The 288,358-nt window shown below is 43.6% G+C and overlaps 1 protein-coding gene across 1 annotated transcript; it reads right to left on the reverse strand.

The window, feature by feature from the left end:
• Positions 1-48,274: 48,274 nt before the first annotated feature.
• On the reverse strand, positions 48,275-213,275 carry LOC137362129 (soluble scavenger receptor cysteine-rich domain-containing protein SSC5D-like). The gene is made up of 5 exons (XM_068026635.1): positions 213,180-213,275; positions 212,920-213,033; positions 212,074-212,346; positions 48,690-48,993; positions 48,275-48,513 (listed from the first exon to the last, which is right to left on the reverse strand). The coding sequence occupies exons 1-5, from the start codon at positions 213,273-213,275 to the stop codon at positions 48,275-48,277; spliced, it is 1,026 nt and encodes a 341-aa protein (XP_067882736.1).
• Between the last annotated feature and the right edge of the window lie 75,083 nt (positions 213,276-288,358).

The raw sequence follows: 288,358 nt of genomic DNA on the forward strand, positions 1-288,358 counted from the left end.
TAAGAGTCAACCACATTGCGCTTGGTCTGGAGTCATGTGTATCCAGATTTACTTCCCTAAAGGACATTAGTGAAGCAAATATTTTTTGGACAATAACAAATGCGAGTATCACCATTAACTTCCAATTCCTGCTTTTTGTTGATTAGCCGAATGTATTAATTAAATTGAATTTAAATTCCACCAACTGCCATGGTGGGATTTGAATCCGTGTCCCCGGGGCATTAGCCTGCTCCTCTTGATTACTTGCTTAGTGACACTAAGATATTTTCCTCTTCAACATTGTCCTATTTTCAATCAGATTTACAGCAGTGTCAATATTTTGTTTTTACTTTGGCATGGATATTAACCGTTGAGTGATATAGGTGGGGATAGGTGTTCCAGAGTTTTAACTGCATACATTAACTTTTTAAATCCGTGACGGGTACCCCGCCTGATGTCACATTAAAAGGCTTTGCTTCCAATTGGGCAGGAAGGAGTATCGACCAGATCTTAGACCAGTGCTGTCCAAATACTGACCCCGGGGTATCGGAGGAACTGCCTGACATTGGGGTCTAAAAGGCTAACTCCAGAGCGGAAGAGAGTCTTGAAATGTCCGATCACTGGCTTGCCAATCCAGAAAGCAGGGGAGGGGACTCCTATCCTGAAGTGTGATCTCAGGCCATGGAAGGATGTGTCGTGGAGAGTATATTATCCAAGAGACGACATATGGTCTGATCAAGGGAGAGGGGTCCAATCCTGGAGGGAATTCTGATACCGAAGGGCGGGTCTAATTCCGGGATTGGGGTCTATTCTCGCCGTTCGGGGTCCAGTTCTGGTGGGGGATTGTGAGAATGGCCAAACCCAGCTTTCTTTGCACATGGCGTTCCACATGCAAATGTTCGCTATGATGACAGGGAAAGCGGGCCGGCCAGAGTTAAACCTGTTAAACACATAAAATCAGAAATTTTCAGCATCATTAAAATATTCAAATTACCAACCTGCCTCCGTGGAACGTGGGTCTGCCCGTCCCCTGTCACAGCTTCATTAAAACCAGAAATGGACGGGTCAGAGGTGGCTTGTGTTTGGAGTTGAGATTTTTTAAATTTTAACCTATGACGCATCAGCAACCCACCTATTTAAGTTGATAAGATCCTGCCCTTATTGTCTGAAAAATGTTGATCATTAATTTCCAGTCTTTATTCCCTTGTCTCTCTTACAGTTAATTTAGTGGCGAATGTGATCCTGGTTCGGGGAAAATGCGGCCTCTCCAGCTGCACAACTCGTTACCTGGTGGCCATGGCAATGGCAGATCTACTGGTCATTATCACTGATGTCATACTGTTGTGGATCAGTACTTATTATTTCCCAAGTTCTTTCCTGAATATCACCCCTGTGTGCAGTGTTAACATTGTCTTGGTCTGTACAGCCACAGACTGTTCTGTCTGGTTCACCGTCACTTTCACCTTTGATCGATTTGTGGCCATTTGTTGCCAGAAGCTGAAAACTAACTATTGCAACGAGAAAACTGCGGCTGTGGTTCGAGCAACTCCCTGCATTCTGCTGTGTTCACAAAACATCCCCTACTACTTTATCCTTGAACCTATATGGATTATGGACAACGTACCGTGGTTTTGTGTTATAAAAGCAAGCTATTATACTGAGCCCGGATGGGTGGGATTTGACTGGTTTAATACGCTTTTAACCGCATTGCTCCCATTCGCTTTAATTCTGTTGCAGAACGCTCTGACAGTCAGAGACATTTTAGTGGCCAGTCGAGTCCGTAAGGGACTGAGGCGTCAGAGCAAGGGGCAGAATCGCAGTGACTCAGAGATGGAAAGCAGAAGGAAGTTTGTGATTTGACTCTTCACCATATCAGGCAGCTTCATACTTCTATGGTTGGTGCATGTTATACATTTCTTAATTATAACATCACAGTATCTGATCCCAGGGATTGCAACAGTTCTGAATCTATATTTCAGCAGGTCGGATGGATGTTGCGGATTTTAAGTTGCTGCACAAACGCATTTATTTATGGGGTGACTCAGCGCGGTGAAATATCCAGTTACATCAATTATTCAACTAATGAATAAAAATACAACTGAGAGCAGACCAGAGGCGGGTCCCAGTATTTCCAGTACTTGACTGTAATATTTATCCACAATGGGAAAGAGGTAACTGACAGCGGGTTGACCCACAGAACATTGGTGGCGTGGGGTGATCAAGAGACACACGCCAAAGAGCAGTGCAGCAGCAGAGAAGAGATGACAGACAGCTCGATGACTGAAAAACCACTGGTGTTGGGGTTGTTACACGCAGCAAAGGGGAACTGGGCAGCTTGCCAGAAGTGAACAGTTGGATACTGGAAATACACTGACCGGGTCTGGCAAGGTAGATGGTTGCACATGACAGATAACAGTGAGATGGTGGGAAAGAATTGACCTTTGGAGGACCAGACAGTAAAGGGGGAAGATACAGAGTCAGAGTTTCCTCTGGAGAATATGAAGGGAAATAGCAATCACAGTCTCCCCTGAATCACCACTGGTTCCATTCACAGTTCATAAGTGCAACTGAGAAAACAAAACTTGGTCGGAGAACAGCAAAATGCTGCAGATAGTGGAAAGCTTTTTGTGTCAGTCATTATTATTAATATTACTTGTTCATATTTTGTAGACGCTTTATTGATTCCATCTCCCTTACGTTCCCCCCAACCTGGTCTCTTCCCTCTATCTCTCCCCCAGCCCCCGCCCCACCCCCGCTCTCTCTCTCTCTCTATCTCTCTCTCCCTATCTCTGAGTCAGACTGTGATGTTGTTGGGAGCGTTATTGGGAAATACTGAAGCTGCCATAATTAGAGGAGTGCAGAATCTCGGAGAGTGTAGTGTCTGGAGGAGTTTTCATAGATAGGCGGGGTGCAGGGCTCGAGTAGAAAGCAGAGATAGGGATGGTTGTCGGGTTTGTAAATATTAAAGGGTTCGGGAGGGTTGCAGTGGCTTGAGGAAGATTGGGCGGGTTGGAGGTTTAGAGGATTTGACCGAGGTAAGGAGGGTTGTACTGGCCTGAGGTGGTTGCGGAGATAGGGTGAGTTGCAGGGTTCAGGAGGATACAGGGATAGGGCGGGTTTTAGGGCTGGAGGAGTTTTCAGCAATAGCGACTGCTATTAGGGGTTGCAGGAGGTGATACAGGTGGGTAGGATTGCTGGGGCTTGTGTAGGATACAGACAGAGGGAGGGGTGTGGAGCCTGAGGAGGTTACAGAGATGGGGATGAGGTCAGGGAAGGATTTGAAGACAGGGATAAGTATCTATTTTTTAAAAAATCATGTTGTTGGACCAGGGTCGAATGTCGGTCAGCCAACACGAGAGAGATGGGTGAACGGGACCTAATCCGAGTTCGGAGATGAGACAGCAGGGAATTGGATGAACTAACCTTTATGGAGAGAGGAAATAGGGAGGCCAGTAAGGAAAGTATTTGATTTATCAAGCTTTAGATAACAAAGGCATGGCTAAGGTTTCCACCGCAGATGAGCTGAGGCAAGGGAGAATATGGACATTATTCACCCTCCCGCTCACATTCAGTGGCACTGTTAGATTGAGATCGCACATTAACCCATTCATAAACCACACTTACTTACTCACAGATCATAAGTACATACTGCAGTGTCATTCGCCACTCTATGAAAGAATAAAGCTGTTTCGAAAATATTTTCTGTGTAGATTGATTCACAGCATGTGCTTCCCATTAGCAACACCAGCATTATTTGCCGTTCCTTAATTGCCCCTTGAGAAGATGATTCCCAGCCTTCTGTCTCGAACTCGCTACTCTTCCCCCGGCAATGGAGCTCCCACAGTTGCTACTATTGAGTCAGTTCCAGGATCTGGCTCAGTTGTACAGCCTTCCATGGCAGAAAAGCCTGCCAACAAACTCTGTCTTTTTTTTCTCAGGTGAAGACTGGGCCACTTGGATGAGGGAATCTGAGGAATTGCCAGAAAGAATCGTGACATATTTTCTTTCATAACTATTTTAAACAAATAAAACAATCTGCTTGCTGCAGCTAGAAAGCCACAAATTCCTCTTGATGTTGTTGGAGAAGACGGATAATTTTGGCTCATTTCTGTCTCTTCCCGGATTCTCTTTGCCAGCAAGAACGGCCGTGGCCTGTCTTGTTGTCCGTCAGCGGCCGCCATCTTTGTGAGGGGCAAAGACAAAAAAAACAACAAATGAACTTCAAATGGCCCAGATTAAAATACTAACCATTCCCAATGAATGAAAGAAAACTGAAAGTTTTTAAACTAATAATATTTTAAGGAGCCACATGGGTTAACACATTTATCCCACAACTCACTCAATGTGACATACGCACAAGTACAAACGCGCAGTCACATTCATAAACACCATCTCAAACACACACACACACATTCTAATTAAAACTCACCATGTCATTCTCACGAGCAATTAGCCACGCCCACAGCCCATTAAAGAATAAAATCAAAGCATAATCACATCCACACACACAAACACACACGCACACACACACAATCCAGTATGAGTCTTGTGGCAGTAGGAAACGACTTCTCGTGGAAAAAAATGTTACTGAGAAGAGAATGAGGGGAAATGAGGAGGAGAGGATGTTGGCGTTAATGTGATAATCGTAGGTAGCAGAAAAATCTACTGTGAGGCTGCAAGTACATCCAAAAATAAATGATTGTCCATCATTCCTTGCACATAATAACGGGATCTAATCTGCTCAGTTTAGTGTTCTTATTAATGGTATACATATAATTAGCTGGAGGTTATTCAGCCCTCAAGCTTGAACTGCCATTCAGTGACATCATAGCAAACGGAATCTGAACTCCATAATCCACCTCAGAATTCATATTCCTCAATCCACATGGCGAGAAAAAAAATTGATCCACCGCAATTTAAAAATTATTCATTAAGCTCCAGCATTTCCTGTTTTTTTTTCATGGGAGAGAGTTCCACACAAGCAATATTCCCAATGTGATGCACTGTTTCCTATCTTCCATCATCAATGGCCTGCCTTCGACTGTAAAGGTCTGCCCTTGAATCTAACACCAGCAGGAAAAGGCTAATGTCCACACAATTCTGATCAATTCCTTTCATATCTGAAAATCTTTAATCAAAACCTACGCTACTGCCCTTCCTATCTCTGTAAACTCTTTCACTCCTATAACCCTCCCTATGTCTGTAATCTCTTCCACTTCCACAGCGCTCCCCGTGTCTGTAATCTCCTCCAACCCTGAAACGCTCCCTATCTCTGTATGTTGCTGAGGCCCTGAGCTCTGGAATTCCCTCCAGATCCTACAACTCTCCATATCTCTGAAAACTCCTCCAACCCCTACACTCTCCGTATCTCCGCAACTTCCTGAAGCCCCTACAATCCCATCAATTTCTGTAAGATCCTCCAGTCCCCTAAAGCCCTCCCTATCTCTGTAACCTCCTCCAGACACTACATCCATCTCGATTTATGTAATCTCATCAGCCTTGAAAAAATAATCCTACCTCTGTCATCTGTGCCAGACTCTACAAACCTCCCTATCGCTTCAGTAACGTCTGAAATCGCTAGCCCTGCCTCTGTCTCTGACCTCCTCCAGTCCCTACAGCGGATCCCTATCTTGGTAACAGCCTCCCTGTTGCTGGAACATCCTCTAATCCCTACAAGGCCTCTCCGTCTCTGTAACCTCCTCAATTTTCCACAAACCTTACTATCCCTGTTATCTCCAGTAGCCCTGACAATCCTCACTACTTCTGAAAACTCCTCCAGCCCCTACAAACCTCCCTATCTCTGTAGGCTCCACCAGCCCTTAAACCCTCATAAATCTCTACCTACTCCAAGCCCCATAACCATCATAACTATGTCACCTCCACCAGACCCTGCAGCCCTCTGAATTTCTGTAACCTCTTCCAACGCCTCCCAAGCTCTGCAAAATCCTCCAGCTCCATAAGACCTCCCTATCTCTGTAACCTCCTGCAGCCACTCAACCCTCCCTGTCTCTGTAACCTCTCCAGCCACTAAAATGTTCCCTATCCCTGTAGCATCCTCCCGCCTTCAAAAAGAGTCAACCGTTTTAATGGCCGCATCAAGGCAAAACCAGAGAGGTAAGCAATAATAACTGTCTATGTGTCATTGTCAAATTCATTTCTAGATCCAGAAAAGAAGACTGTGTGTTTGCGGGCCTGATAGAAAAAAAAAAAAGAAGTGCTGGAAATGCTCAGTATTTCCAGCACGGTTTTTATTTCAGAATTGCAGCATCCGCAGTATTTTGGTTTTGTGCTTTCGGGGGTCTGTGGATTTTTTACCACAAGGGAGGGGGATGGAGGGGCGTCCGAAGCAAATAGTTTGGGAAGTGCTGCTCCAGAACAGTCAATGTAATCCCATGGATTTCTCTCTCTCTATCTCTTGCTGCAACCTGTTCCCTGCACCTTCCTTCTTGTTCCTAGCTCTGTTTCTTCACATCTTTAAATCCTTATCTCTGTATCTCTCCACGCCCTTTCTATCTCTGCCCCTCTCTAGAGTCTCACAAGTTTTCATTTTCATTCTCTTTCTGCGACTCTCTACATCTTTATCTTTCTCTCTCTCCCAGTCCATTTCTTCACGCACTCACTTCCAAATACCTGAATCTTTCCATCTCTGCTCCTCCTTTCCTGCAAGATTATCTCTGCATTTCCCCCCCGCCGCCCTGCGACACCCCTCGCTATTCTGGAAACACATCTTAATTTGTATCTCTGCCCTTCCACCTCTTTACGTCTCTGCGTCTCTCAATATCTATTTCGCTGCTGTGTTCGCTCTCTAGACCTCCAGCTCTCTCTCTGTCTCTCTGTCTCTCTCTCTCTCTCTGTATGTCTCCATTCCTCTCTCTCTCTGTGTCCTTCTCGGTATTACTGACCCTCTGTTCTCAGTTTCTCTCTCACCGGTTTGTCACTCCCTACATGGCATTCTTAATCTCCCTTTCCATTTATTTCTCTCTCTCACTGTTCTGTCCTAATTCCGGATTCTGTTTTCTATGTCTCTATCTCTCTGTCTGGGGGTGGATTTGAATTTTCTGCCTTGGTGTTGTACAGGGTGTTTGTGAACTGCGATCTTGCTTTTCATCTCTCCCCAGTTTTGCTCCCATTGATGTAAAAAAGGGGAAAAATGCTGAACGGGCAGACGATTCACAACCACGCTCCTCCCCTCCACACTGGTTTGCAACATTTGCAACAAGTCCGAGTCCAGCCCAGAGTTTCTTTGTCTCTCTGTGCACCTGCTCCCCGACAGTCTCTGCCTGTCTTCTTGTGGCTCAATGAGGGAAGGGAGAGATCCGCCATGATCTAACATGGGTGGGACAGGCTCAGAGGGCTGAATGGCCTCCTCCTGTCCTTGTGTCAGTCAGTGTGTGTGCCTCTGTGTGTCTTCCTCTGTTTCATTCCCTGAAGCTGACGGGTAGAACAGGTGAAGCGCCTTTCTGCTGAGAGGGATGTGTCTGGGCTGGGATCTTCCTGTGCGTTAAAGGCTCAGAATGCCGTTAGCCTCTCGGGTGTTGGTCATTGCTCTATGCCCGGCCCTGCCGTTGGCAGTACATGAGTTAAAGATGCCGGGGTTCTGGGAGCCAGTTGATGGAATTCCAGTGGCTTACACAGACCTGGAATTAAAGTGAATAAAAGATTGTCGGGAGACGGAGACACACCCAGGAAAGTGATGGAGGTTAGAAATACACGGGGCAGGGGGGCCGCTGTTGACTGGGATGGAAGTTACATGGTGGTCGGGGGGTGGGGATGCTCACGGGGGAGATAGTACAGTTTAGGAATTAGTAGAGTGAGGCTTTTACAGGACAGGGAGGGTATTTAGAAGGGGGGGGGTGTTTACAGTGGGAGCAGAGGGGAGAAATAAAAGGCAATATTCACACAGACAATTGGTTATGCTAAGAATGGGAGGGGGGATTCTCCAGGCTTAAAATGGGAGGGTGAGTGCAGATTCTCAAGTCTTTTCATGGGGTGTTTAGATGTGGAACATTTGACGGGGAGGGTAGGGATTAATTACGTGGGGGGCCTGTTCACAGGAGGGGCATTAGATAGGGGTCTGTTCACAGTGGGTTTTAGATAGGAGTTTGTTCCTGGGGGTATTTAGATGGGAGTCTGTTCCTGGGAGTGTTTAGATGGGCGTCTGTTCACATGAGCGGTATTTAGATGGGAGACTGTTCACAGGAAGGTGATTTAGATGGGAGTCGGTTCCAGGGGGTATTTAGGTTGGAGTCTGTTCTGGGGTTATTTAGATGGGGGGATCTGTTCACAAGAGGGGTATTCAGATGTGAGTCTGTTCCTGGGGGTATTCAGATAGAAGTCTGTTCCTGAAGGTATTTAGATGGAGGATCTGTTCACAGGATGGGTATTTAGATGTGAGTCTATTCCTGGGGGAATTTAGATGGGAGTCTGTTCACAGGAGGGATATCAGATAGGGGTCGGTATACGAGGGGTAATTAGATGGGGGTGTCTATTTACGGGGTGGGGGTGGATTTGCAGTGCGGGAATTTTCCAGGGGGGAAATGTTGCCGTGGTTAAACTTTGAGTAGGGAAAGGAGGAAATTTGCGGAGGGGAGAAATAATTTGCGTCGGTGGGGCGGGGGGTGGATACATTTGCGGGGGCGGGGGGTATAAATTTGCAGGGAAAATTGTGACGGGGGAATAATTTGCTGGGCGCAATTTTCAGCATTCTGAATGCACATTTTGACTCACTCTTCCATCAGCAAAAAAACCCACTCCCCTTCTAATGGCACCTTCCCCTGCAAATACTGGAGATGCATCACCTGCCCTTTCACATCCTCTCTTTCAACCGTCAGGGCTGCAAGCAATCCTTCCAGGTGAATCAGTGGTTTACCTGCACTTGCGCAGTGATGCAGTGGTTAGCACCGCAGCATCACAACTTCAGTGACCGCGGTTCAGTTCTGGGTACTGTCTGTCTGGAGTTTGCATGTTATCCCTGTGACCGTGTGGGTTTCTGCTGTGTGCACTGGTTTCCTCGCACAGCCAAAGACTTGCATGTTGACAGGTAAATTGGCCATTGTAAATTGCTCTAGTGCAGGTAGGTGGTAGGGGAATGGTAGGGAATATAGATTTAATATAGGATTAGTATAAATGGGTGGTTGTTGGTCGGCACAAAATCGGTGAGTCGAAGTGCTTCTTTCAGTGTTGTATCTCTAAACAAATGAATATCGTATGAACAATAACTGTCCTTTACACTGAGGAAACCAAACACATGTTCTGCTACTGTTTTATTGAGCACTTCCAATAAGTCTGCAAACGTGATGCTTTGCTTCCGGTCACTTGCCATTATAATTCCCTGCCCCATTCCCATGCTGACCTCTCTGTCCACGGCCTGCTATACTGTTTCAAACTTCCGGAATCAGCGTCAACTTCAAAAACGCATGTGATAACTACTCCTCCATTTGTTTCTGACAGCGAGCGTTGGAAATGATTCCGCTCTCCATTTAATCATTACTGCCTTCCACCCTATCACAGTTATTCCCTTTAGTTCTTTCATTCCATTCCTCTGTTCCCCCTTTCCCAGCCTCTGTTCTTACTTAAATACTGCTGCAACAGAACACTTTGTAGTTCTGAAGAAAATTCTCCAGCCGGGAATTATAACTCTGTTCCTCTTCCTAAAAATGCTACCTTGCCTACAAGGTAGTTCCAGAACTCGCTGTTAATTTCTCAGCTTCCCAGCCTCCGCAGGATTTTGCCTTTTTACAGAAGGAAATGTCATGGATAAATAAAGAAGTGAGGCTGCAATCGAATGTAAAGAGAAAGAAATGCATGCAATTGAAACATGACTTTGGAGATGCTGGCAAAAAGTGGCAAGAGGGGATGAGGAAAGTGATCCTATTAGAAATACATTTTGTTACTTGCTGCCTTGATGTCGAGGGCAGCCACCTCGATTACCATTACCACCATTACCAGCAATAGAGCCATCACTGTTTTTCTTGCCCACCTTTTCTGTATAAGCCCATGTAGAGCGGCAATGTGTTTCTGAATCGTTCCTCTCAGAAATGCCGCACAATTATACTCCATATAAGGACTGTGTAGCTTTCGAGGGTAACTTGCCAAATCATTGAGGAAACGTGATCACTCAGTGAGACTGTCTCGAGAATCAGATCACAAAGACACACTGACTGGTAGTCAGAAGTTCCAAACATTCACCATCGTTAAACTGTGCACGGAGGGATGTGATGTGTTCCTTGTAAGCATTACGGAATGTGTTTGAGAAAAGGTGATCACTTGGAATCAACAAAGATTTTCCATTACCGAAACATATGAAAAGCAGCTCACAGTCAGCAGGACCTCAGAACAGTCACGGTGTGTTTTGCTGTTCTGTTGAACTGAGAGGAAGCGCCTGACAGTGTGATGATTTCTGTGATATCAACAGACTGCTGCAGGACATTTCACCTCGGACTTTGAACTTAGCTACATAAAATCCAGAAGGACAAAGTATCGGGGGAGGAATGTTTGTGCAAAATCATTGATCATTGGAAAAATGTGACAGCTACGTGACTGCAAATAAACAGATCTCTTATTACAAAGACTAACTCACAGCACAAAGATACGGTAATCGGTGAACACTTTCCAAAATGTAAAACCCAAAACATCAACAGGTCACGACAAATGACTGCGGTGAAATCAATCAGCAAAGTTAGGTGCAGCAGGAGCATCAATTCTCCCTGTGGTTTGAAAGTAAAATAGATGAACCCGTGAAATGTTCAGGCTGTTTTCTCTACATTCATATGTAGGTTAATGAAACAGTAATACTGTTAATAATCTAGTCAGGCGAGTGAGGCTGTGTTACTGTAAACGGTTAAGTCTTTGTGATCCAATCACTAGGAATGTAGCCTCTATCAATGTCACTTGTTAACTGACTATGATTCAATGCAAAGATGGGACCTGAAGGTTGTTTCAATTAACTGTCCACTGTAACTCAATAAATAATAATTAATTTCAGTCTGATGTATCCGGGAGTAAAAGTAGAACTGGAGAATGAAAAGAGCCTGAAAATCGAATGCTGATCAATAAATTAGCACAGTTGAGGTGTCACTATAAAGTTACCACAAATAGAAAACCTTGAAATGAATTCATTCCCCGGCTATAAAACAACAAATCTCCTGAAATGGACATTTAACCAAAGAATTCACAAACTGTGTTGGAAACAGGCTCCAGACCCTAATAACTTTGCCATCCACTCACTGGTTTCTGCAGGGGTATCGGGTCCTGTCACAATCTGATAGGTTTGTCCCCCAGAGTTATGTTTTGCAGGTATCAAACGGACTTACAATATAGTAAGTATGAGATATGGGTGTTGACAGCAACTGGTTGCCACAGCAACTTGAATTACCCGTACATAACGATGGAGGTTTTGGATGTTTGGGGTGGGTCTCTGGTATATGTGAGAAGCCGGTCAATCCTGTAAATCATAAATGCTGGCACTTTATTCATTTAGAAATACAGCACTGAAACAGGCCCTTCGGCCCACCCAGTCTGTGCCGATCAACAACCACCCATTTAGACTAATCCTAAATTAATCCCATATTCCCTACCTAAACTAGGGGCAATTTATAATGGTCAATGTACCTATCAACCTGTAAGTTCTTCGCTGTGGGAGGAAACCGGAGTATCCGACAGAAGCCTATATGGTCACAGGGAGAACTTACAAACTCCGCAACCCGGAGTACGGGTCACTGGAGCTGTGCGGCTGCATTGTTAAGCACTGCACCACTGTGCCGCCCTGCTTAGTCAGGAGCATACTGAAAATGGTGCAAGTAACGAAGGAACATCCAGTAAACACTGATATTCGGATGTAACTAATGCCACACAGGCAGGATCCTATATAAACGTTGAAATTCGAGGATCTCCTTGTCAACACAGTAATTTCCGAGTATCTCTGCTCAATAGATAACATTAACGGGACGCAACAAATACTGACAGATGCAAGGTCTCCTGTTACGAAAATCTTATGGAACCAGAAGATATTACCAGACTCGCAGAGATTCTTTTCAAATGCTGCCACTTCAATGGACAAATTGTATTCATTGATAAGCAACCCCAGAACCGTCTGTGTATAACATAAATCCAGAGGTCTATTTGTAAATGCTGAGAATGCCCTACGATTCTGGCAAAACTGGAACATAGTCTCACTCCCAGTATCCCCTTGCAAATAAAGTCTGGCACCCAAGGGATCCCCTGCACACAGCAGATCCCAATCCAGGGGTGTCATGTAATTGTTCAAATGGCGAGATGCACTTACCAAGAACACAAGAGCCGCGAAGATACGTTGTTAAATGTTTAAAAAAAAATTCAGTGAAGCATGCTTCATGCAGTTAATAACTGAATATTCTAGTGTTTTGGCAATTGTATTGCACGCATTGTTCATTTGAGGCTACCATGCGCAGACGAGCCAGCAGACGAGCCGAAAGAGAAAGTGAAAGAAAACAGAGTAAAGAAAACTCCATTATGTTCAAGAGTTTGCTGATTCGGTCCTCAGTCTTTTCTTCATATGTCTTACTAAACTCTGCTAAACCACAGGCCAGTCCAGAGACCATCAGAGTTATTGATCCTTACGAGGAACAGACAGCAGTAATGAGGTGGTTAATGAAAGGAAAAGGCAGTTAAATGTAGTTTACTGAATTAATAGTTGGAGATGGAGACTCACCAGGAACTAGCGAGCAGAGGTAGCCTAACGTGTGGACACTCTGAACTGCCATATGTATAATAATTTCTAAATATACTATATGGCAATTTGAATAAACATATTGAAACTCGCAGATCATACTTTGCCAGGCTATTGTTCTCAGGTGTTGATCCATTCTCTCCCTCTTTGTAAAGCTGCAGGTACCTGTCAGTCACTGACGCAATAGTAGAGTAACATTGCAACGAGAACCTTATTTACATCAAAGAGAAACCTCGCAGTGACAAAATTAGGTCCCTTGGAAAGTGCCATGAATTACAGTCACTAAACAAACAAGGTCAGTGACATGCTTTCTTCTGAACACGTTATATGTCAAACAGTGTATTTGCCCAGATATTGCGCAGACAGAAATTGAAACTTCCCAAAGCCCAGAATATAATTTGATTGACTGTTCCACTGGTGAAAACTGCACAGCGCTATAGTTACATTGGTATAATACTGTCCATATCTGCCTGTGGATTCTGAACAGTGCCATGCTTGCATTTAAACAGTACTGCCTCCCTCTGCTGGTGAATACTGCACGGTACAATTGTTGCATTTCTACAGTAATACCTCCATTCTTTTGTAGGTATGACAGTTCAGTATTATATTAATATAGCAATGATGAGTGCAAAGACTACATTGAAATAGTAATGTCTTCCTCATTTGGTGAATACCAGCTTATACGTTTGGGGGGAAAACCAAACAGTGCACTGGCTACATTTGCACAGTGATATCCTTGTCTCTTTGGAATGCAGAATAGTACATTGGTTATTGTTGCAATACGGTGATGAGGGTCACACTACTCCCCACTTGTCCTTCCTCTCATTTGACCGCAGCAGTGTTTATTCCTAATTAAACACTGGATGTACTTAACACTCCAGTGAGTGTTTTACCTTTTTCCTTTGTTGTGATCGTAAAAGAAACAATTGGACAGGTCTTCTTGAGTTAAAACAGGGAAGAGGTGAGTTTATTATACTTAATAATCGGATCTAAAAGAAACCTTACACCACACATTCACACACGCACACAGACACACAAACACATACAGAGACACGAAAACACACACCTGTATTACAGCGTAATAATAAGTTGATTGGTATTTGGATTAGAGTCCAGAATACAGTCTGTCTTCTATCCAGCAAACAGCAGCAGGCTTTGTTTGCCCCACACGAGGTCTTCTGGAGAGAGAGAGACACCGCTCATGGCTTCTGCACGGAATGAGTCACTGGCTTGTGTGCTTTGTCCAAGGGGTAACTCCCAGCTTTCACAGAGATGGACTGACCGTCACATGACTGCCTCAGTGTATTGCCTGGAACCTTCTAATGGGATTCAGGTTAAGTAATTTCAGTCCCTCAGGCCTCAGGATGTTAAAGTTTACACCTGGAGGATTGGTTCTTTCAAGGCTAATGTTCTAGGCTGGCTCTGTACGGCCTTCCAATGAAAGGAATATCCTGTGATTAACTCAACAGAACAAGTCATTATTTTGTGTGCAGGCCGATCAGGCATGTGTCTCCTCTTTGAGGCCTTGGAATGTGCAAGGTGTTCAAATTCAAATTGTGGTGGCCATCTTGTCTGCCAGCATTTTAAAAAAAGTTATCTGCAGAATTCCAGCTTATTCTGTTTCATGAAACGTTTAAAGTAGGTTTCCAATCCATGCATTTTTTAAAAAAAGCTTTTGATAGCAGCTTTTCTTGACATTATGTTTAATATCATAATGGTTACCGCCACTGGTAGATCCACTTCCATAAACTGTACCAATGGCTCCAACTGATGCAATATTTGTTTTCACACGAGACACCGTAAATTCATCCAGTTTTTCTAAACTGTTTCAAGGTCAAGAGAATAGATGTACACAGCATCTATAGAGTGACACATAAAACATCCACTGGCCACTAACCATAAACGGACAGTATTTTCATAAACTGACCTCCTACGGACATACTGAACAAGTTCATATAAACTGACCCAGCCATACATCTAAACTATGCATGAAATGTTGCGCGACTCATTAACCGAAAAGGTCTCTAAAGCTGACACATCGCAACAAAATACATAATCATCGACATCGATTTGTTTTGTAAAGGGTTCTCTTCTTTTCTTCTTGTCCTAGATGTGCATCTCTTTAAGGGAGCTGCGGAAAATTGTAGGTGCCTCTCCACTCTCATAGCTAAGAGGTTGCTTAGCCTGCCCAGTACTCATACTTCGCTATTACTGTCTTGGCTGACAGAATCCTCTGCACGGCTCGGCCCTTCAGAAGCAGGAGAACCAAGCCAGCAATACCAATCTGAACAGTCAACCCTCATACTTCAACATGCACCAGTTCAGCATTTCGCACAATGCTTGGTAATGATGGTGAGATAGCACAGTCTGGACAGGGTGAAGTTCTCATCGCAAGTGTGTTACACTGGCAGTGGAGAAAGGTACAGCAGAGGATAGAGGAGGCAGGAGAGTGAGCCCTGGCCCAAACATTGCTGAAGAGTGTGGAGATTACCAATTCAATGCCTGAGTCTTCACGCAAAGGAAATTGGAATAGCACCAGCAGATAACGGTTGTATGGGTAACCTGTCAAAGACTTTCCAGACATGGATGAGACCATGAAGGAGCCAACAATCTATGACTGTCACCGGGACGTTGCTGTTCATGGGACGAATTGCCTGTGTTCTGTTATGGAGAATGTACTGTCCTGTATGGAAGCCGCAGTGAGGCTTACAATGCAAGAGCCCTGGTAATCACCAAGGCCAGCTTTGATTGAAGCCCAACCTGCTGCTATTGGGGTTTTGGTTTCTACAGTCCCTTCCAGCCTCGAAAATTAGAGAAGCAGTGTTGACAGATTTAGTGGTTTGAATGGAGAGGAGCTTTGGTCGGATCACTGATGTGCTTTCGTTTTCTCTCATGTAGATCAGTGAGAGATAATGTACAGCCCCATGGGATCTGACTGGCGCTACGGCAGCTGCAGATAGCGTCCTCTTTCAAGAGGAAAGTACACCTGTGCCCTTGACAGAGCCTCGTCCCATGCCCATGCAGGCACCAGCAAGTTAGTCCAGATGCACCAACCGGAAGCCAGTCACATTCTCTGCCGCACCGCCGTAAATGCCGGTCGTAAATATCTGCAGTGCCATTTTTACGACAGCAGCAAGCGTCCACCACGCTGAACTAAAAGGGACAGCTCTATAATTAGAAAATACCAGCCTTCAAGAGAACACTATTAGGTGGCACATGAATGAATGTTAATTTGAGTGCAATTTATTAACGTAGCATTAGTCAAACGTTTGTCCATGCCAATTTGTGCAAAATGTGTTGTTAATAATTTAGGGCCTTCACAGTGTGTGGGCATGTGAATGCCTCATGCATGGATTTTCGCTATCCTGGTGCAGTGGAGATTTGAGCAAAATGTAGGGGAAGAATCAACTTCGTGGGTCACTTGGTACAGGGGTGGGAGGAAGGGGTTTGAGTAGCATTTCAATACAACCGATATTTAGTCACTTGTTCTCAGACTTCACATGTCACTCGCTGCTTCACCGTGCAATGCCAGGCACCACAGGGTCAGCTTTCGGTGTGGTCTCCAATTCTGCTGCACAATGACAGTGCAGTGACTGGCACAACAGAGCCATCTCTCAGTGTGGGCTCCAGGTCTGGCTGCTGACACAGGGCAGTGGGAGGGAAATATGAAATATCAGTCAAAGAGGACCACATATCTGCCAGTGTGATAGGAAAGAGGAAGGTTGATCCCAGGGTAACTGCTACTGTCGTGAGTCAATAGGGGATCCCCACACCGAGAACGAACCCACACTTCCTCCAATTCAACTTGTTCGTTCATTACCAATACCCGCTATTCAAAAATACAGGAGCGCTTTTAAGGCTGAAAAGTGCCAATAGAAACTTGACGTGTTCATTGAAGCCTCTTCCAATCGCGGTTGGGTCTCTGCGGAATACACTCCATTGGGAGTAATGAATACCATGAACTCAGTTGGAAAAAGTACAATTAGATGCTTGTTTCATCCAGAAAGAATGTTTGGGACACTCTCTGTGAAAAGCGAGGAGGGGAAAGAACAGGTGTCGCATCATCCGACACTTGCATGAGATGTTATTGTGGAAAGAGGATTGATTCTGGGATTGATAGAGGACTAAACTAGGGCTTCACAGGGGGAATAGAACCTTTGGATTGTTGAAAGGAGAGGGGGGAATGATGCCTTTTGTGGTCACATGGCACTGGAAGTCGCAGAAATTGCAGAAAACTGTCGAATATGTAAGTGTTGCTGTGGAATGTGAGGACAAGGTGAACTGGATCATGGCTCTGGTGCCGACGAGAAGGGATGAGGGGTGAATTGCAGGTTATGTGCCTGAAGAAGGGAACTCTTCAGCCGAGCAAAGACAGAAGCCAATTCGGAAATGATGTTGTGGAAGGTGGCATCGTTGGAACTGCTGTAACAGAGACGTAGATACCTGGAAAAGGCAATAGAGACCTGACACGAAGAAGGATGGAGGAAGTAGTGGTGCATAATCAGGTAGGTCTCTGAGTTGGTGGCTACAGATAGACATTGTGAGCTACCTGCCTATCCTCAGTTATGAAGATACCAATTCGAGGAACCGAATTGGAGATGGGTCGTATCAAGGTAAGGTAGGCATGGCAGTTAGAAGCAAAGTCCCTTCCTTTCATTTGAGAACCAGGTCAGGAAACTAAACTGAAATAATCATCAATGTACCCAAAGAAGAAGCCGTGTGCTGGTGGGAGTTAAAGGTGTCAAAGGACTGGATGGCGAGGCAAGTGATAACGATGCAGAGAGGCTGCACGTCGTAGTCAGAGATACTGGTGTATGTGGAAGATACATCCTGGTAAAAGATGGACTGTAAAGCGACTGGACATGCCGGTTTGGGGTGGTAAAGTAGAGAACTGAATATTTTGAATGGGCTAAGTTGTAGATGGCTTGAACATCCTGGTAAGTGATGGAAGTGTTGAGGGTATGGCCGTCCTGATGAGGGATGGAGTAGTAGGAATCCGAATTTCTTGAATGGATTGAGTTTTAAAGGGATTGATCATCCTGGTGAGTGATAGAGTTTTAGCAGAATTACATGCTCTGGAGAGAGAAAGAGAAGTTTAAAGGGAATGAACATCTTGGTGGGAGATGTAAATGTAGAGTGGTTGGACGGCCTGGGGAGGGATGGAGTTGAGGGAGTCTACACGTCCTGTTTACAGTGTTGGACTGGATGTCCTTGGCGAAAAGGAAACATTGCTGGCCAGGAAACTAGAGTAGTTAAAATCGTCGTTGGCGACAGCAGAAGACAAGGGGAGAAAGTACAATGGAAAGAGTTAAGATCCATCGGAAAGGAACAGATTGAAATGTTGACTCTTTCGAGGTAACCTTGTTTGTGGATGTTTGGAGGATTTAGAAGGGGCTGTGCGCAGTTACAGGCACGGGGTGAAGAACTCAAGAGGAAATGAGTTCAATGATACTTTGGGAAAGGATGACATGATGTTCGGTGGTGTGGTCATGGTCTGGGGGAGGTGGAACGATATGTCAGAGAGTTCGTGTTTAGACTCCCCAAGGTAGAGGTCTTTTCAGAAAACAACAACAGCCATTCCATTGTCAGCAGGTTTAATGACAACGTCACGGTTGAGAGAATAAAGTGCTGCAGATCACAGGGACATTGATAAGAGAGAGTAAAGTGGGGTGGGATTCATTTAATCACACTTGCCTCCATCGTAACACAAACCTTCACTATTTTACTCTCTGCAGTCCCCCATTTTCCCTGGTTCTGTATTTGCTAAAAGTAATAAATTTTGACTAATATATATTTCTGAAGAAATCACATTAACGTTCAAAGCTTGTTCTGTGTCTCTCGCCACAGATGATATCTTAGCTGTTAAGTATTTCCAGCATGATTCGTTTTCAATTCAAATGATGGTCGTTGTCTGCTGATGGATACGGGTATTTCAGTAAGCCAACGAGTCAGAAAAATCACAATTTTCTGGAGAGTAATGCATGGTGTAGCTGCTCTCCCGACAGAGTAACAATTGCGCTCTGCTGATGACTCACTGAAATGTTTAAAATTGACGGCAAAAACACATGGATTTCTGACCAGATTCTCCTGCTCTGCCGCCATACTCTGGGATAGTGTAGCACAGTAAAACAACATTGTATTGTATCTAGGAAATGGTGTATATTTAGCACTTGAAACATCAAAGAGTTATTAATATTGACAAAGGCACAAATTCCAACTGAAACATTGAATAAATGCTTTTTAAAATTATTTTTAAGGTTATTCCTATTGTACAACAGCACTTAAATTATAAACTGCAGTAATTTGTCCACATCGAGTATATGGCGATGGAGGAAGCAGTTACAATAAATGCAGATTAAAGAGACAGACCATTTATTTGTCACCTGATGTGTTCTAAACCTTTTTTTAACAGGATATGGAAAATTGAATCGGTTACAAAACGAACATTACATAAACTCTTTATTAATAAGCAATGGTTTTAATCTCTGTGACAGTGTTGGTAATTACATGCGGAGTAATATATCTCACTATTTGTATAAACAGAGAAATGATCCAAAATGAATTCTGTTTGGTATTTTAATTAAACAGAAAACACACACCTTCAAACAAAATATGGAGAAATGCCAAATCCAGTTATTTCAACACAAAGTAAAATAATGGTTAATTAAAATAAAGTGATGTTTATATAGTAAAGCAAAGCACATTCATCATGTTCACACTGTTGGGAAAGTTCATGCCATTCCCTCAGATTTAACACAGATCCGCCTCCAGACATCATTCACAGGATTTGAGGCTGACTTTTACCTGAAAGGACAACAAAAACGACTTGAGAGGTTTACAGCAATGTTACCCATCAAACAAATACGTCAAATACCGTATATGATCTCCTCAGAATATTTCGGCTTCAATAAGCCTCCTATATCTTTAGTAAGTACAGAAAATGTTCTCTTCTGATACTTTGGAATCACTGACCGTTGAAAACACCATTAATTATCATATTAATATCGGAAACAGCCGGGACTCCACAGTGTCAGCACAAATGTATGGAACAAATAATAAAGCATTCGTCTTACCGGTGTGATGGAGATGTAAGATGTTGAACCACACAGTCACTGCCCATTGTTAGTGGAATGTCTGCTATTGTGAACGTATCACAGTGAACATCCTCATTGTTTTCAGGACTGGAGGGAACCAGCAAAGCGGTATCAGTGCGGGTCTGAGAGCTGTATACTGTGGAGGGAAAAATTATGGATTAATGATTGGACTGAATGCGGGTTCAGTGTGGGTCTGAGAGGTGTATACTGTGGAGAGAAAGATTATGGATTAATGATTGGACTGGAAGCGGGTTCAGTGCGAGTCTGAGAGCTGTATATTGTGGAGAGAAAGATTATGGATTAATGATTGGACTGATAGGTGGAACATAGCTGATATAAGAGCTGCATACTGTGGAGAGAAAGATTATGGATTAATGATTGGACTGGTAGCGGGTTCAGTGCGAGTCTGAGAGCTGTATACTGTGGAGAGAAAGATTATGGATTAATGACTGGACTGAAAGCGGGTTCAGTGCAGGTTATCTATATATGTGTCAATAACGTAGAGGGGACTGGAATTTGCTGGCCTCTGAATGTTTTCCAGCTCCATTCACCGCGTTGTTTTCTTTTACCGCTGGGTGATAGCAGATGAAATGGATCAGCTGGTGACTGTGGGAGTTTAACTCACCGAGAGTGCAGAGATCACCGCCGGCACTTGTCAGTGTGAAGAGATCATCAGGACCACTGTCCAGCAACAAGTGACCATCCTGAGTGTCGATGGCTCCAATATCAACGTCATCATAATCACCGGAAACCAGACCTGAGAGGAAATAATGATTTTCACAGAAATTAAATGGCAACACTGAATACTTAGAATTATATTATGAGACGTCAATCTACACGGTCCGGCCAGGGTAGACTGTGATCTTCAACCATAGTGAGATTAGAGGCTGGCGAATGGTGAGAACTTGTCGTGTCACGACAGGTAAGACATAGCTCATGCTATGTTTAAAATGCAGCCTGCAATCTAATGAAAGGAAGGGCAGAGTAGGACATTGGTTGGGAGACTGACAACCTGCATGTTTGGCAGATGGCAGCAGCCAGAGCAAGGGTGGCGCCCAGATTTTCGCATGCCTCCATGGAAGTGCACCTTCAGACAGAAAGGGCAAGGAGGGAAGCGATTTTTAATCGGGACGGGAGGAGGAGGCCAACTAGGCAGGTGGGGAGGGGGGCGGCATGGCAGGAGATTGAGCAGGAGGTGACCAGCCGTGATGTGGTCCCATGTAAGAGGTTTCAGTACAGAAACAGGATCAATGCCCTGATGTAGTATGGCAAGGTGAGTGCAGTGCCTAACATTAAGCTGACGGCCTCAAATGTCAGAAAAGATGAAAATATATTTGGGGAAGGGGTGCCCCCACTCATTGGTTCAGATCCTCCTCCATCATAGTGCACAGCTCAGTGACCGCCTCCCTGGAGAGGCACAATCTTCAGTGAGACTGCTGCTCTGACATTTGCAGGAAGCAGAGCCTCTGATGGTAAACCCTCTCTGGTGGGTCGCATCTTCTGCACTCAAGAAGCTGCTTGCGTGCTACTGTGTGCCCTGCTCGCCCACCCTCTCTTCGAGCGTCATGATCCTTGACCCTCTTTGGGTGCTGCAGCCCAAATCCCGGGGACTACAGTTCTCTCCATCTCTGATGCTCCTCCACAATGGGAGACCTCAAAACCTGAGTGGATGACATCTATTGTAAATTACTGCACTCATTTCTCAATGCCTCCATTCTTTTCACTTTGCATACATATGTTGCAAGTCGGAGAGGATGCTCATCCAGAATACCTCTGTTGTGATCGTCAAGATCGGTCAGCCTCCAGATTGCCAATACCGTGATTCAGTATCTCTCGCCCTCCCTCCAGTGCCACAATGCTTTTCACAGCCAAAACTGACCTTCCTCTGAGCTTCCGCCTCTGTGTAAATGGCGAGTCTCTGAAAGCTGTTGTTCTCGCCCGCCTTTCACTAATTTGTGAGTAGGTCGGAAAATTGCCATGAATTTCCTGTTTTATAGGCTCAGTTATCTGCCCAGAGCCTCAAAGTGCAGCCTTCACACACCAGCTCTGCCGACTGTGGGAATATCACCTAACAGTGTAAAGATGTCGAGCTTCCTTTGCACCGCTATCCAGCGGCATTTTCCCTCCCAGTCTGTGGCCACTGTGTAACAAAATTCTGCCCTCCGTATTAAAGTCACATGTATCCCGTTGAATCACCTATCCAACATGCACACAAATTTCACATTTCACTGCCAGACAACAGTGCCAGAAAACATCATGAACTGAAAGGGGCGGCACAGTGGCACAGTGGTTAGCACTGCAGCCTCACAGCTCTAGGGACCCGGGTTCGATTCTGGGTACTGCCCGTGTGGAGTTCGCAAGTTCTCCCTATGTCTGCGTGGGTTTAATCCGGGTGCTCCGGTTTCCTCCCACAAACCAAAAGACTTGCAGGTTGGTAGGTAAATTGGCCAATATAAATTGTCACTTGTATATACATATGTAGGTGGTAGGGAAATATAGGGACAGATGGGGATGTTATTGGAATATGGGATCAGTGTCGGATCAGTACAAATGGGTGGTTGATGGTTGGCACTGACTCGGTGGGCCGAAGGGCCTGTTTCAGTGCTGTATCTCTAATCTAATCTAATTATACTACTGGGTGCAATCGGGATGATTTTGTAGATGGATTACAAAACGAGATGCTAACAAATAAAATGTACCCACCGTGGATACTGGATTTTGTAGATGGATTACAAAACGAGATGCTAACAAATAAAATGTACCCACCGTGGATACTGGAGGAGTTCCCTTCAGGATTTTCTGATCCAGGATCCGTGTCACCCAAACTGTGACTGGTGTAATATTCAATCTGACTGAGAGACTCAATGGAATCAGTAACTGTTAAAGACAAACATGGATGGTTATTGGAGAGATTGATTGGGACGTTCTAGAAAATAACAATGAACTGTCATCGTGTGATGACAATGTCCTGGAGCTTTGTATCTGACACGGTTGTGAAACATTCATCACAGGGACTGCAGTGGTTCAAGAGCAGCTAGGGATGGACCATAAATGTTGGCTCATACAGTGAGCAGTTAAAACAATACACAGTACAGCTGGTCGTTCAGATTTCAGACATCAGAGCAGAAACAACAGTGAAAAAATAGTCAGTTAGCACAGTTTCTTAATCCAGAATCCGTCCACCCTGTCCACGTCTCTTTCCATTTTAGAGTCTCAAACGGCCGATGGTGGCACCAAAACCAAACCCCACCCCAGATAATGGGGCAGAAAAGAGTGCAAGGAGGCTCATAACGGATTTGTTCTTAGAGTCATAGAGTCGTATAGCGGAGAAACAGGCCCTTCGGCCCATCGCGCCATGCCGACCATAACGAATATCTATACTAATCCCACCTGCCTGCATTAATTCCATATCCCTCTATGCCTTGCTCATTCAAGTACCTGTCCAGCTGCCTCTTAAATGTTGCTACTGTTCCTGTCTCCACCACCTCCTCAGGCAGCTTATTCCAGATACCCACTATTCTTTGTGTGAAACATTTACCCCTTTGATCCCCTTTAAACCTCCTCCCTCTCACCTTAAATCTATGCCGCCTAGTTTTAGTCACCCTTAACATGGGAAACAGTCTCTGGCTAACTATCCTATCTATACGTCTCATAATTTAACATACCTCTATCATGTCCCTTCTCAGCCTCCTTCGTCCAGGGAAAACAGACCCAGCCTATCCAATCTCTCTTTCTAACTCAAGTCCTCCAAACCAGCTAACATCCTTGTGAATCTTTTCTGCACCCTCTCCAGCTTACTCACATCTTTCCTGTAGCCTGGAGACCAGAATTGCACACAGTACACCTAGTGCGGCCGAACCAACAATATGTACCACTGAAACATGACGTCCCAACTCTTGTACTCAATGACTCGGCCAATGAAGACAAGCATGCCATACGCCTTCTTCAACACCCTGTCTACCTGTGTTTCCACTTTCAGGGAACTATGTACTTGCACCCCAAGGTCTTTCTGCTCAGCAACCCTCCCAGGGCCCTGCTATTCACTGTATATGTCCTGCCCTTGTTTAACTTCCCAAAATGCATCACTTCGCACTTGTCTGCGTTAAATTCAATTTGCCAATCCCTTGCCCACTTTTCCAGTTGATCTCTATCCTGTTGTAACCTTAGACAACCTTTTTCACTGTCCACTATACAACCAATTTTGGTGTCATCTGCAAACTTACTAATCACGCCCACTACATTCTCATCCAAGTCATTAATATGTATGACAAACAACAGAGGGCCCAGCACCGATCCCTGCGGCATACTACTTGTGACCGGCCTCTGATCTGAAAAACAACCCTCCACCACTACCCTCTGCCGCCTATCACCAAGCCAATATTGTATCCAATTGGCTACCTCACCCTGAATCCCATGTGTTTGAACATTTAGGAGCAACCTACCATGCATGACCTTGTCAAAGGCCTTGCCAAAGTCCATGTAGATATCGTCCACCACCCTGCCCTCGTCAATCCTCTTGGTCACCTCCTGAAAAACCTCAATCAAATTCATGAGACATGATTTCCCACGCACAAAGCCATGCTGACTATCCCTAATCAAACCTTGCCTTTCCAAATGCTTGTAAATCCTGTCTCTCAGAATCCCACCAATGATGTAAGGCTCACCAGCTTGTAGTTCACTGTCTTATCCCTGCTTCCCTTCTTAAATAAAGGCACAACGTTAGCTATCCTCCAGTCTTCTGGTACCTCACCTGTGGCTAACAATGACATAAAAATTTCGGCCAGGGCCCCAGCAATCTCCTCCCTTGATTCCCATAGCATCCTAGGATACACCTGGTCAGGCCCTGGAGATTTATCCACCTTAATGCACTTCAAAACCTCCAACACCTCCTCCTTTGTAATGTTGATATGCTCCAGGATATCTGTTCTCTCCCTTGAACTCTCTAGCTTCCATAACCTTCTGCACGGTAAATACAGACGAAAAGTATTCATTTAAGACCTCTCACATTTCCCATGTCTCCACACATCGATTACCACACTGATCCTTAAGGGGACCGACTCTCTCCCTAGTTACGCTTTTACTCTTAATATACTTATAGAATCTTTTATGATTCTCCTTTATCTTAGCTTCCAGGGAAATCGTCTTTGTGTGTTTTGTTGTAAACTGAGTAATTTATCTCAATGGTTAAATCGCCCTGCAAATATAGTTCAGGACATAACTTATATCGGTTTGGTAGTGTTGCTGCCCCAGTATCATGAGCAGAATTTGTAGATTTCATGTTAAACTTCAGAATGCAAAGTGTTAGAATAAGTTTCTTGGTGGAAACCACCGATTTCAGGGAAGGAATTCCTGATGGGAAAGTGTTTCTGATCCAGAAATCCAGTCACCTAGAAAAATAAAATCTGAGTCAATGTGACTGTCTCCTTCTGAGAGTAGTGATTATTTATGGTCTCGTTTAAATGGAATAAAATGACATGATAGTTATAAACAAACAGAAATCACGTTCTTTCAGCATTAGCGGCGGGTGGGAATCTTCCCACACAGATATAGACACACTCGCACTGTGATAGGGCTCCTTCACATGGTGATAGTGAGCGGATTTCTGACAGTGTTCAGTCAGTAACCTGACTATTAAAATGGGGTATTTAAGCGGAAGTGACATTTGTCTAGAGAAAATTCGGTATGAAATATAAAATACAGACCTGAACGCCGGACCTGATAGGAATCCTTGCCAGGTGGAACATTCCCAATCTCTTCATAAATTGCTTGGTACAAACCAGCCAGTGAACCCTTGCCGCTAGTGACAGAACCTGTCGGGTGGATGGTGGGGAGATGAAAGTTTAGTTGATACCCACGGGCGTTTAACAGTAAATGATCTGTGAACACATCCAATCGATGAGATTGTGATAGTAAAGAGACAAAACCAGTTATTGTAAATGCGGAGTAGTTTTGTTGTGCATATTTTTGCACATGTCTCTGTGTCTATTTTTCTACATACTCATATGTTCATCTGCAGCAGACTGGGGACAAATGTGTTCACTGAGGAAAAGTTCAATCAAGTTTGTCAGAAACGATCTCCCCTGACAAAGCCATGCTGACTATCGCCGATTAATGCCTGCCTCTTCACGTGGAGATTAATCCTGTTCTTCTGAATTTTTCCCAATAGTTTCCCTACCACTGATGTTAGATTCACCTGCATGTAATTACCTGGTTTATCCCTGCTACCCTTCTTGAATAATGGTAGCACATTCACTGTCCTTCAGTCCTCTGATACAACTCCTGTACCAGAGAGGATTTGAAAATGTGTGGCAAAGCCCCTGCTATCTCCTCCCTTATCTCACATAGCTGCCTGGGTCACATGTCATCTTGGTCTGGGGACTTGTCCATTTCAAGCCCAATAAAACAGCTAATACTTCCTACCTTTCAATGATAATTTGTTCAAGTATATCACAATCCCTCTCCCTGATCACTACACCGACATGGTCCATCTCCATTTTGAACACAGATAAAAAGTAATCATTTAAAGCCTAATCTACGTCCTCCGGCTCCACAGATGGCCACTGATCGGCGGTACTCTTATCCTCTTACCCTTAATATACTTAAAAGAAACTTGGGATCGTCCTTCATCTTGCCCCCCAGTGTTTTTGCATGTCCCCTCTTCGCTCTCCGAATGACTTTTTTAAATGCCGCCTACACTTCCTATGCTCCTCTAGGGCCTCCACAGTTTTCAGCGCTCTGAATCTGCCATAAACCTCCTTTTTGTTCCTTATCCAATCCTCTACATCTCTTGACATCCACTGTTCCCTGGACTTGTTGGTCCTACCCTTCAACTTTAGGGAAACCTGCTGGCCCTGAGCTCTCACTGTTTCCTTTTGAAGATAAGAGACCATGGGATCCAGAGCAATTTGGCAAAGTGGATCCAAAATTGGCCTAGTGGCAGGAGGCAGAGCGTGATGGTCAAATGTTGTTTTTGCGAGTGGAAGCCAGTGACCAGTGGTGTACAAAGGAATCGATGCTGGGACCCTTGCTGTTTGCACAGTAACTTTAGATGTCAATATAGGAGGTATGATCAGTAAGTTTGCAGCTAACACGAAAATTGCTGATGTCGTAGACAGTGAGGAGGAAGGCCTTGTATTACAGGACGAAATAGATGGGCTGGTAAGATGGGTGGGGTCCAAGCAAATGTCATTTAATCTTGAGAAGTGTGAGGTGATGCATTTTGGGAGGACGTACAAGGCAAGGGAATATACAATGGATGGTAGGACCCTAGGGAGTTCAGAAGGTCAGAGGGAACTTGGTGGACATGTTCATAGATCACTGAAGGCAGAAGCACAGGGAGATAAGGTGGTTAGGAAGGACATATGGGATACTTGCCTTTATTAGCCGAGGCATAGCATATAAGAGCAGGACGATTATGACAGAGCTGTATAAAATGCTAGTTAGGCCACAGCTGGAGTACTGTGTACAGTTCTGGGCACCACACGACAGGATTGATGTGATTGCACGGGAGAGGGTGCTGATGAGATTCACCAGGATGTTGCCTGGGCTGGAGCATTTCAGCTCTGTAGAGAGACTGGATAGACTAGGGTTGTATTCTTTAGCGCAGAAAAGGCTGAGGGGGGACCTGATTGAACTATACTAAATTAGGAAGGGCATTGATAGGATAGATAGGAAGAAACGTTTTCCTTTAGCAGAGGGGGCAGTTACTGGGGGACATGGATTTAACAGAAGGGGCAGGACGTTCAGTGGGGATTTGAGGAAAAAAATATTCACCCAGAGGATGGTTGGAGTTTGCAACACACTGCCTGAGGAGATGTTAGAGGCAGGAAGCCTCACAAAATTTAAGGTATTTAGATGAGCACGTAAAACACCATAGCATACATGGCAAAGGGCCGAGTGCTGGAAAATGGGATTAGAATAGACAGGTGCTTGATGGCCGGCACAGACACAATGGGCTGAAGGGCTAGTTTCTGTTCTGTATAACTCTATTACTGTATGACTCTATGACCTGATCTGCTGCTTGCGATCGTTTGTAAACTACTGCCATTCTAGTGAGGTTAGAAAGCTTGATCTTATCAGCTTTTGGACTGTCTTGTTTCAGAGTCAGTTCTAGTCGGGTCCTTGGCAGAGATAACAGGCCGATGCTGTCCGAGCTATAAAACCTTTCTGAATAAGAGAGAGAGAGATCTATTTCTATAAGAATTCTATGTTATTATGGAAAGTGATTTTTATTATGAGGCCCATTTCTTATAATAAATCAGGAGTGAGTTAGATGGGTGAAATATGACTGGAAGCGTTGCTTTGGAATGTAGAATCACTGCTGGTGAATGCAGAAGGTGCTATACAAGTAACACTTGTCAAAATAACAGACAGACCCAGTTAGACAGCTCGAGATTGGATGCCCAGAGCCAGAATCTGAAGGGCTGGCATTGATACCCAATGGATGAAAGAAGATTAACAGTCAGATAGATAGCTGAATGCACAGCCCAACATTTTCAATTAAACTTTCAGATCCATTGTTACAATAAGCAAATTCTTCCAGAGTTTCATGTATTATGTGATGAACTCTCACAGTGAATGTGGACACTGCAAATCACTCTCCATTTTAAATGTCACCTTTCACTAATTGCGAACACGTTGCATTGAGAAAATCAGCAAAAAAAGTTACAATGTGTTTCTAACAAGGCCACTTGATGGTCCATAGAAAGCTGTAGTGAACGAGAGTTTTGGCAGTATATGACACAATATCTGGGATTTTGTGTTGGATCCGCAGTAAGATATGAGCCTCTCCTCTTCTGATTGACTTTTTCTGGATAACCACCATCAGTGATATCAACACACAGAATAGCAGGACTCCGAAGCAGACCGCAACTAGGATGGAAGTTGTTTTATATCCCTGTGATTGATGACAACAAAACAGAAAGGTTTAGCACAGACACAGTCCATCTTGCATGATAAAATATTTACAATAGGTATTTAATAATTATATCCACAGCTTCTGGGCAATGAGTCGGGCTGAACATTTCCCAGTATGTGTGGTGCACATTGAACCACAGGAAAGTGTGAGCCAGTCTAAATTACAGAGACAGTGCCCCCATGTTTCTGATGAGTGCAGGACAGTTCAGGTACAGTCAGAAATTGGGGAAAGCGGAATTTCATCCGGACCATTTGAAATATGCGGCGAGGAAACAAATGTTCCATTCAGTGAGAACATGCTCATACTATCTTCGGAAACAGGCAACAATACCAATTCAACTAATACAAACCCGAACGCTAGCTGGAATACTAATAATGGTAAGTACCTGCAGATGAGGACGGGTAAACAATCGGAGGCACATCGAGTCCTGTGGAATATATTGTACAAAACGTTCAGGAAGATTTCAGCGCTTTCCATTTAAACGATAAATATTGTTCTTAATTTCCTGAACTAATGAGCCAATTTAACAAAACAATGAACGCTAACGCCACTCTCCAAACCCTGCCACCCTCACCGGAACAAATCACACTTGCATCTTCCTTGTGATCACAGTCAGATTGAGCCGGCGATGAGGAAGGACAGTCGGCCAGAGAAGATTCGCTTCCAGTGCATTTCACCTCATCAAGCCAGATAACACCGTCACCCTGGGGAAAAATAGCTCTTCCTGGGGCCAATAGAGCTTGACCACAATCCAGCTGTCTGCAGACTACATTGGCATCGGCCATATTCCAGGAGTCATCGCACACCGTGCCCCAGCTGTTATTGCACAATATCTCAACTCTCCCGGAGCTGTTGGTGTTACCACCAAACAGGCGCAACCATTGTCCTGAATCTGTCAAAGAGAATCAATTATTATTATTGATGTAGTATAAGACAGGAGTACAAGTTAGGTAGTTGGCATAATAACGAGGAAGTATCACCTGGTGAAAGCACACGTGCACAACCATATTCCCGAATGCAGTTTTTTGATCTGTGGAGCTGCTCCTTAGTTACTTTTGCTTCTGTTGAGAAGAGAAACATGCTGACTGTATCAGACACCAATATTTCAAATCACTCTCGCACATTGAGAGGTTTGTTGTGTTACCTGAACAAACAACACCAGCATCCTCCCTGTGTTCACAGTTGTGTTTACCCCACGGTTTTGTTTGACAGTGCCAAAGGAACGATTCGTGTGAAATACATCCCATCTCATCGAGCCAAATGGGTCCGGATCCTTCTCAAAATGACTGAGCATAATAATCGATATAACTGTTGGGACCACACTGTAATTGTGTCCAGATCACTTCTGCATCAGCTCTATCAAGTGTATCTGAGCACACTGTTCCCCAGGTGCCATTGTAGAACACTTCCACTCTCCCCTCACAGCGATGCTGCCCATTTACCAGTCGCAGGTCTTTGTGCTCTGTCAATTACACAAGACATATCCTGATAGTTAGATTGATAACTCGTTGTATGTTCATATTGCACATTTCAACACATGCTGCACCGGTTGTGTTTACTGATTTCCGGTAATTATTTCAGAAAATCGACAGAAAATCTCCGACAGCCCACAATTTAATCAAGAATAATCAACACAGATTTCACAACAGAAAGACAAACAACGTTATTGAATTCTTTGATTGTTACAGAAAGATAGCAGGGATAATGCAGTCGATGCAATATGCATGTTTTTTTTTAAGATGGCCTCTGACAAGGATCCTAACTGGGATCAGAGCATGTGAAGTCAAGAGATCAGTGGAGGAATGGGAGAAAACTAGCCACAAAGCACTCCGTCAGGGTAAAATGTGGTAACGCAGAATGGTGGAAGGGGGAAAGTGGTGTTCCACAGGACTGAGGTCACTGCTGCTCAACATTTACATAAACGATTTGGATTTAGACAAGGGAGACATAATTTCAAAATTTCAGATGACAGCAATTTGGGGATATAGTTAACACTAAGAAAGACAGAGACAAAATACGGGAAGACGTTAATAAATGGGCCGAATGGGCATAGAATTGCCAAATGAGTTGAATACAGATAAGTCAAAGGTGGTCAGTGTTGATAGGAAGAATAAAGAGGCCACGTACTTCTTGTGAAATAAGATTGAAAATGATGTAGATCAGCAAAGAGATCTCGGCATACAGAATCACTTCGAAAGTGACAGAGACCGAAGCTGGTGATCATAAATAAAGGGTAATCATGAATAAATCTAATAAGAAATTCAGGAAAAATTCTTTTTTATTACCGAGGGAATGGTTTGAATTTGGAATTCTGAACACATGCAATTGTTGAGATGATTAGCACTGATGCCTTTCAGGTAAAGCTATATAGGTACATGAGGGAGAAAGAAGTAGGAGGATATGCAGACGGTTAGATGTAGTAATGTGGGGCGATACTCTTGGGCAACATCAACACTACATTGACCAGTTCGGCCGAATGGCCAGATTCTGCGTTGTCCATTGTATGTAATTCGAAGTAATCTTCCCTGTGAAGCCACGTATACAACACTATGGAAAATGGGCTCATGGAAGCACCCTTACCTGAACACATGATCCTCACATCTTCTTTCTGAGAACAGTCGTGGTTAGCCCACGATGCTGAGGGACATTCCCAGAGAAAGGATTCGTTACTGGAACACTTCAGTTCATCCAACCAAACTGGCCCTGAGCCTGGTCCACAAGATGCAGGAAGTGCCAGGTCCAATGCCTTTCCACAACCCAGCTGTTTACAAACCACGTCAGCGTCCGCCAGATCCCAGGAATCATCACAAACTGAGCCCCATGTCCCATTGTAAAAAATCTCCACTCGGCCAGTACATGGGCTTCCACCGTCGGACAGCCTTAACTGCACGTGGTCTGTTGGACAACAGTACATGAGGATTATACTTTCAATACACATTCACCTCATCACTCAATACAACTCATTGTACCATCACCAGCTAAAAAGAAAACGTTAAATGCGCCTGTGACAGGTAAATAAAACTATAGAACAGAACATCTGTTTACACTTACTTCTTACATGGAGAGTAAAGAACAGAAATGGTTGAGATATCCTATTACATCTGGCTTTGACAAGTTCTGGTCTCTAGTTCCCCTTTTATGTTTTGAACCGCTGTGTACGTTGCTGTACAGGCAATCACTCATACGATTAACAGTTAATTTATACTCATGTTATATAACTGTATCTGTTCCTTGTCCATGTATGTTACCCTTATTCGTTATCTTGGTCAGACATTTGCTGCCATCTTCTATTTCCTTTATCTTGAATTACAAGTGACTTGCATTTATCTAACGCCATTAACGCAATGAAACATCCCAAGGCACGATACAGGAGTTATATCAAAGAAATTTTAATACAGAACACTTAAGAATATATTAGGTCACATGACCAAAAGCTAAGTCAAAATGTTCGTTTTTATGGAGCGTCTTAAAGCAGGAAAGAGAGGGTGACAGGCAGAGAGATTTAAGGAAGTAATTCTAGAGCGTGTGACCTTCGCAGCTAAAGGCACGGCCGCCAATAATGCGCAATTAAAATCAGGAATGCTCAAGAAGCTAGAACTGGGAGCTGTCAGTCTGGAGCCGATTGCAAAGACAGGAGCTGTGAGGCCAGGAAGCGATTTGTAAACAAGGATGATAATTTTAAAACCGCGCATTGCTGGGCAAAGTAGGTCAGTGAGCAGAAGGCAGATGCCTGAGTGGCAATTGGTCGAGACAGCAGAGTTTGCAGAGGTTGTAACTAGTGAAGCCAGCCAGGAGTGCATTAGAATCATCGAGTCTGGAGGGAACAAAGCAATCGACAAGACAAGATAAGGGCAAATTCGGATGATGTCATGGAGGTGAAAATAGACAGTGTTTATGATGATATGGAAATTTGATAGGAGGCTGACCCCGGGGTCAAATATAACACCAAGAGTACAGGCAGTCTGGCTGAGTCACAGACAGTTAGCATGGCGCGAAATGGAGTTGGCGGCAAGGAAACCTGCGATGGGGACTGATGGTTTCTATCTTTTCAATACTGAGTTGGAGGAATTTTCTGCTGATGCAGTACTGAATGTCAGACTGGAATTCTGACAGTGTACAGGCTGTGGGGGGCTCAAGTGTGTTGAATGTGAGGGAGAGTTGGAAACTGTGAGATACATGTGGAAACTTAGGCTGTGTTTGCGGATGTCACTGAAAGGCAGCATGTAAATGAGAAATGAGGTGTCGAATGATAGATCCTTTGGTGACACTATCGGTGAATTTGCAGGAGCGGCAAGAGGAGCCATTGCAGGTAACTTTCTGACTATGACTGTGTAGATAAGACGAGAACCAGCTGAGTGCAGTCGTACCCAGCCAGGGGATAATGTAAAGGGGTTGGAGAAGAATTTTTTGATGAATCATATCAAAATGTGCAGACAAGTCAAGAAAGAGGAGGAGGAATCGTTTTGATTTGTTACAATCACTTAGGATGTCATTTGTGACTTTGATAAGAGTTGTTCTGGTCCTGTGGTGTGGATGGAAATCTGATTTGAGGAATTGGAACAAGCAGGTCTATAAAACATGAGCATGGATTAGGGAGGTGACAACACATTCAAGGACTTTGGAGAGGTATAAACAGTTGGAGCCGGCGCAGTAATTTGCATGGACAGGTGGTCAATGGTTCCTTTCTGAGAGGAGGTGTGATGATGGCTGATTTGAAGGAGAGGGGGCTGAACATGAAGAGAGAGAGAGAGAGAATCGTTAATATTGTCAACTCACATGGGACCCAGGAAGGGAATGTCTCTGTTCAGTATCTTAGTAGAAATAAGGTGCAGACAGCAAGACGTGGATTTCATCAACAGCACAGGTTCAGACAGAGCGTTAACGACTCTCGGAGAGAAACAAGAAATACGAATTCAGGGTGATGGTATGGGATAGGGGTGGGGAACTGATTGGAGGTTATGCCTGGTGTGTTGGGGAAGAAAGGGAAGTAGTGGAGGCGAATTAACAGATATTTTTGAACTTTGCAACAAAAAGTCCACGAGCTTCTCTCACTTATTTTTGGAGTTCAGGGTGGACGAGGGAGAGGAGTGATTCAGGAGGAAGATTTGTGATGGAGAAGATATGCTCTGCGTTTTATTTGCCTTCCTGGATGATCTTTGTCTAAATCGTGGTTTTAGTGAAGAACAGTAGGACCCGATGATGCTTTATGCGATTGGTCCATTCAGGATTATATTACCAGATAGTTCACCAGATGTCACCGTACCTTTCTGTTTAATTCTTTCAGGGGGTGTGGGTGTTAATGGCAAGGCCAGTATTTGTTCAATCCACCCTATTTATTACTTCTGCTTCATACTGGAGAATGTAACGTCCACAAGTACTACCCTTGAACATCAGCCTTACAATATGCAGCATCTTCGTGTAGAACTGTGTTCTCGGGTTGTGTTGATTATAACATTATCATAAATCAATGTATAATTAATTACATAACAGAATCACTTACTTCTGCAAGTATGGGAATCTGTCTTGGACAATGAAGATATTTGAGTAATTTTAGAAACGTAAACCGCATGTCTGAACAGAAAATATGCAGACGTCTGTCGAGACAGGCTGCTGCTATTATGTTCAATGAGCAAACGATACTTGTGAGGCACATTAGCAATTGCTATTGGCTGTAAAAGATCAATGGACTAAACTACTAATTATATCAATATATGACTGCTGGACCGGACCAAAGAGGGCAGAAAACAGGATCTCTCTGCAAAATGTTCGACTGGATCAGGAAGCGCCTATGGACAATTGAACTCCAGATGTGTAGACTTCCTGGCTGAGCAGGAAACCAGTATTTAAACTGGAGTGGACAAAAATGATTGGACTAATAGCGTCAGGCACTTTGGAGAATAAACATCAGCGATGTGACCAATCAGATAAAGAAGTAGAAGACAAGGAGAAGACACATGGCTTCTGTCGGCAGACATAAATGTTGGGTGGAGCTGGACATCTACCTAACTGAAGAACAAGATGACATACTCTACTCCGTCTAGTGACTGAATATGCAATAACCATGCGGCACTATAAATTTCTAACGTGAAACGCTGGAATGTATTGATTTCGGCTGTGTCCGAAGAAAATAATTACTGTAACCAATCGGTATCAAATCTGAATCATTCACTATCTCATATGTTGTAAGTTCCACTCTGTCATATGTAAATAAATGTTCGTTGGAACAACCCCAAAACATCTGTCCGCACTTACGTTCTGCATAATGCAACACCTCCAGAAAATATGCCCGCATTTACATGCTGCACAATGGAACTTTCAAGCCTATAGTCCAAAACATCTGTATACTTTTATACACAGCCTAATGAAACTTACACCAGAACAACTCCCACACAGTTATCTCCACTTATATACTGTACAATGGAACTGATTGCAAGCTCGGCGCCGGATTTGATACCAGAGCTGAGATTCCAATTCCATATTCTCTTCATCACAAGACCGTTATCTTTCACCTCGATCATCATTCACCTCCCTTCCTGCTTCAGCCCATCTGCTGCTGAAATGCTCACCCATGCTTTGTTGCCTGCAGAACCGAGTATTTCAATGTTCTCCTGGGTGATCACCCATCCTGCATCCTCCAGAAACATCAGCTCATCCAAAGATTTGTTGCCTGTCCTACATGAAGCCTCTCTCAGGAGCGCCACCGCACTCACTGATTTCCCTGACGCCAATGCCTCGAGTTTTCAATTATGATATGAAGGTTCAGACACCTTCATGCTCTCCCCCTTCCATCAGTATAACCTCCTCAAGCCTCAATCCTTTCAAGAGCTCTGCTTTTCTCTGAATCTAGATTCTTGTCCATCACCCACTTCCATCCCCCACATCTTTCAATCTACCCTTTAACCATCTAACCACCCAGATGAGAATTTCCACCCCAAACATATCTGTGTCTCCTGCTCTTCAAATCCAACCTTCTGACTAAGAATTTTTCACCCACTCCAACATCTCTTTGTCTGGCTCTGTGTCAGTTTTCTGTCCGATTACATTCCTGATAAACTCTTTGTGATGTCGGTGTTTACTGAAATATCTGTCATAAAAATTTATTGTTGCTTAATTGTGTCCGTGTCCTCTCTCTCTCTGCACACCACCCCATCCAGCTACAACCGCCACCGCCCTCCATCCTCACCCCCACTACCCGCATGTAATTACTGGTTTGAGGCACCCAGGAACAAGTAACCTGTATTATCACTTTTCTCAGCAGATTAGACATTTCAGTTCTTTGTTATTGTAAAAGCAGTGAAGAAATTGTTCACCTACACACAGGACCCCTACATCCATACTGTCAGTGAGAGACCAACTCAATGTGAATAAGCTGCAGTTCTGGAGCTGCAATTCGTTTCCTTCACATTGGACATCATTCATCCAGACGGGTTCTTCACTCTTTCCGTCCTTTGAATAGTTATAAGCGGCTGTTGCTTCACCACAGCCCAGCTGTGTACAGACCACTTTGGCATCATTCAGGGTCCAGTGTCTATCCTGCAATCTCCCCCAGCTGCCATTGTGATAAATTTCCACTCGCCCATCACATCGATTTCTTCCGTTAGTCAGCCTTAGTGACCAATTTTCATCTACAATATGAAACACAATGAGAATGGTGAAATTGAAGCAAAATATCTCATAACTTACTGCCACCAGAGAAGTTATTAATTTTAATGGTTACTGTTTCTGTCATCATTGTTCGGAAGGCTTGTCAGAAGATATTCTTCACCGTTACGTTTTCTCAGTAAATACATTTTAATGACATACCGAGTATCTTCCACTGACCAAATTGAGCAAAAAAGGTAAAATGAACTGGGGTTGAGCGCGGCAAATACCGCCTATTGATAAGTGATGAGACCGAAGGGTGGAGCAGGGGCTCTAAATGGCTCCTGACAGATGACAGTTCCTTTTATTCCATATGGAGAGAAACAGACAAGTTTAAGTTGGCACAATGCTTCCGATGAAGTCTCAAATCACCTCACAGTCAATGAAACACTTTTGATTTGTAGTCACTAATGACAGGTGACTGACCCGAGGGACTGAAGGTCTCCTCCTACTGATATTTCCTGCTCTCGCCCTGGACTTGAAAATATCATCGACGATTCTTCCAATTTATCCTCCTCATTTTCACATGGTTCATCTTCAACTCTTCCGTTCCCTTCCTCAACATCTCTGTCTCTGATTCTAGGGATAGGCTATTAACCAATATAAAGAGTAAGCCCAGTGACTCTCACAGTTACCTTGTCTATGCTTCCTCACACCCCGATTCCGCTAATGAATCGACCACAACCTTCCACTTTCTCCATCTGCATTGTATCTGTCGGTGATGCAACCTTCCATACCAGTGCTTCCAGATGTGTCTTCCTTTTTCCTCAACCGAGGACTCTCTTCACCTCCTCATCCGCCCACCATGGTTGACAGGGCCCTCAAGCACGTCCATTCCATTTCCCATACTTCTACTTTCACCCTTTCCCCCCTCCCAGAACCATGAAGGATTCTGCTTCTCCTCACTTTCCACTCCACCATCTACCATATTCAGCAGATCATCTTCCACCATTTCCACCACCTTTAATGTGATGACGGCCAAGCACATCTTCCCTCCACTTTTATCATTCTGAAGGGACCATTCGCTCTGTGGTACCCTGATGCACTCTGCAATCATTCTCAACACCCCTTCCCACAGGAGCATTCCATGAAAGCGCCGGAGATGCTACCACTGCCCTGTTACCTCTACCTTTCTCACCATCCAAGCCCCCAAGCACAGCCTCCAAGTGAAACAGCGATTACTTGTACTTGTACTGCATTTACTGTATTGACTGATTATGATGCTGTCTCCTTTACATTGGGAAACCAAACACCTTTGTTAAGTCTGCAATCTTTACCTTCAGTTTCCAATTGCCTGTCATTTTCATTCTTTATTCCACTCCCACTCTGAACTCTCCCTCCGCTTTCTCCTACACAGTTCCAATGAAGGTTAACATAAGTTTGAGAAACAGCACTTCATCTTTCCACGAGCATCTTTACAGCGTTTGGATTCAACACAGAGTTCTGCAATTTCAGATCAGATTCCCTCCCCTTTTTCCTCCTTTTGGGACGGTATTTTGCCTTCCAATATAGACCTCCTCTATAAATGGGCTTTTTACTTGACCCATTCCAAAACTTTTTGCCTTGCATTGTCCCTTTTGCCATTTAATCTCTCCTGTCTTCTACCATATCACAGACGGTTCCTTTCGTTCTTTCCTTGTTTTCCCATTTCATTATAAGCTATTAAATCTCTATGTTCTGATGAAAGATCCGCAAACTGAAAGTTCGATACTGTTTCTCTCAACAAACATACTGCCAGATCTGCTGAGTATTTCCAGCACTTACTGTTTTTATTACCTATATTTTAAATTGTGAAACGTGGGAGAACTTTTGCTTTGAGAAATGTCCCACATACAGTGATCAGATAACTGAGCAGATAATCTGTTATTATGAGGGAGCTGATTGAGGGATAAATGTAATCCTGGAAACTGGGAGAATTGTAATTTACATCAAGTTTGTTAAATAATCAAAGACATAACGCATTGGTGAAATAACGAGTTACTTCACTCACTATCATTTTATTGCACTTGGTGTAATAGAAATTCAAATTTATCTCACTACGTATCTGGAAACAAATTCACACTTTTCTCTATTAAACAGCTGATCTTTGCAGAGAATTCCATGATAATTCATATTTGAACTGCCGACATTGATAACAGTTTCAATGCTCGAGCAACATTTCGATTCTATGGCAGTGGTGCTGAGAGCATCTTGCTGAATCTATAGGGCTTGAATAATGCCCTTGATTTACCCGGAAATAGATATTATATGACGAGAAGTACTAATAACTAGATATTGTATGTATTCAATGTTTACTGGAATGAAGCTCTTGGATTCATTTGTAATTTTAATTCAGAGCAATAAACCCACAAACACATCTTCTGATCTGAGTGTCAAAGGAAGCATGGGATCAGAACATCTAGAGAATCAGCGACCTGTGGAAATAGTCAATGATGCTTCACAGTAGAACAGTTGGTGTATTTCAGTTCAATTGACAGAGATGACTCACCCGTACAGATGACACTTGCATCATTTTCACGTGAGCAGCTAAACTGTTCCCAGGATGAAAGAGGACAATCCCACAATCACGTCTCATTCCCCCGACACCTGTAATTTTCCTTCCACACTGGACCGGTTCCCTTTCCAAAGTGAGCTCCTCTCGGGATTGAGTTTACTGCCCCACACTGAAGGTGCTCACAGACCACGTTGGCGTCTTCCATATCAAAGTAAAGGTCACACAGCGTCCACCACTGGTCTCCATGTAGCACCTCCACCCGGCCAGAGCATCTGTTCATCCCATCAACCAATCGAGGTCCATGTTTCCCTGTATTGGAAACAAATCCAGATCCAAGTAATTTATAAATCATTCTCCACATAGAAACAGCAAAATAGAAAATGGGTAAAAAAGTTGAATCTTATCGACCACGATCATCTATCCATACTTTGCACAAATTACCGATTCAAAACAATTCAAATTACTACAGCAACACAAAAGCAAAATACTGCAGAGGTTGGAAATCTGAAATAAAACAGAAAATGCTGGAAATACTGAGCAGGGTTAGCAGCATCTGTGGAGAGAGCAAGCGATTTATGTTTCAGGTCTGTGTCCTTTCATCACAATAATTACTACAGGGCCTCGCTAAGAAGTTGGCAGAGCACTCAAAAATTAACAGTTCTTCTTGAAAACGCTAATGGATTGCTGGTCTCTATCTGTTGGGTCTTGGAATATAAAACCCAGAATGATGTGATATTTCTGTTGTATCTGTTGTCGCTTTTGGGCACCGCACTTCACAAAACCATTGGCTTTGGAGTTGGTGCAGGACAGATTCACTAGAATGACAACAATGCTTAAAGCGTTACATTATGAAGACAAGTTGCATAAACTTTGTTTGTAGTAGATTGAGTTTAGAAGGATAAGAGCTTATCTAGTTGATGTGTTTCAAATGTTTAATGGGTTTGATAGGTGAGCTGTAGAGGACTTGGAGAACGAATATAAAACAAGGCCATTTCGGAGCTGCTTTTGTTTTTGAGGGATGTGGGCACCTCTGGCAGATGTGGCAGTTATTGCTCAACTCTATTTGCCCTTGAAACCGTTGTCAGGACCTTCATTTTGAACTGCACATGTCTGCATGGGGAATATTCTTCTGCAATGCTGTAAGGTAGTTCGAGTTAAGGCAAAGTGTGCAAACATAGACTGTATGTTTCACTGCATCTGTTATAAACAGAGTGGGAAGTTTAGAATTTGGCAATTAGTGGGTAAGACTGAAATTTAGCCTTGACATTTAGAATTTAACTTGGAATTCAAAAAACTGCAAAGCAGTTAATTGTTAGCAGTTAACAGTGCAAGTCAGGTTAGCAGTAATCAATCTGTGATTGTCCTAATGGAGATAATTACTGTGAGCTGGAAACTGTCTAAACTGTTGCAACTTGAATGTGCCTGAAAAGACCGATGATATTAAACTTCTGGTCATGCACAGAGAGTAACCACTGTTCACAATGTTGATTGAATACATTAGGAACAAAGTGGGAAGTTGGAATTTGCTAAGAGTAAGTACTAGGCGCAGAGTGGGAAATTTCTTTTAAAATTCTTTCACAGGGGAAGGGGTGTTGGGTAGGCTGGCATTTACTATCCATCCCTAATTGTCCTGGCAACGATGGTGGTAAGCCACCTTCTTCTACCTCTGCCGTCCGTGTGCTCTCGCTGCACCCACAGAGCTGTTCGGAATGGAGTTCCAAGATTTTGACCCAGGGACAGTGAAGGAATGGTGATATAATTGCAAGTCAGGATGGTGTGTACCTTGGAGGGGAACTTACAGGTGGTGGTGTTCCCATCCATCTGCTGTTCTTGTCCTACTGGATAGTAAAGGGCGTCGGTTTGGATGGAGGTGCTTTGTTTTGTCTGTTAAGCTTGAGTAAGTGAGTGGAGTCACCGATTTAAAACGCATCACAGACAGCAGCAGCAGAGCCTATTGGGAGAGGCAGAAAGGCAGACACCAGGTAAATAGAGGGAAAAACTCACTAAGTGAAGCAGTTGTTCTGTCAGAGTGTGAGAGGGCGTGGGTAAGTTGTAAATAAGTATTAACTTCATTGGTGAGTGCTGAGTATTTTTGGTGTTAGCTAACAAGTAAAGTAGCTTTCAAGCTAAAAAGCAACTGCACGTAATTTTCCCTCTAAAATGACAGACTAAGTTCTGGCAGAGCGGTTTTTTTTGGGATATAGGAATTTGTGGGTAACTGAACTGTCCCGAGGGAACATGTCCATAGTAGATGTCTCCACCTGGAAACTCTCTGGCTCAGGGTCATAGAGCTGTTGTGGGAATTGGAGAAACTCCAACGGGAGCAAGAGGAGTATTGGACAGTTTGCTGCAGATTTCAGTCACACCTTGTGGAGAGGTGCAAGATCAGAATGAGTTTGTTGCAGCTTATAGTGCACAGTAATTGAAATCCAGATGTGATGGAGAACGAGGATATGCAGAAAGTGAATCTATCCAACAGGAACAATGTACTGGCTATTTGTGAGGATAAGGATGAAGACTGTCAGAAGGACAGCCAGAATGTTGAACGTGATACCTTGGGATAGGGAGCTGTTCAAAAGGAGGAGGAGTGGAGCATAATGTGATACTTTTCAGTGATTAAATAATTAGGGCATTAAGAGTCCCATACAATATTTGCCCAACTTGTGCGACGTGAGGGATATCTCAAATCAGATTGCAAGAATACAGTGGAAATATCTAGTCGTTGTGGTCCATGTACGGACCAACATCACAGGAAACAGTAGGCAAGAGGTTCTTTTCATAGAGTACCAGGAGCTGAAATATAAAAGAAGATCTCAAGGATTATAATCTCTGGATTATTATACAAGCCACTTGCACCTTGACATAGGAAAAATAAACGATTAGGGAGATGAACACGTGGTTGAAGGTTATGATGTTGGAAAGTGATGTTACATTTCATGGGACCCTGGCACCTGTACTGGGATATTGATGAACTGCTGTGTTGGAATGCGCTTCACCTGAATCGGGTTGGGATCAGGGTCCTAGAATAAAGAATAAATAGGGTTGTTACAGGAACCTTAAACCAGTAACTGGGTGAGGGGAGGCTGGTGGGGAGCGGAGTGAGGGGGTAGAGCACAGTTGTAAATGTAGCAAATCTGGGCACTACAGGGGAAAGGAATACTAAAAGCTGCAACATTTGAGGAAGACCATTTTACGGTTTTACATCACGTGCATTTGCGCTGAAAACAGTAGTGGCTTTCTTGAAAAAGCAGTTGTTACAAATACTGTCAGACCTCGACGTTTTGGGCAGTGTACTCTGCCCGTTGTCTGGAGAAATAATTGGAACCAGTAGAAGCTGTTGGTTTATATGCAGTGCAGAACGGGAATGTGGGCAGGATCATACTACTGATAGGTTATTACATGTTCTTGTTCTGGCTGTTATTGGTCATTTAATTATATTCAATGATAAGTCAGTATACGCCATTGTTCTTGTCGCTGATTGGTCAGCTATTGTGCATCGTGGCAAATCAATCCATACTAGTGTCCTGGTCGTGGCATGTTGGCTGCACAGCAGTTGATGGTGCGTTTCTTGAGTAGAGAAAGCCAGACATTCACTGAGGAACAGGTCACTGTTAGGGATCTCCATAGCTTCCCTGACACAGTGAATGGGACAAGCTTGCCATCAAGCAAGCTCAACTCAATGACCACCGCATTGAATGGTCCAATTCCAAACTCAGCCTCATCTGTTATGGACTGGCATGCAAGACACAGTAACATCATAAGTATAAAAGAGACCAAAAACATGCAAAAATGCAAAAAATAAATGCACAGATCTTCGTGAATGGCAAAGATACAAAGAATAGCAAAGGATGACAAAACAGACCGCAAGAGCTACAAAACTTTTACAATAACTTCAGAAATATATTGTCATTAAAAGCAATGTGGTCTCATTACGATGACAGTTGTGATATTATAAATGAAAATAAGGAAATGGCAGGAATTATACATAATTACTTTGCATCAGTATTTACATGGACACAACTTTTATTAAGGTTCTTTGTTGCCGCAGTCGGCCAAATGCTTCCCTGACATTCAGGGCAGTCACTCTCAGCTGGAATACAGCTATATCATGCATGTATGTACAAAGGGTGTGATGAGGTCTGAAGCTGAGTGGTCCGAACAAATCTAAACTGAGCGTCAGTGAGTAGTTTATTGGTAAGTACTGCTTGATAGCGCTGTAAACAACACCTTCCATCACTTTGTTAATGATAGAGAGCAAACTGCTGGATCAGTAATTAGAAAATTGCAATTGTCATACTGCTATTTAAAGAAAGGTTAGCGAGTGAACCGAGGGAATTACAGATTGGTTAGCCTAACAGCAGTTGTCAGGAAATTACTAGAGTATACATTTAAAGATGGAGTGTCTGATCACCTTGAAAAGTTACAGCTAATCAGAGAGAGCCAGCGTGGATTTGTGAAAGGTAGATCATGCTTGATGAACCTGATCAAATATTTTGTGGCGGTAACTGAAGTAGAGGACAGGGGAACCTCAATGGATGTTATTCAGATGACCTTCCAGAAAGCCCTCAACAAAATCCCTCGTAACTGATTATTGGCTAAAGTTGAAGCTCATAGAATTTAGCGAAATTTATTGACCTACTTCGGACGTTAGTTTAGTGGCTGGAGATAGACAGCAGGGATAATGGGCAAATCATCTAACTGGCAGGATGTGATGGCGCCGTCCCACAGGAACCTCAACTATTCACCATATTTATTAGTGATTTAGATGACTGGATAGAAAGCCACAAATAATTGACATACTCAATATTGCCATTGAAAGAAACCATCAGCCATATTGCAATCATGTATATTTTAAGTATAACTTTACAAAAAAAAGATTCAGTGACTGTGTAAAACTATTTCAATATTGGTGAGTGTGAGGTGTCCAATTTGGACTGAAAAAGATTACAGTACTTTCTAAATGGTTAAAAGCCAGAAGCAGCACAGGGGAAAGAGACTTCAGGGTCATGGGCAAGTACAGGAACGAAAATCATAACAGCCAATGGAATGCTGGGTTTGATATCTAGAGGAATGGAATACAAGGGGCTAGAAATGATGCTACAGCTAAAAAAAACTGGTCAGGCCTCATCTGGTGTAATGTTCAGCTATGGGCAATATGCGTTGGGAAGGATATGTTGACCAGGGAGAGTGTGCAGCATAAGAGATACTAGAATGATTCCTTGGCTTCAAATGTTTCTGTTTTTTATTCATTCACAAGATGTGGGTGTCGCAGGCAAGGCCAGCATTCGTTGCTCATGCCTCGTTGCCTTTCACAACTGGTTGACTTGTTAGGCTGTGTAAGAAGACAGGTAAGAGTCAACAACATTGCTGTGAGTCTCTCGTCACATGTAGGCCACACCAGGTAACAATGGCAGATTTCATCCCCTAACGATATGACTGAACAAGATTTTTTAAAAATAACAATCGACAATGGTTTCATGGTCACCATTACTAAGACTAGTTTTCAATTCCAGATTTATTAACTGAATTTAAATTCCACTAGCTGCGATGGAGGGAATTGAACCAGCGTCCCCAGAATTAGCCTGGGACTCTGGATTGCTAGCCCAGTGACATGAGCACCACGCCACTGCCTCCCCTCATTATGAAGAAGGATTACACAAACTGTTGCTGTGTTCCCTGAAATTTGGAAGAGACGTGTCTTTTCACATTCCCAGCCTATGTCCTCCAGCTGCAGGAAAGTCTTTGGGAATTCGGCAGGTGAGCCACATGCCACAGAATACCTATCATCTGACCTGCTCCCGTCGCCACAACATTATTGTGAATGGTCTAGTTCAGTTTCTTGTCGATGACAACACCCAGTAGGATTTGATGGTGGTAGTGAATTCACTGATTATAAAAGCTTGGGGAGATGTTATTCTCTCTCTTGTTGGAAATAGTCATTACCTGACAAGGAGGTGGTGAGTGTGTTACTTTCTACCTATCAGCCCAAGTCTAAATAATGTCCTGATCTTGATGTAAATGGGCATCAACTGTTTCTTAATCCGAGGAATTGTGAATGGAACTAAAGACCATGCAATCATCAGCTAAAAGCCCAACTTCTGATATTTTGATGGTGGGAAGGTAACTGACCAAGCACCAGAAGACAGTTGGGCCTCAGAGAACAATTAGGAAACACATTTTTCTGTAAAAACGGTGGCAATCTGGAACATTCCCTTACAACTTCCAAAGTAAAGAGTTGTGGATGTTACATCTAATCTAAATTTTCAAGACGAATATTGATAGATTTTTGTTAGCTCGGTGTATCAAGGAATCCGGTTCACTGCCAGGTCTAGAGACTTGAAAAACATATCAGGTATGGTCTACCTGAATGATCGAACAGCCAAGCGAATCTGTATTGATAATGTGGATATGTGTCCGATCCTATCATATTTAGCGGGTAAAATGCACACATTCTATAAAATAACTTTGTAATCTTTCACTTATGGCCTGATTGCACTGAGCAGTGCTAGAGTACAGCCATTCTTTTATACCTTGCCGTTGAATAAGTGTTAGCGTGGGCACAGTGGAGAAGTGGTTAGCATCACAGCTCCAGTGACCTGGGTTCAGTTCTGAATGCTGTCTGTGCGGAGTTTGCACATTCTCCCTGTGACTCCGTGGGATTCTGCCACTTGCTCTGCTTTCCTCCCACAGTGAAAGACTTGCAGGTCGAAAATAAGTTGACCATTGTAAATTAACCCTACTCTGGGTAGGTGCTAGGAGAATGATAGGTAATGTAGGATTAGGATAAATGGGTGGTTGTTGGTCGGCAGAGACTCGGTGGGCCGAAGGACCTGTTTCACTGTTGTATGATAAGAATAATAACGTGGTCAGGGAGGGTCAGAAGGCTATTGTAATGTCGGATCATTCGTGGTGTTCAAATTAAAGTATCGAAATAGGCCAGTGCATATTCATTTAGTCAACTCCCAACTGTTGCAGCCAATATTCAATTCTAAATACACATTCGGTGCAGTGGTAAACACACTTGCGAAAATGATGCTCCTTGCAGAATAAATGTTAAGATTTAGAACCATCCTGTTTACCAGTAATTGTCGGTATTTTGTACCACGTTACACCAGACCTTCAGGAGTAATACAAAACTATAATGACTAGTTTCGATATGAACCTTTCAGACAGAAACATGGGAATGCCACCTTCCTCAGTTTTCCAAATATTAAGCAGGAAGTTGTCTGCTTTTCAGTAAGTCTGTACTCACCGGAACAGATCATACTGGCATCGTTCCTGTGGCTGCATGCCTGCTGAGTTCCTTGAAAAAGACGACAGTCCAATAAACTGGTCTCGTTTCCAGTGCATTCAAAGACATCAGACCGGACGAGCCCAGTTCCCTCTCCAAAATGGGCATATCTTGGCACAGACATGGCGACTCCACACTGAAGCTGACTACAGACCACATTGGCGTCTTTCAAATCCCAGTCAAGGTCACACACTGTTCCCCAGGTTTTACCGTACTGGATCTCCAGTCTGCCTGAGCATGGGGAGTCTCCGGACGTTAGTCTAGGATATCTGTGATCTGAATAAGCATATCATTTCACAATAATCACTATACTAGGTCTAGTATAGCCTACTTTCTGGCTCCACAAGATATTGTTCCCAGAAATATCCTGAAAATATTCTATGCAGTCCTCAGCTAGGCTACCTCTGATCGTCTGATTTTTCCAGTCAAAATGTAGATGAAAATATCACCCCCCCCCCCATAATTATCACTGTACCTTTCTGACAAGCTGCCATTATTTATTCTTTTATACCCCGTACCACAGTGTGGTTAACGTTAGGCGGCCTGTGCACCACTTCTAACAAGTGACTTCTTGCCTTTATGATTTTTCATCTCTCCCCGAACAGCTTCTACATCCTGGTCTCCTGAACTTCGGTCATCCCTCTCTGTTGCGCTCATACCGTCATTAATTAACAGAGCTACACCTCCACCTATTCCTGGCTCCCTGCCCTTCCTAAATGCCATGTATCCTTCAATGTTCAGGTCCCAGTCGATATATATAAATGACCCGGACCTTGGTTCACAGGCACAATTTCAAAGTTTACAGATGATACAAAACTTGGAAGCGTTGTGAGCTGTGAGGTGGATAGTGCAGATCTTCAAAAGGACATTGACAAGTTGGTGGAATGGGCAGGCAGTTGGCGGATGAGGTTCAATGCGGAGAAATGCGAAGTGATTCATTTTAGTAGGAAGAACATGGAGATAAAATATAAAATGAAGGGTTCAATTCTGAAGGGGTTGCAGGAGTTTAATAGTGCATAAGTCATTGACGGTGGCAGACTAGGTTGAGAGAGCGTTTAATAAAGCATACACTGTCCTGGGCTTTATTAATAGGTGTATAGAATACAAGAGCAAGGAATTATGTTGAACGTGTATAAGACACTGTTTCGGCATCAGCTGGAGTATTGTGTCCAGTTCTGGGCGCCGCACTGGAGGATAGATGTGAGTGCATTGGAGAGAGTACAGAGACGTTTCATGATAATGGTTCCAGGGATGAGTAATTTCAGTTATGATGATAGATTGGAGAAGTTGGGACTGTTTTCCTTGGAGAAGAGAAGACTGAGAGGTGATTTGATAGAGTTATTCAAAATAATGAGGGTCCTGGACAGAGTAGATAGAGATAAATTGTTTCCACTGGTGAAAGGACCGAGAAGGAAAGGGTACAGATTTAAGGCATTTGGTAAAAACTGCGAAAGTGACATGAGGAAAATCTTTTTTCATGCAGCGAGTGTTTAAGATCTGGAATGTTTGTCTGAGAACGTGGTGAAGGCAGGTTTAATTGAAGCATTCAAAAGGGAATTAGACAGTGAAATAAAAAGGAAGAATGTGCAGAGTTATGGAGAGAAGGCAGGGGAATGGAATGGAGTGAATTTCTCTTTCAGAGAGCCCAGACAGACATGATGGGCAAAATAGCCCCCTTCTGCACTGCAACAGTTCAGTGATTCTGTGATATTTCCGCTCCTCCTTGTTCCAACCAGAATGTATCAGTTCCCACTTCACTGCATTAAATTTCATCTGCCACCCGTCCGTCCATTTCACAAGCCTTTCTTTGTCTTCTTGAAGTCTATAAATATCCTCCTGACAGCAACTGGTCAGGATTTCAGGAAAACTCGCCACTTATGTTCTAATAGTTCAACTGTGTTCAGTTTAATCGTTGCAACTGCTTCCTGAACTATCTTAGCTCCTTTGTTTAATATTCTGTCCATTTTACTATCTCAATATTTCCCAACATTTAAAAGGCAATGCGCAGGCAGCAGTGGGATCTTCCAGAGCAGTTTCCTCTTGTGATACCCACAATAACTGCGGACCCATTACTTCGGCTCCCCGAGGCTGAGAAACCTGCCTCCCTCACTCCCCTGCTCCCCAGTGTCAGCTTCACAATCTGTGTAATATATCAGATCTGAGGCCAAGCGATCATTGCAGGTGGACAGCCGGGCTGACAGTACATGCCCGGCAGCGACTGCTGGGTTGATGAAACTAGAGTTGGATTGAGATTGCGAAATTTCCTGCGGTTCAGATCATTCACTGCGGCTTTCGGTACAATCTCAATGGAAACTGCTCTGTCTGCATTGTAAATGTACTGAGTATCAGGTATTTGCTGCTCCCGGTGGAGAATGTTTATTAAATATAGGACTAATGATATGATTTTAAACAATGATCCTAATATTAACATTAATTCTAACCCGAGATTACTGGAATTATTATCATCTGACTTTCCGGGTTTGGACTGCCACGCATTGTTTTACTTTCACTTCTTCCTAGATTCTATCAGCCACGGTGAGAGATGAGAGACTGAGAAAGATTTTTACCTGAGCAGATGACGCCGGCATCATGGGAGTGTGACCAGGAATAGTGATCCCATTGATACGATTCGCAGTCCCGCAGAGCAGCCTCGGTCCCGCTGCACTCTACATCATCCGTCACAACGGGTCCGGTCCCTTCCCCAAAGTGAGCTCCACCCGGTGCAGAGACCGCGGTCCCGCAGCCCAGCTCCCGACACACAACAGCGGCGTCCGGCAGGTCCCAGAAATTGTCAGACACAGTCCCCCACTGCCCCCTGTAGTGAATCTCCACTCTCCCAGTGCACCGACTGCCCCCATTCGCCAGTCTCAGCTTCACCGCCTCTGTAAAATATCAGAAATATCATCAAGCAGTTCTAGTGTGTTAAACCCACAGGTTCCCAGCGCACGGACCCTCCCCATTCACCAGGATGATAGGAACATCAGTCTGTACTCAGAACCATGATAAAACCCGGAGTAAATATTACACATGAAAAAAAAAGAAAGGGAAATACTAATAAACGTTGCAAAGGAGCAGGGAACCGAGAGACAGCCGGATATTCCCACCAACACAGAGCCTCCAATGGGATCCGTGTGGCGACAGGCTCAGAATATATTTAACCTGCAGAAATGGGGAGATGGGCATGGCTGTAATGAGCACATTTTTACGTGCTCAGTACTGATTGGGCGAACACAGTGAGATCCCAGAACCAGGGAAGAGCAGAGGAAATTGCCACCTCTACCACAACAGCCAATAAAGAAGGGGCTCGATGGTCATGTGATCTGGAGATCAGCGCATCTTGGTGAGGTGGACCTTTGAACTGGCAGCAGTGTGCGTGGAGCTGACCCTTCACACTCTGCTCTGCAGAGAACGTCAGTTATTGCCCCTCTGCATGAAGGCAGCAGTCATCGCTCAGTGAGGTAACAGTGTGAGTGAAGCTGATCCTTCACACTCTGCTCAACAGAGAACATCAGTTATTGTCCCTCCACATGACGGCAGCAGCCATCTCTCAGCTGGAATTAAAGATCTTTAGTAACACTATGAGGGACACACTCCCCTTCTGACTAGCAGCCGGGGAGCGGGTTAATCCCTGATCAGAAAAAGTACTGAGTGTGTCGTCCATGCTTAATATTTAATGGGATGGATTAGAGCAGAGAGATAGCAGATAGTGTGAAAATAAAGGGCGATTACCTGACGGGTCAGCCTTACTGTTACCAGGTCTGCCTGAAATGAGAAGTTAACCATGAGAGTTCACTGGGACAAGAAATGAATGAAAATGTCCGAAAGAAAAGACACAAAACCAACTAACTGCAGGGTCATTATTCCCAATGCTTTGCAAAAGAATTTATACCGGGATCTGTGATTTCATTTCTTAAAACTGAAAATACAATTTCTGCAACAAATTAATATTGGTAATGGGCCAAAATATATCCAGAATTGTTTTCACATATACACACACTGACAGCCTATGAATTACCAGTGTCAAGGTGCCTGAGAAGGCGGTGGTGATGGTCCTCTCCCTTACAGAATGTTACAATGAAACAGCACCGAGGGACGCTTTTCGGCCCATGGTACCTATGCTGTCTCTTGGTAAGAGCTGTCTAATTCGTCCCACTTCTTTTCCCCATCGCCCTGTAAATTTGTGCTGATGGTGCTCTGACCATTGCTGACCCGTGTGTAGGTGCCCTGAGAAGAGGGTGGTGATGGACTCGCTTTTAAACACGCTGGTGATGGCACTCTCAGTGAATTCAGCTTTCTGATTTAAATTTCTAGAAGGAATAGGAACATTTAAATTCAATTAAAGATTTTCCGATCCTGTGGTAGATTTCGATGCCTTTTAATTTACTGCAAAATCTTCCAACCGTAACTTTCAAAGTTTCTCTAAAGCTGTAATTGGGCCTTTCTGCTGTTCAATAAAATATATAGCTTCCTCAAACAAAACGAAACAAGATGAACGGTCTGTCAGTCTCCTAACTCCGTGATAACTGTTGCTTACTAAGTTCCTGCTGTTCTGATTCTCTTGTTACCTGCCCTCGCCGGCGTGCCCTATTCTTTTACCCGTTCGTGATGTTCGATCAATAATCCTCCCGTTTACTGGCTGAGTGTTTCTGCTTTTTAAAAATGCAGTCAGTCCGTTGACTGGAACCCAATCTACCAGATCACAATGTGTTTAATAGATCTCCAGGTGTTTTTCTATTCACAACATTATATACCACAGACGGTGTGTTGAACTGTACCCAATCCCCCTGATCACAATGTGCTCACAGATCTCCAGGTGTGTTTCCATTCTCAACATTATATACTACAGCCGGTGTGTCGTCCTGCTCCCCACCTCCCTGGTGATGAAACATCGCCCATGCATTGTTGTCTCTTTGTACACTCTGGTGATATATTTTAAACAACGGGACACCAATTCCTGTCTTCAGCTGTGCTTTGAATGCGTTGCAGTTTCCCAACTATAATCTCACTGGTCCCTTAATGCTCCGAGTTCTGTAATATAAATAGTGTGCGACGTCTTCCCAGTCCTGGAGCCTTAGCATTCCTGCCAATTTTCCCTGATAATAGTCAGTTCCTACAAATTCCCCCTTTCCAGTGACCGAGTCGGAGGGGAAATAATCTTTCAGTATTGACAGATAAACGGTTCCAATCTCAGTGTTTCTGTAGATTCTGTGAATCTTATTCAATCCCCTACTCTTCATACATTTATCATTTCAGCCTGTAACCATCCATGTTTTGCTTGATTTCTTTTCCAGATAATCCAGTGGTACAAGGTGAAAGCACAAGAACACCCTCTTAGGGAAACTAGGGATGGACAATAAATGGGTGGAGGACATCATCGCCAAAATGACGACAGTGGTTCAAGAAAACACCCCGTTATCCTGACTGGCTAAGTCGGGTTGTTCAGTAAATTCCACCTGGCCAGCGAGCTCAGAACCCGAAAAGGAATCTAAACAATCTGTAACCGAGACTCCCATTCTTTATCTCTTACCGTCTCAGATAAATGTTCAGTTGTTCCCCTTCTTCAATCATTACTATTTTCCCATTTAGCTGCACTACTCCCTATATCTGCTGATACCACCTTTTTGCTCTCATATCCTTCCTCACAATTTGTAACTGCTCTAATTGTTGTTCTTGAAAAAGTTTGAATGCATTTCTTTCTGGGCCGTTATCCAAATCACCTCTATATACATGGAATACACACACTATTCCCACACTTCTCTGGTCGACCTCCTACCTTCGGTAAACTTCAACTGATGTAAAACTCTGCTGCTGCTGTTATCCTGGCACGGGCAGTCCCGCTCACCCATTTCCCCTGCTCTCACTGACCTCTGGTAACTCCCGGATCCCAACGCCTCAAATTTCAGTGGTCGCACCGGTACCTTCCTGATGTTCAGACTAATGGGTTTGTTGCAAAGCTGTTAAGTTATTTTAACATTTTAAACTTATGTTAACTTGCTATTGTACCGTATTACTACAAACAGTAATATAGAAATATTAATTATAAATGACAATAAACTCAAAGGAGGTGCACTGAAACGGGACAAACGTGGGATATACAAAGTGGAGAATTTAAACTCTTGAATGAGTTATAAAGCCAGGGATATGGCTGGATTAGGGGATACAAAATACATTCAATACAGAGAGTTTATAAGCACATTTTTATCAGGGCAGATTTACAAGGTGGTCAAGAATCAAAATGATTATATCAAACAATTTGAGGTCCAATTTGAACTACTTCCACAATTAGATTTCAGAAGCAAATTAATTGATAGAATTACAGTTATTGCAGCTTACAACCACAAGCTAAGAACCGGACAGAAGGATCTCATATCAAACAATCCGGATTCTGTGCGTCAATGGCATTATCAGTAACTTTTAACAATCTATCTCTACAACACATAAGATGGTGCCTGAAGAAACGTTACCACGGTTAGAAATAACTGAACACGCATCTAACATTTACAGTACTGAGACAAATTGTTCTTGGCACTGTCTGTTGAATTTAAATATGGAAACGAATTCTGGATTACTTCCAGTTGGTGATCAGAGTATGGGACATGTGGAAGGACATTAAAGAATTTAATAGGAGTAGGATTAGGCCATACTGCCTACCCAGACTACTCCGCCGTTCAATAAGATTATGGCTGATCTACTGCCCCAGATCAACTTTCCACCTTTCCCCAGAGATTGGGAAACAACTCCGGATCTTTCATTAAACACTGCATCGCACCATATAAAAACGTATGGGACATGTGGAAAGAGATTCAGAAACTCGTCTGGATATTAAATACTGCATCAAATGTATGAATCATGTAGAAAGTTACAGAGAAACACTAATTATTATACAACATCGTGCACATAAATGTATGAAATAGAAAGCATGATTTAATGTAAAAAGGTAGAGTTTTGAAGATTGTTGGTGGCTAAATAAAACTTTTCATGTACCGAATCCCCTGAAATCAGTAGCATCATTTCTGGAGGGTGTAATTGATAACTCTTTAAGAATCAGTAAAAATGAAGCAATATTGATTCCACCTCCAGTTAATATATTATTAGATTAGAGATACAGCACTGAAACAGGCCCTTCGGCCCACCGAGTCTGTGCCGAACATCAACCACCCATTTATACTAATCCTACACTAATCCCATATTCCAACCAAACATCCCCACCTGTCCCTATATTTCCCTACCACCTACCTATACTAGTGACAATTTATCATGGCCAATTAACCTATCAACCTGCAAGTCTTTTGGCTTGTAGGAGGAAACCGGAGCACCCGGAGAAAACCCACGCAGACACAGGGAGAACTTGCAAACTCCACACAGGCAGTACCCGGAATCGAACCCGGGTCCCTGGAGCTGTGAGGCTGCGGTGCTAACCACTGCGCCACTGTGCCGCCCCAATATTTATTGTCCTTTCTGAACATTCCAAATGCTCTAACAACTATTCAATCTAATTCTCGATATCACACGACACTTCACTGAGAAATTCCGGGGACAGAAATCTCAATGTGGGATGAGTCAGCTAGATGCAGATCCCAGTATTCTACAGTTCTGACTGCCACACACTCGATTGTAACACAGACTGCTTTCTACTTCCAGGAGTCTCCTTTTTAAACGTCTGATCAGAATTTTTACTCCAGTCTGCTGCATCTGTACAAGAGCCAGAGGAAACAACATAAAACCAACTCTTGCCGCATTTATGTTCAATTTTGTTAATAAAATTTAATTTAACTCAAATGTCCTCTGGAAATGCAATTAAATGTTAATCAGATGACAAATATTAGATCCGTTTTTGCTGTCAGCGATAAAAATGGATAACAGTTCACTGTTTGAATTGGATGAACTTAAATCAAAGAGGACAAAATGTATTAAAAGATAAATTTATAAATTAAGGAAACTGTTTCAATATTAACTTTGTACGATATCAATAAATGACAAATTAAAATAAATATGTACATTTCCTATAAATTGATTTTGATCTGTGGCCGATTGCTAAAAAAAAAAGATTCAAGGAGTCAGCTACATTTCATACTTTCTCTCCGTTCTATGGTTTGCAGAAAATATTGTTAAATTACCTTCAAAATCAGGATTTTCGAATGCAATCCCTTTTACAAAAACAAAATAAAATTAATCATGGAAGTATGTAATAACATTTAGGGAACGTTTCCCTGTCGTGAACCAGCATTTGTGGTCGATAGACATTAACAAATGTAACCAAACCCGCACTGGAAACAGTGAGAAACTGAATCGAATCACCGACAGAAAAAACTCCACAAAAATATCGAGCAGGTGGAAGGAAACTTTTCATGATATCTCAGTAAACACTTCACGATGCTTTACATAAAAGGAGCAGGTGGAAGGAGACGATTCACGATATCTCATTAAACAATTCACGATGCTTTACATAAAAGGAGCAGGTGGAAGGAGACTATTTGTCACATTAATTATTACTTGACACTGTGCATATGAATATGTGAAATAAGTTGAGAATTTACAACACAAAGTTCGAAAGTTTCAAGGTCATCATTAAGAAAATAATAATAATGGAAAATCCTCCGTCGGTTTTGGAATATTCAGTAACATAATGTTTTGGAGAGGCACTTCACAATTACAGTAATAACTAATGCTAATTGATATAATATTGGTTCTGTCTCTCGTTAATACATTATACAATATTTATAGATCATGTACAACACTCTAACGTGGAACAAACTATTTAAATTATTTCAGTTCCACTCAGTATATCACACAGGGTCCGACAGCACTTCGACTGTGAAATACCTGAGGCAGAAATGCCCATGTGGGTTCAGTAAGCACTAGATTTAGCTTTGACTGCTGTTCTACAATCTCTGTGTTACCATTGACCCCAGACCCCAAACCCCGAGACCTTCTATTCTCACTGTGATCACGTTCTACTGCTAGATTGCTGTGTTTATATAATCTGCTTAGAGTTTCAACTCCAGTCAGTCCTATCGGTACAAGAGCCGCAGAGGACCAAATAAAACAAATTGCCGCGGTATTTGTTTTCAATTTTGGATTTAAGTCAAAGGTTCGCACATGTCCCACCTGGGAATTTAGAATACGTGTTAATCAGATGCAAGATATTATAAAAACAATGTTTTCTGATAGCGAAAGAATGGATAATTGTTCCCTATTTAATAATGATTGAATGTAAAATCAAACCAACAGCCCAAGCTCCCTATTCAATGTGAATTCTACAAATGAAATAAACTATTTCAATATTCACTTCATATGATAACAATGAATAACATTGTTTTTGTCATAAAGAGTGCACGATGTTAAGAAATTATTCTGAGCAACTAACGATTGAAGAAAAGGATACAGAGAATCATGTGCAATTCATTGCTTATCTTTTCTGTGGCTCGAATTAAGTGTTCTTTAAATAATCCACAAAACAGGATTTTACTCTCCAATTAGTTGATATTCACGGAAATATAATTCGCTAAATCCATCAAGCATCTGATAACATTGAGACTAAGTTGTCCTGTCAGTAAACCAATAAAGTTTGTAACAGACAGAGATTAATAAATGTAACCAAACACACACGGGAAATAGTGAGAAACGGAATGGAATCATCAATGGAATAAAACAACAAACATCGAGCCGTTGGAACAATGATAAAGAACAATATCACTAACTCATTACACACTACATGACACTGTGTAAAATGTGAGATTGGGGAAACTTAACTATCTTCTGCCACTGTACATATACATGCGGGAAATAGAATAATGAATTTAATATAAAAGATACTAATTTTGAAGATCATCACTATCTGGTCATTAATACAGAACAACTTCCTCAACGATTTAGGAACTTTCAGGAACATCATTTTTTTACAGAATGCACTTGATAAATACACTAATAATGAAAACGAATTGAAAAATATTGGTTCATCTCCAGTTGAGTGGTTACTATAGATTGAATATAACACTTCAACACTGACCAAATTATTTTAAATTATTAGTTTCATGATCTGTATCACTGGGAGAGCAGACAACACTTGTATTGAAAAACATCTGTGACAGAAATGTGTGTGGCGGTTCATTTCGGCAGTAGATGCAGTTTTGACTGGTATTCTACACTCAGTGAGATAACTTACACCCAGACTCTGATACACTCTATTCAAACAAAGACGGCACTCTACTTCTATCAGGCTCACGTTGAATAATCAGATTAGAATTTCACTTCCAGCTGGCTGTGTCAGTACAAGAAACGCAAGGGGAAATAAAACAAACTGCCGCGGTCTTTGTGTTCGACACAAATTCAACTGAGAATTTAAAATACTCATTAATGAGATGTAGATTATTCCAAACTCGTTTACGGTTACCAAAACAATATTACTAAAAGCAATAGCTCAATTGCTAGCACTCTCGCCTCTGAGTCAGGAGATGGTGGGTTCAAATTTAATTCTGGAGACTTGAGCACAAAATGTGGGTTGCCACTCCGGTGCAGTACTGAGGGTGGGATGCACTGTCCAAGGTGCTTTCCATCGGAGGAGAAGTTAAACGGAGGCCCCGTCGGCCCTTTCAGGTGAACTATTTGGAGGAAGGGCAGGGGAACTATCCCTAGTGCTCTGGCGAATGTTCATCCCTCAATCAACATCACACACACAATGAAGGTATTCTGGTCATTATCACATTTCTGTTTATCAGAGCTTGCTGTGTGCAAATTGGCTGCCGCGTTTCCTACATTACAGTATGGACAACACTACAAAACAGCACGTAATTGACAGTAAAGCTCTTTGGGACGTTCTGACGTCGTGAAATGCACGATATGAACACAAGACATTTTTCTACAAATGGAGGATTATTCCTATTTGCAGCTGATGAAACTTAAAATGGAAACAATCAATCCAAAATCTGCATCAAATGAAACTTCTACAAATTATATGAACCATTTCAGTATCCATTTCATATCATCCCAATGAATGACAACTGGAAATAAAATAGATCCGTTTTCTGTAAACTGATCCCAGACACTTACAGATTCTATTCTAACCACAAAGTGGCTCTTTTTCTAACAGACTCTGCTTAAATAGACCCATTAGATTTTGAACTCCAGTCTGCTCTGTCTGTACGAGCGGCAGGTAGAAGGAAATAAACAAGTTCCGATATTTCATTACACTCTACACAAGAAAATTAAAATGTATAAAGCATTATTTACTTTCCAGATCACCTGAATGTGTTCTGTAGTAAAGACGATAATTAGATTAATGATGCACATCTTGTAATAACAATCAATGTATCAGTAAATAACATAATGCATTCAATAATCTGTAACTTACAGTTCAAAAGCTGCAGTAGAGACAGGGTCAGGAAGGACCGCAGCATCGTTCTGGCGCCGGGTACAGCGATGTGAACAGAACATTAACCGAACGCTGTTTTCAGACACTGAGAGCTCCTTCCAGCAGCTTCTGAAACTCGGGCTGTTGTGGAAATTAATTATTTGACAGAAGTTTCTACAGAAACCAATGCTTCCTTCCAAATAACCAATAGATTTTGAATTGTGTGAACCGTGAATTACAGTCTGGTAAAATAAACCAATAAGAAGAAATGTGACCATTAATGGATAAAATGAAGCCAGGTTCCAACGACCAGCCTATCCTGCGAGGACAATGACACATGACAGTGTGAAAAGTAAATGAGTCACTGATCTGGCGTCCAGATCATAGAATCATAGATCTATAGGAAAGGCCATTTGGCTACTTTAGTCAGAGTCGTCCCCTTGAAAGAGCTGTCCAATATATTGGCACATATGTAGCTTTTTCTCGTAAACTTGCAAATTATTCCACTGCAAGCAATTGTTTAATTGTCTTTATAAATTCCTCTGGAATCTGATTTCATCACTCTTTCAGGTCGGGCTTTCCAGATCTTAACAAGCCTCTGTGTGAAGAAATGTCTCTTCATTGCCCCTCTAGTTATCCTGCCGGTTCTACAGAAGGTCTCATACCCAGACCCAGCGATGGAAGCCCAGAGAAGAGGTAGGTGAGGCGGGGTCACTGAAGACCCTCCGTAAGGCCCAGGTGAAAGAGTCTGGGCAGTGTTCTTGTGGTGCAGGAGGATGGAGGTCACAGGGAATGAACTGGTTCCTGGTGTGGGTGCTCTGTGTGCCACAAATTGGCCATGAATGAGGCAGCACCCCACCCCATCCAAAAGGCCACAGGGAAAGTGCTTCGTTTTACAAGGTGTCCTCTCCATGTGGTGGAGGACCTCGCTGCTGGTAAGATCACAGAGGCAGTGAAATGCTTCCATAATTGTCCTTTAATAGACCACTGAAGATCCTCAATCTGCCACTGGGTGTGAAGGCTGATGTCGGTCTATCCCACTCCGAGATCACTGGACGATGGGGAGGCGATAGGATCTCCATCCTGCCACATTCCCTGCCACCGGCGCTTATCTCCACGCCCTCTCCTCACCCCTCATGGCTTCCAATCACGCCTCTGCGGGCCAGTGAAATCCTGGCTCTGATCTCTGATGAGAGAAGAATTCATGAGAGGAAATAATTTCCGCATTCTTACTCCATCATAACCCCTGATTATTTTGAGCTCTGTTAGATCTGGGATGGCGAGACTGACGTATGAGGAGAGATTGAGTCGGTTAGGATTATATTCGCTGGAGTTCAGAAGAGTGAGGGGAGAGCTCATAGAAACCTATAAAATTCGAACATGACGTGACAGGGTCAATGCAGGAAGGATGTTCCCTATGGTGGGGGAGTCCAGAACTAGGAGTCATCATCTCAGGATACAGGGTAAACCTTTCAGGACTGAGATAAGGAGAAATGTCTTCACCCAGAGAGTGGTGAGTCTGTGAAATTCGCTGCCACAGCAAGCAGTTCAAGACAAAACATTGTATGTTTTCAAGAAGGAGTTGGATAAGCTCTTGGGTCAAAAGGTATCAAATGGTATGGGGGGAAAGCTGGAAGAGATTACTGAGTTGGATGATCAGCCATGGTCATAAGGAATGGCAGAGCAGGCTCGAAGGGCGAATGGCCTACTCCTGCTCCTAATTTCTATGTTTCTATCCCACTGAACCTTCTCTGCTCTAATGACAAAAATCCAAGCTCCTCCATTCTCTCCACGTAAATGAATTCCCTCACCCGTGGTGTCTTCTTTCGGATCCTCCTCTGTACCCTTTCCAGGGCCTTAACATTCTTCCAAGGTAGTCATGCCTGGAATTGCACACAAGACGTCAGCTGAGTCATAACAATTGATTTGTAAAGGATCAGCTTGATGTCCTTTATGTTTATATTCAATAAAACCATTTTCAAAACAAGTATCCCCTATACTTTCACAATCAGCTTCTCTACTTGCCCTGCAATCCTCAAAGATTTATTGACATGCATTCCCCGGATCCCTCTTATCTTGCATCCCCTGAAAATGGGACCATTTATATTATACTGACATGATGTTCTCCCAATTAACATCACTTCTGACTTTACCACAATAAATTGCATCTACCGTTGAACTGCCCATTTCAGCAGACTGTCTACCCTGAAGTCTGCTGTTATAATATTCACGATTTACAGCAGAGCCATATTTTTCACCATCCACAAATATCAATATTATACATTCTAAACCGAAGTGTATGTAATTTGCACGTAGAAAGAAAAACAGTAGTCTGAAAACCAATGCCCTGGCAACCTCAATCTCTCCTGTCAGAAGAACATCCATTCACAACTGCTCTCTACCTTATATCTCTTAGCCAATCGACTACTCGAGCTGACATCGTCACTTTAATGATAAGCATTCCTATTTTATGAATAAGTCTGTTATGAGGTACTTCGTCAACATTGGATGCCCACATACACAAGGCCTACTTCAGTCTCTTACTTGATTAAAGAACTCAAACAGGTTAGTTACACACGATTGGCCTTTAACAAATCCAAGATGGTTTTCTCATCTTAACCCGTGCGTCTGCAAGTTAGAGTTAATTTTGTCCTTGATGAAGGCCTCGAGCAGTTCTCTCAACTTTCACTCTTGTTAGATAGATCAGCCTGTAGTCACAAGGCTTACCCTCTCTTGTTTTGAAAAGGAGTCTAACATTTGCCCATTCCAGTGCAATATACAAGGAGGATTGAAACTTTGCGGTCAGAGCTTTTGTTATCTCCAACCTATCTTCCTTTAGCAACCTAGGATGTTTCCCATCTGGACCAGGGGAGTTGTCGACATTTAGTGATGTTAAAACGTTTAGCACCCCCGTCCCATCAATTTTATCCTATGCAAGATCTGTACTTCCCTCTCCTCGACTGCGACATTGACTTCAGCCTCTTCTTTTGTGAAGGCAGTTGCAAATTATTCATTCAGTACCTCAGTCATGCCCTCTGCCTAATTGGAATATTTACTTGTTTCTCCATAATCAGCCCCACCATTCCTTTAACTATCCCTTTTACGTTTATATGTTTTACTAGATTTGTGATCCCCCTTACTGTTAGCTGCTAATCTTTTATATTCCTCCCTGTGCACTCTGCTTTCTAGTTGGTTTTAGATTATATTCTTGAATTGGAATTTGTAATGAATCTCTTCTTTCTCTTTTCCTTTAACTGACAATTCATTTTTCATCCAGAGAGTGCAGCATGTAATTCCCCATCGTCACCTCTAGACTTGACTATTCCAATGCAGTCCTGGCCAGCCTCCCTCTTTGCATCCTCAGTTAACCTGAGGACATCCAAACCGCTGCTGCCTACAGACAACTCACACCATCCATCACCGCAGCATTCGCATTCACTTCTGGTCATGCACCTTAACAATGTTGAAATTCCCACGCTTATTTTATAATCTCCGCATGATCTCTTCCCTCCCTATCTCTGTAATCTCTTTCAGCCCTATGAGATATTTGTGTGCCTTCAGTTCCACAATCTTGAGCATTTTCAAATTTAATCGCTCCACCACTAGTTGTCTTATTTTCATCTGCCAAGATCCTAAATTCTGGAATTCCCTCCTTAAACCTCTGCCTCTCTACATCTTTTTCCTCCCTTAAGATGCTGCTTAAAACTTACCACCTTGACGATGCATTTGTTCATCTGCCATAATATCTCTTAACGCTGCTCGCTATCAAATTGTCTTTCATAATATGACTTAGATATTTTAACTATGTAAAGACTCTACATAAATAAGAAGTTGCTGTTCTCGTTTCCCACCTTCTACTTTACTGTGGTCTGTCCCAGACTGTGTGAGTGTAATTGAAGGTGAAACTATTTTTATGTTTTTCTGACCTTCTCTGACAGAATAACTCTAGTGCTCACATTTAGGGCGTGTATAATAAACACTAAACCATATAACACTTCATTTTCTGAATGGATTAGTGAATAGATTCACTCGTTGAATCCCCCAGTATATTATTCTTCTGTTGCAAACATACCCACTTCTGACCTTATGGAGGGAAGGGCATTGACGAAACTGCTGAAGATGGTTGGGCCTAATGCACTACCCTGAGGAACTCCCATACTTATGCCTTGAAACTGAGATGATTGACCTCCAACACCCACGAGCCTCATCCTTTGTGCGAGGTAGGATTTCCACCAGTGGAGAATTTCCCTTCTGATTCCCTTTGACTGCAGTTAATCGTCGTTAACGCCTTTCCCAGTAATGGTTCATCGTGGAGCGACGCTTACATTTTAAATTGACTTCTCCGAGTCAGAGAGGCGAATGTGAGATCCATAACCACTCAGGACAATCTATTCCCGACTCGAGTTCGTCACCATCCCTCTAGTGGTCTATTCCATCCGGGCTTCAGCTGGATGGACAATTACATTTGGATAGATCTGGAGTTCACACATTAGAACAGCAGTTTATTTAAAATATAAACTATCGTGGTAACTATATGTAATACATCACAATGAAATAGCCCTTTATTCCTCATAAATAATGGGATTGATATTCAATGATCAGAATTCTATCCGTTCTGGTGCGACTGAAAGGTACAGCTCCATATTAGTGAGCGGACTGAGAGCCGTGCAGTCGCCGCATGTTTTCCATGGAAACTGCAACTAATTGTTTCAAATAGTTGAAGCTGCACTCTGCAGGCAAGTGGGAAGTATTCTACCAGCTCCTGACTTGTGCTTTGTAAATGGTGAAATGTCTTTGTGGAGCCAGTAGATGAGTTGTTGTATGTAGTATACCAAGCATTAGACTTACTCCTGTAGCTACAGAATTTAAATATCTGGTCTAGTAAATTTGCTGGTCAATGGTAAACCCCAGGATTTTAATGGTGCGGTATTCGGCTGTGGTGACGTCGTTTTATTTCGAGAAGAGGTGGTTGGACTCTCTCCTGTTGGACAAGGTAATTGACCGGTATGTGTGGGGGGCGAATGTTACTGACCACTTATCAGCTCAGGTCTGTATCAGAAGGACATCTTACTTGAAATGTAACAGGCATTGTAAAGCAAATGGAATTAGTCTTCTCCAGTTAGAAGTGTGTTTTAGAATGAAGTGTATTTGGCTCTTTGCAACTGTGGCTGAAAGGGCCTTTGAACCTCTCCATTCCAGTTCCACTATCATTCCTTCCATCCTTCCTCAACCATAATGAAGTTGCCCTTACCCTCAACTTTCACTCCACCAGCCTCTATATTTAATGAGCTGTCCTCCAGCACTTCGGCCAACCTCACTGCAATGCTACCACCAGACATCCTCCTCTCCATTTTCAGTATTCTGAAGGTACAGCTTGAATCACTCTTCCATCACTCGAAACATCCACTCCGCTTCCAATGTCACCTTCCCATGTAATTGTTGGGGATGCAGTACCTGCCCTTTCACCTCCTCTCTTTCAACCGTCAGGCCCACAAACAATGATTTAATTATACTTTGTTTTTATTTAATCCATTGTAGTCATTCTTAACAATGCATTGTCCTCTGCACTGTGGAGACAAAAGAGACATACATTCTGCAATTGCTTTGCTGAGTACTTCCAGTAAGTCCCTTAGCTTCCAGTCACTTGCCATTACAATTCACTGTCCCACTCCAAGCTGACCCCTCTGTTCTCAACCTCCGACACGGTTTCAATTTTCCTGACTCAGCATCAACTTCAAAAATAAAAATATTTGGTAACTACTGTCCTCATTTGTTTTTGAAAGCAGGTTCTGGTAATGATTCTACTCTTAATTTAATCACTACTGCCTTCCACCACATCACAGTTTCTCTCTTAATTTCCTTCCTCCGTTCCCCTTTTCCCAGCATCTGTCCTTGCTGAAACATTGCTCCAGCACAACATTTTCCAGTTCTGTCGAAAATTCTCCAGCAGGGAAGGTTAAGTCTGTTTCTCTTTCTAAAAATGTTGCCCTGCCTATTAAGTAGTTCCAACATTTTCTGCTCACATTTCAGATTTCCACCATCTGCAGTATTTTGACTTTTTAAAGAAGATGATGTCATGGGGAGATGGGGTGAGGTCGCAATTGAATGTAAATACATACACACAATAGATAAATAACTTTGGAGAAGCTGGGAAAAGGGAATATGGTGGGATAAGGAAAGTAATCTCCTCAGGCACACACTTGGTCAAATATTTCCTTGATGCCGAGGGCAGTCACCTCGATTACCATTACCAGCATTACCAGCAATACAACAATCACTGCTTTTCTGATCAGTTTTGCTGTATTTGCCCACTGCAGAACAGCAGTGTTTCTGAGCCATTCCTCTCAAACCTGCTGCACTCCATAAAGGACTGTGCAGCTTTTTCTGGAAGCCAAATAGTTGAGGAAATACGATCTCTCATTGAGACTGTCGAGAGTCACAGAGCACACAGACACACTGACTGGTAATCATAAGTTGCGAATTTTCTCCATTGAACTATACAGGGAGGGATGTGATGTGTTCCACTGAAAAAAAAAGGATTCTGTTTTCTGCAAGGTAGTCACTTGATTTCAAGAACGGCTTTCCATTACCGAAATATGTGAAAAGCAGATCACAGTCTGCAGAGCCTCAGAACAGTCACTGTGTGTTTTTCTGTTGAACTGAGAGGAAGCAAATGGCGTTGTGGTGATTTCTGTGCTTCTGTTTTTCTTGGCTGCTGCTCTGTAATGTCAAGATACTGCAGCAGCATATTTCAACACGGAATTTGAACTTAAGTTACTTAAAATCCAGAAGGACAAAGTATCAGGAGAAGCATGTCTGCGCAATATCATTAATTCATTGGAAATATTTGACAGCTTAATGTCTGCAAATAAACGTATCTCTTATCACAAAGACTGAATCACAGTACAGAATTACTGTAATCTGTGTACAATTTCGAAATGTAACCTACACGATATCAACAGGTCACGATAGATCACTCTGAGTCCAAATCAATCAGCAAATTCAGATACACCAAAGCATCAATTCTCTCTGTGGTTTTAATTTAAAATAGAAGAACCCATGAGAAGTTGAGGCTGTTTCCTGTATAGGTTAATGAAGCAGGAATACTGTTGACAATCAAATACAATCAGGAGGATTGAACCTGTGTTAATGTAAAGTGTGAACTCGCTGTGCTCAAATCACCGGATATGCAGCCTGTGTCAATGTCAGTGGTTAACTTGCTGTGATTCAATTCAAAGAGGGGAACTGAAGGTAGACAGTTGTTTCAATAAACTGTCCACTGTACCCCAATAAATAAAATTTAATGTCAGCCTGATTTCTCTGGGAGTGAAAGTAGGTCTGGGTAATGAAAAGAGTCTGAAGAACTAAAACAGTGAATAAGTAAAATAAGTGAACACAACTGAGCTGCCACTATAAAGTTATCACAGGTAGAATACTTTCAAATGATTAATTTCTCCTGATCTCACATAGAATGAAACAAAACCCTCCAGAAATGTTCACTATTTACAAAAGGATGGAGAGAGAAAATGGAGAACTGCGGATCTGTTAGTCTAACATCAGTCATAGGGAAAATGCTCGAATCTATAATAAAGGATGTGATAAGCAGACACTTAGAAAATAATGGTAGGATTGATCAGAGTAAACATGGATTTATGAAAGAGAAATCATCTTCAACAAACATGTTGGAGTTTTTTTGTGTATGTAACTAGCAGAACAGATAAGGCGGAATCGGTGGATGTGGTAGATTTAGATTTTCAGAAAGCTTTTGATAAGATCCCACACAAGAGGTTAGTAAACAAAATTAGAGCACATAGGATTGGGGTGACTGGCATGGATTGAGAACTGTTTAATGGACAGGAAATAGAGGGTAGGAATAAATGGGTCATTTTCAGGTTGGCAGGGTGTGAGTAGTCGGGCACTGCAAAGAGAGGCAGAGAGAGATAAATGTATGTTAAACAGGCAGATGTCCATTCACCAAAATGAGGAAGCCGATGACAGTCTCTGATCCACAACGGTTTTATCAGTAATTCGCAGTTCCGTCCAAATACCAGTTCCCACTCTTCCCTCCTGAACTAACTCTCTGTCTGGAGGTAACTCCCCAACTGAACAAAAACCCAGCCCTTAAATGTAAAACCAGAATGAGCATCACTTGCTCCCTAATAATACTAAAATGAGTCCAGTTTCATTAAAGGGACCATCATTTTCAATATTGTATATATTGAGTGTGAAACACCAGGAGAGAGGGAAAAATATAGATGGAGAGAGGGTAACAGTGAGAAAGGGAGAGATACCATGGAGAGAGAATTCGAGAGCTACACTGACTGGTAATCTCTCTCCATCTCCGTCTTCCCCTCTCTCTTACTCAATGAATCACTATAATCAATATATAATTCACTCCTGTATGTGTAAGGCCTCTCTGTTCCTGCACCCATTTTAACATTGTACCATTTAGTTTAGATTGCCTCTCTCAGCCTTCCTTCCAAAATCCATCCCTTCACATTTCTCAGCATTGAAGTTAACCTGCCATGTGTCTGTCTGATTCACCAGACTGCCAATAGCTTCCTGAAGTCTGCTACTATTCTCTTCCCTCCTTCCTACATTTCCAAAGTTTTGTGTCCTCTGAAAAATTTGAAGTTCTGCTCTGTAAACCTAGGTCATGTCATTCAGATACATCAAAAAGAGTAGTGGTCCCAATACGAACTTCTGGGGGACACCACTCTCTACCCTCCCTCCAGTCTGAAAGAACCGTTCACCACTACTCTGTCTCTTATCCAATGAAGTAACCCAGCTGTCACTGTCCCTTTAATCACAGGAGCAACAATATTGTGAAATAGTCATAAAAGAAGGGAACGAGGCAGACATTGTGGTTCAGGAGGAGTGTGAAATATTGGATGGTATAAAGAGAGTAGAATGATACCTGGACTCCAAGGTTTAAGCTAAGAGGGAGAATCACCAACCAGAGGAAACAGTTTTTCAATGAGATCCAGGACAGTCTGCTGTGAACTCACAGAATCACAAGTGGAGAGGCCAGAGGGAGGGGTCCAGGTACAGGGAAAGAGAGAGACAGATAAAGATGCAGAGAGTCGCTGAAAGAGAGTGAAAATGGAGAATGCTGTCCCCATCAAACATTTCCAGGACAGGTACAGCACGGGGTTAGATACAGAGTAAAGCTCGTATGGGCCTAGATAGAGTGGATAGGAAGGGCCCATTTCCCTTAGCAGAGGGGTCAATAACCAGGGACATAGATTTCAAGATTTCCGCAACAATATCATGAAAGTGTGATGGCTCCCACTGTGGAATAGCTTGCGTGATGTTTACAATGGAGTGTTTTCCTTCTGGATCATTAGAATCGGTCGCTGGCGCCCCAAACTTCATCTACATTTCTCCTCTCCACCAATATTTCACTCTAATAACCTATCTTTTTCTGTTTGTGCACACAGCAATGAATAATTACATCAAATCAATATATCTTACAGTCACCTTTTCAATCCACCCCAACAAGCTCTCTCCAAACCTGTCCCTCTCTACAGCCCTCTTTCTCTGACTGCATATCTAATCCTCTCTCCCTCTGTCTCTCTCCTAGTGTCAGAGATAGCAGGAGGGAGAGACAGAGAGAGGAAGACAGAGAGAGACACGGTGAACAACCCCAGCTTCACCAATCTATCCACGTAACTCAAGTCCCTCATCCCTGGAACCTTGCCCGCGAATCTTTTGTGCACTCTCTCTAATGCCCCCACATTCTTCCTAAAGTGTGGTGTCCAGAATTGGACAATACTCCAGTTAATGTGAAACCACTGTTTGACAAAGGTCCATCATATCTTCCTTGCTTTTGCATTCTATCTCTCTATTTACAAATCCCAGGACTGACCCCTTTTGCCTTTTAACCACTTTCTCAACCTGCCCTGCCACCTTCAGTGATTGGTGCACAAATAACCCCCCCAGACCTGTCTCTTTCTGCACCCCCTGTTAGAATTGTATTCTTTAGTTTAGATTGTGTCTCCTCCTTCTTCCTGCCTGTAGAGGTGGAAGATGTGGACATGGTTCAGAATGAATACATTGCATCTGTCTTCACAAAAGAGGGGAACGACACAGACATTGTAGTCAAGGAGGAGGAGTTTGAAATATTGGATGGGATAAACTTACTGAGAGGAAAGATTAAGGGGTTTAACATCTTTGAAAATTGAAATTTCACAAGGCTGTTAAGCGGTGAAAGGGAGGAAGTAGCAGAGGCTCTGACCATCATTTTCCAATCTGCTCTGGTTACAGGCGTTGTGCCAGAGGACTGGAGGACTGCTAACGTTGTACCATTGATTAAAAACAGAGAAAGGGATAGACTGAATAATTACAGGCAACTCAGCCTAACCTCAGTGGCGGGCAAATGATTGGGAAAAATTCTGATAAACGGTAGTAATGGTCATTTCGAAAGGTGCAGATTAATCAATCGCGGTCAGCATGGATTTGTTAAGTGAAGATCGCGTCAGACTAGCTTGAGTGAATTTTTTGTGGTGGTAAATAGGAAGGTCGATAAGGGGAGCAGCTCATCACCACCTTCTCAGGGAAATTAGACAATAAATGCTGGTCTTGTCAGTGATGCCCAGATCTCGTGAATGAATTTAATACAGTGTCAGCGCCTGTGCACATACAGTACACAATGGGGACAAGGGAATGATACACTCCGGTCTAGTACTGTTTGTCTCAGTGTCTCCATGTCTGTGCCTCTGTCACGTTTAAAACACTAACAGTACATTAGTGAGAAGTCAGTCTCTGAAATAAATGTCCCAGTGCTGCGCTAACATAAAATGGCCACCGTGAAAAGACCTAAAATGGCTCACTGATGTTTGTGGATAGCCACAGATATTCGGAGAGACGAGGGAGAGACAGACAGAGCGAGACACAGAGTGAGACACAGAGCGAGACGGTGACCCAGACTCAGAGAGTGATAGCAGAAGATCGGTGTAGGACTCCCAGGGCAGGGGCAGCATGGGGTTAGATACAGAGTAAAGACAGGGCTTATTGTATTATACAAAGAGAAATGGTGTTGTGCAGTACAAACTGAGATCGGGTGAAACGCAGCATAAGCAGAGACCACTCCCAGGGCAGAAACATGATTGGGTGGATACGGAGTGAATCTCGCTCTACACTATCTGAAACAGAGAGAGAGAGACAGAGAGAGAGAGAGATACAGAGAGACACAGACAGACAGGGGGCCTAAGGGTGAAAGAAGGATATTTAACATCGGACATAGGAAGAGGAGGAGGCAAAATAACCCATTAACCCTGTTCCAGCATTCAATGAGATCAGGGCTGATCTGTGATCTAACTAACACCATATATCCGGCATTTGCACCTTATCGCTTAACACCGCTGGTAAACAAGAATCTATCGATCCCAGATTTAAAAATCAACAACTAAACCAGCATGAATTCCTGTTTGCAGAAGAGAGTTCCAAAATTACAAAAAAATGCAAAGGAATTATTGGACAGGTTCGGGTTGTTTTCTTTGGAACAGAGGCGGCTGAGGGGAGATTGTGTTGAGGTGTATAAAATTATGAAGGGCCTCGATAGAGTGGATAGGAAGGACCTATTTCCCTTAACACAGCGGTTCGTAAGCGGGAACGTAGATTTCAAAATGTCCACAACCAAAATCATGAAGGTGTGATGGCTCCCACAGTGGAATAGCTTGCTGGATGTTTAAAATGGCGGATATTCCCTCTGGATCTCTCCTGATGTTTCTCTCTCTATACCTATCTCTTATATGTCTGTGCACACAGCATTGAAGTATTATATCAAATTAATATATCTTACATTCTCCTTTTCAATCCACCACAACAATCTCTCTCTCCAATCTTGTCCCTCACGACAGCACTCTCTCTGTCTGCATATCTAACCCTCTGTTCCTCTGTCTCTCTTCTAGTGTCAGAGATAGCAGGAGGGAGAGGCAGAGAGAGGAAGACAGAGAGAGAATGTTGAAGGAACTGTACTCTGTTCCTAACCTGTGCTGAACCTGCTCTCGCAGTGTTTGCTGGGCTACATTAATCGGCTCTGTACAGTCCTGTAACAGGTTGTGAAGAGGCAGAGCATGTTCAGTACACAATGGGTCAAAGGGAACGATTCACTCCTGTCTGCTACTCGGAAGAGAGACTGACCATAACACCATCTTCAGCTGCTTCCTCAATGACCTGCCCTCCATCGTAAGGTCAGAAGTGAGGATGTTCACTGACGATTGTACAGTGTTCAGTTCCATTCGCACCTCCTCAGATAATGAAATCTCAGCAGAAAATGCTGGAAATACTGAGCAGGTCAGGCAGCATCTGTGGAGAGAGAAACAGAGTTAGTGATTCAGCTCTAAAATAAAAGCAAAATACTGCGGATGCTGGAAATCTGAAATAAAAACAAGAAATGCTGGACCACTCAGCAGGCCAGTCAGCATCTGTGAAAAGAGAAGCAGAGTTAACGTTTCAGGTCATTTCCGAATGCTGAGTGGTTCCAGCATTTCTTGTTTTTATTAGTGATTCAGCTCGATGGTTTCCAGATTTCCAGCATCCACAGTATTTTGCCTCAGATAATGGAGCAATCCATAGCCACATGCACCAAGACCCGGACAACATTCAGTCTTGGGCCGACCAGTGGCAAGTAACATTCACATCACACAAGTGCCAGGCAATCACCATCTGCAACAAGAGAGAATCCAACCACATCCCCTTGGCATTGAAAGCATTATCCCATCGCTGAATCCCCAACACCAACATCCTGGGGAAACATTGACATCAAACTTAACTGAACAAATCAAAGAACAAAGAACAGTACAGCACAGGAACAGGCCATTCGGCCCTCTAAGCCTGCGCCGATCTTGATGCCTGCCTAAACTAAAAACTTCTGCACTGCCAGGGACCGTATCCCTCTATTCCCACCCTATTCATGTATTTGTCAAGATGCCTCTTAAATGTCACTATTGTACCTGCTTCCACCACTTCGCCCAACAGCAGGTTCCAGGCACTCACCACCCTCTGTGTAAAAAAACGTGCCTCGCACATCCCCTCTAAACTTTTCCCCTCAAACCTTAAACCTATGTCCCCCAGTAGCTGACTCTTCCACCCTGGAAAAAAGCTTCTGACTATCCACTCTGTCTATGCCGCTCATAACTTTGTAAACCTCTATCATGTCGCCCCTCAACCTCCGTCGTTCCAGTGAAAACAATCCGAGTTTCTCTGACCTCTCCTCATAGCTACTGCCCTCCAGACCAGGCAACATCCTAGTTAACCTATTCTGTACCCTCCCCTAAGCCACCACGTCCCTCTGGTAGTGTGGCGACCAGAATTGCACGCAATATTCTAAGTGTGGCCTAACTTAAGTTCTGTACAGCTGCAGCATGACTTTTCAATTTTTATACTCTATGCCCCGAACGATGAAGGCAAGCATGCCGTATGCCTTCCTGGCTAGCTTAACCACCTGCGTGGCCACTTTCAGTGACCTGTGGACCTGTACTCCCAGATCTCTCAACACTCCTAAGGATTCTGCCATTTACTGTATACCTCCCACCTGCATTAGACCTTCCAAAATATATTACCTCACATTTGTCCGCATTAAACTCCATCTGCCATTTCCCTGCCCAAGTCTCCAACTGATCTGTATCCTGCTGTATCCTCTGACAATCCTCATCAATATCCGCAACTCCACTAACTTTTGCATCGTCCACAAACTTGCTAATCAGACCAGCTACATTTTCCTCCAAATCATTTATATATACTACAAACAGCAAAGGTCCCAGCACTGATCCCTCCGGAATACCACTAATCACAGCCCTCAGTTCAGAAAAGCACCCTTCCACTGCTACCCTCTGTCTTCTATGACCGAGCCAGTTCTGTATCCATTTTGCCTACTCACCTCTGATCCCGTGTGACTTCACCTTTTGTAGCAGTCTGTCATGAGGGACCTTGTCAAAGGCTTTCTTGAAGTCCATATAAACAACATCCACTGCCCTTCCTTCATCAATCATCTTCGTCTCTTCCTCAAAAAACTCAATCAGGTTAGTGAGACACGACCTCCCCATCAAATCACATCAATAGTTTTTTCACCTAGCGGCTGGTGGGTGACTGCAACTCTCTGCCTGAAAGGATGGTAGAGGCAGAAACCCTCATCACATTTAAAACAATCTCTTGGATATGTACTTGAAGGAATAAGTTCTCTATGTTTAAAATGGGGAAGTAATAACTGTCCTCGTCTGCACTGCCCCATCGAACACTCTCAGACAAGGTACAGCACGGGTTAAATGCAGAGTAAAGCGCCATTTAAACCGTCCCTGGAGTTTCGGATTAACCCGGGTCACTCACTATGCCCGGCTCAGACTCACCTGCCTCAGTCACTGAGACGCTCCTGTATCACTTGCCTTAATGTAAGCGGATGCTCGATTTGGGAGCAGGACAGGCACAAGGGATTAGGGCGATTGCTCATGTGGTGGACAAGCATCAGTAATCCCTCAGAGAATCAGACAGACCAGCGAGACGCAGAGAAGGAAACTTGTGTTGAATTTGTGAGCCTTGCATTGTGGAATGTTTTAGTATTTGGTGAGAATGTTGAGCCAGTGAAATTTTGCCCCAGTGCGATGAATAGATACTACATGACTTCATTACAACAGTAAGGTGCAGTGTGTACTGTAAATATGGACTGAAATTACTGAAATAACAATGTAACTGATCAATTTGCAGCTGAATACTATGACTACAGTTCGACCTGCTGTCCTCTGAGAATGTACATAAGACACGATGGGATGAAGTCAAAGTGGGCACTGTTGAAGTTGCGAGCTTGATCTTTGTGGGAACAAATGGGCCAAGTAAGTTAAAAATATTAAATGGTCAATTCACTGGTCCAAGTAAACACTCAACAGAAATGGGTCTGGAATGTCCTGTGTGCTGCATTCTTACTCCTACATCTACTCTGTCCGGACCCCTGATGATTTTGAACACCTATATCAAATCTAATCTCAAGTTTCTCTTCTCTATTGAGAACAAACCCAGCTTCTCCAATCTATCCACGTAACTGAAGCCCCTCATCCCTGGAACCTTGCTCGCGAATCTTTTCTTCACCCTCTTGAATGCCCCCACATCCTTCCTAAAGCACGCTGTCCAGAATTGGACACAATACTGGTTGAGGATGAACTAGTGTTTTATAAAGTTTCATCATAACCTCCTTGCTTTTATACGTTAAGCCTCTATTTACAAAGCCGTCTCAAAGATTCTTCAAATATTTAAAGGCACAGCACACGAAAAATAACTGGCCCAGCACAACAACTAAATTTTCTGGGAACATTGGAGCCAGCTGTGGCTCCGTGGGTAATAATCCAGCCTCTGAGTTATACGTTTGTGGGTTCAGGTCAGAACACAAAAATCTAGTCTGATGCAATCCAACAGAAAATCAGAACAGACCAGCGAGACTCAGAAAAGGAAACTTGTGCTAAATTTGTGAGCCTCGCTTTCTGAAGTATGTTAGTGTTTGAGTAAATTTTTAATATTTGCCATTGATACCAAAACTTGGAGGAGATGCAAAGAGTGAGGATGATACCAATCGACTGCAACAGGACATAGATAGGCGAGCAAAATGGACAGACAAGTGTCAGATGGAATTTAATACGGGCAAATGTGAGGTGATGTATTTAGGCAGAAGTGACAGGGAGAGGCGATATAGACTTAATGGCACACTTCTCGAGAGTGTGCAGGTGCAGGGGGACCTGGGGGTACATGTACATACATCTTTGAAGGTGGCAGGACATATCGAGAGAGTAGTCAGTAAAGCATGTGGCATCTTAGACTTCATAAATAGTTGTGGAAATGTCTGGAAGCCATGCTGAACCTTTACAAAGCTCTGGTTAGGCCACGACTAGAATATTGCATCCAGTTCTGGTCACCACACATTTGGAAGGCTGTGAGGGTCCTTCAGGGGGATCAGAGGAGATGTTAATTCCAGGGAGGGAAGGGTTTAGCAAAGTGGATTGTAAAAAAACTAGCTGAAGGTAAATGAGTGTCAGAGCAGTGAGAGTTAGTGAGGGTTGAGAACAAATATTTTTCTACAAAGACAAACAGGGTGGGACTCCCAAATCTAGAGCCCCTTGGATGTCAAGGATCAAACCGGGAAGAATAAGGCACAAAAGGGAAGCTTATGTCAGATACCGAGAGGAGTGAAGAAAGTGCAGGAGTGAAATTAGAAAAGCAAATTAGGAAAGCAAAGAGATAGTCGGAAAATAATATTACGAAGTAAAATCACGAAAACACAAAGATTTTTTATAAATACACGAAGAGCAAGAGGATAACTAAGGATAGAGTATTAGGGATCAAAAATGGAATGTCTGTATGAAGCTGGGAGATGTGGGCATGGTTCTTAATGAATAACTTGTGTCTGTCTTCACAAAAGTGGGGGAATGATGCAGACATTGCAGTTAAAGAGGAGGAGTGTGAAATATTGGATGGGGCAAACAGAGTGAGACGGGATAAATTAAGGTGTTCGGCATCTTTGAAAGTGGATAAATGGTCAGGCCTGGATGCATCGGAATCAGTTCAGAGAAGGTTCACTAGCCTGATTCCTGGGGTGAAGGGGTTGTCTTACGAGGAATGGTTGAACAGGTTGTGCCTATACTCATTGGAGTTTCGAAGAATGAGAGGTCATCTTATTGAAACATACAAGATTCTGAGGGGACTTTACAGGGCGGATGCTGGGAGGATGTTCCCCTTTTGGAGGAGTCTAGAACGAGGGGGTACAGATTAAAAATAAAGAGTCTCCCATTTTTGACAAAGACAAGGAGGAATAGCCAGCTGTTATCACACTTCTGCTTGTGGGATCTTGCTGTGCACTAATGGCCTGCAGCATTTCCAACATTGCAACAGTGACGAGCACTTTAAAAATTAATTCATTGAGTGTCACATACTTCTGTGAATCAGCAATTAAATGACTGAAATGTGAAGGTTTGTAAAGGCTTGTAATTATTCCCGAATAATGATGGTGTTTTAGGACGCTGGGCTGAATCTGACAGTGAAACGAAACGCCTGAGGGCCGTTTAAATTCAGATTTTCAGGGATGGGAATGTGGATTTCTCTCTCTATCCTTCTACAGGAGAGACGATGGGGCTTACCAGTGTTTGTGTGTTTTTCCAATGAGGCAGCAACAGATGTAAAGAGATACACAGAGAAATAGAGAAATGTTGGGAGCTTTGTGGATGGTGCAGTGGGTACTGCCTGCGTGGAGTTTGCAAGTTCTCCCTGTGACCGTGTGGGTTTTTGCCGGGTGCTCCAGTTGCCTCCCACAGTCAAAGACTTGCAAATTGAAAGATAAATTAGCCATTGTAAATTGCCTCTGGTGTAGGTAGGAGGTAGGAGAATTGAGGGAAGATGGGGATGTGAGAGGGAATGTAGGATTAGTATCAATGGGTGGTTGATGGTCGGCCCTGACTCGGTGAGCCGAAGGGCCTGTTTCAGTTCTGTATTTCTCTATTTTTCCACCCCGGCGTGTGAAATTTGTCGGGTACCTTTCCCCTCTACACATAAAATGGAGGGTGCTTCCCCCTCTAATTGTAAAATTGTGGGAAATACCCCTTTATGCATAAAATTGCAGCAGCTCCCTCTCCACAGAGAAAATGGAGGGAGATATACCTTTATGCATAAAATAGAGGGAGCTCCCCTCGACATAGAAAATGGTGGGAGTTCCACCTGTACATTTAAAATGGAGGAGATCCCACAGACACCTCACCGGTTTTAAAAGAATTTGTAACCATTTTTATACCAGAGACAGAGCCGAGAATAATATAAACAGAGGCATGGTTAAATAGAGTCTTAACAAGTGCATTGGGGTGAGGGAGAGAGAGAGAGTGAGACGGAGGGAAGGAGAGAGACACAAGGTTAGATGGGACAGTAAGCTGTGAGGAGGACACAAATAGACTACAAAGGGAGATGGACAGAGACAGAGACAGATGGTTAGGGACAGACAGCGAAAAAGAGAGACAGAGTGAGACAGAGAGATAGAGGGAGGGAGAGACCGAGGGCGAGCGATATAGTGGGAGAGAGAGATATAGAGAGCAGTAGAGAGAAAGAGAGCGAGAGGCAGAGAAGGTGTAAGAGAGAGACAAACAGAGTCATGGACAGAGGGAGAGACAGAGAGATAGAGGGAGAGACAGAGAGATAAAGGGAGAGACAGTGACAGAGAAAAGGAAAAAGAGACAGAGAGAGGCAGGGCGAGAGGCAGAGGGAGAGAGAGAGAGACAGAGGGAGGGAGAGATGGTGTGAGAGAGACAAAATAGAGTCATGGACTGAGGCAAAGAAAGAAAGAGGGAAAGAGGGAGAGAGACAGACAGACAGAGAGAGAGGCAGTGATGGTGTGAGAGAGACACAAACAACTATGGACGGAGGCAGAGAAAGAAAGAGGGGGAGAAAGAGATAGAGACAGAGAGAGAGGGAGATAAAGGGAGAGACAGAGACAATAAAAGAGAGATAGAGGGGAGACAGAGACAGGGAGACGGAGAGACAGAAGGTCAGAGAGATAGAGAGAGAGAGACAGAGATGAAGAGAGAGGGAAACAGAGAGAGAGAGAGACAGAGAGACAGAGAGAGATGGATAGAAACATGCCGGGACAAAGGGAGACAGAGGGAGCGAGGGAGAGACTGGGGGAGAGAGAGAGAGAGAGAGAGAGAGCAGTAGAGAGAAAGAGAGAGAGAGAGGGGCAGAGAAGGTGTGAGAGAGAGACAAACAGAGTCATGGACAGAGGGAGAGAAAGAGAGTAAGGGAGAGAGAGGGGAGAGAGAGACAGAAGGAGAGACAGAGAGATTGAGGGAGAGACAGAGAGATAAAGGGAGAGGCAGTGACAGAGAGAGGGAAAGAGAGACAGAGAGAGGCAGGGCGAGAGGCAGAGGGAGAGAGAGATACAGAGAGAGGGAGAGATGGTGTGAGAGAGACAAAATAGAGTCATGGACAGAGGCACAGAAAGAGGGAAAGAGAGAGAGAGACAGAGAGAGAGGCAGTGATGGTGTGAGAGAGACACACACAAGTATGGACAGAGGCAGAGAAAGAGACATGGGGGACAGAGATAGAGATAGAGAAAGAGGGAGATAGAGGGAGAGACAGAGACAAAGAAAGAGAGATAGAGGGGAGACAGAGACAGAGAGAAGGAGAGAGAGAGCGGGTGAAGCGATAGAGGGAGAGACAGAGATGAAGAGAGAGGGAAACAGAGAGAGATGGATAGTAACAGACAGGGACAAAGGGACACAGTGGGAGAGATGGAGAGAGGGAGAGACCGGGAGACAGAGAAAGAGAAATGGATAGAGCCAGACACGATAGGGAGAGACAGAGGGAGGATGAGACAAACAAAGAACAAAGAACAGTGCTGCACAGGAACAGGCCATTCGGCCCTCCAAGCCTGCGCCTATCTTGATGCTTGCCTAAACTAGCACCTTCTGCACTTCCGGGGCCCATATCCCTCTATTCCCTTCCTATTCATGTATTTGTCAAGATGTCTCTTTAACGTCGCTGTCGTATCTGCTTCCACCACCTCCCCTGGCAACAAGTTCCAGGCACTCACCACCCTCTGTGTAAAACCTTGCCTCGCACATCCCTCTAAACTTTGCCCCTCGCACCTGAAATCTATTTCCCCTAGTAACTGACTCTTCCACCCTGGGAAAAAGCTTCTGACTATCCACTCTGTCCATGCCGCTCATAACTTTGTAAACCTTGATCATGTCGCCTCTCCACCTCCGTCGTTCCATTGAAAACAATCCGAGTTTTTCCAACCTCTCCTCATAGCTAATGCCCTCCAGACCAAGCAACATCCTGGTAAACCTCCTGTGTACCCTCTCCAAAGCCTCCACGTCCTTTTGGTAGTGTGGCGACCAGAATTTCACGCAATATTCCAAGTGTGGCCTAACTAAGGTTCTGTACAGCTGCAACATGACTTGCCTATTTTCTCCTCCATGCCCCGACCGATGAAGACTAGCATGCCGTATGCCTTCTTGACTACCTTATCCACCTGCGTTGCGACTTTCAGTGACCTGTGGACCTGTACGCCCAGATCTCTCTGCCTGTCAATACTCCGAAGGATTCCGCCATTTACTGTATACCTCCCACCTGCATTAGACCTTCCAAAATGCATTACCTCACATTAGTCTGGATTAAACTCCATCTGCCATTTTTCAGCCCACGTCTCCAACCGATCTATATCCTGAGAGAGAGACAGAGAGAGAGAGAGAGAGAGAAACAAAGCGAGAGCGAGACAGAGAGAGAGAGAGAGTAAGAGAGAGAGAGAGAGGGAGACAGTGATGGTGAAAGATAATGAGAGAGTCAGAGATGGGGTAGAGAGAAATAGGGGGAGAGAGATTTAGGGGAAACATGGAGGGGGGAGAAGAGATGGAGGAGGTAGGAATAGAGGGGAGAGAGAGAGAGAGAAAGAGGGGAGAGAGAGATAGAGAGGGGGAGAGAGGGTTTGGGAGAGACAGAGTGAGAAACAGCCAAAGAGAAAAAGAGAAAGAGAGAGTCAGAGAGAGAGAGAGACAGAGAGAGCGAGAGAGAAAGACAGAGAGAGCGAGAGAGAAAGACAGAGAGTGAGAGAAAGAGAGAGAGACAGAGAAAGACAATGAGCGTGTCAGAGATGGGAAGATAGAGAGAGGGGGGAGAGAGAGATATAGAGGAGAGAGAGATAGAGGGGAAGAGGGAGATCTGGGGGAGAGGGAGATGGGGAAGATGGTGGTTAACCTGTGGAATTCTCTATCACAGAAGGCAGTGGATGCCAAGTCATTAAATGTATTCAAGAAGGAGATAGATATGTTTCTCAATGTCAGAGGGATCAAGGGATACGGGGAGAAAGTGGGAACAGGGAACTGAATTAGAGCATCGGTCATGATCTTTTTTGAATGGCCTGCTCCTATTTTCTATGTTTCTATGAGACAGGTGGACTGAGAGAGAAGGAGAGATAGAGATGGAGAGAGGTGACTCTGAGACTCCCTCTCTCACACACACACCCACACACAAACATGCAGATACACGGAGACAGAGACACACAGACACACACACAGACACAGACAGCCACACACAGACACAGACAGACGCACACAGACACGCAGACACACGCATACAGACACACGCACACACAGACACACACATACAGACACACACACAGACACACACAGACACACACACATCCACACATATTCCGCACTGATGGCAGTAAAAATGATCACCAGAACCTCAGTAGCAATCCCCAGTGTCTGCCCAGTCCTGAGAGAGACAGCGAGAGAGATAGGGAGTGACAGAGAGAGACAGTGGAAGAGGGAGGACGAAACAGCTTGTCGGAGAAAATTTATATTTCAAAATATTTTATTAAAAGTTGAAAGGGACTAGACACTGAAAAAGCTGTCAGCGAACAACAACCCTGAGAGACTTTAGAAGTTAGGCAAGGGGAACAATCTACACAGATGCCATTAAAAATCCCCAAACACAACCTTAGTAACAATCCCCATTATCTGTTCAATCCTGCACTGCGGGTACAGTGTGAAGGTTTTAGGTGTGAGTGTTGGACCAGTGTTTAATACTTTCGAACTGCAGGGAAAGCATTAAATGTCTAAAATTAACCAAAAAAATGACTGAAAGCATTGCTGTCCTGGGATTAACATATCAATGGACTGGAAGAGTCAGGAACGTCCTGTCCTGGGATTAACATATCAATGGACAGGAAGAGTCAGGAAGGTCCTGTCCTGGGATTAATTTATCAATAGACAGGCCCCCGAGGCAGGAGATTGAGAGACAGCCCAACATGTCAGAGACTCAAGGGGTGGAGTTTGCAAACAGTTCACTCAGGATATAACTGCTTAGGGGACGGACTGACGCCTTGTCCACAGGCTGCACCCAGTAGGCCCACATGAGTTGTATCTGTTTATTAGCCGAGCTTTAATTTCCTCTCTGGGGCCCACCACGCTGGACTAAATTAAACAGCCGAAAGGTGAAGCTGTCTAAAGGCTTGTAATAATTCCCGAGTAATGCTGGTGCTTTGGGCAGTGCCATGAATTTGAGGGTGAATTGAAATGTGCAGAAGCCATTTGAATTGAGAGTGAGGTTCTGAGAGTAAATGAGAGTAACAGGAGGGAGACAGACGCGGGAGAGTGAGGGAAACATGAAGGGAATCAGAGGGAGAGAGAGGGGTAGCCGGCTGTTATAACAATGCTGCTTGTGGGATTTTGCTGTGCACCAATGGCCTGCAGCTTTTCCAACATTGCAACAGTGACGGCCAGTAAAAATTAACGCATTGAGTGTCAAAAGCTAGGAATTAAGTCACAAATGTGATACTTGCTAAAGGCTTGTTATAATTCCAGAATAATCCATGTCCCTTGGGCAATGTTAGGAAGCTTTACTGTTAAATAAGATGTACGGAGCCCATTTCAATTCATTTTATTGAAATTCGGAGTTCCGATTTCTCTCTCGGTCTCTCTCTAGCTTTCTTTCCCTCTGTCTCTCTATTTAAACCTTTAATAGTTAAAAACAGATGGTGATTTGTTGTTGTTTTAAAAGGAGAGACAGCAATATTTCATAGCTCATTTCAAGAAAGATTATATATGAAATAGAGGGGAACAACCCGACATGGACAGAGAGAGAGAGCAAGAGAGCAGTTTACAGGGGCGACAGAGATAGGAACAGAGAGAGAGACCGATAAAGCGACATGAAGAGAGATAAAGAGACAGACACACATACACACACTGGTGGAGGAAACTGTCTGAAACCTTTCAGTCTCTGGTTTATTAACTGTGATTGGTTTGTAAGTGGGTGTTGCTGAGAGAGTGTCTGTGTAACCGAGGGCATTTCATGGGCTCTTGCTGTGCTATTTTGTTTAACAATGCCTTTTAATCAATTTTCTCTCTCTCCCTCTTGTCTTAGGAATTTTCATTCTGAAAACTGCATGGTGAGGTTGAAAAAAGGGAACATCTGGGACGAGGAATCCTTGGACAGGAGCTTCCTCCAGAGGGGACGGACTGAGGCGTTGTCCACAGGCCAGACCCAACGGGCCCACGTGAGTTGTGTCTGTTTATGAGCCCGAGGTTTACTTTCCTCTCTGGGGCCCTGGGCTGACTAGTTCCTGTCGGATTGGGCCCTGGAGTTTTAAACAGGTTGAAAGCCTGGGGTTAAAGGAGCAGCCCCAGGAGGGATTCCCTTTTGCCACTTGATCCTTCCAGCCCTGTCTGTGAGATTTGCTGCTGTTCTGGGCAATGCTATGAAGCTAACAGTTAAATAAGATGCACGGTGCCCATCTTAATTAATTTTACTGTAGTTCTGAGGTTAGCTTTCTCTCTGTCTCCAAAATTCTTTCCCAGTGTCTCTATCTCTCCCCATGCTTTCTCTTCTCTGTCTCTGTTTCACACTCGCCTTCTCCATTTAAACCTTTAATACATTTTTAAAAACATGCCACACACAGCAATGTGATTTGTTGTGATTTGAAATGGTGGGACAGAATCAACAGCTTGTTCCCAGTTTAAAGAGGGAGTTTCACCCTTTCTAGGGACTGAAATCCGGATATTGTCACATTGATTCTTGTGGGATCTTGCTGTGCATCTAGTGCCCTGCAGCATTTTCGACATGACAACAATGAGGACGCTTTAAAATTCAGCTTTCTGAGGGTCTGAGTGTGGATTTCTCGGTGTTTTCTCTCCATCTTCCTCTGCTTTTCTCTCCCCCCACACTTCCTCTATTTTAACCATTAATCAATAGGAGCCACAATGTGACGTGTGGTTAGTTTAAATGGTGACAGAAACACTTCAGAGCACGTTTCAATCCAGATTAAATCCCAGATCGGGAGAAAAAGAAATAGATGTGGATGGGGTGTTGGGGAGGGAGCAGGGGAAAGACAGGGAGAGGGGTGTTTGAGATTTTCAAACTGCAGGAATGTTCATCTGTCTGGGATCTCGAAACCTACATCATTAAAAACAGATTATCTGCATATTATACTGCTGCGTGTGGGATCTTGCTGTGCACACATTGCCTGCAGGTTTCCTGCATTGCAACAGTGAGGACCACTTTCAAAATTAATTCTTTGAGTGCCAACTGCTCCTGAGGGCCAATAATTACAGGAGCTGAACGTGAAGCTGTATAAAGTCTTGTTATAAGTTTAAAGGTGGAGTTTAGCATTTTCTGAGGACTGTGATGGGATATCTGGCTATGATCACATTGTGGGATCCTGCTGTGCGTACATGCCCTGCATCAATTCCGACATTACAACAATGAGGCAGAAACAGATGGAGAGAAAAAGATTGCGAGTAAGAAACAGCTGGAGGTGGCTGGTTAAACAGAGAGAGAGACAGAGAGACAGGCGGAGTGTGGGTGAGGGAGGGAAGGCAGAGAAAGACAGAGAGAGGGAGAGAGAGTAATCCACGCTCAAAACCTTGATACACTGAATGTTGAAGTGTCACCATTGCTGGGATTTTGCTGTGCACAGCCTGCCTGCAGAATTCCCTGCATTGTACCAGTGACTGCATTTTAGAAGTGAATTCATTGTGTGTAAAGCTCTCATGAAGGCCTGGAATTAAGGTCCCGAGCTCGAAGCCGTTATAATTCCCGAATAATGCTGTTGTTTTGGGCAGTGCTGTGAATTTGAGGGTGAAATGAAATGTGCGGCAGCCATTTGAATTGAGAGTGAGGTTCTGAGAGTGGATTTCTCTGCCTCTCTTTCTCTATCTTTCTCTCTGAATGTGAGTAACAGGAGGGAGAGAGATGCAGGTGAGTGAGGGACACATGGAGGGAATCAGAGGGGTTGGCGGCTGTTCTCACACTGCTGCTTGTGAGATCTTGCTGTGCACTAATGACTTGTTCCCAGTTTAAAGAGGGCGTTTTGCCCTTTCTGGGGATTGAAATCTGGCTGTTATCACATTGCTGCTTGTTGGATCTTGCTGTGCATCCAGTGCCCAGCAATATTTCCTACATGACAACAATGAGGACATTTTAAAATTTAGCTTCCTGAGGGTCTGAGTGTGGATTTCTCGGTGTTTTCCCTCCATCTTCCTCTGCTTTTCTCTGCCCCCGCACTTTCTCTATTTTAAGCATTCATCGAAAGGAGTCACAATATGACGTGTGGTTATTTTAAACGGTGACAGAAACACTTCAGAAGACGTTTCAATCCAGATTAAATCCCAGATCGAGAGAAAAAGAAACAGATGTGGATGGGGTGTGGGGGCGGGGTGGGGGGGGGGGGGGTGGGGGGAGCAGGAGAAAGACGGAGAGGGATGTTTGAGATTTTCAAACTGCAGGAATGTTCCTCTCTCTGGTGATCTCTAAACGTACATCACTAAAAACAACCTGTATGTTTTCATACTGCTGCCTGTGGGATCTTGCTGTGCACACACTGCCTGCAGGTTTCCTGCATTGCAACAGTGAGGGCCACTTTCAAAATTAATTCATTGAGTGTCAACTGTTCCTGAGGGCCAATTACTAAAATAACTGAATGTGAAGCTATATAAAGACTTGTTATAGGTTTAAAGGTGGAGTTTAGTATTTTCTGAGGGCTGTGACGGGATATCTCGCTCTGATCAAATGGTGGGATCCTGCTGTGCATACATTCCCTGCATCAATTCCTACATTACAACACTGAGACAGAAACAGATGGAGAGAAAAAGAGGGAGAGTGAGAAACAGCTGGAGGTGGCAGGTTAAACAGAGAGAGAGAGAGAGAGAGGCGGAGTGTGGGTGAGGGAGGGAAAGCAGAGAAAGATGGAGAAAGACAGAGAGAGAGAAAAAGAAAGAAATCCAAATTCAACACCTTGGTTAACTCAATGTTGAAGTGTCACCATTGCTGGGATCTTGCTGTGCACAGCTTGCCTGCAGAATTCCTTGCATTGCAACAGTGACTACATTTTAGAAGTGAATTCATTGTGTGTAAATCTCTCCTGAAGGACTGGAATTAAAGTCCTGACCTTGAAGCCGGTATAATTCCGGAATAATGCTGGTGTTTTGGGAGGTGCCGTGAATTTGAAGGTGAAATGAAATGTGCCGCAGACATTTGAGTTGCGAGTAAGGTTCTGAGAGTGGTTTTCTCTGTGTCTCTCTCTCTCTCCCCATCTGACTCTCTAAATGAGAGTAACAGGAGGGACAGAGATGCAGGAGAGTGAGGGAAACATGGAGGGAATCAGAGATGGAGAGAGGGGGAGCCTGCTGTAATCACACGGCTGCTTGTGGGATCCTGTTGTACATACATTCCCTGCATCAGTTCCGACATTACGACACTGAGGCAGAAATAAATGGAGAGAGAAAGGGGAGGGTGAGAATCAGCTGGAGGTGGCAGGTTAAACAGAGAGAGAGAGAGAGAGAGAGAGAGAGAGAGAGATAGAGAGAGAGAGAGAGAGAGAGAGACAGGCGGAGTGTGGGTGAGGGGGAAGGCAAAGAAAGATGGGGTACTCAAAACCTTGGTAAACTGAATATTGATGTGTCACCATTGCTGGGATCTTGCTGTGCACTAAAAGCAGATCATCTGCATGTTATCATATTGCTGCCTGTGAGATCTTGCTGTGCACAAATTGCCTGCAGGTTTCCTGCATTGCAACAGTGAGGACCACTTTCAAAATTAATTCGTTGACTGTCTACTGCTCCTTAGGCACAATTACTACAAGAGCTGAACGTGAAGCTGTACAAAGGCTTGTTATAAGTTTGAAGATGGAGTTTAGCATTTTCTCAAGACTGTGATGGGATATCTGGGATTGATCACATTGTGGGATCCTGCTGTGCATACATTCCTTGCATCAATTCTTACATGACAACACTGAGGCAGAAACAGATGGAGAGAAAAAGAGGGAGAGTGAGAAACAGCTGGAGGTGGCATGTTAAATGCAGAGAGAGAGAGATAGAGAGACAGACAGGTGGAGTGTGGGTGAGGGAGGGAAGGCAGAGAAAGATGGAGAGAGAGCGAGGGAAATCCACACTCAAAACCTTGGTAAACTGAATGTTGAAGTGTCACCATTGCTGGGATTTTGCTGTGCACAGCTTGCCTGCGGAATTCCCTGCATTGTGTCAGTGACTGCATTTTAAATGTGAATTAATTGCGTGTAAAACTCTCCTGAAGGCCTGGAATTAAAGTCCCGAGCTTGAAGCCGGCATAATTCCTGAGTAATGCTGGTGTTTTGGGTAGTGCCGTGAATTTGAGGGTGAAATGAAATGTGCAGCAGCCATTTGAATTGAGAGTGAGGTTCTGAGAGTGGATTGCTCTCTATTTACTTTAATGCCCGGTGTATTACAGGTAAAACGAATGCGTTAAGGGCAAGGATTGACACGTGGAATTGTGATAGAGTAGCCATCACGGAAACATGGTTGAGGATTGACAGCTCAATATTCCGGGATATGGAATTTTCAGGTGAGACAGAGGAGGGGGTAAAAGAGGAGGGGGCATTGCAATATTAGTTAAGGAGTCAGTTACTGCAGTAAGGAGAGATGATATCTTGGAGGGGGCATCAAACGAAGATTTATGGGTGGAGTTTAGGAGTAGAAAAGGGACAGCCACATTGCTAGGTGTTTATGATAGACTCCCAGATCGTCAGCGGGAAATTGAGGATCAAATATATGCGCAATTTGCAGAGGTGTGTAAAAATTATAACAGGGTAATTATATTAGATGATTTCAACTTTCCCAACTTGAATTGGGATAGTCATCGTGTAAAGGGCTTAGATGGAGTGGCGTTCTTAAAATGTATACAGGAGGACTTTTTAACTCAATATATAGAGAATCCAACAAGGGAGGGTGCAGTGCTGGACCTAATTCTGGGGACTGAAGTCGGACAGGCGGTTGATGTGTTGGTGGGGGTGCATTTTGGTGATAGCGACCACAACATGCTACAATTTAAGCATGTTATGGAGAAAGAAATAGACAAGTTACAAAAAATGGTTTTGGATTGGGGAGAGCGAATTTTAGTCAAATAAGGTAGGATCGAGCCAAGGCAGACTGGAAAGAGTTACTTGTTGGGAAATCTACAGAAGAGCAGTGCGGTGCATTCAAAAAGGAAATGAGGAGGGTACAGGCCCAACATGGTCCCTCTAGGGTAATAGGTAGGAGCAACAAGCCCAGAGAGCCACGGATGACCAAAAACATTCAGGGTACGATGAGTAGGAAAAGAGAGGCCTTTAGCAAATACAAGGAGGGCAAATCAACGGAAGCATTAATGGAGTACAGAAAGTGTGGGATGGAGCTTAAGAAAGCTATTAGGAGAGCAAAGAGGGGAAATGTGAATACTCTGGCTGGAAAAAGTAGGGAAAAGCCCAAGTTATTCTATAAGTATAGCAATGGGAAGAGGATAACGAGGGAAAGAGTAGGACCCATTAGGGATAAATCTGTGGGTGGAGCCACAGGACATTGGTAGGATGTTGAATTAATACTTCACAACTGTCTTCACCCAAGAGAATGAGGAAGTAGATATGGAACTCAGACAGAGAGACTGTGAGGTTCTTGAGCAAATTGTCATCCGGAGTGACAAGGTATTGGAGGTATTGGCAGGCTTAAAAGTGGACAAATCTCCAGGTCCGGACGATTTGTGCCCCAGGATGCTGTGGGAGACGAGGGTGGAGATTGTAGGGCTCTGACCCAAATTTTTAATTCCTCTCCGACCACGGGGGAGGTGCCCGGGGACTGGAGAACAGCTAATGTGGTCCCACTATTTAAGAAGGGTTGTAGAGATAAGCCAGGGAACTATAGACCAGTGAGTCTCACGTCAGTGGTAGGAAAACTATTTGAGAAAATTCTGAAGGAGAGAATCTATCTCCACTTGGAGAGGCAAAATTTGATAAGGAATAGTCAGCATGGCTTTGTCAGAGGGAAGTCATGCCTAACAAATTTGATAGAATTTTTTGAGCATGTGACCAGTTGTCTAGATGAGGGTAGTGTTTAGGGAGTTAGGTAGAAAGTTAAAAGACAGGACCTCTCTGGTCGTAATCTCGGGATTACTCCCTGTGCCACGTGTCAGTGAGGCTAGAAATAGGAAGATAGTGCAGCTAATCATGTGGCTGAACAGCTGGTGTAGAAGGGAGGGTTTCAGATGTCTGGACCATTGGGATCTCTTCAGGGACAGATGGGACCTGTACAAGAAGTACGGGTTGCATCTAAACTGGAGGGGCACAGAAATCGTGGCTGCGACGTTTGCGAGCGTCACTCGGGAGGGTTTAAACTGGTGTGGCAGGGGTTTGGGAACCAGAGCAGTAGGACAGCAAGTGAAATAAATGAGGGGACACGAGTAAATAAGGCCAGTAAGACTAAGAGGAAGAGCAGGCAGGGAGATGTTGCGGAGAACAGCGGGACTGGTGGTCTGAAGTGCATTTGTTTCAATGCAAGAAGTATAACAGGTAAGGCAGATGAACCTCGAGCTTGGATCTATGATGTTGTTGCTATTACAGAGCCTTGGTTGAGGGAAGGACAGGATTGGCAGCTAAATGTTCCAGGATTTAGATGTTTCAGGAGGGATAGAGGGGGCAGTAAAAGGGGTGGGGGAGTTGCATTACTGGTTAAGGAGAATATCACAGCTGTACTGCGGGAGGACACCTGGGAGGAGTCGTGCAGCGAGGCAATATAGGTGGAGTTCAGGAATAGGAAGGGTGCAGTCGCGATGTTGGGGGTTTACTACAGGCCTCCCAACAGCCAGCGGGAGGTAGAGGAGCAGATATGTAGACAGATTTTGGAAAGATGTAAAGGTAACAGGGTTGTAGTGGTGGATGATTTTAACTTCCCCTATATTGACGAGAACTCACTTAGTGCTAGGGGCTTGGACGGGGCAGAATTTGTAAGGAGCAACCAGGAGGGCTTCTTGAAACAGTACGTAGATAGTCCAACTAGGGATGGGGCCGTACTGGACCTGGTATTGTGGAATGATCTCGGCCAGGTGGTCGAGTGGAGGAGCATTTCGCGAACAGTGAGCATAATTCCATAAGATTTAAGGTACTTGTGGATAAGGATAAGAGTAGTCCTCGGGTGAAGGTGCTAAATTGGGGGAAGGCTAATTCTAACAATATTAGCAGGAACTGAAGAATTTAGATTGGGGGCGGCTGTTTGAGGGTAAATCAACATCTGACATGTTGAAGTCTTTCAAACGTCAGTTCATTCGAATCCAGGAACAGCATGTTCCTTTGAGGAAGAAGGATAAGTTGGGCAAGTTTCGGGAACCTTGGATAACGCTGGATATTGTGAGACTCGTCAAAAAGAAAAAGGAAGCATTCATAAGGGCTGGAAGGCTAGGAACAGACGAATCCGTTGAGGAATATAAAGACAGTAGAAAGGAACTTAAGCAAGGAGTCAGGAGGGCCAAAAGGGGTTATGATAAGTCATTGGCAAACTGGATTTAGGCAAATCCCAAGGCTATTTATCCGTATATAAAGAGCAAGCGGGTAACCAGGGAAAGGGTTGGCCCACTCAAGGACAGAGAAGGGAATCAATGTGTGGAACCAGAGGAAATGGGCGAGGTACTAAATGAGTCCTTTGCATCAGTATTCACCAAGCAGAAGGACTTGGTGGATGATGAGCCTAGGGAAGGGAGTGTAGATAGTCTCAGTCATCTCATTATCAAAAAGGAGGAGGTGTTGGGTGTCTTGCAAAGCATTAAGGTAGATAAGTCCCCAGGGCCTGATGGGATCTACCCCAGAATACTGAGGGAGGCAAGGGAACAAATTGCTGGGGCCTTGACAGAAATCTTTGCATCCTCATTGGCTACAGGTGAGGTCCCAGAGGACTGGAGAAAAAACAATGTTGTTCCTTTGATTAAGAAGGGTAGCAAGGATAATCCAGGAAATTATAGGCCGGTGAGCCTTACGTCAGTGGTAGGGAAATTATTAGAGAGGATTCTTTGGGACAGGATTTACTCCCATTTGGAAACAAATGGACTTATTAACGAGAGGCAGCATGGTTTTGTGAAGGGGTGGTCGTGTCTCACTAATTTGATTGAGTTTTTTGAGGAACTGACGAAGAAGATTGATGAAGGAAGGGCAGTGGATGTTATCTATATGGACTTCAGTAAAGCCTTTGACAAGGTCCCTCATTGCAGACTGGTACAAAAGATGAAGTCACATGAGATGAGAGGGGAGCTGGCAAGATGGATACAGAACTGGCTCGGACATAGAAGAGAGAGGGCAGCAGTGGAAGTGTGCTTTTCTGAATGGAGGGATGTGACGAGTGGTGTTTTGCAGGGATCAGTGCTGGGACGTTTGCTACGTGTAGTATGTATAAATGATCTGGAGGAAAATGTAGCTGGTCTGATTAGTAAGTTTGAGGACGACACAAAGGTTGGTGGAGTTGCGGATAGTGATGAGGATCGTCAGAGGATACAGCAGGATATGGATCGGTTGGAGACTTGGGCGGAGAAATGGCAGATGGAGTTTAATCCGGACAAATGTAAGGTAATGTATTTTGGAAGGTCTAATGTGAGATGGGAACTATACAGTAAATGGCAGAACCCTTAGGAGTATTGACAGGCAGAGAGATCTGGGCGTACAGGTCCACAGGTCACTGAAAGTGGCAACGCAGGTAGATAAGGTAATCAAGAAGGCATACGGCATGCTTGCCTTCATCGGCCGGGGCATAGAGTATAAAAATAGGCAAAGCTTCTGCAGCTGTACAGAACTTTAGTTAGGCCACACTTAGAATATTGCGTGCAATTCTGGTCACCAATTAGCAGAAGGACGTGGAGGCTTTGGAAAGGATACAGAAGTGGTTTACCAGGATGTTGCTTGGTCTGGAGGGCATTAGCTATGAGGAGAGGTTGGATAAACTCGGGTTGTTTTCACTGGAACGGCGGCGGTTGAGGGGCGAGATGATAGAGGTTTATAAAGTTATAAGCAGCATGGACAGAGTGGATAGTCAGAAGCTTTTTCCCAGGGTGGAAGAGTCAGTTACTGGGGGACATAGGTTTAAGGTGAGAGGGGCAAAGTTTAGAGGGAATGTGCGAGGCAAGTTCTTTGCACAGAGGGTGGTGAGTGCCTGGAACTTTTTGCCGCGGGAGGTGGTGGAAGCAGGTACCATAGAGACGTTTAAGAGGCATCTTGACAAATACATGAATAGGATGGGACTAGAGGGATACGGACTGCGGAAGGAAGTGCGGAAGGTTTTAGTTTAGGCATGCATCAAGATCGGCGCAGGCTTGGAGGGCCGAATGGCCTGTTCCTGTGCTGTACTGTTCTTTGTTCTTTGTTCTTTAATGCAGTTGATGTAGTTTATATGGATTTCAGCAAAGCGTTTCACAAGGTCCCACATGGGAGACTTATCCAGATAGCAAATGCACATGGGATACAGGGTAAGCTGATAAGGTGGATTCAAAATTGGCTTTGCTGTAGGAGACAAAGAGTGATGACAGAGGGCTATTTTAGTGACTGGAAGCCAGTGTCCAGTGGCGTACCACAGGGATCTGTGCTGGGTCCCCTATTATTTGTCATTTATATAAAGGACATAGATGACTATGTGGGGGTAGGATCAGTAAGTTCGCGGATGACACAAAAATTGGCCGAGTGGTTAGCAGTGACGTTGAGCGTCTTGGGTTACAGGAAGATATAGATGGGATGGCCAAATGGGCAGAAAAGTGGCAGATGGAATTTAACCCTGAAAAGTGTGAGTTGATACACTTTGGAAGGAGCAATGTGACATGGAAGTATTCAATGAATGGCCTGACAGTGGGAATTTCCGAGGAACAAAGGGACCATGGCTTGTTTGTCCATAAATCTCTGAAGGCCGAAGGGCAGTTTAATAGGGTGGTGGAAAAGGTATATGGGACACTTGCCTTTATCAATCGAGGCATAGATTACAAAAGCAGGGAGGTCATGTTGGAGTTGCATAGAACTTTGGTAAGGCCACAGCTGGCGTACTCTGTCCAGTTCTGGTCGCCACATTATAGGAAGGATGTGATTGCACTGTATGGGGTGCAGAGGCGATTCACCAGGATAGTGCCTGGGATGGAACATTTAAGCTATGAAGAGAGGCTGGATAGGCTTGGGTTGTTTTCGCTGGGGCCGAGAAGACTTGAGGGGTGACCTGACCGAGGTGCACAAGATTATGAGGGGCATGGGCAGGGTGGATAGGGAGCAGCTGTTCCCCTTATTTGAAGTGTCAGTTACGACGGGACACAAGTTTAAGGTGAGCAGCAGAAGGTTTAAGGGGGATTTGAGGAAGAACGTTTTTACCCAGAGTGTGGTGACAGTCTGGAATGCACTGCGTGGGAGGGTGGTAGAGGCGGGTTGCCTCATATCCTTTAAAAAAGTACCTGGATGAGCACTTGGCACGTCATAACATTCAAGGCTATGGGCCAAGTGCTGGCAATTGGGATTAGGTAGACAGGCCAGGTGTCTTTAATGGATCGCTGCAGACACGATGGGCCGGTGGGCCTCTTCTGCGCTGTATTATTCTGTGATTCTGTGAGAAATATTCCGAGGAGATCATATACTGTATTTGATGTATTTGTTTGATAGTTGGCATGGCTGTAACCCTCACATGTCGTTTTTGTTGTCCTTTCAGGTAAAAGTCAGCCTCCAAACTGCACATGCTGTCTGGAGGCGGATCACAGACTGGCAGAAAAGATTCTGTGTTATATCTGAGAGAATGGCATCAACTTTTCCAACAGTGTGATCATGATGAATGTGCTTTGCTTTACTATATAAACATCACTTTATTTTAATCAACCATAATTTTACTTTGTGCTGAAATAACTAGGTTTGCTTTTTCTCCATATTTTGTCTGAAAGTGCGTGTTTTCTGTTTAATTAAAATTAAAACGATAGAAATACTGAGATATATTACTCTGCATGTAATTACCAACACTGTCACAGAGATTAAAACCATTGCTTATTAATAAAGAGTTTATCCAAAGTTCGTTTTGCAACCACTTCACTTTTCCATATCCTATTAAAGAATGTTTAGAATACGTCAGGCGACCAACACATGGTCTGTCTCTTTAATCTGCATTTCTTGTAAGTGCTGCCTCCACCGCCATTATATTCGATATGGACAAATTACTGCAGTTTATAATGTAAGTGCTGATGTTCAATGGAAATAACCTTAAATAATATTAAAACATTTATTCAATTTTTTAGCAGGAATTTGTGCCTTTTTCAATATTAATGCCTATATTATGTGTCAAGTACTAAATGTACACCAATTCCCAGACACAATATATTGTTGTTTTACTGCGCTGCACTATCCCTGAGGTTTCCAGAGTATGTCAGGAGAGCAGAAGAATATGATCAGAAACTAATGTATTTTTTCACTTTAATTCTTAATATTTCAGTTATTCACCAGCAGATTGTGATTTTTATTTCTTTCCTGCACCTACCGAAATACCAGTATCCACCAGCAGAGGGCGACACCCATTATTAGAATGGAAAACAGAGAATACTCAAAACATTGAGCAAGTCAGGCAACATCTGTAGAGATAGAAACATAATTAGCTTTGCATGTTCATGCGATTTCTTCAGAAATATATAATGACTAACCACTTTTAGCAAATGGCGAGCCAGGCAAAGGGGCATTTAAACAGTAAAATAGTTAAGGTTTGTGTTCAGATGGAAGCAGGTGTGATTAAATGAATTCCGCCCCCTTTACTCTCTCTGATCTACGTCCCTGTGATCTGCAGCACTTCATTCGCTCCACCCTGACATTGTCATTAAACCTGTTGACAATGGAGTCGCTGTTGTTGTTTGCTGAAAAGAACCATGGGCAGCCTAAACTCTAAATCTCTGACATATCTTCCCACTTCCTCCTGGACCATAACCACACCAGCGAACATCAAGTCATCCTTTCCCATACTCTCACTGTGCATGGAGAACGAATCTACGTGAGAAGGGCAGCGGCGGCGGGAGATAAAAAGCGGCGGTAGAGAGCCCCTTCTACCTCTCTCCACCTGTCAGAGCCGAGGTGTGACATTTCAGGAAAACAGGTGGGTCATTGGTGGGTATCTCATCCGTGCCTGTTTTGATTAGCCAAGTGGTTTAAATCAAGAGACGTTATTACAGATGAAGAGTACAGTTAAGAAATTCACTTTTATAATATTTAACATCCAAATTAATTAATTAAATAGAATAGAAATGGATGGGCAGGCAATGTGTTGCTGTTGCAGCTGCAGTATGTGGGAGCTGGTGGACGGCTATGCGATCCACGGTGACCACATCTGCACTAAGTGTTGGCCACTTGAGGTACATCCGACTCAGAGTTGATGAGCTGGAGTCCGAGCTGCGGACAGTGCGACACATCAGGGAGGGGCAGAGTTACCTGGATGCAGTATTTCAGGAGACAGTCACGCCCTTAGATCAATTCATTCAAACTTGGACCGTGGTCAGGGACACGAGGTTGTGACTGCGATTGAGGAAGGTCTGGTGATCCCGAATTTAGCTTTGGAGGAGACTCAGCCAATTCCCTTGAGTCAATAGGCACGAGGTTCTTGCTCCCGGTGTGGACGAGGGCACAGACTGCAGAGACGATGAATGAGCTGAACATCTCACAGTGGTTCAGAGTGCCATTCAAGTGAGTGGTGAGGAGAGAAATATAGTAGTAATAGGGGATAGCATCGTTTGGGGAATAGATACGGTTCTCTGCACCAAAGACAATGAGTCCCGAAGGCTGTGTTGCCTATCTGGTTCCAATGTTAAGGAGATCTCTCCTGGGCACGAGAGGAACTTGGACTGGGAGGGGAAGGATCCAGTTGTTGTAATCCAGGTAGGTACCGACGACATAGGTCGGACGCGGAAAGAGGTTCTGCTGAGGGACTAAGTGTAGCTCGAGGCTATTTTAAAAAGCAGAACCACAAAGATAATAATCTCTGGATTACTACCTGGGGCACGTGCACATTGCTATAAAGTAAATAAGAGTGGAGAGGTAAATACGTGGCTCCAAGATTGCTGTGAGAGAAATGGGTTCCGATTCAAGGGGCACTGGCACCAGTTCTGGGGAAGGTGAGAGCTGTTCCGTTAGGATGGGCTTAATTTGACCCAAGTTGGGTCCAGTGTCCTGGCGAACCGGATAAACCGGATTGTAGATCGGACTTTAAAATTATTAGCTGGGGTGGGGGGGTGGGGGGAGCGGGGAGGGTGGTGCTGGTAGGGTTCAATTGAAGGGAAGTTTAGAAAATCAAGAAAGAAACGAGACAGCAGAGGGACAGGGTCATGAGGAAGCGAACAGTAATCAAAGCGTGCAGCAGAAATTAGAACCAGAATGAATAATAATGGTAAAAAGTCAAAGCTGAAGGCTTTTTATCTGAATGCAAGCATCATTTACAGCAAGATAGATGAGTTGATGGCACATATAGAAATAAATGAATATGACTTGATAGCTATTATAGAGACGTGGTTGCAGGGTAACCAAGTCTGGGAAGTCAATATTCACGGGTATTTGACGTTGTGGAAATATCGGCAAAGCGAGAAGGAGGTGGGGTAGCTTTGTTAAAAAAAAGAAGCTATCAGTACTGTGGTAGGCAGTGATATAGATGCAATGCGTCGTGATGTGGAATCATTTTGGGTGGAAATAAGGAATAGCAAGGGTAAGAATTCACAGGTGGGTGTCGTCTATAGGTCGCTGAAGAGATGCCTCAATGTAGGACAAATTTTAAATCGGGACATACTGGAGGCGTGTAGGAAGGGCCTACAATTGTCATGGGTGATTTTAATCTGCATATTGACTGGACAAATCAGATTAGCAGAGGTACAATGGAGGACGAATTTATCGAGTGCATCGGGAATTGCTACTGAGAGAAATACGCTGCAGAACTTACCTGGGAACAGGCTATTTTAAATCTAATAATGTGTAATGGGGTAGGATTAATACGAGATATCGTAGTTAAGGATCATCCGGGGGTAACGATCACAAAATGGAAGAAATTCAAAGTTAGTTTGAGGGCGAGCAACTCAGATCTCAACCGAGTGACCTCAACTTAAACAAGAGTAATTATGGAAATATGAAGAAAGAGTTGTCTCAAGCGGTCTGGAAAAAAGATAGACTAGGGGAAGGATGAGCAGTGGCAGACAGTTAAGCAGATATGTCTTTATACTCAGCAAAAAAAAATATCCTGGTCAAAAAGAAGGTCTTGATGAGAAGAATAAATGGCCGGTGGTCAACAAAGGTGCTCAAGGAGAGTATCCAATCAAAAACTAAGGCATACAAAGCAGCAAAAGCTAATGATAGGCCAGAGGATTTGGAAGATTTTAGGACCAAGCATTGGACGACTAAGAAGCTGGTAAAGAAGCAGAACATCGATTATGAAAACAAATTGGCAGGAAATATAAAAACAAACAGCAAGAGCTTCCACCGGTATATGCAAAGAAAGAGAGCAGCTAAAGTGTGTGTGGGACCCTTGGAGGATGCGACTAGAGAGTTGATAAAAGAGAACAGGGAAATGGCAGATACGTTTAACCAATATTTTGCATCGGTCTTCACGTTGGAGGACATTATAAATATACAACAGATAGAAAATAGCACATAGAACGTTACAGTACAGTACAGGCCCTTCGGCCCTCGATGTTGCGCCGACCTGTGAAACCATCTGACCTACACTATTCCATTTTCATCCATATGTCTATCCAATGACCTCTTAAATGCCCTTAAAGTTGGCGAGTCTACTACTGTTGCAGGCATGGCATTCCACGTCCCTACTACTCTCTGAGTAAAGGAACTACCTCTGACATCTGTCCGATATCTATCACCCCTCAACTTAAAGCTATGTCCCCTCGTGTTTGCCATCACCATCCGAGGAAAAAGACTCTCACTATCCACCCTATCTAACCCTCTGATTATCTTATATGACTCCATTAAGTCACCCCTCCTCCTCCTTCTCTCGAATGAAAACAACCTCAAGTCCCTCAGACTTTCCTCATAAGACCTTCCCTCCATACCAGGCAACATCCTAGTCAACCTCCTCTGCACCCTTTCCAGAGCTTCCACATCCTTCTGAGAATGCGGTGACCAGAACTGCACGCAATACTCCAGGTGCGGCCGCACCAGTGTTTTGTGCAGCTGCAGCATGACCTCGTGGCTCCGAAACTCGATCCCCCTGCTAATAAAAGCTAACACACCATATGCCTTCTTTACAGCTCTATTAACATGGGTGGCAACTTTCAGGGAATTATGTACCTGGACACCAAGATCTCTCTTCTCATCTACACTACCACGAATCTTCCCATTAGCCAGTACTCTGCATTCCTGTTACTCCTTCCAAAGTGAATCACCTCGCACTTTTCCGCATTAAACTCCATTTGCCATCTCTCAGCCCAGCTCTGCAGCCTATCTATGTCCTTCTGTAACCTACAACATCCTTTGGCACTATCCACAACTCCACCGACCTTCGTGTCATCCGCAAATTTACTAACCCACCCTTCTACACACTCATCCAGGTCATTTATAAAAATGACAAACAGCAGTGGCCCCAAAACAGATCCTTGCGGTACACCACTAGTAACTAAACTCCAGGATGAACATTTGCCATCAACCACCACCCACTGTGTCTTTTCAGCTAGCCAATTTCTGTTCCAAAGCACTAAATCACCTTCAATCCCATACTTCCGTATTTTCTGCAATAGCCTACCGTGGGGAACCTTATTAAACGCCTTACTAAAATCCATAGACGCCACATCAACGGCTTTATCCTCATCCACCTGTTTGGTCACCTTGTCAAAAAACTCAATAAGGTTTGTGAGGCACGACCTACCCTTCACAAAACCGTGCTGACTATCGCTAATGAACTTATTCTTTTCAAGATGATTATAAATCCTATCTCTTATAACCTATTCCAACATTTTACAAACAACCGAAGGAAGGCTCACAGGTCTATAATTACCAGGGCTGTCTCTACTCCCCTTCTTGAACAAGGGGACAACATTTGCTATCCTCCAGTCTTCTGGCACTATTCCTGTCGACAATGACGACATAACGATCAAGGACAAAGGCTCTGCAATCTCCTCCCTGGCTTCCCAGAGAATCCTAGGATAAATCCCATCTGGCCCAGGGGACTTATCTATTTTCACACTTTCCAAAATTGCTAACACCTCCTCCTTGTGAACCTCAATCCCATCTAGCCTATTCGTCTGTATCTCAGTATTCTCCTCGACAACATTTTCTTTCTCTACTGTAAATACTGACGGAAAATATTCATCTGAGGCTTCCCCTATCTCCTCTGATTCCACACACAACTTCCCACTACTATCCTTGACTGGCCCTAAGCTAACTCTAGTCATTCTTTTATTCCTGATATCCCTGTAGAAAGCCTTAGCGTTTTCCTTGATCCTATCCACCAATGACTTCTCGTGTCCTCTCCTCGCGCTTCTTAGCTCTCCCTTTAGATCCTTCGTGGCTAGCTTGTAACTCTCAAGCGCCCTAACTGAGCCTTCACGTCTCATCCTAACATAAGCCTTCTTCTTCCTCTTGACAAGCGCTTCAACTTCTTTAGTAAACCACGGCTCCCTCGCTCGACAACTTCCTCCCTGCCTGACAGGTACATACTTATCAAGGGCACGCAGTAGCTGCTCCTTGAATAAGCTCCACATTTCGATTGTGCCCAACCCCTGCAGTTTCCTTCCCCATCCGACGCATCCTAAATCTTGCCTAATCGCTTCATAATTTCCTTTCCCCCAGCTATAATTCTTGCCCTGCGGTATATACCTGTCCCTGTCCATCGCTAAGGTAAACCTAAACGAATTGTGATCACTATCACCAAAGTGCTCACCTACATCTAAATCTAACACCTGGCCGGGTTCATTACCCAGTACCAAATCCAATGTGGCATCGCCCCTGGTTGGTCTGTCCACATACTCTGTCAGAAAACCCTCCTGCACACACTGGACAAAAACTGACCCATCTAAAGTACTCAAACTATAGTATTTCCAGTCGATACTTGGAAAGTTAAAGTCCCCCATAACAACTACCCTGTTACTCTCGCTCCTGTCGAGAATCATCTTTGCTATCCTTTCCTCTACATCTCTGGAACTATTCGGATGTCAATGGAAAGCTCCCAACAGGGTGACCTCTCCTCTCCTGTTTCTAACCTCGGCCCATACTACCTCAGTAGATGAGTCATCAAACTTCCTTTCTGCCGCCATAATACTCTCTTTGATTAACAATGTCACACACCCCCTCACCTCCCCCCCCCCCCCCCCCCCCGGCTATTTTACCATCTTCTCTGTTCTTACTGAAACGTCTAAATCCCGGAACCTGCAACATCCATTCCTGTCCCTGCTCTACCCATGTCTCCGAAATGGCCACAACATCGAGATCCCAGGTAGCAACCCATGCTGCAAGCTCACCCACCTTATTCCGGATGCTCCTGGCGTTGAAGTAGACACACTTTAAACCAAGTTCTTGCTTGCCACTGCCCTCTTGGGTCCTTGTAACCTTATCCCTGACCTCACGACTCTCAACATCCTGTACACTGGAACTACAATTTAGGTTCCCATCCCCCTGCTGAATTAGTTTAATCCCCCCCAATGAGCACTAGCAAATCTCCCCCCCCCCCCCCCACAGGATATTGGTACCCCTCTGGTCCAGCAGAAGACCATCCTGTTTGTAGAGGTCCCACCTACCCCAGAAAGAGCCCCAATTATCCTGGAAAACAAAACCCTCCCTCCTACACCATCCCTGCAGCCACGTGTTCAACTCCTCTCTCTCCCTATTCCTCGCTTCGCTAGCACGTGGCACGGGCAACAACCCAGAGATAACAACTCTGTTTGTTCTCGCTCTAAGCTTCCACCCTAGCTCCCTGAATTTCTGCCTTAAATCCCCATCTGTCTTCCTACCTATGTCGTTGGTGCCTATGTGTACCACGACTTGGGGCTGCTCCCCCTCCCCCTTGAGGATCCCAAAAACACGATCCGAGACATCACGTACCCTGGCACCTGGGAGGCAACACACCAACCGTGAGTCTCTCTCGTTCCCACAGAACCTCCTATCTGTTCCCCTAACTATGGAGTCCCCAATTACTAATGCTCTGCTCCTCTTCCCCCTTCCCTTCTGGGCAACAGGGACAGACTCTGTGTTAGAGACCTGTACCCCTTTGCTTACCTCTGGTAAGTCCCCCCCCTCCAACAGTATCCAAAACTGTGTATCTGTTGTTGAGGGAAACGGCCACAGGGGATCCCTGCACTGCCTGCTGGTTCCCTCTCCTTCCCCTGACGGTAACCCATCTACCTACTTCTTTTACCTGAGGTGTGACTACCTCCCTATTACTCCTCTCAATAACCCCCTCCGCCACCCGAATGATCTGAAGTTCATCCAGCTCCAGCTCCAGTTCCCTAACGCGGTTCTCGAGGAGCTGGAGTTGGGTGCACTTCCCGCAGATGCAGTCAGCAGGGACACTCTTAGCGACCCCTACCTCTCACATTCTGCAGGAGGAACATTCAACTGCCTTAACCTCCTTTCCCAAATTTCTAAATTCCCAACAAATCTACTGAAAACCAAAAAAAAATGTCAAAACTTGTTAGCTTAGCAATCCGACCGACAGAACTTTTTTTTTTGGTGAGTGGAGGAAGATGGGTGGGAGACAATCCCCGTGTAGTGTTTCGGGTCAAGCAGCCGCCCAAATATGTAAGCTCACTTACCCAGCAGTCCCGCGTGCGCTCCGCCTAAACACGAGAAATGGCTTCCGATTTCTTGGCGCGCTTTTCAAAGCTCTGCTCCCGCTGTTCTCTCTCTCCGTCTCTCTCTGTGGCTTCCGATTTCTTGGCGCGCTTTTCAAAGCTCTGCTCCGGCTGTTCTCTCTCTCTCTCCCTGAAAAATCGGATCAGCAAGGAGCTAATGGGAAGAAAGAATCACAAGGACCCAGAGAAGGAGAATCGCAGAAAAACAAATATTTTACTCTTCAGTATACCCTGCAGTTTTATATTGTTTTGGATCACACTGTTGTTTTTATCATTTATAGCCGAATTGCAGATATTCTGTATTTTTCCTCCAACGCTGACGCTCACTTTATCACAAATCAAACATCAAAGATGCAGCAGATTCTCAGTTCCTGCACCAACACATGTATTTACTCTGTGACCCAGTCTAAATTCAGACAGGAGCTGAAGATGGCAGCGAAATCCTTTCTCAATCTCATTGTTAAATTAGTGAAATCATAAAAAGAGCGGAAGGGTTTCAAACACTGGAACTAAATCCCATTTCATATTCCATTCCCTACACTCCACACATGACTGAAAATGTATTTTATATTCACAGCACTGAGCCCTGAAATGATTTAAATATGATTCTGAGATTATATTTTATTGATAAACTGATCTATTGAGATGGGACTTCGCACAACGGCGTCACTGAAAATCTCAGCTGGATGAAACTGAACCCAGCCTGGACCCAGAGCAAAATGGACACAGCGACCAATCATCGTGATTGTGAGATGATGAAGGGAACAGAAAGTGCAGTGAGACAGGGACACCAGCAGATGGAGATGGTGAAAATGGGGCAGAAACTGCAGAGAGGCAGGTACTCCAGCAGACAGAGATGGTGAGAAGGACATGAAGTGCTGTGAGACAGGGCCACCAGCATATGAAGATGCTGAGCATTTGCTGATGGGAAATTCTGTGACTGGGTTTGGAAGGTTTCACGAGTTTGAGTTATTTACTTTTTGTAAACCTATGATGCTGAGTAAAAGATTTTCAATACAATTTGCTTGAAATGGCAATTTTCCCACTGTGTAAACACTTGCAACATTAACTGGCTGATGTTAGGAAAATTATTTTGAGTGATTAAAAGTAATGTATAAATAAAGCAACAGCAATAAATAAAACACATGCAATCATTCACACATAAAAACTCTCTAAATACGTTGTGTTGAGTTCTTCATCACTAAAGTAATGACATCGGTCTCTCTCAAATATCTTTCTATGCTGGTATCTTTTATACGATATCCAAGAGTAATTAGAGTTTGGATCCAGTTGTCTTTTGAAAGTTAACACTGAATATGCTTTCAGAAACCCATCAGACAGTGAATTCCAGAACATATTAGTCTGCCTATTAGTTTCTCCCCTCTGTTATGTAAACAGTTTTTCCTCATCTCTCCAAACAGAGGGAAACATTTCAAATACAGTGGATTTGTCCAGGACAGCAGCTGCAGCGGAGCTGGATCCTCCTGAATTTGAAGAAGTGATGAACAAAAATCCCTCTGAATCCCCAAGGAGAGCTGAGGAAAGAAACAGTCAGGAAGCAAAAGGAAACAAGTGACACTTTATTGCAGCAGCAAAAACTCTTTGTCAGAATTTGGAGGTCGTTATCGTTGAGCTTTATATAAACTGGAGGAGAAAAGTGGAAGATAGAAAATAAAATGTGTGTTAAATGTCCATTTTCCAGCTTGGTAAACCCTTCTAACATTAAAGTTGTAAATGATAAGGAAGTTTTTTTATTCGAATGATTACAGGCTAATGCATAAATTCAGAGAACCGATAAGAAAGTCCAGAGCGGCTTCGGTGAGAGCGGCAAGAGGCGAGAGGAGCCGGGGATATAAAATCAAGCAGTGGCTCTATTCTGAGGACCTGCTTGACCGACAAAATCGAAGTGTGACGCCACAGGAGGGCTGACAAGTGACTGTTAGGTATTTCCTCCGTGTCTCTTTTTTGTTTTAAATCATTACACATTGAGTGTTCACTTAAATAATTATTTTTTACAAAATACTGAGATCCACATTAATTAATTAAGTAGAATAGAGGTGGCTGGGCAGATGATATGTTGCAGCTATAGTATGTGGGAGCTGGTGGAAGCTGGTGCGATCCAAGGTGATCACATCTGCAGCAAGTGTTGGCTGCTCGAAGACTTTCGGCTCATAGTTGATGAGCTGGAGTCCGAGCTGCGGACACTGCGACATATAAGAGATGGGGAGAGTAACCTGGACACTGTTTTTCAGGAGACGGTCACACCAATTAGATTCATGACATCAAAATTGGACGGTCGTCAGGGACAGGAGTGCGAGACTGCGAGTGAGGCAGGTATGGGGATCCAGAATTTAGATTTGGAGGAGCCGCAGCCAGTTTTTTTAAAAATTCATTCATGCGATGTGGGCGGCGCTGGCCAGGCCAGCATTTATTGTCCATCCTAATTGCCCTTGAGAAGGTGGCGGTGAGCTGCCTTCTTGAACCGCTGCAGTCCATTTGGGGTAGGTATACCCACACTGCTGTTAGGAAGGGAGTTCCAGAATTTTGACCCAGCGACAGTGAAGGAACGGCGGTATAGTTCCAAGCCAGGATGGCATGTAACTTGGAGATGAACTTGCAGGTGGTGGTGTTCCCATGTATTTGCTGCCCTTGTCCTTCTAGTTGGTAGACGTCGCGGGTTTGGAAGGTGCTGTCTAAGGAGCCTTGGTGCATTGCTGCAGTGCATCTTGTCGATGGTACACACTGCTGCCACTGTGCGTCGCTGGTGGAGGGAGTGAATGTTTGTAGATGGGGTGCCAAACAAGCGGGCTGCTTTGTCCTGGATGGTGTCGAGCTTCTTGAGTGTTGTTGGAGCTGCACCCATCCAGGCAAGTGGAGAGTATTCCATCACACTCCTGACTTGTGCCTTGTAGATGGTGAACAGGCTTTGGGGAGTCAGGAGGTGAGTTACTCGCCTGATGATTCCAAGCCTCTGACCTACTCTTGTAGCCACGGTATTTACATGCCTACACCAGTTCAGTTTCTGGTCAATGGTAGCTCCTAGGATGTTGATAGTGGGGGATTCAGCAATGGTAATGCCATTGAATGTCAGGTGGAGATGGTTAGATTCTCTCTTGTTGGAGATGGTCATTGACTGGCACTTGTGTGGTGCGAATGTTACTTGCCACTTATCAGCCCAAGCCTGGATATTGTCCAGTTCTTGTTGCATTTCTACACGGACTGCTTCAGTATCTGAGGAGTCATGAATGGTGCTGAACGTTGTGCAATCATCAGCGAACATCCCCACTTCTGACCTTGTGATTGAAGGAAGGTCATTGATGAAGAAGCTGAAGATGGTTGGGCCTAGGACACTACCCTGAGGAACTCCTGCAATGATGTCCTGGAGCTGAGATGATAGACCTCCAACGACCACAACCATCTTCCTTTGCGCTAGGTATGACTCCGGCCAGCGGAGGGTTTTCCCCCTGATTCCTGCTGACCTCAGTTTTGCTACGGCTCCTAGATGCCATACTCGGTCAAATGCTGCCTTGATGTCAAGGGCAGTCACTCCTACCTCACCTCTTGAGTTCAGCTCTTTTGTCCATGTTTGAACAAAGGCTGTAATGAGGTCAGGAGCTGAGTGGCCTTGGCTGAACCCAAACTGAGCGTCACTGAGCAGGTTATTGCTAAGCAAGTGCCGCTTGATGGCACTGTTGATGACACCTTCCATCACTTTACTGATGATTGAGAGTCGGCTGATGGGGCAGTAATCGGCCGGGTTGGACTTGTCATGCTTTTTGTGTACAGGACATACCTGGGCAAGTTTCCACATTGCAGGGTTGATGCCTGTGTTGTGGCTGTACTGGAACAGCTTGGCTAGGGGCGCGGGATGTTCTGGAGCAATGGTCTTCAGTCCTATTGCCGGAATATTGTCAGGGCCCATAGCTTTTGCAGTATCCAATGCCTTCAGTCATTTCTTATATCACGTGGAGTGAATCGAATTGGCTGAAGTATGGAATCTGTGGTGTTGGGGAGTTCAGGAGGAGGCCGAGATGTATCATGAACTCGACACTTCTGGCTGAAGATTGTTGCAAATGCTTCAGCCTTATTTTTCGCACTGATGTGCTGGGCTCCCCCATCATTGAGGATGGGGATATTTGTGGAGCCACCTCCTCCAGTTAGTTGTTTAATTGTCCACTACCATTCACGGCTGGATGTTCAGGACTGCAGAGCTTAGATCTGATCCGTTGGTTATGGAATCGTTTCGCTCTGTCTATCGCATGCTGCTTACGCAGTTTGGCATGCAGATAGTCCTGTGTTGTAGCTTCACCAGGTTGACACCGTATTTTGAGGTATGCCTGGTGCTGCTCCTGGCATGCCCTCCTGCACTCATCATTGAACCAGGGTTGGTCTCCTGGCTTCATGGTCATGGTAGAGTGGGGGATATGCCGGGCCATGAGGTTACAGATTGTGGTTGACTACAATTCTGCTGCTGCTGATGGCCCACAGCGCCTCATGGATACCCACTTTGGCATTACAAGATCTGTTCGAAATCTATCCCATTTAGCACGGTGATAGTGCCACACAACACGACGGACGGTACCCTCAATGTGAAGGCGGGACTTCGTCTCCATAAGGACTGTGCGGTGGTCACTCCTACCAATACTGTCATGGACAGAAGCATCAGCGGGAGGCAGATTGGCGAGGAAGAGGTCAAGTATGCTTTCCCCTCGTGTTGGTTCCCCCACCACCTGCCGCAGACCCGGTCTGGCAGTTATGTCCTTTAGAACACGGCCAGCTCGGTAAGTAGTGGTGCTACTAAGCCACTCTTGGTGATGGACATTGCAATCCCCCATCCAGAGTACATTTTCTGCCCTTGTCACCTTCACTGCTTCCTCCAACTGGTGTTCAACATGGTGGACTAGTGAGTCATCAGCTGAGGGAGGGCGGTTGGTGGTAATCAGTGGGAGGTTACCTTGCCCATGGTTGACTTGACGCCATGAGACTTCATGGGGTCCGGAGTCGATGTTGAGGACTGCCAGGGCAACTCTTTCTCTACTGTATATCACTGTCCAGCCACCTCTGGAGGGTCTATCCTGCCGGTGGGACAGGATATACCAGGGGATGGTGATGGCAGTGTCTGGGACATTGGCTGGAAGGTATGATTCCGTGAGCATTACAATGTCAGGCTGTTGCTTGACTGGTCTGTGGGATAGCTCTCCCAACTTTGGCACAAGCTCCCAGATGATAGTAAGGAGGACTTTGCAGGGTCGACAGGGCTGGGTTTGCTGTTGTTTTTCCAGTGCCTAGGTCTATTCCGGGTTGTCCGTCTGATTTCATTCCTTTTTATTCACTTCGTAGCAGTTAGGTACAACTGAGTGGCTTGCTCTGCCATTTCAGGGGGCATGTAAGAGTTAACCACATTGCTGTGGTTCTGGATTCACACGTAGGCCAGACCAGGTAAGGACAGCAGATTTCCTTCCCTAAAGGACATTAGTGAACCAGATGTTTTATTTACAACAATCGACAATGGTTTCATGGCCATCATTGGAATATCTTTTTAATTCCAGATTTATTAATTAAATTCAAATTCCACCTTCTGCTGTGCTAGGATTCGAACCCACGTCCCCAGAGAAATACCCTGGGTCTCTGAGTTACTATTCCAGTGATAATACCACTACGCCACCGCCACTGCCCTTAACCAATTGGTATGAGGTCCTTGCTCCCAGTGTGGACGAGGGCACAGACTGCAAGGAGGATGAGCAAACTGACCACAGCACCCTAGTTCAGAGCGCCATTCAAGTGGGAGGAGAACAGAGAAATTTAGTTGTAATAGGGGATAGCATAGTTAGGGGAATAGATGCAATTCTCTGCAGCAAAGTTAGAAAACTCCAAAGGCTGTGTTGTCTGCCTGGTGCCAAGGTTAAGGACATCTCTTCTGGGCTAGAGAGGAACTGGGAGTGGAAGGGAAGGATCCAGGTGTCGTGGTCCACATCGATATCAACGACATAGTTAGAACTAGGAAAGAGGTTCTCCTGAGGGACTATGAACAGCTCAGGGCTAGAAAGCAGAACCACAAAGGTAATAGTCTCCAGATTACTACTTGAGCCACGTGCAAGTTGGCATTGGGGAAATCAGATTAGAGAGGTAAATGCATGGCTGAAAGATTGGTGTGGGAGAAATGGGCCCCGATTTATGGGACACTGGCACCATTACTTGGGAAAGAGAGAGCTCATCCATTGGGATGGGATTCACTTGAACCATGCTGGGACCAGTGTCCTGGAGAATCGTATAAATAGGGTTCTAGATAAGGCTTTAAAGTAAATAGTGGGGGGCGTTTCCAATAGAAGGGAAGTTTAAAAAGTCGAAAAGTAACGAGACAGCGGAGGTGCAGGGTAGTGAAGGGGCATACATTAATAGGAGTGTGACAGGAAGGGACACAGAATACAAGCATAAGAGTACATCAGCAATTTGAACCAGAGTAGGTAAAAATGGTAAAACAAAAGTCAAAGCTTAAGGCTCTTTATCTGAATGCACATAACATTTGTACCAAGATGGATGAGTTGACGGCACAAATAGAAATAAATGAATATGATTTGATAGCGATCACAGAGATGTGATGGCAGGATGACCAAGACCAGGAACTCAATGTTCAAGGATATTCGGCGTTCTGAAGGAATACACAGAAAGTAAAAGGAGGTGGGGTAGCTTTGCTATTAAAGGAAGTAATGAGTAAGGATATGGGTGCAATAGATCCTGATGTTGAAACAGTTTGTGTAGAAATAAGGAATAGCAAGCGAAAGAAATCACGGGTGGCAGTGGTCTATAGGTCCCCAAGGAGTTGCCTCTCCGTAGGACAATGTATTAATCAGGAAATGATGGAGGCGTATGACAAAAGCACTACAATTATCATGGGTGATTTTAATCTGCATTTCGACTGGACAAATCAAATTGGCAAGGAAGACGAATTTGCAGAATGCATCAGGGATTGTTTGTTAGAACTATACATTGCAGAACCTACCCGGGAACAGGCTATTTTAGATTTGGTAATGTGCAATGAGGTAGGATTAAGAAGACATCTCGTAGCTAAGGATCGTCGAGGGAGATATGTTCATAACATGGTACAATTTCAAATGCAGTTGGAGGGTGAGCAACTCGGGTCTTAAACCAGTGTCTTCAACTTAGACAAGGACATTTACAGAGGTATGAAGAAAGAGTTGTGTCATGCAGGCTGGTAAAATAGACTGAAAGGAAGGACAGCAGATGAACAGTGGCAGACTTTTAAGCAGATATTTCATAACACTCAGCAAACATTTATTCCGGTCAGAAGGAAGGACCCAATGAAAACGATGGATAACAAAAAGGACGGAAAGGAGAGTACCAAATCAAAAACAAAGGCGTAAAAAGTGATGCAAGTTAGTGGTAGGCCAGAGGATTGGGATTGTTTTTTATAAATCAGTGGATGACTGAAAGAGTAATAAAGAGGGAGAAAATTGATTTAGAGTAAATTGGCAAGAAATATAAAAACAAGCACAAATAGCTTCTACGGTTATCAAAAAGGAAGCAAGTAGCTAAAGTAAGTGTGGGACCCTTAGTGGATGAGACTGGGGAATTAATAACAGGGAACAGGGAAATGGCAGCTAATTTAAGCCAATATTTTGTATTGGCCTTTACGGTGGAGGACACTATAAACATCCCAACAATATTAGATGAGCAATGTGTAAATGGGAAGGAGGAACTTGCAACAATCTCTATCACGAGGGAAAAGGTTCTTGACAAACCTATGGGAATAAAGGCAGACACGTCGCCAGCACCTGATGGCCTGTATCCAAAGGTTTTATAAGTGCTGCAGAGGTCGTAATACACCAAAACTCACTGGATTCCGTAGGGTACAGCGGATTGGAAAACCGCTAAAGTGACGCCCCGATTCAAGAAAGGAGGGAGACAGAAAGCACAGATATATAGACCAGTTAGCGTAACATGGGAAAATCCTAGAGTCCATTATTAAGGAAGAAATAGCAGGTCATTTAGAAAAACATAATGTGCTCACACAATGTCAAAATAGTTTTATGAAAGGGAAATCATGTTCGACTAATTTGTTAAAGCTCTTTGAGGATATAACCAGCAGTGTGGATACAGGGTAACTGGTAGATGTTGTGTATTTGGATTTTCAGAAGGCTTTCAATAAGGTGCTGCATAAAAGGTTATTGCTGAGGGTATTTGGGGTAATGTGTTGGCATGGATCGCGGATTGCCTAGCACATGGAATGCAGTGAATCAGTATTAATGGGTCTTCTTCTGGTTGGAAAGCCATAACTTTTGGGATGCCCCAAGCATCGGTCCTGGGGCCGCAACTATTTGCGATCTATATTAATAACTTGGAGGAAGGGACAGAGTGTAATGTAGCCAAATTTGCTGACGATACAAATTTAGGTGAGAAGGCATGCTGTGATGATGACAGAAATAAGCTGCAAAGGGATATAGATATGTTCAGTGAGTGGATAAAAAACTTGGCAGATGGTGTTCATTGTGGGAAAGTGTGAGGTCATCCAATTTGGTAGGAAGAGTAAAAAGGCAGATTATTATTTAGATGGAGAAGGACTACAAAATACTGCAGCACAGAGGGATCTGGGTGTTCTTGTACATTAAACACAAAATGTTATCATGAAGGTGCAGCGAACAGTTAGGAAGGTAAGTGGAATTTTGGCCTTTATTGCTAGGGGGTTCGAGTTTAAAACGATGGAAGTCCTATTACAACTGTACAGGATGTTGATAACTGGAGTTATGCGTACAGTGTTGGTCCCCGTATTTAAGTAATGATATGCCAGCATTAGAGGCAGTTCATAAAATAATTACTAGGCTGTTTCCTGGGACGAGGGTTGTCTTATCAAGAACAGTTAAACAGATTAGCCATTTCTTCATTGGAATTAGAAGAATGAGAGGTGTTCTAATTGTAACATATATGATTCTCAGAGGGCTTGACAGAATAGATGTTCAGAATGTGTTTCCACTGGTGGGGGGAATCTCGAACTAGTGGACGTAGTTACAGAAAACAGGGTCACATATTTAAAACTGAGATGCAAACGAATTTCTTCTTTTAGACGGTGGTGATTCTCTGGAATTCTCTACCTCATAGAGATTTGGAGGCTGGGTCACTAAATGTATTTAAGGAGAGGGCAGATAGATTTTGACATCTAGGGGAGTCGAGGGTTATGCGGAGCAGGCCCGAGAGAGAGGTTGAGGTCTGGGACAGATCAGCCATGATCTTGTTGAATGGCGGGGCAGGCTTGAGGGGTTGAATGGCCTACTCCTGCTCTTATTTCTTTTGATCTTCTGTTTCTGTTTTGATTATTTTCACATTCACAATAGCCATTATCCCCACAACACCTAAGCTGTGTCAAGGCCACAGTTCCAAGCACACATTTCTTGTGATGTTCTCACACACGAAATCACTCCATACTTACCTGCATACGTGCTTTAAAGTCTGCCATTTCCAAACGCAGCGTATGGGCAATTTATACATCTTTAGCTAATGGCCAACGACCTGGAATCTTTACTTCTTTATCTCCAGGGTTCTGTTCATTTGCCTCCCAATTGTTTCAAGGCTACGTTTTAAAAGATTTTTATGATAAAGAAGGAACACTTTGGATCTTGTTGCGTTGACCCAACTTGCCAAAACGGCATATTTCAATCGTCACTGGCAACTTTGTAGTCCGTCACCCATGCAGATCAAAATATTATACAGAAGCGCCAAACATCAGCTAAACGCAATTCATTTCTTAGCTTAGTATCCCCTGTCGCAGAAGGTTCCTCAGGAACATTTCCTGAACAATCCATTCGCTGTCATTTCTCACGTAGGCCCAGCTTTGCTTGTGTATCACACAACAGTGAAGGCAGAGCGTCGTGATCAATGGGTCTTTTTCAGATTAGAAAGCCGTAACTAATGGGGTGGCACAAGGATCCTAGGACATCAAATATTTGCTATCTATATAAATGACTTGGAGGAAGGGACAGAGTGTTGTGTATCCAAATTTGCTGATGATTCAAAAATAGCTGGGAAGGCATGTTGTGATGAGGACACAGAATCTGTAAAGGGATATAGATAGGTCAAGTGAGAGGGGGGAGAAAAGGAAACTTGGCAGATGGAGTTCAATGTAGGAAAATGTGAGGTCATCCACTTTGGCAGGAAGAATAAAAAGACAGATTATTATTTAGGTGGAGAAGTCTACAAAATACTGCAGTACAGAGGAATCTGGGTATTCTTGTACATAAAACACAAAATGTTAGCATGCAGGTGCAGTAAGTAATTAGAAAGGCAAATGGAATGTTGGCCTTTATTGCTAGGGGCTTAGAGTTTAAAATAGGGAAGTCTTGTTACAAGGTATTGTTGTGGCCACAGCTGGAGTACTGTGTACTGTTTTGGTCCCCATATTTAATGAAGAATATACTAGCATTGGAGACTGTTCAGAAAAGGTTCACCAGGCTGATTCCTGGGATCAAGGGGTTGTCTTATAAAGAACGGCAAAACAGGTTAGGGCTTTATTTATTGGAGTTTAGAAGAATAAGAGGTGACCTTTTTGAAACATATAAGATTTTAAGGGGGCTTTACAGGATAGATGTTAAGACTATGTTTCCACTTGTGTGGGAAGCTCGAGCTCGGGGTCATAATTACAGAATAAGGGGGCACAGATTTAAAACTGTGATGCAAAGGAATTTCTTCTCTTAGAGGGTGGTGATTTTCTGGAATTATGTATCTCAGAGAGTTGTGGAGGCTAGGTCACTAAATATATTTAAGGAGGACGTAGAAAGATTTTTGAAATCTCGTGGAGACGAGGGGGATGTGGAGCTGACCAAAAAGAAGTGTTGAGATCTGGGGAAGCTCATCCATGATCTTATTGAATGGCGAGGCAGGCTTGAGGTGCTGAATGGCCTAATCCTGCTCCTATTTCTTATGTTCTTATGTAAACCATCTGGCAGCTCTAAATTTCTCAACTGAACTCACAGCAAAAATGTGTATTGGTGTAAATGGGAGGTGTGCTCCCTCACCCCCAGGAACAGCGGGCAAGCAGAGTAAATTTAATGGAGTATGTATTGCAAATGAATATTATATAAGGCAATGTTGCAGGCAAGTAACAATGAAATGGAATGAGGAAAGTAAAAGGTGAACATTGATTGTGGAATGAAGAGAAAAACCGTCATACCGCGAAACACAATTCTCCTACCAATAGCAGCAAGAACGAGAACACGTAATATCCGATTAGCAATATCGTCCTGCGCACAGCTCCATGCTCCACCAGATATAAAGCTATTTCTTCTATCTGGACCAGTCATTTCTCCTGACGACGGGCAGTGTACGCTGCCTGAAACGTTAAGGCTCCCCATTCTTCTCAGAAGTTCTCTCATTTAAAGTCACACATGTTCCTTTCCGAATCCAAAATGTGCATTGAGGAGCGACATGGGGAAACATTTTTTTATCAGCGTGTTGTTGTGGGTTGATTGCACTTAATAAAGGCTGTTAATTTCATATTGAATATTAACATTCAAAAGAGAATTGCATAAATATTTTAAGGGAAATAAAATTCAGGATAACAGTAAAGAGCGGAGCATGGATATTAATTGAGTTCATTTTCCAAAGAGTCGGAACAGGATCCAAGCATTCAATAAATATTGTACTTAATACTTCTTTGAGTCCCTCCCATCGTTTTTGACTAGTTCTTGAATAGCTAATTTTTCTCATTGCTTGGGGAGATGATAGTGGAGTGATGGCACTAAGCTAGTAATCCAGATGCTGAGGATAATGCCTTGGGGACACAAGTTCAAAATCCGCCTCGGCAGCTGGTGGAATTTACATTCAATTAATCAATAAAAAAATCCAAATTAAAAGTAAAATCTGGAATTGAAAGCTGGTGTCAGTAATGGTGCCATGAAACTATCATTAATTGTAGTAATAACCCATCTAATGTCCTTTAGGGAAGGAAATCTGTCGCCCTTACAAGGTCTGTCATACATGTCACTCCAGACCCACAGAAATGTGGTTGACTCTTAACTTCCCTGTGGAATGGCCGAGCAAGTCTCTAGTTTGTCAAGGGAAATTATGCTTGGGTAACAAATATTGGCCTTGCCAGTGATGCCTAAATCCCATGAAAGAATAATCTGGGCTTTAAATACCCAACTTTAAACTCATTCACACATGCCCAACTCAATTAATTATTTAATTAAATTGTTAGATGAGGGAACAGGGAATGTTGATGATGAGAATTCAATGGAGGTTACTGCTATGGATTTCAAGATAGTGTTTAACAAGTCTTGTTCTTAGGCAGTCCCTCAGGAATGAGGATGACTTTCCCCCACTCCAGCTGGGACAGGTTGTGTTTGGTGAGGTGAGTGAATGAGATGCGCGAATTTCCAAATGTTCCTTCCGCTGTTTGCATCTGGTCAGTGTCTGAGTATGTCAACGTTTTTCGAACTGGCTGGCACCTTCACGGATGCTTCCTCTCCATTTTGGGCAGGCTGGGGCAAGATATTTCCACGTAACAGTGCAGAGTTAATATTTTGTCACGGAGGCTTTAAAGACATTGTTGCATTTCCTCTGCTCTCCTGATAGCCTCTTGCCGTGTCAAAGCGCAGAGTACAAAGCTTGTTTTGGGAGTCCTGTGTCAGGCCTGTTATATTTGTGGCCCGCCCAACATAACTGAGTGACGATGAACAGTGTCTGGATACTGGGGATGTTGGCCTGAGAGAGGGCACTGATATTGGAGCGGCTGTCCTGCCACTGAATTTGCAGGAGCTTGTGCCAGCACACTGGTGATATCTCTCCCAAGCTGACTCCTGACAACGCAGGATTCTGCAAAGATGCTCCAAGGTGCGCAACTGCACAACAAACGTCTTGCAAGGGCCTGGACCAAGTGGTGCATGCGTATGATGTCATTTCGGATCCACTGATGAAGGGTCACTTACCTGAGACGTTAACTGTGCTGCTTCCTCCAGAGATGCTGCCAGACCTACTGAGTACTTCCAGCATTTATTGGTTTGTATCAGATTTCAAGTATCTGCAGTATTTTTCTATTATTTAATTTATTATCATCAGATATCGGCTTCTGGGCTATTCTCGAGCATGCGCCTGGCCTTCGCGCATGCGTAGTAACGTGTCATTGGTTCTCCAGTCCCCCAATTCGGCTGGAGGGAGCGGCTGAATTGGAGACTTTGAGGCTGGACTTCGATCCCCGTCACTCGTTCCATCCCCACCAGCCGCTCTCCTCCCTCCCTGGCAAGTCCCTTCTGGCCTCAACACTTCCTCCTCTCGGCCGCTCGCTCCTAATTCGCCCCGTATCACCTCACGGCCTGCTTTTCTTCTTCGGGCGGCGTGTGGTGAACCAGCAAACCTGAGGCCTAGTGGCCGAGAAGAAAGAAGCTGTGTGGCCCACAGCTAGCGGCAGTAACGGGGTCATGGGAAGCGGGGTGGCGAGAAGCGAGGAGCAATCGGGCAGGGGAGTGAAGGGGAGCAGCAAGGTCAGGAGCGAACGGCTGAGGGCGTGGGGGATGGAAGCGACCTGTGTGCAGGAGGGGAGAAAGCGAGTTGCAGAGGAGGAGAGCGGCTAAATATTCGCTGCAATTGGGTGAAATCAAATCCTGGTCAGTCATATAATCGAATCACAATAACGAATTGGCAGCAGAGTTTACACTCTGTCCGATTTTCTTCTCCATCGATCGGGGTGCCAATTCACTATCTCCCAAAAGTATCAGAACATGTAAATTCAATCATGATTTTTTTTAGCTTAATAGGGTTACTGGAATATTATATGTATCTGAGGTTTACACTTAGTATCCTTTAACTACATAGTAACATATTACTGGGCTTCCATCCAACTTAATGGAAGGTTAGTTTGTTAGAACTATCTAGCTCTAAGCATTTTCTGTGATAAATTGAGCAGCACCATCTTTAATCCGGGCAACTGCCTGAACGTCTCAGATACAGACGTTCCAGCTGAAGAGACTGAATTTGCCCATGTGCAAGTACTGCGCCCCCTAGTGGTTACGTTTTCAGCAAACGCTGCCGACCTCTCCAGGGTTTTGAGATGTCTGCTGCACACCATGGATCCGAGGGAATGCGTGTCACAGCAGCCCTCGTTTAACAGGGTGCCCACGGCTGTTTGAGGGTGAACCAACATCTGACATGTGAGAGTCTTTCAAATGTCAGTTGATTAGAATTCAGGACCAGCATGTTCCAGTGAGGAAGAAGGATAAGTTTGGCAAGTTTCGGGAACCTTGGAAAACGCGGGATATTGTGAGCCTGGTCAAAAACAAAAAGGAAGCATTCATAAGGGCTGGAAGGCTAGAAACCGAAGAATCCCTTGAGGAATATAAAGACAGTGGGAAGTAGCTTAAGCAAAGAGTCAGGTGGGCTAATAGGGTCATGAAAAGTCATTGGCAAACAGGATTAAGGAAAATCCCAAGGATTTTTATTCGTATATAAAGAGCAAGAGGGTAACTAGGGAAAGGGTTGGCACACTCAAGGACAGAGAAGGAAATCTAAGTGTGGAGCCAGAGGAAATGGGTGAAGTACTAAATGAGTACTTTGCATCAGTATTCACCAAAGAGAAGGACTTGGTGGATGATGAGCGTGGGGAGGGGAGTGCAGATAGTCTCAGTCATCTCATTATCGAAAAGGGGGAGGTGTTGGGTGTATTGAAAAGCATTAAGGTTGATAACTCCCCAGAGCCTGATGGGATTTACCCCAGAATACTGAGGGAGGCAAGGGAAGAAATTGCTAGGGCCTTGACAGAAATCTTTGCATCCTCATTGGCTACAGGTGAGGTCCCAGAGGACTGGATAATAGCCAATGTTATTCCTTTGTTTAAAAAGGGTAGCAAGGATAATCCAGGAAATTATAGGGTGGTGAGCCTTACGTCAGTGGTAGGGAAATTATTAGAGAGGATTCTTCGGGACAGGATTTACTCCCATTTGGAAACAAACGAACTTATTAGCGAGAGACAGCATGGTTTTGTGAAGGGGAGGTCGTATCTCACTAATTTGATTGAGTTTTATGAGGCAGTGACGAAGATGGTTGATGAAGAAAGGGCAGTAGATGTTACCTATATGGACTTCAGTAAAGCCTTTGACAAGGTCCCTCGTGGCAGACTGATACAAAACGTGAAGTCACACGGGATCAGAGGTGAGCTGGCAAGATGGATACAGAACTGGCTCGGTCATCGAAGACAGAGGGTCGCAGTGGAAGGGTGCTTTTCTGAATGGAGGGATGTGACTAGTGGGGTCAGGAATCCGTGTTGGGACCTTTGCTCTTTGTAGTATATGGAAATGATTTGGAGGAAAATGTAGCTGGTCTGATTAGTAAGTTTGCGGATGCCACAAAGGTTGGCGGAGTTGTAGACGGTGATGAGGATTGTCAGAGGAAACAGCAGGATATAGATCGGTTGGAGACTTGGGCGGAGAACTGGCAGATGAAGCATAATCCGGACAAATGTGAGGTAATGCATTTTGGACGGTCTAATTCAGGTGGGAAGTATACAGTAAATGGCAGCATCCTTAGGAGTATTGACAAGCAGAGAGATCTGGGCGTACAGGTCCACAGGTGTGGCAACGCAGGTGGATAAGGTAGTCAAGAAGGCATACGGCATGCTTGCCTTCATCGGTCGGGGCATAGAGTATAAAAATTGGCAAGTCATGCTGCAGCTGTACAGAACTTCTTTTAGGCTATACTTAGAATATTGTGTGCAATTCTGGTCGCCACACTACCAGAAGGACGTGGAGGATTTGCAGAGGGTACAAAAGAGGTTTACCAGGATGTAGCCTGGTCTGGAGGGCATTAGCTATGATGAGAGGTTGGATAAACTCGGATTGTTTTCAGTGGAACGACGGAGGTGCCGGGGCGACATGATAGAGTTTTACAAAGTTATGAGCGGCAAGGACAGAGTTGATAGTCAGAAGCTTTTTCCCAGGGTGGAAGAGTCAGTTATTTGGGGACATAGGCTTAACGTGATAGGGGCAAAGTTTAGAGGGGATGTGCGAGGCAAGTTCTTTACACAGAGGGTGGTGAGTGCCTGGAACTTGCTGTCGGGGGAGGTGGTGGAAGCAGGTACGATAGCGACGTTTAAGAGGCATCTTGACAAATACATGAATAGGAAGGGAATAGAGAGATATGGTCCCCGGAAGTTCAGAAAGTTTTAGTTTAGGCAGGCATCAATATCGGCGCAGGCTTGAGAGTCCGAATGGACTGTTGCTGTGCTGTATTGTTCATTGTTCTTTGTTGTTCTCTGAAAAGGCTGGTTGACAACGTTGAGATTCACATAATCGGAGGCTCAGTATCCAATTGTATTAGTAGGGTTAGAGGAGGTCGTGAGGGTTTTGAAATGCATTGTAAAGAAAAATAAACTCGAGGCTTCGGGGTCCTCCATCAAATGTAGATCAGTAAAAAGAGCAATGATTGGTGAGGCAACCTGTTGGCTGGGCTGGGGAATTGGCTTGGAGCGAGGCAACAGATTAATGTCAAAGGCTATGTGCTGAAATTGTCAGGATATTATTATTGTTGTCTCCCAGTGATCTGAAACTTAGTATGACATAGGATAAAGGCAACAATGTTTTGGATCAATAAGTGAAAGAAAGGTGGAGCATGGGAGGTCAGTCTGGTGTCCATTCGTACAGTCGAGTCTGAATGTGACAAAGACATATATGAGTGTTTCAATATCTGTTGGGCTGAGACAAGAGTGGAGCCGAAGGTGCTGCTGAGTTGGAAGGAAGTGATCTCTTTAACGGAGGGGCACATGTGTATGGAGCATAATTTGGGGACAATTCGTGCACTGAGTGGAACTCGGAGCCAGAAGCCATCATGTATATTGAAATTTGTGGCTGGGATAGACAGTTTGTGACTGGGATGAAAGGTGATGGATTTAGTCCTGTCGATGTTTGATAGGAGAAAATTGTGACCATCCAAAACAGTATGTTGCATAAATATTCTGATAACACAGAGACAGTAAGGACAGCTTTGAGAGAGAGAGATGGATGTCATCAGTGTAGAAGTAATATCATGGCCCACACCTGCCGGTGAATGCTCACTGGAAATTTATCATTGAGGCTGAATTGAAACATCAAAGGTAATGCTGATGTGGGATGAGGGGAGGTTCCACTACTGGAGATTCTGTATCTGATCAGATAGATAACTGTGAAAATAAGGAAAGAAGTCCCACAGAGAGGCGAGTTTCAGAGGAATGAAGAGTTGGCAGATTGTCCGAGAGGAGGTAGAGTTGACTAATATATGTTTTATCAGTGGCTGATGGGCTCAGACAGGGCTCGAGACCGTCATTTTAGGGAGGCAGAAGTAGGCATCCTTTATTTTTGAAGGGATCTGAGATCGGAAGCTCTGATCGGAAGGACGAATAGGGTAAATGTTACAAAACATCATTTGCTGCCTGATACAACAACTACGAAGGGGATGAGGTCGGTGGAGTTTGTGGGAGGGCAAAAGATGATTGATTTGGTGTTATGTACGTTGGGCGGCACAGTGGCGCAGTGGTTAGCACTGCAGGGTCACAATTCCAGCGGCCCGGGTTCAATTCCGGATACCTCCTGTGTGGAGTTTGCAAGTTCTCCCTGTGTCTGCGTGGGTTTCCTCCGGGTGCTCCGGTTTCGTCCCACATGCCAAAGACTTGCAGGTAAATTGGCCATTAGAAAATGCCCCTAGTATAGATAGGTGGTAGGGGAATATAGGGACAGGTAGGGATGTGGTAGGAATATGGAATTAGTGTAGGATTAGTCTTAATGGGTGGTTGATGGTCGGCACAGACTCGGTGGGCTGAAGGGCCTGATTCAGAGCTGTATCTCTAAACTAAACTAAACTAAACTGGAGAAAATTGCAGCTCACACAAAACTGACAGTTGTTGTCTGATCACACAAAGGCAGTGGAGGGTCGAGAATGATGGTGGAGAGCTGGAGCTGTGTGTTGTCAGCACACATGCAAAAGATGACCCCATGTCTGTCGTTGTTGTTGCCGTCCCCATGTCTGTCGTTGTTGTTGCCGTTGGAAAGAATGCAGAAGTGGAAGAGGAGGATGCAAAAACCGTAAGTTCAGGTACTGGTGATTGAACAGTGTTGTTATTGGGAGGAATAGCCTTTGCTGGAGATTCTCTGGCTATGATCAGGCCAGTGAGTTACGAGCCAAGCAAGGGCAGCCCTTCCATAAGTGGCCAATGTCGGAGTTATGGAGCGATCACGGATGCGTTTTGATGCAGTTTTGCAGGAGTAGAGATGATGATGGCTTAGGTCATGACGGGATCTTAACTGGGAATAATAATTTTAAATGTAAATTGTTGGGCAGATTGAGATCTAATCAGGGTAAGTGAATGCGACAGTGTTGGGCGAGCTGGACTTGTTGAGGGATGGATTTGTACAGCACAGTTTTGGAAGGAAGGAAGTTTTAGATCCTGTTGCCAGTCAGGAGTGAACCAAAGGGATATTGTCCGGCAGTGGCACAGTTCTATTTTTACAGAAGCCACAGTAGAGCAAACCGCTAAATATGTGCAATACAAATAACAGAGAGAGCAGTATCATTCTCCTCGTGACACCTGCACTAAGTTATCAGCTGTAATCCCACACATGGATTAAACTGTTTTCTTGTAAAGTTCCTCATTTTAACTGCTTATGTCCTTGGATTCAGTGTATACTGAGGAGACATCGGTGACATTTATAAATGAATCGCTTCGAATGAATATTATCATTGCAATTATTGTAAACCAGTAAACTCTGCTGTGCATTATTGTGGAATCAATCTTGTATGATTACCGTTTTCATTCATTTCCCAGGCAGAGGTCTGATGAAGATAATTTGCTGGATTTTGAGATGTTTGTTCGTATGCACCATTTTATTTACAATGCTGTCAAAGTTGCTGATGCAATATGTTTGTTCAATTGACTGCCACTAATAGCAATGATCAGGGGTATAGGCCATGTCATTGGATATTTATCCCCTGTATAAATCACTGTCTATTAGAATGGATCAGTACATAGTGACTGCCAGAGCTCTGATTCTCAGACCAACACAGGTCAATGCCTCACAAAGAAGCTAAATATCTAGTAATGCATAAGATAGGACGTATTTACTATCCAATTCTTTCAGCCTTTGGAGTTTCCGGTAAGCCACTTTTTCTCCAGTTGTTAATGGTGTAAATTAGCATTATTTGATTGCTGTATCTGAAAGTGTTTTACTCGCTGTATGTTTTACACAGCCGTCTGTTCACTTTGATCATTTGAATGACGGATTGTCATAAGTCTCTGTTCATTTGGTCCTGTAGCAGCTGCATAATAACTTTGATCACTGTTAGTCAATTCCTTGCATTATTACTGGTTTATCCTCTTTACTGGATGTGTTGTTGGATGATGGAATATCCTCACATTCTAAATGTTCGGGCTTGTATGAGTTTCTTTATGTCTGTCATGATTTTGTTAATCAAACCCGAGAGTTTTATTTGGTTAATGTCAAAACTAATTGTACTGGAATCAGATGCAAGGATTATGTATGCAAGAATATAAGCAATAGGAGAAGGCGTAGGCCATTCGGACCCTCGAGTTTCTTCGTCTTTCTATAGGATCATTCCTGATCTGATCTTGGCCTCAAATTCTCTTTACTGTTTCTTCGTCATCACCACAGAATCCACGAGAGTTCAAATTCTCTCCATCATAGACTGAATTGAATCAATGGCTCAGCCTCCACAGCTCTCTGGGCTCGAAAATGCCAACGATTCATCACCCTTTTAGAAAACAAATTCCTCCTCATCTCCTTCTGAAATGCTCGACTTATGCCGCCTAGTTTTGGATTCCCCCTCGAGGGAAATGTTCCTCTTACCATCCCCCAGTCAAGGTCCCTCAGACTTTAGCATGTTTCAATACTTCTCTCATACTTCTAAACTCAAAAGAGCATCGGCCTAACCTGTTCAACCTTTCCCAACAGGAGAGCCCCTTCACCCCAGGAGTCGAATCGTGATCCTTCTCTGAACTGCCCTCAATGCATGCGTACTCTCCTTAAGGAGACCAAAACTAGACACAGTAATATAGATGTAGTCCAAACAATGTTTAAGAGCAATTACCAGACTATCAGGAGTTGTTAAAAGTTTCACTTTGTGGAACAAATCTGTCTTGGAATATTACTTCATAAAACTAATTTTGGTGATTTATAATAACACAGTTCTCAGTGTTACAAGGAGGCAGTAGTTTCTGCCTTCCCCAACATCATGTCTCACTTGGATTTCAGTATTTCTATTGGTCATCAGTGTTGTTGTATTATTTCCTTGTGTGAACCTAACGCTGCTGCAAAGTTCTGGCAGCTGAACTGAGTTTGCTGCTGACACTTTATCATCTCCTTCTCTGATTCACTGCGGATGAATTTATGTACTTCACCTGACATCAATTTAATAGTAAAAATGTAAATTTTCTGTTGTGCATTGTATTTGTTGGGATCCAGAGCCCCTCTCGTTATTTGCAGATGATGAAACGCAGCGTTGTTGCGTTTCTTTGTTGACCCAACCCACAGACTAACTCTGAACTTCAAAGTTACAACAGAAAGCATTTCAATTACTGTGAAATAAAAACAGAAGTGCTGTGAAATACTCAACAGGTCAGGCAGCATCTGCAGACAGAGAAGCAGAATTAACGTTTCAGGTCTGTGACCCTTCATGAGAACTGGCAAGCCTTGGAAAGGAATTAGGTTTTACAGCAAGAGAAGGAGCAGGGGTGGCTTGGTGCGGAAGCGATAAAAAGGGAATGTGTGTGATATGGCAGAGTTCAGGAGAGATAAAATAAGAAGTCGTCCTGAGGCAACAGCGAAGAGGGTGTTAATGCTTCCATTGAAAGACAAAGCATTCGTCCAGAGACAGTGTCAAGAGCAAAGTTATGAGCAACTCTGTCTGCACGACGAACAGGCACATGGTTAAAAAATACAATACAATAAAAAAAACATTTACAAATATAAAGGCAACAAAGGCCAGACATGCTCTAAAATTATTTAACTCAGTGTTCAGCCCGCAAAGCTGCAGAGTGCCTAACTAAAAGATCAGGTGCTGCTCCTCGAGCTTGCATTGATGTTAACTGGAACACTGCAGCAGGCCAAGGACCTAAATGTGGGCATGAGAGCCGGTGTGGGGTGCTGAAATGGCAAGCGACCAGAACCTCAGCATCATGTTTTTGGAATGAGCGGAAGTGCTCCATAAAGCAATCAACCAATCTCCATTCGGTCACCCAATATAGAGACAGCACCACAGCGTCGGGCAGGTGATGGTATAGTGCTATTGTCGATAAACTAGTAACCCACGCACCCAGGAGCAGCTGCTTTGGGGATGTAGGTTCAAATCTCCCCTCAGGAGGAAGTGGAATTTGATTTCACAGAGTAAATTTGGAATGGAAAGCTGATTTAATAATGGCCATGAAACCATCATCGAATGTTATAAATGCCCATTTGGTTCATTTGTTGCCTTTCGGGATTGAAATCTGCTGACATGTGACTCCAGACCCACGGCAGTATAGTTGACTCTGAAATAGCCTGGCAAGTCACTAAGTAGTATAAAACCGCTAAGAAGTTAACAAGAATAATACTGGATGGAGGCAATGAACATCTCCAACAACAGAGAATCTAGCAATCTACGCTTGACGTTCAATGGCATTACCAGTGCTGAATCCCCCATGATCAACATCCTGGGGGTTACCATTGACCAGGAACTGAACTGGAGTAGTCACAATGTGATATGTTTCAATACATCTTACCTTTAAAGTACCCCAGCTCAACCAGTCCATACAAAGCTGCCCCTTTACCCAAGAAATCAGCCCAATAATCCTTCTCCTAACTGCCTTCAATGTGTGTATATTGCTCCTGAAGTAAGAGGACTACAATTGGAAGCAGTACTCAAGGTGTGGCGCCACCAACGTTCTAAGAACATTTTCACCCTGTGGAACTGGCCTGTTCTGTAGTCGTATTTTATAAATCTAATTTTAGTGACTCAAAATGACACAGCTCACAGTCTGGCAGGCACGGATGATGGGGAAGGAGGGTGGGTAATGAATGTAGGAAGGCGGGCTTCTCGAAGGGGTGGGCTGTTCTCTGATGGGGCACTTTGTGTGCCACAGATTGCCCACGGAGGAAGACAGCCACGCCCATCGGGAGGACACTCATTTTACTGGGCTTAATTCCACCAGCGGCAGGAATAGGCCCTCAATTGGCCTCTGGCCGGGGAAGCCTTTTTCCACTCCCAATTTGTAGCAGTGCAATTGAAAGATGACGGTCACTTCCTCCCCTTCCAGACATCGCACATCTATGGGACACACACTTCCTATTCTTTCTCTAAGAGTTGGGTGGCATTACATCCAGGCCTAGTAGTCATCACACTTCCTCATTTGGAAAAGGAATGCCTTACTGCAGTAAGGGCTTCGTTGAAACGGTTAGAAAATACAATACGATCTTGATACTGTAAACATTTTTTTTAACAAGTAACTTATTGTGCACTGCAGAGGTGACATGCAATCATAAAACACATACTATATTTTACTAATACTATATACTATTTAGCTGCCAGTAGCTGCTCGCCTCATCAAAGTTCAACTGCACACTGGTGGGGGCTTCAAATTTGGCCTAGATGGAAAACTCTTTAGCCTCAGTCGCCTCTGTGCCAAACTTAAACTTAGACATACATGGTCTACAGTTTGTGGATGACTGCAGTGTCATTGCCCGTACTGCTCCAGATTTCAAAGTCACTCTCGATCTCTTCAATTCTACACGGAAGGGACTTGAATGTCCTGTAATGTTGCCAAAAAAAACTGTTATATCAATCTATTTGTGGTTATCCAAATATTCCATATCCGATATATGTTGAAAGAGAGACCCTGGAATGCGTTGAAAACTTCCCATAACGTGGCAGCCACCTCTCTCAAAAGGCCGCCATTGATGGGGAGATCCAACACTAGATCAGCTATGCCAGCTCAGCCATCTGCAAACTACAGCAGCGAGTGTTTGCTGGTATAGACTTCTGCAAGTTAGCAAAAGTGCTTTTGTACAAACAGTTGTCATCACCGTACTCCTGTTCTGCAGTGAGACCTGAACTGTGTATCAGCGACACATAAAAGCGCCAGAGAAATTTCATCAGCTATGACTCTGTTGCATCCTCCAGATTAACGGGAAGAACCATCGAAAACACACTAGTTTCATTTTTTAAACCAGCTCCACAAGCATTCACGCAAATTTCCCTGAGAAAAACAAGATACTCAATTTGGATGCTCGAAAATCGTATCCCCCGCCAGGTCCTGTTTTCCCAATTCTCAAATGTCCTCCAGGGAGGACAAAGGAAATGCTTCAAAGACACTCAGAATCTCTCTCTGAAGCGTGGCAGCTTTGATATTGATGACTGGGAGAAATTTGCAACCAACCGTTCAAAATGGAGACAACTTGTCTATCATGCTTTGAATCCAATCGCCTTAATGATGAGGCAGAGTGGCGACAGAGCAGGAAAGAAAAGGAATCAAATCCCACACTCGGGATCCCACGACCTCGTATGAAGTCCTATCCCACGTGCCCAAAAATCTGTGGGTCGAGAATTGGTCTATTCAGTCACATGATGACCCGTGGTAGCCAATTGTGAACATGTGTAGACGTCGTCCTCGAATCAAGGGACAGCCAACAATTTTACTAAATGTACCAATAACAAATGTAAGATTAATAGAATTCAGACAAGTCAAAATTCTCACAATTCAGACCTTTCCTTCAGACTTGCCTCTCTTCGAACTCTGGTCAGAGCATTAGCAATGACATTGCTTTTCTCTGCAAGATGTACAATTTCATGTGCAAATGCCTGTAACGAAATTCTTCTTGAAACAACCTGGCTTTCTTTGTTCTGCTTTTTCTGCAGAGAAGCGAGTGGTTTGTGATCGGTGTAAAGCAATATTTACCAGTGAGTAGTGGTCATATCTGCATGAAGAGCGTTGTAAAGCCCGGACAAGATGACAACACTGGTTCAAATCCCAAAACCGGAGCTGGTGCAAATTTATTTCAATTCAATTAATTAATAAAATTACTTAACTAATAAAATACAATTTGTAATTGAAGGCTATTTTCAGTAATGGTGCCATGAAAACTGACATAGGGTGCCGCAAACACCCGCCTAGTTGACCTTCAGGGAAAAAAAATGCATGTCTGCTTCACATGTGACTCCAGTCCCACATCCACATTGTTAACTCTTAACTGGCTTCTGAAATGGCCCAGCAAGCCATTCAGCTGTCAAGGGCAATTAGGGATGGGCAGTAAATGTTGGTTGTGCCAGGGCCACCCGCTTCCCATTACGGCAACATCATTTATTATGCATTGGGAAAAGTCTACTTTGTTCTCGTCACGTCAGTGATAATAGAACATAGAACATAGAACATTGCAGCGCAGTACAGGCCCTTCAGCCCTCGATGTTGCGCCGACCTGTGAAACCATCTGACCTACACTATTCCATTTTCATCAATATGTCCATTCAATGACCACTTAAATGCCCTTAAAGTTGGCGAGTCTACTACTGTTCCAGGCAGTGCGTTCCACGCCCCTACTACTCTCTGTGTAAAGAAACTACCTCTGACATCTGTCCTATATCTATCACCCCTCAACTTAAAGCTATGTCCCCTCGTGTTTGCCATCACCATCCGAGGAAAAAGGCTCTCACTATCCACCCTGTCCAGCCCTCTGATTATCTTATATGTCTCTATTAAGTCACCTCTTCTCCTCCTTCTCTCTAACGAAAACAACCTCAAGTCCCTCAGCCTTTCCTCGTAAGACCTTCCCTCCATACCAGGCAACATCCTAGTAAATTTCCTCTGCACCTTTTCCAAAGCTTCCACATCCTTCCTATAATGCGGTGACCAGAACTGCACGCAATACTCCAGGTGCGGCCGCACCAGAGTTCTGTTCAGCTGCAGCATGATCTCGTGGCTCCTAAACTCAATCCCCCTACTAATAGAAGCTAACACACCATATGCCTTCTTAACAGCTCTATTAACCTGGGTGGCAACATTCAGGGATTTATGTACCTGGACACCAAGATCTCTCTGCTCATCTACACTACCAAGAATCTTCCCATTAGCCCAGTATTCTGCATTCCTGTTACTCCTTCCGAAGTAAATCACCTCACACTTTTCCGCATTAAATTCCATTTGCCATCTCTCAGCCCAGCTCTGCAGCCTATCTATGTCCCTCTGTAACCGACAACATCCTTCGGTGCTATCCACAACTCCACCGACCTTCGTGTCATCCGCAAATTTACTAACCCACCCTTCTACGCCCTCATCCAGGTCATTTATAAAAATGACAAACAGCAGTGGCCCCAAAACAGATCCTTGCGGTACACCAGTAGAAACTATACTCCAGGATGAACATTTACCATCAACACCCTCTGTCTTCTTTCAGCCAGCCAATTTCTGATCCAAAGCACTAATTCACCTTCAATCCCATACTTCCGTATTTTCTGCAATAGCCTACCGTGGGGAACCTTATCAAACGCCTTACTGAAATCCATATAGACCACATCCACGGCTTTACCCTCATCCACCTGTTTGGTCACCTTGTCAAAAAACTCAATAAGGTTTGTGAGGCACGACCTACCCTTCACAAAACCGTGCTGACTATCTCTAATGAACTTATTCTTTTCAAGATAATTATAAATCCTATCTCTTATAACCTTTTCCAACATTTTACCCACAACCGAAGTAAGGCTCACAGGTCTATAATTACCAGGGCTGTCTCTACTCCCCTTCTTGAACAAGGGGACAACATTTGCTATCCTCCAGTCTTCCGGCACTATTCCTGTCGACAATGACGACATAAAAATCAAGGACAAAGGCTCTGCATTCTCCTCCCTGGTTTCCCAGAGAATCCTAGGATAAATCCCATCTGGCCCAGGGGACTGATCTATTTTCACACTTTCCAAAATTGCTAACACCTCCTCCTTGTGAACCTCGATCCCATCTAGCCTAGTAGTCTGTCTCTCAGTATTCTCCTCGACAACATTTTCCTTCTCCACTGTAAATACTGACGAAAAATATTCATTTAACACTTCCCCTATCTCCTCCGATTCCACACACAACTTCCCACTACTATCCTTGATTGGCCCTAACCTATTTCTAGTCATTCTTTTATTCCTGATATACCTCTAGAAAGCCTTAGGGTTTTCTTTGATCCTATCCGCCAATGACTTTTCGTGTCCTCTCCTTGCTCTTCTTATCTCTCCCTTTAGATCCTTCCTGGCTAGCTTGTAACTCTCAAGCGCCCAAACTGAGCCTTCACGTCTTATCCTAACATAAGCCTTCTTCTTCCTCTTGACAAGCTCTTCAACTTCTTTAGTAAACCACGGCTCCCTCGCTCGACATCTTCCTCCCTGCCTGACAGGTACATACTTATCAAGGACACGCAGTAGCTGCTCCTTGAATAAGCTCCACATTTAGATAGTGCCCATCCCCTGCAGTTTCCTTCCCCATTCTACGCATCCTAAATCTTGCCTAATCGCATCATAATTTACTTTCCCCCAGCGATAATTCTTGCCCTGCTGTATATGCCTGTCCCTGCCCATCACTAAGGTAAACCTAACCGAATTGTGAGCACGATCACCAAAGTGCTCACCAACTTCTAAATCTAACACCTGGCCGGGTTCATTACCCAGTGCCAAATCCAATGTGGCTTCGCCCTGGTTGGCCTGTCTACATACTGTTTCAGAAAACCCTCCTGCACACACTGGACAAAAACAGACCCATCTAAAGTACTCGAACTATAGTATTTCCAGTCAATATTTGGAAAGTTAAAGTCCCCCATAACCACTACCCTGTTACTCTCGCTCCTGTCAAGAATCATTTTGCTATCCTTTCCTCTACATCTCTGGAACTATTTGGAGGTCTATAGAAAACTCCCAACAGGGTGACCTCTCCTCTCCTGTTTCTAACCTCGGCCCAGACTACCTCAGTAGACGAGTCCTCAAACGTCCTTTCTGCCGCTGTAATACTTTCCTTGATTAACAATGCCACCCGCCCCCCCCCCCACCCTTTTACACCCTTCTCTGTTCTTAGTGAAACATCTAAATCCCGGAACCCGCATCATCCATTCCTGTCCCTGCTCTACCCATGTCTCTGAAATGGCCACAACATCGAGATCCCAGGTACCAACCCATGCTGCAAGCTCACCCACCTTATTCCGGATGCTCCTGGCGTTGAAGTAGACACATTTTAAACCAAGCTCTTGCTTGCCAGTGCCCTCTTGTGTCCTTATAACCTTATCTCTGCCCTCACGACTCTCAACATCCTGCACACTGGAACTACAATTTAGGTTCCCATCCCCCTGCTGAATTAGTATAAATCCCCCCGAAGAGCACTAGCAAATCTCCCCCCCCCAGGATATTAGTACCCCTCTGGTTCAGGTGAAGACCATCCTGTTTGTAGAGGTCTCACCTACCCCAGAAAGAGCCCCAATTATCCAGGAAACCAAAATCCTCCCTCCTACACCATCCCTGCAGCCACGTGTTCAACTCCTCTCTCTCCCTATTCCTCACTTCGCTAGCACGTGGCACGGGCAACAACCCAGAGATAACAACTCTGTTTGTTCTCGCTCTAAGCTTCCACCCTAGCTCCCTGAATTTCTGCCTTAAATCCCCATCTGTCTTCCTACCTATGTCGTTGGTGCCTATGTGTACCACGACTTGGGGCTGCTCCGCCTCCCCCTTGAGGATCCCAAAAACACGATCCGAGACATCACGTACCCTGGCACCTGGGAGGCAACACACCAACCGTGATTCTCTCTCGTTCCCACAAAACCTCCTATCTGTTCCCCTAACTATGGAGTCCCCAATGACTAATGCTCTGCTCCTCTTACCCCTTCCCTTCTGAGCAACAGGGACAGACTCTGTGCCAGAGACCTGTATCCCATTGCCCACCCCTGGTAAATCGTCTCCCCCAACAGGATCCAAAACGGTATACCTGTTGTTGAGGGAAACGGCCACAGGGGATCCCTGCACTGCCTGCTGGTTCCCTCTCCTTCCCCTGACGGTAACCCATCTACCTTCTTCGTTTACCTGAGGTGTGACTGCCTTCCGATAACTCCTCTCAATTATCCCCTCCGCCTCCCGAATGATCCGAAGTTCCTCCAGCTCCAGCTCCAGTTCCCTAACGCGGTCGTCGAGGAGCTGGAGCTGGGTGCACTTCCCTCAGATGCAGTCATCATGGACACCCTTGGCGACCCTTACCTCCCACATTCTGCAGGAGGAACATTCAACTGCCTTAACCTCCATTCCCACTATTCTAAATTCCCAAGTTTTTAACCAATCACACGATAAAACAAGAAGAGAAATAGAAAAAGCCTTACCTTACCTATGCACAACGGAGTCTTTTTTTTTGGTAAGAGGAGGAGGGCAGGTGGGAGACACTACAAGAGTAGTGTCTCGGGTTCTGAAACAGCCCAAATATATAGATAATCTGATGGAGATGAATACACTTCCAAAGATTTCCCTTTAAAAAGGGTCTCCAGGAGCTTGTCGAAGATGATTTCGGCCACTCCATATTGTGGCAATAGCTCAAACTGCACAATGTAAACTTCTACTCCCTCTTCACTAATTTTACATTATCAGGTTCGCCATACTTTGGCAAGTCAGAGCTACGAGGAATTTCCCCTTGGTCAATCTGATCTTTCATCTCCAAATCACGTCCTCCAGCGTGGAGTCTTCTATTCTCAATTCAAGATTCAATGCAAATTAAACATGAACAACAATTAAATCACATTCTCTGTTTGTATATCTAAAAGATTACCGGTCAATTAGTTTATATGATAACAATATTCCGTACTAATCCTCTGAAGAGGATTATCAACACGATGGTGCCAAACAGTTCCACAGTGCAAGAAAATCACGAATTTTCTCCAACAGTTTTCCACGTCCTCACCTCCAAGATGCAGATATGGAAGTAGTGATTGAGTGTTTCAGTGCCAGATGGACTAAGACAGTGCGAGTGGCTAGCGATGTTAGGGAGGTGCGAATGGGTATAGTTTCTGATCGAAGGCTTATGAGATCTGAGGTTCAGATCAGGGACCAACAGAATAAACGTTAAAAAAATCGTACTGAGCCTGGCACAATAGCTAGGATGGGGAATGGTGTCAGTGAAATGAGTATGGACTCTGTGGTGGAGAGAAATATGATTGCTTTGGTATTTCATATATTTAGTTGGAGAAAACTGAAGCTCCAGCTAAACAGACATTTGTAGTATGTTCACACAGAGGCAGTGGAAGGTCGAGAGAGTTGGCAGAGAGCTGGGCCATGGTGTTGCCCGCACACATATGGAAGCTGACCTCATGTCAGTCGGTGCTGTTGGCATTGGGTAACATGCAGATGTGGAGAAGGAGGAGGCAAAATAGGAAGGTCAGGCACAGGCTGGTGGGTGGAGGGAATCCATTGCGGAGGAAGTTGTGGCTTTTATTGTATCGGTAAGACATGAACCAAGAAATGGCAGTCCCACCAAAAGTGCCCAATGTCAGAGATATGGAGATATCACGGGCGAGGCCTGATGCAGGTTTGGAAGAGAAGGTGGAGATAGTGAATTTGGAGACCACGACCAGGTTTTAATCTGAGGACCAGAATTTTAAATGTAAGCTGTTGAGCAATTTGAGATGTAATGTCAGTGAAAACCATTGCGTTTCGTGAGCTACTGGACCTTTTGGGGGATGGAGATGTACGGTAGAGTTTTGGATAGAAGGAAGGTGGATGTTGGGGCCCCAGTGAGGAGTGAACTGGAGGAATAGTGTCAGGAGATGGCCCACTTCTAATTTTACTAGTCTTTAGCTACTGTTTTATTTACAATTATTTTATTTGCATAAAATAGCAGCGAGAGGGTTGTCAATGGAGCACACTCAGAGTCTGCCCCTACTATCACCCATAGTAAGTTCTCAGCTGCAACCCTGAGCATGCATCTAACTGCCGTCGTGTCAAAGTTCACATTTAACTGCTTGTGTCCCTGGATTCAGTGTGTACTCTGGAAAACTCTGTAGCATTTATTCATGAATCATGAGGAGTGAACATTGTCATTGCAATTGCATGAAGCCTGCATGTGAAGCCGCTTATTATTGTGGGATCTGTCTTGCATGCTTACATGTGTCGGCCTTATCCCCAAGAGAGGTCTGATTACGATATTTTGCTGGACTTTAAGATATGCATGTTCTATGTACCATTTTATTAACATCGCAGACAAAGCTGCTGATGTAATGTGTTTGTTCTTACTGTCTGTCACTAATAGCAATGATCAGGGGAATAACCGTGTCAGTCGAGACTTATCCCCGATATAAATCAGGGACTGTGAATATGTATCAGCTCAGAATGACGAGCAGAGCTCTTGATTTCAGAACAACACCAGTTGGTGCTTCTCACAGAAATGGGATATCCAGTAATAAACCAGATTGAAGATATTTACTATCCAATTCTTGCAACCATTGGAGTTCCCGGTAAGCAGCTATCTCCAGCTGTTATTGTAGCAAATCAATGTTAAATCGACTGTTGTATTTGATAATGTCTTACTTGCTGAATGTTTTACGTAATTGTCTGTTCTGTTGAATGATGGGCTGTCCGATGGCTCTGAACATTTGGTGTTGTAGCAGAAGCATATTGACTGTGATGATCTATGTTCAACAAATACTTGCATTAGTATTGGACTATTCACTGTGATAAATGCATTGCCCGTTGATAGAATTCCTCATATTCTAAATGCTCGGGCTTGTATGACATCCTTTAAGTGTAATGATTTATGTTGTTCCATCCCTGAGAATGTGCTCAGATTAATATCTCAAGTTAATGTATTGGAATCAGGTGCTCGGGATAAGTGTGTAAGAATACAAGCAATAGGAACCAGCGTAGGCCATTTTGCCCCTCGATCCTGCTCCACAATACATTAAGATCATTTGTCATTTGATCTCTGCCTGAAAACTATTTTCTCCCTTATTCTCCACAATTCTTGAATAGCCTGTAGTTCAAAAATCTCTCTACCTTCTCCTTGAATATAATCAATGACTCAGCCTCTGCAGCTCTCTGGGGTCCAGAATTCCAAAGATTCATGACTCTCACAGAAAATGAATTCCTCCTCAGCTCCACCTGAAATGTGCACCTTTTGCGCCCACCCCCCCCGCCCAAGTTCTTGATTCCCCCTCAAGGGGCAACATCGTCTCACCATTCTTCCTTAGAATTTCGTATTTCAATATGTCTCCCATACTTCTAAACTCTGAAGTATATAGGCTGAAACTCTTCAACCTTTCCTCGCAAGACAGCCCCTTTTAACACACATCAGAGTCATCGGAGTGAGGCTGCTCTGAACCTCCCTCAATTTATGTGTATTCGTCCTTAAATAAGGGGAACAAAACTGTACACAGTAGTCTAGGTGTGTTCCCATCAAGGTTGTACGAGCAGTTATCAGACCATCAGGAGTTGTGGAACTAACCTGGCCTGAGATATTATTTCACGATTCTAATTTCGGTAACTTACAATGAGGCAGCTTCGTGTCCTCTTTCCCCAACATCAATGGCTGGATTGTAAAGGTTCACCAACGCTGGTACCGGTGGCGGGGGTGGAGGGAGGGGAGGGGAGGGGGGAAGGGGACATGAAAGACACAGCGGGGTAAGGCCCGTAACCGACCCAGCTGTTGGTCCCGTCCTGATCTCAGCGGCGGATGAGACCTCGTGGCAGCCTCCCCGCTGCTTGGCGACAGGAACTGCATTAGAATATGCAAATGGAACAGCCGACCCGGCCATGCTAATAAGCCACGAATTTAGAATCACAGATGCTCTGCGACTTAGTGACGTGTGTGAGGGTCACAACATTTTCCACCCTTCACCTATTTTGGCCCCATGAGTGGGATTCACTGGAATTTCAATATTTTATTGGTTATCACTTTGATGAAGTATTTCCTTATGGGGATCTGACGCTGCTTCAGAGGTCTCGCAACTGAACTGAATTTGCTGATCACCCTTTAACAGCCCCTTCTCTGATTCACTGCAGTTCAATTCATTTACTGTCAGAGGGATTCGTTGTAAATGTTGTATCAGTTTGGACTGGATTTCTTGGAATCACGAGCCATTCTAGTTAATTGCAGATTTTAAATCGCAGTGTTGATGGTGTCGTTTTGGTGATTGAACAAATCCACAATCTAACTCTGGACTTTCAATTTAGAAGAGATTACATTTCAAATAGCGTGGGTTCCGGTCTGGAAGAGGTACTCAATTTTATTTGTTCTATGTATTGTAGATCGATTGAACAGTGCCAGTTGTGGGAATGAGTGTCCACCTTACCTGTGTATATGAATGTCCTGGGTTATTTGTGGGATGTGTAGTTAAGGACCGAATTCTATACCGTTACATAAGCTTCTTGTGTACTTTGGTGTTTAAAGTAACTATTTGAATTGAAGTAAGAAAGCAATCCAATACACAATGTGATTATTGGTGCCACCCAGTGATCTGGACTGAGGGCACAGCTTTTCACTGTATTGCCACATAATTTGAATTAAGGAAGCGAGGGCCATCCATCTAGGTTTGCTGACGACTGCAAGTTAAGTGACTCAGTAAATAGTGCAGATGAAAAGAAAATAGTACAAAAGGGTTGTCAATAGTTTAAATGATTTTATAAACTGTGGGATATGGAGTTTAATATGGGGAGGTTTGAGGTCATTCACTGCGTAGCAAAGAATGATAAATCGGGCAGATAGGAAAGGGGTCCAACGTTCCCTCTCAGCCTTCACCTGATCTTAACGTAACAGGGTTTAATTCTAAACACACCGTGTTTCAAGCTCCCCCTTGGTGAATCCCTGTTCACTGCTTTCCAATTTTAAGGCAAGGAAACCATCCCAAAACATGTTATCTTAGGTTTAAAGAGTAAAGGTTGAAATTCTACTAAACTTAACGCATAGGGATACAAGATGCGCCCACGCTCGCATGCATACGCAACACACACATGCAGTAGAGACAGAAAAGAGCCAAAACAATGAAGTGGAATAGTTTGAGGCAGTATCTGAAGACGGATTTTTGTTATGGTTCTTTCAGCTCGCTGCAGAATCCCTGATTGTAGTTAGACCTAGCTTTCCGTTTGGGCCCAGTATTATTCTTAAACCTTTCTCTGTGGAGGGGACATTTCTCTCTTGGGGTTCATGTGTCTTCAGTGGAGTTGGAGATCCATGAGAAAGGGAGGGAGAGCCAGTCAGGAGATGTCTTTTCAGTCCAGGAGCATTCAATCTCTCTGATTTCAAACCTTTTGTCCCATTCAGGAAACCCAGGTTGCCAAGCAGGTTGGTCATGAGACTAGCTGGCTTGGCCACGACTGTTTGTGTATTCTGCCATCTTAGCATTCAACTTGGAATGTCCTTTACACACCATAACTTGGTGATCAAAGTCCATTTTAGGATAAATGGATCAGGGAAGCAACCCTTTTGTCCCTCCAAGCACAATCAGTCAGTCTGCAAATGATTCTTCCGGCAAGCGTCTAGTTATTTGCTTCAACAAGTCCTATTTTCACTCCAGTAACAGTTTTAAAATCAATGTTCATATGATAAATTTAATCTGCCCCATTCTTGGCAGTTGGGGATCTGCATGACAATAGATTCTTAATCGTGAGAAGCTCAGAGCTGGGGACAAGCTGAGAAGTTTGCAGGTCAAATGCATATATCATTAGGGGACAAATTAAAATTAGAAAACTGAGGTTGATAGACTTTTTGAGGGAATCATAAAAAGAATTAAGGATACAACGCAAGGGAATAAATTAATAGGCATAAATGGATGTTTTGTTGTTTGAAATGCAAGGAAGGAAAAAATAAACTGGAGGTGTTGGGATTCTCCATGCAATACAAGTCAGCAAATAGAGCAGTGTTTCTTGAGAGGAACGGGTGTGGGATAGGATAAAGGCAGCAGATTTCTAGATCGACAAGTCAATGGATAGTGGGGGGGGCGGGGGCTGGGCCTGTCAGCCACGTGACAATTGGTACATTCGGGTCTGGATGAGACAAAGGCATGGATGTACGTTTCAATATCTGATGAATTGAGACAAGAGTGGAACCAAGAGTAGTGATGCTGTGATGTGGAAGGGTGTGATGTCACGCTTTGGCGTGACACATGGTGTTATGAAGGTGACTCATTTTTGTTAAAAATAAATATTTAAAAAAATATTTAGTTAAGCTAAATAATGTGTCAGATTTTTTTTAATCAGGAGGACTGAGGGAGCCGGATTTGAAACAGTGTTGCTGTTTGTTACATGGCTTGGGTTAACGACAAGCAGAAGCTCTGACACCAGGGGCAGAAAGGTAACAAACACTCCTTTGAATGGACAAGCCCAGTGGGAACAGAGAACATCTGCGTGGGCAGAAAACCGCCAAAAGTTTTGGTTGTCAGTCACTGTGTTTGTAATATAAATATGTATATATATATATATATATATATATATATATATATATATATATATGTGTGTGTGTGTGTGTGAGTGTGTGTGTTTCTGTGTGTCTATGTGCACGTGCGTGAAGCGTTAAGATACCAAAGGGAACTTTAAAAAATAATGTTGGATTTTTAATAATTTGATCGATGTGATATTGTTTTAATTCATTGCTAATTATGATTTGTTCTATAATAAACAGTTAATTCTGCTGTTCAGTAAAGAAACATGGTTAGTACATTCTATTGTGGGGAAGATAATTGACTGGGTCCGTAATTGAGACCATTTTAATAATATGTTGTGAGATGTGGAAAGGTGGGAGTGAATGAACAGTGCACACCTCCAACCTCGGTCGTAACATGAGCATGAAGCATAACCTGGGGTCATATAGTGTTCTGAGGGTCATTCAAAGACAGCAGCCATCATGTGGATTAGAATGAATACCTGGGATACAGTTTCTGGATTGGAATAAAGATGATGGATTCAGTCCAGCCAATATTAGATAAACGACAATTATGACTGATCCATAGACATTTTGTTGGATAAGTAAATAAAAGCAAAATATTGCAGATGTTGGAAATCTAAGATAAAAACAATAAGTGTTGTAAATGTACAATGGGTCTGTCAGCATCTGAGGAGTGAGAAAGAAAGTTAACATTTCAGGTCCGTGACCTTTGATCAGAACTGTCTGAGTTGTGCTCATGCTGGATTGTGGAGGGTGATTTACCTGAGTTATCATGTTGAGTGAAAATGTGGAGGCTTGTATAATCTGGAGAAGCGATTAAACAGAGTACAAGCTGTGGATAGAGAGATAATTTAAGTGAGAGAGAGAGAGCAAGCGAGAATGAATAGAGAAAATGAAATAGAGGTAGAGAGAGAAGGGCAGAGGGAGAATGAAGGAAGAAGGAGAAAGAGAGGGAGAGAAGCCACAGTGTGAATAATTCATGAATATGAACTGTTAAATTTTACGTAACAATTATAGTGAAACTGTGAGTTGAAGGTATGATTAGGATTTTGCTAGATTGGGTTAGATTTCATGCTGGACTCACTCCCTGTGTGTTAGTCCCGTCATATCCTCAACCTGTTTTAACGAATATTCCTCTTAATTATTTCTGAACTGAGTAAATAACTTAATGGAAGCAGTTATTTACCGAATGAAATGGTGCTTCACTTTGTTCGCTTTCCAAAGCCTTCAGGAGCTGCCTCCTCCCCAGTTCCCAAATGTCATTTTCTTAGTCTCCCTCCAATCCACTCACTGGCTCAGCCTCCATTGGCCTCTTCCCCGATCTGAAGTCTAAAACTCACCACAGCGGCTCTGACATTTTCACTTTTTGGGTCAGCCCATATTAGCTCTCCTAACAGTAAGCCGAAAACAGCTTCCCTACTCCTCACTTACTCGGCCATTGGTCTGGAGGTGAAACTGGATTTAAACCATTGGATTCCTTCTTTGAAAAACCATTCGACCTTCCACTCTGGCAGCGCGCCCTCACCTGGACCTTCCACTGTATCCAGCGATCATTTTATTTCACCTTTATTTTTACAAATCAATTTCCCAATTAATTATTGATAAATGTGTTCAAAGAATATTCTGAACGAAATAGTGGATGCAGCAACAATGCTATAAATTTCACACCAGATCATGTCAAACTGCTGTTTTAGTTTGAGGTCTGGTCAGTAATTTCTCTGCATGCTTTTCTATTTCTTTCAGTTAACCTGTTGGCAATTCTGATCTTGTGCCGAGGAAAGTGCGGTCTCTCCAAATGTATCACTCGCTACCTGGTGGGAATGGCAGTGGCCGATCTCCTCGTCGTTATCACAGATCCTATTTTGAGGTGGATTCCATATATTTATTTCCCAGATTCATTCCTGTCCATTACTCCCATCTGTAAGTCAATCTTCTTCCTGATTTTTGCAACCACAATGATTTCTGTCTGGCTGACAGTCGCTTTCACATTTGATCGATTTGTGACCATTTGTTGTGAGAAGCTGAAGACGAAATATTGCACTGAGAAAACAGCGGCTGTGGTTATCAGAACAGTGAGTGTGATGTCCTCTTTAGAAAGTCTTCCCTGGTACTTTACAATCGAACCTTTATATATAATTGATAATGTTCCCTGGTACTGTATCTTCCAGCAAATATTCGACGCTTCCCCCGCATGGACCGCGTTTGAGTTATTTCATCGCATTTTAACTCCTTGTGCCCCGTTCATTCTGATTTTGCTGCTCAACCTTCTGACGGTCAGACATATTTTAGTGGCCAGCAGAGACCGCAGGGGACTCCGGGGCCTCAGCAGTGGACAGAATCACAATGACTCAGAGATGGAGAAACGAAAGAAATCCATCATTTTACTGTTTAGTATATCTGGCAGTTTTATACTGTTGTGGGTGACGCAGGTTGTATTTTACATCTATCAGCGAATTACAAAACAATATCCTTCCTCCGCCAATGACCCTGTTTATATCACAGAATACACAGCAGGAATGCTGCAGCTTCTCAGTTCCTGCACCAACACATGTATTTACGCTGTGACCCAGACTAAATTCCGAGAAGTGCTGAAAAAGATCCTGAAATACCCACTTAATCTAATTGTTAAGTTAGTTAAATCATAGAAAAAGTGAATATTTTGTGTTTTAGCACTAAGATCCGCTCCAGATTCCACAATCTAAGCTCAATACACGGTTATAAATTTACTATTCACAGTCCAGAGCCCGAATATGAATGTAAGCTTGATTTTGTAATATTTTATGAAACATTGGACCTACTGAGAGCTTTTATCTTTTCAGAAGGTACAAGAATGGTTTCCCAAAAATGACGGTGAAAAGAGCACAGCTGACCATTAATTGAAGCAGATCTCCATCAAAGGGGCTTCTGTTGGATTGTTGACAGAGAAAGAAGGTGGTGTACTGATAATATCACTGAGCTACTAATCCAGAGGCCCATGTTAATTACTTGGGAATGCAGGCACACCTCACTGCATTGCCGCTGGTGGAATTCAAATTAAATTAATTAATAAAAATCTGGAATTGAAAGGTGGTCTGAGTAAAAGTACCATGAAATAAAAAGTGGAATAGTCGAACAATGTCCTTATGGAAGAAGCAGCGGCAGTGGCGCAGTGGTTAGCACCACAGCTCCAGCGACCCGGGTTCAATTCTGGGTACTATCTGTGTGAAGTTTGCAAGTTCTCCCTGTGTCTGGGTGGATTATCTCCGGGTGCTCCAGTTTCCTCCCCCAAGCCAAAAGACTTGCAGGCTGGTAGGTAAATTGGCCATTATGAATTGCCCCGAGTATAGGTAGGTGGTAGAGAAATACAGGTACAGGTGGGGATGTGGTAGGAATATGGGATTAGGGTAGGATTACTATAAATGGGTGGTTGATGGTCGGCACAGACTCGGTGGGCCGAAGGGCCTGTTTCAGTGTTGTATCTCTAAACTAAATGCCTGGTTTACATGTAATTCTACTCACGCATGTTGACAGGGAGAGATGGTGTGAAGGAGAGAGAGATGGAGAGAGAGACAAAAGGAGGGACAGAGTGAGATGTAGATACTGAAACGTGGAGAGCAAAAGAGAGATTGAAAGATATAGAGATAGACAGAGGGATCTGGATATGTACATCCATGACAAAAGGAGAGACAGAGGGAGGATGACACAAGTTGCAACAATCAGTAACAATCCCCATTCTCCGCCACGTCATGTGTTCAGGTTTAGTGTGAATGTTTGAGGGGCGAGTGTTGCAAATGTCTTCTGCAAATGCCTATTGATGCTAAATCAGTTGTTCCATTTTAAATCTAAGATTGACCTGATTGAATGCATTACGGAAATTGAAACATTCTTCTGTCACTCTCTGTCCCTTGGTCCTTCTGTGTGTGTGTGTGTGTGTGTTGTGTGTGTGTTGTGTGCGTGCTGTGTGTGTACGCCTGTGCGTGTTTGTGTGTAACAATGCCTGTTTCTCTCTCATATCTCAGAAGCTCAGTAAAACTCCACATACGTCTGTTAGTCATTTTATGTTGTCTGCTTTTGGTGAGACCACAACTGCAGTGGGTGCACTTCTTATGCAGGCTGGTCAGAAACCCATATCCCGCTATTTAATGGCATATTCTCTCTGCTTTAAACACATTAATTGATTAATTCATAACAATTGATCAAATCTGACATTAATTACTGCTTGACGGTCTCTCAGTTAACTTTCCTCCCAGGCTTATTACAAACACTGATATTAGCGTCGAGAGACGTTCGACCTCACCTCAGTGTTTTGAAAATCTCAATCCCTGATTCCACACCCAGCAAAGCATATTATATGATGCGAGGCTGCAAATGTTGTTGCACTCAGTATGCACAGTACTTTCATGTTGCAATAAGTTGTTATAATGTCTGTTCAAACAACTGTCATCCCACATGGGCAAAATTTCACTGGGTCAACATTCTCAGCAAACACTAAAGCATTCCAGAAAGAGAGGCTCACAAATTTAACAAAAGTTTCGTTTTCTGTGTCTCGCTGACCTGTTTTGATTTTCTGATGGGTGGCATTAGCTAGGTTTCGTGCTCTGACCTGACCCCACTATATCCTATGTCCAGGGCAAGATTACTACCCACTGAGTCACAGCTGGTTCCAATGATCCCAGAAAATTTAGTTTCTATGTGCGGCCAGATTTGTTTTTTTTTCCCATGCGTGGTCCCTTCAACGTTTTAAGGACTCTTTGAAGACGTGTGCATTTTTATCACGGAGCAGGACCTGTGTGGTACCTTCCAGTCTGCCGCACGCAGATTTGTGGGAATACTGACCGACACTTTCCATCCCAATCTCTTCCTTTTTCTCGCTGGTTCTCTTACTTCCTTGCTGTCCTTTCATCTCTCTGTTTGTCTCTCTTCATCTCTATCCCTGTCTTTCTCAGTTACTCTCTCCATCTGGATGGAGGAGGAGAAAGCGAGGCAGATATAGAAGCTGCTTTACTCTATATCTAACCCACACTGTGCCTGCCATGGGGGTGTTTGATAGAACAGAGAAGACAGAGATTTACTCTATAGCTAATTCCATTCCTAAATCTCTCCATCACACTACCTCTCTTTCCTCTTTAAATGGTTTGATGCCATTATTTTAGTCATTCGTGGTAAGTGCGTGTCGCTGGCAATGGCAGCATTGATTGCCCATCCCTAATTCCCCTTTGAGAGGTTGTGGTGAGCCACTTTTTCGAACAAGTGCACTCTATGTGGGGTAGGTGCACCCACTGTGCTGTTATGAAGAGATTTCCAGGACTTTGACCCAGCGACAATGAAGTGACGGAGAGATAGTTCCAAGTTAGGATGGTGTGCGACTTTAGTTGTTGTCTGCAGACAATATTTTCAGTGCGCAGGCTCTATAACTTTTTAATTAATATTTTCAACATGGTTAATTGTAAAGTTTCTCTTGCATTCTGTCTGTCTCTCCCCGTCTCCCCTTCCTCTTTCTACCCGTCTCTTTCTCTCTCTTTCTGCCCATCTCGCCCTCGCACTCTCTCCTTGTCTCTCTGATGAAGTCCAAGATCACATATATTTTGCTAATTACTCTCTTGAAATGTCCTGCAGAGTTCAAATATGACTGCAGGTGAGCCTCCAGGCCCCTCTGTACGTGTGCAGTCTTGAGAAATGTGCGAAAGTAGAATCAAACTAATAACATGGTTTCACGAAAAGTAAATTGTGTACTTTGAGGATGTAACTGGTCGACTAGTTAAAGATCATCCAGGACGTGTTTCAAACTTGGTTTTCGAAAAGGCGTCACACAAAAGAGTAAAATGAAAAATAAGTACACATGGAGTTAGGGGCACTATATTAGCATGGATGGAGAACTTGTTAACGGACAGGAATCAAAGAGTAGGGATATACAGGACATTTTTAATTTGGCAGACTGGGACTCCTGGAGTGCTGAAAAGATGAGTTCTCGGGGCTCATCTATTTGTCATGAACATATTTGTTCTGAACCCTCACTGACTCTCACTGCCTCTCTCTGTCCTTCGGCCACTCTTTGTCACTTTATCTATCATCTTCTCTCTCTGAATGCCTGTCTAAATCCTCACTCAGAACATCAGTCACAAAACACAGTCACAACATTAGCCATTCATTCATTTAACATTAGTTTCCTAACATCCAACAGCCATTTTAGGTTTGTTCACGATGGCCTTGTTGTGTTACCACAGGACGCGTAAATTTATTTCCGAGACTGACTCCACATTAATGTAAGGTTAATGCTTAAAAAAGTGATGGTACAGAGACATGGAGTCGCTGAGACACACAGTAGTGGACAGGAGTGAATTATTTCTTGTACCCAGCTATACTAAATGTTCACAGGAGCTGACTCTGTATTAAATTCAGTCACGGGATATGGGAATCACTGGCAAGAACGGCATTTATTGACGAATTTCCCTTGGAAGGTGGTGATGAGCAGCTACCCTCATCGAGCCTACTTGTTATCCCACGAAAGAATCAATTAAGTTAGTCTGACACCATCTTCACTTAACAAATAGACGCTGACTGTGCTTGATTAATCTGCACCTTTCTAAATGACGATTCATACTGTTCACCAGAATGTTTCCCAATACTTTGCCCTCCACTGAGTTGAGGCTGGGTGGCCTGTAATTACTCAGTCTATCCCTTGCTCATTTTTAAAATCAATTTGCAGTCTTCCAGGCCTCTGGCATCATGCCCACAAGTAGAGAGGATTGGAAAATGATGGTCAGAGCCTTCGATATTTCGTCCCTTGCACCTCTTAACAGTCTGATGCAGTTCAATTATCAGCTTTCAAATATGCAAAACTTTTAACATTTCCTCTCTCACTCTTTATCCCATCCGAAATTTCAAACATCTCCTCCTTGACTACAATATCAGCATTGCGCCCTCTTTTGTGAAGACTGATGTAAAATATTCAATATGCCCACATCTTGCAGCTCCTCAGGTTAAGAGAATGAGGACAGGCATTATAAACTAGAGGATACAATTATAAAGGAGGTGATGGGGCAAAGAGATCTGGGGGACACATGTGCAAACATCATCGAAGATGGCAAGGAAGGTTGGCGAAAGTGGTTCAAATGTCATATGGATCCTGGGTTTATAAATAGAGGGAGGCGTGGAGTGCAAAAGCAAGCAGATTGTGATGAGCTGCAGTAAAACACTGGGTCGGCCTCAACTGCAGTTCTGCGTCCAATTCTAGGCACCACAAGTTGGGAAGAATGTGAAGACTGCAGATAATGTGCAGAAAAGATTGACGAGAATGTTTTCGTAAATCGAGTATTTCAGTTAAGTGTTTAGATAAAGATGCTGGGTTTGTTTTCCTCAGAGAAGAGGTTAAGGAGTTTTCATTGAGGAGTCATTCTTCTTAGCTGAAACGATTCCATGATATGAGAAAAAAGTTGTATTTCTATTATTCCGGCCAAAGTGAACACACAGACTTTTCTCCACAGTATATTCCATCAGCAACTTTCTTGCCCACTCTGTGAACCTGCCCATATCCTATCTGTGCCCTCCTCACAGCCTACTGTACCACCCGCATTTGCGTTATCAGCTAGCTGGATGCATTACACTCTATCCCTTCATCCAACAATCAATTATCCCCACGAGTGTCTTCATCTGTTTAAGATCAAAAACGTGCTGCAGTTATTACTGCACTATATCCTGCCTCAGTTCTTAAACACGAGAACCTGCCTCCGTTGCTACTGCACCAGACTACATCTTGGTTTGTTCCACTGCGCCAGGTATTTGCTAATGCTGCGTTTCACCCTGCCTCAGTTTACACTGCACAAGACCATTTCTCTGTTTATAATACAATAGGGCCTGTCTCTACTCTGTATCTAACACCATGCTGCCTCTGCACTGGGAGTGTGAGATTAGACAGTGCAGATGGGAATTTACTCTGTGTCTCATACGACACTGTGCTTGGCTTGGGAGCGTTCAACGGGACAGTGTAGATGGAGTTTTACTATGTATCCCTGGAATTTGGGAGGTTAAGGAGTGATTTAATCAACGTTTTCAAGTTAGTAATGGAAGCTGACAGGCTAATCAGAGAGAAACCATTCCCATAGAATGTGGAGTCTCGGAAATGGAGGCATAGTCTAAAAATCGAAACATATTCTAAATGCTTTTCAGGAGTGAAATGGAGAAACACTTCTACACACCAGGTGTAGTATCAGTTTGAATCTCTCTTCCACAAACGGCAATTGATGCTGAGCCACATGTTTACATTTACATTAAATCTAACGTTGTTGAAAAATATCATTAACAACTGACACACTTTAGTGGCAGAGCGAAGGGGAGACAGAGTGCGAGGGGAACTTGACAGAACCTCAGTAACAATCCCCATTGTTTGCCCAGAACTGCGTTGGGGGCTTAGTGTAAGTGTTTTTAGGGGCGGGTGTTGGATCAGTGTTTGATACTTTCAAAATGTAGTGACATTTCCAGCAAGGGCAAGAGTTAAAGGTTCAAAGTTACCGAAGAAATGGCTGGAATCTTTGATGTCCTGGGAGAGACAGAGAGGGATAGAGAGATGACAAGACTGGGAGTGGGTGAGATGGTGTGAGAGAGATAAAAGAAGTCATGTAAAGAGGCAGACACAGGGAGAGAAGGAGAGACATGGAAAGAGGGAGAGGTAGAGACAGACACAGAGAGAGACAGAGAGACAGACAGGGAGAGGGGGAGACAATGGCAGAGGGAGAAGAAGCGACAGAGAGAGAGGGAGAGTCAGAGACAGACGGAGAGAGGGAGAGATATAGACAGTGATCAGGAAAGACAGTGAGAGACACAGAGATAGTGGAGAGACAGAGACAATCGAGAGACAGAGGGACGGGTTGTGTTCAAATAAATGGAGAAAGAAACGAAGTTATGTGTAACTCTCATTCTTTGAATATCGTCAGGGGCCCCTCGGGTTACATTACGCAACAGTGAATCTGGGCACATATAGGCACACACACATCACATGCAAACGCACACACACTTTACAAGTCACACCACCTTTCACACATGCAACTGAGAAAGTCTAACTTCACTGGTAAATGCACGTGTCTGGATTCTTACAGTTCCATGTGCCATAAGATTGACCTTAATTCCAACCTTGTAAATAAAGCCCAAGCCTTTTGCTCACCATGCAAGCTTGATGCTCAAAGAGGGTGAATCAAAGGCATCCTGCGTGACAATGGCTACCCTGATCAAATCATTTGTCGCTGTATAACGCATAAACCTATAAACGGGCCTAAGGCCCTCATTTTCTGCCCTAAAATGTGCACAGCCTACCTCGGATTCGCCTGGAATGGTAATGTATCCCAACAATTTGAGCAAGAGGTGAAGCTAGCTGTTACACGCTGCTACTATGCATCAGCAACTCGTGTGATATTCACAACTAACAGGATGCTGCTGTGAAGCCAAAAAAGACATTCTGCCAATCACACAATGAGTAATGTGATATATGACTTTCAATGCTAGTGTGATGCTCAATACATAGGCCGTTCATCCCAAGGAATGGCAGATCGTATTACACAACATGTCCCTTCTGCTATTCGCAATGGGTAAGGTACAGGACATATCCAAACAACCCGTGCTCGCAAAACTCAAAATACGATGTCCGACCTCAGGTGTGATTCCATGATTGGGTAGCACTTCTTGAATAATTCTCAGTGTGCTAGGAGTTATGCTGACAACTAATTTAAGATTGTCAGTCAGGCCGCAGCGTGGCATATTTAAGCGTACTGGAAGCTGCACATAATAAATCACAGATCCTTGTACTATGCAGACTGAAGGAACATGTGCACATATTGCGCTTGTTTCAAAATAAGTGACAGCCATTCGCTGGTTCATTCCTCAGGGCAATGCCTTGACTGTCAATCACCATAAACTGGTGCATTCTCCATGACAGCACCTCTGTCAATCAGAGTCTACTAGCCAAACATTCAGCAGTCTCTTCGCATACTGTATTAGATTAGATTCGAGATACAGCACTGAAACAGGCGCACCGAGTCTGTGCCGACCATCAACCACCCATTTATACTAATCCTACATTAATCCCATATTCCTACCAAACATCCCCACCTGTCCCTGTATTTCCCCACCACCTACCTATACTAGTGACAATTTATAATTGCCAATGTACCTACCAACCTGCAAGTCTTTTGGCTTGTGGGAGGAATCCGGAGTACCCGGAGAAAACCCACGCAGACATAGCGCGAACTTGCAAACTGGCCGGACCCAGAATCGATACCGGGTCCCTGGAGCTGTGAGGCTGCGGTGCTGACCACTTCGCCACTGTGCCGCCCTATTAATTTATTGGTTTCCCTTGCATTGGTATTCTCGCGATTTGTCCTGAAGAGTGCAAGAAGAAAATCGTTGACAAAATGTCTCCATTTTCAGCAATGCTCTATTTCTGTGCTACCAAGCGTTTATTATTAAATGATTCACAGGGACAGATGTGATCCAGTTTGCATTGTTGTTAAATGCTTCACGTTTACCAGATTAGGTCCAGTTTGCCTTATTAGCAAATCGTTCACAAATACTAGATGTGCTTCAGTGTGCATTATTATTAAATGCTTCCCATTTACTAGATGTTGTCCAATCTTTATGAAATTATTCACTATTACTAGATGTGCTTCAGTCTGCATGATTATTAAATGGTTCACATTTACCAGACGACGTCCGGTTTGCATTACTATTAAGTGCTTCATGTTGATCTTATGAGGACAAGAGTGAATTATTATACTGACTAAGCAAGTACCAAGTATGATCCAATATGCATGATCATGAAAATCTTCACATTTGCCGTATACAGCTCTGTGTGAAATGGGAAATGTTGGCTTTGTGGTAATGTAAATTAGTTAATTATCCAGAACCCAGGCTAATACCCTGGGATCACCGAGTCAAATGCCATCATAGTTGCTGGTGAAACTTAGATTCAATTAACTACCAAAAATTTGGAATTGAAAGCTCGCCTCACAATGGTGCTGTGAAACTATCCTTACTTGTTCCGGCATACATGTTACTCCAGACCCACTGCAATGTGGTTGACTGTTAATTGTCCTCTGAAATGGCCTAGCAAGTCAGTCAGTTGTCAAGGGAAATTAGGCACAGGCGACAAATGCTGGCCTCGACAGTGATGCCCACATTCCATGAAAGAATTAAAAAAGTCTTAACTATTCATATTTTCCAGGTATGATCCAGTTGGCATTCTTATTGAACACAATGTGCACTATTGTAAAACAGTTCATATTTACCACGTATGGTCTATTGTGCTTTATTATTAAACGCTTCATATTTCCAAGATATCGTCCAGTGTACATTATTAAACATTGGACATTTACCAGATGTCGCACAGTGTACATTATTATTAAACCATTTACTTAACCAGATTTGGTACTGTGTGCAATATTATTTAATGCTTCACATGTACCTGATGTGGTCCAGTGTGCATTGATATTAAAAGTTTCACATTTATCAGAAGTAATCTAGTGACCATTACTTTTACATGCTTCAAATTTACAAGATGTGGTCCAATTTGCATTATTACTGATTGCTTCACATTCACCAGATTACGTCAAGTCTGCATTATTTAATGCCTCACACTTACCAGATGTGGTCCACTGTGCATTAATATTAAATGATTCACATTTACCCAATGTGGTCAATCTGCATTATGATTAAATGCTTCACATTTACCGGATGTTGTAAAATGTGCATTATTATTCAATTATACAATGTGTTAAGTTTACCAGATGTGATGCAATGTGAATTATTTTTAAATGCTTCACATTTACCAGATTTGGCAACGTGCAGATTATCATTACATGTTTCCATTTTTACCAGATGTGGCCAGTGCATATTCTAATTAAATAAATCATATTTCCCAGATGTGTCCAGTGTGCATTATCATTAAATGCTTCACATTTACCAAATGTAGTCACGTTTGCTTTGGCATTAAATGCCTCACACTTACTAGATGTGGTACAGTGAGCACTATTTTTTATTGACGCGCATTTACCAGATGTGGTCAGTGTACACCATTATTAAATGCTTCATTTTTAGCAGATGTGGTCGAGTGATCAATATTATTAAATGATTCACGTTTACAAGATGTGGTCCAGTGAACAGTATTATAAATTATTTACTTCACCAGAATTGATTCAGTGTGCAATATTATCAAATGCTTTACATTCACCTGATTTGGTACACTGTGCAATATTATCAAATGCTTCACATTCACCTGATGTGGTCCAGTGTGCATTATTATTCCATGCTTCACATTTACAAAATGCGGTCCAGTTTGCAGTTTTATTGAGGATTAAACACTTACCACACATGACGCAATATGCATTATCATTAAACTTTTCGCATCTTCCACAGATAGGTCTGTGTGCAATGCAAGGTGGTAGTGTAGTGCTGATGTCACTAAGTTATTTATCTCAAGACGCAGTTGGATTCTCTGCGGCTGTGGTTTCAAATGCCACCATAGCAGTTGGTGGATTTTTAGTTTCAGTTAATTCATAAGAATCCAGAATTGAAAGCGAGCTTCAATGCTGCAGCCATGAAACTTTATTTGATGATCTAATCACACATCTTGTGCACTAATGTCCTTTGGGGAAGAACTTCTGCAGTCCTTAACTGGTCTGTCCTACTGTGAGTCCAGACCCACAGCAATGTGTTTGACTCTTAACTACCCTCTGAAGAGGCCCATCCAGCCACCCAGTTGTCAAGAGCTATTAAGGATGGGCAGAAAATGCTGTCCTTGCCAGCGATGCCCACACCCCATGAAATACTTAAAAATTACTGAACAATTCAGATTTTCCAGGTGTGTTCCAATTTCCATTATTTTTGAACAGTTGATATTTACCACGTATGGATTATTTACCAGTGTGCATTATGTACAGTTATCAAATTTTGATCCATTTGAATTATTATTAAATGATTCACATTTACCAGATATGGCACAGAGTGTATGTATTATTATAATATTTTTTCATAATAACTAAATGTGGTCCAGTGTGCCTTATTATTAAATGGTTCACACTTATTAGAAGTGTTGCAGTCTGCATATCACTAAAGCTATCAGATTTACGAGAGATGATCCAGTCTGCATTTCTAATATATTCATCATTTTAATCACATGTGGTCCCGTGTGCAAATTATTCAATGTTTCACATTTACCAGCTATGTCCCAGACTGCATTATTATTAAATGTTTAGTAACAATTCGCTGAGGTCCAGTGTGCAATATTATTATATGTTTCACATTTACTAGATGTCGTGCTGTCTGTAGACTAATATATTCATCACATTTACCATGTGTGGTCCAATGTACATTATTATTAAATGGTTCACGTTTACCACTCGTGGTCCTTTGTGCATTATTATTAAATGCAGACAGAAATGAAAATTGAAGGCAGAAAATTCAGAAATGAAAATGGAAGGCAGCAAATTAATGGATGAGTCTGGAAGACAGAGCAAACGACAGTTAGACAATAAAAAAGGAGTTTGGCAGTTTTCAAGGGTATCTATTTCAATGCAAGTAGTTTATAAACTAAAGCAGATGAGCTGATGGCACAGATAGACACGTGAAATAAAAGCAAAATACTGCGGATGCTGGAAATCTGAAATAAAAACAAGAAATGCTGGAATCACTCAGCAGGTCTGGCAGCATCTGTGGAAGTATGATATCATAGCTATTATAGAAACATGACTTAAGGAGGGGAAAGAATGGAAGCTCACCGTTCCTGGTTACAGGGATTTCAGATGCGCAGGGAGGAGGATAAGAAAGGAGGGAGAGTGGAAATATTGGTCAAGAAAACTATTACAGCTGTGAAGAGTGGTGACATGTTGGAAGGTTCGTCAAATGACGCCATATGGATTTAGCTGAGGAACAAAAAAGGTGCAATCCCACAGCTGGGAGTGTACTATTGTCATCCCAAACAGTCAGATGGAGATAGAAGAGCAGCTTTGTAGGAAATCTCTGAGAAGTACAAGAGCAATAGGGCATTAATAGTAGGGGACATTAATTGCACGAATATTAACTGGGATAGTTTTTGTGTGAAATAAATTGAGTGAGAAGAATTATTGAGGTGCATTCAGATGAAACTTTCTGCCCACTATGCAGCAAGTCCATAAAGAGAGGGAGCAGTTTTAGACTTAGTTTTAGGAAATGAAGATGGGCAGGTGGAAGGGGTAGGAGTGGGAGAGCATTTTGGTGGTAGTGATCACAATTCAGTCACTTTTAACCTAACTATGGAAAAGGACAGACATAGAACAAGAGTTCGAGTTCTCAACTGGGGCAATTTTACTAAACTGAGATGTGATTTAGCGAAAGTCAACTGGAAACAGCTACGTGAAGGTAAATCAGTGTCAGAACAGTGGGAGGCATGCAAAGGGGAGATTCAAGGGGTTCAGGGTAAACATGTACCCACAAATGAAAAGGGTGAGAGGGCCAAATCGATCCACCACCCCCCCCCCCCCACCCCCGCCATGGATGTCAAAGAGCCGACAGCTAAGGTAGAAAAGGAAAGCTTATGTCCGACACCGAGAACTCAAAACTACAGAAAGGCGAGGGGAGTATAGAATGTGTAGGAATTAAATCAAAATGGAAATAAGGAAAGCAAAGAATGGTCATGAAAGAATATTGACAAGCAGATTAAGATCAACCCAAATATGTTTTTTGGATACATTAAGAGTAAGAAGATAACGAAGGAGAGAATAGCGCCCACAAAAGACCAAAAAGATAACCTATGTGCAGGAGCGGAAGATCGTGGCACGGTTCTTAATGTAAACGTTGCGTCTCTCTTCACAAAAGAGGGCGACGATGCAGATATTGTAGTTAAAGAGGAGGAGTGTGAATTATTGGGTGTGATAAACATAGGGAGAGAGGAAGTTTTAATGGCATTAGTATCCTTGAAAGTTGATGAATCACCAAGGCCGGATGAAATGTGCCCTAGGCTGTTAAAAGAAGCAAGAAATAGTGAAGGTCTGACTGTCATTCCCCAGAACTCACTGGATACAGGTGTGGTGCCGGAGGATTGGAGAATTGCTAATGTTGTACCTCTGTTTCGAAAGGAAGCGAAGGCTACACCGAATCATTAAAGGCCAGTAAGTCTAAAAGCAATAGTGGGCAAATTACTGGTATCTATTCTGAGAGACATGATAAACTGTCATAAGAAAGGCATCGATTAATCAAGGATAGTCAGCATGGATTTGTTAAGGGAAGATCTTGTTTCAGCAAATTGATCGAATTATTTGAAGATGGAACACGAAAGGTAGATGAGGATAGTGCAGTTCATGTGGTCTACACGGATTTTAGCAAGGCTTTTGACAGGGTTCCACATGGCAGACTGGTTAAAAAAAATAAAATCCCGTGGGATCCAGGGAAATGCAACAATGTGGATACAAATTTGGCTCAGTGGAAGGAAACAAAGTTTAATTGTTGACGGCTGTTTTAACGACTGGAGAGCTGTTTCCAGTTCCAGGGCCGTTCTGCAGGACTCTGTTCAGGGTCCCATGCTTCTGTGGTATATATTAACGATTTGGACGTAAATGTAGGGGGCATGATCAAAACATTTGTGCACGACACAATGGTTGGCCGTGTGGTAGATAACGAGAAGGACCTCTTCCTGCAGGCTGCAGGAAGATATTGATGGTCTGGTCCGATGGGCAGACAAAATTCAACTTGGAGAAGTGTGAGTTGATGGATTTGGGGAGGTGAAACAAGGCAAAGGAATACAGAATGAATGGGAAAATACTGACAAGTGTCGTGGAAGTGAGGGCCCTTGGGGTGAATGTCCACAGACCCCTGAAAGTCGCAGACCAGGTCGATAAGTTGGTTAGTAAGGCTTTTGGAATCCTTTCCTTTGTCAGACGTGGTATAGAATACAAGAGCAGCGAGGTTTTTCTGTAACTGTCTGACTCATTGGTTAGGCCACGGCTTTAGTACTGTGCGCAGTTCTGGTCTCCTCATTACAGGAAGGTTGTAATTGCACTGTGGAGGGTACAGAGGCGATTTACGAGGATGTTGCTAGGACTTGAAAAATGCAGCTATGAGGAAATATTGGATGGGCTGGGGTTGTTCTCCTTGAAGCAGAGCAGTCTGAGGGGAGATCTGATGAAATTTGCAAAATGGTGGGGCACGGATAGATTGGAGGTGAAGGTTTATTCACCCAAGCAGTGACTAGCAGGCATAGATTTAACGTGATTGGTACAAAAATTAGAGGGGAGATGAGGGAAACCCTTTTTTCACCAAGAGGGTGGTGGTTGCCCGGATCTCACTGCCTGAAAGGGTAGTTGAGGCAGATACACTCAACGTATTCAAAAGGAGTCTGGATATTCATCTCAAGTGCCGTAATCTGCAGGGCTACGGACCGCATACCAGAAGGTGGGATTAGAATAGGTGGATCTTTTTCCCCAACACAGACCGGATGAACCAAGTGGCCTCTTTCTGTCCTTGAAATTTATATGATTCTATGATTCACATATAACCGATATGGTCCAGTGTGCATTATATTTGTACACTTGACATTTACAAGATCTGGTTGAATCGAGATTTTTATTACCTGCTCTGAAGTGACCAGAAGATTTTCCATTCTTTTTATTCCTTTTTTTTCTGCATTACCCTTTTTTGTTGTATTTGCCTTGCCTGCCTTCTTTCATTTCATTTTATATCAAGTGTGGGGGCAGACCCAATGCAGCTGCACTCTGCATCTGAGCTGGTTTATTGGCCAGCTCTCACTCTCAAGAGAGTCAGCCTGCTTCCTCTCATCACCTGCTTTCGTGGTGTTACGGAATATATATGATAATGAGGTGTTATAGTGTGGATTGCAATCCACACAGCCTGGTGCAGCATTCTGATCAATTGTTTGCTTTTTTCACAATCTCCGATTCAGTGCAACCAGATGTTTCATCCCGTTCTTCAACTCTTCCGTGAACGTTCCTGGTGTCAGTCAACAGATACATGTGTTGTTACAACAGATGACAAGCTGCAGCATGCATCCCGTTTGCTCGGTGATGTATGTTGGTTTACTGTTGTATTGCTTGCATAATTGTGGTCCCCCACACCACCACCTCAGGCAATGCGCAACATATGCCACCCAGTGAATAGCGGATTGCCAGACATAGTAAAGAGCAAGATCATTGATCTCTTCCAGTTCTTGCTGTCTGGATCATTTTGATCATCCATGCTGCGTAGCAGTGCCCTGCTGGAATATATTGGACGTTATAATATGTTGGACAGTGAGAGCACTGAACAACAGGATGAAAAAGTTCGGCTGAAAATGGGTTAAAAGTCTGTCAAACCATCCATCCGCCACGGATAGATATGCCTCTGATCTCTCCCTCTCTGACGCCGAACGTTCTGCACTCAGTAAAGTACTCCGTTTTATCCCCTTACGCCCCACCTCAATGAATCCCGCGCTCGACATAACATTGAGATGTTCTTCCATCGCCTGCGCCTCGGAGCTCACTTCTTTGACCAGGAGAACCCCCACCGCCCCCCCCCCCCACCGATCAGCAGTCCCATTCACCCACCTCCAGCATTCTCCCTCTACTTGGACCCCTCCCCAACCTCTTACCCGCACTTGATCTTTTCATTGAAATCTGTTGGCGAGGCATTGGTCATCTCAATTTCTCTGCCCCCCTGACTCACTCTAACCTGTCCTCCTCTGAACTTGAGACATTCCGTTCTCTCAGGTCTAACCTCGACATTTCCATCAAACCTGCAAACAAGGGTGGTGCTGTTGTTGTATGGCGTACCGACATCTGCCTTGCAGAGGCTCAGCGCCAACTTGCAGATGCTTCTTCCTACCTCCCTCTGGACCATGACCCCATCACCGAACATCAAGCGACTGTACACAAGACAATCACTGACATCTTCCAACCTCATCATCCCGCAATCCTGGACAACCCACTTCTACCTCTTTCCCAAAATCCACAAGCAGGACATCCCTAGCAGACCCATTGTGTCAGGTTGCTGCTGCCCCACTGAACTGATTTCTTCCTATCTTACCTCTATCCATTCTCCACTGGTCCAGTCTCTTCCGACCTACATCTGTGACTCTTCTGACGCCGTATGTCATTTTTACAATTTCCAGTATCCTGGCCCCAACCGCCTCCTTTTCACTATGGACGTTCAATCTCTCTACACCTCCACCCCCACCAGGGCTGTTTGAGGACTCTCCGTTTTTTCCTTGAACAGAGGCCCAACCAATCCCCATTCACCACGACCCTCCTCTGCCTGACTGAATTTGCTCTCACATTTAACAACTTCTCCTTCAACTCCACTCACTTCTTTCAAGTAAAAGGTGTTGCTGTGGGGAACCGCATAGATCCTAGTTATGCCTGCCTTTTAGTGGGATATGTCGAACATATGTTGTTGCAGTCCAACTCAGGCTCCCTCTCTCAAGTATTTTTCTGGGACTTTGATGACTGTATCGGTGCCGTTTCCTGCTCCCGCCTCGAACTGGATAACTTTATCAACATTGCTTCTCTCAGGTTTACATGGTCCATCTCTGACACTTCCCTTCCCTTCCTCGACTTCTCTATCTCTATCTATGGAGATAGGCTGTCTACTAGTGTACGTTAGAAGTCCACCGACCCCCACAGCTACTTCGACTACACTTCTTCACACCCTGACTCTTGTAAGGACTCTATTTCATTTTCCCAGTTATTCCATCTCTGACGCATCTGCTCTGATGATGCTACCTTCCATATCAGCGCTTCTGATATGTCTTCCTTTTTCCTCAACCGAGGATTACCTCCCCCCGAATGTGGTTGACAGGGTCCTCAACAGTGTCTGGCCCATTTCCTGTACCCTACCCTCGCCCCTTCCCCTTCCTTCCAGAACTGCGACAGTGTTCCCCTTGTCCTCAGTTTCCACCCATCAGCCTCCATATCCAAAGGATCATCCTCCGCCATTTCTGCCACCTCCGATGTGATGCCACTGCCAAACGCATCTTCCCCTCCCTTCACCTTTCCGCATTCTGAAGTGATCGCTCTCTCTCTCTCTGCGATAGCCTGGTCCACTCCTCCATTACCCCCATCACTTCGTCCCATTCTCATGGCACTTTCCTGTGCAATCGCAGGAGGTATAATACCTGCCCATTTTCCTACTCTCTCCTCACTATCCCAGGCCGCAAATACTCCTTTCAGGTGAAGCAGCGATTTATTTGTACTTCTGTCTACGTAGTATACTGTATTCGCTGCTCACAATGTGGTCTCCTCTACATTAAGGAAGCCAAACGCAGACTGGATGAACGCTTTGTGGAACACCTCCACTCAGTCCGAAAGCATGACCCCGGGTTTCCAGTTGCTTGTCATTGCAACACACACCACTGCTCTCATGCTCACATCTCTGTCTTGGGATTGCTGCAGTGTTCCAGTGAGCATCAACGCAAGCTCGAGGAACAGCATCTCATTTACCGATTAGGCACACGACAGCCTGTTGGAATGAACATTGAGTTCAATAATTTCAGAGCATGACGGGCCCCCATTTCACTTTTATTTTAGTTATTTTTTTCTTCTTTCTTTTTAAAATCTTTTTTGTGTTTCTATTATTTTATTTGATCTTAGTTTGTTCAGTTTGCCTACCTACTGTTTTTTTAATATTTGTGCTTGTGGCTGTTTAGTTTTCAGTCCATTAACACCCGATCTTTCAACACACCATTAACATATTTTTTGCCTTTGCTCCATGACCTCTGGTCAGTTATTCTCTGTGACCTCGTCCTATCCACACCTTCTCTTTTGTTATATTTTGCCCCACCCCCGCTTTACTTGCATAAAAACCTTTCACATTTCTAATATCTGCAAATTCTGAAGAAGGATCACTGACATGATCGGTTAACTCTGCTTCTCGTTCCGCAGATGCTGTCAAACCTGTTGAGTATTTCCAGCATTTCTTGTTTTTATTGCTGCAATTTTTTGACAAGTTTCATGGCGCCTATGGAACTGATGAAAAAGACATTTATCAGCAAGTAAGTACTGTTAATTCACTTCAGTTTGATTTCAATGACTGCCACCATTCGGTGCACCATGTCGTGGCCACCAAATAATGAGTGCCATATTTGGTGAAACACACTTCCCTCTGGACAGGATCACAATCGTCAGCAAGTTCACTCGAAGAGAGAGAAAGAGCAAATTAACAATAAACCAAACCAGGAACCAGCCGTCGTCCCTGCTGCTTGGCACGAATTCCAGGCTTGATGTTGTCTTTGCTGATTGTATCTAGTTCTGTGCACAAAACTCATCTGGTGTTGCAATGAGGGCCGTTCAAATCTACAAATCACCGTTAATGAATTGAATTTTACAGAAATTGAGTTAAGGAAAAAAAGGAATTGAGGAAAAAAACGAAGAATGTGGAAAATTCTGATAAAGCAACGTTAAAGAGAGTTACACCAGTTTTTTGAGGAAGTGACGAAGATGATTGATGTGGGAAGGGCAGTGGATGTTGTCCATATGGACTTCAGTAAAGCCTTTCACAAGGTCCCGCATGGCAGACTGGTACAAAATATAAAGTCACACGGGATCAGAGGTGAGCTGGCAAGTTGGATACAGAACTGGCTCGGTCATAGAAGACACAGGGTAGCAATGGAATGGTACTTTTCTGAATGAAGTGCAGTGACTAGTGGTGTTCCACAGGGATCAGTGCTGCGACCTTTGCTGTTTGTAGTATATATAAATGATTTGGAGGAAAATGCAGCTGGTTTGATTGGTAAGTTTGCGGACGACACAAAGGTTGGTGGAGTTGCGGATAGTGATGAGGATTGTCAGACGATACAGCAGGATATAGATCGGTTGGAAACTTTGACAGAGAAATGGCAGATGGAGTTTTATCCGGACAAATGTGAGGTAATGCATTTTGCAAGATCAAATACAGGTGGGAAGTATACAGTAAATGGCAGAACCCTTCGGAGTATTGACAGGCAGAGAGACCTGGGTGTACATGTCCACAGGTCACTGAAAGTGTCAACACATGTGGATAAGTTAGTCAAGAAGGCAGACGGCATGCTTGCCTTCATCGGTCGGGGCTCAGAGAAGAGAAATTGGCAAGTCATGCTGCAGCTGTACAGAACTTTAGTTGAGCCACACGTGGAATATTGTGTACATTTCTGGTCACCTGCCAGAGGGACGTGGAGGCTTTGGAGAGGGTACAGAAGAGGTTTACCAGAATGTTGCCTGGTCTGGAGGGCATTGGCTGTGAGGAGTGGTTGGATAAACTCGGATTGTTTTCATTGGAACGACGGAGGTGAAGGGGCGACATGATGGAGGTTTACAAAGTTATGAGTGGCGTGGACAGAGTGGATAGTCAGCAGCTTTTTTCCAGGGTGGAAGAGTCAGTTACTGGGGGACATAGGTTTAAGGTGCGAGGGGCAAAGTTTAGAGGGGATGTGCGAGTCAAGTTTTTTACACAGAGGGTGGAGAGTGCCTGGAACTTGCTGCCGGCAGAGGTGGTGGAAGCAGGTACGAAAACAACTTTCAAGAGGCACCTTGGCAAATAAATGAATAGGATGGGAATAGAGGGATACGGACTGCGGATGTGCAGAAGCTTTTAGCTTAGACAGGCATCAAGATCGGCGCAGGCTTGGAGGGCCGAATGGTCGTTTCCTGTTCTGTACTGTTCTTTGTTCCTTGTTATTTGTACCCCAGGCTCAGTGATAAAGATACAGTTGGTCCAGGCTACTCTCCACCAGGGTCAATGAGGCAGCCAAACTGCGGTAACGCTGCTTTCCTCCAGGCTCAGTGATACAGGCATTGTAAAGCCGGTCAGCTCTCCCACAGCTCAGTGATACAGACACAGCGGGAACAGTCTGCTCTCCCCCAGGCTCAGTAATAACGACAAAGTTGAGCCGATCTGCTCTCCCCAGGGCTCACTGATGCAGAAACCGTGAAGTCGGTCTGCTCCCCTTTAAGCTCACTCATAAAAACACAATGGACTTGGTCTGCTCTTCCCCAAGATCAGCAACACGGACACAGTGGTGTCGGTCTGCTCTCAACCTGTCTCAGTGATGTAGACATAGTGCGGCCAGTCTACTCTCTCCCAGGCTCAGGGATACAGGCACAGGAGGGCCGGTCCTCTCTGCGTCAGTCTTAGTGATGCAGACACATTGGGATGGGTCTTCCCTCCGTCAGGCTCGGATAAACAGCCACAGTGGGGCCAGTCTGCCCACCCCCCAGGCTCAGTAACGCAGGCACTGGTGGGCCGGTCTGCTCCCCTCCCAGGCTCAGTGACACAGACACAACAGGGTCAATCTTCTCTCCCCAGGCTCAGTAACATAGAGTGGGACTGGTCTGCTCTCCGTCAGTCTTAGTGATGCAGACACATTGGGACGGGTCTTCTCTCCATCAGGCTCCGTGATACAGACACAGTGGGGCCAGTCTGTCCTACTCCCAGGCTCAGTGATGCAGACGCTGATGGGCTGATCTGCTTTAACCAGGTTCAGTGACAAAGTCACAGCAGGGTCAATCTGCTCTCCCCCAGATTCAGTGGCACAGAGTAGGGCGGGTCTTCTCTCCGTCAGGCTCAGTGATACAGACACAGTGGTGATGGAGTGCTCCGTCCAGGCTGAGTGATGCAGAAACAGAGAGGGCCTGTATGCTCTTCCAAACGATCCCTCATACCAGCACAATGAGCCCTGTCTGCTCTCCCCAAGACTCACTGAAACAGACACGTTGGGGCCGGTCTGGTCTCCCCCAATCTCAGTGATACAGACCCAGTGAAGTTGGTCTACTCTCCCCAGGCTCTGTGATACAGACACAGTGGGGCCGCTTTGCAAGGCTCAGTGATAGAGACACAGTGGTGCCCTTTCTGCTCTCCCCCATGTTCAGTGATGCAGACAAAGTGGGGCCAGTCTTGTCTCCCTCAGACTCAGTAATACAGACACAGTGGGGCGGGTCTTCTCTTCAGCAGACTCAGTGATGCAGGCACGTTGGCACGGTCTGCCCTCATCACGTCTCAGTGACATAGACACAGTGCCGACATTCTGCTCTCCCCCAGGCTCAGTGATGCAGCCAAATTGGGGCTAGTCTTCACTCCGTCAGTCTTACTTATACAGATACATTGGAACGGGTCTTCTCTCCATCAGGCTGAGCGGTACAGACACAATGGGGCCAGTCTGCTCTGCCCCAGGCTCGGTGCTGCAGACACAGTGGGGTCGGTCTGCTTTCCCTATGCTCTGTGATACAGATGCAGTCGAGACGCTCTGTTCTGCCCCAGGCTCAGTGATACATACTCAATAGGGCCAGCCTGCTCTACCCCAGGCTGAGTGATACATACACAGTGGGGCAAGCCTGCTCTACCCCAGGCTCAGTGATACAGACACAGTGGAGCCAGCCTGCTCTCCCCCCGGCTCCGTGATAAAGATACAGTGGAGCCCGTCTGCTCTACCGCAGGTTCAGTGATACAGGCACAATGGGGCAAGTCTGCTCTACCGCAGGCTCAGTGACACAGACACATTGGACCCTGTCCAGTTTGCCCCAGGATCAGTCATAGAGGCTCATTGGGCCGGTCTGCTCTCTGCCCAGGCTCAGTGATACAGACACAGTGGAGCCCATCAGCTCTCTCACAGGCTCACTGATACAAACACAGAGCTTCCGTCTGCTCTCCCCCTGGCTCAGTGATACACACACATCAGGTCCGGTCTGGTCTGACCTCTATAGAGAATGTTATCTTGAAACAACAAGTATGAATTTTCCATTGACCAATTAAAGAATATGACAGCAAGATTCCATGCTTTCAGACTTTTGCGAAAACAATCAAACTGAAAATCAACATCATCCAAACAGTATTGAATTGGTAGCTAATACATCAGATTACAGACATAGCTATTTCCCATTAAGTTATTTACATACTCGAAAACCCCTACACCACATTTACACATTATATAGTTTTGTCATCGAAAAGGTAATTAATATGGTTACAGAATTAACTGTCCTTGAGCAGAGCAGTGTTGCCACATCCAGTGGACTGGAAGCAACTGTTGGAAGTGTTATGGTGCGTCAAGTCACAATAAGCACCAGTGGAGGAATGACAGTCACTAAATAAATCCTTGTTAAACTTTATGTTAGTTAAAAAAATAAACCATCCCTATTTTCAACTGAAGCCCCTGTCAGTTTGTAATTAAGGCATTTTCTACGTGTTAGATGTCTTTGTCCTTTTGATGCCTTGAACTTTCTTTGTATGTCTGTGAGCGTGCCTTGTGAACTTAACCCCCTCCCGAGTTCAAGACTGTGTGTTAATGAACCCTACTGTTTTGACTTAACTTTAAGAACAGTGTTGTGACAGTCTGTTACAAGTCAGGGTTCACAAGCTGAGGGAGTGGAGAATGTGTCATCAGGGTTTTTTTCTTAAAGAAAAGGAAAACATTTAAATCACAATCCGCTTATAGACAGGTTGTTGAAAATATATAGAAATGTGTTTGCAAAATTAACGACCTGTTCGTAACATGACAGCAATGGATATCAGTTAAAATTGTAACAATACATGCAACATAAGAAGGGCGCAGAAAATATCACGTAAAATGATCCCCAAAAAAGAAAAAAATACTGAAAATGGGCACAGTTTTTGCTGTGTTAATGTTAACTGAAATGTGCTGTGATAATGTTAAGTGATATTTCTAGTGTCTAGTTTAACTGTTATTTTCTGTTTCCAGTTTAAGTGGCATTTTCTGCAGCAAATTTCAGTAATGTTTGCTGTGACCAGTTGAAGTGATATTTTCTGTGCATTGTTGAGTTAATATACTCTGCGATTAGCTCAAGTGACATCTGCTGTATCTAATATGAGTAATATTTGCTGTGGTTATCTTAAATGGTATTTTCTGTGGCAAATGTAAGTATTTTGTTGCTGTGATTGCGTGTTTGTATGTTTATCTAAACCCTCCCAGGTCCGCTGCCGACTACTGCGGCTCCAGTTAGGGTAAACCTTGAAAATCCCTGGGTTGCAGCGATAGCTGTCGGCAGCCACGGAGCGTGTGATCGCAGCTAAACTTTAGCATTTTGATACTGTATTCGCTTTAATAACCAATAAGGTCAAGGAAGCCATTTTAATATTATCATTTGTCTTTTCAGCCATTTCGTACTCTGCATTTTGTATTACGGATTATCTACATGCATTGATTCGGCATTAAGTATTAGCCAGTCATGATTATAAAAGTAATGAAACATGATTAAGTTATAGTGAGTGCATTGTTGTAATTGATAAATATATTAGAAAGTCTGTTTATTCATTTAAAGTATTAATGAATACAAACTGTTTAAGCTTAAAGTTTCTGTAAAAATCAATTTCATATGAAATTGGAATCTTTCTAAACTCTGATAAGTTACTGTACACCAAGGCCTTGTAAGAGTCTAGCTTATGAATACTGAGTTGCTCAGCATCAGATTGAAACTGGTAGGGTAAAGAAAACATTGTTCTCTATGGATAACTAATTGCTGCCATTTCAAACCACGTGTTATCAACTGGAAGATGCAATTAAGGACAAACTAAGTTTACCAAACAACAGCTCTTACCAATTATTTAGTCAAAAATACACTAACTGCGACATACATGATAGTTAACCTAAGGGCTAATAATGAGGGTTCCATCAGGTTTCTGTGTTGGACAAACTCTGAAGTTTCCGGAGTATGCACCACATTTTATTTCTGCAAGCGGGTTCGATATCAAGAGCAGAGAGCTGAGAGCTTGAAAGTGATCTATACTTCAGCAAACCATGAAACCGGCTAAAGCTGTAAATGCCATTACCCTACGTTTATGAATTATGTCTTTCCTTTCCTAAACTTTCTTATATTTACTACCCAAAGATTCCTGTTATTGTCTTATTTCTTTAAGACTCTTCTATACGAAAGTACATTTATAGGTGTGTTAACATTGCCAGCAAATTGCAAGAACTGAAACTTATCAGGCAACGTATTATGCTAAAAAAAAAAATCGGGGTGAATCAAAGTACATGGGATCGTGAGACTTCATTTCTTTGTCCTTTCCTTTGCTTCAGAGATTTAAGCATTTCCCAGAATCATTGAAGCAGAACAGAGAGAATGGGATTAGACCCAGCGACCCTTTACCCTTTTTTCACACTCTGCCTCCTGTAAGGACTCCATTTCATTCTCACAGTTTCTCCTTCTCCGACACATCTGCCCTGATGATGCAACCATCCACAACAGCGCCTCGAAAATATTTTCCTTGTTGCTCAACCGAGGATTCCCCCTCTCCCACCCCCACCCCCCGACCCCGCGTTGTGGTTGACAGGTCCTCAACCGTGACTCGCAAATTTCCTGCAGATGCGCTCTCACCCCTTCCTCTCCCTCCAAGAACCGCGACAGGGCTCCTCTTGTCCCGCCAGCCTGCACATCCAGAGGATTATTCTCCGCCTTTTGTAACACGTCCAGCGTGATGCCACCACCAAACAAATCTTCCCCTCCCCTCTCCTGTCAGCATTCTGAGGGAATCGTTCCCTCCGCAACACCCTGGACCACTCCTCCATTACCCCGACACCTCATCTCCTTCCCATGGCACCTTCACATGCAATCGCATGATGTGTAATACCTGCCCTTTTACCTCCTCTCTCTTCACTATCCATGGCCCGAAGCACTAATTTCCGATGAAGCAGCCACTTACTTGTACATCTTTCGAATTAGTATACTGTACTCGCTGCTCACAATGCGGTCTCCTCTATATTGGGGAGACGAAACGTGGATTAGGTGACCACTTTTCCGAACTCCTCCACTCAGCCCGGAAACATAACCCCGATCTTCCTGTCGCTTGCCATTTCAACACACACACCTGCTGTCATTCCCATATCTCTGACCTGGGCTTGCTGCGTTGCTCCAGTGAACATCAACGCAAGCTAGAGAACAGAAACTCATTTACTGATTAGGCCAGCTACAGGCAACTGGACTGAACATTGAGTTCAGTAATTTCAGAGCATGACTAGCCCCCACTGTCTTTATTTTTAGTTTTACTTTTCATTTTTACTTTATTTTATATTACTTTGTTACATCATTCAATTTATTTTCGCCATGTGCCTGCCCACTGTTTTTATTCATGTTTGTGGTTTTGGTTAGAGCTTTCATTATTCAGTCATTTAACACCGTCTCTGCACGAACGTGCTGTTTTTCACCACACCTTTAACACATCTTCTTTGCCTTTGCCTTTGCCCCATGAATTTCTTGTCAGTTATTTTCTGTGACCCTCTGGCCTATCAACTCCTTCCATTTTGTTCTCTTTTGCCCTACTCCAGCTTTATTTGCTTAAAAGCTATTACATTCTTAACCTTTGCAATTTCTGATGAAAGCTCACTGACCTTAAATGTTCACTCTGCTACTGTCCCCACAGCTGCTGCCAGACCTGCTGAGGATGTCCAGCACTTTTTGTTTTTACTACATAACCCTTTCTTTAATCGATTTACAAACTCAGTTTCCAACCCAACCTCTTGCCTTTCTCTTGTTGCCTCCTTAATTTGTGCCTATCTTTTCTGGAATACCACGATTGAAGTCCTCCAATCAGACATCCGTCACTGCCACAGTACCATATCAGCTGTTATCAAAATCACAAATGTCATCCCGTGTGACTGAAATAAACATTAACTTTTCCTCCTCGAGTTCTCGACCTATCTGCAGCAATTGACCGAGTTGATAAGTCAATCCTCCAAAGCTCTCCACCATCGTCCCCGTGTCTGGAACTGCAATCATCTGCTTCCATTCTTATCTTTATAATCATTGCCAGAATATCACCATCAATAGATTCTCTTACAATTTCTGCAGCAGTGTCTCTGTTTATCTCGAAGGGTCTATTTCTCACTTGCATTCTGTCTGCCAGTGACATCATCCAAAAACAGAATGTCAGTTTCAATATTGGTGCTGAAGACACCAAACTCTACCTCACACTCACATCTCTCGATCCTCAGTGGTCTCTGGATTGTCACACGGTTTGTCAGAAATCTGATATTGGGTGAACAGCGATGTCCTCCAATTAAATATTGGAAAGGCTGAAGCCATTTACTTTGTTTCTTATTACAAACTTTACTCTCGAGCCAGAATTCCTTTTTCTGGAAACTGTCTGAGACTGAACCATATTTTTCGCAATCTTGGTCATATAGTAACCTCCAGATGAGCTTTCAGCCACAAGGCTGCGCCATCACAATGACCCAATCGTCTTCCCCGTTTCACCTCAAATGCTGCTGAAAACTCATCCGTGTCTTTGCCAGCTCCAGCTTTGAATGTTCAAACACACTCGTGGCCGACCTCCCACATTCTACGCTCGTATTTTTTCATCTACTAATGTGAAAGAATCATGCTCACTGTGTCCACTGACAGAACCCGCTGCTGCCCAAGTTCACTGAAGCTCTTGAATGGTAGCCATGGAGGAAATCTGTTCACAAAGCCAGGGGCCAATCAAACAGCAGCCAGCCCAAGTTACCCCAACTTCCAGTAAGACAGGGCCACATGACCAGGCTCTGCTCCTGGTCAGTTTCACTATCCCTGTCGCCGACCACAGTTTTTGTCTACCAACGAGCAAATCAGGAGCACAGCCTAAACGGCAGGTATGCTGAATGCCACAGCCCAAATCCTGACCAAGAATAAGACCCCAATCCCTGTCCAGCACAGTTTCATCAAATTTCCCTATTCCTTATTGCTCCACTGAAATAATTTGAAGAATCGTGGACGAACATATCAACCCTGTTGCAAATGACACCGTGTCAATCACAACAATCTGCCAAGCTATAAATCGCTGTGAACTTACCCCACTCGACTCCTCCCTTATCATCTGCTGTCGAACAGTATTTGTGATGCAACACTGTTTCTGCTGCATCGTCAACAGGGTTTTCCCCAATAAACTGTACCCAGGGCATCGTAAATTCCAACACAACACCATTTCAACTCTCTTCTTGTCTTCAAAACCCGTCTGGAAGTCGATATCTCTCACTACGTGCTCATCAATCTCGCACTCTCCATACGTTTGCCCTCTTGTTTGATGTCACGCTATTTTAACCTGCTCTTTCATGCCTTCTGAGATGTCTGGATGTAATATTTGTGCTTGTGTATGTCGCTGTGTGAGTGAGCGCCGCCACGTTAGATTTCATGGTGTGTTTTGAATGAACAGTCCACAGGTTGTGCATTCATGCAATGCAGTACATGTGAAGAGCAGTTCTGGTCTTCAAACAGGAGCTGAAATTCTCACATGTAGCTTATATATTCGAACAGGAATCACAAGAAAAATAATAATGTACAATGGACACATTGATAGACTGGTAATAAAATGCTGCAAATGAGCCAATGTTGCAAATGATTTGTCAATTGATTATATATAGCTGCTTGCTCCAATTGTGATTAAGAGCAGTTGATATTAATTGTGGAAATATTAGGGTACTTATGGAAAAACCAGTTTCCGCCCTGGGAGGGATACAGGGGAGCTGGTCTGGAGCAGGTAAATGTAGTCTGCACTTATAATATATGGATTATTGTGAATAAACCGATGTGGAAGTAAGAACGGTTCCTGCTTGATCCTTTGACGGCTGCATGTTTATCAAATTAACATAATGGTCCTACATTTTGCGCCTTCTCAGGATCAGATCTTGTAATTGGCATGTTTCATGTTCCTTTGTTGATCGCTGTCGGGGAGTGGGATTTGACTGACTTCAGGCCGTGCAGGGCAGGTGAACAAAATATTCCATGAGATTATCAGTCCCTCCCTCAGGGTAATTCAAACCAACAAGGAACCTACTCACCACAAAGTAAAAATCTGCAATAATTGTAATTCATGTGAGGGAGAGGCAGAAGAACATGGCCATACATTTGCTGGCAGATTTGCCTTGAAGATTTTTGAGGGGGTTTGTTGAATGTCAAGTTAGTAAGTGTAGAACTATTCCATCCTGATATTGTGCGAAATTGAACAGAAAATCACATAAATATTTAGGAACAACATGTAAAATTAGGAGGGAAAATAGACTTTCTCGAGAAAAGAAAACGAAATTATTGAAATAGGAAGATGTTTGTACTGACAAAGGATTGAATCTGATTCACCAGTGAATCCACGTCTTTCGTTTCTGTTTGTTACAAATGTTAAACCTGTGGCAGCTTTGCCTTGACAGCCAACTGACATAGTCCTCGTTGTTAGATGTTTCTTGCTGCTGTGTTTTGGTAACCCAGAAGATACAATTATACCCTGGGGCCGGAATTGTATTACTTACTTTCCGTGGAACACTGCAATCCGTTGTCAATCCCTTCCAGAACACTGAGTAAAAGCTGTGCTGCTAACAGCTTCCTCCATCACCTACCAACTGGACACTCGAGCTACAGTTCCATCAACAAGAAGGCAAGGTTGGCCCTCCCATTAGCCCGAACCCCCGCACACCCATTCTGCATTCCCCCCTGTTACTACGATGTCTCTCCAAGCAGTGGGAAGATATGGTTCTTCTAATTTCCAAGATTAAGCCTTGAATGCCCCAAGGTTCGTATACACACAATCATAACTATCCATATTGTTACTTCCCCTTTAAAACATGGATGATGGTAGAGTGAAGGGTATGTCGGTTGTTTGATCTTCGAGTATGTTAATGGTTGGGGACAACATCGTAGGCCGAAGGGCCTTTACTGTGCTGTACTGTTCTATGTTCTATGTTCTAACATTGATGGTGAATTGAAGAGCCTGTATCAGATCCAATTACCCCTCTTCTTGTCCATATATGACACAGTACAGCATATTTTCCATGTACTCCTGATCATTACAATGTATCTTTTAAAAATTATCGCATCCAATCATGAAACTCGTGGCTTGTTTCAACAAATAGACCAACGATAGTTTATACTTCCCCCAACTACCCTGTCATTTTCCTCTTTCAATTATACGGTCGAAGATTGAGGCCAGGTTGAGAAGCAATTTACTCTGGAAAAAAGACGGACAAACTGAAACTGTCTTCTTTCACTCCCACAAAAAGCATTGCATTTTTTGCATTGTTTGCATCAGATTTGGGCTGATGAAAGGCAACTAAAAATCGCAACACAAATTTACCATGAAATGCCATTGTCCAACAAGAGAGATTCTAACCACCTCCCCTGATATTCATCGTCGTGGTCACTCCCCAATTACAACATTATTAATATCATAGTCGTTACCTTTGATCAGAAATTTAACTGGGCCAGCCAAATAAATGTTGTTGCTCCAGAGAAGATCAGACTTTGGGATTTATGCAACAAATAACTCACTGACTTTTACATCTGCAATCTACAAGGTATAAGTCAGGAATAATGGAATACACTATACTTTCCTGGATCTGTGCCGTCGCCAACAAAACTCAAGCGCCTCAGAAAAATCCAAGAAAATGGGCTTCCTTGATGTGCATATGATGCACCATACTAACACTTAACGCTTTCCACCACCAGCACACAGTGGCTGCCGTGTGCACCAAATATAACATCACACCGCAGGAAGTTACTATATTTATTTTGACAGCTCCTTTCAAGCATGAGACTGCTAATACCTAAAAGGATAAGGGCGGCAGACGCATGGAAACATGAACACTTGAATGCTCCCTCCAAGACACAAACATCCTGAGTTGGAACGACATCGCCATTTCTTCATTATTGCTGGGTCAAAATCTTGCAGCCTCCTTTCTAATTGCACTGCGGGTGTACCTAAAGCAGATGGAGTCCAGCGTTTCAAGAAGGTGGCCCTCCACCACGTTCCCAAGAGATACGAAAGATGGATAACAAATCCCAGCGTCGCCAGCAATACCCACATCCAAGGAAAAAGAAGGAACAACCCTCATCTTGCTACTTCCGACCAAGCCCAGATATTTGGAAAATTCCTGGGGAAAATTGATGTGCAGAGAGATTTGGGTGTTCAGGTCCATTGTTCCCTGAAGGTGGCAACGCAGGTCAATAGAGTGGTCAAGAAGGCATACGGCATGCTTTCCTTCATCGGACGGGGTATTGAGTACAAGAGTTGGCAGGTCATGTTACAGTTGTATAGGACTTTGGTTCGGCCACTTTTGGAATACTGCGTGCAGTTCTGGTCGCCACATTACCAAAAGGATGTGGATGCTTTGGAGAGGGTGCAGAGGAGGTTCACCAGGATGTTGCCTGGTATGGAGGGCGCTAGCTATGAAGAGAGGTTGAGTAGATTAGGATTATTTTCATTAGAAAGACGGAGGTTGAGGGGGGACCTGATTGAGGTGCACAAAATCATGAGAGGTATAGACAGGGTGGATAGCAAGAAGCCTTTTCCCAGAGTGGGGGATTCAATTACAAGGGGACACGAGTTCAAAGTGAAAGGGGAAAAGTTTAGGGGGGATATGCATGGAAAGTTCTTTATGCAGAGGGTGGTGGGTGCATGGAACGCTTTACCAGCGGAGGTGGTAGACGCGGGCACGATAGCGTCTTTTAAGATGTATCTAGACAGATACATGAATAGGCAGGAAGTAAAGAGATACAGACCATTAGAAAATAGGCGACAGGTTTAGATAGAGGATTTGGATCGGCGTAGGCTTGGAGGGCCGAAGGGCCTGTTCCTGTGCCGTAATTTTCTTTGTCCTTTGTTCTTTATTTGTGCCCTGCCCCGCCCTGTGCTCAGCACATTCTGCACAGTTTATGAATAAGCAGTCTCCAAATTAAAATTGCGATGAGGAGGAATTTCTTCTCTTGAAAGTTCCATCGTATTTAGAATTCACTTACCCAGAGTCAGTGGAGTCTGGGTCATTGAATATATTCAAGGCCGGTTTAGACTGACTGTTCATGGCTTACTGTTGTCTCGCGGGCAATTGGAATTACAGCCATGGTCAGATCAGCCATTGTGGTATTGCATGGTGGAACATGATCGATGGGCTGAATGGCCTACTCCCGCTTTTATTTCTAATGACCTTATGATCATAGGTGACAGGTTATCTGTTGCATATCTTGCACTTGCATAGAAAGGAGCTTCGGGCAAGCAAACCAGACCTTGGGTGTGACGGAAGAGTGAATAAAGATATTTTGTTCGCGATTTTAGGTGGACATGGTGGAAATGGAGGAGGATGATTAGTTGAAGGTGGAGGCGTATTGGAATGGAAAGTGAGAATAAGTGAATTAATGTCATGGTTCTGGAAGGTAGGGAAGGAGGTGAGGACAGTCACTCGGGTGATGGAACAGATAAAGCTGAGGCCTCTGCAAAACCTATGTGAGGAATGCACCGTTAACGTGAAATTAAGAGACTGCAGAAGCTCTGGTATGGAAGATGGCATCGTTTAAACGAACAAAAGTCGATGAGGTAACTGAGAGAATGGAAGTTATTATTTCGGTAAAGTGGAGTTTGAGGAGGTGTGGTCAAGATTACTGTGGAAGTTGGTGGATCACAGTAAATATTGATGTCGAATCTGTCCACTTAAATGGAGAGAAGGAATTCGTGGAAGAGAAGTGAGGAGTCACAGATGGACCGTTTTCAGGCGAGGGAGGGACAGATATTTAAATGCAAATTTGATTAAATTTTCGAGCTCGATGTGAACAAGGGTTTGACACATCCACAATCATCGATGTATCGGATAAAGAGGTTGAAAAGGGAAACGGAGTAGCTCGGACTGCGTGGGGGAGAGAACAATATTGAAAATCCTGCCATTGTGTCCAGTTCTAGGCACCACACTTTGAGGAACAATGTATAGGCTTTAGAACGGGTGTAGAAAATGTTCAAGAGAAAATTCCAGGGGTAACAGATGTTTTATGCCGACAGATGTCAGAATCGGGGTTGTTCTCCTTCAAGAGGAAATTGAGAGATAGTTTGATAGAGTTGTTCCAAACCATGGGCTGTTTCAACAGAGTAAATAGAGAGAAACTGCTCTCATTGACAAACCTGGCGAAAACTAATGGACACAGGTTTAAGGGATTGGCAATAGAATCAAAACGACATGAGGGAAAACGTATGTTTCTAAAGCAGGTTTTGAGGATATGAAATGAACTGGCTGAGAGAGTGGTGAAGATAGATTCCGTCAGAAGCGAATTGAATAAACAACTGAAGAGAAAAACAATGCAGGTCAGTGATGAGTAGATGTGGGAGTGAGATTAGCTGAGCTGCCCGTGCAGAGAGCTGACACGGGCAAGACAGACAAAATGGCCAACTGATGTGTTGCAATCATTCTATATCCCGTTTTGTTTAAATATATGAATTGTTGAACGGAATTGCACAGCTAAAGAGAGCATCCAAATTATAGACGAACATCCGTTACAGGCTTCTCTGACGTTAGGAATTTAATTTCTGAATTATCATGCAGAGTGAAGGCCATCACTAAAACAACATGAAATCTACAGATGGGACTCATGAATTTTCCAGGACTTCCTTGATTTCTCTTAACACAGCTTCCAGTTATGATTAGTTGCTTATTGTGATCAGATTTGTCCAGACTTGGGGGTTGGAATGGGTCCAATCCAATTTTACAGGAAAATATATTCCATCAACAGGGAATTAACACAGCTGCCGTAATCTGTTTGTTCAAAAATTAAGAAAAACTGTTTGAACAATTTTGCAACTTCAGTATCCCCTTGGTGATCCGAGAGGGTATAAAGTTAATGCACTGGGAATGTGTCACCTCAGAATGTATTTCAGAGATATTACCTGCAGCACGAACAGACCGATCACTCCAAGCAAAAAATGCACCGACCAACTGAATGGGTGAGGAACATATTCTATGTGATCCTTGCTGTAATTGGCGTTCCTGGTAAGTATCCCTAAACAGTGAAGATTTGTAAATCTGTGTATGAGCTGGTTTCTTCGATTACCATGAGAATAATAATATTACATGAGATCGAATGGTTACAGTTACACAGACACACACTCAATAATATAATTGCATTAATTTCCTGATTTATCTGTGCAGTTTTAATCTATTGTCTCCACTGTTGCAAGCTCGAGACACTCTGCATTGTAAAGTTATTGAATTATGTGGAATGTTGTGTTCTGTGGAATCACAGTTCAAAGCAGGAAAATCTCAGAGTGGAAGGATTACCGGAATTATGTGTTAATGTAGAATTATACAGTGTGTGTGTGCACTTACTGGAGTGGAGCACCTGACCTCAGCGATCATGTATAACTGGCACTCTCTGTCACTCTAGAATTGCACTGATTGTGTCTGACTAAATGATGTGGACCACGTAACTCTAGGGAACACGTATTTCCTGGAGTATCTGTCATTGTATTCAATGCGGTTCCCCATCTTACTCTTACTCGAAGTAATGTTGTTGACAGCACTATCAAGTGCTGATTGATTTACTTCCCGAGCACAGTCTTGTAAGCGTTTGGTCATAAATGCACTGCAATAATAAATAATCCTCTTCAATATGACGGAAAACACTGATGACTATGACTTGTTAATAGACCAGTTACTGATTTTACAGCACAGAATATGGGCATTCGGTACCACTAGATTAGGAATGTCTTCCTGCTCTGCACGAGCCTCTCTTCATTCCAGCTCATCTAATCCCATCTGTATATCCTTCCAATCCTGTCTCCCTCATGTCCTAACCTCGCTTCTTCTTATTTTTTTCCATTGTAGCTATTCCAAGAGGTCTCAATTCCACGTTCCGAGCACTCCGACTAAATAGGTCTCTCTTGAATTCCATCGTGAATTTATTGATGACCATCTTATTTTCAGGAAATGCAGAACTGGTCACCAGCAAAGGTGGAAACATCAGGTCCACGTTATCCCTCTCTAATCCTTATATAATTTTAAAGGCCTCTATTAGTTCAACACTCTTATCGACATAATAGAGCCACAACATATCCCAATAATTATTATCTCCCAGTTATGGTATTATTTCTGTGAAGAATACGTGCACCTGCTGGTAACCCTGGATATTATTATCATGTATAGTCCAGAAGAGAACACATTATTTATGTGTTCAATCACCACCTTTCTAATACGTTATTATGACACTTTTTTTTTAATGATATTCCTGTAGAAATAAATGTCTGTGCTTTGATCACATTTGCATTGAAATATGAAACTCCCTTTTCACTGTCACACAATTATACATCAGAGGGAGTGGTCCAGGATGTATGAGTGTCACCTATCCGAGGGACTGGTTCGAGTCAGGGATGGATTTCTTCGACCCCAGGGAGTGATTCGAGTCCGGGATGGGTTACTACAGTGGGAGTGTTTGGAGAAGGTGTGTAGTTCTCCAGTCTACCCATTCTTTGGCTCCTCATTGCTACATTTAAATGGTTGACCAGCGTCTGGTGAGCGGGGTGCTGCACCTCCTCGTCCAGGATTTGTTAAATCTGGAACTACTGGTGTTGGAGGCAGGTTGGGTTCATGGACCCGATCTGACCCGATCCCAATCAATACGGTTTTGCTGCTAAAATCCTTTTTGCCAGGGTTGAGAAGCAGATAATGTTTTTCAGTAATTTACAGCCACTTCTCCCTTCTCTCCTTTGCAGTTAATTTAGTGTCAATTGTGATCCTGTCCAAGGGAAATTGCGGTCTCTCCACCTGCACCACCCGCTACCTGGTGGCCATGTCAACGGCGGATCTACTGTTCATTATCACTGAGATCATACTCCGGAGAATCAATAGGCTTTATTTCACATTAGATTTCCTGGACCTCACCTTTGTGTGTCGCTCTCGCTATGTCCTGATCCGTGCAGCCCTCGACTGTTCCGTCTGGTTCACCATCGCGTTCACATTTGATCGATTTGCTGCCATTTGTTGCCTGAAGCTGAAATCAAAATATTGCACCATAAAAACTGCGACTGTGGTTCTATTCACAACTGGCATTCTGCTCTGTCTAAAAAATATTCCCATCTACTTTAGATTTAAACCTAGATGGGTAATCGACAATGTCGAATGGCGCTGTTATAATAAGCGAAGCTATTTTACTGACCCTCGATGGATTGGATTTAGAATGTTTGAAAAAGTTTTAACACCATTATTGCCCTTCATTTTAATTATGTTGCTGAACGCTCTGACGTTCAGACACATTTTAGTGACCAGTCGCGTTCGTCAGAGTCTGAGGGGTCAGAGCAAGAAAGATAATCACAGTGACTCTGAAATGCAGAGAAGAAGGAAGTTTATGATTCTACTCTTCAGCATATCTGGCAGTTTCATATTTCTGTGGCTGGTGTATATGTTATACATTTTTCGTGTTGGTCATTTCTTAGATGATGATTCTTATTATATCTTTGAAGATGTTGCATATATGCTACGGAATTTAAGTTGCTGTACGAACACATTTATTTATGTTGCCACTCAGTCCGAGTTCAGAGAGCAGTTAAAGAGCGCTATAAAATATCCAATTACATCAATTATTAAATTAATGAATAAACAAAGCAACTGAGACCAGCTTAAAGATCCAGTGGTTAATGGACAAGAGGAGACCGCTGGAGGTCCAGAAGAAAATGGCCTGGAAGAGTAAATACAAATACTAGAGTTGTTAGGGACGGGAAGAAGGGGGTCGTGAGCAGGAAGATCGGAAGTAAATTAGCAGGAATTCAAAAAGATAATGAGCAGTGAGCAGAAGGAAAGAGATGACCTTTGTAAAGGGGTCAGGGGGAGAGTGATTGCTCGTCCTCAAGGAACTGATGTGAAAGAAGCTTGAACTAGATATGACACCTATCATTAAACAAGAACCATGCAGTTTAATAAGTATGCTAACTGACTTGATCAATTAGCAAAAGCTGTAGAAGAAAACATTTATATTTAAAAAGCCTGGGAATGTTGAGGTGAATTGTTTACTGTCGTTGGCATTGTTCATCAGAAGATGAAAGGTTGATGTTTATCTGTTTTGTATCTACAAGGATGTGATATTTGTTCACACAGTGCAATATTACCTCCAGGAGCCTAGGAAATAAGAGATAGACATACTTTTCGCGTACTCCATACTTTTCGCGTAATCAACTCTTATTACAGAGGTGCAGTGACAGCATGAAATCTCACGTTAAACTAATGAAACAGTTAATTTAAAGGATATCATAATAAGGAATCGGAATCCCAAAAGATGGAAACTCAGAGTCTTTGCTGGCACACTTTACAATGGTGTTTGTGGTGTAATTATTCAGAAACACGGCTCAACGTAATGTCAATTCAGAGACAGGAGAACAAAGGGATCGCCTGTGCTGGCAACATTCAAGGAATCCTGGCCTTGAAGGGTAAGAAACCTCCATGTTGTCTTCAGTGTTTTTTTGTTAAGTATTTCTAACATCTTGCTTAATAAATTATACTGGATTCATAAGTAGCCGTTTTTAGTACCTCGTTAGGTCAGGCACAGCTGAGAACCCCATTGTAATAAGTTGAAAATTCAGAACTGAGAATTTTTAAATAAATGTGTTTTACGCCTCAAAACCCCAAAACATACAATGGTGCAACTTGGGGCCAGACGTTGATAAAAGCTAATACGAAATGAATGATCGTGAATTTGAGTGGAATCTTGCTCTGATTAGTGTGACCAACTTTTTTACATTCAGGGAAGGTAATTGCTAACGGAAACAACCAGACATAGGTCCGCAAGACCTGTGAATAAGATGTCATTTGAATTACGAGGAAAATGATTGGTAAAAAGCATAGAACAAATATCAGCGGAAAAGAGGAATAATTTATTATTTTAAGCTTCCAAGAACCATAGAATCAAAGGAACATAAAATGTTTAAGGCACAAAAAGAGGCCACTTTGAACCATCGTGTCTGTGCCAGCTGGAAAAGGATCCACCAATTCCAATCTCACCTTCCAACATTTAGTTCTTAGCCCTGCAGATAATAGTAGCTGAAGTGCATATCCAGACTCATTTTCAATAAGTCAAGAGTCTCTGCCTCAACTACCCTTTCAGGCAGTGAGGTCCAGATCCCTACCACCCTCTGGGTGAAAAGATTGCTTCATCATCTCCCTTCTATTTTTCTCGCAGTCAGTTTAAAGGTATGCCCCCTCGTCACTGACCTCTCAGCTGAGGTGAATAAATCCTTCACCTCCACTCTATCCAGGCTCCTCAATATTTTGTACATTTCAATCAGATCTCCTCTCAGCCTTCTCTGTTCGAAGGAGATTAACCACAGCCTATCCAATCTTTCCTCCTGCCTGCATTTTTCCAGTGCTGGCAAGATCCTCGCAAATCTCCTCTGTACCCTGTCTCGTGCAATTACATCCTTTCTGCAATGAGGTGACTGGAGCTGCACAAAGTTCTCAAGTTGTGGCATAACCAATGAGTTATACAGTTCCAGGATAACCTCCCTGCTCTTATATTCTGTACCACAGCTAATAAAGGAAGGGATTCCATATGCCTTGTGAACCACCTATCGACCCTGTCCTGCTACCTGCAGGGATCTGTGGACATTGACTCCAAGGTCCCTCACTTCCGCTACACTTCTCAGTATTTTATCTTTAATCATGTATTCCTTTGCCTTGTTTGACCTCACTAAAAACACCACCTCACAGTTCTTCAAGTTGAATTCAATTTGCCACTTGTTCTGCCCATCTGAGCAGACCATCAATATCTTCCTGCAGCCTAAACTTATTCTCCTCAATATCTACAACAGGGCCAATCTTCATGTCGTCCGCAAACCTATTGATCATGATCCGTACATTAACGTCCAAATCATTAATATACACCACATAAAGCAGGAGACCCAGTACTGAGCTCTGCGGGACGCTACTGGAAAGAGCCTTCCTGTCGCTAAAACATCCGTCAACAATTACAATGTGATTCCTGCCACTGAGCCAATTTTGTAGCCAACTTGCTGCATTTCCCTGAATCTCATGGGGATATTATTTTTTTAACCAGTCTGCCATGTGGGAACTTGTCAAAAGCCTTGCTAAATTCTATGTTGACCACATCAGCTGCCCACCCTCATCTATCTTCCTTGTTACTGCTTCAAAAAATGCGATCAAGTTGGTCGAACATGATCTTCCCTTAACAATTCCATACTGACTATCCTTGATTAACCTGTGCCTATCTGAGTGACAGTTTATCCTGTCTCTCAGAATAGATTCCAATAATTTGCCCACGACTGTGGTTAGGCAAACTGGCCTGTGATTATTAGGTCTATCCTTCGCGACCATTTTCATCAGAGGTACAATTTAGCAATTGTCCAATCCTTAAGCATCGCACCCCTGTGTCCAGTGAGGACCATGGTGCTGAGGACGCAGTGGATAGCATGTTTAGCGAGGTGGTCACACCGCAGATAATGGCTGGACAGGCAGAAGAGGGATGGCTGTCCACCAGGAGGAGTAGTAGTCGCAGGCAGGTTGTGCAGGAGTCCCCTTTGGCCATCCCCTGTCAAATTGATATACCGTTTTGGATATTGTCGGTGGGATGGTCTCTCAGGGATAGCAGCAGCAGCCAATTTCGTGGCATCACGGATGGCTCTGCTGTGCAGCAGGGCAGGAAAAAGAATGGGAGATCCATAGTGATAGGAGATTCAATTGTAAGGCGAACAGGCGTTACTGTGGTCGCAAACGAGGCTCCATGATTGTGTGTTCCCTCTGTGGTGCTCGGGTCAAGAATGTCTCAGAGCGGCTTTTTCAAGGAAAAAGCATGTTGTCTCGTCAGGATTCTCCCTCGTTAAAAAGTGGTTAGAATTGGTTTGAACATGTGTTTCTTTGTAATTTGCTTTTGCAAAGAGAGGTGGGATGTCATTCCATCCAGAGGACTTTTGCTTCACCACTTTAAAACTAGTAGAGTTAAACCTTTCCACTAGCAACTTAACAATTTGCTGAATGGCATTTTTTGTGAAATACAAATAGGATTTTGTGATCATTACTGTTTCTAAATTGCCACAGATATATGGATTGAATTAACTCATCTGGCTCCAAGCCGAATGGACCTTGAGTTCTTTGCTTCTCTAAATAGGTGGACCATATGGTCACAGAGATTAATCGACTTCAGCACTTTAAGACTTTTGCAACATTTATGACAGCATGGTGATATTTTGATCTGAAGGCTTGGCCTTCTTTCTTTAAAAAGTCAGGAATTGTCATTAATTCATTCATACATTTGTTTCTATTTATTATCTTTCTGGAGAAAGCCTTTGTAATTATTTGCAGACAGATTCCATAACAACTGTAGAAATTATTGTCTCTGATGAATTCATCTGAAGCCACGAAACATGGAAATAATTGTTTATGACATTTAAATCAATAATAAAGAAATTATTATGAGTTGCTATTCCAAGTACTCAAAAGGAAATCTATCTGAGTTTAAATGGTTATGAACAAACATCATTTTCAAAAACGTTGATGGAAATAACGTCTAGGTGGTTGCTGAGTATTGAGGAAAAACCTTTTTTTTAAGATAAATAAATGGAAGATATTGTCAACTGACGACACCATTATTTGAATTTGGGAAACTTAGATTTTATAAAAATCAGTATAATTTGGTGCATTTCCTATCAACAGTAAAGGGGTATCTGAGGTAAATAATAAGCCAGCGTGCATAATCTGCTGTTTTAATTGTATGTACTTACATGATAATAGTTTAGGTATTAACAGCACTCCTGTGAAAGGATAATAACTGTCATCGAGTGAGGTGACAGTCTTCAATCTGAGGAGTGTCAATGAAGTTTTAACAGATAATAACATTCTTCGTCATCAGTAGTCATTTGGAGTTATGATATTTTAGAAGGGAAGAAAATGTAAAATTTGTGCAGATCGCACCATTCGTGAGCTAGAGAATGGAAAGAGCGCTCAACAACAAAAATTAGATTAAGGAGGTTGATTTTGTCCTTTGGGGAATTGGAGGTCCTTGGAATGGTGTCTTAAATTGATTAACTTTACTTAATCTTAATAATAATTCATGAGTGGACTCATTAAGAAAGGAATTAGTCAACTTCATACTTTATGAATGATAGCATGATCAGTAAATGGTTTGTAACTTTTCCTTGGATACACAATTAAACATCCATCTACAATATAAATGTGCTAAGGTGGGGTAAAATCAGTTGAACTGCAATTATCTTTAACTAGGCAACTATTGTGAAGCAACGGGCAATATGTCATTTGAGTAATACGAGAATCCAGTTTCTGTTTTAACCTAACTTATATCAAGCTAATAGAAGAGAAAATATTTGAGTATGTTCACTGGGATTTAGAAGTGCAACAACAGCTGAGACAAAGACAAAGGAATGATTATTGGAGGAATGAAATGAATAAACAGACAAAACATGGTAAGGCCTGGAATCAAATGAAATTTTGCTTCTTGACACAAAAACAAATCATTTTAAATATTGTATTGGATAATAACGTTTCTTCACCTCACAACAGTTGGTGAGTAACAGTTGTTGGAGAATAACTTCAAATAGCTGGGTTGGTAAGTAAAGGTAAAGGGAAAGACGACAGTTTTTCTTGGATATAGTTGGTAGTTTTTTTTAGGGATTCAATGTCCCTAGTTGATATAATATATGTTTTGGGTAATTTAAGGGGATAAATTAAGAGTAGGTTATGACGGGCAGCTCGGCAACGTGGTGTGCTCCTCCTGTGCAGTGTGTGAAGTCAGAGACACTTCCAATATCGAGGGCGAACACGCGTGCTGGACGCGTCTCCAGCTGCAGCTACTCGAAATCCGCGTTTTGGATGTGGAGCAGCGGCTGGGGACAATGTGGAGCATCCGCCAGGCTGAGATCATCGTGGATAGCACGCACAGGGAGGTGGTCACACCGCACGTAAGGACTGCTCATGCAGAAAGCAAATGGGTAATCTCCAGGCAGAGTAGAAGAACTAGGCAGGTAGTGCAGGAGTCCCCTTGGTCCATCTCCATATCTATATTCCGCTTTGGACACTGTTGGGGGAGATAGCTCCTCAGGGAACGCGGGAAAAGCCAGGTCTGTGGCAGCACGGGTGGCTCTGCTGTGCAGGAGGGAAGGAAAAGGAGTGGGGAACTATTGTAATAGTGGATTCTATCATAAGGGGTACAGGTAGGCCTTAATTGGCCGCAAACGTGCTTCCAGGATGGTATGTTGCCTGCCTGGAATTGGGTCAAGGTTATCATGGAACAGTTCCAGGACATTCTGAAAGGGGAGGGTGAACATTCAGAGGTCGTGGTACACATTGGTACCAACGACATAGGTTGACAGAGGGATGGGCTCCTGCAACAAGTATTTAGGGTGCTAGATTACAGAATAAAAAGCAAGACTTCAAACGTTCTAATCTCTGGATTACTCCCGGTGCAACGCGCTAGTGAGCAGAGGGATGGAAAGATAGAGCAGATGAATTTCTGGCTGAGGAGATGGTGCAGGAGGGAGGGCTTTCGTTTCCTGGATCACTGAGTCTGTTTCCGGCAAAGGTGGGACCTGTGAGGCTGATAAACTAAGGGCGCTGATTTGCACATGGGAATATATTATTGCTAGCACTGCAGTTCTGAGGTTAGCTTCCGCTCTGTCTCCACATTCCTTCCCTGTGTCTCGATCTCCCTCCAAGCTTTCTCTTCTCTGACTCTGTTTCACACTCGAATTCTCCATTTTAAATGTTAATAAATAAATAAAAAACAGGCCATACGCAGCAATGTAATTTGTCGTTATTTGAAATGGTGAGGCAGATTCAGCAGCTTGTTCCCAGTTTGAAGAGGGAGTTTCGCCCTTTTTGGGGAATGAAATCTGGCTATTATCACATTGCTGCTGGTGGGATCTTGCTGTGCATCAAGTGCCCTGCAGCATTTCCTACATGACATGCATGAGGACACTTTAAAATACAGCTTCCTGATTGTCTGAGTGTGGATTTCTCTGTGTTTTTACAAGAATTTTACAATAATTACAAGAGCTGAACGTGAAGCTGTATAAAGGCACGTTATAAGTTTAAAGATGGAGTTTACCATTTTCTGACTGTGATGGGATATCTGGCTATTATCACATTGTGGGACCTGCTGTGCCTACATTCCCTGCATCAATTCTTACATTACCACACTGAGGCAGAAACAGATGGAGAGAAAAAGAGGGAGAGTGAGAAACAGCTGGAGGTGGCAGGTTAAACACAAACAGAGAGAGACAGGCGGAGTGTGGGTGAAGGAGGGAAGGCAGCGAAAGATGAAGAAAGACAGAGAGCGAGAGAGAGAGAGAGAGAGCGAGAGAGAAAGAAATCAACACTCAAAACCTTGGTAACTGAATTTTGCAATGTCACCTTTGCTGGGATCTTGCTGTGCACAGCTTGCTGGCAGAATTCCCTGCATTGCAACAGTGACTGCATTTTAGAAGTGAATTCATTGTGTTGAAAGCTCCCCTGAAAGCCTGGAATTAAAGTCCTTCGTTTGAAGCCGCTATAATTCCCCAATAATGCCAGTGTTTTGGGCAGTGCCGTGAAATTGAGGGTGAAATGAAATGTGCAGCAGCCATTTGAATTGACTGTGAGGCTCTGAGAGTGGATTTCTCTGTCTCTCTCTCTCTCTCTCGCTCGTTCCCATCTGTCTCTCTGAATGAGTGTAACAGGAGGGAGAGAGACGCAGGAGAGTGAGGGACACATGGAGGGAATCAAAGGGGGAGAGAGGGGTAGTAATCACGCTGCTGCTTGTGGGATCTTGCTGTGCACCAATGGCCTGCAGCATTTGCAACATTGCAGCAGTGACAGCCACTTTAAAAATTAATTCATTTGATTGTCAAATGCTTCCGTGAATCAGCAATGAAATGGCTGAAATGTGAAGGTTTGCAAAGGCTTGTTGTCATTCCCAAATAATGCTTTTTTTTTCGGCTGTGGGTTGAATTTGACAGTGAAATGAATCGCCTGCGGGCCATTTGATTTCAGATTTTCAGGGATGGGAATGTGCAATTCTCCCTCTATCCTTCCACAGGAGAGGGGATGGGGGTCGCCAGTGTTTGTGTGTTTTTACAATGAGGCAGAAACTGATGCAGAGAGACACACAGAGAAATAGAGAAAGAGAGGGGAGAGCAGGAAATGACAGGGTAAACACATCCACACTTCCCAGACTCTGTATTGGGGGATGTGTTTCTAAGATGGGGAGGTCACTGAGAGTCTGTTTTATGTCAGTGAGTGAGGGAAAGAGCCCTGGGCTCTTGCTGTGATTTATTTCTGTTCAAAAATGTTTTGCTTTGTTTGAATCAATTTTATTTCTCTTATTCCCAAGGAGAATCTTTTCGGAAGCTGCAGCTGTGATGATGCAGAGGGAGAATCTTTTACCCTCGTGGAATTCTCAGACAAGAGCTTTAACCAGAGAGAAAAATAATAATAAATATACATGTGTCATTGTCAAATTCATTTCTAGATATGGAAAAGAAGACTGTGTGTTTTCGGGGCTGATAGAAAAAGAAACTGCTGGAAATGCTCAGTATTTCCAACACAGTTTTGAATTTAGATTTCCAGCATCCGCAGTCTTTTGATTTTGTGTTTTCGGAGGTCTGTGGATTTTTTTCCACAAGGGAGGGTGTTCCGAAGGAAATAGTTAGCAAAGCGCTGCTCCAGAACAGTCAATGTATTCCCGTAGATTTCCCTCTCTCCATCTCTTGCTGCAACTTGTTCCCTGCATCTTCCTCCTTGTTCCTAGTTCTGTTTCTTCACATCTTTAAATCCCGATATCTTTCAGCATCTTTTCTATCTCTGTCTCTCTCGACTCTCACAAGTTTCCATTTTCACTCTCTTTCTGCGACTCTCTGCACCTTTATCTGTCTCTCTCTCTCAGTCCATTTCTTCTCTCACTCTCTTCCAAATCCCTGAATCTTTCCATCTGTGTGCTTGCTTTCCTGCAAGATTATCTCTGCATTTCCCCGGCACCCTATCCCGGGACACCCCTCTCTTTTCTGTAAACACATCTTACTTTGTATCTCTGCCCCTCCACCCCTTTCTGTCGCTGCACCTCTCTCTTTGTCTGGAATCTTTCTCAATATCTACATCTCTCTGTGTATGTCTCCATTTCTCTCTCTCTCACTCTGTCTCTGCCCTTCTCAGTATTGCTGACCCTCGTTCTCAGTTTCTCTCTCACTGTTTTCTGACTCCCTGCATCTAATTCTCCGTCTCCCTTTCCATTTATTTCTCTCTCTCTCTGTTCTGTCCTAATCCCGGGATCTGTTTTCGATGTCTCTGCCTCTCTGTCTGGGGGTGGATTTAAACTCGCTGCCTTGGTGTTCTACAGGGTTCTTCTGAACCGGGATCCTGCTTTCCACCTCTCCCCAGATTTGCTCCCATTGAAGAAAAACAGAGGAGAGATGCTGAACGGGCAGCCGATTCACAACTACCCTCCTCTCCTCCACCCTGGTTTGCACCAGCGGCCAGCCCAGTGTTTCTATGCCTCACTGTGCATCTGCTCCCATACTGTCTCTGCCTGTCTCCCTGTAGCTCAATGGAGGAAGGGACAGATCAGCCATGATCTAACATGGGTGCGACAGGATCAAAGGAATGAATGGCCTCCTCTCGTCCCTGTCCCAGTCAATGTGAGTGTTTGTGTGTCTCTTCCTCTGTTTGATTTCCTGAAGCCGCTGGGGAGAACAGGTGAAACACCTTTCTGCAGAGAGAGCTGTGTCTGGGGCTGGGATCCTCCTGTGCGTTAAAGGCTCAGAATGCCAGTTAGCCTCTGGAGGTCATTGCTCTGCGCCCGGCCCTGTGTTTGGCCAGATAGGAGTTAAAGGTGCCGGGTTTCTGGGAGCCAGTTGATGCAATTCCAGTGGATTAAACAGACCAGGAATTAAAGTGAATTAAAGATTGCTGGGAATCGGAGCCACACCCAGGAAAGAAATGGAGGTTGGAATAACACGGATGGGAGGCGGGGTGGGGGTGGGGGGAGGGCTGTTCACGGGGGAGATGATATAGGGTGGGAATGTGCAGAGTGGAGTCTTTTCCAGGACAGAGGGTGTATTTAGAATGGGGGTAGTGTTTATAGTGGGGGCAGGGGGGAGAAGTAGAGGGTAATAATCACAGAGGGAATAAGTTCTGTTCGAAATGGGAGGGGGAGGATTGTACAGGTTTGAAATGGGAAGGGCAGTGGGGATTCTCCAGGTATAAAATGGGAGGGGGTAGTGGGGATTCTCCAGGTTTAAAATGGGAGGGGGCAGTGGGGATTCTCCAGGTTTAAAATGGGAGGGTGCAGTGGGGATTCTCCAGGTTTAAAATGGGAGGTGGCAGTAGGAATTCTCCAGGTTTAAAAAGGGAGGGGACAGTGGAGATTCTCCAGGTTTAAAATGGGGGGGGCAGTGGGGATTCTCCAGGTTTAAAATGGGAGGGTGCAGTGGGGATTCTCCAGGTTTAAAATGGGAGGGGGCAGTAGGAATTCTCCAGGTTTAAAAAGGGAGGGGACAGTGGAGATTCTCCAGGTTTAAAATGGGAGGGGGCAGTGGGGAGTCTCCAGGTTTAAAATAGGAGTGAGCAGTGGGGATTCCCCAGGTTTAAAAAGGGAGGGGACAGTGGAGATTCTCCAGGTTTAAAATGGGAGGGGGCAGTGGGGATTCACCAGGTTTAAAATGGGAGGGGGCAGTGGGGATTCTCCAGGTATGAAATGGGAGGGTGCAGTGGGGATTCTCCAGGTTTAAAATGGGAGGGGGCAGTGGGGATTCTCCAGGTTTAAAATGAGAGGGGTTAATGGGGATACTCAAGGTTTAAAATGGGAGCGGCAATGCGGATTATCCAGTCCGTTCATATGTGGGATTTTATATGTGGACTGTTCACAGGGTGGATGGTGGTTATTTACTTGTGGTGCTGTTCGCAGGAGGGGTATTAGATGGTTGTCTGTTCCTGTGGGTATATAGATGGGGGGCTGGTCACAGCAGGGAGAATAGATGGGGGTCTGTTCCTGGGGGTATATAGATCGTGGGGGTCTGGTTACAGAAGGGGTATAGGATGGGGTCTGTTTTGGGGGGTAATTCGACGGGGCTCTGGTCACAGAAGGGGTAATTAAATGGGAGTCTGTTCACAAGAGGGGTATTTAAATGGGAGTCTGTTCCTGGTAGTACTTAGATTGGAGTCTGGTCACAAGCAGGGTTCTTAGATGAGAGTCTGCACACAAGGTGTATTTCGATGGATGTCTGTTCCTGGCGGTATTTAGATGGGAGGCTGTTCACAGAGGGTATTTAGAGTCGGGGCTGCTCCAGGGGGTATTTAGATGGGAACCTGTTTACAGGAGGGGTATTTAGATCTGGCTCTGTAGACACGAAGCGTATTGGATGGGAGTCGTCACAGGAGGAGAATTTAGATGGGAGTCAGTTCACAGGAAGTGTATTAGATGGGGGTCAGATAACATGGGGATATCAGATAGGGGTCTGTCGACCAGGAGTATTTACATGGTGGGGGCGGGCTATTCACAGGCGTGAATAAATTACAGGTGAGCTTTCAATTGTGGGGGGAAGGGATATAAATTGTGGGGGGGATATAAACATTGCGGGGAATATAAATTGCGGGGGAAATAAAAATTGCGGGGGAGATATAAATTGTGGGGCGATATAAATTGCGGGGTGTGATAAATTGCGGGGACGGGTGTTAGGGTTCGGAAAAGAAAGAGAAAATGAAAGTCAGAAATAGAGATAAAGAAAGACAAAGGACAGAAAGAGACAAAGAAAGAGAGAAAAAGAAAGAGAGACAAGACAGAAAGAGACAGAGAAACAGAAAAGATAGGGAAAGTCAGACAAACAGAGAAAAGAAAAAGCCAGAAATAGAGAAAAGACAGAAAGTTAGAGAGAGAGAGACAGAGAGAGAGAGAGAGAGAGAGAGAGAGAGAGAGAGAGAGAGAGAGAGAGAGAGAGAGAGAGAGAGAGAGAGAGAGAGAGAGAATCAGAAGGAGGGAGCAAGGCAAAGAGAGATAATAAAGATGTGATACTCACTATCCCATACTGTCTGCGTTCCATCGTTGGACTCCAGCACCTGCCCTTCATCAGCTGGTCCATGGGGAAAAGATCCTGGAGAGAGGCATTGGGGTGGGAACTGGAGAAAAGGGTTAGGACTGGGGCTGAGAAAGGGGGATTCAGACTGGACAGTCTCTCTCTCTCACTTTCACAAACACGCGACATGGAAAGAAGGAATGGAGGCTGATGTTGTCCAAATCTGTCCCAGAACCTAACACTCAAAACAGCCAGTCCACCAAAAATACAGCTCATCAAACCAGCTCTCAACTTCCTCCATCTGTACACTGCCTCCTAGGTATGGGACAGTCCAAGGTGAGTCTCGGTGTAAACAGGGAAAGGGGGAGAGAGGGATATTCCAGCCATATCCCAAATGGACCATTCCAGACAGAAACCTGTCTGTCTCTCTCTCTCTTTCCCTCCCCCAAAAACCTCTTTAACAGAGCAGAAAAGCTGCTGTCAATTAAAACCTGGAGGTCCCGGTTTGGATAACGATTATTTAACAATAATTGCATTGAATATCTTTCACTATAAACCTCCAGTTAACAGAACGTTCAGAAAATGATTGTAAATGTCTCAATACAGTTACCGAGAAATTCTGGCAGTGAGATTTTGTTGTGGAGGCCTGTTTGACCACAATATAAACAGGCAGTTTTTATTCGGATTTTCAATTTCACTGTGTGATAAAGACTGAAACGAGAGCCAGGTTAATGAAGCAGCCAAGAGAACTTTCACATCAGGTGATATTTCACACAGCAGTTCTGACCGATATTTACAGTTATATTCAGCAATAATTCTTTGTTTGCTTCTGCTGCTGTATTTGTGCATTAGCCTGTAATCAATCGGAAAAAACTTTCTTAACAGTTACCAGTTTAATGTTACAACGATTTACAAAGTTAGGAAATTGACATTTATCACAGATTGTATGAACGATCGTCCACTTGTCACCTCCAGTTTTTGGTAAAGTTCAGCAATAACGACCTCCACATTCTGACTCAGTTTTTGCTGCTGTAATAAAGTGCCACTTGTTTCCATTTGCTTCCTGACTTTTTCTTTCCTCTGCTCTCCTGGGAGATTCAGAGGTGATTTTTGTTCATCACTTTTCCACCTTCAGGTGGCTCCAGTTCCTCTGCAGCTGCTGTCCTGGAGAAATTAATTGTATTCAAATTCTTTCCCTCAGTTTGGAGACATGAGCAGGGACTGTTTACACTAGCAGAGGGGAGAAACAAATAGACAGGGTGTTGGTCTGGTCTTGAATTCACATTCTGGCAGGTTTCTTAAAGCAGATTCCATATTAACTTACAAAAGACAATCGGAACAAAACTTCAATTACCCTGAGCTTTAGTGCAGAAGATATAGTACAGAAGTCCTCAGTACCTTTCTCTATGGCAGCGAAACCTGGACAACGTATGTCAGCCAAGAGCGACGTCTCAATTCATTCCATCTTCGCTACCTCCGGAGAATACTTGGCATCAGGTGGCAGGACCGTATCTCCAACACAGAAGTCCTCGAGGCGGCCAACATCCGCAGCTTATACACACTGCTGAGTCAGCGGTACTTGAGATGGCATGGCCATGTGAGCCGCATGGAAGATGGCAGGATACCCAAAGACACATAGTACAGCGAGCTCGCCACTGGTATCAGAGTCATCGGCCGTCCATGCCTCCGCTTTGTAGACGTCTGCAAACGTGACATGAAGTCCTGTGACATTGATCACAAGTCGTGGGAGTCAGTTGCCAGCGATCGCCAGAGCTGGTGGGCAGCCCTAAAGGCAGGGCTAAAGTGTGGCTAGTCGAAGAGACTTAGCAGTTGGCAGGAAAAAAAGACAGAAGCGCAAGGGGGGAGCCAACTGTGTAACAGCTGCGACATACAAATTTTTCTGCAGCACCTGTGGAAGAGCCTGTCACTCCAGAATTGGCCTTTATAGCCACTCCAGGCGCTGCTCCACACACCACTGACCACCTCCAGGCGCTTACCCATTGTTTCTCGAGATACTGAGGCCAAAGAAGAAGAAGAGAAGAAGAATAGTACAGAAGATACCAGCATAGAGAGAGAAGTGAGAGGGAGAGAGAGATGTCATAATGTTAGTGATCAAGAATTCAACACAACTCATTGAGAGAGTTTTTTTATTTGTAATTGATTGTTGAGTTTTATTTGATGCTGTTGTTTTGTTTATGCATTATCTTTAAACACTTAAAATAATTTTCCAAACAGGCACCAGTTTAATGTTACAAATGTTTACGTAGTAGGAAAATAACCATTTAACAACAATTGTATTGATATTAATTTTTTCAGCATCTCAAGTTTTCAGAAAGTAAACATTCAGACTCTCAGGAACACTGAATCTCCCATCAGCAATAGCTCACCATCTCCATCTGCTGGTGTTCCTGTCTCACTGAAGTTACTGTCCCTCGCTCACCATCGCCATCTGTTGGTACACCTGTCTCACTGCAGTTACTGTCCCCTCTCACCATCTCCATCCGCTGGTGTCCCTGTCTCACTGCAGTTACTGTCCTTCTCTCACCATCTCCATCTGCTGGTGCCCCTGTCTCATTGCAGTTACTGTCTCTCTCTCTCACCATTTCCATCTGCTGGTGTCCCTGTCTCACTGCAGTTACTGTCTCGTTCACCATCTCCATCTGCTGGTGTCCCTGTCTCACTGCAGTTACGGTCCCCCTCTCACCATCTCCATGTGCTGGTTTCCCTGTCATCAGGGTGTGATGGCTCCCACAGTGGCATAGCATGCTGGATGTTTAAAATGGTGGATATTGCTTCTGAACGCTTCCAGTTGCATAGATGGCCATATGTTCAGGAAGTGTCACCAGCTACAGAAAGCTGGTCTCCTGGGTTTTGAACTTGTGGGATGGAGGAGTCACTATGCCACATCCGTGAGGCTGAGCGCTATTTAGATAGCATGTTTAGAGATGTGTTAACACTGTAGGTGAAGAGAGCGCATGCACAGAGGGGATGGGTGACCACCAGAGACACTAGGAGGACCAGGCAGGTAGCCCAGGTGTCCGCTGAGTCGATCTCGCTCACTAATAGATTTTCCTCTTTGCATACAAGTGAAGATGATGGTTCCTCACGGTTGTGCAACCACAGCCAAGTCCGTGAAACCACGGACAGCTCAGCTGCACATGACAGGAGGAAGAGGAGTGGAAAAGTGAAGGTGGTGGGGGATTCAATAATTAGGTGAACATTGTCGCATGTCTGCGACAATGGACATGATGCCAGGATGGTATGTTGTCTCCCTGGTGACAGGGTCAAGGATATCACTGTGCAACTGCAGGGTGGGTGAACAGCCAGTGCTAATGCACCACATCTCTACCAAAGAAAGGTAAAAAGAGGAATGAAGACCTGGAAACAGATTTTAGAGAGATGGGAAAGAAATAAAAAAGCAAGACTTCAAAAGGAGTATGTTCATCATTAACCCCAGTGCTACATGCTGGTGAGTATAGAAATGGGAGTGTAGAGCAAATGAAGGCGTGGCTGGAAAGACGGTGCAAGTGGGGGGACTTTAGATTCTTGAGGCATCAGTACTCGTTCTGGGCAAGTGGAAACGCGACTAAAAGGATGGATTATACCTTAGCAGGACCGAGACCAATACCCTCGCAGTACAATTTGCTAGTGATGCTGGCGAGGTTTGAAACTAGCTTGGCAGAGGATGGCAACCTGAGAGGGATTTCAGATAGGAGAAAAACAAAGCTGGTAATGGTAATAACAAAGGTGGTAAGCGAAAGTGGAAGGCAGCAGAAACAAAGGCCAGCATCAAATCAGGTCAAAATACGGGGAAACAAGTTATAAAACGCCAAATTTCAGGCACTCTATCGACTGCATGCAGCTTTCGCATTAAGGTAGAATCGATGAATTGATGGAACATTAGTTACGAAGGATGATCTTTAACGGACACATGGCTGCAGCTGACCAAAGGTGGGAACTGAAATATCAAGGGTATTCAGAATTTCAGAAGGATAGGAAAAAGGAAAAGGAAGTGGGGTAGTAGTGGTAATGAAATATGAGTTGCTACATTAGTTCAATTCTGCAATGCATAGTCACAAATAACTCTTTTTAATCACTTAATTGAAAGTCCACAGTTAAAGTAGCAGCCATAACCCACAATGAAGAAGAGCAGCGTTGAGAGAGATATTCCACAAAGTTAAAGGGGACATCCACAATCCACAGTGAAGTAGAGCAGCCCTGAGTGAAACATCCAGACATTTGGAGTTAAATTGTTGAATGGTCACAGTCGAGTGAAGGACATCACTGAAACAACATGAGACTGGAGATATGATGGATGATGTTTGAAAGAACAACCTAATTGATAGGAGAAAAAGGCTTCTAATTTCCATGAGCTAATTGATGTGATTAGAATGGCCCATTCTTAGCAGTTATCCAGTTCAACTTCAGAAACATATGTATTTTATTACAATAGGGACTGAACTCGATGTTGTAATCTGTTTGTGCAAATTTTAAAAAAGTTGCAATTTCAATTTCCCCGTGGAGATCCCACAGGGTGTAAATTATAGGCTCTGGGAATGTATCACCTCAGAGTTTAATATAGAGAGATTGCCTGCAGTACAAAGGGACAGATCACTTCATACAGAAAATGCTTGAAACACTGATCAGTATCAGGAAAATATATTACCTGATCCTTGCCATCATCGGTGCCATGTTAAGTGATTATAACCGTTGAAGTTGTGTAAAACTGTGTGTGAGTTGTTCTCTATTTCTTCTCCGATAAAGAATGTTACTTGCTGATCTAGTGGACAGCGATATAAGGATATACCATCCTCCAACATTTCCACCATATCCGGTTAATTCCAGCACTAAACATATATTTGGCTGCACTTCTACTACCCTGTTCTCTGCACTCTGGTCCACTCCTCAATTACCCCCAATATCAGATAATTATCCCTGGCACATTCCCATGGAAGGGCAGGAGAGGCGACAACTTCCCTTTCACATCCTCCCTTCCCTGTATCCAAGGCCCCAAACAATCCTTCCTGGTGAAACAGTTTTCTGTACTATTTACCATTTCGTAATAGTATTGAGTGCGCAGGGAGAAATCTGCTGGACATTGGGCAGGAGCAAATGTAGATTGGATGATTGCATTTCATGACTCCTCCATTCATTCTGCAAGCATAACCCTCGGCTTCCATTTACTTATCACTTTAATTCTAAATCCTACTCCACTCTGACCTCTCTATAGCTGACCCCTATCCTCTTCCATTGCAGCTCAATTTCGGATAGCTGTTTTGTCGCATCTCGAGTTCACCATGGAGATTAAAATATTCAGATAATAAACATTGCTTCCACTTTCTCGGTAAGCTTGTGCTGTTACTGGGGGATGGTTACACCAGAGTCAGTCAGAGTGGAGGTGGTGTAGGGATTCTCTATAAATACACAGCTGGTGCGTTTACCCACCATTCTGTGTCACTTTTCCAGGCCACTGGAGCTTTCTCGTCTTTGCCAGATTTTCCATGTTCCTCCCTCCTTCTGTAATCTGCTGCAACCATTTAAACCACCCACTTTTTAATCCTCTCATTTTCCTTTGTTACATTCGCCATAATTTTGTTTTGTCTTTGTACCATTCCTGCCCTCCAACTGATCACAGACGTTCCCCGTTGTCATTTCCTCTCCCGTACCCGACTTTTCACAGACCCTATCGTGCTTTAAAACTGTTAATCTCTAATATCGCCCAATACTGGAGAAAGCCTATGAGATTGAATTGGTAACTCCCTTTCTATATCCACAGATGTTGTCTGCCCTGCTGATTGTTTTCTTTAATTCTTCCACGGGATCTGTGTGCTGCTGGTAAGGCCAGCATTGATAGGCCATCCCTTATTTCCCTCCATAACTGAGTTATTTGCCAGACCAGTTCAGAGCGCAGCTAAGAGTTAACCACATTGTGCTTGGTCTGGAGTCACATGTCGGCCAGACCAAGTTATGATGGCAGATTTCCTTCTCTAAAGGGCATGAGTGAAGCAGATGTTGTTTGATTATAAAAATGCGAGTATCATTCCACCATTACTGGGACTGACATTCAATTCCTACCTTTTGTTCATTCGCTGACTTTATTAATTAAATTGAATTTAAATTCCACCAACTGCCATGGTGGGATTTGAATCCGTGTCCCCGGGGCATTAGCCTGCTCCTCTTGATTACTAGCTTAGTGACAGTACAACACCTTTTCCTCTTCAACATTGTCCTATTTTCAATCAGAGTTACAGCAGTGTCAATAGTTTGTTTGTCGTTTGGTATAGATATCAGCGGATGAGTGACATAGGTGAGGATAGGTTTTCCAGTGCTTTAACTGCATACATTAACTTTTTAATTTTTGACAGGTACCCCGCCTGAAGTCACACAAACAGGCTTTGGTTCCAATTTGGCAGGGAGGAGCTGCCTGACATTGGTGCCTCCAAAGGCAAACTCTAGAGCGAGAGAGAATCTTGAAATGTCCGATCACTGTGTTGCCAATCCTGAAAGCAGTGGAGGGGACTCCTACCTTGAAGAGTGATCTCAGGCCAGGGAAGGATGGGTCCTGGAGAGTATGTTATCCAAGAAACGACGTATGGTCTGATCAAGGGAGAGGGGTTCAATCCTGGAGGGACTTCTTATCCTGGAAGGGCGAGTCTAATTCCTGGAGTGTGGTCTCATCTCGCCGTTCGGGGTCCAGTTCCGGTGGGGGATGGTTAGAAAGGGCAAACCCGGCATTCTTTTTACATGGCGTTCCACATGCAAATGTTCCCTATGATAACAGGGAAAGCAGGCCGGCCAGAGTTAAACCTGTCAAACACATAAAATCAGAAATGTCCAGCATCAGTAAAATACTCCAATTGCCAACCAAAATATTCCAGTCATTATTCCCTTGTCTCGCTTACAGTTAATTTAGTGGCGATTGTGATCCTGGCTCGGGGAAAATGCGGCCTTTCCACCTGCACAACTCGCTACCTGGTGGCTATGGCAACGGCAGATCTACTGGTCATTATCACTGAGGTCATACTGTTGTGGATCAGTACTTATTATTTCCAAGGATCCTTCCTGAATATCACCCCTGTGTGTAGTGTTAACATTGTCCTGTTGGGTGCAGCGCAAGACTGTTCTGTCTGGTTCACCGTCATTTTCACCTTTGATCGATTTGTGGCCATTTGTTGCTAGAAGCTGAAAACAAAATATTGCACTGAGAAAACTGCGGCTGTGGTTCTCGCAACAGCCTGCATTCTGCTCTGTTCACAAAACATCCCCTACTACTTTATCCTTGAACCTGCATGGATAATGGACAACGTACCATGGTTCTGTGTTATAAAAGCAAGCTATTATACTGAGAATGGATGGGTGGTATTTGACTGGTTTAATACACTTTTAACCCCATTGCTCCCATTCGCTTTAATTCTGTTGCTCAACGCTCTGACAGTCAGACACATTTTAGTGGCCAGTCGAGTCCGTAAGGGACTGAGGCGTCAGAGCAAGGAGGGGAATCGCAGTGACCCAGAGATGGAAAGCAGAAGGAAGTCTGTGATTTTACTCTTCTCCATATCAGGCAGCTTCATACTTCTATGGTTGTTGCATGTTGTACATTTCTTACATTAAAACATCACAGTATCTGATCCCAGGGATTACAACAGTTCTGAATCTATATTTAGACAAGTCGGATGGATGTTGCGGATTTTGAGTTGCTGCACAAACACAAATTCATGGGGTGACTCAGTCCAAATTCAGAGAGCAGTTCAAGAGCGCGGTGAAATATCCAGTTACATCAATTATTCAACTAATGAATAAATAATACAACTGAGAGAAGCCCAGAGGCGGGTCCCTGTATTTCCAGTGCATGAATGTAATATTTATCCACAATGGGGACGAGGTACTGACAGCGGGTTGACCCACAATACATTGGAGGGCTGGGGTCAGGAAGAGTCACAAGCCAAAGAGCAGTGCAGCAGGAGAGAAGAGATGACAGACAGACAGCTCGATGACAGAAAAAACACTCGTGTTGGGGTTGTCACACACACCAAAGGGCAGCTGGGCAGTGTGCCAGAAGTGAACAGTTGGATACCGGAAATTACACTGACTGAGTTTGGCAAGGTGGATGGTTGCACATGGCAAAGAACAGTGTGCTGGTGGGCAAGAATTGACCTTCGGAGGACCGGGCAGAAAAGCGGGAAGCGAAGATGGAATGAATTGAGACGTCGCTCCTGGCTGACATCCGTTGTCCAGGCTTCGCTGCCATAGAGCAAGGTACTGAGCACTTCTGTACTAAAACTTCTGTACTAAAGCTCAGAGTAATTAAAGTTTTGTTCCGATTGTCTTTTGTAAGTTAATATGGAATCTGCTTTCAGAAACCTGCCAGAATGTGAATTCAAGACCAGAACAACTCCCTGTCTATTTGTTTCTCCTCTCTGCTCGTGTAAACAGTCCCTGCTCATGTCTCCAAACTGAGGGAAAGAATTTGAATACAATTAATTTCTCCAGACCAGCAGCTGCAGAGGAACTGGAGCCTCCTGAATGTGGACAAGTGATGAAAAAAAATCATTTCTGAATACCCCAGGAGAGCAGAGGAAAAAAAAAGTCAGGAAGCAAATGGAAACAAGTGACATTTTATTACAGCAGCAAAAACTCTGTCAGAATGTGGAGGTCGTTATTGCTAAACTTTACATAAACTGGAGGTGACAAGTGGACGATCGTTCATACAATCTGTGATAAATGTCAATTTCCTAATTTTGTAAATCGTTGTAACATTAAATTGGTAACTGTTAAGAAGGTTTTTTCCGATTGATTACAGACTAATGCACAAATACAGCAGCAGCAGCAAACAAAGAATTATTACCGAATATAACTGTAAATATCGGTCAGAACTGCTGTGTGAAATGTCACCTGATGTGAAAGTTCTCTTGGCTACTTCATTAACCTGGCTCTAGTTTCAGTTTTTATCACACAGTGACATTGAAAATCCGAATAAAAACTGCCTGTTTATATTGTGGACAAACTGGCCTCTACAGCAAAATCTCACTGCCAGAATTTCACGGTAACTGCATTGAGACATTTACAATCATTTTCTGAACGTTCTGTTAACTGGAGGTTTATAGTGAAAGACATTCAATGCAATTATTGTTATCCAAACCGGGACCTCCAGGTTTTAATTGACAGCAGCTTTTCTGCTCTGTTAAAGAGGTTCTTGGTGGAGGGAAAGAGAGAGAGAGACAGACAGGTTTCTGTCTGGAATGGTCCATTTGGGATATGGCTGGAATATCCCTCTCTCCCCCTTTCCCTGTTTACACCGAGACTCACCTTCGACTGTCCCATACCTGGGAGGCAGTGTACAGATGGAGGAAGTTGAGAGCTGCTTTGATGAGCTGTATTTTTGGTGGACGGGCTGTTTTGAGTGAAAGGTTCTGGGATATATTTGGACAACATCAGCCTCCATTCTTTCTTTCCATGCAGCTGGTTTGTGAAAGTGAGAGAGAGACTGTCTAGTCTGAATCCCCCTTTCTCTGTCCCAGTCCTAACCCTTTTCTCCAGTTCCCACCACAATGCCTCTCTCCAGGATCTTTTCCCCATGGACGAGCTGATGAACGGCAGGTGCTGGAGACCAACGATGGAACGCAGACCGTATGGGAAAGTGAGTATCACATTTTATTATCTGTCTCTGCCTATCTCCCTCCTTCTGATTCTCTCTCTCTCTCTCTCTCTCTCTCTCTCTCTCTCTCTCTCTCTCTCTCTCTCTCTCTCTCTCTCTCTCTCTCTCTCTCTCTCTCTCTCTCTCTCTCTCTCTCTATCTCTCTCTATCTATCTATCTCTCTCTCTCTATCTCTAACTTTCTGTCTTTTCTCTATTTCTGGCTTTTTCTTTTCTGTTTGTCTGACTTTCCCTATCTTTTCTGTTTCTCTGTCTCTTTCTGTCTTGCCTCTCTTTCTTTTTCTCCCTCTTTCTTTGTCTCTTTCTGTCCTTTGTCTTTCTTTATCTCTATTTCTGACTTTCATTTTCTCTTTCTTTTCCGAACCCTAACACCCCTCCCCGCAACTTATCCTGCCCCCGCAATTTATGCCCCCCCCCGCAATTTATATCTCCCAACAATTTATATCTCCCCCGCAATTTTTATCTCCCCCGCAATTTATATTCCCCACAATGTTTATATCCCCCCACAACTGATATCTCCCCTGTAATTTATTCACGCCCGTGATGAGGCCGCCCCCCACCATATAAATACCCCTGGTCTACAGACCCCTATCTGAAATCCCCATGTTATCTGACCCCAATCTAATACACTTCCTGTGAACAGACTCCCATCTAAAATCACCTCCTGTGACGACTCCCATCCAATACGCTTCATGTGAACAGACCCTGATCTAAATACCCCTCCTGTGAACAGACTCCCATCTAAATACCCCCTGGAGCAGCCCCCCCTCTAAATACCCTCTGTGAACAGACTCCCATCTAAATACCCCCAGGAACAGGCGACCCTCTAAACACCCCTTCTGTGAACATACTCCCATCTAAATACCTCCAGGAACAGACTTCCATCGAAATACACCCTCTGTGCAGACTTCCATCTAAGAACCCTGACTGTGACCAGACCCCAATCTAAGTACTACCAGGAACAGACTCCCATTTAAATACCCCTCCTGCGAACAGTCTCCCATTTAATTACCCCTTCTGTGACCAGACCCCCATCTAATTACCCCCAAAAACAGACCCCCATCTAATACCCCTCCTGTAACCAGACCCCCACAATCTATATACCCCCAAGAACAGACCCCCATCTAATACCCCTCCTGGGATCAGCCCCCCATCTATATACCCCCAGGAACAGACCACCATCTAATAACCCTCCTGCGAACTGCACCCCAAGTAATTAACCACCATCCACGCTGTGAACAGTCCACATATAAAACCCCCCTTATGAACGGACTGGATAATCCGCATTGCTGCTCCCATTTTAAACCTAGAGAATCCCCACTGCCCCCTCCCATTTCAAACCTGGAGAATCCCCACTGCACAATCCCATTTTAAATCTGGCGAAACCCCACTCCCCCCTTCCATTTTAAACCTGGAGAATCACCACTGTCCCCTCCCTTTTTATACCTGGAGAATCCCCACTGCACCCTCCCATGTAATACCTGGGGAATCCCCACTGTCCCCTCCCATTTTAAACCTGGGGAATTCCCACTGCCCCCTCTCATTTTAAACCTGGAGAATCCCCACTGCACCCTGCCATGTAATACCTGGAGAATCCTCACTGTCCCCTCCCATTTTAAACCTGGGTAATTCACACTGCCCCCTCCCTTTTTAAACCAGGAGAATCTCCACTAACCCCTCCCATTTTAAACCTGGAGAATCCCCACTGCCACCTCTCATTTTATACCTGGAGAATCCTAACTGTCCCCTCCCATTTTAAACCTGGAGAATCCCCACTGCCCCCTCCCATTTTAAACCTGGAGAATCCCCACTGCCCCCTCCCATTTTAAACCTGGAGAATCCCCACTGACCCCTCCCATTTTAAACCTGGAGAATCCACACTGCCCCGACCAATTTTAAACCTGGAGAATCCCCACTGCCCTTTCCATTTTAAACCTGTGCAATCCTCCCCCTCCCATTTCGAACATAACTCATTCCCTCTGTGATTATTACCCTCTAATTCTCCCCCCTGCCCCCACTATAAACACTTCCCCCTTTCTAAATAGACTCCCTGTCCTGTAAAAGACCCCACTCGGCAAATTCCCAATCTATATCATTTCCCCCGTGAACAGCCATCCCCTCCCACCTTTGTTATTCCAACCTCCATCACTTTCCTGGGCCGGGCGCAGAGCAACGACCTCCAGAGGCTAACTGGAATTCTGAGCCTTCAACGCACAGGAAGATCCCAGCCCCAGACACATCCCTCTCTGCAGAAAGGTGTTTCACCTGATCTCCCCATCGGCTTCAGGAAATCAAACAGAGGGAGACGCACACAAACGCACACACTGACTTGGATAGGGACGGGAGGAGGCCATTCATTCCTTTAATCCTGTCAAACCCATGTTGGATCATGACTGATTTGTCCCTTCCTCCATTGAGCCACAGGCAGAAATAGTATGGGAGCAGATTCACAGTGAAGCATAGAAACACTGAGCTGGTCGATGGTGCAAACCAGGGTGGAGGAGAGGAGGATCGTTGTGAATCGGCTGCCCGTTCAGCATCTTTCCTCTGTTTTTCTTCAATGGGAGCAAATCTGGGGAGAGGTGGAAAGCAGGATCCCGGTTCACAATAACCCTGTCGAATACCAATGCAGCGAGTTTAAATCCACCCCCAGACAGAGGGACCGAGACACAGAAAACAGAATCCGGGATGAGGACAAAACACAGAGAGAGAAAAATAAATGGAAGGGGAGACGGAGAATGAGATGCAGGGAGTCAGAAACCAGTGAGAGAGAAACTGAGAACGAGGGTTAGCAATACCGAGAAGATCAGAGACAGCGCGAGAGAGAGAGAAATGGAGACAAATGCAGAGAGTTGTAGATATTGAGAAAGATTCCAGACAAAGAGAGAGGTGGAGGGGCAGAGATGTGTTTACAGAAAAGAGAGGGGCGTCCCGGGATAGGGGGCCGGGAAAATGCAGAGATAACCTTGCAGGAAAGCAAGCGCACAGATGGAAAAAATCAGGGATTTGGAAGAGAGTGAGAGAAGAAATGGACTGAGAGAGAGAGACAGATAAAGATGCAGAGAGTCGCAAAAAGAGAGTGAAAATGGAAACTTGTGAGAGTCGAGAGAGACAGAGATAGAAAAGATGCTGAGAGATATAGGGATTTAAAGATGTGAAGAAACAGAACTCGGAACAAGGAGGAAGATGCAGGGAACAAGTTGCAGCAAGAGATGGTGAGAGGGAAATCTACGGGAATACATTGACTGTTCTGGAGCAGCGCTTTTTAACTATTTCCTTCGGAACACCCTCCCTTGTGGTAGAAAATCCACAGACCCCCGAAAACACAAAATCAAAAGACTGCGGATGCTGGAAATCTGGAATGAAAACGGTGTTGGAAATACTGAACATCTCCAGCAGTTTCTTTTTCTATCAGCTCCGAAAACGCGTAGTCTTCTTTTCCGTATCTAGAAATGAATTTGACAATGACACATGTATATTCATTATTGTTTTTCGCTCTGGTTAAAGCTTTTGTCTGAGAATTCCACGAGGGTAAAAGATTCTCCCTCTGCATCATCACAGCTGCAGCTTCCGAAAGATTCTCCTTGGGAATAAGAGAAATAAAATTGATTCAAACAAAGCAAAACATTTGTGAACAGAAGTAAAGCACAACAAGAGCCCAGGGCTCTTTCTCTCACTCACTGACATAAATCAAACTCTCAGTGACCTCCCCATCTGAGAAACACATCCCCCGACACAGAGTCTGGGAAGTGTGGATGTGTTTACTCTGTCATTTCCTGCTCTCCCCTCTCTCTCTCTATTTCTCAGTGTGTCTCTCTGCATCAGTTTCTGCCTCATTGTAAAAACACACAAACACTGGCGACCCCCATCCCCTCTCCTGCAGAAGGATAGAGGGAGAATTGCACATTCCCATCCCTGAAAATCAAATGGCCCGCAGGCGTTCCATTTCACTGTCAAATTCAACCCACAGCCGAAAAACACCAGCATTATTTGGGAATGAGAACAACCCTTTGCAAACCTTCACATTTCAGCCATTTCATTGCTGATTCACGGAAGCATTTGACAATCAAATGAATTAATTTTCAAAGTGGCCATCACTGCTGCAATGTTGCAAATGCTGCAGGCCATTGGTGCACAGCAAGATCCCACAAGCAGCAGCGTGATTACTACCCCTCTCTCCCCCTTTGATTCCCTCCATGTGTCCCTCACTCTCCTGTGTCTCTCTCCCTCCTGTTACACACATTCAGAGAGACAGATGGGAACGAGCGAGCGAGAGAGAGAGAGAGACAGAGAAATCCACTCTCAGAGCCTCACAGTCAATTCAAATGGCTGCTGCACATTTCATTTCACCCTCAATTTCACGGCACTGCCCAAAACACTGGCATGATTGGGGAATTATACCGGCTTCAAACGAAGGACTTTAATTCCAGGCTTTCAGGGGAGTTTTATACACAATGAATTCACTTCGACAATGCAGTCACTGTTGCAATGCAGGGAATTCTGCCAGCAAGCTGTGCACAGCAAGATCCCAGCAAATGTGACGTTGCAAAATTCAGTTACCAAGGTTTTGAGTGTTGATTTCTTTCTCTCTCGCTCTCTCTCTCTCTCTCACTCTCTGTCTTTCTTCATCTTTCGCTGCCTTCCCTCCCTCACCCACACTCCGCATGTCTCTCTCTGTTTGTGTTTAACCTGCCACCTCCAGCTGTTTCTCACTCTCCCTCTTTTTCTCTCCATCTGTTTCTGCCTCAGTGTGGTAATGTAAGAATTGATGCAGGGAATGTATGCACAGCAGGTCCCACAATGTGATAACAGCCAGATATCCCATCACAGTCAGAAAATGGTAAACTCCATCTTTAAACTTATAATGAGCCTTTATACAGCTTCACATTCAGCTCTTGTAATTATTGTAAAATTCTTGTAAAAACACAGAGAAATCCACACTCAGACAATCAGGAAGCTGTATTTTAAAGTGTCCTCATGCTTGTCATGTAGGAAATGCTGCAGGGCACTTAATGCACAGCAAGATCCCACCAGCAGCAATGTGATAATAGCCAGATTTCATTCCCCAAAAAGGGCGAAACTCCCTCTTCAAACTGGGAACAAGCTGCTGAATCTGCCTCACCATTTCAAATAACGACAAATCACATTGCTGCGTATGGCCTGTTTATTATTTATTTATTAAAAGTTAAAATGGAGAAGGCGAGTGTGAAACAGAGTCAGAGAAGAGAAAGCTTGGAGGGAGATCGAGACACAGGGAAAGAATGTGGAGACAGAGAGGAAGCTAACCTCAGAACTACAGCGCTAGCAATAATATATTCCCATGTGCAAATCAGCGCCCTTAGTTTATCAGCCTCACAGGTCCCACCTTTGCCGGAAACAGACTCAGTGATCCAGGAAACGAAAGCCCTCCCTCCTGCACCATCTCCTCAGCCAGAAATTCATCTGCTCTATCTTTCCATCCCTCTGCTCACTATCGCGTTGCACCGGGAGTAATCCAGAGATTAGAACGTTTGAAGTCTTGCTTTTTAATCTTTTATCTAGCACCCTAAACACTTGTTGCAGGAGCCCACCCCTCTTTCAACCTATGTCGTTGGTACCAATGTGTACCACGACCTCTGAATGTTCACCCTCCCCTTTCAGAATGTCCTGGAACTGTTCCATGATAACCTTGACCCAATTCCAGGCAGGCAACATACCATCCTGGAAGCACGTTTGCGGCCAATTAAGGCCTACCTGTACCCCTTATGATAGAATCCCCTATTACAATAGTTCCCCACTCCTTTTCCTTCCCTCCTGCGCAGCAGAGCCACCCGTGGTGCCACAGACTTGGCTTTTGCCGTGTTCCCTGAGGAGCTCTCTCCCCCAACAGTGTCCAAAGCGGAATATAGATATGGAGATGGACCAAGGGGACTCCTGCACTACCTGCCTAGTTCTTCTACTCTGCCTGGAGGTTACCCATTTCCTTTCTGCATGAGCAGTCTTTACCTGCGGTGTGACCACATCCCTGTCCGTGCTATCCACGATGATCTCAGCCTGGCGGATGCTCCACATTGTCCCCAGCCGCTGCTCCACATCCAAAACGCGGATTTCGAGTAGCTGCAGCTGGAGACGCTTCCTGAACGCGTCCAATACAATAATTAAAGTGATTTGTTTTTGTTTCAAGAATCAAATTTCCTTTGATTCCATGCCTTACAATGTTTTGTCTGTTTATTCATTTGATTCTTCGAATAATCATTCCTTTGTCTTTGTCTCAGCTGTTGTTGCACTTCTAAATCCCAGTGAACATACTCAAATATTTTCTCTTCTATTAGCTTGATATAAGTTAGGTTAAAACAGAAACTGGATTCTCGTATAACTCAAATGACTTATTGCAAGTTGCTACACAATTGTTGCCTAGTTAAAGATAAATGCAGTTCAACTGATTTTACCCCACCTTAGCACATTTATATTGTAGATGGTTGTTTAATTGTGTATCCAAGGAAACGTTACAAACCATTTACTGATCACGCTATCATTCATAAGGTATGAAGTTGACTAATTCCTTTCTTAATGAGTCCACTCATGAATTATTATTAAGATTAAGTAAAGTTAGTCAATTTAAGACACCATTCCAAGAACCTCCAATTCCCCAAAGGACAAAATCAACCTCCTTAATCTCATTTTTGTTGTTGAACGCTCTTTCCGTTCTCTAGCTCATGAGTGGTGCGATCTGCACAAATTTTACATTGTCTTACCTTCTAAAATATCATAACCCCAAATGACTACTGATGATGAAGAATGCTATTATCTGTTAAAACTTCATTGACACTCCTCAGATTGAAGACTGTCACCACACCTCCTGATCACCTCACTCGATGACAGTCATTATCCTTTCACAGGAGTGCTGTGAATTCTGAATCTATTATCATGTAATTACATACAATTAAAACAGCAGATTATGCACGCTTGCTTATTATTTACCTCAGATACCCCTTTACTGCTGATAGGAAATGCACCAAATTATACAGATTTTTAAATAATCTAAGTTTCCCAAATTCAAATAATGGTGTCGTCAGTTGACAATATCTTCCATTTATTTATCTTAAAAAAAAGGTTTTTCCTCAGTACTCAGCAACCGCCTGGACGGTATTTCCATCAACGTTTTTGAAAATGATGTATGTTTATACCCATTTAAACTCAGATAGATTTCCTTTTGAGTACTTGGAATAGCAACGCATAATAATTTCTTTATTATTGATTTAAATGTCATAAACAATTATTTCCATGTTTCGTGGCTGCAGAGAACCGTACCTATTCCTCTAACAATGCTATCCCCTATTACTGCTATATGTCTTTTCTCACCCCTCACTTGAATGGCACTCTGCACCACTGTGATGTGCTCAGCTCATTCATTCTCCCTGCGGTCTGTACCCTCGTCCACACCGGGAGCAAAAACCTCATACCTATTGACTCAGGGGACTGGCTGAGTTTCCTCCAAAGCTAAATTCGGGATCACCATCCCTTCCTCAATCGCAGTCACACCCTCGTGTCCCTGACCATGGTCCAAGTTTGATTTAATTAATCTAAGGGTGTGACTGTCTCCTGAAATACTGTGTCCAGGTAACTCTGCCCCTCCCTGATGTGTCGCACTGTCCGCAGCTCGGACTCCAGCTCATCAAATCTGAGTCGGAAGTACCTCGAGCAGCTAACACTTGCTGCAGATGTTGTCACCGTGGATCGCACCAGCTTCCACTAGTTCCCACATAGTACAGCTGCAACAGCAGCACATTGCCTGCCCAGCCATTTGTATTCTATTTAATTAATTAATTGGGATGTTAAATATTTTAAAAGTGAATTTCTTAAATGTACTCTTCATCTGTAATCACGTCTCTTGATTTAAACCACTTGGCTAATCAACAGAGACACGGACGAGATACCCAGCAATAACCTAACTGTTTTCCTGAGATGTCACAGCTCGGCTCTGACAGGTGGAGAGAGGTAGAAGGAGCTCTCTGCTTCCGCTTTTTATCTCCCACCGCCGCTGCCCTTCTCACGGATGTCCGGTCTCCATGTGCAATGATAGTATGGGAATGGATGACTTGATGTTCGCTGGTGTGGTTATGGTCCTGGAGGAACTCCGAAGATATGTCAGAGATTTAGAGTTTAGGCTCCCCAAGGTTCTTTTCAGCAAACAACAACAACGACTCCATTGTCAGCAGGTTTAATGACAATGTCAGATTTGAGAGAATGAAGTGTTGCAGATCAAAGGGGCATAGATCAGAGACAGTCAAGGTGGCGGAATCCGTTTAATCACACCTGCTTCCATCTCAACACAAACCTTAACTATTTTGCTCTTTGAATGCCCCTTTCCCTGGCTCGCCATTTACTAAAAGTAGTTAATCTCTACCATTATATAATTCTGAAGAAATGGCATTAAGATGCAAAGCTAGTTCGGTTTCTGTCTCCACAGTTGATTCCTGACCTGCTCAGTGTTTCGAGTATTATCTGTTTTCAATTCTAATAATGGTCGCCCTCTGCTGGTGTATACTGGTGTTTCAGTAGGTGCAGCAATGGAATAAAAGTGACAATCTGTGGGAGAATACTGCACGGTGCAGTCGTTCTCCCGACTGAGTAACAATTGCGCTCTGCTGATGAATAAATGGAATATTTAGAATTAAAGTGCAAAAACGCATTAATTTCTGATCAGATTCTCCTGCTCTTCCGACATACTCTGGAATCCTCAGGGATAGTGTAGCGCAGTAAAACAATATATTGTATCTAGGAATTGGTGTGCATTTAATGCATGAACATTAATATCGGCATTAATATTGATAAAGTCACAAATTCCAACTAAAAGATTGAATACATGTCTTATTATTATTATTTAAATTTATTTCCATTGTACATCAGCACTTACATTATAAACTGCAGTAATTTGTCCACATTGAGTAGATGGCGGTGGAGGAAGCAGTTCCAAGAAATGCAGATGTAAGAGACAGACCGTTTATTGATTGCCTGACGTCTTCTAAACCTTCTTTAATAGGATATGGAAAAGTTAAGCGGTTACAAAACGAACTTTGTACAAACTTTTTATTATTAAGCAATGGTTTTAATCTCTGTGACAGTGTTGGTAATTACATGTAGAGTAATATATCTCAGTATTTGTAAAGACAGAGAAATGATCCGAAATCAATTTTTTTTGGTATTTTAATTAAACAGAAAACACGCACATTCAGGCAAAATATAGAGAAAAGCCAAATCTAGTTATTTCATCACAAAGTAAAGTGATGGTTCATTAAAATAAAGTGATGTTTATATGGTAAAGCAAAGCACATTCATCATGCTCACATTGTTGGGATAGTTCATGCCATTCTCTCAAATTTAACACAGAATATTTTCCACCAGTCTGTGCCCCACCTCCAGACATCATATACTGGATTTAAGGCTGGTGTTTACCTGAAAGGATAAGATAAACGACTTGAGAGGGCTACAGCAATGTTAGCCATCAAACAAATACATCAATACAGTATAAGATCTCCTCAGAATATTTCTGCTTCAATAAGCCTCCTATTTCTTTAGTAAGTGCAGAAAATGTTCTCGCTGATACTTTAGAATCGCTGACCCTTGAAAACACCAGTAATTATCATATTAATATCGGAAACAGCCGGGACTGCACAGTGTCAGCACTGTGCTGACACAGTGTCAGTGTCAGTGTTAGGGTGGCACTGTGGCGCAGTGGTTAGCACCGCAGCCTCACAGCTCCAGCGACCTGGGTTCAATTCTGGGTAATGCCTGTGTGGAGTTTGTAAGTTCTCCCTGTGTCTGCGTGGGTTTCCTCCGGGTGCTCCAGTTTGCTCCCACATGCCAAAGACTTGCAGGTTGACAGGCACATTGGCCATTACATATTGCCCCCAGTCTAGGCAGGTGGTCGGGAAATGTAGGAACAGGTAGGGATGTGGGAGGAATATGGAATTAGTGTAGGATTAGTATAAATCGTCAGCACAGACTCGGTGGGCAGAAGGGCCTGTTTCAGCGCTGTTTCTCTAAATAAAACATGAAAATATGGAACAAATAATAAAGCATTGCTCTTACCGGGTTGATGGAGATGTAAGTTGCTGAATTACACAGTCACTGCCCATCGTTGATGGAATGTCTGCTGTTGCAAACGCTTCACAGTGAGCATCATCATTGTTTTCAGGAAGAGAGGGAAGCAGCAAAGCCGGATCAGTGCGGGTCTGAGAGTTGTGCACTGCAGAGAGAAAGATTATGGATTAATGATTGGACTAAAAGCGGGTTCAGTGTGGGTCTGAGAGCTGTATACTGTGGAGAGAAAGATTATGCACTAATGATTGGACTAAAAGCGGGTTCAGTGCGGGTCTGAGAGCTGTATACTGTGGAGAGAAAGATTATGGATTAATGATTGGACTGATAGGTGGAACATAGCTGACATAAGAGCTGCATACTGTGGAGAGAAAGATTATGGATTAATGATTGGACTGAAAGCGGGTTCAGAGTGTGTCTGAGAGCTGTATACTGTGGAGAGAAAGATGATGGATTAATGATTGGACTGAAAGCGGGTTCAGTGCGGGTCTGAGAGCTGTATAATGTAGAGAGAAAGTTTATGGGTTAATGACTGGATTGAAAGCGGGTTCAGTGTGGGTCTGAGAGCTGTATACTGTGGAGAGAAAGATTATGGATTAATGATTGGACTGAAAGCGGGTTCAGTGTGGGTCTGAGAGCTGTATACTGTGGAGAAAAAGATTATGGATTAATGATTGGACTGAAAGCGGGTTCAGTGTGGGTCTGAGAGCTATCTACTGTGGAGAGAAAGATTATGCACTAATGATTGGACTAAAAGCGGGTTCAGTGCGGGTCTGAGAGCTGTATACTGTGGAGAGAAAGATTATGCACTAATGATTGGACTAAAAGCGGGTAAGTGCGGGTCTGAGAGCTGTATACTGTGGAGAGAAAGATTATGGATTAATGATTGGACTAAAAGCGGGTTCAGTGCGGGTCTGAGAGCTGTATACTGTGGAGAGAAAGATTATGGGTTAATGATTGGACTGAAAGCGGGTTCAGTGTGGGTCTGAGAGCTGTATACTGTGGAGAGAAAGATTATGGATTAATGATTGGACTAAAAGCGGTCTGTGGCAACACAAATTGGAAAGAAATTCAATGCAGTGACAGACAGCTGGTGACTGTGAGAGTTTAACTCACCGAGAGTGGAGAGATCACCGCCGGCACTTGTCAGTGTGAAGAGATCATCAGGACCACTGGCCAGCAACAAGTGACTATCCTGAGTGTCAATGGCTGCAGTCAGAACATCAGCATAATCACCCGGAACCAGACCTGACAGGAAATAATGATACTCACAGATGTCAAATGATAAGACGAAATACTTAGAATGATATTATTAGACGTCAATCTACCCGGGCTGGCAGGGTAGATTGTGATCTTCAGCTGTAGTGAGATTAGAGGTTAGCGAATGGTAGGACCATGTCATGTCACAGTAGTTGAGTCTCCTTTGGCCCATGCTATATTGAAAAGGCAGCCCGCAATCGATGAAAGGCAGAAGCACTGTAGGACATCTGGTGGGAAGACTGTCAACTGGAGTGTTTGGCAGATGGCAGCAGCCAGAGCGAGGGTGGCTCCCAGGTTTCCTCATGCCCCCCTTCAAGTGCTCCACCAGGCAACAAGTGCAAGGATGGAAGCACTTTTCCTTCGGGAGGGGTGGAGGAAGCCTGCTAGGCAGGCACGGAGGGCATGGCAGGCGATTGAGGAGGATGTGAGCAGCCGTGAGGTGCTCCCATACAAGAGGCTTCAGTGCAGGAATAGGATCAATGCCCTAATGTAGTGTGGCAAGGTGCGTGCCGTGCCTCACAGCAAGCTGACAACCTTAAGTGACACAAATATGAAAATGAAATTGGAGACGGGGTGCCCCTACTCATTGATTCAGATCCTCTTCAATCATAGTGCAGAGATCAGTAACCGCCTCCCTGGAAAGGCACGATCTTCAGTGACACTGCTGCTCCGAAATTTGCAGGAAGCAGAGCCAATGATGGTAAGCCCACTCTGGTGGGTAGCGTATTCTGCACTCAGAAGCTGCTTGCGTGCTACTGTGCACCCTGTTCATCCACACTCTCTTCCAGCCTCACGATTCTTGTCCCTGTCTGGGTGCTGCAGACCAACTCCCGGGGACTGCAGCTCTCTCCATCTCTGATTCTCCTCCACAATGGGAGGCCTCAAAACCGGAGTGGCTGACACCTATTGTAAATTGCTACACTCACTTCTCAAGGCCTCCATTATTTTTACTTGGTGTATCTAAGTTCCAAGTCAGAGAGGACGCTCATCCTGAATACCTATGTTTTGATCGCCAAGATTGGCCAGCCTCCAGATTGCCAATACCGCGACACAGTATCTCTCACCCTACCTCCAGTGCCACAATGCTTTCACACCCAAAACTGGCCTTCCTCTGACCTTCCCCCTTCTTGTAGAAGGCGAGTCGCTGAAAACTGTTGTTCTCGCCCATCCTTTTCTAAATTTTGAATAGCTTGGAAAATTGCCATAAATTTCCTGTTTTGTAGGCTCAGTTACCAGTCCAACGCCTTAAAGTGCAGCCTCCACCCACCAGCTCTGCCGACTCTGGGAATATCACCTAACAGTGTGAGGATGTCGAGCTTCCTTTGCACCGCTATCCAGTGGCATTTCCCCCGCCCCTCCCTCCGTCCCCCAAACCCCCCCCCCCCGCCTGTCTGTGGTCACTGTGTGACAAAATTCTGCCCTCCGTTTTAATGTCACATGTATCCCATTGAATCACCCATCCAACATGCACACACATTTCACACATCACCGCCCAAACAACAGTGTCAGAAAACATCATGAACTGAAAAGTTCATTCCATTATACTACTGGGTGCAATCGGGATGATTTTGTAGAAATCCAAATTATTTCTCCATTTTTTTAACTAATATCACTCAGCAATGCTCCATATCTTCAGCAGCATCATTTTACGGTGATTAAGTTATTTTATATTTAGTTGTTAATTTTAGATAGCAGACAGCGTGATGGATTAAAAAACGTGATGGTGACAAGTGAAATTGCACCCACCCTGAAGACTGGAGGAGATCCTTTCAGGATTTTCTTATCCAGGATCCGTGTCACCCAAACTGTGACTGGTGTAATATTCAATCTGATTGAGGGACTCAATGGAATCAGAAACTGTTAAACACAAACATGGATGGTTATTGGAGAGATTGATTGGAACGTTCGAATAAATAGCATAATACCGTCATCATCTGGTGACAATGTCCTGGGACTTTGTATCTGACACGATTGTGAAACATTCATCATAGGGATTGCAGTGGTTCAAGTGCAACTAGAGATGGACCATAAATGTTGGCTCATATAGCGAGCAGTTAACACAATACACAGTACAGCTGGTGGGTCAGATTTCAGACATTAGAGCAGAGACAATAGTGTAAAACATAGTCAGTTAGCACAGTTTCTTAACCCAGAATCCCTCCACTCTGTCCCTGTCTCTTTCCCTTTCAGAATCTCAAACGGCGCATTGGTTCCAAAACCGAAACCCACCCCGGACAATGGGGCAGAAAAGAGTGCAAGGAGACTAATAACGGATTTGATCTTCGAGTCATCGAGTCGTACAGCATAGAAACAGGTCACTTGGCCCTCCGCGTCATGCCGACCATAATGCCTATCTATACGAATCCCACCTGCCTGCATTAGTTCCATATCCCTCGATGCCCTGCTCTTTCAAGTACCTCTCCAGATGCCTCTTAAATGTTGATACTGTTCGTGCCTCCACCATCTCCTCTGGCAGCTCATTCCAGATACCCACTATTCTTCGTGTGAAAAATTTACCCCTTTGATCCCCTTTAAACACCCTCCCTCTCACCTTAAAGTTATGTCCTCTAGTTTTAGTCACCCCGACCATGGGAAACAGACTCTGGCTACCTACCCTATCTATGCCTCTCATAATTTTATTTACCTCTATCATGTCCCCTCTCAGCCTTCTTCGCTTCAGGGAAAACAGAACCAGCCTATCCAATCTCTCTTCAGAAATCAAGCCCTCCAAACCAGGTAACATCCTGGTGAATCCTTTCTGCACGCTCTCTAACTTTAGCACATCTTTCCTGTCATGTAGCGAAAAGAATTGCAAACCGTACACCTAGTGCAGCCTAACCAATGGTATGTACAAGTGTAACATTACGTCCCAACTCTTGTACTCACTGCCTCAGCCAATGAAGGCAAGCACTCCATACGCCTTGTTCCCCACCCTGTCTACCAGTGTTGCCACTTTCAGGGAGCTATGTACTTGCACACCAAGGTCTCTCTGCTCAGCAACACTCCCCAGTGCCCTGCCATTCATTGTATATGTCCTGCCCTGGTTTAACATCCCAGAATGCATTACTTCGCACTCGCCTGCGTTAAATTCCATTTTCCAATCCCTTGCCCACTTTTCAGTTGATCTGCATCCTGTTGTAACCTTAGACAACCTTCTTCACTGTCCACTACACCTGCAATCTTGGTGTCATCTGCAAACTTACTAATCATGTCCCCTACTTCTCATCCAAGTCATTAATATATATGACAAACAACAGAGGGCTCAGCACCGATACCTGCGGCACACCACTGATCACCAGCCTCCAATCCGAAGAACATTATCATTACCAAAAGGATGTAGATGCTTTGGAGAGGGTGCAGAGGAGGTTCACCAGGATGTTGCTTGGTATGGAGGGCGCTAGCTCTGAAGAGAGGTTGAGTAGATTCGGCTTATTTTCATTAGAAAGACGGAGGTTGAGGGGCACCTGATTGAGGTGTACAAAATGATGAGAGGTATAGACAGGGTGGATAGCAAGTAGCTTTTTCCCAGAGTGGGGGATTCAATTACTAGCGGTCACGAGTTCAAAGTGAGAGGGGCAAGGTTTAAGGGGGATATGCGTGGAAAGTTCTTTACACAGAGGGTGGTGGGTGCCTGGAACGCGTTGCCAGCGGAGGTGGTAGAGGCGGGCACAATAGCGTCTTTTACGATGTATCTGGGCAGATACATGAATGGGCAGGAAGCAAAGAGATACAGACCCTTGGAAAATAGGCGACATGTTTAGATAGAGGATCTGGATCGGCGCAGGCTTGGCGGGACGAAGGGCCTGTTCCTGTGCTGTAATTATCTTTGTTCTTTTGTTCTTTAACAACCCTCCACCACTACCCTCTGCCTCCTATCAGCCAGCCAATTTAGTATCCAATTGGCTACCTCACACTGGATCCCATGTGTTCGAACCTTCCCGAACAACCTACCATGCGGGGTCTTGTCAAACGCCTTGCTAAAGTCCAAGTACACAACGTCCACCGCCCGACCCTCGCTAATCCTTTTGGTCACCTACTCAAAAAACTCAATCAAATTCGTGAGACATGATTTCCCTCGCACAAAGCCATGCTGACTATCCTAATCAGATCTTGCCTTTCCAGATGCATATAAATCCTGTCTTTCAGAATCCCTGCGAATAACTTCCCCACCAATGATGTAAGGCTCACCAGCCTGTAGTTCGCTGGCTTCTCCCTGCTTCCCTACTTAAATAAAGGCACAACATTAGCTATCCTCCAGTCTTCCGGTACTTCACCTGTGGCTAACAATGATGCAAAAATCTCTGCCAAGGCCCCAGAAATCTCCTCTCTTGCCTCCCATAGCATCCCAGTATACACCTGGTCAGGCCCTGGAGATTTATCCACCTTCATGCGCTTCAAAACCTCCAACACCTCCTCTCTTGTAATGTTGCTATACGTCAGGAGATCGCTGTCCCTTCCCTTGAACTCGCTAGCTTCCGTGACCTTCTGCACGTTAAATACAGACGAAAAGTATTCCTTTAAGACCTCGCCCATTTCCCGTGGCTCCACACACAGATTACCGCACCGATCCTGAAAGGGACCTAATCTCTCCCCAGCTACCCATTTCCTCTTAATATACTTATAGAATCGTTTATAATTCGCCTTCACCTTATCTGCCAGGGAAATCGTCTTTGTGTGTTTTGTTGTTACCTCAGAAATTTTACTGAATGGTTAAATCGCGCTCCAAATATATCGCAGGACAAAGCTTTCATCGATTTGGTAGTGTTGTTGCTCCACTATCATGAAGTGGAATTTGTAGATTTCATTTTAACTTCAGCATACAAAGCGTTAGAATAAGATTTTTGTGGAAACCACCGATTTCGGGTAAGAAGTTCCTGATGGGAACGTATTTCTGATCCAGTCACCCAGGGAAATAATATCTGAGATAATCTGACTGTCTCCTTCTGAGAGCAGTGACTATTTATGGTCCAGTTTAAATGGAATAAAATGACATGATAGTTACAAAGAAACAGCAATCACGTTCTTTAAGCAGTAGTGACGTGTGGGAATCTTCCCAAACCCATTGCTCATCTTACTGTACACACAGATATAGACACACTCGCACTGTGATAGGACTCCTTCACATGGTGATAGTGAGCGGATTTCTGACAGTGTTCAGTCAGTAAACTGACCATTAAAATGAAGTATTTAAGCGGAAGTGACATTTGCCTCGTGAAAATTCGGTATGAAATATAAAACACAGACCTGAACGCCTGATCTGATAGGAATCCTTGCCAGGTGGAATATTCTCAATCTCTTCATAAATTGCATGGTACAAACCAGCCGGTGAACCCTTGCCACTCGTGACAGAACCTGTCAGATGGAGGGTGGGAATGATTAAAGTTTAGTTACAACCCACGAGCGTTTAACAGTAAATTATCTGCGAACACATCCAAATCACAGAGATGGTGATAGTAAAGAGACAAAGCCAGGAATTGTGAATGCAGAGTAGTTTTGTTGTGCTTATTTTCGTATATGTCTATGTATCAATCTTTCTGCATACTCATATATTTACCTGCAGCAGACTGGGGACAAATTCAATCAAGTTTGTTAGAAACGATCTACCCCTGACAAAGCCATGCTGACTGGCCCCTATTAATGCCTGCCTCTCCAAGTGGAGATTAATCTTGTTCCTCGGATTTTTTTTCCAATAGTTTCCCTGCCACTGATGTTAGATTCACCAGCCTGTAATTACCTGGTTTAGCCCTGCTACCCCTCGTGAATAATGGTACCACATTCACTGTTCTCAGTCCTCTGGTACATCTCCTGTGACCAGACAGGATTTGAAAATATGTGTCAAAGCCCCTGCTATCTCCTCCCTTGTCTCAGATAACAGCCTGTGGCTCATCTCATCTGGGCCTGAGGATTTATCCATTTTAAGCCCACTAAACCATCTAATACATCCTAACTTTCAATGTTAATTTGTTCAAGCATATCACCATCCCCCTCCCTGGTCTCTACTCCTACATCGTCCGTCTCCATGGTGAACACAGATGAAAAGTAATCATCAAAAACTTAATCTATGTCCTCTGTCTCCACACACTGATGGCTACTTCGGCCCTACTCTTCCCCTGGTTATCCTCTTTCCCTTGATATACTTAAAACAACGCCTTGGGAGTTTCCTTTATCTTGCTCACCAGTGTTTGTGCATGTCCCCTCTTCGCTCTCCGAAGTCTTTTTTTAAGTACCCCTCTCCTTTCTATACTCCTTTAGGGCAGCCGCTGTTATCAGCACTCTGAATCTGTCACAAGCCTCCTTTTTATTCCTTATCTAATCCTCCATATCCCTTGACATCCAGGGTTCCCTGGACTTGTTGCTCCTATGCTTCAACTTTACGGGAACATGTTTGCACTGATCTCTCACTATTTCCTTTTTGAATGTAAGAGCCCGTGGGATCCATGGCAATTTAGCAAATTGGATCCAAAGTTGGCTTAGTGCAGGTGGCAGAGGGTGATGGTCGACGGTTGTTTTTGCGATTGGAAGCCAGTGACCAGTGGTGTACTACAGGAATCGGTTCTGGGACCCTTACAGTTTGGAATGTACATTAATGATTTAGATGTGAATATAGGAGTAATGTTAGTAAGTCCGCAGATGACACGAAAATTACTGATGTCATAAACAGTGAGGAGGAAAGCTTTAGATTGCAGGACGATAAAGATGGGCTGGCAAGATGGGAGGGGGAATAGCAAATGCAATTTAATCCTGAGAAGTGTGAGGTGATACATTTTGGGAGTACTAACAAGGCAAGGGAATATAGAATGGATGGTAGGACCCTAAGAAGTACAGAGGGTCAGAGGGACCTTGGCGTACTTGCCCATAGATCAGTTCAGGCAGCACAACAGGGAGATAAGTTGGTTAGGAAGGCATATGGAATACTTGTATTTATGAGCCGAGGCATAGAATATAAGAGCAGGGAGGTTAAGATGGAGCTGTATAAAATGATAGTTAACTCACAACTGGAGTACTATGTACAGTTCTGGGCACCACACTGTTGGAAGGATGTGTGTGCACTGGACAGAGTGCTGAGGGGGTACACCTGGGCTAGAGCAATTCAATTATGAAGCGACACTGGATAGGCTAGGGTTGTTTTCTTGAGAGCAGAGAAGGCTGAGGGAGGACCTGATTGAGGCATACAAATTTATGAAGGGCATTGATATGATAGAAAGGAAGAAACGTGCTCCGTTAGCAGCGGGGTCAGTAACCAGGGGGAATATATTTAAAGTAAGGGGCCGGAGTTTGAGAGGAGAATTGAGGAAGAAAATATTCACAAAGTGGATGTTTGGAGTCTGGAACACACTGCCAGAAGGGATGGTAGAGGCAGTACCCTCACAACATTTAAGGTATTTAGATGAGCACTTGAAATGCCATGGCATCCAAGGCGAAGGGACAAGGGCTGAGTAATGGGATTAGAATAGATAGGTGCTTGATGGCTGGCACAGACACGATGGGCGGAAGGGCGCGTTTCTCTGCTGGATAACTCGACTACTCTCTGGCCCGTTTTCCTGCTTGTGATCGTTTGTAAAATACCTCCAGTCTAGCGAGGTTACCAGGCTCGATCTTATCAGCTTTCGGACTGTCATGTTACAGAGCCTGTTCTGATCGGGTCCTTGGTTGAGATAACAGGCCTATGCTGTCCCAGATATAGAATCTTTCTTAATAAGAGAGAGCGAGCCATTTCTACAAGAACTCTATATTAATATGAAAAGTGTCATTTATTAAGAGTCCCATTTGTTACAGTAAATCAGGAATCGTTGAACGGGTGAAATATGAGTGGAAGCGTTGTTTTGGAATCTGGAATCACCGCTGGTGAATGCATAAGGTCCTATACAAATATCACTTGTAAAACTAACAGACAGAGCCGGTTAGAAAGCTCGAGATTGGATGCCCAGAGCCAGAATCTGAAGGGCTGGAATTGATACACAATGGATGAAGGAAGATTTGCAGTCAAATAAATAGGCGCATGCACAGCCCAAAAATGTCAATAGAACGTCCGAATCCATTGTTACAATAAGTACATTTTCCAGACTTTCATGAATTATGAGCTGAACTCTCACAGTGAATGTGGACAATTCAAATCACTCTCCATTTCAAATGTCACATTGTATTAATTCAGGAGAACCTTGAATGGAGAAAATCAGCAAAAACGAGTACAATGTATTTCTAACAAGGCCAGTTGGCAGTCCATAGAAAGCTGCAATGAACGAGAGTTTTGCAAGGATATGACACAATATCTGGGATCTTGTGTTGGATCCGCGGTAAGATATGAACCTCACCTCTTCTGAGTGACTTTTTCTGTGCAACCACTATCAGTGAGATCAACACAGAGATTAGCAGGACTCCGAAGCAGCCCGCAACTAGGATGGAAGTAGTTTTATATCCCTGTTCTTAATGACAATAATACAGAAAGTTTTAACACAGACACAGTCCATCTTACACAATAAAATATTTACAAGAAGTATTTAATAATTATATCCACTGCTTCCGGGCAATGAGTTGGGCTGAACATTCCCCATTATGTGTGGTGCACATTGCACCAGAGGAAAGTGTGAGCCAGTCTAAATTACAGAGACAGTGCCCCCATGTTTCTGATGAGTGCAGGACAGTTCAGGTACAGCCAGAAACTAGGATCAGCAGAATTTCAATCAGACCATTGGAAATATCCGGTGAGGCAAAAAATTATCCAGTCAGTAGAACGTGCTCATAGTATTTTCTGAGAATGACAACAATACCAATTCAACTAATACAAACCCTATCACTCGCTGGAATAGTAATAATGGTAAGTACCTGCAGATGTGGACGGGAAAGCAATTGGAGGCACATCGAGTCCTGTGGAATATAGTGTACAAATGTTCAAAAAGATGAAATTTCAGCGCTTTCCATTTCAACGATGAATACTGTTCTTAATTTCCTGAAGTCACGAGTCAATTTAACAAAACAACCTTAACCCCACTCTCCAAACCCTGCCATCCTCACCGGAACAAATCACACTGGCATCTTCCTTGTGATCACAGTCAGATTGAGCTGGCGATGAGGAAGGACAGTCGGCCAGAGAAGATTCGCTTCCGGTGCACTTCAGCTCATCCAGCCAGATAACACCGTCACCCTGGGTAAAAGGAGCCCCTCCTGGGGCCAATAGAGCGTGGCCACAACCCAGCTGCCTGCAGACAACATTGGCATCGGCCATATCCCAGGAGTCATCACACACCGTTCCCCAGATGTTATTGCACAATATCTCCACTCTCCCGGAGCAGTTGGTGTTACCTCCAAACAGGCGCAACCAATGTCCAGAATCTGGCAAAGAGAATCAATTATTATTATTGATGTAGTAAAAGACAGGAGTACAAGTCAGATATTTGTTATGATAAAGAGGAAGTAGCACCTGGTGAAAGTACACGTTTACAATCATATTCTCGAATGCAGTCCTCTGATCTATGGAGCTGCTCCTTAGTTACTTTTGCTTCTGTTGAGAAGAGAAACATGCTGACTGTATCAGCCACCAATGTTTGAAATGACACTCACACATTGAGACGTTTGTTGTATTACCTGAACAAATAACACCAGCATCCTCCCTGTGTTCACAGTTGTGTTTACCCCACGGTTCTATTTGACACTGCCAAAGGAACGATTCGTGTGAAATACACTCCATCCCATCGAGCCAAATGGATCCAGATCCTTCTCCGAATGACAGAGTGTAATAATCGATAGAACTGAGGGGACAGCACTGTAACTGTTTGCAGATCACTTCTGCATCAGGTCCATCAAGTGTATCCGAGCACACTGTTCCCCAGGTGCCATTGTAGAACACTTCCACTCTCCCCTCACAGCGATGCTTCCCATTCACCAGCCGCAGCTGTTTGTGCTCTGTCAATGACACAATTAATATCCAGGTGTTTGGATTGATAACGCATTGTGTTTCATACTGCACAGCTCAACACATGCTGCACCAGTTGTGTTCACTGATTTCCGGTAATTATTCAAGAAAAGCGAGAGAAAAACACCGGCAGCCCATAATGTATTAAAGAATAATCAACATGGATTGAACAACAGAATGACAAACAACGTTACTGAATTGTTTTCAGACGTTACAGAAAGATAACGGGGATAATGCAGTCGATGCAACATGCACGTTTTTTTCAGAAGGCCGCCGACAAGGAACCACATCGTGAGATCATGACTGGGGTCAGAGCATGTGAAGTCAAGAGATCAGTGAAAGAATAGTATAAGACGAGCTACAAAGCACACTGTCGGGTTTAAATGTGGTAACCCAGAATGGCGGAAGGTGGGAAGTCGTGTTCCACAGGTCTGGGGTCACTGCTGCTCAATATTTACATAAACGATTTGGACTTAGACAAGGGAGACATATTTTCAAAATTTAAGATGACAGCATTTTGGGGATATAGTTAACACTAAGAACAACAAATACGAAATACGGAAGACGTTAGTAAAAGGGCCGAATGGGCATACAATTGCCAAATGAGTTGAATACAGATAAGTCTAAGGTGGTCAGTGTTGATAGGAAGAATAAAGAGGCAACGTACTTCTTGTAAAATAAGAATTAAAATGATGTATAACAGCAAAGAGACCTCGGGATACAGGGGCACTAATCACTTATAAAGTGACAGAGACCGAAGCTAGTGATCATAAATATAGGATAATCATGAACAAATCTAATAAGAAATTCAGGAGAATTATTTTTTTTTAGCTCGGAATGGTTTGAATGTTGAATTCCGAAGACATGCAATTGTTGAGGTGATGAGCGTCGATGCCTTTAAGGGAAAGCTGTATAGGTACATGAAGAAGAAAGAAGTAGGCGGATATGCAAAGAGGGTTAGATGCAGTGATATGGGGCGATACGCGTGGGCAGCATAAACACCACATTGACCAGTTCGGTCGAATGGCCAGATTCTGTGCTGTCGATTGTATGTAATTCGATGTCATATCTTCCTTGTGAAGCCACGTGTACAACACTACGGAAAATGGGCACATGGAAGCACCCTTACCTGAACACATGATCCTCACATCTTCTTTATGAGAACAGTCGTGGTTACCCCACGATGCTGAGGGACATTCCCAGAGAAATGATTCGTTACTGGAACACTTCAGTTCATCCAACCAAACTGGCCCTGAGCCTCGTTCACAAGATGCCGGAAGTGCCAGGTCCAAGGCCTTTCCACAACCCAGCTGTTTGCAAACCACGTCAGCGTCCGCCAGATCCCAGGAATCAACACAGACTGAACCCCATATCCCATTGTAATAAATCTCCACTCGGCCAGTACATGGGCTTCCACCGTCAGACAGCCTTACCTGCACGTGGTCTGTTCGACAACAGTATATGAGGATTATACTTTCAACAGACATTCACCTCATCACTCAATGCAACTCATTGCACCATCACCAGCTTTAAAACAAGACATGTTAAATGCGCCTGTGACAGGTAAATAAAGCTATAAAAAAGAATATCTGTTTACACATGCTTCTTACACAGAATGTAATGAACAGAAATGTTTCATATATCCTACTATATCTGGCTTTGACATGTTATGTTCTCCAGTTCCCATTTTATGTTTTGAACGCTGTGTACGTTGTTGTACAGGCGATCACTCACACGATTAACAATTAATTTATACCCATGTTATATTACTGTATCGGATCCTTGTCCATGTATGTTACCCTTATCTGTTATCTTGGTAAGACATTTACTGTCATCTCCTATTGCCTTTATCTTGAATTGCAAGTGACTTGCATTTATCTTGCGCCATTAACGTAATGCAACATCCCAAGGTGCAGTACAGGAGTGATATCAAAGAAAATTTAACACAGAGCACAGAGGAATATATTAGGTCACATGACCAAAAGCTAAGTCAAAGAGTTTGTTTGTTATGGAGTATCTTGAAGCAGGGAAGAGAGGTTGACAGGCAGAGAGAATTAAGGAAGCAATTCTGGAGCGTGTGACCTTTGCAGCTAAAGGCACGGCCGCCATGGTGCGCAATTGAAATCAGGAATGCTCAAGAAGCCAGAACTGGGAGCTGTCAAACTGGAGCCGATTGCAAAGAGAGGAGCTGCGAGGCCAGGAAGGGATTTGAAAACAAGGATGAGAATTTTAAAACCGAGCATTGCTGGGAAAAGTAGGTCAGTGAGCAGAGGGCAGATGCCTGAGTGGCAATTGATTAGAATATTACACCGCAGTACAGGCCCTTCGGCCCTCGATGTTGCGCCGAGCTGTGAAACCATCTGACCTACACTATTCCATTTTCATCCATGTGTCTATCCAATGACCACTTAAATGCCCTTAAAGTTGGCGAATCTACTACTGCTGCAGGCAGGGCATTCCACTCCCTTACTACTCTCTGAGTAAAGAAACTACCTCTCACATCTGTCCTATATCTATCACCCCTCAACTTGAAGCTATGTCCCCTCGTGTTTGCCATCACCATCCGAGGAAAAAGACGCTCACTATCCACCCGATCTAACCCTCTGATTATCTTATATGTCTCTATTAAGTCACCTCTCCTCCTCCTTCTCTCCAACGAAAACAACCTCAAGTCCCTCAGCCTTTCCTCGTAAGACCTTCCCTCCATACCAGACAACATCCTAGTAAATCTCCTCTGCACCCTTTCCATAGCTTCCACATCCTTTCTATAATGCGGTGACCAGAACTGCACGCAATACTCCAGGTGCGGTCTCACCAGAGTCTTGTACAGCTGCAGCATGACCTCGTGGCTCCGAAACTCGACCCCCCTATTAATAAAAGCTAACACACCATATGCCTTCTTGACAGCCCTATTAACCTGGTTAGCAACCTTCAGGGATTTATGTACCTGGACACCAAGATCTCTCTGCTCATCTACACTAACAAGAATCTTCCCATTACCCCAGTACTCTGCATTCCTGTTACTCCTTCCAAAGTGAATCACCTCACACTTTTCCGCATTAAACTCCATTTGCCATCTCTCAGCCCAGCTCTGCAGCCTATCTATGTCTCTCTGTACCCTACAACATCCTTCGGCACTATCCACAACTCCACCGACCTTAGTGTCATCTGCAAATTTACTAACCCACCCTTCTACACCGTCTTCCAGGTCATTTATAAAAATGACAAACAGCAATGGCCCCAAAACAGATCCTTCCGGTACACCACTAGTAACTAAACTCCAGGATGAACATTTGCCATCAACCACCACCCTCTGTCTTCTTTCAGCTAGCCAATTTCTGATCCAAAGCTCTAAATCACCTTCAACCCCATACTTCCGTATTTTCTGCAATAGCCTACCGTGGGGAACCTTATCAAACGCCTTACTGAAATCCATATACACCACATCCACTGCTTTACCCTCATCCACCTGTTTGGTCACCTTCTCGAAAAACTCAATAAGGTTTGTGAGGCACGACCTACCCGTCACAAAACCGTGCTGACTATCTCTAATGTACTTATTCTTTTCAAGATGATTATAAATCCTGTCTCTTATAACCTTTTCCAACATTTTACCCACAACCGAAGTGAGGCTCATAGGTCTATAATTACCAGGGCTGTCTCTACTCCCCTTCTTGAACAAGGGGACAACATTTGCAATCCTCCAGTCTTCCGGCACTATTCCTGTCGACAATGACGACATAAAGATCAAGGACAAAGGCTCTGCAATCTCCTCCCTAGCTTCCCAGAGAATCCTAGGATAAATCCCATCTGGCCCAGGGGACTTATCTATTTTATCACTTTCCAAAATTGCTAACACCTCCTCCTTGTGAACCTCAATCCCATCTAGCCTCGTAGCCTGAATCTCAGTATTCTCAACAACATTTTCTTCCTCTACTGTAAATACTGACGCAAAATATTCATTTAACACTTCCCCTATCTCCTCTGATTCCACACACAACTTCCCACTACTATCCTTGATTGGCCCTAATCTAACTCTAGTCATTCTTTTATTCCTGATATACCTATAGAAAGCCTTAGGGTTTTCCCTGATCCGATCCACCAATGACTTCTCGTGTCCTCTCCTTGCTCTTCTTAGCTCTCCCTTTAGATCCTTCCTGGCTAGCTTGTAGCTCTCAAGCGCCCTAACTGAGCCTTCACGTCTCATCCTAACATAAGCCTTCTTCTTCCTCTTGACAAGCGCTTCAACTTCTTTAGTAAACCACGGCTCCCTCGCACGACAACTTCCTCCCTGCCTCACAGGTACATACTTATCAAGGACACGCAGTCGCTGCTCCTTGAATAAGCTCCACATTTCGATTGTTCCCATCCCCTGCAGTTTCCTTCCCCATCCTATGCATCCTAAATCTTGCCTAATCGCATCATAATTTCCTTTCCCCCAGTTATAATTCTTGCCCTGCGGTATATACCTGTCCCTGCCCATCGCTAAGGTAAACCTAACCGAATTGTGATCACTGTCACCAAAGTGCTCACCTACATCGAAATCTAACACCTGGCCGGGTTCATTTCCCAGTACCAAATCCAATGTGGCATCGCCCCTGGTTGGCCTGTCTACATACTGTGTCAGAAAACCCTCCTGCACACACTGGACAAAAACTGACCCATCTAAAGTACTCGAACTATAGTATTTCCAGTCGATATTTGGAAAGTTAAAGTCCCCCATAACAACTACCCTGTTACTCTCACCCCTGTCGAGAATCATCTTCGCTATCCTTTCCTCTACATCTCTGGAACTATTCGGAGGTCTTTAAAAGACTCCCAACAGGGGAACCTCACCTCTCCTGTTTCTAACCTCAGCCCATACTATCTCAGTAGACGAGTCCTCAAACGTCCTTTCTGTCGCTGTAATACTCTCCTTGATTAACAATGCCACACCCCCCCCCCCCTCTTTTACCATCTTCTCTGTTCTTACTGAAACATCTAAATCCCGGAATCTGCAACATCCATTCCTGCCCCTGCTCTACCCATGTCTCCGAAATGGCCACAACATCGAGATCCCAGATACCAACCCATGCTGCAAGCTCACCCACCTTATTCCGGATGCTCCTGGCGTTGAAATAGACACACTTTAAACCAGGTTCTTGCTTGCCAGTGCCCTCTTGCGTCCTTGTAACCATATCCCTGACCTCACTACTCTCAACATCCTGTACACTGGTACTACAATTTGGGTTCCCATTCCCCTGCTGAATTAGCTTAAACCCCCCCGAAGAGCACTAGCAAACCTCCCCCCCAGGATATTGGTACCCCTCTGGTTCAGGTGAAGACCATCCTGTTTGTAGAGGTCCCACCTACCCCAGAAAGAGCCCCAATTATCCAGGAAACCAAATCCCTCCCTCCTGCACCATCCCTGCAGCCACGTGTTCAACTCCTCTCTCTCCCTATTCCTCGCTTCGCTATCACGTGGCACGGGCAACAACCCAGAGATAACAATTCTGTTTGTTCTCGCTCTAAGCTTCCACCCTAGTCCCCAATGACTAATGTTCTGCTCCTCTTCCCCCTTCCCTTCTGAGCAACAGGGACAGACTCTGTGCCAGATATCTGTACCCCATTGCTTACCCCTGTTAAGTCGTCCCCCGCAACAGTATCCAAAACGGTATACCTGTTGTTGAGGGAAACAGCCACAGGGGATCCCTGCACTGCCTGCTGGTTCCCTCTCCTTCCCCTGACGGTAACCCATCTACCTACTTCTTTTACCTGAGGTGTGACTACCTCCCCATAACTCCTCTCAATAACCTCCTCCGCCTCCCGAATGATCCGAAGTTCATCCAGCTCCAGCTCCAGTTCCCTAACGCGGTTCTCGAGACAGCAGAATTTGCAGAGGTTGGAACTAGGGAAGCCAGCCAGGAGTACATTAGAATTATCGAGTCTGGTGGGAACAGGGCAATCGACAAGAATAGATCACGGCAAATTCGGGTGATGTCCTGGAGGTGAAAATAGACAGTGTTAATGAAGATATGGAGATTTGGTAGGAGGCTCACCCCGGGATCAAATGTAACACCAAGATTACAAGCAGTCTGCCTGAGTCAGACAGTTGGTGTGGCGAGAAATGGAGTTGGCAGCAAGGAAACATGCGATGGGGACTGATGGTTTCTATCTTTTCAATACTGAGTTGGAGGAATTTTCTGCTGATGCAGTATTGAATGTCAGACTGGAATTCTGACAGTGTACAGGCTGTGGAGGGCTCAAGAGAGTTGAATGTGAGGTAGAGTTGGATACAGTGGAAACTGAGGCTCTGTTTGTGGATATCACTGAAAGGCAGCATGTAAATGAGAAATGAGGTGTCAATGGACAGATCCTTTGGTGACAGTATAGGTGACTTTGCAGGAGCGGGAAGAGAAGCCATTGCCGGTAACTTTCTGACTATGACTGTACAGATAAGACTAGAACCAGCTGAGTGCAGTCCCACCCAGCCAGGGGATAATGGAGAGGGGTTGGAGAAGAATTTCATGATCAATCATATCAACATTTGTAGACAAGTCAGGAAATAGGAGGAGGAAACGTTTAGATTTGTTACAATCAGTTAGGATGTCATTTGTTACTTTGATAAGCGTTATTTTGGTCTTGTGGTGTGGATAGAAATCTGATTTGAGGAATTGGAACATGCAGTCCATAAAAGATGAGCATGGATTTGGGAGGCGACAACACATTCAAGGACTTTGGCGAGGTATGAACAGTTGGAGCTGGGGCAATAATTTGCATGGACAGGTGGTCAATGGTTTCTTTCTGAGGAGAGGCATGATGACTGCTGATTTGAAGGCGAGGGGGCTGAACATGAAAGAGAGAATCGTTAATATTGTCAGCTGACATGGCACCCAGGAAGGGAATTTCTCTGTTCAGTATCTTAGTAGAAATAAGGCGCACACAGCAAGACGTGGATTTCATCAACAGCATAGGTTCAGAGAGAGCGTGAAGGACTCGACGAGAGAAACAAGAAATGCGAATTCAGGGTGATGGTGTGGGGTTGGGTTTGGGAACTGATAGGAAGTTAGCCCTGGTGGATTGGGGAAGAAAGCGAAGTTGTGGAGGCGACTGAACAGATATTTTTAACTTTGTGACGAAAAGTATAGGAGTCCTCTCATTTATTTTTGCAGTTGAGGGTGGATGAGGCAGGGGAGTGGTTCAGGGGGAAGATTTATGATGGAGAAGATATGCTGCGCGTTTTCTCTGCCTTCCTGGATGATCTTTGTCTAACGGGTGGTTTTAGCGAAGAAGAGCAGGATCCGATGATGCTTTATGTGATTGATCCATTCAGGATTATATTACCAGATAGTTGGCCAGATGTCACCCAACCTTTCTGTTTTTTTAATTCTTTCAGGGGGTGTGGGTGTTACTGGCAAGGCCAGAATTTATTTTATCCACCCTATAAATTACTTCCAATTCATACTGGAGAATGTAACGTCCACAAGTTCTGCCCTTAAACATCAGCCTTGCAATATGCAGTATCTTCGTGTAGAACTATGTTCTAGGGTTGTGTTGATTATAACATTATCCTAAATCAATGTAATATTAATTGCATAACAGAATCACTTACTTTTGTAAGGATGGGGCTCTGTCTTTGACAATGAAGACATTTGAGTAATTTTAGAGATAAACCACAATTCTGAACAGAGAATATGCAGACCTCTCTGTGCAGCCAGGCTGCTGCTATTATGTTCAATGAGCAGACGAAACTTGTGAGGCATATTATCATTTGCTATTGTTTTTAAAATATCGATGAACTAAACTACCAATTATATCAATATAAGACTGTTGGAGGGAACAAAGAGGGCAGAAAACAGGATCTCTCTGCAAAATGTTGGACAGGATCAGGAGTTGTCACTGGAAAATTGAACTCCAGATGTGTCGACCTCCTGGCTGAGCAGGAAACCAGTATTTAATCTGGACTAGCCAAAAATGATTGGTCTAATTGTGTCAGGCACTTTGGAGAATAAGAATCAGGATGTGACCCATCACATAGAGAAGTAGAAGACAAGGAGAAGACACATGGCTTCTGTCGGCGGACATAAATGTTGGGTGGAGCTGGACATCTACCTAACGAAAGAACAAGATGACCTACTCTACTCTGTCCAGTGACTGAGTGTGTAATAACCATTCGGCACTGTAAACTTCTGACGTGAAACGATGGAATGTATTGAATGCCACTGTGTCCGAAAAAAATACTTACTGTAACCAATCGGTATCAAATCTGGATCATTAACTATCTTATGTTGTAAGTTCCACTCTGTCATATTTAAATAAATGTTCTTTGGAACAATCCCAAAACATCAGGTTGGTAGGTAAATTGGCCATTATAAATTGCCACTAGTATAGGTAGGTGGTAGGGAAATGTAGGGACAGGTGGGGATGTGGTAGGAATATGGGATTAGTGTAGGGTTAGTATAAATGGGTGGTTGATGGTCGGCACAGACTCGGTGGGCCGAAGGGCCTGTTTCAGTGCTGTATCTCTAAACTAAACATAAACATCTGTCGATGCGTTCATTCTGCACAATACAACTTCCCCAGAACATATGCCTGCATTGACTTGCTGCACAATGGAACTTTCAAGCATCTAGTCGAAAACACCTGTCTACTTTTATACACAGCCTACTGAAACTTACACCAGATCAACTCCCACACAACTACCTCCACTTATATACTGTACAATGGACTGATTGCAAACTCGGCGCCGGATTTGATACCACAGGTGAGATTCCAATTCGATATTCTATTTATCACAAAGCCGTTATCTTTCACCTCTCCTCTATCATCATTCACCTCCCTTCCTGCCTCTGCCAATCTCCTGGTGAAATGCTCACTCATGCTTTGTTGTCTGCAGAACCGAATATGTCAATGTTCTCCCGGGTGTTCACCCATCCTGCATCCTCCAAAAACATCAGCAGATCCAAAGCTTTGTCGCCTGTCCTCCATGAAGCCTCTCTCAGGAGCGCCACTGCACTCACTGGTTTCCCTGCCACCAATGCGTCGAGTTTTCAATTATGATCTTCATGTTCAGCCACCTTCATGCTCTCTCCCTGCCATCAGTATAACCGCCTCCAGCCTGAATCATTTCAAGAGCTCTGCTTTTCTCGGAATCCAGCTTCGTGTACATCTCCCACTTCCATCCTCCACAACTTTCAGTCTAGCCTTTAACCATCTAACCACCCAGATGAGAATTTCCACCCCAAACATCTCTCTGTCTCCGGCTCTTCAAATCCAACCATCTGACTAAAAATTTAATCACCCACTCTAACATCTCTTTGTCTGGCTCTGTGTCAGTTTTGTGTCCGATTACATTCCTGATAAACTCTTTGTGATGTATGTGTTTATTGAAAGTTCTGCAATGAAAAGCTTTTGTTGCTTAATTGTGTCCGTGTCCTCTATCTCTGCACACCACGCCATCCATACCCAGCTCCCCCACCGCCCACCATCCTCATCCCCTGCCCCCAAGTGAAATTACTGGTTTGAGAAACCCAAGAACAAGTAACCTGTATTATCACTTTTCTCAGCAGATTAGACATTTCACTTTTATGTTTTTGTAAAAGCAGTGAAGAATTTGTTTACCTGAACACAGGACCCCTGCATCCACACTGTCAGTGAGAGACGAATTCAATGTTAAGAAGCTGCAGTTCTGGAGCTTCAATTCGTTTCCTTCACATTGGGCATCATTCACCCAGACGGGTCCTTCACTCGCTCCGTCCTTGGAATAGTTATAACTGGCTGTCGCTTCACCACAGCCCAACTGTGTACAGACCACATTGGCATCATTCAGGGTCCAGAGTCTGTCCTGCAATATCCTCCAGCTGCCGGTGTAGTAAATATCCACTCGCCCATCACACCAGCTTCCCCTGATTGTCAGCCTTAGTGACCAATTTTCATCTACAATATGAAACACAATGGTGAAATTGAAGCATAATTCACTGCCACCAGAAAAGTTATTAATTTTAATGGTTACTATTTCTGTCATCATCGTTCAGAAGGCTTGTCAGCAGATGTTGTTCAACATTACCTTTTCTCAGTAAATACATTTTGGAGACATACCGAGTAGCTTCCGCTGACTAAACTGGGGGCCAAGGGTAAAATGAACTGGAGGTGAGCGCGGCACATACCGGCTATTGATAAGTGATGAGACCGAAGGGTGGGGCAGGGGCTTTAAATGTTTCCTGACAGATGACAGTTCATTTCATCCCATATGGAGAGAAACAGACAAGTTTACGTTGCCACAATGCTTCTGATGACATCCCAAGTCGCCTCACAGGCAATGAAGCACTTTTGGTTTGCAGTCACTAATGCTAGCAGGTGCCTGACCCGAGGGACTGAAGGTTGTCCTCCTGTCCACATGTACTGATATTTCCTGCTCTCGCCCTGTACTTGAAGCATCATCAACGTTTCTTCCAATTTCTCCCCCTCATCTTCACATGGTCCATCTTCAACTCTTACGTTCCCTTCCTCAACATCTCTGTCTCTGGTTCTGGGGATAGGCTATTAACCAATATAAAGAGTAAGCCCAGTGTCTCTCACAGTTATCTTGTCTATGATTCCTCACACCACGATTCCTCTAATGACTTTATCACATTCTTCCACTTTCTCCATCTGCATTGTATCTGTCTGGTGATGCAACCGATCATACCAGTGCTTCCAGATATGTCTTCCTTTTTCCACAACCGAGGAATCTCCTCATCTCCTCATCCACCCACCATGGTTGACAGGGCCGCATCACGTCCATTCCATTTCCCATACTTCTGCTTTCACCCTTTCCCCCCTCGCAGAACATGATAGGATTCTGCTTCTCCTCATCTTCCACTCCATCAGCTTCCATATTCAACAGATGATTTTCCACCATTTCCACCACCTGTAATGTGATACCACTATAAGCACATCTTCCCCTTCCCTCCACTTTTAACATTCTAAAGGGACCATTCCCTCTGTGACACCCTGATGCACTCTTCATTCATTCTCAGCACCCCTTCCCACAGGAACTTCCCAGGCAAGCACAGTAGATGCAACCACTGCCCTGTTACCTCCACCTTTCTCACCGTCCAAGCCGACAAATACTGCTTCCAAGTGAAACAACGATTTGCTCGTACTGCTTTCTCTTCAGTATACTGTATTTATTGTATTGACTGATTATGATGCGTCTCCTTTACATTGGCACAGCAAACACAGTTGAGTGATTGCAAAAACAAGAAATGCTGGAATCACTCAGGAGGTCTGGCAGCATCTGTGGAAAGAGAAGCAGAGTTAACGTTTCGGATCAGTGTCCCTTCTTCGGACCCTTCCGAAGAAGGATCACTGACCCGAAACGTTAACTCTGCTTCTCTTTCCACAGATGCTGCCAGACCTGCTGAGTGATTCCAGCATTTCTTGTTTTTGTTTCAGATTTCCAGCATCCGCAATATTTTGCTTTTATTATACAGTTGAGTGATTACTTTGCAGAACACCGTTGTTTAGTCTGCAAGCTTTACCTTTATCTTCCATGTATTCATTGTATTTGGCCTAACCATCAGCCTCAAGAAAACGAACATCATGGGGCAGGATGTCAGAAATGCTCCATCCATCAATATTGGCGACCACGCTCTGGAAGTGGTTCAAGAGTTCACCTACCTAGGCTCAACTATCACCAGTAACCTGTCTCTAGATGCAGAAATCAACAAGCGCATGGGTAAGGCTTCCACTGCTATGTCCAGACTGGCCAAGAGAGTGTGGGAAAATGGCGCACTGACACGGAACACAAAAGTCCGAGTGTATCAGGCCTGTGTCCTCAGTACCTTGCTCTACGGCAGCGAGGCCTGGACAACGTATGCCAGCCAAGAGCGACGCCTCAATTCATTCCATCTTCGCTGCCTTCGGAGAATACTTGGCATCAGGTGGCAGGACTATATCTCCAACACAGAAGTCCTTGAAGCGGCCAACACCCCCAGCTTATACACACTACTGAGTCAGCGGCGCTTGAGATGGCTTGGCCATGTGAGCCGCATGGAAGATGGCAGGATCCCCAAAGACACATTGTACAGCGAGCTCGCCACTGGTATCAGACCCACCGGCCGTCCATGTCTCCGTTATAAAGACGTCTGCAAACGTGACATGAAATCGTGTGACATTGATCACAAGTCGTGGGAGTCAGTTGCCAGCATTCGCCAGAGCTGGCGGGCAGCCATAAAGACAGGGCTAAATTGTGGCGAGTCGAAGAGACTTAGTAGTTGGCAGGAAAAAAGACAGAGGCGCAAGGGGAGAGCCAACTGTGCAACAGCCCCAACAAACAAATTTCTCTGCAGCACCTGTGGAAGAGCCTGTCACTCCAGAATTGGCCTTTATAGCCACTCCAGGCGCTGCTTCACAAACCACTGACCACCTCCAGGCGCGTATCCATTGTCTCTCGAGATAAGGAGGCCCAAAAGAATTCATTGTATACTCCACTCCCACTCTGACCTCTCCCTCCTCTTCCTCCTACTCAGTTCCAATGAAGGTTAACATAAGTTTGAGAAATAGCAAATTAAAAGCAAAATACTGCGGATGCTGGAAATCTGAAATAAAAACAAGAATTGCTGGAAATACTCAGCAGGTCTGGCAGCATCTGTGGAGAGGGAAGCAGAGTTAACGTTTCAGATCAGTGACCCGCCTCTATAACTGACAAATATTCGAAACGTAAAAGGGTATAAGCAAGTTAAGTGGGGGTGGGGCAAGGGATAACAAAGGAGAAGGTGTAGAGAGGATGAGGTTACAGAAGAGCTGACCAGAATGACATGGAGCAAAGATGTGTAATGGTGTGTTGAAAGACAAAGCATTAGTACAGAAAGGGTGTTAACGGACTGAAAACTGAACAGCCACAAGTACAAACATGAAAAAAAACCGTGGGTAAATCAACTGAACAAACTAAGATGAAATAATATAAAACAAAAAAAATTTAAAAAGGGAAAAGAAAAAATAACTAAACATAAAAGTAAAATAGAGGGCCCGTCATGCTCTGAAATTATTGAACTCAATGTTCAGTCCGGGAGGCTGTGGTGTTCCTCATCGGTAAATAAGATGCTGTTCCTCGAGCCTGCATTGATGTTCACTGGAACACTGCAGCAATCCCAAGACAGAGATGTGAGCATGAGAGCAGGGGGAAGTGATGAAATGGCAAGCAACCAGAAGCTCAGGGTCCTGCTTGAGGACAGTTGGAGGTCTTCACAAATCAGTGACGCAGTCTGCGTTTGGTCTCCCCAATGCAGAGGAGACCACACTGTGAGCAGCGAATACAGTATACTACATTGAAAGAAGTACAAGTAAATCGCTGTTTCACCTGTAAGGGGTGTTTGGGGCCTGGAATAGTGAGGAGAGAGGAGGTAAATGGGCAGGTATTACACCTCCTGCGATTGCAGGGGAAGGTGCCGTGGGAAGGGGATGAGGTGATGGGGTAGCGGAGGAGTGGACCAGGGTGTCATGGAGGGAACGATCCCTTCAGAATGCTGACAAGGGAAGGGAGGGGAAGATGCGTTTGGTAGTGGCATCACGCTGGAGGTGGCGGAAATGGCGGAGGATGATCCTTTGGATATGGGGTGGCACAGTGGCGCAGTGGTTAGCACCGCAGCCTCACAGCTCCAGGGACCCGGGCTCGATTCCGGGTACTGCCTGTGTGGAGTTTGCAAGTTCGCCCTGTGTCTGCGTGGGTTTTCTCCGGGTGCTCCGGTTTCCTCCCACAAGCCGAAAGACTTGATAAGTAAATTGGCCATTATAAATTGTCACCAGTATAGGTAGGTGGTAGGGAAATATAGGGACAGGTGGGGATGTTTGGTAGGAATATGGGATTAGTGTAGGATTACTATAAATGGTTGGTTGATGTTCGGCACAGACTCGGTGGGCCGAAGGGCCTGTTTCAGTGCTGTATCTCTAATCATATGGTGGCTGATGGGGTGGAAAATGAGGACGGGGAACCCCTTCACTGTTCTGGGAGGGAAGGGAAGGGGAGAGGGTAGAGGTGCAGGAAATGGGCCAGACACGGTTGAGGGCCCTGAAAGCCACAGTGGGTGTAAGGACCTCCTATAAGGGCTCCATTCCATTCTCCCAGTTTCTCCGTCTCCAACGCATCTGCTCTGATGATGCTACCTTCCATGACAGCGTTTCTGATATGTCTTCCTTTTTCCTCAACCGAGGATTCCCCGCCACTGCGATCTCCTTGTACTTCTTTCAATGTAATATACTGTATTCGCAACAAAAACGACTTGAGAGGGTTACAGCAATGCTAACCATCAAACAAATACTCCAAATGTATGATCTCTTCAGAATATTCATGCTTCAATAAGCCTCCTATTTCTTTATTAAGTGCAGAAAATGTACCCTGATACTCTCTTCAATCATTCTCAACACCCCTTCCCACAGGAACGTCCCATGAAAGCGCAGGATGTGCAACCACTGCCCTGTTACCTCCACCTTTCTCACCATCCAAGCCCCAAAACACTGCTTCCAAGTGAAACAACGATTGACTTGTACTGCTTTCTATTTAGTATACTGTATTTACTGCATTGACGGATCATGATGCGTCTCCTTTACATTGGCAGACCAAACACAGTGGAGTGATTACTTTGCAGAACACCTTTGTTCAGTCTGCAAGCTGTCATTTTCATTGCATACTGGACTCCCACACTGACCTCGCCCTCTTCTTTCTCCTGGACAGTTCCAATGCAGGAGAACATAAGTTTGAGAAACAGCACTTCCTCTTTCCACTAGACTCTTTACAGCATTTTAGAATGAACACTGAGTTCATCAATTTCAGATCAGATTCCCTCCCCCTTATTTCTTTTTTGGACGATATTTGCCTTCCAATTTGCACCTCCTCTAGAAACGTGATTTTTACTTGACCCATTCCAACATACGTTTGCTCTGCATTGTCGCTTTTACCATTTCATCTCTCCTGTCTTTCACCACATCACGGAGCGTTCCTTTCGTTCTTTCCTTGTTTCCCCCTTTCTTTAAAAAAACTGTTAAATCTCTAAGTTCTGCTAAAAGATCAACAATTTGAAAGGTTGATACTCTTTCTGTCACCGTAGATGCTGCTAGAACTGCTGAGTATTTCCAGCACTTACTGTTTTTATTACCTATATTTTAAATTGTGAAACGTGGGAGCACTTTTGCATTGAGCAATGTCCCACATACAGTGATCAGATAACTGAGCAGATAATCTGTTAAATGAGGCAGCTGGCTGAGAGATAAATGTAATCCTGGAAACTGGGAGAATTGCAATTTACATCAAGTTTGTGAAATAATCAAAGACATAGCACACTGGTGAAATAACGAGTTACTTCACTCACTATCATTTTATTGCAATCGGTGTGGTGGAAATTAAAATTTATCTCACACTATGTATCTTGCAACAAGTTCACAGTGTTTTCTATTAAACAGCTGATGTTTGCAGAGAATTCCATGATAATTCATATTTGAACTGCCTACATTGATAACAGTTTCAATGCTCGAGCAACATTTCCATTCAATGGCAGTGGTCCTGGGAACATCTTGCTGATTGTATAGCCCATGAGAAATGCCCCAGATTTACCCGAAAATAGATATTATATGACGAGAAGTACTAACAACTAGTCAGTGTATGTATTAAATGTTAACTGGAGTGAAGCTTTGATTCCTTTGTAATTTAATTCAGACCAATAAACCCACAAACACATCTCAGAATCTCAGTGACAAAGGAAGCATGGGGTCTGCAAAATTAGTGAATCAGAGACCTGTGGAAATAGTCAATGATGCTTGACAGCAGAGCGGTTGCTGTATTTCAGTTCAATTGACTGAGATGAGTCACCCGTACAGATGACACTGGCATCCTTTTCATGTGAGAAGCTAAACTGTTCCCAGGATGAAACAGGACAATCCCACAATCGCGTCTCATTCCCCAGACACCTGTAATTTTCCTTCCACACTGGACCAGTTTCCTTCCCAAAGTGAGCTCCTCCCTGGATTGAGTTTACTGCCCCACACTGTAGGTGCTCACAAACCACGTTGGCGTCTTCCATATCAAAGTAAAGGTCACACAGCGCCCCCCACTGGTCTCCATGCAGCACCTCCACCCGGCCAGAGCATCTGTTCATCCCACCAACCAATCGAGGTGCAGGTTTCCCTGAATTGGAAACAAATATAAATCCAAATAATTTCCTCATAATCCTCTGCATAGAAACAGCAAAATAGAAAATGGGTAAAAAAAAGTAGAATTTTATCTACACGATTATCTATCCATACTTTACACAAATTATCTATCAAAAAACAATTAGAATTACTACAGCAAAACAAAAGTAAAATACTGCGGCTGTTGGAGATCTGAAATGAAATAGAAAATGCTGGAAATACTGAGCAGAGCTAACAGCATCTGTGGAGAGAACAAGAGAGTTATGTTTCAGGTCTGTGTCCTTTCCTCACAATAATTACTACAGGACCTCTTCAAGAAGTTGGCTGAATATTCAAAAGTTAACAGCTCTTCTTGAAAACATTAATCGATTGTTGGTCTTTATCTCTTGGTGCTTGGAATATAAAACTCAGAAGGATGTGATGTTTCTGTTGTATCTGTTGTCGCTTTTGGGCACCGCACTTCAGAAAACCATTGGCTTTGGAGGTGGTACTGGACAGAGTCACTAGAATGACAACAATGCTTAAAGCATTACATTATGAAGACAAGTTGCATAAACTTTGTTTGTAGTAGATTTCATATGGAAGGATTAGACCTTATCGAGTTGGTGTGTTTAAAATGTTTAAGCGGTTTGATAGATGCGCTAGAGAAGATCAGGAGAACAAATACAAAACAAGGCCATTTAGGAGCTTCTTTTCTTCATGAGGGATGTGGACATCTCTGGCAGTTATTGCTCAACTTTATTTGCCATTGACACCGTTATCAGGACCTTCTTCTTGAACTGAAATTGACTGCCTGGCAATTTTCTTTTGCGAGTTGTAAGGTAGTTAGAGTTAAGGCAAAGGTTTTAGGCATAGTCTGTACCTTTAGCTGCATGTGTTATACACAGAGTGGGACGTTTAGAATTTGGTAATTGGTGTGTAAGACTGAAATCTAGCCTTAACATTTAGAATTTATCTTGGAATATAAAAAAGCTGCAAGGTAGTTCATTGAGGGGTGAAAGATATAGGACAGATGTCAAAGGTAGTTTCTTTACGCAGAGAGTAGTAGGGGCGTGGAACGCCCTGCCTGCAACAGTAGTAGACTCGCCAACTTTAAGGGCATTTAAGTGGTCATTGGATAGACATATGGATGTAAATGGAATAGTGTAGGTCAGATGATCGGTGCAACATCGAGGGCTGAAGGGCCTGTACTGCGCTGTAATATTCTAATTCTAATTCTAATTGTTAGCAGTTAACCGTGCATGTCAAGTTAGCAGTCAGCAGTCAATCAGCTGTGATTGTCCGAAATGGAGTAATCACTGTCAGCTGGAAACGGTCTAAACTGTTGCAACTTGAATGTTCCTGCAAAGGCATCCAACATCAGACGTCATTGCAAGAGGGTTTGAGGACAGGAGCAGGGATGTCTTACTTCAGGGCCCTGGTGAGACCACATCTGCAGTACTGTGTCAGTTTCTGTCTCCTTATCTGAGGAAGCATGCCCTTGCCGTGGATAGAGTGCAAAATAGATTTACTAGGCTGATTCCCAGGATTGCAGAATTTACGTATTAGGAGCGATTGGGTCGACTAGTCCTATACAAGACAGGACCTCCAGGGTTGTAATCTCGGGATTACTCCCTGTAGAAATAGGAATATAGTGCAGCTAAACCCGTGGCTGAACAGCTGGTGTAGAACGGAGGGTTTCAGATATCTGGACCATTGGGATCTCTTCAGGGACAGATGGGACCTGTACAAGAAGGACGGGTTGCATATAAATTGGAGGGGCACAAATATCCTGGCTGCGAGGTTTGCTAGCGTTACTCGGGAGGGTTTAAACTAGTGTGGCAGGGGGTGGGGACCAGAGCAGTAGGGCAGCAAGTGAAATAAATGAGGGGGAACTAGTAAATAAGGCCAGTAAGACTAAGAGGAAGAGCAGGCAGGGAGATGTTGTGGAGCACAGCGGGACTGGTGTTCTGAAGTGCATGTGTTTCAATGCAAGAAGAATAACAGGTAAGGCAGATGAACTTGGAGCTTGGATTAGCACTTGGAACTATGATGTTGTTCATATTAAAGAGACTTGGTTGAGGGAAGGACAGGATTAACAGCTAAATGTTCCAGGATTTAGAAGCTTCAGGCGGGATAGAGGGGGGTGTAAAAGGGGTGGGGGAGTTGCATTACTGGTTAAGGAGAATATCACAGCTCGATGCAGGGAGGATGTTCCCGATGGCTGGGGTGTCCAGAACCAGGGATCACAGTCTCAGGATCCGGGGTATGCTATTTAGAACCGTGATGAGGAGAAATGTCTTCACTCTGTGGGTGGTGTACCTGCGGAATTCTCTACCACAGCAGGGGAGGCCAAACCATTAAATATTTTCAAGAAGGAGATGGATATCTTTCTTAATGCCAAAGGGATCAAGGGGTATGGGGACGAAATGGAACAGGGTAATGAATTTGATGATCAAACATGTTTTTTTTAATTGTTTGGCAGGCCCGAAGGGCGGACTGGCCGATGCCGACTCCTATTTTCTATGTTTCTATTTTTATTCTTCTAGTAAGGCAGAGTGTAACCGCAGATTGCAATGTTAACTTAATACATTATGAACATATGGGGAAGTTACAGTTTGTGAACAGTATGAATTCATGCAGAGGGGGAAAAGGAGGCTTTTTTATATTCTTTCACAGGGAGTAGACGTTTTTGGCTCGGCCAGCATTTATTACCCAACCCGAATTGCCCTTGCAAAGATAGTGGTCAGCCGCCTATGTGTACCGCTGCAGTGCGTGCACTCTCAGTACACCCACAGTGCTGTTTGGAAGGGAGTTCCAGGATTTGACCCAGCGACAGTGAAGAAACATTGATATAGTTCCAAATCAGGAAGGTGTGCGGCTTGGAAGGTAAATTGCAAATGGTGCTGTTACCATCCATCTGCTGTCCTTGTCCTTCTAAGTGGCAGAGGGCGTGGTTTATAAGGAGGTGCTTTGTTTTGTCTGTTCAGCTTGAGTAAGTGAGTGGAGTCACCGATTTAACACAGCGCCACAGCCAGCAGCAGCAGAGCCTATTGGGAGAGGCAGAGAACAGACAAATAGAGGGGAAGCAATTGTGAGGTCAGAGTTTGAGGGGACGTGGATAAGTTGCAAATAAGTATTAAGTTAATTGGTGAGTGCTTAGTGTTTCGGCGTCAGCTTACCAGTAAAATAGCTTTAAAGCTAAAATGCATCGACACATAATTTTACCTCGAAAATAAAGACAGACTAAGTTCTGGCAGAGCAGTTATTGTTTTCTGGATAGCGGATTTTGTGGATAACGGAATTATCCCGGCAGAACATGTCCGCAGTAGATGTCTCCACCTGGAAAGTCTCTGGCTCAGGGTCATAAAGCTCTAGTGGGAATTGGAGATCTCCAACACATACAGCAGCAAAAGGAGTATTGGACAGTTTGATGCAGATTTCTGTCACATCTTGTAGGGATGTGCGGCGTCAGAATGAGGTTGTTGTTGCTTATGGTGCACAGTAATGGAAATCCAGATTTGTTAGTGAACGAGGATATGCAGAAAGTGAATCTATCCAAGACGAACAATGTACTGGCTATTTGTAAGAATAAGGATGAAGACTGTCAGAAGGGCAGCCAGAATGTTGACCATGATACGTTCGAACAGGAAGCTGTGCAAAAGGTGGAGGAGTGGGACATAATGTGATACTTTTAAGTAGTTCAATAATTAGGGTTTTAGGATTCCCAAACAGTATTTGCCCAAGTTGTGCGAAGTGAGGGATATCTCAAATCAGATTGCGAGAATGCAGGGGAAATATCTTGTCGTTGTGGACCAAATAGGGACCAACAGCATAGGAAAGATGAGGTAAGAGGTTCTTTTCAGAGAGTACCAGGAGCTGAACTATCAAAGAAGATCTCAAGGATTATAATCTCTGAATTATTTTACAAAACGCTTGTACATTTGAATGGGGAGTGGGGGGGGGGGAGATTAGGGAGGTCAACACGTGGTTGAAGGTGTTGATGTTGGAAAGAGGTGTTACCTTTCATGGTACCCACCACTTGTAAAGGGATATTAAATAACTGTTCTGTTGGAATGCGCTTCACCTGAACTGGGTTGGGATCAGGGTCCGAGAATAAAGGATAAATAAGGTTGTTACAGGAATCTTAAACTAGTAAGTGGGTGAAGGGAGGCTGGTGGGTGCAGGGTGAGGAGGTAGCGAACAGTTGGAAATCTAAAATAAATAGGCACTACCTGGAGAGAAAAAACTAAAACATGCAATATTTGAGTAAGACAATTTAACGGTTTTACACCACATGAATTTGCTCTGAAAACAGCAGTTGCTTTCTTGAAAAAAGAGTTGTTAGAAATACTGGCAGACCTCGACCTTTTAGGCAGTGTCCTCTGCCCATTGTCTGGAGAAACAACTGGAACTAGTGGAAGTGAGAGGTTTATATGTCGTGGAGAAAGGGAATATGGACAGGATCTTACTTGTGATAGGTTATTACATGTTCTTGTTCTGGCTGCTATTGGTCTGTTAATTATATTCCGTGAAAGGTCGGTACATGCTATTGTCCTTGCTGCTGATTGGTCAGCTATTGTGTATCGTGTTCCGGTGGCGGTATATTGGCTGCAGAGTAGGCGATGGTGTGTCCCTTGAGGAGAGACAACCATATATCCACTGTGGAACAGGCCACTGTTAGGGGGACGGTGTGGTGTTTATAGATCTCCATAGCTTCCCTGATGCAATGAATGGGACAAGCCTGCCGTCGTCAAGTAAGCTCAACTCAATGACCACCGCATTGAATGGTCCAATTCCAAACTCACCTCATCTATTGTGGACTGGCGTGCAAGACACAGTAACATCATCAGCATAAAAGAAAACAAAAACATGGAAAAATGGTGAAAAGCGCCCAGATTCTCGTGAATGGCAGATATACAAAGAATAGCAAAGGGTGACAAAATAGATCACAAAATTTTCAAAACTTTTACAATAACTTCTAAAAGAGATTGCAAGTAAGAGCAATGTGGCCTCATTATAATGTAAATGGTGATATTATAAATGAAAATAAGGAAATGGCAGGAATTATACACAATTACTTTTCATCAGTATTTACATGGACGTCACTTTTTAAGGTTCCTTGTTGCCACAGGTGACCAAACGCTGCCTTGATGTCGAGGACAGTCACTTTCATCTCACTTCTGGAATTCAGCTCTTTTGCCCATTTTTGGACAAAGGGTGTAATGAGGCCTGAAGCTGAGTGTTCCGACAAACCCAAACTGAGCATCAGTGAGTAGTTTATTGGTAAGTACTGCTTGGTCACTCTGTAAACAACACCTTCCATCACTTTGTTAATGATTGAGAGCAAACTGCTCGGTCAGTAATTAGAAAATTGCAATTGTCACACTGCTATTTAAAGAAGGTTAGCAAGGGAATCGAGGGAATTATAGACTGGTTAGCCGAACAGCTGTTGTCAGGAAATTACTAGAGTGTACATTTAAAGATGGAGTGTCTGATCACCTTGAAAAGTTACAGCCAATCAGAGAGAGCCAGCATGGATTTGTAAAAGGTAGATCATGCCAGATGAACCTGATCAATTGTTTTGTGGAGGTTACTAAATTAGAGGACAGGAGGACATCAATGGATATTATTCAGATGAACTTCCAGAAAGCAAACAACAAAATCCCTAAAAACAGATTGTTGGCTAAAGTTGCAGCTTATAGGATTTAGGCCAAATTATTGACTACTTAGGACGTGAGCTAAGTGGCAGGAGACAGACAGCAGGGATATTGGGCAGATCATCTAACTGGCAGGATGTGACAGCGCCGTCCCACAGGAACCTCTACTATTTATTAATGATTTAGATGACTGGATAGAAAGCCACATATAATTGACATATTCATTTTTGCCATTGAAATAAAACCATGTTGTAATCATAAATATTTTAAGCATAAATTTAGAACAAAAAAAAGATGAAGTGACTGTGTAAAACCATTACAATATTGGTAAGTGTGAGCTGTTGAATTTGGAATTAAAAAGGTTACAGTACTTTCTAAATGGTGAAAAGCCGGAAGCAGCAGAGGTAAAATAGACTTCAGGGTCACGGGCAAGTACAGGAAAGAAAATCAAAACAGCTAAAGGAATGCTGGGCTTTATATTTGGAGGAATGGATTACAAGGGGCTAGAAATTATGCTACAGCTAAAAGCAAATCCTGGTCAGTCGACATCTGGTGTAGTGTCCAGCAGTGGGCAAACAGAAAAAAAATATTGTGGGCAGTTAGAACTGGGCAAGAAGAATTGTCCGACAAGAACTGGTGCCAGAAGTACTTCTAATCATATTTTACATAAATGATTTAGACTCGGGAAAGGGACGTACAATTACAATTACAACTAATGACATATACTTGGGACAACAGTTAATATTAAGGCAGATTGTGATAAAAATGCATGACGTTCACGAAATTGTAAATGAATGTTAATGCAGATAAATGTACACATACCCATTTGGGTAGGAAGACTGAGAACACATATTCCTTGGACAATGATAATCTAAATTGTGTCTAGAATTGAATTGAGAATTGGGATTCAGGGGTACAGATATAAAAATCAATAAAAATACCAAAACAGGTCAACAAAGTTGTAGAAAGTACAAAAAAAATTGAGGTTTATTTTCAGAGAGATACATTGAAAGGAGAGCCATACCTAGCAAAAGGAGACATGCTTTTGAATGGGAGTAGGCTGATGGGGTGCTAATTGATCTGTGTTTCCCTGCTTTTCCAGGCAGTGTGTAACTGGGCAATTTTTCAAAATATCAGTTGGATCCTAGTGTTGTAACTGCCTTGGATCAGCTTGGCTGGAGGTGCAGCTAAATGTGGAGCACTGATCTTCAGCACTGCAGCTGAATTGTTATCGGGCCCTTTGCCTTTGCTATGCCCTGTGTGCCAATCGCTTCTTAATGGTGTGTGCCATAATCTTAGGAATGGCCCGAATAAATAGGAAGCATTTGCACAGCGGTAGCCCAGTGGCATGAATTGTCACACAATACTTCTCACCTTTTGCCAGTCTGAATAACTACCTTTAACCCACACTTTGCAGTCTGTCATGATCACCCTTCAAAGTCCTTCATATGTCATTAATTACCTTGAAACCACATTCACAGCTTTAAGTTTAAAAACTGAACAGACAGTTTGTGACCAGCAAGAAGCAACATTCAGCATATAATCATAGAATGTTTACAACACAGAAAGAGGCCATTCAGTCCGTGTGTTCATGCTGGTTATCTGCAAGAGCACCTCAGCTAGTCCTATGCTTCTGCCCTTTCCCCATAGCCAGGCAAATAATTTCTCTTCAGGTGCTTGTTCAATTCCATTTTGAAAGCCACAATTGAACCTTTCTCCATCAGACTCGCAGAAATCACATTTCAGATCCTAATAGGGTGGTGAAAAAGGCATATGGGACACTTGCCTTTATCAATCGAGGCAGAGATTACCAAAGCAGGGAGGTCATGTTGGAGTTGTACAGAAATTTGGTAAGGCCACAGCTGGACTACTGTGTGCAATTCTGGTCGCCACATAATAGGAAGGATGTGATTGCATTGGAGGGGGTGCAGAGGCGATTCACCAGGATGTTGCCTGGGATGGAACATTTAAACTATGAAGAGAGCTTGGATAGGCTTGGGTATTCTTCGCTGGAGCAGAGAAGACTGAGGGGTGACCTGATCGAGGTTTACAAGATCATAAGGGACATGGACAGGATGGATAGGAAGCAGCTGTTCCCCTTAGTTGAAGGGTCAGTTATGATGGGTCACAAATTGATGGTGAGGGGCAGGAGGTTTAAGCGGGATTTGAGGAAGAACATTTTTACCCAGAGGGTGGTGACGGTATGGAATGCTCTGCCTGGGAGGGTGGTAGAGGCGGGTTGCCTCACATCCTTTAAAAAGTACCTGGATAAGCACTTGGCACGTCATAACATTCAAGGCTATGGGCCAAGTGCTGGCAAATAGGATTAGGTAGACAGGTTAGGTGTCCTTAATGCATCGGTACAGACTCGACTGGCCGAAGGGCCTCTTCTGCATTGTATTATTCTGTGATTCTGTGATTCTAACCACTCACTATGTAAATAAGTTTTTCCTCATGTCACGGTTGGTTCTTTTGCCATCCACATTATAACAGTGTCCTCTGGTTATTGAAATAAAAACAAGAAATGCTGGTACCACTCAGCAGGTCTCGCAGCATCTGTGACCCGAAACGTTAACTCCGCTTCTCTTTTCACAGATGCTGCCAGACCTGCTGAGTGGTTCCAGCATTTCTTGTTTTTATTTCTATTTCCAGCATCCACAGTATTTTGCTTTTATCCTCTGGTTATTGACCTTTCAGCCAAGAGGAACACTTCCACTCTATCTACTCTGTCTAGACCCCTCATGGTTTTGAACACTCTATCAAATTTCCTCATTGCCTTCTCTGTTCTAAGGAGAGCAACGACAGTTTCTCCAATCTATCAATGTAACTGATGTCTTTCATCCCTTGAACCTTCATTGTAAATCCTTTCTGCACCCATTTTAAAGCATTCACTTCCCTCTAAAGTGCCGTATTCAGAATTGTACACAATACACCAGCTGAGTCGAAGGCGGTGTTTCATAAAGGTTTACAATAACTTCCTTACTTTTGTACTCTGTGCCTCTATTTAAAAAGGCCAACATCCCATTGCCCTATTAACCACTTTCTCAACCTGCCCTGCTACCTTCAACGATTTTATCCCAAATACTCCCAGGTCACTGTCGGCCTGCAGACACTTTAGAACTGTACCCTTTAAAAGAGACTGGCAACTAGCATTAAAAGAAGTTCCAATGTTTTTTATAGACGGATAACGATCAAAAAGTTGGTACAAGGAGGAGTGGGGCCGATGAGGGACCAGAAAGTGGATTTGCATATTGAGGTAGCGGGCATAGCTGAGGTATTAACTGAATTCTTTGCATCTGTCTTTACCAAGGAAGAAGATGCATCCCAGGCAATAGTGAAAGAGGAGGTAATTCAGATACTAGAGGGGTTTAACATTAATAAAGAGGATGTATTAGATGCATTATATAAGAATATACGGATGAACATAAGAGTTCGGACCCGGAGTAGGCCACTCCACTCCTCGAGCCTGTTTCACCATTCAATAAATTCACGGCTGAACTGATTACTCCACATTTCCACCGACCCACTTTAACCTTCCAACCCCTTGGTTATCAAGAATCTATCTCCCACTGCCTTAAAAATAATCAAAGACTCTGCTTCCACTGCCTTTTGAGAAAGAAAATTACAAAGACTCACGACCCACTGAGAGATAGAAATTCTCCTCATCGCTGTCTTAAATGGGCGACGCCTTATTTTTAAACAGTTACCCCTAGTTCGAGATTCTCCCACCAGGGCAAACATCTTTTCTACAACAACCCTGTCAAGAACCCTTAGGATTTTAAAAATTGCAATCAAGTCACCTCTTAGTCTTCTAAATTCCAGCGGATACCAGCCTAGTCTGACAAATCGTTCCTCGTATAACAGGTCACCCATTCCAGTTATTAGTCTCGTAAATCTTCTCGGTACTGCCTCCAACGCATTTACATAATTCCTTAAATAAGGAGACCAGTACTATACACAGTACTGCAGATGTGGTCTCAGCAATAACCTGTGTAGCTGAAGCATAGCCTCCCTACTTTTGTATTCAATTCCACTCACGATAAATTGTAACATTCTACTAGCTTTCTTAATTACGTGTTGTATATGCATACTAACGTTTTTTGATACATGCACTCAGATCCCTCTGCATCTCAGAGCTCTGCAACATCTCACTATTTAGATAATATGCTTCTCTTCTATTCTTGCTGCCAATGTGGACAATTTCACACTTTCCCACATTATACTCCATCTTCCAGGTCTTTGCCCAATCACTTAACCTATCTATATACATTTGCAGACTCCTTATGTTCTCTTCACAAGTTACATTCTTACCTATCTTTGTGTCATTAGCAAATTAAGCAACCATTCCTCGGTCCCATCATCTAAGTTAGTTATATAAGTTGCGAAAATTTGATGTCCCAGCACAGATCCCTGTGGCACACCACTCGTTACATCTTGCCAACCAGTCAATGAGCTATTTATGCCTACTCTCTGCTTCCTGTTAGATAACCAATCTTCTATCTATACCAATATGTTACACCCTACACCATCAGATTTTATTTTCTGCAATAACCTTTGATATGGCACCTTATCAATGCCTTCTGGAAATCTAAGTACAATATATCAAGCGTTTCCACTTTATCCACAGCACTTGTAACTCCCTCAAAGAACTCCAGTAAATTGGTTAAACGTGATTTCCCTTTCACAAAAAATATGTTGACTCTGCCTGATGACCTTGAATTCATCTAACAGCCCTGCTATAACATCTTTAATAATAGTTTGTAACTTTTTCCCATAGACAAATGTTAAAGTAATTGGCCTTTAGTTTCCTGCTTTATATTTCCCTTCATTTCCGAATTAAGGATTTGCATTTGCTATTTTCCAATTTAAAAGAACCTTCCCCGAATCCAGGGAATATTGGAAAATTAAAATTAACGCACCAACTATCTCACCAGCTACTTCTTTTAACACCCAAGGATGACGTCCATCAGGACCCGCGAACCTGTCAGCCCGCAGATCCAACAATGTGCTCAGTACCATTTCCCTGGTGATTGTAACTTTCTTGACTTCTACCCTCCCTTCATTTTCCGGACTTATAGCTAATACTTGGATGTTACTTTTACAATCAATATTGAAGACCGACGCAAAATATCTGCTCCATTCATCTGCCATCTCCTTATTATTCATAATTAATTCCCCAGACTCATTTTTACAGGATCAACGCTGACTTGGTTAACTCTTTTCTTTTTTGAACAATATCTATATCAACTCTTACTATCTGTCATTATATTTCTATCTAGCTTTCACTCGTACTCTAATGTTACCTTCCTTATCAATCTTTTAGTTGTTAAATGCTTTTTCGTATATATTCCGTCCAATCATCTGACCTGCCTCCCATTTTTGGGCAATTATAGGCTTTTTCTTTACGTTTGATACGACCTTCAACTGTTTTACTATACACAGATTGCGGGCCCATTCTTGGAATGTTTCTTTCTCATTGAATTGCATCTACTCTGTGTATTCTGAAATATTCCCCTAAATATCTGACACTGCATCTCTATTATCCCTTAACCTGATTTGCCAGTTCACTTTAGCTAGCTCTGCGTTCATGCCCTCATAATTGCCCTTATTCAAGTTTATAATACCAGTCTTGGACCAACTCTTCTCTCCCTCAAACTGAATGTACAATTCAATCATAACATGATCGCTGCTACCTCGGGGCGCCTTAACTATGAGGTCATTAATTATTGGTATCGCGTGGCACAATACCAGGTCCAGTATAGCCTGCTGTCTGGTTTGCAACACAGCATATTGTTTCAAGAAATTATCCGGAAAATACTCGATGTATGCCGTAGCTCGGTTACTTCTGCCATCTGATTTTTCGAGCGATATGCAGGGTAAAATGCCCCCATAATTTTCGCTGCACCTTTCGGACAAGCTGTCATTATTTATTCCTTGATACCCCATCCCACAGTGTGGTTAATATTAGGTGGTCTGTACACCACTTCTGACAAGTGTCTTCTTGCCTTTATGAATTTTCATCACTACCCAAACGGCTTCCACATCCTGGTCTCCTGAATTTAGGTCATCCCTCACTATTGTGCTAATAACATTATTATTTAACAGAGCTGCCCCTCGACCTATTCCTAGCTTCCTCTCCTTCCTAAATGCCATGTATCCTTCAATATTCGATTCCCAATCTATATAGTGTACAGGACACATTTTCAAAATGATAAAAATTCTGGAAGTATTGTGAACTGTGAGGAGGATAGTGCGGATCTTCAAACGGACATTGGCATGTTGGTGCAATGGGCAGGCAGGTGGCGGATGAAGTTCGATGCAGAGAAATATGAAGTGATTTATGTTGGAAGGAATATAATGGAGATAAATTATTAAATGAAGGGCTCAATTCCAAAGGGGTTGCAGAAGCAGAGGGACCGTGGTTTAATAGTGCATAAGTCATTGATGGTGGTAGACCAGGTTGAGCGAGTGTTTAATACAGCATACAGTGTCCTGGGCTTTATTAATGGGTGCAAAGAATACAAGTGTCAGGAAGTTATGTCGAACCTCTATATCAGACACTAGTTCGGCTTCAGCTGGAGTATTGGTTCAGATCTGGGCGCCACACTTGAGGAAAGATGTGAAGGCATTGGAGAGAGTTTCGAGACGTTTCATGAGAATGGTTCCAGGAATTGAGGAATTTCAGTTATGAAGATAGATTGGAGAAGTTAGGATTGTTTTCCTTGGAGAAGAGAAGGTGGAGATTTTATTTGATCGAGGTATTCCAAATCATGAGGGTTCTTTATCTACTCGATGGAAATGTCGCAATCTCAAGCCAACTCTCCATTCATCAACCCACCAGCTGCTACCGGGCATGCACTGTCAGCCCGGCCGTCCGCTTGGCCTCAGATCTGATATATTACACAGATTGTGAAGCTGAAACTGGGGATCAGGGGAGAGAGGGAGGGAGGTTTCTCAGCCTCGGGGATCGAAGTAATGAGTCCACAGTTGTTGTGGGTATCACAAGAGGAAACTGCGCTGCATGATTCCGCTTACAGAGTGGACAGAGAAAAACTGTTTCCACTGGTGAAAGGGTCGTGAAGGTGAGGGAACCGATTTAAAGCATTTGGTAAAAGAAGCAAAAGTGACATGAAGAAAATCTTTTTCTTGCAGCGAGAGTTTCAGAACTGGAATATTTACCTTGAGAACGTGGCGGAGACATGTTCAGTTGAAGCATTTAAAAAGGAACTAGACAGTTATTTGGAAATGAAGATTGTGGAGAGTTATGGAGAGAAGGCAGGGGAATAGAACTGAGTGAATTTCTCTTTCAGAGAGCCCATGCAGTCATGATGGGCAGATGAAGGGAGAGTTGGATTGAGATTGTGACATTTCCAACATTTCAGATCATTCACTGCAGCTCAGGGAAAATCTCAATGGAAACTGATCTGTCTGTATTGTAAATGTGCTGCGTGTCAGGTATTTGCTGCATCCGGTGGAGAATGTTATTTAAATATAGTACCAAAGATATAATTTTAAACAGTGATCCGAATATTAACAATAATTCCAACCGGAGATTACTGGAATTATTATCATCTGACTTTCCGGGTATGGACCGTCCATGATTGTTTTAACTTCACTTCTTCCCAGATTCTATCAGCCGCGGTGGGAGATGAGAAACTGAGAAAGATTTTTACCTGAGCAGATGACGCCGGCATCATAGGAGTGTGACCCGGAATAGTGATCCCATAGAACTGACTGACAGTCCCACAGAGCGGCCTCGGTCCCGACGCACTTTACATTCCCCGTCACGATGGGTCCAGACCCATCCCCAAAGTGAGCCCGGCCCGGCGCAGAGACTGCAGTCCCGCAGTCCATCACCCGACACACAACCGCGGCATCCTGCAGGTCCCAGAGAAAGGAAGCAACAGTCCCCCACTGTCCCCTGGAGTGAATCTCCACTCTCCCAGCGCACCAACTGCCCCCATTCACCAGTCTCAGCTTCTCCATCTCAGTAAAATATCAGAAATTTCATCAAGAAGTTTAAGCGTGTTAAATCCACAAGTTCTCAGCGCACCGACCCTCCCCATTCAACAGTCTCAGCTTCCCCGTCACTGTAAAATATCAGAAATATCATCAAGCAGTATTTGTGTGTTAAACCCACAGATTCCCAGCACACGGACCCTCCCTATTTACCGGTCTCAGCTTCACTGTCACAGTGGCGCAGTGGTTAGCACCGCAGCCTCACAGCTCCAGGGACCCGGGTTCGATTCCGGGTACTGCCTGTGTGGAGTTTGCAAGTTCTCCCTGTGTCTGCGTGGGTTTCCTCCGGGTGCTCCGGTTTCCTCCCACAAGCCAAAGACTTGCAGGTTGATAGGTTAATTGGCCATTATAAATTGTCACTGGTATAGGTAGGTGGTAGGGAAATATAGGGACAGGTGGGGATGTTTGGTAGGAATATGGGATTAGTGTAGGATTAGTATAAATGGGTGGTTGATGTTCGGCACAGACTCGGTGGGCCGAAGGGCCTGTTTCAGTGCTGTATCTCTAATCTAATCTAATCTAATGTAAAGTATCAGAAATATCATCAAGCAGTTATAGTGTGTTAAACCTACAGATTTCGAGCGTACAGACCCTCCCTATTCACCAGATATGAATTGATAGCAACATCAGTCTGCCCACAGAACTCTAATAAAACCCGGAATAAATATCACACATGAAAGAAAAAGGAGAGGGAAGTACTAATAAACGGTGCAAGCGAGCAGGGAACCGGGATACAGCCGGATATTCCCATCAACACAACGGCTCCAATGGGATCCGGGTGATGACAGGCTCAGAACAGATTTAACCTGCAGATGTGGGGAGATGGGCGCGGCTGTAATGATCACATGTTTACGTGTCTGCGAACACAGTGAGATCCCAGCACCAGGAAAGAGCAGATGAAATTGCACCCTCACCCATCACAAACAAAAAAGACGGTGCTGGATGATCATGTGATCTTGATGTCAGTGCAGATTGGTGAGGGGGACCTTTGGACCAGCAGCAGTGTCAGTGGAGCTGATCCTTCACTCTCTGCTCTTCAGAGACCTTCAGTTATTGTCCCTCCGCATGAAGACAGCAGCCATCTCTCAGCTCGGTAATGGTGTGAGTGGAGCTGAACCTTCACTCTGCTCTTCAGAGACCCTCAGTTATTGTCCCTCTGCATGAAGGCAGCAGTTATCTCTAAGCTAAGAAACAGTGTGAGTGGAGCTGAACCTTCACACTCTGCTCTTCAGAGACTCTCATTTATTGTCCCTCCACATGAAGATAGCAGTCATCTCTCAGCTAGGTAACAGTGTGAGTGGAGCTGAACCTTCACTCTGCTCTTCAGAGACCCTCAGTTATTGTCCCTCCACATGAACAGCAGCCATCTCTCAAATACATTTAAAGACCTTTACAATCACTACGAGGGACACACTCCCTTTCTGACTCGCAACTGGGCAGCGGGTTCATCCGTGATCAAACAAAAAGTGCTGAGATTGTCGCCCAAGCTTAGTATTTAATGGGATGGATTGGAGCAGAGAGATAGAAGATAGTGTGAAAATAAAGGGCGATTACCTGACGGGTCAGCCTGACTGTTCCCAGGTCTTCCTGAAATGAGAAGTTAATAATTAGAATTCACTGGGACAACAAATGAATGAAAATGTTAGAAAGAAAAGACATAAATACAACTAATTGCAGGATGATTATTCTCATTGCTTTGCGGAAGAGATTATACCGGGATCTGTGATTTCATTTCTTAACACCGAAAATACAGTTTCTGCAACAAATTAATATTGGTAATTGGCCAAAATGTCTCCAGAATTGTTTTCACACATGCACACTGACACTCGGATACATTCTCTCCTTCTGGTGACGGTGGGTGGGCTCCGTATATTACCAGTATGATGGTGCTCTGAAAAAGCGGTGGTGATGGTACTCTCCCTTATAGAATCTTGCAATGAAACAGCACAGAGGGACTCCATTCGGCCCATGGTGCCGATGCTGTCTATTTGCACAAGCTGTCTAATTAGTCCCACTCCCTTTCCCAATCGCCCTGTAAATTTGTGCTGATGGTGCTCTGACTATTGATGACCTGAGTGCAGGTGCCCTGAGAGGAGTGTGCTGATGGACCCGCGTTTAAACCCGATGTTGATGGCGCGCGAAGTGAATTCAGCATTCTGAACTAAAGTTCAAGAGGAATTCGAACGAAAATAATAGATTTTCAGATCCTGTGGTCGATTTCAGTGCCCTTTAATTTACTGCAAAGTCTTCCAACGGTAACTTTTAAAGTTTCTATAAACGTGTAATTGGGCCTTTCGGCTCTTCAATAAAATATATAGCTTCCTCAAACAAAACAAAGCAAGATGAACGGTTTGCCAGCCTTCTAACTCTGTGCTGACTATTTCTTACTGAGTTCCTGCTGTTCTGATTCTCTTGTAACCTGCCCTCGCCGACGTGTCCTCTTCTATTACCCGTTAAAGATGTTCGATCAATGGTCCTCCCGTTTACTGGCAAAGCATTTCTGCGTTTTAAAAATGCAGTCAGTCGGTTGACCTGAACCCAATCTCGCTGATGATAATGAGTCTCACAGATCTCCAGGCGTTGTTACTATTCACAATATTATATCCTATCGACGGAAGTTGACCTGATCCAAATCCCCCTGATGATAATGTGTCTTACAGATCTCCAAGTGTTTTTCTATTCGCAAAATTATATACTACAGACCGTGTGTTGACCTGATCCCAATCTTCCTGATGATAATATGCCTCACAGTTCTCTCGGTGTTTTTTATTATTCACAACATTATGTACTATAGATGGTGTGTTGACCTGCTCCCCATCTGCCTGGTGATAATATATCTCCCATGTATCGTTGTCCCTTTGTATACTCTCTTGATATATTATAGACAACGGGACACCAATTCCCATCCTCAGCTGTGCTTACCGAGTAAACTTGAATGAGTTGCAGTTTCCCCACTATAATCTCACTGGTCCCTTGATGCTCCTAGTTATGCAGTGTAAATGGTGTGTGACTTCCTCCCAGTCCTGGAGCCTTAGAATTCCGACCAACCTTCCCTGATAATAGTCAGCTCCCACAAATTCCCCTTTTCCAGTGACCCAATGACAGACGAGGGGAATAACCGTTCAGTATTTACAGAAAAACGGTTCCATCTCCGTGTTTCTGCAGAGTCTGTAAATCTTCTTCAATCCACTCCGTCATTTTCCCTACACTTCATGCATTTATCATTTCAGCCAGTCATGCCATGCCGACTTTCTGCCCCAGATAATCCAGTGGTTAAAGGAGAAAGCCCACGAACACCTTCTTATGGAAACGAGGGATGGACAATAAATGGGTGTAGAACAATATCGCCAACATGATGACAGTGGTTCAAGAAGCCACCCCGTCATCCTTTCTGGCTATGGAGGGTTGTTCAGTAAATTCTGCCTGACCAGCGAGCTCAGAACCCAAAAATGAATCTAAACAATCTGGAACCGACTCTCCCGTTCTTGTCTATTCGACAGGTTTATTTCATACGGCCTCAGAGAAATGTACAGTCGTTCCCCTTTCTCAATCACTACCATGTTCCCATTTATCTACACTACTCCTCATGTCTGCTGATCCCACCATTCTCTCTCGCATGCTTCCTCACAATTTCTAACTGATGTTCTCGAAAAAGTTTGAATGCATTTTTTTGTGAACCATTATCCAAATCACCTATATATACAGAGAATATACCCACTGTTCTCACACTCCTCTGGTCGGCCTCCTACCCTATGTAAACCTCAGCTGATCGAAAACTCTGCTGCTGCTGTTCTCTTGGCACAGACAGTCCCGCTGATCCATTTCCCCTGCTTTAACTGGCCTACGGTGACTGCCGGTTCCCAGCGCCTCAAATTTCTCTGATCACACTGTTACCGTCCTGACATTTAGACTAATGGGTTTGGTGCGAAAATGTTAAGTTATTTTAACATTTTGTACTTCATATGACATGCTATTGCGCTGTATTACCACAAACAGTAGTAGAGAACTATTACTTTTAAATAAAGATAAACTTAAATGAGGTGAACTGAAACGGAACAAACGTGGGATATTCAAAGCCCAGAATTTGAACTCTTGAATAACTTGCAAAGCCAAGACAGGGTGGTTTAGGGATTACAATATACAGTCAATACAGGGAGTTTATAAATACATGCTTCTCATGGCAGATTATTAAGTGGTCAAGAATCAAAATAATTGTATTATATCAAACTTTTTTAGGTCCAATTTGAACAACTTGCGCAATGAAGTGAGCTCTTGTGGATTTCAGCAGCAAATGAATTGATAGAATTACAGTCACTGCTGCTTACAACCACAAGCAAAGCACCGGACAGAAGGAACTCGCATCAAACAATCCGGATTCTGTGCGTTAATGGCATTATCAGTAACTTTTAACAATCTATCTCCAGAACAAATGAGCTGGTGCCTGAAGAAACGCTAACATGGTTAGAAATAAACAAACACGCATCAAACATTTACAGTACCGAGACAAATTGTTCTGGGCACTGTCTGTTGAATTGAAATATGGAAACGAATTCAAGATTTGTTCCACAAGGTGACCAGAGTATGAGAATTGTGGAAGGACATTAAAGAATTTACGAGGAGTAGGATTAGGCCATACTACCTACCCAGACTACGCCGCCGTTCAATAAGATCATGGCTGATCTACTGCCCCAGATCAACTTTCCCACCTTTCCCCAGAGATTGGGAAACAACTCTGGATCTTTCAATAAACACTGCATTGCACCATATAAAAAGTATGGGACAAGTGGAAAGAGATTCAGAAACACATCTGGACAATAAATACTACATCAAATGTATGAGGCATGTAGAAATAGACTGAGAAACACGAATAATTACACGACACGTGCACATAAATGTATGAAATACAAGGCATGATTTAATGTAAAAAGGCTTTGATTTGAAGATTGTTGATGGCTAAATAAAACTGTTCATCCAACGAATTCCCCCGGAAATTAGTAGCATCATTTCTGGAGGGTGGAATTGATAACTCTATTAATGTTCTTTGGCCTCCTTATCTCGACAGGCAATGGGTAAGCGTCTGGAGGTGGTCAGTGGTTTGTGAAGCAGCGCCGGAGTGGCTATAAAGGCCAATTCTAGAGTGACAGGCTCTTCTGCAGGGGCTGCAAAGAAATTTGCTTGTCGGGGCTCTTACACAGTTGGCTCTCCCCTTGCGCTTCTGTCTTTTTTCCTGCCAACTACTAAGTCTCTTCGACTCACCAGACTTCAGCCACGCCTTTTTGGCTGCCCGCCAGCTCTGGCGGAAGCTGGCAAGTGACTCCCACGACTTGTGATCAATGTCACAAGATTTCATGCCACGTTTGCAGACGTCTTTAAAGCGGAAACATGGACGGCCGTTGGGTCTGTTACCAGTGGCGAGCTCGCTGTACAATGTGTCTTTGGGGATCCTGCCATCTTCCATGCGGCTCACATGGCCAAGCCATCTCAAGCGCCGCTGGCTCAGTAGTGTGTATAAGCTGGGGATGTTGGCCGCCTCGAGGACTTCTGTGTTGGAGATATGGTCCTGCAACCTGATGCCAAGTATTCTCCGGAGGCAGCGAAGATGGAATGAATTGAGACGTCGCTCTTGGCTGACATACGTTTTCCAGGCCTTGCTGCTATAGAGCAAGGTACTGAGGACACAGGACTGATACACTCGGACTTTTGTGTTCCATGTCAGTGCGCCATTTTCCCACACTCTCTTGGCCTCTCAGTCTGGACAGAGCAGTGGAAGCCTTTCCCATGCGCTTGTTGATTTCTGCATCTAGAGACAGTTTACTAGTGATAGTTGAGCCTAGGTAGGTGAACTGTTGAACCACTTCCAGAGCGTGGTCGTCGATATTGATGGATGGAGCAGTCCTGCCCCATGATGTTCGTTTTCTTGAGGCTGATGGTTAGGCCAAATTCATTGCAGGCAGCCGAAAACCTGTCGATGAGACTCTGCAGGCACTCTTCAGTGTGAGATTTTTTATTTAGTTTTTTTTAATTTTATTTTATTTTTATTTAGAGATACAGCACTGAAACAGGCCCTTCGGCCCACCGATTCTGTGCCAACAAACAACCACCCATTTATACTAACCCTACACGAACCCCATATTCTCTACCACATCCCGACTATCCTCCTACCACCTACCTACACTGGGGGCAATTTACAATGGCCAATTTACCTATCAACCTGCGAGCCTTTTGGCATGTGGGAGGAAACCGGAGCACCCGGAGGAAATCCACGCAGACGCAGGGAGAACTTGCAAACTCCACACAGGCAGTACCCAGAATCGAACCCGGGTCGCTGGAGCTGTGAGGCTGTTAAACCAGCATCGTCAGCAAAGAGGAGTTCCCTGATGAGGACATTCCGTACTTTGGACTTCGCTCTTAGACGGGCAAGGGTGAACAGCTTGCCCTCTGATCTTGTGAGGAGGAAAATTGCTTCTTCAGCGGACTTGAACGCATGTGAAAGCAGCAGGGAGAAGAAAATCCCAAAAAGTGTGGGTGCGAGAACACGCCACTCAGGACAGGAAAGGGCTCTGATGAGGAGCCACCATGTTGAATTGTGCCTTTCATATTGTCATGGAATGAGGTGATGATACTTATTAGCTTTGGTGGGCATCCAATCATTTCTAAAAGTCTGAAGAGACGACGTCTGCTGACGAGGTCAAAGGCTTTGGTGAGATCAATGAAAGCAATGTAGAGGGGCATCTGTTGTTCAAGGCATTTCTCCTGTATCTGAGGAAGGGTGAACAGCATGTCAACGGTCGATCTCTCTGTACGAAAGCAGCATTGTGCCCCAGGGTAGACGCGCTCGGCCAGCTTCTGGAGCCTGTTCAGAGCGACTCTAACAAAGACTTACCCGACTATGCTGAGCATGGAGATTCCACGGTAGTTGTTGCTGTCACCGCGGTCACCTTTGTTTTTATAGAGGGTGGTGATATTGACATTGCGCATGTCCTGGGGTACTGCTCCCTCATCCCAGCACAGGCATAGCAGTTCATGTAGTGCTGAGAGTATAGCAGGCTTGGCACTCTTGATTATTTCAGGGGTAATGCTGTCCTTCCCAGGGGCTTTTCCACTGGCTAGACAATCAATGGCATCACTGAGTTCCGATGTTGTTGGCTGTACATCCAGTTCATCCGTGACTGTAGAGGGTGGGCTGCATTGAGGGCAGTATCAGTGACAACATTCTCCCTGGAGTACAGTTCCAGGTATTGCTCAACCCAGCTGTCCATTTATTTGCGTTTGTCAGTGATTATGTCCCCTGATTTAGATTTGAGAGGGGGGGGCGATCTTCTTGATGGTTGGCCCAAGAGCTCACTTAATGCCATCATACATTCCTCTGATATTTCCGGTTTCTGGGGCCAGCTTATTAATAAACAGTACAAATGTAGCAATATTGGTTCCACATCCAGTTCATGTAATATACAATATTTATTTTCCTTTCTGAACATTCCAAATTCTGTACCAACTATTTAATCTAATTATCTGTACCACGCGTCACTTCACTGAGAAATTCCCGGGACAGGAATCTCAAAGTGGGATGAATCGGCTAGATGCAGATCCCGGTACTCTGCAGTTCTGACTCCCCTACACTCGATTGAAACACTGACTGCCTACTACTTCCAGGAGTTCCGCTTTAAACGCATGACAAGAATTTTTAATCCAATCTGCTGCATCTGTCCGAGAGCCATAGGAAACAATATAAAACCAACTCTTGTGGCATTTGTGTTCAATGTTTGTAATAAAACTAATTTTAACTCAAATCTCCTCCGGAAATGCAATTAAATGTTGATCAGATGACAAATGTTAGATCCGTTTTTGCTGTCAGCGACAAAAATGGATAACAGTTCTCTGTTTGTATTTGATGACATTAAAATCAAACAGGACAAAATGTATTAAGTGATAAATTTATAAATTAAGGAAACTGTTTCAATATTCACTGTATACGATCTCAGTAAATGATAAATTGAAATAAATATGCACATTTCCAACAAATTGATTTTGATCTGGGGCCGATTGCTAAAAAAAAGATTCAGGGATTCGGTTACATTTTATACTTTTTCTCCATTCTGAGGCTTGCAGAAAATATTCATAAATTACCATCAAAAGTTAGCGAACTTATCCCTGTCTCTGTTACCAAGGGACGCCTTAACTATGAGGTCATTAATTATTCCTATCTGGTTGCACAATACCAGGTCTAGTATAGCCTGCTCTCTGGTAGGCTCCGCAACATATTGTTCCAAGAAATTATCCCAACGATATTCTATGTACTCCTCATCTAGGCTACCTCTGCCCATCTGGTTTTTCAGTCGATATGTAGGTTAAAATCCCCCCATAAGTATCGTTGTATCTTTCTGACAATCTGCCATTATTTATTCCTTGATATCCTGTCCCAAAGTGTGGTTAATATTCGGTGGTCTGTGCACCACTTCTGACAAGTGACTTCTCGCCTTTATGATATCTCATCCCTACCAAAACAGCTTCTACATCCTGGTCTCCTGAACTTAGTTCATCCCTCACTGTTGCACTAATACCATCATTAACAGAGATACCCCTCCACCTATTCTTATCTTCCTGTCCTTCCCAGTCTATACGTATAAATGATCTAGACCTTGGTGTACAGGGCACAGTTTCAAAGCTTGCAGATGATACAAAACTTGGAAGCATTGTGAAATGTGAGGAAGATAGTGCAGATCTTCAAAAGGGACATTGACAAGTTGGTTGAATGGGCAGTCAGTTTCAAAGTTTGCAGATGATACAAAACTTGGAAGCATTGTGAAATGTGAGGAAGATAGTGCAGATCTTCAAAAGGGACATTGACAAGTTGGTTGAATGGGCAGTCAGTTGGCGGATGAAGTTCAATGCAGAGAATTATGAAGTGATTCATTTTGGTAAGAAGAACATGGAGATAAAATATAAAATTAAATGCTGAATTCGAAAGGGATTACAGGAGCAGAGGGACCTTGGTTTAATAGTGCAGACGTCGTTGTGGGTGGCAGGCCAGATTGAGAAAGCGTTTAATAAAGCATACACTGTCCTGGGCTTTATTAATAGGTGCATAGAGTACAAGAGCAAGGAAGTTATGTTGAAATTGAATAAGACACTAGTTCGGCCTCAGCTGGAGGGTTGTGTCCAGTTCTGGGCGCCGCACTTGAGGAAAGACGTGAAGGTATTTGAGAGAATACAGAGACGTTTCATGAGAATGGTTCCTGGTATAAGAAATTTTAGTTATGAAGATAGATTGGAGAAGTTAGGCCTGTTTTCCTTGGAGAAGAGAAGGCTGCGACGTGATGTGATAGAGGTATTCAAAATAATGAGGGTTCTGGACAGAGTAGATAGAGAGAAACTGTTTCCACTCGTGAAAGGGTAGAGAAGGAGAGGGCACAGATTTAAAGCATTTGGTAAAAGAAGCTAAAGTGACATGAGGAAAATCTTTTTCATGCAGCGAGTGTTTACGATCTGGAATGTTTGCCTGAGAACGTGGTGGAGGCTCGTTCAACTGAAGCATTGAAAAGGGAAATAGACAGCTATATGAAAAATAAGAATGTGCAGACTTATGGAGAGAAGGCAGGGGAGTAGAACTGAGTGAACTTCTCTTTCAGAGAGCGCATGCAGACACGATGGGTGGAATAGCCCCCTTCTGCACTGTAACAGTTCAGTGATTCTGTGATATTGCCTCTCCTCCTTGTTCCAACCAGAATGTATCAGTTCACACTTCTCTGCATGAAATTTCATCTGCCACGTGTCCGCCCATTTCACCAGCCTCACTTTATCCTCTTGAAGTCTATCACTATCCTCCTTACTGGCCAGGATTTCAGGAAAATGTGCCGCTTTTCTTCCAATAGTTCAACAGTGTTGAGTTTAATCGTTGCAACTGCTTCCTGAAATATCTTAGCTCTTTCGTTTAATGTTCTGTGCATTTCACTTTCTCAATATTTCCCAACATTTAAATGACAATGCGCAGGCAGCGGTGGGATCTTACAGAGCAGTTTCCTCTTGTGATACCTACAATAACCGCGGACCCATTACTTCGGCTCCCCAAGGCTGAGAAACCTGCCTCCCCTGTTCCCCAGACTCAGCTTCACAATCTGTGTAATATGTCAGATCTGAGGCGAAGCGATCATTGGAGGTGGACAGCCGGTCTGACAGTACATGCCTGGTTGCGGCTGCTGGGTTGATGAATGGAGAGTTGGATTAAGATTGCGACATTTCCAGCGGTTCAGATCACTCACTGCGGATTTATGGAAAATCTCAATGGAAACTGCTCTGTCTGTATTGTCAATGTGCTGAGTATCAGGTATTTGCTTATCCCGGTGGAGAATGTATATTAAACATAGTACCAGTAATATAATTTTATACAGTGATCATAATATTTACATTAATTCTAACCGGAGATTACTGGAATAATTATCATCTGACTTTCCGGGTATGGACCGTCCCGGATTGTTTTACTTTCACTTCTTCACAGATTCTATCAGCCACGGCGGGAGATGAGAGACTCTGAAACATTTTTACCTGAGCAGGTGATTTCGGCATCAAAGGAGTGTGAGTTGCTATCGTGATACCAGACAGTTGATTGAATTGCAGAGACCACGGTCCCGCAGCCTAGCTCCCGACACACAGCAGCAGCGTCTGGCAGATCCCCGGCATTGCCCAACACAGTCCCCCACTGTTCCCTGTCCAGAATCTCCAATCTTCCAGCGCACCGACTGCTCCCATTCACCAGTCTCAGCTTCACCATCTCTGTAAAATATCAGAAATATCATCAAGCCGTTATCGTGTGCTGAACCCACAGGTTCCAGTGCATGGACCCTCTCCGTTCACCAGTCTCAGCTTCACCGTCTCTGTAAAATATCAGAAATATCATTAAGCGGTTATAGTGTGTTAAACCCACAGGTTCCCAGCACACGACCCTCCTCATTCACCAAGCATGTATCGATTGGAACATCAGTCTGCACCCAGAACCATAATAAGACCGGGAGTAAATATTACACGTAAAACAGAAGGTAAGGGAAATACTAATAAACGGTGCAAAGGAGCACGGGACCGGGAGACAGCCGGATATTCCCACCAACACAACGGCTCCAATGAGAACGGAGTGGAGAGAGGCTCAGAATAGATTTTACCTGAAGAAGTGGGGAGATGGGCGTGGCTGTAATGGTCACATGTTTACGTTCCCAGTACTGATTGGAGGAACACAATGAGATCTCAGCACCAGGAAAGCAGATGAAATTTCACCCTCACCGAATACAGCCAATAAAGACAGGGTTGGATGATCATGTGATCTGGATGTCAGCACAGAATGGTGAGGTGGACCTTTGGACCGCCAACAGTGTCAGTGGACGTGATCCTTCACTCTCTGCTCTTCAGACACCCTCAATTATTGTCCCTTCGCATGAAGACAGCAGCCTTCTCTCATCTAGGTAACAGTGTGAGTGGAGCTGATCCTTCACGGTCTGCTCTGCAGAGACCCCCAGTTACTCTTCCTCCACATGGAGAGAGCAGTCATCTCTCAGCTAGAATTAAAGACCTTTACTAACACTATGAGGGACACACTCTCTTTCTGATTAGTAACTGGGCAGCGGGTTAATCCGTGATCAAAAATTGTACCGAGATTGTCTTCCAAGCTTCATATTTAATGGGATGGATTAGAGCAGAGAGATATCAGATAGTGTGAAAATAAACGGCGATTACCTGACGGGTCAGCCTTACTGTTCCCAGGTCTGCCTGAAATGAGAAGTTAACAATTTGCGTTCACTGGGGCAAGAAATGAATGAAACTGTCAGAAAGAAGAAACACAAATATTACTAAATGCAGGACCATTATTCCCATGCCTTGCAGAAGAAATTGTATCGGGATCTGCAATTTTATTCCTTCAAACAGAAAATACAGTTGCTGTAACAAATTAATATTGGTAATGGGCCAAAATGTATCTAGAATTGTTTTCACATATACACACACTGACACCCGGATACACTGTCTCTTTATGGTGACGGTGGGTGGGCTCAATGTTTTACCAGTGTGAAGGTGCTCTGAGAAGGCGCTGGTGATGGTTCTCTCCCTTATAGAATCCTCCAATGATACAGCTCAGAGGGACGCCATTCGGCCCATGGTGCCTATGCTGTCTCTTTGTCAGAGCTGTCTAATTAGTTCCACTCCCTTTCCCAATCGCCCTGTAAATTTGTGCTGATGCTGCTCTGACCATTGATGACCCGTGTGTAGGTAGCCTGAGAAGAGGGTGGTGATGGACCCGCTTTTAAACCCGCTGGTGGTGGCACTCTCAGTGAATTCAGTATTCTAATCTCAAGTTCGAGAAGGAATGGGAACATTTAAATTAAATTAAAGATTTCCATATCCTGTGGTAAATTTCGATGCCTTTTAATTTAGTGCAAAGACTTCCACCTGTAACTTTCAAAGTTTCTGGAAACGTATAATTGGGCTATTTTGTCGTTCAATAAAATATATAGCTTCCCCAAATATAACAAATCAAGATGAACGGTCTGTCAGCCTTCTAACTCCTTTCTGACTGTTTCTTACTAAGTTCCTGCTGTTCTGATTCTCTTGTAAACTGCCATCGCCGACGTGCCCTATCCTTTTACCCGTTAATGATGTTCGATCAATGATCCTCCCGTTTACTGGCTAAGCGTTTCTGCTTTTTAAAAATGCAGTCAGTCGGTTGACCTGTCCCCATGCCCCTGATCACAATGTATCTCACAGATCTCCAGGTGTTTTTACTCTTCACAATATTATTTACTATAGACGGTGTGTTGACGTGTACCAATCCCCCTTTTCACAATGTGACTCACAGATCTCCAGGTGTTTTTCTATTCACAACATTATATACTATAGACGTTGTGTTGACCTGTACACAATGCCCCTGATCACAATGTATCTCACAGATCTCCAGGTGTATTTCCATTCACAATATTATATACTATAGACGGTGTGTTGATCTGCTCCCCAACTCCCTGGTGAAAATATATCTCCCATGTATTATGGTCTCTTCGTATACTCTGGTGATATATTATAGACAGTGGGACATCGATTCCTGTCCTCAGCTCTGCTTACCCAGTAATCTTGAATGCGTTACAGATTCCCAACTATAATCTCACTGGTCTCTTTATATTCCTAACTCTGCAATGGAAATAGTGTGTGACTGCGTCCTTGTCCTGGAGCCTTATCATTCCTACCAACTTTCCCGGATAATTCCCACACGTTCCCCTTTTCCAGTGACCCAAAGACAGATGAGGGGGGATAATCTTTCAGTATTTACTGAAAAACAGTTCCAATCTCAGTGCGTCTGTAGAGTCCGCGAATCTTCTTCAATCCACTCAGTTATTTCCCCTACTCTGCACGCATTTATCATTTCAGCCTGTAACCATCTATTTCACGCCGGATTTTCTTTTTCCTGATAATCCAGTGGTTCAAGGAGAAAGCCCACGAACACCTTCTTAGGGAAACTAGGGATAGACAATACATGGGTGGAGGACAACATCGCCAACATGACGACTGTGGTTCAAGATAATACCCCGCCATACCGTCTGGCTAAGTAGGGCTGGTCAGTAAATTCAGCCTGGCCAGCGAGCTCATATCCCAAGAATGAATCTAAACAATCTATAACCGAGATTCCCATACTTGTCTATTTGACAAGTTTATCTCTTACCGTCTCAGATAAATGTTCAGTCGTTCCCCTTTCTCAATCATTACTATTTTCCCAGTTATCTACACTACTACTCATTTCTGCTCAATCCTCCATTTTGCTCTCGGGTCCTTCCTCACAGTTTCGAACTGCTCTCATTGTTGTACTTGAAAAAGTTTGAATGCATTTCTTTGTGAACCGTTGTACAAATCACCTCTACAAGCAAAGAATATACTCACTATTCCCATACCCTTCTGGTCGGCCTCCTACCCTAGGTAAACTTCAGTTGAACTAAAACTCTGATGCTGCTATTATCCTGTTACGGACAGTCCCGCTCACGCATTTCCCCTGCTCTCATTGTCTATGGCAACTCGCCGTTCCCAACGCCTCAGATTTCAGTGTTTGCACCGTTACCTTCCTGATGTTTCGACGAATGGTTTTGGTGCAAAACTGTTAAGTTATTTTAACGTTGTATACATATGTTTACTTGCTATTGTACCGTATTACGACAACCCGTAATAAAGAAATATTAATTATAAATAGCAATAAGCTCAAAGGAGGTGAATTAAAACGGGACAAACGTGGGAGATTCAAAGCCAATAATTTAAACTCTTGAACGAGTTACAAAACCAGGGACAGGGGTGGTTTAGGGGATACAAAATACGGCCAATACAGGGAATTTATGAGTGCATGTTGCTCATGGCAGATTATTAGGTGGGTCAAGAATCAAAATAATTATATGATATCAAACTATTTTAGGTCCAATCTGGACGACTTCCACAATTTAGTGAGCTCTTGTATATTTCAGAAGCAAATTAATTGATAGAAATACAGTTTTTGTAGCTTACAACCACAAGCAAAGCACCGGAGAGAAGGAACTCACATCAAACAGTTAGGATTCTGTGCGTCAATACCATTATCAGTAACTTTTAACACTCTATCTCCACGACACATGAGCTAGTGTCTGAAGAAACGTTACCACGGTTAGAAATAACCAAACACGCATCGAACATTTACAGTACCGAGACAAATTGTTCAGGGTACTGTCTGTTGAATTGAAATATACAGACGAATTCAGGATTTGTTTCACAGATGACCAGAGTATGGGACATGTGGAAGGACATTAAAGAATTTAATAGCAGTAGGATTAGGCCATACTGCCTACCCAGACTACGCCGCCGTTCAATAAGATCATGGATGATCTGCTGCCCCAGATCAACTTTCCCACCTTTCCCCAGAGATTGGGAAACAACTCCGGATCTTTCATTAAACATTGCATCGCATCACATAAAAAGTATGGGACATGTGGAAAGAGATTCAGAAACACGTCTGGATATTAAATACTACATCAAATGTATGAATCGTGTAGAAAGAGACTGAGAAACACTAATTATTATACACCATGCACATAAATATATGAAACAGCATGCATGAGTTAATGTAAAAACGCATAGTTTGAAGATTGTCGGTGACTGTTCATACAGCGAATCCCCCTGAAATTAGTAGCATCATTTCTGGAGGGTGTAATTGATAACACTATTAATAATCAGTACAAATGAAGCAATACCGATTCCACCTCCAGTTAAAATATTATACAATATTTATTGTCCTTTCTGAATATTCCAAAAGCTGGACAAACTATGTAATCTAATTCTATCTATCACATGGCACTTCACTGAGAAATTTCGGGGACAGAATTCTTAATGTGGGATCAATCGACTGGGTGCAGATCCCGGTATTCTGCAGTTCTGACTCCCATACACTCGATTGCAACACTGACTATTTTCTACTTCCACGAGTCTTCGTTTTAACCGTCTGATTAGAATTTTAACTCCAATCTGCTGTGTCTGCACGAGAGCCATCGAAAACAACATATAACCAACTCTTTCCGCATTTACGTCAATTTTGGTACTAAAACTAAATTTAACTCAAATCTCCTCTGGAAATGCAATTAAATGTTAATCGGATGACAAAATTTAGATCCGTTTTTGCTGTCAGCGACAAAAATGGATAACAGTTCCCTATTTGAATTTGATGAACTTAAAATCAAACAGGACAACGTGTATTTAATGACAATTTTTTAAATTAAGGAACTGTTTCAATATTCACTTGTACGATCTCAATAAATAACAAATTAAAATAAATATGCACATTTTCTATAAATTGATTTTGATCAGCGGCCAATTGCTAAAAAAAGATTCAGGGAGTCAGATAGATTTCATACTTTATCTCTGTTCTATGGTTTGCAGAAAATATTCTTAAATTACCTTCAAAATCGGGATTTTGGTATACAATCCCTTTTACAAAAACAAAAGAAAATTCATCACGGAAGTCTGTAATAAAATTTAGGGAGCGTTTCCCTGTCGTGAACCAGCATTTGCTGTCGATAGACATTAACAAATGGAACCAAGCCCGCACTAGAAACAGTGAGGAACTGAATCGAATCATCGACCGTAAAACTGCACAAAAATATCGAGCAGGTGGAAGGAGACTATTAATGATACCTCATTAAACACTTCACGATGCTTTACATAAAAGGTGCATGTGGAAGGAGACTTTGTCACATTAATTATTAATTGACACTGTACATATGAATATGTGAAATAAGTTGAGAATTTATAATACAACGTTCTAAAGTTCAAGGTCATCATTAAGTAAACAATAATAAATGGAAAATCCTCCAGAGATTTTGGAATATTCAGTAACATTATCTTTTGGTGAGGCACTTCACAATTACAGTAGTAATGAATGCTAATTGAAATAATATTGGTTCTGCCTCAAGTTTATATGTTATGCAATATTTATAGATCATGTGCAACACTCGAACGTGGAAAAAACTATTTAAATCATTTCAGTTCCATTCAATATATCACACAGGGTCAGACAGCACTTCTACTGTGAAATAACTTGGACAGAAATTCCCATGTGGGTTCAGTCAGCAGCAGATTTAGCTTTAACTGCTGTTCTATAATCCCTGCATTACCATCGACCCCAGACCCCAAACCCCGAGACCCTCTGTTCTCACTGTGATCACGTTCTACTGCTAGACTGCAGTGTTATACAATCTGTATAGAATTTCAACTCCAGTCAGTTGTGTCGGTACTTTAGCCACACAGGACCAAATAAAACAAAATGCCACGGTGTTTGCTTTTAATTTTGAATTTAAATCAAAGTTGCACACATGTCCCACCTGGGAATTTAGAAGGCGTGTTAATCAGATGCAAGATATTATAAAAACAATGTTTTCTGAGGGCAAAAGATTGGATAATTGTTCCCTATTTAATATTGATGGAATGTAAAATCAAACCAACAGCCCAAGGTCCGTATTCAATGTGAATTCTACAAATGAGATAAACTATTTCAATATTCACTTCATATGATAGCAATGAATGACATTGTTTTTTGTCATAAAGCATGCCTGCATTTTAAAAATGATTCTGAGCAACTAGCGATTGGAGAAAAGGATACAGGTAGTCATGTGCAATTCATTGTTTATCTTTTCGATGGCTTGAATAAACTGTACTTTAAATAATCCACAAAACAGGATATTACTATCCAATTTGTTAATATTCATGGAAATATAATTCGTTAAACACATAAAATATCTGTTAACACTGAGACTAAGTTGTCCTGTCAGAAAACCAGTAAAGTTTATAATAGACAGAGATTAATAAATGTAACCAAACCCACACGGGGAATAGTGAGAAAATAGTGGAATAAAACAACAAACATCGACCCGTTGGAGCAACAATAAAGAACAATATCGCTAACTCATTACACACTACATGACACTGTGTAAAAATATATGATTGGGAAAACCTAACTGTCTTAAGGCACTGTACAAAAAATGGAGGAAATAGAATAATGAATGTAATGTAACAGATACTAATTTTGAAGATCATCATTAACTGATCAATAATACAGAGCAAATTCTCCAACTATTTAAGAACTTTCAGTAACATCATTTTTTGCAGAGTGCTCTTGATAATTATACTAATAATGAAAACGAATTGAAAAATATTGGTTCCAACTCCAGTTGAGTCGTTATTATCGAATGAATATAACACTTCAACACTGAACAAATTATTTTAAAATATTTTGTTTCCTAAACTGTATCACTGGGAGAGCATACAACACTTGTATTGAGAAATGTTTGTGGCCCTTCATGTTGGCAGTAGATGTAGTTTTGACTGGTGATCTACACTCAGTGAGATAACTTACACCCAGACTCTGATACACTCTATTCAAACAAAGTCGGCGTTCTACTTCTATCAGGCTCGCTTTAAATAATCAGATTGGAATTTCACTTCCAGCTGTCCGTGTCAGTATATGAAACACAGGGGGAAAAATAAAGCAAACTACCGTGGTCTTTGTGTTTGGCACAAATCTCAACTGGGAATTTCAAATATCCGTTAATTAGATGTGGAATATTCCAAACTCGTTTACTGTCACCAAAACAATATTAGTGTCAGCAATAGCTCAATTGCTGGCACTCTCGTCTCTGAGTCAGGAGATGGTGGGTTCAAGTCTAATTCCAGAGATTTGAGCACAAAATCTTGGCAGACACTCCTGTGCAGTACTGAGAGTGTGCTGCACTGTCCAACGTGCTTTGCATCGGAGGAGAAACTAACCCAAGGCTTCGTCGGCCCTTTCAGGTGCACTATTTGGAGGAAGGGCAGGGGAATTGTCCCTCGTGCTCTGGCGAATGTTGATCCATCAATCGACTTCACACACACAAAAGAAGTATTCTGGTCATTATCACATTGCTGTTTGTCGGCGTTTGCTGTGTGTAAATTGGCTGCCACGTTTCCTATATTACAGTATGGACAACACAACAAAACAGTACCTAATTGACAGCAAAACTCTTTGGGATGTCCTGACGTCGTAAAAGGCACTTTATAAACACAAGACATTTTTATATAAGGGAGGTTTATTCCTATTTGTAGTTGAAAGAACTTAAAATGGAAACAATCAATCCAAAATTTGTATCAAATGAAACTTCTACAAATTATATTACACAGTATCTATTTCATACCATCCCAATGAATGACAACTGTAAATAAAATAGATCCGTTTTCTGTAAATTGATCCCAGACACTGACATATTCTATTCTGACAGCGAAGTGGTTATTTTTCTAACAGACCCTGCTTAAATAGACCCATGAGATTTTCAACTCCACTCTGCTCTGTCTGTACGAGCGGCAGGCAGAAGGCAATAAACAAGTTGCGATATTTCATTACACTCTACACAAGAAAATTAAAACGCATAAAACATTATTTACTTGCTACATCACCTGAACATATTCTTCAGCAAAGTCGATAACTACATTAATAATACACATCTTGATATAATAATCAGTGTATCAGTAAATAACATAATGCATCCAATAATCCGTAACTCACAGTTCAAAAGCTGCAGTAGAGACATGGTCAGGAAGGACCGCAGCATCGTTCTGGCGCCAGGTACAGCGATGAGAACAGAATATTAACCGAACGCTGTTCTCAGACACTAAGAGCTCCTTCCAGCAGCTTCTGAAACTCTGGCTGTTGTGGAAATTAATTATTTGACAGAAGTTTCTACAGAAACCAATGTTTCCTTCCAACTAACCAATAGATTTTGACGTGTGTGAACCGTGAATTACAGTCTGGTAAAATACACCAATGAGAAGAAATGTAACCATTAATGGATAAAATGAACACAGGTTCCAACTACCAGCCTATCCTGCGAGGGCAATGACGTCTGACAGTGTGAAAAGTAAATGAATCACTGATCTGGCGTCCAGATCATAGATTCATAGATGCACAGGAAAGGCCATTCGGCTACTTTAGTCAGAGTCGTCCCTTTGAAAGAGCTGTCTAATTTATTGTCACATATGTAGCTTTTTTCCCTATTCCTCTAAATTATTCCACTGCAAGCACTTGTTTAATTATCTTTATAAATTCCTCTGGAATCTGATTTCATCACTCTTTCAGGTCGTGCTTTCCAGATCTTAACAAGCCTCTGTGTGAAGAAATGTCTCTTCATTACCCCTCTAGTTATTCTGCCGGTTCTACGGAAGGCCTCGGTCCCAGGTACAGCTGTGGGAGCCCAGAGAAAAGGTAGATTTGACGGGTTCACGGGGGCCAGTCCGTAAGACCCCAGTGAAAGGGCCTGGGCGGTTTTCTTGTGGTGCAGGAGGAGGGAGGTCCCGGGGAATGAACTGGTTTTTGGTGGCTTTCTTTCTGGGCCCTAAATTACCCACAAGGAAGCAACACCCCGCCCCACCCACAAGGCCACAGGGAGAGTGCTTCGTTTTACAAGGTGTGTTCGCCATGTGGTGGAGGACCTCGCTGCTGATAAGATCCCAGTGGCGGTGGAATGATATCAGAATTGTCCCAAAATAGGCCACTTAAGATCTTCAGTCTGCCACTGGGCAGGAAGACTGCTGTTGGTCTACACCGCACCGAGATCACTGGACGATGGAGAGGCGATCTCCATCCTGCCACCTCCTCTGCCACCCGCTGCCTTTCTCCGTGCCCCCTCCCCACCCCTCCTGGCTTCCAATCACGCCTCTGGGGGGCTGTAAAATCCGGCCCATGATCTCTGATGACAAACGTGAGACGAGAGACGAAATAATGTCCGCATTCTTACTCGATCGTAGCCCTTCATTATTTTGAGCTCTGTTAGATCTGGGATGGTGGGATTGACGTATGGGGAGAGATTCAGTCTGTTTGGATTTCATTCGATGGAGTTCAGAAGAGTGAGGGAAATCTCATAGAAAGCTATACAATTCTAACAGGACTTGACAGAGTAGATGCAGGAAGGATATTCCCAATGGTGGGGGAGTCCAGAAACAATGGTCAAGCATATGGGGCAAATATTTCAGGACTGTGGTGACGAGACATTTCTCCACCCAAAGAGTGCTGAGCCTGTGGAATTCACCAGCACAGAAAGCAGTTGAGGCCAAAACATTTTATGTTTTCCGGAAGGAGTTAGATATAGCTCTTGAGTCAAAAGGGATCAAAGGGTGTGAGGCGAAATTGGGAGCTGGTTACTGAGTTGGATGCCCAACCATGATAATGAATGGCGAAGCAGGCTCAAAGGGCCGAATAGCCTACTCCTGCTCCTAATTTCGATGTTTCTATGTTTCTATCCCACTGAACCTTCTCTGCTCTAATAAGGGAAATCCAAGCTCCTCCATTCTCTCCACGTAACTGAATTGCCTCACCCGTGGTGTCTTCTTACTAATCCTCATCTGTACCCTTTTCAGGGTCTTGACATTCTTCCAAGGTATTCGTGCCAGAAATTACACACAGGACGCCAGCTGAGTTATAACAATTGATTTGGAAAGGCTTAGCTTGATTTCTTTTATGTTTGAATTCAATAACGCCATTTTCAAAACTAATATCCCATAACTTGCTCAGTCAGCTTCCCTACTTGCCCTGCAATCCTCAAAGATTTATGGGAATGCATTCCCTGGATCCCTCTGTTCTTGCCTCCGCTGAAAATGGTACCATTTATATGATATTGACATGATGTTTTCCCAATGAACATCACTTGTGACTTGACTACAATAAATTGCATCGACCGTTGATCTGCCCATTAATGCAGACTGCCTAGCCTGAAGGATGCTATTATAATATTCACGATTTACTACAGAGACATGTTTTTCACTATCCACAAATGTCAAAATTATACATTCTAAACCCAAGCCTGTGTCATTTATATGTTCAAAGAAAAATAGTTGTCTTAAAACCAACACCTGGGCAACTCCACTCTCTCCTGTCAGAAGAACATCCATTCACAACTGCTCTCTGCCTCCTATCTCTTACCCAATCGACTACTCGAACTGACATCGGCCCTTTAAGAATATGTATTCCTATTTTCTGAATAAGTCTGTTATGAGGTACTTCGTTAACATTGGGTGCCCACATACACAAGGCCTACTTCAGTCTCTGTGACTTTTCTAATATTTGTCAGTTCCGAAGAAGGGTCATTGACCCAAAACGTTAACTCTGCTTCTCTTTCCACAGATGCTGCCAGACCTGCTGAGTGAATCCAGCATTTCCTGTTTTTGTTTCAGTCTCTTACTTGATTAAACAGGTTAGTTACGGACGATTGGCCTTTAACAAATCCGAGATGCTTTTCTCATCTTACCCCATGCTTCTGCAAGTGAGAATTAATTTTGTCCTTGATGAAGGCCTCTAGTAGATCTCTCAACTTTCACTGTGGTTAGACAGATTAGCCTGTAGTCACAAGGATTACGCTCTCTTGTTTTGAAAAGGATTCTAACATTTGCCCAATTCCAGTCCTCTGGCCCCAGTGCGATACACAAGGAGGATTGAAACATTGTGGTAAGAACTTTTGTTATCTCCAACCCAGATTCATTTAGTAACCTAGGATGCTTCCCATCTGGTCCAGGGTTGTTGTCGACATTTAGTTCTGTGAAAATGTTTAGCACCCCCATGCCATCTATTTTATCCTATCAAGATCTTTACTTCCCTCTGCTCTGCTGCGAGATTAATTTCAGCCTCTTCTTTTGTAAAGGCAATTACAAATTATTCATTCAGTACCTCAGTCATGCCCTCTGCCTCGACAGGGATATTTACTTGTTTCTCCATAATCAGCCCCAGCATTCCTTTAACTATCCCTTTTACTTTTATACGTTTTACAAGATATGTGATCCTCTTTACTGTTTGCTGCTAACCTTTTCTATACTGTCTCTTTGCCCTTCTTGTATGCTTTTTCTATTTCTCCCTGTGCACTCTGCATTCTATTTTAAATTATATTCTTCAATTGGAATTTGTAATGAATCTCTTCTTTCTCTTTTCATTTTAACTGACAATTCTTTTTTCATCCAGAGAGTGCAGCATTTAATTCCCCATCTTCACCTTTAGACTTGACTATTCCAATGCAGTCCTGGCCAGCCTCCCTCTTTGCATCCTCAGTTAACCTGAGGAGATCCAAACCTCTGCTGTCTAACGGCAACTCACAGCAGGTCCCGTTCACCCATCATTAGCTTCTGGTTGTGCACCTTAACAATATTGAAATTCCCACGCTTATTTCATAATCTCTCCATGACTTCTTCCCTCCCTACCTCTCTAATCTCTTTCAGCCCAATGAGATATTTGTGCTCCTTCAATTCTGGAATGTTAAGTATTCCCAAATTTATTCGCTCCACCGCTGGTGGTCTTGTTTTCATCTGCCAAGATCCTAAATTCTGGAACTCCCTGCATAAACCTCTGCCTCTCTACATTGTTCTCCTCCTTTAAGATGCTGCTTAAAACTTACCACCATGACGAAGCATTTGGTCATCTGCCATAATATCTGTTAACGCTGCTCGCTATCAAACTGTGTTCGAGAGTATGACTTGGATATTTTAACGATGTAAAGACGCAACATAAATACGAAGTTGCTGATCTTGTTTTCCACCTTCTCCTTTACTATGGTCTGTTGCAGACTATATCAGTGGTATTCAAGGTTAAACCATGTTTTATGTTTTTTCTCAACTTCTCTGACAGAATAACTCCATAATCTCGTGCTCACTTTTAGGGGTTGTATAATAAACAAGAAACTATTTGCACTTCATTTTCTGAATGGATTAGTAAATAGATTCACTAGTTGAATTCCCCCAGTATATTGTTCTTCTGTTGCAAACATACCCACGTCTGACCTTATGGAGGGAAGGTAATTGATGCAATAGCTGAAGATGGTTATGCCTACGACACTACCCTGAGGAACTCCTGCACTGATGCCTTGAGAATGAGATGATTGACTTCCAACACCCACAACTCTCTTCCTTTGTGCGAGGTATGATTCCCACCAGTGGAGAATATCCCCTCTGATTCCCATTGATTGCAGTTAATCCTCGTTAACGCCTTTCCCAGTATTTGTTCATTGTGGATCGACGCTTACATTTTAAATTGATAGCTCCGAGTCAGAGAGGCGAATGTGAGATCCATAACCTCTCCGGACAGTCGATTGCCGATGCGACTCCGTCACCATCCCCCCAGCGATCTACTTCAGCGGCCCTTCAGCTGGATGGACAATTACATTTTGATAGATCTTGAGTGACAACATGTCAGTTCACACATTAGAACAGCAGTTTATTTAAAATATATACTATCGTGGTAACTATATGTAGCACTTCACAATGAAATGGTCCTTCATTCCTCATCAATATTGGGATTGATATTCAATGAGCAGACTTCTATTCATTTGTGGTGCGATTGAAAGGTGCAGCTTGATATTAGTGAGCGGACCTTGAGCGACGCAGTCACCACATGTTTTCCTGGAAACTGCAACTAATTGTTATAAATAGTTGAAGCTGCAGTCTGCAGGCAAGTTGGAAGTATTCTATCAGCTCCTGACTTGTTCTTTGTAGGTGGTGAAATGTCTTTGTGGAGCCAGTAGATGAGTTGTTGTCTGTAGTATATCGAGCATTTGACCTACTCCTGCAACCACAGTATTTAAATACATGGTCCAGTAAAGTGTCTGGTCAATGGTAAACCCGAATATGTTCATGATGTGGTATTCGGCAATGGTAACGTCGTTTTATTTCGAGAAGAGGTGGTTGGACCCTCTCCTGTTGGACAATGTATTTAACTGGCATGTGTGTGGTGCGAATGTTACTGACCACTTATCAGCCCAGGCCTGGATCAGAAGGACATCTTACTTGAAATGTAACGAATATTGTAAAGCAAACTGGAAGTGTGTTTTGGAATGAAGTGTATTTGGCTGTTTGCCACCGTGGCTGAAAGGGCCTTTAAACCTCTCCATTCCAGTTCCACTATGATTCCTTACATCCTTCCTTAACCATAATGAAGTTGCACTTACCCTCAACATTCACTCCACCAGACTCCACATTCAATGAACTATCTTCCATCACTTCTGCCAACTTCACCGCAATGCTACCACCAGACATCCTCCTCTCCAATTTCATCATTCTGAAGGTACATCTTGAACGACTCTTCCTGCATTCAAACCACCCACTAATCTTCCAATGTCACCTTCCCATGCAAGTGTTGGAGATATATTACCTGCCCTTTCACCTCCTCTCCTTCAACCGTCTGGCCCACAAACAGTGATTTACTTGTACTTTATTGTCGAATTAATTTTATTTATTCTTATAAATTGTCCTCTACCCTGCAGAGACAAAACAGACATTCTGCAATTGCTTTGCTGAGCAGTCATTAAGTCCATTAGCTTCCGTTCACTTGCCATTATAATTCCCTGTCCCACTCCCAATTGACCCCTCTGTACTCAGCCGCCCACACTGTTGCAATTTTCCTGACTCAGCATCAACTTCAAAAATGAAAACACGTGGGAACTATTGCCCCCATTTATTTTTGACAGAAGGTTATGGTATTGATTCTGCTCTTCATTTAATCACTACTGCCTTCCACCCCATCCCAGTTTCTCTCTTTATTTCCTTATTCCGCTCTCCTATTCCGAGCTTCTGTGCTTACTGAAAGACTATTGCAGCACAACATTTTCCACTTCTGAAGAAAATTCTCCAGCAGGGGAGGTTCAGCCTGTTTCTCTTTCTCAAATTGCTCCCTCGCCTATTAAGTAGTTCCAACCTTTTCCGTTCATGTTTTAGATTTCCAGCATCTGCAGTATTTTGACTTTTTAAAGAAGATGATGTCATGGGGAAATCAGGTGAGGTTGCAATTGAATATTTACACACAATAAATAAATAACTTTGGAGAGGCTGGCAAAAGGGAATATGATGAGATCAGGAAAGTGATCTACTTCGTAACACACACTTGGTCAAATGTTGCCTTGATGCCTCGATTACCATCACCACCATTACGAGCAATACAACAATCACTGCTTTTCTGCTCAGCTTTGCGTATTGGCCCACTGTAGAGCAGAAGAGTGTATCTGAGCCATTCCGCTCAAAACTGCTGCACTCCATATAAGGACTGTGCAGCTTTATCGGGAACCTTGCCAAATACTTGAGGAAACATGATCAACTCATTGAGACTGTCGAGAGACGCAGAATGCACAGATACACTAACTGGTCAACATAAGTTGCGAATTTTCACCATTGAACTATCCAGGGAGGGATGTGATGTGTTCCTAAAAAAAAAGAATCTGTTTTCTGGAAGGTGAACACTTGGAGTTAAGAACAGCTTTCCATTTCCGAAATATGTGAAAAGCAGCTCAGAGTCTGCAGAGCCTCAGAACAGTCACTGTGTGTTTTTCCGTTGAACTGAGAGGAAACACCTGGCATTGTGGTGATTTCTCTGCTTCCGTTTTTCTTGCCTTCTGCTCTGTCATGTCAAGATACTGCAGCAGCATATTTCAACTCGGAATTTCAACTTAAATTGCTTAAAGATCCAGAAGGACAAAGTATCGGGGGAAGCATGTCTGGGCAATATCATTAATTCATTGGAAATATTTGACAGCTTAGTGTCTGCAAATAAACGTATCTCTTATCACAAAGACCGAATCACAGTACAGAATTACCGTAATCTGTGTACAATTTACAAATGTATAACACAAAGTATCAGCAGGTCACGATAAATCACTCTGAGTCCAATTCAATCAGCAAAGTCAAATACACCAAAGCATCAATTTTCGCTGTGGTTTTAATTTAAAATAGAAGATCTCATGAGATGTTGAGGCTGTTTCCTGTATAGGTTAATGAAGCAGGGATACTGTTAAGAATCAAATACATTCAGGAGGATTGAGCCTGTGTTAATGTAAAGCATTAACTCGCTGTGATCCGATCACTGCAAATTCAGCCTGTGTCACAGTCAGTGGTTAGTTTGCTGTGATTCAATTCAAAGAGGGGATCCGAAGGCCGACGGTTGCTTCAAAATAAACAGTCCACTGTACCCCAATAAATAAAATATAATATAAAATAAAAATAAGAATGCTGGAATCACTCAGCAGGTCTGGCAGCATCTGTGAAAATAGAAGCAGAGTTAACGTTTCGGGTCAGTGATCCTTCATCGGACATTAAATAAAAATGTCAGCCTGATTTCTCTGGGAGTGAAAGTAGAACCGGGAAAAGAGTCTGAAAAACAAAAACAGATCAATAAATGAATGCAGCTGAGGTGTCGCTATAAAGTTATCACAGGGACAAAAAACTTCAAATGATTAATTCCTTCGGATCTCACATGGAATGAAACAAATTAGGTACATGGATGATAGCAGAATGAAGGGTATGTAGGTAGTTTGATCTTTGAGTAGGTTAAAGGTTCGGCACAACATCGTGGGCCGAAGGGCCTGTACTGTGCTGTACTGTTCTATTTTCTATGTTCTGTAAAAACACACAGAAATGGTCATTTTATCAGAGAATTCCACAAACAGTATTTTCAATCAGGACCGAAACGATTTGAAACAAGGTACAGCCCCCATAACACTGCCATACATTCTTTTGTTTCTGCAGCTGTATCCAGTCCCTTCCCAGTCTGATAGACTTGTCCCCCTGAGGTGCGTTTTTCAGGTATCACAGACTGACCATTTCAGTCTGAGCCATTGGTGTTGACAGCAACCAGTTGTCAGAGAATCCTGAAAAACACGCACAGAAAGGTGGAGACTGAGGATATTTGGGTCAATCTTTTGTATCTGTGAGGAGCTAATCAATCCTGTAAACAGTGAAACTTACACATAAACATACTGAAAATGGTAACACTACCCAAGGAATTTGCAGTAAGCACTGATACTCAACAAGGAACCTGTAAAAGTTATGTTACACATGCAGGATCTCCTCAGAATCTCATAAGTACTTAAGAGAATGCAATATGAAAGTAGAGCTCTGAGGATCACTCCGCCAGCACTGTCATTTTCTGGGATCCCTGTTAATAATGTGACACTCAGGCAACCCAATAAACAACGACCTTAAATCAGAAAATGCTGGAAATACTCTGCAGATCTGAAATCATCTGTGGAAACAGAGTTAGCATTTCAGATCTGTGACCTTTCATCAGAACAGGGAAAGGTTCGACATGTATCTTTTTTTGAGAAAGTGAAAATAAGGGGGCAAGAAGAAATAAAGTTAAGATGTGTGATAGGAGGAAGAGCAGGAGCGATTTTTTGTTGTTATTCATTCATGGAGTGTGGGCGTCCCTGGTGAGGCCAGGATTTATTGACCATCCTTGATTGCCTTTGAGATGGTGTGAGTTACCTTCTTTAACTGCTGCAGTCCTTGGGGTGTAGGTACATCCACAGTGCTGTAACGAAGGGAGTGATAGAATTTTAACCCAGCAACAGTGAAGGGACAACGGTACTGTGCCAGGTTAGGATGGTGTGTGGCTTGGAGGGGAACATTTAGGTCGTGGTGTTCATATGCATCTGCTGTCCTTCTTCGAAGGAGGTTTGGTGTGTTGCCACAGTGTGCCTTGTTCTTGATAAACTTTGCTTCTACCGTGTGCCGGTGGTGGAGGGAGTGAATGTTGAAGGTTATGGATGGGGTGCCAGTCAAGCGGGTTGCTTTGACCTGGATGGTGTCGAGCTCCTCGCGTGTTGTTGGAGATGCACCCTTCCAGGCAAGTGAAGAATATTCCATCATACTTCTGACATGTGCCTTGTAGATGGTGGACAGGCACTGGGGAGACAGGATATGAGTTGCTTGCGGCAGAAATCCTAACATCTGACCTGCGCCTGCAGCCACAGTGTTTACCTGGCTGGTCCAGTTCAGTTGCTGGTCAACGGTTACCCACTGGATACTGACAGTGGGGGAGTCAACAATTCGAATACCAGTGAATATTAAGGGGAGATGGTTCGACTATCTCTTTTTTGAGATGGTCACTGACTGGTTCTTGTGTGGTGGGAATGTCAGTTGCCATTATTTAGCACATGGCTTGATGTTGTCGATGTCTTGCTGCATATTAACAAAGGCTGCTTCAGTATATTATGAGTCACAAATGGTGTTGAACATTGTGCAATCATCAGCGAACATCCCCACTTCCGACCTTATAATGGAGGGAAGGTAATCGATGAAGCAGCTGAAGATGGTTGAGCCGAGCACACTGCCCTGAGGAACTCCTGCACTGATGTCCTGGTGCTAAGATAATTGACCTCCAACAACCACAACCAACTTCCTTTGTTCTCGGTAACACTCCAAGCAGTGGAGATCTTTCCCTCTGATGTAATTTGATTCCGGTTTTGCTAGGGCTTCTTAATGCCATGCTCAGTCAAATGTTGCCGTGATGTCAAGAGCAGTCACGCTCCCCTCACCCCTACAGTTCAGCTCTTTTTCCCATGTTTGGACCAAGGTTGTAATGAGATCAGGAGGTGAGTGGCCCTGGCGGAAACCAAACTGAGCGTCAGTGAGCTGGTTATTACTGAGCAAGTGCCGCTTGAAAACATGATTGATCACCCCTCCCATCACTTTGCTGATGATCGAGCGCAGACTGATAAGGCGGTAATTGGCCAGGTTGGATTTGTCCTGCTTTTTGTGGACAGGACATACCTGCGCAACTTTTCACATTGCCAGATAGATGTCAGTGTTGTAGCCGTAATGCAACAGCCTGGCTCGGCATATGGCTTGCTCTGGAACATAAGTTATCAGTACCAGTGCCAGAATATTGTCAGGGCCCAGAGCATTTGCAGTATCCAGTGCCTTCGGCTATTCCTTGATATCAGGTGGAGTGAATAAGATTGGCTGAAGACTGACATCTGTGATGCTGGCGACCTCAGCAGGAGGCCGAGATGGATCATCCGCTCTGCACTTCTGGCTGAAGATAGATGTAAATATTGCAGCCTTGTCTTTTGCACTGATGTGCTGGGCTCCACTATCAGTGAGGATGTGGATATTTGTGGAACCTCTTCCTCCTGTTAGTTCTTCATTTGTCCTCCACGATTTGCAACTGGATGTGTCACATCTGTTTCAGTGTTATTGGACCTGCACTCATCCTGGCAAGTGAGTGGGGACAGTATAAAGAATAATTTTTTAACTGTTGACTTGTAGGTTTAAGAGGCTGCACAAAGCTTGTGGGAGGGGGGATGACGAGTTGTATATGAATTGTGGGGAAAATGAAGTTCATCGACCAAAGGACTTAACTGTTTTCTCTACAAGTTATTTTATCAGATGCGTCATGTGGATGGAAGCCTTGCCTGGTTCAACAGGCTGAATTTTGCAAACCTTTTGGAGATGGGTTGGGAGTCAGGAGGGCTGGCAATACGGGTGGGGAAGGCATCGGGTTGGAACTGATCTGTGTGCTGTGGAATTGTTTAACTCTTTCTGTCACATGTTTCTTCCACTACTGGGTATGCAAGTAATCCTGTGTTGTAAATTCACCAGGCTGACACCTCATTGTGGTCTGCTTGGTGCTGCTCCTGGGAAGCCCTCCAACACTCTCTTTGGACCAGAGTTGATCCCATGGATTGATGGTCATGGCAGTCGTGGGGATATGCCGTGCCATGAAGTTACACATTGTGGTTGAATATAATTCTGCTGTTGCATTAGGCCCAAAGCGCCTCATGGATACCCAGTTTTGAGTGCTCGATCTGTTTGCAATCTTTGAGATTTAGCATGGTGGCATTGCCACACAGCACAATGGTGGGTATATCTCAATGTAAAGACAAGACTTGGTCTCGCCAGGGACTGTGCGGTGGTCAATCAAGGAGTCATAGAGTTATACAGCACAGAAACAGGCCCTTCAGCCCAACGTGTCTCTGCCGGCCATCAAATACCTAACTATTCGAATATAATTTTCCAGCACTTGGCCTGAAGCCTTATATGCTATGCAGTTTCAAGTGTTCATCTAAGTACTTCTCAAATGTTGTCAAGTTTCCTGCCTATACCATATCTTCAGACAGTGCGTTCCAGACTCCATGGACCCTCTGGGTTCAGATTCCTTTCCTCAAATCCCCTCTAAATCCCCGCCCCATACTTTAAATCTCTGCCCTCTGGTTATTGACCCTCCACAAAGTGAAAATGTTTCTTCCAATCTAACCCATAAATGCCCCTCACAACTTTGTATACCTCAGTCATGCCCCCCGCCCACCCTCGCCCTTCTCTGCTCTCTGGAAAATAACCCTAGCCTGTGCAGTCTCCCTTCATAGCTGAAATCCTCCAGCCCAGGCAGCAACCTGGTGAATGCCCTCTGCAACCACTCCAGTGCAATCACATCCTTCATATAATCTGCTGCCCAGGACTGCACACAGTACTCCAGCTGTGGCCTAACCTGCGTTTCGTACAGCTCCATCATAATCTCCCTGCTCTTATACTCTATGCCTTGGCTAAAAGAGGCAAGTATCCCATATGCCTTCCTAACCACCTTATCAACCTGTGCTGCTGCCATCAGTGATCGATGGACAAGTACACCAAGACCACTCTGACCCTCTATTTCCTAGGGTCTTACATCCACTTTATAGTTCTGTGCCCTGTTAGTCCTTCCAAAATGCATCACCTTCCCAGGATTAAACTGCATTTGCCACAGCTCCGCTCATCTTACCAGCCCATCTATATTGTCCTGTAATCTAAGGCTTTCCTCCTCACCATTTACGTTACCATCAAGTTTAGTGCCATCTGCAAACTTACTAATCATACCTCCCATATTCACGTCGGAATCATTCATGTACATGCAAACAGCAAGGGTCCCAGCACCGATCCCTGTGGTACACCACTGGTCAGAGGCTTCCACTCCCAAAAACAACCCTCCTGTCACTCAGCCAATTTTTGATCCAATTTGCCAAATTACCATGAATCCCATGGGCTCTTACCATCTTAATCTCCCATGCCTTACTGAACGTAATCTAGACTACATAATCTGCATTCCCCTCTTCTGCACATCTGGCCACCTCCTCGAAAAATGTCAATCAAATTTGTTACACAGGATCTTCCCCGACAAAGCCATGCTGACTAAAGCTGATTAATCCCTGCCTGTCCGAGTGAAGATTAATCATGCCCCTCAGAATATTTTTTCCAGTAGTTTCCCTACCACTGATGTAATTACCTGTTGTATCCCGGCTCCCCTTCTTGAATAATGGTACCACATTCGCCGGCCTCCAGTCCTCTGTTACATCTCCTGTTTCCAGAAAGGATTTTAAAATTTGTGTCTAGGCCCATGCTATTTCTTCCTTTGCCTCACATAACAACCTGAGATACATCTCATCTGGGCCTGGGGAGTTATCCACGTTAAATCCCACAAAAACAGCTAATACTTCTCTTTTCAATGCTAATTTGTACAAATATATCACAATCCTCCTCCCTGATAGACATACCTTCATCCTCCTTCTCCACAGTCAACACAGATTACAAATAATCATTTAAAACTATACCTATATTCTCCGGCTCCACACACCGATTGACACTTTGGTCCCTAATGGGCCCTACTCTTTCCCTGGTTATCCTCTTGCCCTTAATATACTTATAAAACACCTTGGGATTTTCCTTATGGTGCCCGCCAGTGTTTTTTCAAGTCCTCTCTTCGCTCTCCTAATTACTTTTTTCAAGTACCCACCCCTACACATTCTACAGGGTCGAAGGGCCGAATGGCCTACTCCTGCTCCTATTTTCTGTGTTTCTATGGCCTCCTCTTGGGCCTTCACTGCTTTCAGCGCTCAAACTCTGCCACAAGACTTTATTTCCTGATCCGATCCTCTATATCCCTTAACATCCAGGGTTCCCTGGAATTATTGGTCCTACCTTTCACCTTTACGGGTACATGTTGGCTCTGAACTCTTACCATTTCCTCCTTGAATGACTCCCACTGGTCAGATGTAGACTTCCCTTCAAGTTGGGGCTCCCAGTCCACTTTGGCCAGATCCTGCTTTAGCATATTGAAATCGGCCTTACCCCAGTTCAGTACTTTTATTTCCGGTCCCTCTTTGTCCTTTTCCATAACTACCTTAAATCTGACAGAATTATGGTCACTATCCTCGAAATGCTTCCCCACTGACTCTTCTATCACTTGGCCAGCTTCATTCCCTAGGATTCGGTCCAGTACTGCCCCTTCTCTTGTTGGCTATGATGGGGTGGAAAACATTACTTAAAGGGATGACGCTGGATTGGCAATGTCAAGCATTTAAAGAGTGCATGGATGAACTGCAACAATTGGTTTTTCCTGTCTGATGCAAAAGTCAAACGGGAAAGGTAACCAATCCATGGCTTGGAAAGGAAATTAGAGATAGCATTAGATCCAAGGAAGAGGCATGTAAATTTGCCAGAAAAAAACAGACCTGAGAATTGGAAGCAGTTTAGAATTCAGCAAAGGAGCACCAAGGGATTGATTAAGAAGGGAAAAATAGAGTACGAGAGCAAGCTTGCGGTGAACATAAAAACTGGCTGTAAAAGTTTCTATAGCTATGTGAAGAGAAAAAGGTTAGTGAAGAAAAATGTAGGTCCCTTACAGTCAGAAACAGGGGAATTTATTATGGGGAACAAAGAAATGGCTGACCAACTGAATGCATACTTTGGTTCTGTATTCACAAAGGAGGACACAAATATCATACCAGAAATGTTGGGGAACACAGGGCTTAGTGAGAGATGGGAACTGAAAGAAATAAGCATTAGTACAGAAATGGTGCTGGGGAAATTGATGGTATTGAAGCCTAATAAATCCCCAGGGCCTGGTGATCTAAATCCCAGAATACTTAAGAAAGTGCCCTAGAAATAGTGGATGCATCTGTGGTCATCTTCCAATTTTCTGTAGACATTGAAACAGTTCCTACAGACTGGAAGGTAGCGAATGTAATCCCCCTATTTAAAAAGGGAGGTAGGGAGAAAGCAGGGAATTATGGACCAGCCAGCCTGACGTCGGTAGTGGGGAAATTTCTACAGTCCATTATCGAAGATTTTATAATAGGGCATTTGGAGAACAGTTTCAGAATCGGGCACAGTCAGCATGGATTTACGAAAGGGAAATCATGCTTGACATATCTACTAGAGTTCTTCGAGGATGCAACTAGTGGAGATGATGAGGGGGATGTGGTTTATTTGGACTATCAGAAGGCTTTTGAGATAAGCGTGTAAAATTAAAGTGCATGGGATTGGTGGCATTGTATTCTGATGGATAGAAAATTGGTTGGCGGAGAGGAAACAAAGAGTAGGGATAAATGGGTCTTGTTCCAAATGGCGGGCAGTGACTAGTGAGGTACCACAGGGATCGGTGCCAGTACCATCAGTGGAACACACTCACCTCACTTATACTTTTCACCTGATAACATGTCCTCTGTATATTAAACCATCAGGGGACCACAATCATCTCACTTACACTGTTCACCTGGTAACATGCCCGATGTGTATTGAACCATCAGGGGAACTCACTCGCCTCACTTGTACTGTTCATCCTGGTAACATGTTCCGTGTGGATTAAACCTTTCTGAAGTGCGGTGACCACAACTGGACGTAATGCTGGATTTGGGGACTACCCAGCGCTGTAAAAATGTTCAGCACAATTTCCATACTTTTGTACTCTATGCCTGTATTTAACAAGCCCAAGATGCCAGATGTTTTGCAATCACTCTATCAATATGTCCTGTCACCTTCAACTGTCAATGTACATGCACCCACATCTCCCTCTATTCCTGCATACTCTCCAGAACAGTGCCATTAAATCTGCATAGCCTCACACTGTCCCTTCTGCAAAAATGGATTGCCTCACATTCATTTGTGTTCAATTTCATCGGCCACTTCTCTGCCCATTCTGCTAGCCTATCTATGTCCTGTTGCGGGCGGTTTCTTTCCTCCTCACTTGCCTGCCGCTCCCCCAAGGTTGGTATCATCAGCAAATTTAGAGATTCTACTCTGATTTCCAAGATCCAAGTTCAAGGCAAAAAAAGCACTGACCATTGGAAAACACCATTGCTGACCACCCTCCAGTCTGAAAAGCAACCATTCCTACTTTTTAATCTCTACCCAGCACCCTAAATACTTGTTGCAGGACCTCATCCCTCTCTCTATCTATGTCATTGGTACCTATGTGTACCACAACCTCTGACTGTTCACCCTCCCGCTTCAGGATGTCCTGCTGCCATTCCATGACATCCTTGATCCGAGCACCAGGCAAGCTACATCCCATCCTGGAATCACGTTTGCGGGCACATAAACGCCTGCCTGTACCCCTTACGATTGAATCCCCTATCATTATAGTTCTCTTACTCTTTTCCCTCCCCTGCTGTGCTGCTGAACCACCCGTGGGGCCATAGACCTGGCTGTTGCTGCGCTCCCTTGAGAAGCTATCTCCCCAACATTATCGAAAGGGGAACATCTGTTAGAAATGGAGATGGTCCAAGGGGACTCCTGCACTATCTGCCCAGATCTTATACTCTGCCTGCGGGTCACCCATTACCTTTCTGCATGAGCAGTCTTTACCTGCAGTGTGTACGCCTCGCTGGACGTGCTTTCCACGATGATCTCAGCCTCGCGGATGTTCCACAGTGTCCCCATCCGCCGCTCCAGATCCAAAAACCAGATTTCGAGTAACTGCAGCTGGAGACACTTCCTACACACGTGTTCGCCCTGGACACTGGAAGTGTCCCTGACCTCCCCATTGCACAGGAGGAGTACTCCACGTTGTTGAGCTGCCCTGTCATAAGTTAACCTGAATTTATACCCTTAAATTGTCCAACAATTAGATTATATCCACTAGGGACCTTGGCTCCCTAAACAAAACAACCTGCTACATTAAAAAAAAAGTGTCGACCTTTCCCTAAATCTTTAATTACCAACCCAGCTATTTGGGCATTTTCTCTAACAACTGTTACTCACCAACTGTTGAGCACTGAAGAAACTTTATTACCCAATACAATATGTAAAATGCGTTTTTTTTTCTTTCAAGAATCAACATTCCATTTGATTCCAGGCCTTACCATGTTTTGTTTGTCGATGCATTTGATGCCTCCAATAATCATTCCTTTGTCTTTGTCTCAGCTGTTGTTGCACTTCTAAATCCCAGTGGTCATACTCAAATATTTTCTCTCCTATTTGCTTGATGTAAGTTCTGTTAAAACGGAAACTGGATTCTCTTATAACGCAAATGACTTATTGCAAGTTGCTACAAAATAGTAGCCTATTTAAAGATAAATGCTTCTCAACTGATTTTACCCCACCTTCGCACATTTATCTTGCAGATGGATGTTTAATTGTGAATCCAAGGAAAAGTTACAAACCATTTACTAATCATGTTATCATTCACAAAGTATGAAATTGACTAATTCCTTTCTTAATGAGTCCAGTCATTAATTATTATGAGGATTAAGTCACGTTAGTCATTTTAAAACACCAGTCCAAGAAACTCCAATTCCCCACAGGACTAAATATTCCTCCTCCTTGATCTCATTACTGTTGCTGACCAGTCTTTCTATTCTCTAGCTCATGAGTTGTGAGATCAGCACAAATTTTAAATTTTCTTACTTCCTAAAATATCATCAACCAAAATGACGACTGACGATGAAGAATGTTATTTTCTGTTGAAACTTCATTGACACTCATTCGATTGAAGACTATCACCCCACCTGCAGATAACCTCACTCTTGACAGTCATTATCCTTTCACAGGAGTGCTGTTAATTCCTCAACTATTGTCATGTAAGTACATACGATTGAAACAACAGATTATGCACGCTGGCTTATTATTTACCTCAGATACCCCTTTACTGTTGATTGTAAATGCACCGAATTATACTGAGCTTTTTTAAAAATTCTAAGTTTCCTAAATTCGAATAATGGTGTTGTCAGTTGACAATATCGGCCATTTATTAATCTTAAAAAAAGTTGTTTCCCAATGCTCAGTAACCACATAGATGATATTTCTATTAACTTTTTGAAAATTATTTATGTAATTTTCCTTTAAACTCAGGTAGATTTCCTTTTGAGTGCTTGGAACAGCAACACATATCAATTAATGTATTATTGATTTAAATGTCATAAATAATTATTTCCATGTTTCGTGGTTTCAGATGAATTTATCAAAGACAGAAATGTCCAGAGTTGTTACACAAGCTGACTGCAAATACTTACAAAGGTTTTCTCCAGAAAGATAACAAATAGAAACAAATGTATGAATGAATTAATGCCAATTCCTGACATTTTTAAAAGAAGGCCAAGCCTTCAGATCAAAATATTACCATGCTGCCATAAATGTTGCCGAAGTCTTAAGCTGCTGAAGTTGATTGATCTTTGTGACCATATGGTCCACCTATTTAGAGAAACAAGGAACACAAGGTCCATTCGGCTTGGAGCCACATAAGTTCATGATTTTGTGATAATTAATGTTTCTAAATTACCACATATATATATATATATACATTTTTTGGGCCTCCTTATCTCGAGTGACAATGGATACGCGCCTGGACGTGGTCAGTGGTTTGTGAAGCAGCGCCTGGAGTGGTTATCAAGGTCAATTCTAGAGTGACAGGCTCTTCCACAGGTACTGCAGAGAAATTTGTTTGTCGGGGCTGTTGCACAGTTGGCTCTCCCCTTGCGCCTCTGTCTTTTTTCCTGCCAACTGCTAAGTCTCTTTGACTCGCCACATTTTAGCCCTGTCTTTATGGCTGCCCGCCAGCACTAGCGAACGCTGGCAACTGACTCCCACGACTTGTGATCAATGTCACAGGATTTCATGTCGCGTTTGCAGACGTCTTTAAAGTGGTGACATGGACGGCCGGTGGATCTGATACCAGTGTCGAGCTCGCTGTACAATGTGTCTTTGGGGATCCTGCCATCTTCCATGTGGTTCACATGGCCTAGCCATCTCAAGCGCCGTTGACTCAGTAGTGTGTACAAGCTGGGGATGTTGGCCACCTCGAGGACTTCTGTGTTGGAGATACGGTCCTGCCACCTGATGCCAAGTATTCTCTGGAGGCACCAAAGATGGAATGAATTGAGACGTCGCTTTTGGCTGACATATGTTGTCCAGGCCTCGCTGCCATAGACCAAGGTACTGAGGACACAGGCCTGATACACTCGGACTATTGTGTTCCGTGTCACTGCGCCATTTTCCCACACTCTCTTGGCCACTCTGGACATAGCAGTGAAAGCCTTACCCATGCGCTTGTTGATTTCTGCATCTAGAGACAGGTTACTGGTGATAGTTGAGCCTTTGTAGATGAACTCTTGAACCACTTCCAGAGATTGGTCGCCAATATTGATGGATGGAGCATTTCAGACGTCCTGCCCCATGATGTTCATTTTCTTGAGGCTGATGGTTAGGCCAAATTCATTGCAGGCAGCCGCAAACCTGTCACTGAGACTCTCAGGCACTCTTCAGTGTGAGATGTTAAAGCAGTATCGTCAGCAAAGAGGAGTTCTCTGATGAGGACTTTCCGTACTTTGGACTTCGCTCTTAGACGGGCAAGGTTGAACAGCCTGCCCCCTGATCTTGTGTGGAGGAACGTTCCTTCTGCAGAGGACTTGAACGCATGTGAAAGCAGCAGGGAGAAAAAATCCACAAAGTGTGGGTGCGAGAACACAGCCCTGTTTCACGCCACTCAGGATAGGAAAGGGGTCTGATGAGGAGCCACCATGTTGAATTGTGCCTGTCATATTGTCATGGAATGAGGTGATGATACTTTGGGCATCCGATCTTTTCTAGTAGTCTGGAGAGACCACGTCTGCTGATGAGGTCAAAGGCTTTGGTGAGATCAATGAAAGCAATGTAGAGAGGCATCTGTTGTTCACGGAATTTCTGCTGTATCTGACGAAGGGAGAACAGCATGTCAACGGTCGATCTCTCTGCACGAAAGCCACACTGTGCCTCAGGGTAGACGCGCTCGGCCAGCTTCTGGAGCCTGTTTAGAGCGACTCTAGCAACGACTTTCCCCACTATGCTGAGCAGGGAGATTCCATGGTAGTTGTTGCAGTCACCGCGGTCACCTTTGTTTATATATATATATATATATATATGTTCTAATTTGTGTATATATTATATATATATATATATACAGACACAAAATACCATTCAGCAAATTGTTATGTAGCTAGTGGAAACCGTTAACTCTACCAGTCTTCGAGTGCTGAAGCAAAAGTTCTCTGGATGTAATGACATCCCGACTCTTTTTTTAAAAGCAAAGGACAAAGAAACACGTATTCAAACCAATTCAAACCTCTTTTGAACGAGGGAGAATCTTTAAAGGACAGCATGCTTTTTCCTTGAACAAGCCGCTCTGAGACATCCTTGACCCGAGCACCACGGAGGCAACACACAATCCTGGAGCCTCGTTTGCAGCTACAGAAACGCCTGTCTGCTACCCTTACAATTGAATTTCCTGTCCCTATGGATCTCCCAGTCTTTTTTCTACCATGTTGACCAGCAAAGCCATCCGTGGAGCCACAAACTTGGCTGTTGCTGCTTTTCCCTGTGAGACCATCCTCCCCAACAGTATCCAAAGCGGTATAACACTTCGATAGGGGATGGCCACAGGGGCCTCCTGCACTACCTGCCTGCGCCTATTACTCCTCCTGGTGGACAGCCATCCCTCTTCAGCCTGTGCAGCCATTACCTGCGATGTGACCAGCTCGCTAAACATGCTTTCTACTGCTTCCCCGGCACCATGGTCTTCACTGGATACTGGGGTGCGGTGCTTGGGGATTGGAGAATTCCTAACGTTGTACCTCGGATTAAAATGGGAGCGAAGGATAGACTTAATCATTACGGGCCAGTCAGTATGACTTCAGTCGTGGGTATTTATTGGAATCTATTCTGAGAGACAGGATCAACTTTCACTTCGACAGGCTCAGATAAATCACAGAGAGTCAGTATGGATTTGATGAGGGAAGATCTTGTTTGACCAACTTGATCACATTTTTTTGAAGCAGTAACAATGAAGATAGATGATGGTAGAGCAGCTGATGTGGTCAACATAGAATTTAGCCAGGCTTTTGACAAGGTCCCACATGTCAGACTGGTTTAAAAAAATAAAATCCCCATGAGATTCATGGAAATACAACAAGGTGGATACAAAATTGGTTCAGTGACAGGAAACAAAGGGCAATTGCTGACTGTTGTTTGAGCGACAGGAAAGCTCTTTCCAGTGGCATCGTGCAGAGCTCAGTACTGTGTCTGCTTCTTTTTGTGGTGTATATTAATGATTTGGACGTTAATGCATGGATCATGATAAATAAGTTTGCGGATGATACGAAGATTTGCCTTCTGGTAGATAGCGAGGAGAGTATGCAGGAAGATATTGATGGTCTGCTCAAATGGGCAGAAAAAGTAACAAATGCAATTCAACTTGGAGAACTGTGAGGTGATGCATTTCGTGAGGTCAAACAAGGCAAAGGAATACATGATTAATGAGAAAATACTGAGAACTGTAGAGGAAGTGAGGGGCCTTGGATTCAATGTCCACAGATCCCTGAAGGTAGCAGGACAGGTCGATAAGGTGTTTCAGAAGGCATATGGAATCCTAGCGTTTATTAGCTGTGGTATAGAATATAAGAGCAGAGAGGTTATGCTGGAACTGTACAACTCATTGGTTAGGCCACAACTTGAGTATTGTGTGCAGTTCAGGTCACCTCATTACAGAAAGAATGTAATTGCCCTCGAGAGGGTACAGAGGAGATTTATGAGGATGTTGCAAGGAGTGGAAAAATGCAGGTTGGTGGAAAGATTGCATCGGCTGGGGTTATTCGCCTTGGAACAGAGAAGACTGATGGGAGATCTGATTAATATGTACAAAATCTTGAGTAACCTGGATAGAGTGGAGGTGAAGAATGTATTAGCCTGAGCAGAGAGGTCAGTTGGGGTGGGGGTGGGGGGGGGGGGGACATAGCTTTAAACTGAATGCTAGAAAAATAGAGGGGAGATGAGGCAAAATGTTTTCACCCAGAGGGTGGTAGGGATCTGGACCTCACTGCCTGAAAGGGTAGTTGAGGCAGAGACTCTCAACTCATTGAAAAGGAGTCTGGATATGTACCTCAGCTACCATAATCTGCAGGGCTAAGAACTAAATGTTGGAAGGTGAGACTGGAATAGGTGGATCCTTTTTCGGTTGGCACAGACACGATGGGACAACGTGGTCTCTTTCTGTGCCTTAAACATTTTATGTTTTTATGATTCTATGGTTCTGGGAAGCTTACGATACTAAATTATTCCTCTTTTTCGCTGATATTCGTTCCACGTTTTTGACCAATCTTTTACCTCGTAATTCAAATGACATCTTATTCACAGGTCTTGCGGATCTATGTCCGGTTGTTCCCCTTAAGGATTCCCTTCCTTGAATGAAAAAAATTGGTCAGACTAATCAGGGCAAGATTCCACTCTACTTCACAACCAGGCATTTCGTTTTATCCTTTTTCAACGTCTGGCCCCAAGTTGCACCATTGTATGTTTGGGGGTATTGAGGCGTAAAACACTTTTATTTAAAAATTCTCAGTTCCGAATTTTCAATTTATTACAATGGGGTCCTCAGTTGTGCCTGCCCTAACAAGGTACAAATAACGGCTACTTATGAATCCAGTATAAGTTATTATACAAGACGTTATAAATACTTAACAAAAAAGCACTAAAGTCAACAGGGAAGTTTCTTATCCTTCAAGGCCAGGATTCCTTGAATGTTGCCAGCACAGGCGATCCCTTTGTTCTCCTGTCTCTGAATTGACATTACGTTGAACTGTATTTCAGAATAATTACACCACAGACACCATTGTAAACTGTACCAGCAAAGACTCTGAGATTCCAACTTTTGGGCTTCCGATTCCATATTATGATATCCTTTCAATTAACTCTTCCATTAGTTTAATGTGACTTTCATCTGCTGTCACTGCACCTCTGTAATTAGAGTGGAGTACGCTAAAAGCATGTCCATCTCTTATTTCCTCGGCTCCAAGTGTTGACATTTTATTGTGTGAACAAATAACACATCCTTGTAGATACAAAGCAGTTAGTTGTACATCATTCTTTCGTCTTCTTATCAACAATGCCAACTGTCATAAATTTTTCACTTCAACATTCCCAGGGTGCCAACGCAATTAAGAATAAATGTGTCTCGTGGAATATCAGGGGGAAAAAGTTGTTTTTAGATATAAATGTTTTCTTCTACAGATATATTAAATTGATCAATTCTGTTAGCATACTTATTAAACTGCATGGTTCTTGTTTAATGATCGGTGTCACATACAGTTCAAGCTTATTTCACATCAGTTCCTTCAGGGAGAGCAATCACTTTCCTCCTGACCTCTTTATGAAGGTCATCTCTTTCCATTTGCTCACTGCTCGTTATCTTTTTTGATTCCTGCTAATTTACTTCCCATCCTCCTGTTCTCGACCCCCTCTTCCCATCACTAACAGCGCTAGTGTTTGTCTTTACTCCTACAGGTCATTTTCTTATGGACCTCCAGCGGTCACCTCTTGTCCATTAACGACTGGATCTTTAAGCTGGTCTCAGTTGTTTTGTTTATTCATTAATTTAATAATTGATGTAACTGGATATTTCATGGCGCTCTTTAACTGCTCTCTGAACTCGGACTGAGTGGCCACATAAATAAATGTGTTTGTAAATTCCGCAGCATATATGCGACATCTTCAAATATATCAAAAGATTCACCATCAAAGAGATCACCAGCAGCAAAGATATATAAAATATACACCAACCACAGAAATATGAAACTGCCAGATATACTGAAGAGTAAAATCATAGACTTCCTTCTTCTCTCCATTTCAGAGTCACTGTGATGATCTTTCTTGCTCTGACTCCTCAGTCTCTGACGAACTCGATTGGTCACTAAAATGTGTCTGAACGTCAGAGCGTTCAGCAACAGAATTACAATGAAAGGCAATAATGGTGTTAAAACTTTTTCAAACATTCTAAATGCAATCCATCGAGGGCCAGTAAAATAGCTTGGCTTATTAGTGCAGCGCCATTCGACATTGTCGATTACCAGAAAAGGTTTAAATCTAAAGTAGACGGGAATATTTTTTAGACAGAGCAGAATGCCAGTTGTTGTTAGAACCACAGTCGCAGTTTTCCTGGTGCAATATTTCGTTTTCAGATTCGGGCAACAAATGGCGACAAATCGATCAAATGTGAAAGCGATGGTGAACCAGACGGAACAGTCGATGGCTGCACGGGTCAGGACATAGAGAGGGCGACACACAGAGGTTAGTTTCAGGAAATTTAATGGGAAATAAAACTTATTGATTTTCCGGAGTATGATCTCAGTGACAATGACCAGTAGATTCGCCGTTGACATGGCCACCAGGTAGCAGTTGGTGCAGCTGGATAGTCCGCAATTTCCCTTGGACAGGATCACAATTGACACTAAATTAACTGTAAAGGAGAGAAGGGAAAAGTGGCTGAAAATTACTGAAAAACATTATCCGCTTCTCAATCAAAGCAGGAAGGATCGGGTCAGATCGGGTCCATGACCTCAACCTGCGTCCAACACCAGCACTTCCAGATATAACAAATCCTGGACAGGGAAGTACAGCACCCCACTCAACAGACGATGGGCAACTAGTTAAATATAGCAATGAAGAGGCAAATAATGGATAGACTAGAGAACTGTACCCAGCCTCCAACCAGTCCCACTGTTTGACCCCATCCCAGACTCGAATCACTCTCTGGTGTCGAAGAAATCCCTCCCTGATTCGAACCAGTCCTTCGAATTGGAGCCACTCATACGTCGTGGACCACTCCCTATGATGTATAAATGAGTTAAAGTGAAAAGGGTGTTTCATGAGTCAATGCAAATGTGATCAAAGCACAGACGTTCATTTCGACATGAATATCATCAAAAGAACCGTGTTATAATAACGTATTAGAAAGGTGGTGATTGAACACATAAATAATGTGTACTCTGCTGGACTACACAAGATAAAAATATACAGAGTAACCAGCAGGTGCACGTATTCTTCACAAAAATAATCCCATAACTGGGAGATTATAGTTATTGGGACATGTTGTGGCTCTATGAGGTCGATAAGAGAAGGATGAGTGTTGAACTAATAGAGGCCTTTAAAATTAGAGAGGGAAAATGTGGACCTGATATTTCCACTTTTGCTGATGACCACTTCTGCATTTCCTGAAAACAAGATCGTCATCAATAAATGCACGATGGAATTCAAGAGTGGCCGATTTACTTGTACTGCTGGGAACGTAGAATTAAGACCTCTTGGAGTAGCTGCAATGGGGAAAAATAAGACGAATCGAGGTGTGGACAGGAGGGAGACAGGATTGGAAGGATATGCGTATAGGATTGGATGAGCTGGAATGAAGAGAGGCTCTTGCAGAGCAGGAAGACAGTCGTAATCTAGTTGTGCCGAATGCCCAGTTTCTGTGCTGTAAAATCGGTAACTTGTCTATTAACAAGTCATAGTCATCAGTGTTTTTCGTAATATTGAAGAGGATTATTTATTATTGCAGTGCATTAATGACCAAACGCTTCTCAGGACTCTGCTCGGGAAGGAAATTCATCAGCACCTCATAGTGCTTTCAACAAATCTAGTTAGAGTAAGAGTGAGATGGGGACCCGCATTGAATACAATGACAGATTATCCAGGAAATACATGGTCCCGAGAGTTACGTTGTCCACACCATGAGTCAGTCACAATCAGTACAATTCTAGATTGACAGAGACTCCCAATTATACATGATCACTGAGGTCAGGTGCTCCACTCCAGTTAGTGCACACACAGTATAATTCTACACTAACAGATAATTCCAGTAATCCTTCCCCTCTGAGATTTTGCTGCTTTGAACTGTGATTCCACAGGACACAACATTCCACATAAGTCAATCACTGTACAATGCAGAGTGCCTTGAGCTCGAAACAGTTGAGACAAGCAATTAAAATTGCATAGATAATTCAGGACATTAATGCAATTGTATTATTTAATGTGTATCTGTGTAACTGTATCCGTTCGATATCATGTAATATCGGTATTCCCATGGTAATCGAAGAAACCAGCTCATACACAGATTTATAAAACTTCATTGGCTAGTGATACTTACCAGGAACGCCAATTACAGCAAGGATCACATAGAATATTTTCCTGACCCATTGAATTGGTCGGTGCATTTCCTGCTTGGAGTGATCGGTCTGTTCGTGCTGCAGGTAATATCGCTGACAGAAATTCTGAGGTGACACATACCCAGTGCATTAACTTTATATCCTTCCGGATCTCCATGGGGATGCTGAGGTTGCAAAATTGTTCAAACAGATTTTCCTATTCTTTGAACAAACAGATTATGACAGCTGTGGTAATTCCCTGTTGATGGGATATATTTTCCACGAAAATTGAATTGGACCCATTCCTTCCCCCAAGACTGGCCAAATCTGATCACAATAAGCAACTTATCATAACTGGAAGCTGTGTTAAACAGAAATCAGGGAAGTCCGACAAAAATCATGAGTCCCATCTGTAGATCTCATGTTGTTTCAGTGAGGGCCTTCACTCTGCATGACTATTCAGAAATTAAATTCCTAACGTCAGAGAAGCCTGTTACGGATGTTCCTCTGTACCTTGGATACTCTCTTTAGCTGTGCAATTCCGTTCAACAATTCATGTATTCTAACAAAAAGGAATATAGAATGGTTGCAACACAGCAGCTGGCCATTTGGTCTGTCTTGTCCATTTCAGCTCTCTGCATAGGCAGCTCAGCTAATCTCACTCCTGCATATTCTCATCACTGACCTGCATTGCTTTTCTCTTCAGCTGTTTCTTCAATTCGCTTCTGATTTATTCTGGCTTCACCACTCTCTCAGCCAGTTCATTTCATATCCTCAACACGTGCTGTGTAAACATACGTTTTCCTTATGTCGCCATTGATTCTATTGCCAATCCCTTAAACCTGTGTCCTTTGGTTTTCGCCAGTTCTGCCAATGAGAGCAGTTTCTCTGTGTCTACTCTGTTTAAACAGCCCATGATTTGGAACAACTCTCTCAAACTCTCTCTCAATTTCCTCTTTACGGAGAACAACCCCGATTCTTTAATCTGGAATTTTCTCTTGAACATTTTCTACACCCCCTCTAAAGTCTATACATTGTTCCTCAAAGTGTGGTGCCTAGAACTGGACACAATGGCAG

Source organism: Heterodontus francisci, unplaced genomic scaffold, assembly GCF_036365525.1.
Source record: "Heterodontus francisci isolate sHetFra1 unplaced genomic scaffold, sHetFra1.hap1 HAP1_SCAFFOLD_62_2, whole genome shotgun sequence".
NCBI classification, from domain to species: domain Eukaryota; kingdom Metazoa; phylum Chordata; class Chondrichthyes; order Heterodontiformes; family Heterodontidae; genus Heterodontus; species Heterodontus francisci.

Coding starts and splice junctions, on each gene's coding strand:
- LOC137362129 (XM_068026635.1), bottom strand. CDS start 213,275: ATGTGGTTCCTTGTCGGCGGCCTTCTGAAAAAAACGTGCATGTTGCAT. Junction 212,347..212,919: donor GCTGTGAGGGGAGAGTGGAA/GTGTTCTACAAT, acceptor GGGAGAGTGGAG/ATATTGTGCAATAACATCTG. Junction 48,994..212,073: donor GTTCCGGTGAGGATGGCAGG/GTTTGGAGAGTG, acceptor GAGGCGGTGAAG/CTGAGACTGGCGAATGGGGG.